Source organism: Carcharodon carcharias, chromosome 23, assembly GCF_017639515.1.
Source record: "Carcharodon carcharias isolate sCarCar2 chromosome 23, sCarCar2.pri, whole genome shotgun sequence".
In the NCBI taxonomy this organism is placed as follows: Eukaryota; Metazoa; Chordata; class Chondrichthyes; order Lamniformes; family Lamnidae; genus Carcharodon; species Carcharodon carcharias.
The window spans coordinates 4,776,325-5,064,682 of NC_054489.1; the positions used below are offsets into that span (position 1 = coordinate 4,776,325).

A 288,358-nucleotide genomic window follows, 5' to 3' on the forward strand; every position below is an offset into this window, starting at 1 on the left:
TGGGGAAGTTATTAGATTCGATCATTAAGGAGGTTATAACTGGGCACTTAGAGAGCTCAAGGCAATTGGGTAGAGCCAGCACGGTTTTGTGAAAGGAAAATCATGTTTAACCAATTTATTGGCGCAGGGATAAAGGGGAGCCTGTAGACATACTATACTTGGATTCCAGAAGGCATTTGATAAGGTGCCACATCAAAGATTATTATGGAAAATTAAAGCGATGGTGTAGTCGGTAGCATATTAGTATGGATAGAAGATTGACTGGCTGGCAGAAAGCAGAGAGTATGCTTAAATGGATCTTTTTCTGATTGACAGGATGTGAAGAGTGGCATCCCATAGGGGTCTGTACTGGGGCCTCAACTTTTTACGATTTATATCAATGACTTAGACGAGAGGAGTGAAGGCATTGCAGATGACACAAAGATAGGTAGGAAAGTATGTTGTGAAGAGGACATGAGGAGGTTGCAGATGGATATAGATAAGTTGAGTGAGTGGGCAAAGATCTGGCAAATGAAGTTTAATGTGGGAAAATATGAAGTTGTTCACTTTGGCAGGAAGAACAAAAATGCAGAGTACTACTTAAGTAGAGGACAGTTGCATAATTCTGAGGTGCAGAGGGATCCAGATGTTCTAGTAAGTGAGTCACAAAAAGTTGGCAAGCAGTTACAGCAACTATTTAAAAAGGCTAATGGAATGCTATCCTTTCTTACGAGAGGGATTGAACATAAAAGTAAGGATGCTTCAGTTATACAGGGCATTGGTGAGACCACACCTCGAATATTGTGTGCAGTTTTGCTCTGCTTATTTAACGAAGGATGTAAATGCATTGGAGGCGGTTCAAGGGAGGTTTACTAGATTGATACCTGGAATGAGTGGTTGTCTAATGAGGAAAGGTTGCACAGGCTGGGCTTGTTTCCACTGAAGTTTAGAAGAATGAGGGGTGATTGATTGAAGTATACAAGATCCTGAACAGCCTTGATATCCTAAGGATGTTTCCTCTTGTGGGTGAGTCCAGAACTAGAGGGCACTATTTTAAACTTAGGGGTTGCCCTTTTAGGACAGAGATGAGAAATTTTTTCTCTCAAAGGGTTGTGTGACTTTGGAATTCTCTGCCTCTTAAGAAGGTGGAGGCGGGGTCATTAAATAATTTTAAGGCAGAGGTGGATGGATTATTGTTAGGCAAGGGAATCAAAGGTTATTGGGGTTAGATAGAATGTGGAAATCGAAACACGAGATCATCAGCTATGATCTTATTGAATGGTGTGGCAGGCTTGAGGGGCTAAATGGTCTACTCCTGTTCCTATTTCTTATGCTCTTATGATTTGCTCTTGTTGGAGATGGTCATTGCCTGGAACTTGTGAGACACAAATGTTAGTTGCCACTTATCAGCCCTAGCCTGGATATTGTCCAGGTCTTGCTGCATAAGAACACGGACTGCTTCAGTGTTTGAAGAGTCGCAAGTAGTGAACGCTGTGCAATCATCAGCAAACATCCACAATTCTGATCTTATGTTGGAGGGAAGGTCATTGATGAAGCAGCTGGAGATGGCTGGGACTAGGACACTACTCTGAGGAACTCCTGCAGTGATGTCCAGGGTCATCGGAAGAAAAAAGTGAGGGCTGAGAGGATGGTGGTCCTATAGATCTTACAATACCTGTGCCACTATGTGTTCCACACTGGTTGTTGCAGATATTTTGCCTCAGCTCCTAAGAATTGGATAATCTGACCTATGCTAATCAATCCCAGATATGGTAATGAAACAGGTAGTCGAGATTTAATTGTTATTATATCAACTGAGCACACTACTACCACCAGCCCCTCTACAGAAAGCAAACACACATAATTCATGGTAAACGTAAACTCTTCCTTTATTGACAAGCTACCGTATAATATTTTAGAAAAACAAAAGTGGATGACTATCACGTTGCTGAACACACAGTAAACATGCACGTGCACATTAGAATTAATTCGTCAAGTCTGGGCAACCTTGCTAGTGAATGTTCGAAATGGAGTCAGGCAGAAAAGCACATTCCCTTCTATTTGAAAGATCCTCCTTCCACTATCCCCTTTAACTCGCAATCACACTGTGCACCGCCAACTGCACAAATGCACTTCAGAGTTGGGAAAAAATCCATTTAGACAAAGCTTTTTTTTCAAAAAAAAAGCAACAGGAACACACAACGACGATGAAGACAAACTGGAACAGACCTCATGTTTGAGCACAAGACAGTATACACTGTTCAGAGTTCAAACCAGTCTATGTTAGAACTCAAACTCTTTCCTTACATCACTCCCCTCCCTCTGTACATAGTAGCAAAACGCTCCATCTCCTTAAGCAGAGGGAGATAAAACCCCATACAATTCACATACGCACACACGGATAGTGAAATCTGCTTTGCTTGAAATGACGTGCATCTTAGCATCATTCCTCAGCGTGTTTCTGACAAACAATGGGAGTGAAATAACCAAGAAAGGGCTGAGTAAGTAAATATATTTAACAAATAAAAGTATACAGATCAGCAAACGAAACAGGAAGTCAGTAAACTAATGAAAGAAATTGGTGCAGTCCAAGAATGTGGCAGCCAAACATAACTGGGAGCCATCACACTGTCTGTCCCCCCTACTCCCAACCTCTAAACAAACACATAAGATTAGTCTTTTGAACAAAGTACTGATGCAGATTTAGCTCTGCTAATTTTGCACTTTGGAACAGCAGAATGGGAAATGCCAGCAGCATGCATGTCCATATTAAGCATCTTGTTGTTTATTAATAAATTTAAAAGAATATTAAAAATACTGTCCAAGAGAGACAGCCTAGGGGGCACTGTATGAAGAGTGAGTACAAAGAGAAATCAAATGTTAAAATATTCAATGAGCCAATCATAACGTGTGGATGTTAATAGAGGCAAGTTACTTAGGACATGCTCTGATGTTCTCCTCACTGGCCCAGGCCAGGCTCTGTACATCTCATCATTCAGTGCAGAAAGAGAGTAGATCTCACTCTACTCATGTGTTAACTTGGACACAAGATCACAGGGGTGTATAAAATGCCCAGAGTGTGCACAATGCAGTGCCATTAGATGACCAGATATCCCCTATGGCTGAGCTGCCAATATCAAGGACATGGTAGGAGTGTCAAGGGTTGCATCATATTAAAACCGGTAACTAAAAACCAATTTAAATGATCATCACTCCTAATAAAGTGATGCTTCTACAGCTACCCATAGTTTTCTTACATCATCGAAGGATGTTAAAATCAAAGGCAGTCTATCCTTGCTCACCAATGAACTGGCATTTCAAGTCATGCTTGCTATTGGGATCTTGCTGTACACTCCAATGACAGCCATCTTTTTTCAAACAGAATAGTTAAATTTCACTCCAAAAGTGAACATGAAATGCTTTGAGGGATTTCTGAGGTGCAATAAGACACATTAAAAACTTTTTTCAAACCCACATTGTAATAGGATGTGGATGTTATAAATGACAAGAGGCCACTGTACTGGACTGTTTGCAGGCAAGACTTCATGCTGGAGGTTAAACTTGAAGGAAGTACAATCTTACTGAAGCTTGAACTTCCTTAGGGATTATAAAGTGAGGTGTAGCAAAACATTTCTCATTTTGTTCAGTGCTCCATGCTAAACAGGCAGAACACCTCTCCTATAAACCATGCTGATGTATCACTTACCACTGCTTGTGACACTGCATGTGCTGAATCTAAAAGTAAAATGCCTCATTAGCACAGAGTATTTCAGTACATAAAAGGACACCAGAGCCTGGTTTCAAACTGCACAAAGCAATAATATTTGAGGTTGGACAAATAGAATTGGAATCTTTCTCCTCTGGCCCAGAACCCTACCTTTGGACAGCATAAATTGGGCTGACAGGTCAGCATGTGAGCTAGATCACTTGTGCGGACAATGCTCGTGCATAGCTTTTCCAGGGCAGAAATTTCCCACTCAACATGTCACATCACAGTGAATGGAACTCTCTGAATAATACACTCTCAACTGAGTCACCAGCATTAGCTTCAGATGGCTGTGTGCCTGTCTGATAGAATGAATATAATTTGGTGCACGGAGGAAGAAATCCAAGCCCAGGATCACTCGAGTTGTGCATGAAGGCTGACACAGTGGCCAAGGAGTTCACAACGGTTTCAGTAAAAAGTGTAATGGAGAGAACATGAAGTTATGCATGCCTCTGTAATACAATTACCAAACCCATCCTTCCAAACTGGCTCATGAATGTAGAGAGCATTCTGAAGTTACAGGTGGGCCACTGGTAGTGAAGGAACAGTTAGATTAATTCAGACTACCAGTGTCAGACAAGCAGAATATAATACAACACTTAAGTGTACGGGCTTATGTACTATCCTATTCTTGAGAGGGTACATATACTAAACAAGCCTAGTGACTACGGATATTTGTGGTTATTATTTAATTTAAAATTTGAACAGAGGGAGAAATACCAGCAGCGTGAAACCTGGTTCCTTGGTGTCAGCCCTACTGTGGGGTTTAGTGTTAGGTTCCTGCGGCAGCCTTAGCATCACGATAAAAATGGTGAATGGTGCAGCACCAAAAACCTTCAGCTTTGGAAACCAGTTGCCATGAACAAACATTGGGACATCACCAATTGTACATCAAAGTAAGTTTATAAAAGTTTCGTTCAGGAAAAAAGGGAACTGTGCAGGCAGTGTGTTATCTGCAGGACATACTCCCCAAAAGATAACAGCCCTGTCAGACAGGCTGGTGAAAGAATGGCCCATAGCCCCAAAACAAAGGCATGACCATACACTCTTATTTGCATGTCAAAACTGCTTTGCCAAGTCATCTTACAAATACATTTACAAAACACAAATTAAGTCTTCTACTTGAACTACTTACACTACTTAAAACAAAGTGACTTCTGATACAGAAATTAGGCTGGCCAGTTTAAATTTAGGCCTCTCCCTCCTTTGAGGATAGCTTCATACACAGAATGGAAATATATAGATCTATACAGGGAAAATACATCTCAGAATCTAATGGTCATACAGTCAGGGTACATATATACACAGTGCAACATATATACACAGTTCAGCAGAAAGTGACAGCACCATGGGAGACACTGCAACTAAAAGCTATGCTCTAACAACAATTTTCACTACACCTTGGAAACATAACTGATTGGTATGACAGAGAACTAGTTCTATGTTTTCTAGATTTTTAACTAGCAACTGTGAGAACAAAGTGCTTAAATAGGTTACACAAAAGGAGTTGGTGGGAGTAGTTTCTCTTTGTGTATTGTAAGGAATAAGGAAGAGCAAGAGGAATATGTTTCATCTTAATCAAAGCTCACAGTTCAGAAGTCTGCAGGGAGTCTTGATCAATTAGAACAGGGTATAAGAGTTCAATGAAATATAAACATAACACAAAAATGCTACTGAATCCAAAGCAATGTATAAAAACTGAGATCATCATAACTGCCAACTGTGACCAAGTGTAGGAAATAAAAGGGAGAAACAGAAAAGATGGCATGGTTCTGCAAATAATTATTCAGGGCAGTCACCCTGCCAGTCAGTTACCCAGTCCAATCCAAAAATGTTCAATTGTAACTCTGTCAAACCCTTTAGTAGAAAGTTGGGCTCTTCCCCGCACAGCCCAAATTGAAAGCCAAAGATAAAATGTAATCTATACCCTATCAGGCCAGATACCAGGTTCCTGGACTAGTGAATCAGTCAATGTTCACTGATCTATAGTATGGTCAAAACTAAAAAGCCGATCATGACAAAATGACAAGTACTTTTAAAGGGCAAGCTTAAAATGGAAACCACCTCCAGGAGGTTTAATCATAGTGTGGTTTAATAGTAATGATGCTCATTGTGTGCTCTGTTCAAGTTAACAGCATCAGTTTAAAGTGCTTTCTGCAATAACCAAAGTGCTCAGGAAATCCTATGCTGGTTAGTATCTGGCATAGGTTTTCCAACTGTTGACTTGTGCCCATTCCTTTTTGTGGGTTATGACTAAAAAACCCAGGGCAAATTATCTAGGTCTCCATGTCAATTGTGCTACATTATTAAAGTTTAGATCCAACAAATTTACCCCTAATGTTCCCCCAATAAGTTCTAGATCACTCCAAGGCTTGGTTCCATGTGCTCACAGGCACCATGCAGAATGGAATCCATCAGACTGGTTCCCCAGTCTTCCATCGCTATCATTTTTGATCAGAACAGATACAGAGGAAAGCCGTCACGCAACCACATAAGAGTGGAGCGAGAAGAAGTGGCCATGTCCAAATAATTGAGTGACATCCTCAGGAAATTATTATGGCTCAACAGGATAGGTTCCCTCTGCTGCCTCATGTTAAGAAAATTGGAATTTTTGCATGTTTAAATAAACGTGGGGTTTATGGAACAAGAGATAAAAATTGGTCTCAACAAGGGATGAAGAAGTGAAATGTTACATGGATAACACCAAGGCAAGACATTGATTTAAAACATAGTACACATCTACCACTTAGCTGGAGATGGAGTGTGGCATGGGAAGAAGCAACATTTTGGAAAAAAGAAACCAAAGAGTCTGGATGCAGTGAGCCGTCCTAAAATGGTTTAACCCCTTCGTTTCTGGAATATTTGTCTTTTGCATGGCAAAACCCAGAGAGAGAAAAACATATGAAGTTCAAGTCTCATTGATATCTGATACAGTCCATTTGGCTGTGACACTGACCCTTATTTCCAATATAGAACAGTTGAGTATGAAGACTCTTCCCCCAACACACTGTCCCCACTTTCAACTGCCTATATAATCTGTATTGTCACAGCAGTTTATGTTTGGAGGGGCAGGAATTCTAGTTAGCACTGACCTCAAAATTATATTAAGCTGAGGAGAATCAGACTTGTTCTGGAATTTTTGAGGGAGGTTTCTCACTAAAACCCCCATCTCCAGAAGTGCTTCTGGTTAACATTCGACTTGAGGTTGCAGCTGCCGCCTGAGGCTTAGAGATCGCCGATGCAACTGCTGCATCTGCTGCAGCCGTTCTCGCTGCCTGGCCAGGTTCTGTGGCATTGGGTACCTTTGAGCTCCATATAGGTACCTGTAAGGTATCCTCACGTGGCAAGCGGTTGCTCGGCATCGTGGCTGGGGCATGGGAGGCAGCAGCATCCAGCGCTTCCTCTCTGAACAATAGCGGTATGCCTCCTTTCGATACTGCTTGTCCATGTCATCACTGTTCTTCCAGCCACCGATTATGAAGACATCATCACGGAAGTAGCAAATTGCCGCCCCCTCAATACTCAGCACTTCGGGTGGTAGGCTCTCCAGGATTTCATCAGCTGTCATGCTGGAGATTTTCTGCTTTGCTTCACCGTCTGTCACAGGGTAACACTTGGGGCAGCAGGAGGCTGTGTGGTAAAAGTTTGTGGCTGCAATAGCCATCTGGAAGGCGCAGTAGTTATCAAGGAGCGGCAGAGATTCCACATCCTGCCACTGTCTTGTGTCAGTATCATACTTTGCATTTATTGTCTCCAAACCATCCTCGTTATCGGTATCCACAGGGGTGCGGGCGGTAACGTACACAAAACGATCTTCCACACTGATGGCTTTAACATCCCGTAATATTTTGGGAGCGGACTCCAGGTGGTGCCACCTATCCTGTTCAGGTTCGTAAACATCAACATCTTTGAAACCCGGGCTAAAATTCCCATGTCCCCCGATGCTATACAAGTTCTGCTTAACTGCCGACAGGCCAAAAGAATGCTTCCTTGTGATTAAGTTGTTAACCTGCTCCCAACTGTTTCTGTTTGGGCTGTATCTCTCCACCGTCTTTGCAAATCCAGGCTCCATGGAGCCAGCCACGTACACGTGGGAGTCTGTGATGGCCATAGCATGGCCATCTAGATGGTTGTGAATGTGGGGGAGATTTACCCATCGATCTTCATCAATGAAATATCCTACGCACTCGCTCAGGTAATCCCCACCCTCTGACACACCACCCACCACCATAATAATATCCATGTTTTGCCCAAAGCGAGGCTGGAATGACACAACATGGGATGCCCAGTGCTCCAGGTTGGCAGGCTGAAGATTCTCCGACCTCAGTGCATGACCTTCCACTGCTTCTGAAACAAGCCTGAGGCAGCTGGCATTATCAGCTACTAGCCGCTCAGATTTGATGATCCGGGTTAAATATGTGGGCTTCATCTGAGGCAATCGCAGCAACTGGAACAGCTCCTCGAAGTGCTTCTCCCTCTCCTCTGGGTTCCGCTGCACCCACTTCACCACAGCCTCAAAAAGAACTTCCTCAGAGTCCACTGTGATTTCAGAGTCTGACAGCCAGTCTCTGACCAGGTGGAAAGGCAGTGTGTAGAACTCATCATCCTGTACCACCTTGGAGAAGTCCCTGCGGATCATGTCTGCAGCTTTCAATGCCAGCTGGTCCAGGGAGTACATGTGGGCCAGACTGTGAACTGCCACACAGTTGGTGAGGTTTAGCTTTTTCTTTAGAAACTCCCCACAGAATTCCTTCAGTTGGAGCAAGAGGAACCTGGAACAAGGAAATGGCAGTTTTGGAAAATTTTGTAAATGCCATTAATGGAGAGTACATTGAAAACAAATACACCACATGCTTAACATTTTTTGAAATTAATTACTACAAAATTCATATTGCATGAAACAGGAGTTAGAGACCAAAGCAGTTTCATTCCATGTCTCCAGGAAATAGGACCAGAGACATAAAAATAAATGAGTGCAAAGTAAACTGGAGGGCTTTGAACAGGGAGTGGCAAGCGTGCTGGCTGCCTAATGGCGAGATCTGCTTGGCTGCCGCAGAGAAGCTGCTGTTTAGCTCTGGCAGTGAGTATGCAATGACTCGGTTTCAGCCATCAGTAAAATATCTGGCCTGTACAGTTCCTTCCATAGCATCACAGAGGTCTACGCACTCTTCCTTTGTTCCTGAATGTGGGAAAAAGGGTTTATCAGGTTCACACACAAAACCATTTTCACCAAAAGTAATTCATAAATATTAATACAGGGAATCAAAAAAAGCGCCTCATGTTTGCAGTGACAGTACAAACAACTCATACTTTTACAGCCTCCTCATCTGCTGTTGACTGCAGGCTCCTTAAATATCTGCCCCCCACAACCCTCCTGTGCATTATCTTCTACTTCCAGTCCTAACAGACCTCTCAACTCAAATGGTTTCCCCAACTACACCCACATGGGCACATGAGTGCCCATCCTTGGTCCTATAGATGCTAACCCTTGGCAATTCTACCTGGAAGCATGGAGTCAACTTTCACATGTATTCTGAAGATGCCCAGCTCTACCTCAGCACCTGCTCTACTCATCCACAAACTGTTATTACTATCTTCAATTGCTTATCCAAAATGAAGTATGCCGAGTTAGGTCACATTGAAGCAATGGATGTTATCCATATGGATTTTAAGAAAACATTTCACAAAGTACCACATAAAGGGCTGGTTAACAAAATTGTGGCTCATGGAATAGGAGGGTCAAAGTCAACTTGGATTTAAAAAGTTGGCTTAAGGACAGAAAACAGCAAATTATGGTAAATGGTTATTCTTCAGATTGTCCACCATCTACAAGGCACAAGTCAGGAGTGTGATGGAATACTCTCCACTTGCCTGGATGAGTACAGCTCCAACAACACTCAAAAAGCTCAATGTCTTCCAGGACAAAACAGCCTGCTTGATTGGCACCCCATCAACCAACTTTAAATTCGCTCTCTACGAAACTAGCGCACAGTATCATTTGTGTATACAATATACAAGATGCACCGCAGCAACTCGCTAAGACTTCTCTAACTGTATCTTCCAAACTTGTGACCTCTAACACCTAGAAGGACAAAGGCACCAGATACATGAGAACACTACACCAGCAAGTTCCTCTCCAAGTCACTCATCATCCAGACTTGGAAGTATAATCATCATTCCTTTACTACCAGTGGGTTAAAATCCAGGAATGCCCTCTCCAATAGCACGGTGGGTGTAACTACACAACACAAACTGTAACAGTTCAAGAAGGTGGCACACCACCACATTCTCAAGGGTAATTAGGGATAGACAATAAATGCTGGCCATGCCTGGGGTGCCCACATCTCAAGAAGGAAGTTAAAAAAAGGGGGTGAGGAGTTTAAGAAAATGGCTTGCAGTAGAGAAAAGCAGGGTTGTCTTTGCTTTCCAGGCCAATCCTGGACCAAAAAGCAGGTTTCACAAAGGAGAGCAGGACCCAATAGTGCTTTACATGGTCCAGGCAGATCTGGTAGTGAATGGCTAAACCAGCTTTCCATCAAATCTATTCAAGTTTGCTTCCCTTGGACTTTTTTCATTCACTTACGGGATGTGGGTGTAGCTGGCCAGGCCAGCATTTATTGCCCCTCCCCATTTGCCCTTGAGAAGGTGGTGGCGGTGTTGCCTTCTTGAACTGCTGCAGTCCATGTGATATAGTTACACCCACAGTGCTGTTGTGGTTGGGGTGGGATGGTGGGGGGAGTTGCAGGACTACAGGATTTTGACCCAGCGACAGTGAGGGAACATGCTGTGTGACTTGCATGGGATCTTGTCCTTCTTGACGGTAAGGGTTGTGGGTTTGGAAGGTGCTGTCTATGGAGCCTTGGTGAATTCCTGCAGTGCATCTTGTAGATGGTACACACACTGCTGCCACTGTGCGTCGGTGGTGGAGGGAGTGAATGTTTGTGGATGTGGTGCGAATCAAGCGGGCTGCTTTGTCCTGGATGGTGTCAAGCTTCTTGATGACGTGGGAGCTGCACTCATCCAGGCAAGTACTAATGTCCTTTAGGGACAGAAATCTCCCGTCCTTACCTGGTCTGGCCTACATGTGACTCCAGACCCACAACAATGTTGTTGACTTTCAAATGCCCTCTGAACAAGGGCAATTAGGGATGGGCAATAAATACTGGCCTAGCCAGCAACCCCTGCATCTCATGAATGAATAAAAAAGTATTCCATCACGCTCCTGACTTGTGCCTTATGGACAGGCTTTGGAGAGGTAAGGGAAGCAAAGGTGAAAACTATAACAGGGATTGGCCAGGGTGAGAGGGCAGATTATTTTAATGGGGAAGAAAACATTGCACTGAGAAAAATTATTTCCTGCAAAAATGTTTTAGTGAATGCAGGGTCAAAGGTTGGAGAGGTTGGATTTGAAATCACAGCTGTAAATGAATTGGGAAAGATTTTCTTCCGGGGAAGACACAGGAGGAAGTGAGATTTGGTGGGAGATGTTTTTTTAATTCATTCATTCATGCGATGTGGGCTTCACTAGCTGGGCCAGCATTCATTGCCCATCCCTAAATGCCTTCAAGAAGGCGGTGGTGAGCTGCCTTCTTAAACCGCTGCGGTCCATGTGGCGTAATTACACCCACAGTGCTGTTAGGAAGAGGCTTCCAGGATTTTGACCCAGCGACAGTGAAGGAACGGCGATATATTTCTAAATCAGAATGGTGAGTGGCTTGGAGAGGAACTTCCAGGTGGCGGTGTTCCTATCTATCTGCTGCCCTTGTCCTTCTGGATGGTAGTGGTCGTGGGTTTGGAAGGCGCTGTCTAAGGAGCCTTGGTGAATTCTTGCAGTGCATCTTATAGATGGCACACACTGCTGCTACTGTGTGTCGGTGGTGGAGGGAGTGAATGTTTGTGGAGGTGCCAATCAAGCAGATTGCTTTGTCCTGGACAGTGTCAAGCTTCTTGAGTGATGTGGGAGCTGCACTCATCCAGGTAAGTGGGGAGTATTCCATCACACTCCTGACTTGTACCTTCTAGATTGTGGACAGGCTTTGGGGATTCAGGAGATGAGTTACTCGTCGCAAGATTCCTAGCCTCTGGGCTGCTCTTGTAGCCACTGTATATGTATATTACTAGTCCAGTTCAGTTTCTGGTCAATGGTAACCCCCAGGATGTTGATAGTACGGGGTTCAGTGATGGTAACGCCATTGAATGTCATGGGGCGATGGTTAGATTCTCTCTTGTTGGAGATGGTCACTGCCTGGCACTTGTGTGGATGAAAATTACTTGCCACTTACCAGCCTAAGCCTGGATATTGTCCAGGTCTTGCTGCATTTGGACATGGACTGCTTCAGTGGCTGAGGAGTCACAAATGGTGCTGAACATTGTGCAATCATCAGCAAACATCCCCACTTTTGACCTTATGATGGAAGGAAGGTCATTGATGAAGCAGCTAAAAATAGTTGGGCCTAGGACACTACTCTGAGGAACTCCTGCAGTGATGTCCTGGGGCTGAGATGATTGACCTCCAACACAAACATCTTCCTTTGTGCTAGGTAGAACTCCAACCAGTGGAGAGTTTTCCCCCCGATTTCCATTGACTCCAGTTTTGCTAGGGCTCCTTTTCGCCACACTCTGTCAAATGCTGCCTTGAGGATGGGGGCAGTCACACCTCTGGAAATCAGCTCTTTTGTCCATGTTTGAAGCAAGGCTGGAGAATCGTATAAGAATATGATCAAAGATGACCTTATCTGTGATTGACACGATGGGGGTGGCGAGACCATGTTGGATGGCAAAGATTAAAAGATTTGCACTTTCCCCAATCCTGTTCATTGATCGCAGAGCTCCCATGTCCTCTGTTTGCGTGGCACTCAGTACATAACATCAGTGATTATATCTCAGAAGATGATTAACTGGATGTGGTGCGTGTTGTAATGTTATGATCCACACTGCCCATCATGGCCAACAGCGACATGCACCCCCCCCACCCCCCCCCAGCCCATTACCCAATGGCAGCATGGGCTCCACCATTCTCACTGTCTAATAGCGGCAGAGCCCCTCCTCCCATCCCCATTTCCCCCATTTCCACCACTGACATCATGGGCCTCCCATGCCCAGTGGCCAATGACAGAACGGGGGTCCCATTCCCAGCGGCCAATGACAGAACGGGGGTCCCATTCCCAGCGGCCAATGACAGAACGGGGGTCCCATTCCCAGCGGCCAATGACAGAACGGGGGTCCCATTCCCAGCGGCCAATGACAGAACGGGGGTCCCATTCCCAGCGGCCAATAACAGAACGGGGGTCCCATTCCCAGCGGCCAATGACAGAACTGGACGCCACATTCCCAGCAGCCAATGACAGAACTGGACGCCACATTCCCAGCAGCCAATGAGTGAGGGACCCATTCCCAATGGCTAATGACAGCAGAGTCTCCACCCCCTTCCCCCCAGCAGCCAATGAAAGGGGAGGCCCCATTCCCAGTAACCAATGAGTGTAGAACTCTGGCTCTCCCGCCTTCACCTGTCGGCCAGTTCCAGAACCTCATGCACGGTGCCGGTGCAGACTTGGATGGTGCCGGTGTACATGTACTGGATGACGGCCTCCACCGTGTCGGGGTCGGGTCCGGGCTCCGTGCTCCATTTGCGCATCTCCACCCGCTCCGAGCGCGACTCCTCGAAGTTGCCGCCGAGCAGCGGCTCGAAGTACTCGGTGGCGGCGGCCAGGACCGAGCGGTGGGCGCGGAACTCCCGGCCTCCCACCGACAGCGTCAGGTCGCAGAATAGGCCCCGCTTCCTCTGCTCGTTCTGCCGGCGGGACAGCTCCAGGCAGTGGGTCTTCGAGTCGAACACATCGGCGTCGCCACCGTCCGCCTCCTCCGGGCTCGGGGCCGCCGCCATTGCTCCCCAACCGCCGCCAGGACGTCACTGTTCCCGCCCCGCATCGCGTCATAAACATTTGCACTTCATACGTCATCCATTTCTGTGCACTACTCGCCCTCACCCAAACGTCATCTGTTTCTGTGCACTTCCCTCCCTCATCCGAACGTCATCTGTTTCTATGCACTTCCCTCCCTCATCCGAACGTCATCTGTTTCTGTGCACTTCCCTCCCTCATCCGAACGTCATCTGTTTCTATGCACTTCCCTCCCTCATCCGAACGTCATCTGTTTCTGTGCACTTCCCTCCCTCATCCGAACGTCATCTGTTTCTATGCACTTCCCTCCCTCATCCGAACGTCATCTGTTTCTGTGCACTTCCCTCCCTCATCCGAACGTCATCTGTTTCTGTGCACTTCTCGCCCTCACCCCCATTCAATTAAGAACAGAAATAGGAGTAGAGCACTACACCCTGTTCTGCCTTTCAATAAAACCATACTTAATCTTACCTTAACTCCACTTTATCCATTAATTCCCTTTCCCTTCCAGGTACGATTCCCTAAGAGGGTGTTGGTGACAATGGACAAACATTGGATTGGTCCATGATTATGCTTGGTGCAGTACTGCAGTGGTTTGCCATTGACTTCTGCTCTTACCAACTTCCATCAGGTCATTAGATGTAGAGTTATACAGCACAGAAACAGGTCCTTTGGCCCATTGTGTCTGCCAGCCGTCAAGCACCTATCTATTCTAATCCCATTTTCCAGCTCTTGGCCCGTAGCCCTGTATGCTGTGGTGTTTCAAGTGCTCATCTAAATACTTAAATGTTGTGAGTGTTCCTGCCTCTACCACCCCCTCATAAGAACATAAGAAAAAGGAGTAGGAGTGGGCCATTCAGCCCCTCTAGCCTGCCCAGCATTGAATAAGATCATGGCTGCTCGGCCCCAGGCCTCAACTCCTCTTTCGTGCAAACTCCTCATAGCCCTCAACTCCCCCATTTCCAAAAATCAATCTACATCCTCGTTAAATACTTTCAGTGATCTGGCCTCCACAACTCTCTGAGGTAGAGAATTCCAGACATTCACTACCCTCTGAGAGAAGAAATTCCTTTGCATCTCAGTTTGAAATGAATGTCCCCTTATTCTGTATTTATGTCCCCTAGTTTGCATTTCCCCTGCTAGTGGAAACATCTTCTCAACATCTAGCCTGTCAAGCCCACTCAGAATCTTGTATGTTTCAATAAGATCACCCCTCATTCTTCTGAACTCTAATGAATAAAGGCCTAACCTGCTTAGCTGTTCTTGATAAGTCAACCCCTTCATCCCAGAAATCAGCCTAGTGAATCTCTTTTGAACTGCGTCCAATGCCAGTATATCTGTTCTTAAATACGGGGACCAAAACTGGATCTCAGGCAGTGTTCCAGATTCCAACCACCCTCTGGGTGAAAAGATTTTTCCTCAAATCCCCTCTAAACCTTCTGCCCCTTACCTTAAATCGATGCCCCCTGGTTATTGACAACTCTGCTAAGAGGAAAAGTTTCTTCCTCTCTACCCGATCTACGCCCCTCACAATTATGTATATCTCTATCAGGTCGCCCCTCAGCCTTCTCTGCTCTAAGGAAAACAACCCTAAGCCTATCCGGTCCCTCTTCACAGCTGAAATGCTGCAGCCCAGACAACATCCTGGTGAATCTCCTCTGCACTCTCTCCAGTGCAATCACATCCTTCCTATAGTGTGATGACCAGAACTATACACAGTACTCGAACTGTGGCCTAACTAGCATTTTACACAGCTCCAACATAAACTCTCTGCTCTTATATTTTATGCCTCGGCTAATAAAGGCAAGTATCCCATATCCCTTCTTGATCACCTTATCTACCTGTGCAGCTACCTTCAGGGATCTATGGACATGAATACCAAGGTCCCTCTGATCCTCTGTACGTCCTGGTGTCCTACCATTCATTTTGTATTCCCTTGCTGTGTTAGTCCTCCCAAAATGCATCACCTGACAATTCTCAGGATTAAATTCCATTTGCCACTGAAGACGGGTACATTCTCTGATCCCGTAACTACCACATAGGCCAGTTGAAGAGAAGTTACACTCTCCGATCACACAGTAACCACAGAGACTCAGGCTTCTTTTAACCAGTTTTATTCAAGCATATGCAAGTGAGCCACAATCATTCCTAAGAATGAATATCCAGCTCCCAGATTGATTACATTTCATTACTTTTGTACTTTTTCTTATCATAATACATTTGAGTACATTTGAATACATCCAATCGGTAACCGACACACCGGTCCCATGCTAAATCTATCCTATTGAGTACATAAACATGTGATTTTGCTAACCAATTATTCTGAAGGCTGTACACATAATTGTATTATCCAATCAAAATTAAAACAGGTACGCAAAGACTTTGGTTCTCACGACTCAAGACTGTTTGTGTTTCATCAAAGCCCCCTCTTTGTCCATTGTTCATCTTCCCAAATCTAAGCTAAAACCATCTGCCCCTTCCCCATGTGAGAGGGGAGTACACTTAATCTAATTTATGTCCTGCTTGTCTAGTCTGACTCTCAAGGCTGTGCAATGTTCATATAGTAATCTTCAAGCCTTAATATGTTTAGCAGCCATGTCTGCATGGAGATTTTAAGGGTTTTTCAGTAAATTCTTACTGTATTCTCTTTAGCCACTGCTCTGCCCATCTTACCAGCCCATCTATATCGTCCTGTAATCTAAGGCTTTCCTCCTCACTATTTACGACACCCCCAATTTTTATGTCATCTGCGAACTTACTGATCATACTTCCTATATTCACGTCTAAATCATTAATGTATACAACAAACAGCAGGGGTCCCAGCACTGATTCCTGCGATACACCACTCATCACAGGCTTCCAATCGCAAAAACAACCTTCGACCATCACCCTCTGTCTCCTGCCACTAAGCCAATTTTGGATCCAATTTGCCAAATGGCCCTGGAACCCATGAGCTCTCACCTTCTTGACCGTGCTCCTATGTGAGACCTTGTCAAAAGCCTTACTGAAGTCCATGTGGACTACATCAACTGCACTACCCTCATCTACACAACTAGTATCTCCTCGAAAAATTCAATCAAATTTGTTAGACATGATCTCCCTCTGACGAAACCATGCTGACTTTCCCTGATTAATCCCTGCCTCTCCAAGTGGAGATTAATCCTGTCCCTCAGAATTTTTTCCAATAGTTGCCCTATCACTGATGTTAGACTCAGGCTCATAATTACCTGGTTTATACCCACTACCTTTCTTGAATAATGGTACTACATTCTCTGTCCTCCAGTCCCCTGGCACCTCTCCTGTGGCCAGAGAGAATTTGAAAATTAGTGTCAGAGCCTTGCAATCTTCTCCCTTACCTCACATAGCAACCTGGGATACATCTCATCTGGGCCTGGGGATTTATCTACTTTTAAGCCTACTAAAACCGCTAATACCTCCTCCCTTTCAATGCTAATTTGTTCAAGTATATCACAGTCCCCTCCCTGAATTCTACACCTACATCGTCCTTCTACATAGTGAACACAGATGAAAAGTAATCATTTAAAACCTCACCTACATCCTCCAGCTCCACGTACACTTTGCCACTTTGGTCCCTAACGGGCCCTACTCTTTCCTTGGTTATTCTCTCGCCCTTAATAAATTAATAAAATGCCTTGGGATTTTCCTTTATCTTGCCCACCAGTGTTTTTTCATACCCCCTCTTCGCACTCCTAATTACTTTTTTAAGTACCGCACTACACCTTCTATACTTCTCTAGGTGTATTGGAAAAATTTAAAGGCTGATGATTAACTTGTTTCGCCACAGCATGTACACACCTTCGGTGGCCATCAATCCTGAAGTAGGACTTGAACCCAGAACCTCTAGTCCAGAGATAGAGGCACTACCACTGTGCCACAAGACCTCCTAAATTTAATCCCCTGACTGCCCAAAAATCTATTGACCTCTATCTTGAATGTCCTCAACCATTGCGCATCCACAACTGTCAGGGGTAAAGAATTCCAAAGACTCACAACTTCTGAGTGAAGAAATTTCTCCTCCTCAGCCCGTTAGGTTCTACATAATTGTAATGAATTACAAGGCTTTCATTCCTTGGTTTTGTATAGTCACAGGAGTAAAAAAATTGCAGGAGTAAGCAATTTGACCCTGCTCTACAATTTAATATGATCATGAAGGATAGTGCAGATCGGTGCACTCTTTCCACCTCCCCCCCCCCCACCCCCCCACCCACCCGCCCCAATGCTATCCCTGCATCCTTTACTTCCCTTGGAAACAAATCTATTGATCTGTCATGAACATACTCAGCGACTGAGCACCCACAGCTTTCTGGGGTAGAGAATTCCAACAATCACAACACTTTTGAGTGAAGAAATTTTTCCTCATCTCAGCTCTAAATGGCCAACTCCTTATTCTGAGATTGTGACACTTTCAAAAGCAACTTATAACATTATTTAGGATAGATAAATATGTACCAATTAAATCACCTCTTACATCTTCTAAATTTCAGACTATAGTACTAGTGCGACTTGACTGTAACATATGAAATCCTGAGGGGTCTTGACAGGGTGGATGAGGAAAGGATGTTTCCTCTGGTGGGAGAATTTAGAATTTGGGATCAGTTTAAAAATAAGGGGTCACCCACTTAAGACAGAGGGAGGAGAAATTTTTTCTCTGAGGATCCTGAGTCTTTGGAACTCTTCCTCAAGACAGTAGAAGCAGAGTCTTTGAATATTTTTAAGGCAGAGGTGGGTAGATTTTTGGTTACAAGGGGGTAAAAGGTTATTGGGAGTAGCCAGGAAAGTGGAGTTGCGGTTAAAATCAGATCAGCCATGATCTCATTGAATGGCGGAGCAAGCCTACTCCTGCTCCTAATTCACATGTTTATATATATATATATTTCTATGCTCATATGTAAATGCACAGTCTCTTCTCATAGGACAATTCCCTCATTTCAGTCATCAATTTAGCAAACTTTTGTTGCATTCTCTCCAGGGGTAGTATATTCTTCCTTAGGTAAGGATTCAAAAACTGCACACAATTTACAAGCACGGGCAATCAAGGCTGTTTGGAATTGTAGTAGGACCACACTTAAACTCCAATCCCCTTTGTAATAAAAATTGCATTTTGTAGCCGCTTGTTTTTCTAATTTATTTGTTCACAGGATGTGGGTGTTGCTGCCAAGGCCAGCATGTTTTAACCATCCTTAATTGCCCTCTGAGGTGGTGGTTAGCCTTCTCGTACCACTGCAGTCCATGTAATGTAAGTACACCCACAGTGCTGCTAGGGAGTTCCTGGATTTTGACCCAGTGACAGCGAAGATTGGCAATATAATTCCAAGTCAGGATGGTGTGTGACTAGCAGGAAACACCACCACCTGCAAGTTCCCCTCCATCTGCTGCCCCTGTCCTTCTAGTTGGTAGAGGTCACAGTTTTGGAAGGTGCTATCAAAGAAGCCTTGGTAACTGGCTGCAGTGCATCTTGTAGATGGTACATACTGCTGACATTGTTCATCAGTGGTGGAGGGAGTGAATGTTTCAGGTGGTGGATGGGGTGCCAGTCAAGCAGGCTGCTTTGTCTGGGATGGTGTCGAGCTTCTTGAGTGTTGTTGGAGCTGCATTCATCCAGGTAAGTGGAGAGTATCCCATTGCATTCCTGACTTGTGCCTTGTAGATGGTGGACAGGCTTTGGGGAGTCAGGAGGTGGGTTACTCACTGCAGGATTCCTAGCTTCTGACCTGCTCTTGTAGCCACAATATTTAAATGGCTAGTCCAGTTCAGTTTCTGGTCAAATGGTAACCTCCAAGCTATTGATTTAACTTTGCGACTAATGTACAAGGACACACTTAATTACTTAAAGCTGTATTATGAATGTTAAAATGTAATTCAAACTGACATTTTTAATGCAACAACCATGTTTTACTTTTGTAACAATCAGCATCTAAAAAAACCCCTGCCTTAGTATGTAAATTGACTAATTAATACCAACTTAAAAAGACCAGGTTACATTCAGAGTCTACACTGTGGTAATTGAAATGAACAAGAGAATCACTAGCTTCAGCCCTGGCCAAGTATATTGGTTAGACAACTATTTAATTTGAAGTGGCAGGACTAAGGTTATTGTCCTGGATGGTCATCATATCCTGTATAAATCACCTAAGAGGTTGATGCAGTGAAATTCAATTAAAATATCCAAGTTCAGATTGGACAGATGAATGAGGGAAAAGAGGAGGAAGGGAAATGGCTCTACATATAATACCAACACTGACTAGTTGCATCAAGTGGCCTGCTTCCATGTTGTAACTGCTGGGTGTCTATTCAGGAAGATTTCTCACCATGTGCTAGCCAGATAAATGCATCTATCCTGCTAAGCCCCGTAAGAATTTTGTAACTTTCAATGAATTCACCACTCGTTCTTTGAAACTCTGGAGAATCTAGGCCTAGTCTCCTCAATCTCCCCTCATAGGAGGATCCTGCCATCCCTGGAATCAGTCTGGTAAACCTTTGTTGCATTCAGTCTAAGGGAAATATATTCTTCCACAGGTAAGGAGACCAAAACTGCACGCAAAACTCCAGGTGCAGTCTCACCAAGGCTCTATACTATTGCAGAAAGACTTCTTTACTCCTGTACTCAAATCCTCTTGCAATAAAGGCCAACATACCTTTTGACTTCCTAATTGCTTGCTGCACCTGCATGTGAGCTTTCATGAACAAGGACACCCAGGTCCCTTTGGTAATCAATAGCTCTCAATCTTTCATTTAAAAAACTCTGCATTTTTGTTTTTCCTGCTGTACCCCACTAGTCAGCGTGCCAATCTGAAGATTCATTTATTCCTACTCTATTTTCAGTCAGTTAACCAATTTTCAATCCATACCAGTCTATTACCCTCTATTCCACATGCTCTATTTTTGTTTACTAACCTCTTGTGTGGGACCTTATCAAAAGCCTTCTGAAAATCCAAAAACACTATATTTGCTGGTTTCTCCATCAATTCTGCTAGTTCTCAAAAAACTCCAACTGGTTTGTCAAATATGATTTCCCTTTCATAAATCCATGTCAACTCTGGCCAAACCAACATTATTTTCTAAGTCAAAAACAGAATTACCTGGAAAACCTCAGCAGGTCTGGCAGCATCGGCGGTGAAGAAAAGAGTTGACGTTTCGAGTCCTCATGACCCTTTGACAGAACTGCCGTTCTGCAGTTCTGTCGAAGGGTCATGAGGACTTGAAACGTCAACTCTTTTCTTCTCCGCCGATGCTGCCAGACCTGCTGAGTTTTCCCAGGTAATTCTGTTTTTGTTTTGGATTTCCAGCATCCGCAGTTTTTTGTTTTTATTATTTTCTAAGTGTCCAGTTGTCACATCCTTTATAATAGATTCTAGCATTTCCCTACTACTGATATCAAACTAACAGGTCCGTAGGTGACAGTTTTCTCTCTTCCCTCCTTTCTTAAATAGTGGGGTTATATTTTCTACCTTCCAATCTACAGGAGCCATTCCAGAATCTATAGAATTTTGGAAATGACTACCAATGCATCCACTATCTCTACAGCCATCTCTTTCAACACTCTGGGATGTAGATCATCAGGTCCAGGGAATTTAGTAACTTTGTCCCATGAGTTTCTCCAGTACTTTTTTTTAACTAATACTCATTATAGTTCCTTATTCTCACTAGTCTCTTGGTTCTCTAGTATTTCAGGGAAATTTCTGTATTTTCCTCCATAAAGGCAGACACAAAGTATAAAAACAAAAAAACTGCGGATGCTGGAAATCCAAAACAAAAACAGAATTACCTGGAAAAACTCAGCAGGTCTGGCAGCATCGGCGGAGAAGAAAAGAGTTGACGTTTCGAGTCCTCATGACCCTTCGACAGAACTGGTTTCTCCATCAATTCTGCTAGTTCTCAAAAAACTCCAACTGGTTTGTCAAATATGATTTCCCTTTCATAAATCCATGTCAACTCTGGCCAAACCAACATTATTTTCTAAGTCAAAAACAGAATTACCTGGAAAACCTCAGCAGGTCTGGCAGCATCGGCGGAGAAGAAAAGAGTTGACGTTTCAAGTCCTCATGACCCTTCGACAGAACTGCAGAACGGCAGTTCTGTCGAAGGGTCATGAGGACTCGAAACGTCAACTCTTTTCTTCTCCGCCGATGCTGCCAGACCTGCTGAGTTTTTCCAGGTAATTCTGTTTTTGTTTCAGACACAAAGTATGTTTAGTTTCTCTGCCATTATAAATTCTCCTGTCTGTAATGGGCCCATGTTTGTCTTTGCTCTTTCCTTTTTACATCCCTATTAGAAGCTTTTACAGTCATTTTTATTTCCAGCTAGTTTACTTCCAACTTTCCTTTTATAAGTTTTTTGGTCTTCTTTTCTGAACTCTAAAATGCTCCCAATCTTCAAACTTACCACTTTTTTGGCCCCTTCCTTTGATCTAATACAATCTTTAACTTCTCGTTAGCTATGATTGAATCAATTTTCCTGTTGGGTTTTTGTCCCTCAAGGGAATGTATATTTGTTGTAAGCCTTGTATTAATTCTTTAAATGCTCACCATTGCCTATTTACCATCATACCTTTTATTGGAGTTTCCCAATCTACCACAGCCAACTTGCCCCTCTCACCTTCATGGTTTCCTTTAAGACTCTAATTCCAGATTGAACTATATCACTTTCAAACAATGTAAAATTCTAACGTATTATGGTCACTCTTCTTGAAAGGCTCCTTTACGAAGAGATTAATTAGCCCTCTCATTGCACACTACTAGATCTAAAATAGCCTGTTCTCGAGTTAGTTCCTTAGCATACTGTTCAAGAAACCACCTCATATATACATTCCAGGAATTCATCCTGCACAGCATTAGTGCTAATTAGGTTTACCCAATCTATATGTAGATTGAAGCTACCCATGATTGCAGTATTACCCTTGTTACGTGCACCTTTAATTTCCTGATTTATACTATGCTGTGCCGTCTGGGGTATACATTCACTTATTGTGAAACAACTTAGTTTTCATTCTATAAAAAAATTACTTGGACATGACAAACATAACTAATGTGAGCATGTGATCATAAACCCTCTTCCAAATACTTATTGAGCACTTATGTTTTGAGCTTGTATGGTACTGGTATGACTGATGGGCACGACAGACTTATGGATTTATATCCAAAACGATTTGACAATGCTGTGACACGTTGAAGCATCACACATCCTGCTCAGATATTAAAGAACAAGAAATCAGTCATTGCCATGATTACCACTCCATCCTCCCTCAGACGAGATGAGAGAGGCATGAGAGAAAAGTCCAATTACTTGTTTCAATTACTGGATTTGCTTGGAACTGATACAATTTCTCTCTGAAAATAAATCAGTCCTTTGAGTTCAGCCCCAGGTAAATCAATCTCAGAATTAGCCAGTGAAGGTGAAAGAACATATCACGTGGAGGTAGTTCGGTGGGAGACTCAGTGATGATCCTTAGCATGGCTTTTGATAAGGTCCCTCATGGAAGACTGGTCAAGAAAGTAAGAGCCCATGGGACTCGAGCAAAGTGGCACATTGGATCCAAAATTGGCTGAGAGGCAGGAAACAAAGGGTTTTCGCAGGGCTTGGTGCTGGGGTCCTTGCTGTTTGTGGAATACTTAAATGATTTGGACTTAAATGTAGGGGGTATGATCAAGAAGTTTGCAGATGACACAACAATTAGTAGGGTGGTAAATAGTGAGGAGGATAGCCATAAACTGCAGGAGGACATCAATGGACTAGTCAGGTGGGCAGAGCAGTGGCAAATGGAATTCAACCTGGAAAAGTGAGGTAATGCACATGGAGGGTTAACAAGGCAAAGGATTACACTATGAATGTTGGACCCTGGAAAGTAGAAGATCAGAAGGACCATGGTGTGCATATCCACAGATCCCTGAAGGTAACAGGCAGATAGATTAGGTGGTTAAGAAGTCATATGGGATACTTGCCTTTATTAGTCATGGCCTAGAATACAAGAGCAGGGAGGTTATGCTGGAACTGTATAAAATGCTGATTAGGCCACAGCTGGAGTACTGTGTGTAGTTCTGGTCACCACATTATAGGAAGGATGTGATTGCACTGGAGAGGGTGCAGAGGAGATTTACCAGGATGCTGCCTGGGCTGGAGGGTCTGAGCTATGAGGAAAGATTGGATAGGCTGGGGTTGTTTTCCTTGGAGCAGCGAAGGTTGAGAGGGTCCTGATGGAGGTGTATAAGATCACAAGAGGCATGGATAGGGTGGATAGGAAGGCATTTTTCCATTAGTAGAGGGGTCAATAACCATGGGGCATAGATTTAAGGTAAGAGGTAGAAGGCTGAGGGAAGCTGAGGAGAAATTTTTTCACCCAGAGGGTGGTGGGTGTCTGGAATTCTCTGCCTGAAAGGGTGGTTGAGTCAGAAACTCTCGTAACGTTTAAGAAGTATTTAGATATTTACTTGTGTTGCCATAGCCTCCAGGGCTATGGGCCAGGTGCTGGAAGATGGGATTAATGTAGCCAAATCTTTGCTGACCAGTGCAGACACAATGGGTCAAATAGCCCCCTTCTGTACTGTAAACATCTATGAGATCTCTCAATCTGTGGTGTACCGACAGATTAGACAGGCACTTAAACAGCCAGAAGCCCAGACTGCTGCTCTGTAGAAATGAACTGAGTTAAGTTCAAGGCTTAGTGACTCTCAAAAGTTTACTGCAGTTTTGATGGAAGAATTAATGTCAACTCTCCCAGAGCAAAGACCTGATCATCTTCTATTCAGATTCTGTTAAAAGTGTTAAGGACGCAGGTTTTAAAAAAAGGTCTGTCTCAAAGAGACAGGAGGCAACCTGTCTGAAGAAAGTACGTAGTGCAAGAGAAAGTCTCCCAGCATAGGCAACTTCAAACAAATAAATCACACAGACAACATAAAACCCAATAAATTACATACTTTAATTTATACTAAGATACCAGATAGACTTTGTGGTTATAGGTTCAGGCCTGGGTACCTTGAGGTTGCAGAAGACACAATAAGACAGTGCATATGGTTACAGTAAAGATTTACCTTTGAAGACAGACTGAATTTCTAATGATTAATGACCCTCATCCCTTAACAGGAATTACATCTCATTCCCAATCTCCTAATTTTAAAATTACAATTCTGAAACCACACAGAGCAGACAACGGTTTAGTACAAATGGTCCCTTAAATAAGCTTACATCAGCACAGTTACTACTTTGGATTTACACACAGCAATGTGGTCAGATGAAATGCCATTGAAGCTGTACAGCAGATCCCAGCAAGAGAAAGTAATCACATGAGTTGGACTGATTGCGTTGCTCCAATGAATGTCAAACATGTTGACTTTGGTGGCCACTTGAGCTACGTACAAGCCTGAGAACCATGACTGGCATTACCAGACAAACACCTGCATGATGTTTCACTGTCCACTGTTTCAAGTGGAGGTGTTAATATGCATAAAAAAGGCAACATAAGCAAAAATATAGTGAACAAAGGAACATCATACAAAGATGTTAAGTACTCATTGGCTAATATCAACAGAAATTTCTAGGCAATGAAGTTTAAATCCCATTAACCTGTAAACATCAAGCTGCTGACAATGCATCTCAGTCTGTAGATTTAGGACTTATCCAACAGTGATGCAATAGCACCAACAGCCCTTCCAAATCTCCAGCCCAACAGAATTAGACAGGACAAATCAGCAGAGAAAAAAAGTGCAAGTGAATGGAGTTGCCAGTGTCTCTCCAGGTGGATAACTACAGTTTGCAAGCTGCCTATGGCTTTAGTCACAGTTTGTTTGTCCTTCTCTGGTTACTTCAGACAGTTAAGAATTCTACAAACCCGAGTCTGAATTCCCAGTTTACTGATTTTGTAAAAAAAAAACCCACTTGAACTGAGAATAGGCTTCAGCCCACTGAATGGAAATGTTGCTATCACAAAGCAACAAGAAAACCTTTGGGATATTTTTCCTGAAATTAATTTAAATGAAGGAACGATTCTACTTTGGGTTCTGCTGTATTCTGCAATGGCAGTGCAGACAAAGGACTCCTGACAACACCGATTCCTTGCTCACTTTGTATCCTACACTAGATTCTCAAATACTGCGTGACTTATGCACGCATGCACCCACACCCAGTCTGACACCAGGTCCCACCTACTTCCTAATGGACTCATACAGCAGCATGTATTTGGTTTTTTTTTATTAAAAAGAGCTGCATCATTTCATGAAGCACATTTTTTGTACAATTTGTCAAGACGTGAGATTGCCATTCCCCCTTCCTGTTCTTCTCTTCTCCCTCACCTACCAAGAATTTCAGTGCACAGAAGAAAAGCAATGTAAACACCTTTTGGGGTGGGCAATATTGGGATCAGGGAGATGTTTCTGCACCGAGACCCCCTTTCTCGCTAACCCAATGTTCACATGGTCATGTGTTCTGGTAAGACATATGAGATGTCGTCCCACGGGTGACGGTATAGTCCTTGCTTCAAACGCTTCTGATCCAGATAGTGTCCTGGAAAATTAAAGTACATCAGTAACCACAGGAAATAATGCAAATGAAAGCCTTCAAATTTCAACTTAAAAGTAGATTTTTCTGGAAATAATTTGGCAAACATCAGTTAGAAGATGATAGTCTACATCCCTTCAGAGTGTAGGACCAAAGAATTGTATAGATTTTAAAATACAGAACCATGCCATTCAGTCCTATAGGTCTTTGCTAATGTTTATGCTCCACAGCAGCCTCCTCTTCCTACTGTATCTTGTCTCAGCTTATTAACAATTCTGCTATTCCTTTCTCTCCTGTGCATTTATCTGGCTTCCTCTCAAGTGCATCTATCATATTCATTTTTATCACTCCCATGTGATAACAAGTTTTGCATTGCAGCCACTTTGGGTGCAGAGGTTTGCATTTTGAGGCGTTCTTGCTTCCCTGGGTGGCAACAGAAAGGCAAGTCACTGTTGCCAAGGGCACGAGTTTCCTCAGGAAATAGGTGAGCAGAGCCTCCCTGCACACAGTCACCACATGGTCTGTTGGTGTGAAATGAGAAACTCATGCATGCAAGTGTGCATGTGAAGCTGTTGCACTTCTGCCACCCACCCCACAGTACAAAACAAACTACCTGGACACTTCACTTTCAGTGGCAATAGTTGGTTAGGAGGTAGAGCAAGTTGTGTGGATGGAAGCAGAAAGTTGCAAAGGGACACTCAGTTTACGCGAGTTGGGCAAATGTGCGGCAGATGGAGTTAAGCATGGGGAAGTGCAAGGCCAGCCACATTGGATGATAAATCAGAATAGGTTCTCAACAGGGAACAGACAGGGGTCTGTGCAACAGCAAAGGGATTTAGAGGTTCATGTACACAAATCACTAAAAACTGGCTCACAACTACAAAGTAATTAAAAAGGTTGGAATGTTGAACTCAAGGAGATTTTAATACAACAGTGCTTTAGTTGTACAAAGTCTGGAGTAACTGCGTTCAGTTTTGGGCATCACACCTCAGGCAGAAGATATTGGCCTGGAGGGGGTGCAACACAGGTTCACCAGAGTGATACCAGGGCTTAGAGGGTTAAATAATGAGGACAGGTCATAAACTTGTCTTGTATTTCTTCATGCATAGGAAGTGGAGTGGTAATCTAATAGAAGTATTTAAAATCAAGGTATTCAATAGTTTCCTGTATACATTTCTCTGGTGGGGGACCCATGATAGAGGCTTGAGCTTAAAATGAGAGCTAGGCCTTTCAGGGGTGAAATCAGGAAACACTTGTCCACACAATTTGAAACTTTCCCAAAAACTGTGAATTTCAGGTCAATTAAAATTTAGGAGGGAAACCAGTCAATTTTTGTTAGGCAGGGCTGTTAAGGAATATGGGGCTAAAGCAGGTAAAAGAGGTTAAGACACTGGTCAGCTGTCTACTTGCCTTGACTCCATGTTCCAGATTTCCACTATCCTTTGTGTGTAAGTGCTTCCTGAATTGACCCCTGAACAGCCCACCTCTAACAGTGTAGTGGAGGGGGGAGACAGGTGTAACTCCAGCTTATCTTTTGCCCTGACCACTTAAAAGAAAACACCACTTTAATTAACTTACCAATAAAGCCCATACTTCGTCCGAGAACAAAGATTCCATTCAGAGCACCAATCTCCACATACTCATCAGCTTCCTCCCTGCACACAACAAAGTCAAATTATCACGTTTTTTTGGGGGAGTGAAAAGCAGACAGATTAACATTAACTAGTCTCTATTCAGACACTGGGACCTGCTGCATATTTCCACTTGGGAGGTGGGCAGCGAGAGCGAGAGCAAGAGCGAGGGCAGGGAACACGCAGCTGTGCAGGAAATATTCCCCACTCCACCCCAAGATTTAATATATTGTGTCATTGGTAGCACAATCGACAGAGTCAGAAGGCGAGTAGTTCCAGATCCACTTAGAGCTCAGCACATACTCTACACTGACATTTCCAGTCGTGTTGTCATTTTCAGGTAAGATGCTTAGCTGAGGCCCATCCTGTCATGTGCACTAAACTCCCATGCCACTATTCAAAGAAAATCAGGGGAATTCTCCTTTATCCTTTAACCAAAATCACCAAAAAAAACAGAATAATTGATTGTTCCTTGGGTCTTGCTGTGAACAAATTGCACCATTTGCCCACAAAACAACAGTAAGTTAATTAATACTTGCTTTGAAGCATTTTGAGATGTTCCCAATATTTAAATGCAAGACCTATGCTTACATTGTTTCCCTGAATAGCAACTTAAACGGTACTTCAACCAAATTCACCACGTGAAGTGCTTTGGAATACCGTGAAGCATGATAATGCTTCATATAAAGTTCAAGCTCTTTGTACAGAAAGTAATTGCTAAGCTCCTACCCGGCACATGTAATCTATCGTGTAAGCTCCTTGACACTAGTGTCCTGTCAAAGTTCAGCATAACATTCTTGCTCTTGTACTCTATGTCCCTATTAATAAAGCCTAGATACTGTATGCTTTGGTAACTGCGCTCTCCACCTGTCCTGCCACCTTTAATTACTTATTCACATTACTCTTCATTCACTTATCCCTCTGCTCCTGCACATCCTTTACAGTTGTACCCCTTGTTTTATATTGGGCGGGATTTTCCGCACCTGCCCACTGCCAGGATCTTCTTCTCCCGACGCAAGTCAACGGACTTCCGGCTGGGGCGCCGCTTCACCTGCCTGGCCATTGTCTCTCCATATTCTTTCTACCAAAATAGATCACCTCACGGTTCTCTGTATTGAACTTCATCTGCCACCTATCTGCCCATTCCACCAACTTGTCTATGTTCTTTTGAAGCTCTATACTGTCCACCTCACAGTTTACAATGCTTCCAAGTTTTGTATCATCCGCAAACTTTGAAATTATCCCTTGCACATGAAGATCTAGACCATATATATATATATAAAGCAAGGATCCCAATACCAACCCATGGGAAACTCCATTACAAACCTTCCTCCAGCCCAAAAAATATCCATTAACCATTACCCTCTGTTCCCTATTACTCAGCCAATTTTGTATCCACATTGCTACTGTCCTTTTTATTCCATGAGCTGTAACTTTGCTCTCTCATTTGTGTGGTACTGTATTGAATGCCTTTTAAAGAAAGAAAATACCTACCTTGTAAAAGCACCACAGTTTCTTAGCAAGTCAACCATGGCAACACCAATAAAACCATCAACATTCAGGATAAGATTTGGTTTCTGAAACAAAAAAAAATTAATCATTCAATTCTCAATCAATGTTCGATAAACACACAAGGGGCAAGACTGCAACAATCACAAGAATTCTGAAATGGTCAGTTCTTCTCCAGCATTTTGACTTCCAAAGTAAACCACTAATAAGTTTCTTGAGAGCTCATCCAGCCACCTTGTACTGCATATTCCATTTAGGAACAAGTTTTCAAATAAAGAGGGAATCAAAATCTACTTTCTATGGACACCTGCCATGTTGCCCAAATTGTTTGGATACAAGCTATTTCATGGCATGCATGTCCAGATTCCTCATTTAAAGAATCGCCATTTGGAAATGAAGTAGTTTCCACAGTGTACCAACATACACAGCACAAAGACAGAAGGAATGGTTTAGAATTTTAAACTATTAAAAGTTTGAAATAAAATCCAGCAAAAAATTCTGCAAATGCACCAAACTGAAGAGAGAAGAGATTGTTTCAGGTGCTTGATATGAGTTTGCAAAATTAATTTTTAAATTTGAGCTGAATTAATGTTTGCCACTGAAACCTGGTAGAATCGATCGCTGTGGGAGAGACTGGTTACTTGCTGGCCAGGTTTCAACACACCAGTATAGTTCCGTACCTTGGAGGTAGTAATCTTCTCCACTTCTAGTGCATAATCAAGGAGGGGAGTAGCTGGAAAATTCTGCTTCACAAAATCTTTTAGGATCTGCACCCTCATGTCTGGATTATTGATCTGTGATCAGAAAGTTTGATTCATTAAACACCACATTAGAGTGATTTAAATGTGCTTTACTTACAGGTATCTCTATATTAGCTAATGGTGTTCCCAAAGTGACAGGCTGTCATTCCCAGCATATATTTTCATAATTACTGAAACTCTCATCACTTTTTTGTTACCTCTATATGTAAATATTCCAATGCACCCTTGAACAGCTCTGATGAACATAAACACCACTGGCAGTACCCAAACCACAGCCGTGAACCCCAGAAGCTCAAGACCTGCACTTACACTCCACACTCAGTGGATATCCTGTTTCAGTTAGCAAAGGGCTGTTCTTTGATAAATCCCAAATTAGCTCACTAAGATCAATCAACAAAACAAGATATACGCAAACTATTGGGATTTCATTTATACATGTCCCTAGAAGTTCAATGATATGGACTCAAGTCAAAAAATACTTTGGACACTCATGGGAAGAGTACAGCTCATTATTTGTATGGGGGGCAAGTATTAAATAGATGCAAGTTTCACCAATTACCCTTAATGACGTACACTCCCAAACAGCACAAAATGAATTGTTGGTACGGTGGTATAGAACAGTGGTGTCCAATATTGAAGTAGTACAGCATGGACTTGTGTCTCAGTAGCAGACAATTCTTTGTTCCTCTGACATCTAGTGGCTGGTCACAGAACAGCAGTAGAACAGCCAGGATTGTACCTCCCAGCCAGTCACTTTCATGAGGGGAAGGCAAAAGCATTACATTTCCTTTTAATAACGTTCACAGAATAATTGCAGTCACTCTAAGACTACATTTCTCAGTTTTGCAAATATTCACTACAGCACCCTTTAAATGAAGGGTCACAGAAATGTAAGTCACCAAGCATTAAAAGTACATTTCAGCTGGCCTGACCAGTAAGCCCAGGTGAGGAGTCCTCACACTGCATCAACATACCCTTTCCTTCACTGAGCAATAAATAGCAACAACAGGCTTGTCATCATGTTCATGTGAGCAGCATGAGTGAGGCTAAGGTAATATGTTAAAAAAAATTGAAGCTCAGACTGTTTCTCCTGAATTGAACTCCTGGCTAAAAGACCATTCCAAAAATGCTTCAACAAGCGCCGAGAGCCATTTTTCACACAGAAACCAAGACAGTGAGTGGCATTGTGCTATTTTATCACAGAAGGCTTCACAGCTAAGCTAATCCTAACCTCACATGAAAACATGTACCAGCAGACAGAGACACACTAAATGCAATTCTTTCTTTAAGGCTCAGAACCAAGATTCAGTTCTGTTGTTTTGTCTCTGGTACTGTAAACAGCAAAAGTGCACTGACGAACCAAAGTTAAACAGCGTTGGGACTCACCGACTTCACCCTGTGTCCAATTCCCATGATCAGCTTCCCTTCTTTTTTCATCTTATTGACAAAGTCCATCGCAATGAGGCTGCTGTCAAAGGCTTTGCTGAACTGCTTGGCAGCTGCATCTAAAGCACCTCCAAATCGATCCCCCTGTGAAAACAGACACATGCGGCACAGGAAATATATCAGTAATTTGGGAATATCGATTTCTGCATTAACACTCTGCAGAGTAACTGTTACTAAACTAATGAAAAAAGTACTACTTGTAATGTTTACACAGCAAACACGCAAAAACACGGTCGCCAAAATGTTTGAACTTTAGCCTTGTGCTGACAACATTCCAAAAGGCAACATTCCAGTATATGATGCTCAATGGGGTCACACACAGTTCTTCTTTGACAAGGCTCAGTGCCAATGAAGCCACAAGGCCGTTTTCTTGTCTTTGGTACAGGATGCAACACAACTTCCGCGACTTGCCAAAGTTAAACTATGCTGAAATTTACTGACTTTGCCTGATGGCCAATATATTATGGTGTTAGGGGGAAGCATGTATAAATGGGCTCACATACATGTACAGATAATATGCGTGGTGGGTGTGAATATTTCGCATCTGACATTACAATATCAGGTACAGAAGGCTAGCCACTTGAACTAGTGGAGCTTAAAGATTTTGCCATTATTAACATTGAATTTGAATGGCTTTCGAAAAGATCACAATTTCTCTTTTGTTCTCCCTGGTGATACACACAACTCTTTAGCATCACTTCTTAGAAGAAAGAAAAATAATTAAAAAAAACTGCTCCTGTGCCTAAACAGTGTTAACAGAATCTGTTATCTCTTGTAAGCAACCAGGGCTTATTTGCACACCAATTTAAATCCACCCATGGTACAATCACAGGACCGGATTTGCATCAGCACAACTTGTTAGCTTGAAGCACGACTGCTTGCCTGGACACTAACACATGGTTGCCCAATTGCTGATCTGGGGGTCATTGGAAGCATATTCAAGGCCATGGACTTGCCTGTTGATAACCAGTACAAACAACATCCCCAATTCCCTGTACTCCCAGCTCTCAGTTGCAGCTGAAAAAAAAGTGTTCACTGATTGTAGAGGAGAGGGTGTACAGTTAGGAAGAGTCGCATGTAAATGGGTACACGGGGCTTTTAAAAGGTATTCTAGGTGATGCGGGGGATGTGGGGCAGGGGGAGTAAATAAAAATTGCTAAGAGAAACAAAGACTATTACAGTAATATTGCTGGCCCTCTTGGAGTAATTTAATACAAATCAGTACTTCCTATTTCACAATGCACAATATGAAAAACAAATTTATCAGCCTGGAAGACAGGTTTCCCTGCACTAGTTGTCAGTACAAAACATCATTATCCTGCTCAGTAATCTGGCACATTCTTACTAACTGGCAGGGATACAGCTATAGCTTTGGGTGAAAATTTAAGTCACTGAAGGAGTTGACAAAACACAGGTACAGTTAACTCTCACTGCAAATGTTCAGGTGCGCACTGGCACCAACCTCATGAAACACAGACTTGCCACAATTTTTAAAAAAAACTAACTTCTGTACCAGCTGGTTGTAAAAACAGAAAAGCGAAGCAGAACTGAGGACATGCAGATTAAAAATGTACAATCCACATTCTATTGATTAGCATCAAGATAAATGCACTCTGCAGAAACTCACAATAGTGAGGAGGCCAGATGTGAGGCTGGAGATGAGGTCTTTTCCTGCTCGGGCACAGACAATGGTGTTGTGAGCTCCAGAGACAGCTGGACCATGGTCTGCTGTTACCATCAGGCACATCTCGATAAAATGGCATGCATGTTTTGGCAACCTTGGAGAGAAGGGAGAGAATAACTTCACATGGGAACAAGGAAATAAACATTTATCTAACCCACCTTCAACTACTGGGTTATTTGGGATCCGGACAGCAACTCTAAACTGAAATGTTTTATAAGTTTCGGAACTTAACTTTTTCACAGTGATGATTTGTGGATTAACATCTGTCATTTTACTTCTATGGTTTTCTTTTTAAAATTCCCACTTTTCCCCACTTGGTGGTCTCTAATCAGTGCCATCTTTCACCTTAACACATTCTGCTCTGAAGACAGGTATAACAGAATGATGCAGAAGAAACCATTAAGCATTTGAAATATTGTGTTGGATCTCTAGATTATCGAGGGTTATCGCTCACCCCAATTAGTCATTCTCATTTCAATATTGGTGTCACAAACTAGGCAAATGTTCACTTTTGCCAGGTGGCCCCAGTATTTTCCAGTCCTGTTGAAGAGTCATACGGACTCGAAATGTTAACTGTGTGCCTCTCCGCAGATGCTGTCAGACCTGCTGAGTTTTTCCAGGTATTTTTGTTTGTGTTTCAGATTTCCAGCATCCACAGTATTTTGCTTTTATCCCAGTATTTTCCTGTTTATAGATGCACAAAGTTGCATTTCAACTATTGTAAGTGTCATTCAGGAAGTATCCCATCACTCCCATTTGGCTTGTTCTATCCAATCTTGTGGGAACAACTTGAGATGGGCAATAAATATGTTCTAGTCAGTATCAAACAATATTGCTGCCAGGTGGAATAGGTTCACCTCTCACCTCCTCTGGAACCAGAGCAAGCCCAGGACACCTCCTAGGCCCATGTCCTCCTTGAAGATTTCAGTGATGGGCATTCCGGCATAAATGAGCTCTTGACCCCTCTCGTCACAGATACTGGTCATGAAGGAAGCTGGTTTTCGGATTAGACCTAACTCCTGCGATACGTGTGTAAAACAAGTACAGAAAATCAGAACAATTATTTAGTTTGGGGTGCCTAGACAAAAAAATTCTCATCTGGCTGCCAGAATTCTTTTTTTTTAAATAAAAGAATTCCTTAACTCAATTGGGATCAAAAATACCCAGTCAACAAAAATTCCCAGTCAGTGTAAGTTTGCTTTGGGAGATGGATTTCAAGGAATGTTTGAATAAAGAAAAAGCCATAATTTTGTATAACTCTTAAAGAAAACTTTTCAAATTGATCAATGTGGAGCCTTTGGGGATCAGCAAGTCATTGGATTTCTGTCCACCTAGGACTGGACCACATTTATCAGCAGCAACAACAGGAATCACCGGCCAGCAAATTAAATACAGACTACAATGAACAGTCTCAAGATTCTGTTTTCTATAGTTTTGAATATAATTTTCTGCAAACAGGTCGCTAACGCTCTTTTGGAGGTTAAATTTCACAGTCATTACAAATATTTTAAAGGTGATGATTATCTAGCTCAAGTTAATATTTTAGATGTAATTTTAAGTTCTGGGAAGATTAAGCTTTAACTGTAGAAAATGGGATAAATGCAACTAAAGCAGCTTGGAGTCTATTACACTTAAAGGGGCGACGTTGACTTTAAGAGGTTAACAGCTAGAAAGGAAAGATCCTAAGGCAAGAGGTGGGCTTAGTCAGCTATTTGTAATGAAGTACAGTCCAGAGAGATGTGTTTTGGTTTGGGAGCTGGAGCTAAGCTAAATGAGATGAGTGGAGCTTAAGAAGGTTCTCTGGCTTCAACTTATCTGTGTGTTTGGTGGGGGAGGGGTATTTGGTCCTCATGTGGTTTGTGGCTCACAGAGAAGTCCCGAGGGAAGCTTAGTGCAGTTCGGGCTCAGGAGAAGTCCTGGGGGGCTGAGACGGTGGCGGAAGGTCATTGGTTCTGTGTTGGAGACAGCATGAGCTCAGGGAAGCCCAGGGAACCATTTATAGCTCGGGGCAGCTGGGAGAACTAGAGTTCGGAGAAACTCAGGGGCAGTGCTAGCTAAGTGAAGCTAGCTGTCTGTGAATGAGCTGGGACTGTGCTGGTAATCAGAGGCAAGAATGCAGCTTTACGAATCCCATGGAACACAGTCTCAGGTGAAGAGATTGAACCACAGGGAGGCGAGCAGTTGTTGAGGCAGTCTTGAGTCAAAATGGCTTTCGAGGGAATTCAGAGGCTTGATCTTCAAAAGTGAAGAGTTGAAATCCTTTGTGAGGGAGACAGTTTTCACGAGATTGAGAGACTCAGTGGTCACGGATATCTGGGTGGATTGCTGAGAAATCCATGGGACCTGTCTTGGCTGCATCTTCCACTTAATATGCAGTGTGGTTTGCTTGACCACAGTTTGCCTGTTAATTCTGAATGTTAGAGTATAAGATAGTTATTATAGATTGTAAAGTTTATTTTGTTTAAAGCCTCAAGATTCCAGTTTTATTTTAAACTGTGCCTACTTTAAACAAAAAGTCCCTAACTGGATCGTAACAAACATCACATTAATAAAGTAGAGAAGCAGCAGAGTAAAAGTTTCCAAACTAGAGTTGCTGGATGTGTTGGCTACTTACCCTTGCCCAGGAATAGTCCATTGGCACTGTTGGAGGAGGAACTTCTTGTGCAGGTATGATCACGTTTTTAGCAACAAGGTCATCATAAACAGTCCTATCAAATTGAAGAGATTTCTCAAACTGTAGTACTTGAGAACATTGTGATGGCATTCAATGGGTTAAACAGCTCAGCTCACTCTCAACCAGCTAGCTACTCTACAATCACTAATGCCACAAGTGCTTAAAAAGGCCTGTCCACTCAATCTTTTCTTTTCAGAATACCAACCCTATCCTCTCCCTATTACAACACCAGTTGAGTCCAGTCTCTTGGCCTCATACACCCTTCACCAGTAACCCATCTCCAACTATTGGATTGCCCTTGGTGCAAAGAAATAATTCCAAACATACGTCCTAAATTTGCCCTTGGCATCTCTGGACCTCCATCCCTTCTCCCAATGCCCCAGTATGTCTGTAAATGACAGTCTTACTTGATGATCTCTCCCAGCTCATCAAAGTTCCTTGGCACGATGGCCCCAATCTCTCTCAGGGCCTGGTTCTTGGCTACCGCTGTTTCAGAATTTTCATTAGCACAGGCACCAGCGTGGCCAAATTGCACCTACACGGAGGGAGAAAAATAACAAAGTACCTGTTACCTGGACAAGAAACAAGAATTCCCACCACGCGCAATATTAAACCATTAAACCCCTTCAAATCAGATTTATTTCTGGCCACAGCCAGCATTCTATGAACTTGCTTTGTAAATTGCTGGCGTTTCTGCATGTTTTAGAAAGCTTATTTACTAGCTACATGTTTGCATCTTGCTACAGGAGGCTTTTTTCCACCCCTGCGAACATTTATGCTCATTAAGGTCAGGGAATGTTCCTGATGAAAAATGAGGGTATTTACCAATCTCAGGATCTGAGTCAGCATCAAATATTCAAAGGTTAAAGTCTGAAGGAGTAAAACTTCTACTACTACACTCCACAAAGGAGGTCAGGTACACCAGAGACAGTTAAAGCTCACTCTACCATGCGCCAAACACCAGGGTAGCCCAGAATGCATCTTCTACTATTCATGTGATTGTGACTCTCAGCTTGGTGCTAATTTTGGGCTTTGGGCCAATAACTATATGGATCTAGGTTGACAAAGTCTCATCACATAGGATATGAGAAAAGAGTTTTCATCTCAACCATCTGGGCTGGATTTGAACACAGGTCAACTTTTTTGTTTTAAAAAGATGGTTCACAGTAGGTTATCTGAAATGACTAATACACACTCACCTCAGAGGCAAACATAGTTGCACAAGTCCCAATGCACCAGATGACAACAGGCTTTGTAATTCGTCCTTCCTTAATGCCTGAGCAGATCTTGTACTCCTCAGTTCCACCGATCTACAGAGAGATTTAGGTTAGATTGCTCTCTTGCTTGCCTCAGTTAATCCTCCAACTAGGATGTGCAGTGTTAAAATTCTTGTATTCTGTTTTTAAACCTTTCAGTCACTGGATACACAACTCCCAGTGATAGTGTCACCAAGCATTAGTGTGTGGATAAGAGTTGGGGCTGGTGTCCAACTCCCCAGTTTTACAGACATAGAATATTAGTGGCAGTGCTCACTCCTGAGTCAGAAGGTCCCACTTCAGGTCTTAAACATCTAGGCTGACACTTCAGTGATAAGTGATGGGTTGTCAGGAATAGGGATCTACTGGAGATGCTAAACCAAGGCCAATCTGCCTTCTCTGGTCAACAAGGCACTATTTATTCTGCCAGTACACCAATAAATGAAATGAACTGGTCTTAGTGCTGTTTGTGGAATCTTGCTGTACACAATATGGCTGCCATGTTTTCTCAAAAATAGCAACTGCGCTTCAAAAGTAATTTGTTGGCTGTGAAGTGACTGAAGATGTGAAATTCTCCATTTCACAGGTTTCATTTTCCTTTCGGTCCAAATTCACAAAACTATTAGAAAATATATTACCCTTTATAAATCAATATTTCCAAAATGCTGGGGGATTTGGTTTCAGTGCGTCTTGTAAAAACTTTCCCACTTTCTCCAATCTCCCCTTCCCATTGACCCCACCAAAAAAGAAATTAAAAGTGAAGAAAATGAAAATATGAGAATCAGATTTTTAAAAGAGACTTATAATTTTCCTTAGTGTGTAAAGTTAAAGAAAAATCGCAAAGGTCTAAGGTAGATAAATAAAAGTATTGCTTCATCAGAAAGCAAAATATTCTCCTAAAATAGAGTATCATATCCTATAACCCAAACATCAGCTCTGCCACAACTGATGTACCATTGCCCAATAGCAATCACACAGTAATTACCAGCAAGACCTTAGTTCCCTTACTAACAACAAACAATTGACAACAGCGTCGGTAGCCAGCAAAGAATTGGAACATCGCCTCAGGACTTAAACCAATGACACCCGGAGCCACTCACCTCTCCAAGGACAACAATCATCTTAACTCCTGGTGTGTCCTGGTAACGCAAGACATGGTCCATGAATGTAGATCCTGGGTACCTGGTGAGGGGAGGGAAATAGCATCCTTTGTCATTTTTCCATGTTAATATTTACTCAATGCAAGAGATATTTTTCAATTGTTAATAGTTTTGAAAGAGATTTAATTATAATCAAGGGTGTTTAAAAATGTGATGCAGTTGCAGGTGAAATGCAATCTCAGGAACTTACACAGTAAAGGCAGTGGCACCTAGCACATTGAACAGGGAGCTGAATGTCACATTCATGTACAGGGAGCTGAATGTCACATTCATGTACAGGGAGCTGAATGTCACATTCATGAACATGGAGCTGAATGTCACATTCATGAACATGGAGCTGAATGTCACATTCATGAACATGGAGCTGAATATCACATTCATGAACATGGAGCTGAATATCACATTCATGAGTATGGAGCTGAATGTCACATTCATGAACATGGAGCTGAATATCACATTCATGAGTATGGAGCTGAATATCACATTCATGAACATGGAGCTGAATATCACATTCATGAGTATGGAGCTGAATGTCACATTCATGAACATGGAGCTGAATATCACATTCATGAGTATGGAGCTGAATATCACATTCATGAGTATGGAGCTGAATATCACATTCATGAACATTGAGCCGAATATCACATTCAAACAGAGGAATGGGAATATTTTACATTCTGCAGGCAGGTGGTGACTTTGTTTTATTAGTGAGGGTATTTGTCATTTGATGATGGATTTGGGGACCTTTTGCAATTAAACTGTGACATTCACATTTTGTGGGGTAGATGAAGAAACTCAATTAAAAAATGGGATGTCAGGCCAGATCACTTGCACTGGGCATCAGCAGGAGGCAGCAGTGGGTGAGGAGTGGGGGGCAGGGGTGGCGTGCGGTGAAGTACTGTCAACAGTAAGTACTGAAAGAACACTTAGTACATTGGCATGGCAAATTCAAGAGTCAGTTTTTACTCTGCTGCTGGACATCTTCCAGTGGTGAAAGTCTGCAACAATCCACTCATTGATTTTGGAAGTTAGTCAGTCAGTTAAATTATAAATGACCTCATTTTTAATTAATTGAATGCCAATTTCACAGTAGCAGTATTAACAGAGAATATTTAATAGGCAGGCAGTAAGCTGCGATTCTACTGCAAGCTTTGACTGCTGTCCCCACAGAAACCAGTTAAGGAGGGCCCTCAATGAGGGGATAATCCCACAGCTCTTCAAACAGCCATCCTGCCCACAGTTCTTACCGATCTCCACCGATAGCAACCCCTTCATAAACACCATCGGTGGTTCTGGAGATAATGTTGTTGAGCTCATTAGACATTCCACCAGAGCGCGAGACATACGCCACGCTGCCAGGACGGTACAGCTTGGAGGCCAGGATGTTATCCAGCATTCCACCAGTGTTCCCAATCTTATAGCAGCCTGGCTTAATGCCACCCACCTGAAAAACACCCATTATGTAAACTATGAAATACAAGCTGGAGCCTGTTTTAAAAGAAAGCAGCACTTTCTCTACTCAAGTTTTATTTTCCTAACACATTGGGACTGATTCACGGAATGCAGCTCCAGGAGTACTCGCCAGCACTCAATCGCCAATTCCTCATGCAGGCCTAGGCAGCACGTGTTGGCCAGCTATTTGATCAAGAGGGACGTCACCATCAAGTCCTCACCCAACGACCGCTCATGCAAATTTCACCAAGAGTTCCTGGACAGTGCTCAGGATCAGGAACGCTGGATGATTTTCCCCCTTGAGGTCACTTTGAATTCTTGCACTTTGAATCAGTTAGCTGCACAAAGATGTGAGATACACACAGGTACAAAGTAATGCCATTTGTATCGGGAGGCGATGGACTGCACCCAGGGTGTATGTCACTACTGTAATGAACATTGTCTGATGTGGCTGTAGAGGCCGATTTGACAGTGGCAGTCTCTTCCGCAGCTGGCACAGATGAATGCCACTGGCCCAAGGTCGACTGATGTTTTTCCATTTGAAACATACAAATGACTGTTTCTACAGTGATTCTACTCAAGTGAGGAACCATCAGGGAGATCAAAATATATTGAGAATATAAATTAAATGAAAAAAAAAAATTGAAAAAGCAACTGATGTGATTTAAGCAGTCTGTGTGAAGGAGCCAAACATGTCACTTAAATGTGAATGATCTTGTTGGGCTTTAAACCAGCATGGTCACATCATTTGACTCAGAAACATGAAGTCAGCTCCCTCCAGTGGGGTGACAAGTGTCCAAAAATATCATGGAAAAGGAGGATAAAACACAGCTGGATTACAAGTGCTGAAGTCTATAACCCTAGAAACCATTTCATACCATAGCCTACTTAATGATGCAGACCCCTTTTTTCTATGTGCCATCTGAATTAATCTCCCCATACTTGTCTCATTCCCGTCACCTTTTAACTTTCACCATTTATTCATTCTTGCATTCCACTATCACGTAACTTTTAAAGCTGTTACACCTCTAACTCCCTTCAGTTTAGGTGAAAGCTCAATGGCCTGAAACTTTAGAGCTCTCCATAGATACGGCCTGAACTGGTGAGTATTTCCAGCATTTTCTAATTTTCTTTCAGGTCTCCAGCATTTTGCACTCGATTAATCTCCTTAGTGTTCCAAGGATATTTGCAGCATTGACAGTCAGTGTCTGAATCTGGGGGTATGCTCTCTAGATCCGGGCAACCGCCCAGCACTGTTGTCAACTCAGTGGGGAAGCGCACTCAAGGGCAAGAGGCTGAGCCAGGGGTTGGAGAAATGCCAAGTGTTACCCCTACCCACCAACCTGATCATAGCCTCAGGTTCCCCAGCTTAAGGGAAGTGGGGGTGGGGTCAGGTAGTTCTTATTCACTCTCAACCCACCCAAAAGAGAACCTGCAGGCAGAGGAGAGTGAAGGTCAGTTTTAATTAGTTACCACCATCTACAGTGTGGTTCAAGCTAGGGAACCAATTCACAATGCAGCTGGAGCAAAGCCATGTCACTAATGAATTGGACACATGCATCAGTGAATTAATTCTCATCCAGCTGTGGCATCAGATAGTTTCTTGCACCTTTGGGGGCAGAAAATCAGAGCACAAATGTTTTCAAAATAAAATGATCAGACGGGGATAATTAAACTTCACATTGAGTTATGTTCTCCTTTAAACACTGCCACTCCACTTGTCTCTTGCACAGCAAGTCTGTATTTTTAATGAGTCTCCAAACAGACAAAGCTAGAAGTCAATAGAAGTAACCCTCAATGAGCATTCAAATGAAGGAGTGGGGCTAGGTTACTATTGATTCAGCAGCTCCCCTTTGATCAATAGCATTAAACAAAATGCTACACACTCCTCTCAGGAGCAAAAAAACCTCATTCTTGAAGGACTCATACACATACTAATGCATACCAACAGAGCAGAGGATTACAGGACCGAAAAGAACTGGATATTTTTGAAGGGAAATAATTTGCAGGGCTATGGGGGGTGGGGTGGGGAGAAAGGAAGTTGAGTAGCTCTACCAAAGAACCAGCATAGACATGATTAGCTGAATGGCCTCTTTCTATGCTGTAAGGTTCAAGAAATATCCAGCAAGGAGGACATCTCACCACCCTGCGCAAGGTAACACTGGACATCAGGAAAAAATTTTAAAACACTACAGAAAAAATGCTGTTTTAAAGAAGCTTTAATCTCGGTAATCTTCATACTCAGTTCCAAACAGATGTTCAAAGGTAGACTTTCTTACTGTAGCTGGCCCAATGATGGTGACACCTTTCTCATCCGCCATCTTGATTAATCTACGGGTCAATGCTTCAGGGATTCCTTCAGCAATGATGGCAATTGTCCGGATCTACAGTATAGAGAACAAGTACAGGTGGACTGAAGTACAGTCATTGCAATCATTCCATCTTGTATACCAGCAAGAATAGGGAGGAAGAAAGTTAGGTTAATAAACCAGCTTCTTGAGTTATTAAAAGCCTCAGTATTACTCAGCCATACAAATTGGAATTACCCAAATCAATCCGTTGCCTGTACTCCATTATCTGATCTCAGCCAAAGGTGGCAGAAGCTCCACAAGGAGGCAGGGAGGAAAGAGGAGACAGGAAGAATAGAGACCTTCAGTCAATATCCACCTCCTAAATATTCAGGTGACACTTGTTCTCTAGCCTCTCAGTTGTCTGTGGAACCATAGCTAGAGTCAACAAGCCTGGAAAGGGAAGGAAACAGAAAAAGGCCATTCATCTCTGACCTGATCCACCGTTCAATTTGATCATGGCCGATCACTAAAGGCTTGGCAAAAATAAAAAAGGCTGGATTAAAATTAAATCTCATTACATAGCTTAGAACCCATTACCACTTTGATTAGAATGTTCACTAAATTAAGAAAATTATTCTCAAGCCTCCTGTACAAACTCTCCTGTATGGGCTGTATATAAATAAAAACTTCATATGTTACAGAATATATGGCTTTTATTATGGAACATATAGATGAGCCAGCATAGGTATGAAAGGCAGAATAACCTTCTCCTGTGCTGTAAGATTTTAAGAATTTACTGTAAAGCTCACTTACACCTCTTATCTGGGGACAAATGACAAAAGCAGAATGTTAAAATGTCCAGAGCAGTCTTGCTGTCCAAGCTGGTGAGCAAGCTATGTATTTTAGTTATGCTATTTGAATGTCAAATGAAATAACAAACCTGGGAGAAGCTCATGGTTTCCACAGTACTGTCATATGCTGAGCGTAATGAGGCAAAGTTAATAAGAACATCCACTTCTGGGTGCTTCTTCAGGGCATCTGCCATGTTCTTATAGACAGGAATGAGAATTTCCTTGTGGCCCCAGTAGAATTTTTGCTTGTGATCACCACTATGGAGCGAGAACAAGCATGGGAGAGAGGGAGAGAGAGACACACACACAAGATTAGGAACCGTCAACACAAAAGGCAGACGCACTCTAGTAACCTCAAGCTTTTATAAACCTTTGTAAAGGTTCCAATTCAAACTGGATGCAGAGAAAAGTTTTTTAAAAATCTTATGCAAAGTCTGATTTCACTGTTGAGTGAGATTCTTTTGTGTGAGTGGCCAGGGTGAGCAACAAGCCCACACAATGAGACCCAGAGAGACTTACACATCCAGACCAGCTCCTGCCTGAACCCAGCAGAAAACAGCCTGGCCAGTGGGCAGAAGTTGGTTGATGGGGATCAGCAGGAACAAGACTCAGCAATCAGGCAACTGGTGGTGGGTGGTTGGGGGAATGGTAGCAAAGATGTGATGACTGCACTCAAAAGAAGAACGAAGACTTGTGACTTCTTGAGGTATTAAGTGACTTGCCCTTTCGTTGGATGCCATTTACACAGTAAAAACATCCAGAGCAGTCTCGCTGTCCAAACTCTCTAATCACAAATGCTTGGGCCAAGGCATTCCGAGGTTTTGGAATTTTCTGGATTTCAGAATAATGTTAGACCACTAACTCCTGCCACCAATGAACAGGAAATGGAAATGAGGAAGTCAGCTGACTCCAGCCACTGGCACATGTGCAGTTTCTCCAGCCCTTTTCGTCATTATTGTCCCCCCAAAACATCAGTTGTCCCAACTCCCCTTGTCTCCTTGCCCCTCCCCTACCCATCACACCCCCCTGCCCAGCCCCTACTCCCCACAACCCCCTGCCCAGCCCCTACTCCCCACAGCCCCCTTGCCTCGTCAGCACCCACACTCCCCTCCAGTGCTCTCATCGTTCACCCAATCACTCCTCACTTTCCCCGTGGCTCCTCCTTCTCCCTCCAGCTTCTCCCTCCCAGGCCCCGTCTGTTCTGGAAGTGAGCCAATAACAAGGGGCAAGGGGCATGGGGCATGGGGCCGGGAAGGGGGTGGAGGCAGCAGTGAGATGCGAGGAGAGCAGTGAGGGAAGCAGAGTGGAAAGTGGCAGCGGCTGTCAGTAAAGTACTTTTAAAAGCTAATGAAACTGATTCCATTTGTGTCAATTACCAGTTCTTAAGCACCAGTTCTGGGACAGTGACTGCAATGGAAAACTCCTAGGGCTATCCAAGTTAACTTGGAGCTGGAGTGTTGATGCAGGCAACTGTCTGAGACATCGCTGTCTGTTAAGTCATAGACTCTGACACAGTATCAGCAAACATGCAGGAAGGTGCTCTCCTTAGTGCTGCGGCACAAACAAACACATCGTTGAAATAGTGCCTAGAACAGTTTGAGATTTACCTTCAACAGTCATTAGGATCATAACATTAACTCTTTTGCAGTGCCACAAATGGCCGATCCTAGAGTTGCATGTGCGCACAACAAAACTCTGGATAACTGGCATATCTGGATTTTGGAGTTCTGGATTTGAGAGGTTACAGTATTTTCCCAATACCACATTACAATCCAACATGTCAGTGCCCAGCATGCATTAAACCTATAGAGTGAGCAAGGGCGATGGAAAAACACACTTACGTGAATGGGTAAACCATGGCTGCGACAGATGGTTCATCCCGTGAACAGACGTAGTCAAAGTCCAGCATTCCCTGCACAGCTCGTGTCTGCATTCCCCAAATAATGGACTTTGTGTGGCGGCTGAAGAGGGTGGTGGCTTTACCTGAAAACCAACAGCACAAGTTAAGTGACATGCCATAACTTGAATCAGGTTTTCACCATGGATCTTGAAAAAAAGGGAAGTGGATCCACAAAAGGCAAAGCAGGAGGACTGGAGAACAGGAAAGGGGGCTGGAGGAGAGATCAAAATGCTACCTCAACAGGAAACCTGATTGAGCTCAAGATTACAAAATCATAAATGCAACAAATTGGTTGTCACAGAGGATGCTTCAAAACCAAATAGCTTCTTGGGCCCAAAGCCATTTCCTTCCCTTCCACCTCCCTTCTTAAAGTACATTCTATCACCCTTATCCAGCCCAAGAAAATACACACATTTTAATTACAATTTTGTCACATTTAGAGTGCAATCTCACATGATTTGGGGACATGAGTTGTATTCTCTGAAAATATAGTTGTGTGAATGTTATTCCTAGTTTTAAACTTCACATCTGGACACTTCCATCCACCAGAGCTATACTGAATGGTAGAAACAGGACTAGTGTCAAGGTATCACTTATATAATTGAATGAATAGTAAGCTTTTGACTGGTAAGATATTTGAAAAGCAAACCTGTCATTTCTGATTAGGTAGAGTTTACACTTGGTTTGGATCAAGGATGAGGGGATGGGGGAGTGGAGGAAGGAGTTAGGAAAGGGGCAAATATTTTTCAAGATGCCTCCCAATAGCCTGACATCAACCAACCAACTGGCCAGGGGTATACAAGCTTTTTACCTGTGTGGGTCGCTTGGGTTTGTACCATGGAGCCTCAGGGGCTCCCTTATAATTTCTAAATCCACACCATTAATTTGTGTGCATTTCAAGTTTTTATTATTCATTCAAAGGACAAGGGCATTACTGGCAAGGCTAGCATTTATTGCTCGTCCCCAAGTAGATGTGACTGCTCTGATTTAGGATTTATCGAAAGAGGCAACAGTGCTATGAACAGCCTTTTCCAAATCGCCAGGCCCAGGAAATTCAAAACAGGACAAACCAGTAAGCGAAATTATAAATGAAAACAGAATGGAGTTGCCTGGGCAGCTGGTGCTGGTTTGCTGCAGTTCACAAGATGCACATGACCCACAGGTTGCAGTTTGGACACCCCTGCAGGTAGATATTGCTATAAAGTACATGTAGGCTTCCACTATCTCACACTCCCCCTTATCATCATTCAGGTCTATGTGAAATAGCTGAGTGAGTGCACATTAATATTCTAGATAAAACTTACTCATTCCATTGTCTTTAGGAGTAGTACATAGAGCCCTGAATTTAATGTAATTTGCTGTGTATTTCAAAGTGCCTGCATTATCCAGGGTATCCATTTTCAAGCAAGTCAAAAAAAAGCATGAGCATTAAAGGTTAAAATAAAGGACTTTATTTTATATCGTTGGATTCAGGACAGAATTGGTCCCATGGTGCCACCCTCACCTGTTTGCACAAGGCTTCATCTAGCACTAGCAAGCCAAGCATTAGCTTTAAGCTCTACAGAAAATGCCTCTGCACTGCCAGAGAGCAGCAAATTGGATGGTTCACCTTCTTACCATCAAAAGAAATATAGCCAGTGGCTGAAGTTTTGAAAACCCAAAACCACCCTCAGATAAAAAAAAAGATTATCACAGGTAAGACCTTGGGTGAGAGGTCATCAAAGAATAGAATTCAACAAACTCTTTGAAATGATCATTTGTTTAGTGTAGGGAAGTTTCTTGAAGATATTAAACTTAAATTTGAGAGTGATCAGGGAGAAAAAATAAAATCAAAAGGATTTCTTGCCCAGAGCGCTGGGTACCCAACAGAAAGGTTTGTTATACCGATCAGCCACCATGCAATTTACCTGGTTCACACTGACAGCTGTAACTCACAGCACTGAGGACAACACTGTTGTAATTGTACAAGCACAAGATAACCCCTGTACAATTATTCAGAAGTCTGAATTGCCACTCTGTATACCATTGTCTTCCAATCAAGATGCTCATAACTGAGCTTCAGGCCCTGGCAGGCTGACAGCAGTGCCGATGGAATAGGTTCCTTTTTGCTACCACTGGGCCTTTGCCTCCAGTGCTCTGGAAGAAAACCATCCTTAGGCGCCTGGATATGGGAAGGGTTGCTGGGATGAGATAACCCAGCATCAGGCTCAAATGAGAGTACCTGTTAGTATTTCTCATGGCCATTCTTTATTAGAACTGAAAACTGATAGGTAAGTGAACCTCTTTAATTAAAGGGGTACCGTGGTTTTGCAGGGTTCTACTAGGATCCTTAGAGACCAAATAAAATGTTTAAATATCTGTTCCCATTAATTGTCATACATTGAAAATACTGATCCTATAAAATCTTGGTGTTCTGATTTATCCAGCAATGAAGCAACAGCACCAAAAGCAGCCCTTTCCAAACCCTACCAGGCTGATGAAATGCATGGAATAAAAGGAATGGTAAAAAAGAAAAAGTAGCAAGGTAGATACAAAATTGACCGAGTGATAGGAAACAGAGAGCAATGGTTAATAGGTATTTTTCACGCTGGAAGGAGGTTTATAGTCGAGTTCCCCAGGGGTCAGTATTGGGACCCTTGTTTTTCCTGATATATGTAAATGATCTAGATCTTGGTGTGCAGGGGGACAATTTCAAAGTTTGCAGATGTCACAAAACTTGGGAGAATTGGAAACTGTGAGGACAGTGTAGGACTTCAAATGGGCATTGACACACTGGTGGAGTAGGCAGGCAAGTGGCAGATGAAGTTCAATGCGGAGAAGTGAGGTGATACACTTTAGTACAAAGAACACAGTCAGTATAAAATAAAGGATACTATTCTAAAGGGTGTGCAGAAGCAGAAGGACCTGGGTGTATATGTACAAAAGTCATTAAAGGTGGCAGGACAGATAGAGATAGCTGTTTCTAAAGTATACGGTATTTTAGGCTTCGTTAAAAGGGGCATAGAGTACAAGAGCAGGGAGGTTATGATGAACTTATAAAAGACACTGGTTGGATCTCAGCTGGAGTAGTGTGTACAGCTCTGGGCCCCATACTACAAGGATGTGAATGCATTGAAGAGAATGCAGAAAAGGTTTATGAGAATGGCTCCAGGGATGAGACACTTCAGTTATGAGGAAAGATTGGAGAAGTTGGGACTGTTTTCCTTGGAGAGGAGAAGGCTAAGAGGAGACTGGATAGAAGTTTTCAAAATCATGATGGGTCTGGACAGACTAGTTAGGGAGAAACTGTTCCCGCTCATAAATGGATCGAGAACCAGAGGGAACAGTTTTAAGTGTTTTGCAAAAGGAGCAAATGTGAGATGAGAAAAAAAACTTTTCACACAGCAAGTAGTTAAGGTTTGAAATGCACTGCCTGGAAGTGTGGTGAGGTAGGTTCAGCTGAGGTAATCAAGAGGGCATTGGATGATTGTTTCTATTTAAATAACGTGCAGGGTTACAAGTAAAAGACAGGAGTTTGGCACTAAGTTAAAATGCTCAGAGAGCTGTGTAGACACGATGAGCCAAATGGCCTCCTTCTACACCGTAACAATTCTGTGCAAACAGGACAACCAGCAAGTAAGGTATATACAAAGCAACAATAGAAATGAGACATCTGGCCTTCAAGGGCCATACTTTGGACACTCCTGCTAGGTAAGGCTGAAAGAAAAAGGTACAGAAGTAGGGGAGAAAATGTATAATGAAAGAACTAGAGTCAAGAATGCAAAGTCCTGTCACAGGAAGGCAGTCAGCAGGGAGAACGGACAGCAAAACAAGCTTGGGAAAGCTGTGAAAACTGTTACATGAAGATGCACTAGTCCCGCACGACTGTCCCCAAGAGACGACTTAGCAGACTTGACTTTCGCTCTTTTGTTATACACTCTTCCCTGCTGCAGTTCCTTTTGTTCAGCCTTACAGAGCAAGTGGTGTCCAAACCTCTGCCCTCGAAGCCCAGACAACACAGTCCTTCTACTGTTTATATACCTTATTTGCTTGACTGTCCTGTTTATATTTCATCAGCCTAGGGATTTTAGAAAGAGCTGCTCTTTGTCCACAATTAATTAGGACAAAAAGGCATGAAGCTAGCCAAATAAAACAGAAAGATACTTGCATAAATCTGTCCAAAATAGAGGTGACTCTAGAGGTGACTGAAGTGGAAAGTAGAGGGAGGGAGACAGTTGTTCTGTCTTACATTAGAGCTCACTTATCTTCCAGGCTGATCGTGGGCTTACTTTCAAAACATTAACTTGCCTTCTCTCTGTATAGATGCTGACGGGCCTCATGTATTTCTAACATTTTATGCTTTATTTCAGATACCCAGTTCCTTAAATCTATTTCTCGACTGCCATTCACCAATTTTCCTGAAAAGGGAGTGTAGATGGTGGGGGTAAAAGGGAATGAGGAACTGTAGAGGGAAGAGCATTCTATGACGGTATTTAAACCAACATGCAGATTCAGAGAGTGTTGCCAGTATCAACAGTGATGCAGGTGGGTTGATGGCTCGAATCACCTGCAGGGCAGCACAGGGATGAAAGAAGGGGAAATTTTTAAAAAAATGTATTTCATTGTCATTTGAGCTCTTCACAAAAGTTCAAAGATTTCACCCTGGTCATATTTTCTCTCTCTCTCTCACTCCATAAAAGGTCTGAAGGGAGCCACAGGCTATCGAGTTATATCAGGTCTCATGATGTGGAGGTAACTTTTAATTTTAAACAGGGAGCTGAAACAATCAGCAGTTCAGAAGACTCTGCTCACTGTTATCAATAGGCAAAATTAATATCGGATGGGCCAGCATTAATACTGTACGCTCAGTGCTGACAAAGTTCTTCAGTACTTATATTCAGAAAACAAGGCCTTTTGGGCAGGCTTGCTTTGTGTAAAGCTTGCTGGGGCTCTTGCAGCTGCAGAAGCAGAAGTGGTTGTGGAGATGTGGCTATAAAAGGCAGTCGAGAATTAGTCAGCCATTGCTACAGAAAGGCCAAGCTCACACACACGCTATTTTGAGTTCTTTGGATCCCAGCTGTGCCCCCGTTGAATGGACAGAGCTCAGACCCAAAATATTGAATCATGCTGGAGTCGCCTTGCTGTATACACTCCAGTGACACCAGCCTACAAACAGCAAGCTGCAAGAAGTTAATGCTTCATTATATTATAAACTCAAACAAAAAAGGTCTGCTCCATACTGTTTAAACGCAAAGAAGGAATATATCAAGGATGATTTGATCCCTTTGATTCCCAGTTCTCTCAGGTAAATAAACGCCCCAGGGATTTACCCACAAGTTAATTTTATCCCTAAAATCAAATGAAGCAGAAACACTACAGCTCTCTGCTGGAAAGCAGCATGGTAAATAGCAACCAAACACCTTTCATGAACATACATTTATCCGTCCGTAGCCCTCCTACCTCTTTTCTTTTCTTGCCTTGCCCTTCCTTCTGTCAAAGAGAGATCACCAACAAAAGAAATGCATCACATACAGTAGGATTTTTTTAACATATCACTACCTGATACACCCTTAATGGGGCACCCTCTCCCTTCTGAGAAGCGATACCCATTTTCCCCTCACTGTGATCAATATGCTAAAGAAATGAGGACAATTCCACCACAGCAACACAAAACAGTTTAATCATTTGATCAACTGTTCTCTCTGCTTCCAAATCAACTTAAATTAAACAATCCAACTTAGAAGTGTTGTACTTAGGGTGGAGAATTGTGATCTGACAGGGAGCTGGGCAAGTAATAAGACATGAATCACAGAACCTTAAATAGCACAAAAGGAGACCATTCAGTCCATTTTTCCTGTGCTGGTTCTTTGAAAGAACTATCCCATCACTAGCCATCCTGGAAAGTCAACCAATTACTTTTAGGGATATTCCCTCAGAGAGATTAAGTGGAGCATGGTCCACATAGCATAGATTGTGTTATCTGCATTTTGGATGGAGTTTACCATCTCTGAAGTTTAACTGAGGTTCAGAACAAGCAGGCATAACCATAAAATTAGAGCTAGCCCATTCAGGGGTGACATTAGGAAGTACTTCACACCATGAATAGTGGAAATCTACAATTCTCCCCCCTCCAAAAAAAGCTGCTGAGACTGGGGTGCAAATAAAAATCTCAAAACAAATAGATAAATTTGTTAGGCAGGGATATTAAGGATTACAGAACCAAATTAAATGAGGTTAAGATAAGACTCTGGCAAGCTGCATAACTAGGGTGGCAGAAAGGGCCTTAAACTAAATGGTGGGGGCAAGGGATCACTTGAGGGGAGATGTGGTAGATTAAAGGGGAAGGCCAAGGCAATAGAGCAAGGTACAGGGTAAAGATAAAGATAATCAGAGCGTGGCAGGAAGGGAGTGTGTGCAAAATTATTGCGTGAGTAGATAAGACCACAGTTGGCGAAAATAGTAAAAAGACAGAACTTAAGGTTCTATATCTGAATATGCGTAGCATACATAATAAAACAGATGAAACAAATAAATATGTATGACCTGATAGCCATTACAGAGACATGGCTGGGACCTGAATATTCAAGGGTACTTGATATTTCAGAAGAACAGGGAGCTAAAAAAAGTTGGTGGGTAGCTCTGTTACTTAAAGGTGACATTAGTACAATGTGAGAGGTGACCTTAATTCTAAAGATCAAGATGTAAAATCGGTTTGGGTATAAATAAGAAATAGTAAAGATATAAAGTTACTTGTGAGAGTAGTTTATAGGTTCCATAACAATAGCTACACTGTAGGACAGAGTATACAGGAAGAGATAATGGGTACTTGTAAAAAAAGTATTGCAATGATCATGGGTGATCTTAATCTACATACAGATTGGCAAAGGTAGCCTGGTAGATAAGCTCATCGACTGCTTTCAGGTCAGTTTCTTAAAACAGCACATTCTAGAACATGCTTGTCCAACCAGTGGACTGCAGGCCAGATTGTGGATGCCCCTCCCCACAAAGCCATTGTACATAGCCCCCCGGAGCCAGTTTTCAAAATGACAGTCAGACAGGTAACTAGAGTGTAAGATTGTGCAAGGAGCTGCTCCTCCAATCACAGGCCGTTTCTCTTCTGCATTTGCTGCTGATAACTTCTTTTTCACTAGTGAGCCTTTGTCTGGGGTGGGGTCGGAAATCAAGAGTACTAGGGCCCGGTGGAGGGAATAAGCTGGCTGGCAAGTGATCATTTATCTATCTGCCTTACTCTCAGTCTCAGGTTTCTCCCTTACTCTCACCATCACATACCTACTCAGAGCACCCTGAGACTGGGTGTGAGCCTGGCACATACGCACACTGACCCTCTTACACTCTGGTAATTTTTATAAATTACTCTTAATTTCACTCACTTTTCCAGAACTGCTTTATCCAATTCAGGGTCACAGTGAGTCGGAGCCTATCCCGACAGGCAATGGGCACCACAGAGGTACACCCCGGACTTGTTTCATCACAGGACACACACACACTAAGGGGCAATTTAACCTTAGCCAATCCACTTAACTACCACGTCTTTGGATGGTGGGAGGAAACTGGAGCACCCAGCAGAAACCGACGCAGACACAGGAAGAATGTGCAAGCTCCACACAGATGGATACCCGGTGTCAGAATTGAACCCTGGAGTTGTGAAGCAGCAGCACTAACCACTGCGCCACCAGCACTAACCACTGCGCTACCATGCGGTCCTTAGCTTACTCTTTATTTAAGCTTAATTTATTGCTATGACATTGCTTTATTTTTGCTCAGTAATTGTTTCTCTTAATACTTCAACTTCTTTTTCAAGTTCAGTTTAATGTTGTGCTTAACCATCTCTTTCCAAAATTGACTCATCGCCCCTTGATTGAAAAAAAAATGGAAACGTGCCCCCACAAACAAAAAGGTTGGACAAGTCTGTTCTAGAGCCAGGGAGCTGGCTATTCTAGGCCTGATAATGCACAATGAGACAGATTCATGACTTCATAGTAAAGGAACCCCAAAGCAGCAGTGTTCAAAGCATGATTGAATTTCGCACTGAGTTGGAGGGTGAGAAGAGTGGGTCTAAGACAAATGTTTGAAATTCAATAAAGGAAATTACAAGGATATGAAGGCAAAGGTGAACTGGGAAATTAGGTGAAGAGATAGGTCAGTAGAGATGCAGTGATAGACATTTAAGGAAATATTTCAGAATACTCAGAAAAGATACATTCCAGTGAGAAAGAAAGTCTCTAAGGGAAGGACACACCATCCATGGCTAACTAAAGCTCAAGATGGATTAAATGAAAGAAAAAAAGTGTACAATGCCACAGAGTTGAGTGATAGGTCAGAAGATTGGACAGAATTTAGAGCATGAGAAAGCTAGCTAGAAATATAAAAACAGATAGAAAGAGAATTTCTACCAGTATTTAAAAGGGAAGGAGGAATTAAAGTGAACACTGGTCCTCAAGAGGGTGTGTGTTTATGGGGAATTAATAATGGGAAAAAAGGAAATGACAGAAGCGTTGAACAGATATTTTTTGTCTGTCTTCACCATAGAAGACAAAAATAACATCCCCGAAATATTTGTAAACCAAGAGGTGAAAGGGAGGGAAGACCTCAAAAACAATCACAATCACCAGGAAAAGGGAATTCAAAACCATTAAAACTAAAAGCTGATAAACCCCAGGGCCTGAATGCTTGCATTCTAGAATCTTAAAAGAAGTGGCTGTTGAAATTAGAAAACAGCAAATGTAACTCCTCTATTCAAAAAAAAGGAAGAGGAAACAGGAAATTACAGGCCAGTTAGCCTAACACCTGTCATGGGGAAAAAGCTAGAATCTATTATTAAGGAGGTTAAAGCAGGTCAGTTAGAAAATCTCAATGCAATCACGAAGAGGCAACGTGGTTTTGTTTAAGGGAAATAGTGTTTGACTAATTTATTAGAATCCTTTGAGGAAGTAACAAGCAACGTGGATAAAGGGGAATCTGTAGATGTGGTATACTTGGATTTCCAAAAGGCACTTGATAAGGTGCTACAAAGGTTACTACCCAAAATAAAAGCTCATGTTGTAGGGGTAACATATTAGCATGAATAGAGAAATGGTTAGCCAACAGGAAGCCATGTGTAGGGATAAATGGGTCATTTTCAGGTTGCCAAGCTATTACTAGTGGAGTGCCACAGGGATCAGTGCTGCAGCCTCAATTATTCACAATCTATGTCAATGACTTGGATGAAAGAGCCAAATGTAAGGTTGCTAAATTTGCTGATAGGAAATAGAGTATAAAGTAGGAGGTTTTATTACAATTGAACAGGGCATTGCTAAGACCACATATGAAGTACAGGGTACAGGTTTGGTCTCCTTACCCAAGGATATTATTGCATTGGCAGTTCAGAGGAGGTTCACTCAACTGATTCCTGGGATGAAGGGGTCATCTTATGAGGAAAGATTGGACCTGTGTTCATTGGAGTTTAGAAGAATGAGAGGTGATCTAATTGAAACATACAAGATCCTGTGGGGGCTTGACAGGATGGATGCCAAGAGGATGTTTGGGAAAGGCTAGAACTAGGAAAGACAATTTAAAAATAAGAGGAGTCCCATTTAGATGGAGATGAGGAGGAATCTCTTTTCTGGTCATTAATCTGTGGAATTTTCTTCTCCAGAGAGCAGTGGAGCAGGGTCGTTGAATATTTTTAAGGTTGAGTTACATAGATTTTGAACAAGGGAGTCAAGGGTTATTGGGGATAGAAAGGAAAGTAGAGTTGAGGCCACAATCCTATCAAATGGCAGGGCAGGTTCTATGGGCCAAATAGCTGACTCCTATTTCTAATTCGTAAGTATGACATAGCTCAACCAAGATCCAACTGCATGGCAGAAAAGGCTTGAGGGCAAGTTGCCTCTTCCTGATCCTATTGTCTCAAATCGCCAGAATGCATGAGGAAATTGCCAGAATGCACGATCACACGTTAATCACAATTGAGCAGCCAAAATTTATTCAAGATTACATATAATCGAGCTTTGTAGAGATGGACATCAAACTGTGCCATTTAAATGCCATTTATACATTAGAAGACCAGCTTTCTATTTTCCAAGTTGGTCTCTCAGAGTCTACAGGTAACCAGAGGCACAGCACAAATGATTCTACAATTTAAAAAATACTTCATATATAAATAAAACACAAGTTGCCGACATTGAGCTGCTGCTAGACTTCCCTTGGGCTTGTATTGCAATAGAATCATGGGCAAGATAAACTCCTGCTGATTACCATGTACTGCCCTCCCTCAGCTGATGAATCAGTGCTCCTGCATGTTGAACACCACTTGGAGGAAGCACTGAGGGTGGCAAGGGAACAGAATGTACTCTGCATGGGGGACTTCAATGTCCATCACAAAGAATGGCTCGGTAGCATGGCTACTTACCGAGCTGGCCAAGTCCTAAACGACATAGCTGCTGGACTGGGTCTGTGGCAGGTGGTGAGGGAACAAATGAGGGAAAAAAATACTTGACTTCATCCTCACCAACCTGCCTGCCGCAGATGCATCTGTCCATGACAGTACTGGAGGAGTGACCACCGCACAGATGTCGTGGAGACGAAGTCCTGCCTTCACATTGAGGATACCCTCCATTGTGTTGTGTGGCACTACCACTATGCTAAATGGGATGGATTTTGAACAGATCTAGCAACTCAAGGCTGGGCAACCATGAGGCGCTATGGGCCGTCAGCAGCAGCAGAATTGTATACAACCACAATCTGTAGCCTCATGGCCTAGCATATTCCCGACTCTGCCATTACCATCAAGCCAGGGAATCAACCCTAGCTCAATGAAGAGTGCAGGAGGGCATGCCAGGAGTAGCACCAGGCATACCTAAAAATGAGACATCAACCTGGTGAAGCCATAACACAGGACCACTTGAGTGTCAAACAGCGTAAGCAGCAAGAGATAGACAAGAGCTAAGTGATCCCACATACAACAGATCACATTTAAGCTGTGCAGTCCTGCCACATCCAGTCGTGAATGGTTGTGGATAATTAAACAACTCACTGGAGGAGGAGATGCCACAAAAATCCCCATCCTCAATGATGGAGGAGCCCAGCACTTCAGATAAGGCTGAAGCTACAATCCTGTCCACAAAAAGCAGGACAAATCCAACCCGGCCAATTACCGCCCCATCAGCTTACTCTCAATCATTAGTAAAGTGATGGAAGGGGTCATCAACACTGCTAGCAAGCAGCACTTGCTTTGCAATAACCTGCTCACTGATGCCCAGTTTGGGTTACACTAGGGCTACTTACCTCCAGGCCTCATTACAGCCTTGGTTCAAACATGGGCAAAAGAGCTGGACTCCTGAGGTGAGGTGAGAGTGACTGCTTTTGACATCAAGGCCACATTTGACAAGAGCGTAGCATCAAGGAGCAATAGCAAAACTGGACTCAATGGGAATCAGGGGGAAAACTCACCACTGGTTGGAGCCATACCCAGCACAAAGGAAGGTGGCTGTGGTTGTTGAAGGTCAGTCATCTCAGCTCCAGGACATCACTGCAGGAGTTCCTCAGGGTAGTGTCCTAGGCCCAACCATCTTCAGCTGCTTCATCAATGACCTTCCTTCCATCATAAGGTCAGAAATGGGGATGTTCGCTGATGACTGCACAATTTTCAGCACCATTCGCAAGATATTGAAGCAGCCCAAGTCCAAATGCAGCAAGACCTGGACAACATCCAATCTTGGGCTGACAAGTGGCAACTAACATTCATGCCACACAAGTGTCAGGCAATGACCATCCCCAACAAGAGAGAATCCAGCCATCGCCCCTTAATGTTCAATGGCATTACCATCACTGAATCCCCCACTATCAACATCCTAAGGTTACCATTGACCAGATACTGAACTGGACTAGCCACATAAAAAACTGTGGCTACAAGAGCAGGTCAGAGACTAGGAATCATGCGACGAGCATCCCACTTCCTGACTCCCCAAAGCCTGTCCACCATATACCAGGCACAAGTCAGGAGTGTGATGGAATACTCCCCAATTGCCTGGATGAATCCAGTTCCCACAACACAAAAGAAGCTTGACACTACCCAGGACAAAGCAGCCCACTTGACTGGCACGCCATCCGCAACATTCACTCTCTCCGCCACCGATGCACAGTAACAGCAGTGTGTGTACCATCTACAAGATGCACTGCAGGAATTCACCAAGGCTCCTTCGACAGCACCTTCCAAACCTACGACCACAACCATCTAGAAGGACAAGAACAGCAGATAGATGGGAACACCACCGAGTTCCCCTCCAAGTCACTCATCACCCTGACTTGGAAATATATCATCGTTCCTTCACTATCGCTGGGTCAAATCCTGGAACTCCCTTCCAAACAGCACTGTGGGTGTACCTACACCACATGGACTGCAGCAGTTCAAGGCAGCAGCTCATCACCACCTTATCAAGGGCAATTAGGGATGGGAAATAAATGCTGGCCCAGCGAGCGAAGCCCACATCCCATAAATGAATAAAAAGAAAACTAATTTGCTTAAGCGGCTCATCTACATGCCTAGTGATGGAGGTCACATGTCAGACAAACACAAGAAAAAAGTCTTCAGTGCACTATGGTGAGTAAGGCTGACATCAGTCCAAGACATCTGCGTTTGAGTCTCATCTTGGGAATGAACCAAAACAGCAACTCTAGCTTATCCAACCTTGAACAATTCCTTCTGCTGCAATTGAGTGAAGTGGACCTCTCCCATTGGCTTAAAGCAGCTCCCTTCAAATCCTGCCCATCCCCAAGAGGAACAGAGCAATTAAAACTATTTGCCTTACTTGTACAGAACCAGGAGCAACGTCAAATAAAATGTATTTGCTTTTACTTTAATATCTCAATTCACAGCTTGCCACCCTGGTTTTGCACAAGGAAAACAGAATTTTAAGAAAATTAAAACACACTAATCATCAAATATATAATCATACCAGTTCAGCGCACCTCTAAGCACCAGGCTCCAAACTACTTCTGTTTAACATCAATGCTCTTTCCATATTTAGCTCAATATTTCCAGTATAATAAATTTGATACTTTAAATCCGAAGTGTACAAGGGAGAGGTTCTTGGATTGCATAAAACTTTGTACACTTTATCTGGTTTTGAAACCCACACATCTCCAGGCAATTACGACCCGTATGCAGTGAAACGTTGGTGAATAAAAAGTAAAAGAAGGATGCAAGGAAACGGAAATAAAAATCAGCAAATGGTATTAGCACTTGTGGAGGTAGGATATTTTGGAGCATGGTTCCTTTGTCAAAACTGGAATACCAAATACACAGCATTGGAAGAGCAAAGGGAAAGAGAGAAGAAAACAAAAATAAATTGAATCCATAAAGTGTTTAAATGGAAAACATAAAGATGGCTAAATGGCAGAAGTGATCAGCATGAGGCAATGGGAAGCACAATGAGCAAAATAAGAGAAAAAAAGGCATACATGAGGCAGAACATGCATATAGCTTCAGAAAATGGGGAAATAGGGTAGGTCAAATGAGAAGCATGAATTCGCAAACCTCTATTGGCTATCGTGACCAAGGAGCCTGGAAGAAGGAAAAGGCAGGTGGACACCAAGCGTACTGACTACTTTGGTGTTTCTAAGGGTCCCCCACCCAAGCTCAAACCTGCTCCTTCCCCACCCCAGGCCTTTGGAAATGTCAGCACCACCTGCCAGAGAGAAAATATAGTTAAGGTTCGAGCAGTAAAGTCGGCAATAAGGCCAAAGGGCTTTGCATAAAGGTACGATGCTGTTCTGCAATCTTATGTTCAGCTTCACTGAAACAGTGTAGAAGGTGCATAGGAGAGGGGCTAGAGTGGAAGTGGGTTAGGAAATTGATGGGGCAAGTGATAGAAATCAGGGTCTCACATTCAGACAGAGCAGGGGTGTTTGGCAAAGTGAACTAATTTCTCCAACGCAAATAACATCATTCTGTGATAGGCACAAGACAGTATACTAGGTAGGAGAAAGCACACTTCCACCAATGGTGGCGATCTATTGGCAAAAGGCTGCACGGTGTATGTGCACAGGAATCAAATGCTGCCTTCAGCATTCTTAAATAAAATGAAATGGAACTAGCTATAGGAGCAATTCATTCATCAAATGCAATAATTTGGAGTCTGGCATTTCCCCTTTAGCAGAAGCTTGTCTCCTATGCAGAGATATACCAAGGTTTTGGTTACAACCGGACATTTATGGATACATTTATTGAATTACCCTGTGGAATGCTGTGCTTCACGCATATTGATGCTCTGTTGGTATCCTCAGACTTTGAATCAGAAAAAGAAGCAGTTCTACTTGGGGCTGGGGTCTGGAAGGAAATTAAAAACAAAGTTAATCTACAGCTTAATTTAGAGATTCAGCACTCCTCAGTCCATCATCCACTGTGATACAAAGGAACAGACAGCATTCAAATCTCACCCCCCCCACCAATAAATACTTGACGCGTGTTCTTTGTCTGGGGAAGAGTGCAACAACGTTTCATCTCTTTCAGCTTCTTCCTCTTGGAGAGATGGTGACTGACAATAAGCAACCTGTTCTGCCATTCAATTAACAGCTGATATGTATCTCAACACTATTCACCCACCTTGCTTCTGTTACCCTAATACCAGTGCCCAATAAAAATCTGTAATTTCCGGATTTCAGCTACCCTTTGTGTGAAGTACTACTTGATAACACCTTAAGCTCTAATTTTATCATACTCCCTTGTTCAGGATTTACTCACCAGTTTCTCTCTTTCTACCATCAAATCCTTTAATCATCTTAATCAGCTAGATCACCCGTTAACCTTCTGCACTCGAGGGAATACAATCTGACTTTATGCTTTCTCCTTTACCCACTGTTCCCAATAAATACAATAGCAATAAGCAGGACAGTTAGATCCAGGTTACAGCACTGTCATTCATCCATTTTAATTCATTTCATAACCAAAGCAAGCTACCAACAAATAACAACAAACCAATCCTTTAAAACACATCCCTCTGGGGTATCATCTCCTGGTTTTAAGTTCCCACACTTACTGAGGGACTGCCGCTTGCATTTAGCAGGAAGTTAGCAGTGTGGACAGCCATTGGTGGCTGGTCAGGGATGGTCCGGTGACCAAGTGCCATTCCCACAATTGCAGTCATGTGCGTTTCTGTTCCAAAAACATAGATTGGAATTCCAGTTGTCTTCCCTGTGAACAGAGGTTAAATAATTAGGATTAGAACAGATGGGACTAGATAACTTTCTGGCACAATATGCGAATGAGCCTGTTGTGAAGATATTGTCTATAATGTTATTGGAAATTATTTTTTAAAATAGTGTTTAGTGGTGTGTGTGTGTGTGTGTGTGAGTGAGAGAGAGAGAGAATTGAATTAAAGCCAGCTAGCCTGGGTGCTGATGTATAATAGCTTTGAGCTGTTAATTAGTTAAACGTAAGGAAAATAAAGGGGTAAAGTGCAAATTTGCATTTGTTAAAAGAAACCATTCAAGGCTGCGGGTGAAATCTTGCACCCTGCTAGAAGATGCCAAGCAATGTGTTTATTTTTTCTTACTAATAAAATTGGTGGGGTGAAAGGATGCTATTGTTAGAAGAGGTAAAATTAAAAGCCTAGTGATACAATGGAAAATTTACATTCAAAGAGAAAGGTATGAATAAAGGAGAAAGGAGATTGTTGGTAAGGCAGAGGCATTTTAAAATCCAACAAGTGCGAGGAGCCTCAAGTTGTTGCCTGCAAGGACCCAGAGCTGAAAGAAACTCATTTCGAATGCGACTGTCCAGGGTGTGTTGCCAGGTGTTTCTTTAAATCTGAGATTTATTGTTGCTTTACCAGGGGTATAACAGATTAATTAGGGGGTTTTTGTAGTTATAGTCACAATTTTGTAGATGTATGTATGGATTTATAACCTTTGTATTAATAAATGTTTAATTTAGTTTTATAAAAACCCTCTTGAGACTCAGTGGTCTTATTACTACTGAATTCAAAGCATGCATGTTAAAACATACAAATTGCAAAAATGGGTTATGACAGTTGTTTCAAGTTTCCCCTCTGGGATTTGAACAACTCAGCCTTTACCATCAGCTGTGTCATAATAAAGCCACTCTATTGTTCTAGAGTGGGTAGTGGGTAAGGGGTAGACATAATAGATTTGATGGGAAAACATTCCATTTTAGAAAAGTCAGAGAAACAAGTGAGAAGAAATCCAATCTGCTCTCACTCATCTTCCAAACTGGACTGGACAAAAATTAGCACTGACTGAACATGGATAGATTTAAACAGGGAGTGTAATGGGCCCTTTGCATATTCTATACTTCCTGCAGGTGAAGCTCACATACTATGGTTAGATGAGACCAAGCCATTACTGCAATTTCTTTTCCACCTCCTCCCTTTCTCTAGGTTGCTCTTAACATCCTGGTTGGTCTTTTTACCATCCACAGTGTGGACAGGTAACCTATTCTAGTCTGATCCCTTCTAGATTCTATAGCAACTAACCAACTTTGCAAAGGTGCCTCCTGTGTGTATGTAAAGTCAGCCAGATTTGTTTGGAAGATCTGTTAAAGGAATCAGTCACAGACCAACAGGTTGAAATTGGAACATGTGTCACTGAATTGACTAATGGCTTGCTAATTTTATGTTGGATATATTGTTTGAAGTATGTAACTACTTCATGGGTAGGTGCCTTGGATTTATTTTTAAACAAATTATCAAACCTCACCAACTTCACCCATGACACGGAGACCCTCTTGGTAATTGGGTCCACCTCTTCTGACGAAAATAGAGACGTTATGGTTCTGCAATGGGGTTTGGTAGTCCTTGATTGCACGTACTATGCCCTATGAAAGGAAATGAAAAGATTAACAGACAGGATATCAGGGGGTTTCATCTTCAATATAAAACCCATTTAATTAAGAAATTTCACTCGGAAAGATTTGTTTGACTCCTTTGATTCCTCCAAGTCAAGAATGCTTAGTTATTTTCCCAAGAACACAGGGATTCCCGTCATATTATTTTGCCTCTCGTCAGACCAGGCCTTTCAGTGATTTATGCTGAAGCACTGGGATCAGTACTTAAGAGCAGGAAGGGTATCAATTTTTATTCGGAAGCATGTCGGCCAGTCAGATATGGGCCACTTGGGAACATCGGCAAACCAGTTTCACCATCAGGAAGCCAATCCAGTGACATTCCAAGGAAGATTTTAGACCTGCTTGAAGTGATATAGTAGTGCAGCACAGACATTGAAATCCTTAGTAATGTTTCGGAAGGTGCCCTTCACATTGAAAGTGCTTTCCCCTTTCCTCACATAAGTCACGCATGCATCTTTCACAAATCCAGCAGTTTAATCACTGTCTTTGAAATTTATTTTCATTCTGGCTGTTTGGCGTTAGCTTAAAAGGGTTGTAACCTAAAAAAAACACAGAAGGAATGCCAAGGGGCAAAAGGACATCAGCCCAATAATTAATAGTTACATCAATGAGAGCTGAATGAACAGCTGTGGAAGCCAGCATCAAATCTATTAGACTTGACATTTTATGAAGAAAAATAATGAGTCAGTTCCATTAATCCAAGCATGAATGGATAGCGCAGATAGTGGGAGCAAATATCCTGGAATTATCTAAAATAAATGAATTTTATGATAGGAGTTGCGGCGATTCCTTCTAGATGAAAAAAGTTGGGTCAGGGGTGCATAAGTAATTCGCCAGGATGTTGCAACATGTAAGTTATGAAGAGAGGTTGGATAGACTTGGGCTTTCATTGGAGGAGAGAAGACTGAGGGGTGACCTGATCAAGGTGGACAAGGTTATGAGGGGCATGGACAGGGAGCAGCTGTTCCCTTTAGTTGAAGGGTCAGTCACAAGGGGACATATGTTCAAGGTGAGGGGCAGGAGGTTTAAGGGGGGGGCGGGGTGTGAGGAAAAACTTTTTCACCCAGAGGGTTGTGACAGTCTGGAGTGCACTGCCTGGGAGGGTGGTGGAGGCAGGTTGCCTCTCATCCTTTAAAAAGTACCTGGATGAGCACTTGGCATGTCATAACATTCAAGGCTATGGGCCAAGTGCTGGTAAATGGGATTAGGTAGGTAGGTCAGGTGTTTCTCACGTGTCGGTGCAGACTCGATGGGCCAAAGGGCCTCTTCTGCACTGTAAGATTCTGTGATTCTGTGAAATATCCGTTCATCAGTATTGACCATGTGATTAATGAATGATCAACCAGATCACAAGACAGAATGATATTACACCAAAAATAATTACCAACTAGCAGAAACTTACAAAATATTTGCAGCCAAATTAGATATGCTTCACCGATTCCATCCTCCCCTCCCATGCTACTGCTCCAATAACATGTCCTCCCTCTCATGCCATCCCAATCGCACAGTTCCCAGCAAAATATTTGTGGTCAAATTAGCACACTTAACCAATACCATCATCACCTCCACTCCTCGCAGGCCATCCCCATCCCATGTTATTCCATCGTTCCCATTCCTCATTGCTCCCATGTCAACTCCATCCCCTGCCATCTCTATCCATTGCATACCATCAACCCCATTCCATCTTTCCCATGCTGTCTTCTTCATTCATTCCATCCTTCCAATGTCATCCCTCCTCATCCACCTCATGCCATCCCTTTCCCTCCCACTTCTCCCATGCCAATCTGTTCCAATGTCATACCCACCCTCATTCTTTTCCTGAAATTCCCAATCCCACCACATTTCCATATTGACCCTGACCAGCTTAAAACCCCACAAAAGTAGCAGCCACTAGACTGACACCTTGAATTTTATTTGGATGAGTTTCAATCAGATCAGTTATGCCCAAACTAAACGCTGACTCTCAAAGTGGAACAGAATCTCAGCTTCAGTCCATAACATGGAGAAAAGGGTTTACCTTCCTGGGTCAGTCCCACTGCAATTCGGACAGTGTATCCTTTCCATGCCTCATTCTGTCTTTCCATGCCACAATCCAACGTTTGGAGTATTGTGTACAATTTTGGTCTCCTTATTCAAGGATATACTTGCCACAGAGGGAGTGCAGCAAAGGTTCACCAGACTATTGTAGGATGGTGGGATGCATTAGAGGAGATTTGAGCAAACTGGGCCTGTATTCTCTAGAGTTTCAAAGAACAAGGGGTGATCTCATTGAAACTTATAAAATCCTTAAAGCACGAGGGAGCAGATGTAGACAGGATGTTTCCCCTGCTGGTGAGTCTAGAATCAGGGGCACAGTCTCAGAATAAAGGACAGACCATTTAGATCTGAGATGAAGGGGAATTTCTTCACTCAGAGGGTGGTGAATCTTTGGAATTCGCTACCCTAGAGGGCTGTGGAAGCTCAATCATTGAGCATGTTCAAGACAGAAATCGATTGATTTCTGGACACTTATGTTATCAAGGGATATGGGGATAGTGCAGGAAAGTGACATTAAGGTAGATTATCAACCATAATCTAATTGAATGGTGGAGCAGACTCGACAAGCTGAATGGCCTACTCCTGTTCCTATGTCATTTCACCCCATCCCACCTTCCCCTCTGATCCCCTCTTCCCTGCCATCCCCGCCCCCCTCTACAATCCCTTTCCATCCCCTCTCACTCCATTCCTCATTTCATTCTTCCCATGACATCCCCATCCCATGCCACTCTTCTCACTCAACCCTCCAGCCAGGGTAACTTTGTTGCTGGGCTCCCTTTAACTTCCACCAACACCCCCTATCCCACCACCAACCGTTCCTCCCCTGCCATACCCCTCTCCCCAATTTCTCCAGTCAAGATAACTTTGCTGCTAGGCTTCCTTTACCTTCTGCTGTTCTCTCTCTCCACCAATGCCCCCCCAAAATCTTCCTGCCCCCTACACCAGCCGCTGGCAGCCACATGCTTCACGCACTCTAGTCCTCCACATGCACCAGGCTTCACCCACCAAATCAACCCATTGACCAAGCTGAAAAGTGCAGACAGAGAAAAATTGTATTATTGTAGATTCAAATAGTCTGGGGGGGGAGTGGTGAGGAATGATTCATTACCTTAAACGTTGCTGCTACGTTCGTGAAGTTAGCGATGCTGCCTCCAATAATGAGGATTTTTCCTGAATAAAATTGAACAAAATTTACTCAGGCAAGACAAAGGAGCCAGTTAAAAGAAAACTGATATAACTACCTGACAATCTACAGAGCTCCTTGTGCAAAGATGACTGATTGTTTCACAGCACAAAGGACAAAGATGAACATCAGCCAAGAGGAAGAACAGTGTGAAAGTACAACTGGTTGGGGGTCAGGAAGAAAGTGACATGCAGAGACTTTTTTTTATAAAACAGAAGTAGTTTCAGAGGGTAGAAGTGCAGTGACAAAGTGCAGCTACAAATGGTAAAGCCAAGGAGAGACAGACAGACGAGTAAGCAACTGGTGGAGGCACCAAGGATGAACACAATAACATAAAAAAGAGATAAGAGGGGTAGACGATACAGTTCGGTGAGTCTGCTTTGTCTTTCAATACAATCAAAGCTGATCTTGCACTTAAACTCCACTTTCCCACCTGCTCCCCACATCCCTGGATTCCCTGAAACACCAAAAATCTATCTCAGCTTTAAATATATTCAACGATGGATCATCCGCACCCTCTGGGGTAGAGAATTCCAATGATTCACACCCCTTGGAGTGAAGAAATTTCTCCTTAACTCAGTCCTATATGATTGCCCCCTTATCCTAAGACTGTGCCGCCATGTTTTTGTGTGTGCAAGAACACAACACTGGAATAAATCACCAAGGTAGGTTGCAGCAGCAGTGTGAAGGGATCTGAAGATGGTACAGAACTTGATAATCAATCTGTCACAGGGAGCCAGTGGAAGTTGGCAAGGGCACAAAAGTGATGGAAGTGCAGGATTCGGGAGGAAGATGGCAATGTGAATCTCAGAATCGGTACAACACAGGAATCCATTTGGTCCACAGTGTCTGCACCAGCTCTCCGAATGAGCAACTCACCTAGTTCTATTCCCCCATAACCCTGCACATTCTTCCTTTTCAGATAAGAGTCTAATTCCCTTTTGACTGCTTCAATTGAACCTGCCTTCATCACACTCAGACAGAGCATTCCAAACTCTAACCACTCACCACGTGAGAGGTATTTCCTCATCACTGTTGCTTCTTTCACTAATTACTTTAAATCTGTGCCCTCTCATTTTCAATCCTTTCAGAAATGGGAACAGTTTCTCCCTCTCTATTCTGTCCAGAACCCTCAAGATATTGAATTCCTCTATCAAATCTCCTCTCAGCCTTCTTTTCTCCAAGGAAAACAGTCCTAGCTTCTCCAATCTATCTTCGTAACTGAAGTTCCTCATCCCAGGAATTCTAGTGAATCTTTTCTGCACTCTCTCCAATGCCTTCTTCTTAAAGTGCTGCAACCAAAACTGGACACAATACTCCAGCTGAGGGTGAACTATATACAAGTTCAACAAAACCTTTTTGCTCTTGTACTCTACGCCCCGATTAATAAAACCCAGGATACAGTGTGCTTTGTTAACTGCTCTCTCAACCTGTCCTGCCACCTTTAATGACTTATAGACATATACACCCGGGTCCCTCTGCTTCTGCACCCGTACACCCTATTTTATACTGTCTCACTATGTTCTTTCTACCAAAATGAATCACTTCACATTACTCTGCATTGAACTTCATCTGCCACCTGTCTGCCCATTCCACCAACTTGTCTATGTCCTTTTGAAGTTCTACACTATCCCCCTCAGTTCAAGATTTGAGTTTTGTATCATCTGCAAACTTTGAAGTTGTGCCCTGTACATCAAGATTTAATTCATTAATATATAATTAGGAAAAGCAAGGGTCACAACACTGACCCCTGGGGAACTCCACTACAAACCTTCCTCCAGCCCGAAAAACATCCATTAACCACTACCCTGTTGCCTGCCACTCAGCCAATGTTGTATCCATGTTGCTATTGTTCCTTTAATTCCATGAGCTATAACTTTGTTTCTAAGTCTGTTGTGCGACACTGTATGAAAAGCCTTTTGGAAATCCATGTATACCACATCAACCACCTCTTACCTCTTCAAAAAAACTCCAGCAAGTTAGTTAAAACATGATTTTCCCCTCAAGAAATCCATTCTGGCTTTCCTTACTTAACCCGCATTTGTCCATGTGACTGCGAACTTTGCCCCAAGTTATTGTTTCTAGAGGTTTCCCCACCACTGAAGTTAAACTGACTGGCCTGTAGTTGTTGGCTTATCCTTACACCCTTTCTTGAACAAGGATGTAACATTTGCAATTCTCCACACCTTCGGCACCACCGAAGTCTAAGACTGAAAAAATATGGCCAGTGCCTCCGCGATTTCCACTCCCACTTCTCACAGTCTCCTTGGGTGCATCTCATCCGCTCCCACAGCCAGTGCCTAATCAACACTGAAGTACAGATAACCTATCTAATAGCTCCTCTTTTTCAATTTTAAACCCCTCTCATGTCTGAATTGCCTCCTCTTTTATGATCTGGATAGCTTCTTCTTCCTTCACAAAGACAGATGCAAAGTATTCATAAGTTCCCTTTATGGTCCCTCATCATCTGACTCCTCCTTTTACCATCTTTTTACTATTTGTATGCTATAGAAGACTTTTGAAGTATCTTGTATGTTAGCTACCAGTCTCTCTCCATACTCCCTCTTTGCTTCTCTTACTTGATTCATTTCCCTTCTGAACTTTCTATATTCAGCATGGTTCTCAATTATAGTTTCTACCTAACAACGGCCCTAAGTACACTTTTTCTTCACGAATGAATTTATGTATTTTTGCAAACGTAGAGAAGATTGATAGAACAGAAGCCAGAGCTATACTGGGGCTGGGAGGAACCAGACGGCAGTTTTGGTTTTGCCCAGCCGAGCTGAGAGTGACTGCCCTTGACATCAAGGCAACATTTAACAAAGTGTGGCATCAAGGAGCCCTTGCAAAACTGAAGTCGATGAGAATCTGGGGAAAACTTTCTGCTGGTTGGACTCATACTTAACACAAAGGAAGATGGCTGTGGTTGTTGGAAGTCAATCATCTCAGTTCCAGGGCATCGCTACAGGAGTACCTCAGGGTAGTGTCCAAGGCTCAACAATCTTCAGCTGCTTCATCAATGAACTTCCTTCCATCATAATGTCAGAAGTGGGGATGTTTGTGGATGATTTCACAATGTTCAGCACCACTCGCAACTCCTCAGATACTGAAGCAGTCCGTGTCCATATGCAGCAAGACATGGACAACATTCAGGCTTGGGCTGACAAGTGGCAAGTAACATTCACGACACACAAGTGCCGGACAATGATCGTCTCCCCTTGTCATTCAATGGCACCACCATCGCTGAATTTTCCCACTATCAACATCCTGGGTTTACTATTGACCAGAAACTGAACTGGAACAACCATCTAAATACTGTGGCTACAAGAGCAGGTCAGAGGCTGGGAATTCTGCAGAGAGTAACTCACCTTCTGGCTCCCCAAAGTCTGTCCAACATCTACAAGACAAGTCAAAAGCATGAAGGAATATTCACTACTGCCTGGATGAGTGCTACTCAAACAATACTCAAGAAGCTCGACAAAATCCAGGACAAAGTAGCATGCTTGTTGGCACCCCATCCACCATCACAAACATTTACTCCCTTCACCAGCGACACAACTCAGCAGCAGGATGTACTGTATAGAAGATGCACTGCAGTATCTCACCAAGGCTCCTCCAACAGCACCTTTCAAACCTGCAACCCTAGAAGGGCAAGGGCAGGAGATGCATGGGATCACCATCAAATGCAAGTTCTCCTCCAAGTCACACGCCATCCTGACTTGGCACTATATTGCCATTTCTTCACAGTCACTGGGTCAAAATCCTGGAACCTCCTTCCTAACAGCACCTACACCACAGGGACTGCAGCAGTTGAAGGCTGCAGTGCCCTCAAGGGCAAGTAGGGATGGGCAATAAATGCTGGCCTAGTCAGCAATACCCACATCCCACAAACAAAAAAAAACTCGTCCCATTCTCATCTTAATGTTGAAACAGGATGGGACAGCAGAGCAGTGTCCTGAGGATCAATGTAGAAGGTGGAGTAGAGCTGACTTCCATCAGCTCACATGTGGAAACTGATTATGTTTCCTAAGACAATGTTTCTGAAAAACAGTGTAGACATAGTATTGAGGAGAGAACCAGAGGTACTGGATAATAGGGGAGCCACTGGAGGTTTTACGTGTACAATGTAGTGAGTGAATATAGGAGGGAAGTGCCACAATTTTACAATCAGTTGAAGAACTGTGCTCCCCTTAAATGCTGTATTATGAGCTTACTCAATTTCAAAATCACTTTTGTTCTCACCTTCTGGATGTTGCTCTCTGGTCATTAGAGACAGAATGGTCTTAGCATAGTCATACGTCTGCTGCTCGCTGGGGGCACCAGAGTACTCGCCATAATTTGCCAACTCGTTCACTCCTCCAAGGTCACAGATTGTGTCACTGTGATCAAATAGTAAGGAAAACAGTTAATAACCAAACCAACACAAAAGCAAAATACTGCAGATGCTAAAATCGGAAATAAGAACAAACTATACTGGAAAATCTAAGATCAGGCAGCATCTGTGGAGAGTAACAAAGTTAATGTTTCAGGTCTGATGAAAGGTCACTGCCCTGAAATATTAACTCCATTTCTCTCCACAGATGTTGCCTGACCTGAGTTTTACCAGCAATTTTTGTTCTTATAATAGCCAAACCATACCTGACTGCAATAAAAAGTGTTCTACCCTTGCAGTTAGTTGAAAAATCTCAAAGGAAAACGGCACACGTCTTCCTCCTCCTCCTCCTTCCTTCCACTCCCAAACCCACAATTAATCTTCTACAAAATTGTGGAGTGTATCATGTCTTGAAAATAGGATCACTTGGATTAAAAAACATTTAAATTTGTTCAGAACACTTCCACCATTCACTGCCAGACAGACATGCATTTTGACCAATAAAAATCAAGATGTTCAAATAAAAGCAGAACACTGAGAAGATTCCCTAAACATTTCCTTGTTTTCTTGACTGACCTACCAATAGGGTGAAATTCAGCTCCCATTTCCTGAATTTACTTGTGACAGGAACCAAGTGCACCCGTGCTTAAGAGGGTGGAGTAATGGTTTTGATCGTGTTTTAAAGCTAAGGCTCAAAATTCTGCAGCTGGATTTAATTAATGGAGAGTAAACAATACCTGTACACAACAGAGGCACCTCCTCCAGCCACCATTGTCCAGATCCTGCCCTTAGGGTTGAGGATAGTCAGCTTCAGACTGGCTCCACTCTTTGCATCAAGATCAGCAATATAAGCTTCCTGTAACAGTAAAGGCATCAAAACGCAAAATAGTAATTTATAAATAATTCAACTGCCAACCCTCAGTTTTAGTCAGCAGCATGGTTCTCACATTCACAGTGTCCTAATCCAGTGCGACTTTCACTCAGCAGTAACAGATACACAACCTGAAGACAAATGCAACATGACCAAAATAAGCACTGGACCAGGTTTACCTGAAAGAATAACAGCATCTGACACACATCTTTATAAATGTTCAAGTGAGGAATTCATTTTGTGAATTCTTAATTGCCACAAGTTGGTGGCCAATTTGCCCCACTTTGCCATTAGTAAGCTTTATGAAGTTGCTACATTTACACGTTAATTGCCCATGAAACTTGCCACAGAATGTTAAATCTAGTAATTAACAGTGCAAATACCTTTAACATGATAATTGATAAGTACCAATCAACCTCTCTGGTCCAGGAGGCGAACAATTAAAAGTGTGGAGTCTTATTCCTTCGGATTGTGAATTAAGATATTTTAAAAAGCAATTTTTTTCTTATTTTTCCTCTCCCAATTCAATCTTTCTTTTCCTCCCTGATCTATGCCAGATTAACTAGGTCTAATTCACCCTCCTCAGTCTTCCTTCTTTATTTTTCAATCCTTCAATCTATTAATTAAAAAGATGCACTTTGTCCTGTTGTTCAACAAGGTCCCAGATACCTTGTTGTGTCATATCAGCAACCTGGTGGGCAAAGAAAAATTTTAACTTAAACACGCACAAGTCTAATTAATGCTGCAAGATGCCACACTTTAGCAAAACCTATTCTTTAGTCATTCAACAAGAAGGCTCCAAGTGACAGATAAAATGCAACCAGGAGGAAAGAGCTCTACAGAGGCATTAGGGAGATCAAACGCAGACAAACCGTGCAGTCATTTTTTCAATGCTTGCCTCATCACCACGACACAAGTGAAACTTTAAGCAGGACGAAGAGTCACAAGTCTGACTCCTCGATCCAGGGGACTGGGGAAACTTGGGATATTTTGCTTTGAAAACTAACAAGAGGGATCCTCAAACCCAGGTAATTAGCAAAGCCTTAAATTACTGCCAACTGTGGGCCACATTTTGTCAGGATTCTGCTGAATGAAATGGATGCTTCACGTCACTATGCTTCTAAACTATTTCATGCCAATTATGCTTGCTTGCAAAGGAGAATTAACATTTGTTGGGGACAGGTTAATAAATGTCAGATGGTCAGCACCCCTCAGGATCAGCCTGACCAAAATGAGAAAATGTCTGGATACATGCCTTAAAATTAGCAAAAGCCAATCTGCACTAGCTCAATCTATACTTTCAAATGGCAGATCACTTGAGCAACAGATAGTTGCAAAGTTCAATGGCAAATGCCCCCTCAACAGTTGATCCTTACCGCAAAGGAAAGAGGATGTGGTTATGAGGCCGTGGTAGACTTGAAAACAAAGGGGCAAATTGGTAATTGTAACTGATTTGAATGCTAACAGGGTCGACAACTAAGCTGCTTGTTTGTCGTCATACAAAGAGTTTCCATTTTCCTATAAACAAGTCATCTGTACAAGGTGTACATCGCCACTAGTTTGTTGGAACATACTCAAGAAACAACCGCACAATGAAGCCCACATCTCAATTTGAAAAAAAATCTCAAAATGTGTTCCAAACAACAGTACTTGCCTCAGGGTAAGCTTCTCTCCCAAACGGTGGTGGGAAATCCACATCTCCCCATTTACTCTTACAGATGTAGTCAGCTGTGGCATCTATCTTTGCTGCCATATCAAGGACGAACACACCAGCATCGGTCATAACTTCAGTGAATTAAGGGAAGGTAAAAGGTATTCCAATGAATAATCACAAGGAAACACTAGAAACCATCACATTTCTCCCAGTTTTCAACAATAGTGCTAATTTAGACAATCTATTCTATGCAAGTCTGGTTTAGAAATTTTTCCTCCTTGCTGCCCATCCTCCATCAAAAGACTCCTGGATTTCAGAGAATCAGAAACATAGATGTAGAAGGAATTAAAATTAAAACTTAAAAAGGTATCATGAGGCAGACAAGATTAATTAACAAGGGATAGCAGGGGCCAGGACAAGACCTGAACTACAGGTTTATGACACATGAAAAAATAAATTAGTTCTAATTTTAGCTTTAAGATTTTACCCATGCTTTGAGAAATTGCATTGTTCAATTTGTCCAATGCCCCTCCATGAAACCCGAGATTGGTGGCTCGGACATGACTTCTAGCCATATGTTGCAAGTTCTCTCAAGTTCACACCATCAATGCTTCTAGGCAGAGACCAAATCACATTCCTCTTCAATACTGAAGAGGACAACAGGATTTTAAGCCCTCCATTTATGAGCTCTGTTAATCTGGAAAAATGAAGTGCACTTTGCCATTTGAGAAATTATAAGCAAATTCAAGGCAGGGCAATCAGCCTGAAAGGAAAATAAAGGTTTGTTGGGGATCCTTCATCAGAACTGGAATGTCTTGAAACGCTAACCTGTTTTTTTTTTTTAAAAAACAGGACTTCTGATCTCATTTTTGGAAGGAAAGTTCCATACATCACTCTTCCACATTTACACTCAATGGCAGTTGATCCCTGTAGCTTTGCTGGGTTCTACTGTACTATAAAAACCCAGAGCCTAAAACCATGGGATCAACTCTCTGCATTTCTTTGAAATAAACCATGGGCCAAGATATGCACTTATTTTAGTCAACTTGGTTAAAGCGACCCTGCAGAATAGGATACTAGACATCAATTTTTTTTTACCTAATGGATTAATCTCGAGGTAGGTGAAGTACAGTTCTTCGTACAGTGTGAAGAGTCCAACAATGAAAGAGGCCAAAATGCTGAAAAGATCAGAAAACCAAAATGTTAAAATGACAAAATGGATTACAATAACACAAATCAATTTATGATTATTACCTAAACAAGAGGTAAGGATACGGAGTGATATACAGCAAAAAGTGGACAGCGATGGAAAAAAATCAGCCATGAAAGGTAGTAGAGGGTCGAGGGGCTTAATGGCCTACTCTTGTTCCTATAGTCTGTGACTTGGGTTTGTGCAAATGGTTCACCTGCAGAGAGTTAAGCATTGCCATAACCTAGCAGCTGCACAACGTGAAGATTTGCCACAGCTTTATGTCAGGCTTGTGGACTTCACATTTTTCTTTAAACCATCTTGATACAGATAGATCGAAACTGATTTTACCAAATGCCATATTGCCACATTCTGCTACTTTGCTTTCAGAGTACTGACCTTTATTTTGCTATTAACACCTGCTTTAGTTTGTAATACTATCACTACCACTCCCTTTGCTTTGTGTCCCATAACATCTTTGTTATTTAATCTCTCCTGCCCTCCAACTTACCCCTGACCTTCTATTTTGCTCCACCTGCCCTTTCCCCTTTTAGTAACAGCATAAAGCCCTTCACATTTCTACCTCTCCAGTTCCAAAGAAGAGTCATACTAGATTTGAAACGTTAACGCTGTTTCTCTATCCACAGGTGCTGCTAGACCTGCTGAGTTTTTCCAATATTTTCTGTTTCTATTACCAAACGTTACCTCTTTCTTGGCCTAGAGTTTAAATTAAAATATTCTGTATCTTCAAGTCCACTATGAGACACACCAGTCCTCAGTAAAGAGCAGTAACGTTTGAAACTTGCTCCTTGGACAATTGGGATGCGTATAAGCAGCAGCTAGTAAATGCAAAAAGAATGCGAGTGTTGGGAAGTTACTGTATCACCTGGAATGATAACAGGCAATCCTCCTGGCTTTGCCCTCATGATACAATCCACGAGTGCATTTTACAACAGGGCAATCAGGAGAGAAAGGAAGGATAGAAAGAACTTGCATATATACAGCACCTTTCATGACCTCAGGATGTCCCAAGGTGCTTTGCAACTAATGAAGCACTTCTGAAGTGATGTCACTATTGCAATATAGGTAATGTGGCAGCCATTGCACACAGCAAGATCCCAAAAACAGTAATGTGAAAATGACAAATAATTTTTAATAAAATGATATATCCTCGAAATAGTGTCACTGGATCTTTTGCATCCACGTGAGAGCGCAGACAGGTTCTCAGTTTATCATCTCATCCAAAATACTGCACCCCCGACAGTTCAGCACTCACTCGGTACAGCAGTGTCACTTAGATTTTTGCACTCAAGTCTTTAGAGTGGCGCTTAAACCCACAACCTTCTGACTCAGGAGTGACACAGCATTGTATTCAGCTGTAGTGCTTTAATCACCACCATAGCTTGGGCCAGTCACCTCAGCACAGACCAGTAATTGAAGCTGGAATCTAACCATTCAGCATGGCTCCATTTCACATCTAGTGGTGGAAGAATCCAATGGGGAAATGTGGATGCCATCCATGTAACATGAAGAAAAGAGAGTTTTTGTTGAAGTTACCTTTTCCTGTTTTCAGGCACATGATGCAGCAGGTGGCTACTAACATCCTGCTCACTCAGCTTTCTGTCAACTTCCACCAGGAATTTGCAGGCTTTAGAGTCAACATCACCAACATCAATCCCACCCTCATGATGAAACAACACGTAGTCGCCTTCCCGAGCAGCATAGATGCATACGTAGAACTCTTCTTCCTGAGCAAGAATTACAGAAATGTTACAACACACGAACAGGCTGCATAATCTTGGCCTGTATTCTCTCTAGAGGCTAGAAGATTGAACAGTGACCTGACTGAGGTACTTAAAATGTGAAAAAGGGTACTGTAAACATTCTATGATTCAATAGGGAGAAACTACCTCCTCTGGTGGGGGAAATCTGGAACATGGCAACCTAATTTATAATTAAAGCTCTGTCATTCAGGAGCAATATCAGATAACACTTTTACATATAAATGCTGGTAGAAACCTGGGACTCTCCTTTACGAGATTGCAGAAGCCATGGGGTCATTTGGTGTTTAAGACCAACACTGATAAATTTTTGTTGTTAGGTGAGGTTATAAATGGATATAGAGCAAAGGCAGGAAAATGGAGCCAAGGTGCAGACCAGTCATGATCTGACTGACCTGCAGAGCAGACTCAAGAGGCTGAATGGTCTACTTCTGTTCCTCCAGTTCCTAGGTCACCTACCGCCTAAAGTCCGTACCAATGTTTCTCTCCAAAAGCCCTTGATTTAATCCTAATTTCCTGCTGCTAACCATGCCCTTTAAAATTCCTCTTTTCAAGCAAGAATTTTTTTTTTAAGAAACAATTCCACAATTGTTCATTGTCAAAAATTACACACTTTAACCAGCTTCTGTGCAACATTTTGCCTCATCTCTCGAATTTTCTTATTGTACATCCAATCAGGAATATACATTTAAAAGCTTGCTGAGTTGAGCCAAGTAAAGCAGGCAACAGACCAATTCTCCAGTCACGGTATCACCACAGCCAGGATCCTTCCCCAAAAGTTAAGAAATTCATCTAGAATGAATGAGGCAGTTCACAACTTCTACCTCAATCCTTAAACTTGCACTTTGGTGCAAATATCTGGTACTTTGGGAAAGGGGATGGAAATCCTAAGTGATTCAGAAAGCTAAACTGCTGGGAATGGATTAATGAAATTCAGTACTTGATATATACAGGGTTAAGGCAGTGAAGGGCAGTTTTCTGTTGTAGAATTCTTGCACATTCAAGAGAAAAACACAAGAACACATATGGCTCATCAAGCCGGTTCCACCATTGCATAACATCATGGCTGGATTTCTGCAGCAACTCCAATTTCATGTAATTACCCCAAATCCCTCAATTCCCTTAGTGTCCAAAAATTCAACCAATCTGAGTCTTGAGTTCAGTCAACCAAGCATCCACAACTCTCTGGGGTAGAGAATTCCAAAGATTCACAACCGAGTGAAGACATTTTACCTCATATCAGTCTTAAAAGGCTGACCCCCTTATTCTAGGCTCCCCAACTGGGAGAAACAGCCTCTTAGCATCTGTCAAGCTCTCCACGAATTTTCTACGTTTCAATGAGATCACCTCATTCTTCTAAACTCCAGAGAATATAGGCCATTTTACCCAAGCTGTTCTCACAAGACAGCCCTCTCATGCTAGAGATCAATCAAGTGAACCTTCATTGCAACCCTGCGCCCACCACTTAACACCCTTCATTAGCTGAGAGAACCAAAATTATACAAAATACTCCAGGTTTGATCTCACCAAAGCCCTGTACAATTACAAGAATACCTTAATCATACTCCAACTCCCTTGCAATCAAAACTAACATACAATTTGCCTTCCTAATAATTACTGTACCTGCATGTTAACTTTGTGATTTTCATACAAGGACACCCAAATCCATCAGAACACCAACATTTACTAGACTTTCACGCTTCAAAAAAATAAAATAAATTCTGCTTTTCCATATTTCTTTCCAGCTTTCCATGCTACCGAAAGGATTAAGAACTCTTGTGAACCAAGAGTATACCTACTCAGTTCCATTCAGGTGTCATCACTTCTAAAACGTGCATCTACTGATCAAACAGGATACCTCAGTGATCAGACATGAATAAATAGCAGTACTTTATCCTGATGCAGAGTTTTAACTGCCATTCACATTCTAAGCTCCTGACAGCTTCCTGCTCAGGGTCTTAAGAAGCACCCCTGTCAAGACTGTCAGAATTTTTAAACAAAAAAAAAACTATTGAACTGTGTGCAGTATTCAACGCCAGGATTAAATAAAATATTCTTAACTCTGTCCATGTGCAAATTAAGGAATGCAGAGAGGTGCTTCAACATGAGTAAACCCCAAATTTCTTGCTATTGCTCAAGTAACAAAAGGTAAAGTAATTTCTTTAAAACCTGTGGTTTGACCAACCTGTTGGTGAGGTACAAATGGCTCAATCAGGAAGTTTTTCAGAACACCCTTTGCCCGTCCAACCTGGTTAAATAAAAAAATTAAATCAGCAAGGAAATGTCAAAAATCTACTGTATTCTGCCAGGGACAATTAACGTGTATGTATATAAGCACTTTATGTTGCTCAGAAATGTCTTGCAGGTAACACATTTTGAATCACAGTCACATTGAGGCCAACAGTGCAGCTTTTTTGGGGTACAGCAAGATCCCACACACAGCTATGAGATGCTGGTAGTGACGGAAATATTGCTGCACACATTAAAATTCATTTCTACTGCAATGCTTCTTCACTTACCAGCAGGCTGCATTAACAACTATCAATCTAAAAGCAATGAGGTAGCACGAACCAGAGTCTGTAGTGACACAGCAGCTGAGAATCAGGTTTGATCCTGTATCTCATTCAAGCAAAGCCACCCACACTCCACCCAACAGGCTGAGAGAATCACTGTTATTGTGCATATTTTAGCAAAACTGGTCCAAAAGTCAAAGGTGGAGCACAGGTTTCCCATCTACAGCACTGTCAAGAAAGAGGGCAGTAACGGCCAAAAAGATAAAGTCTTCGAAAAAATACTCTCAATCTTTGCAGCATTTCATCCAAAAGGTGAACTCATTTTCTGATATATCTCCTGCGCATTCCCAGTGCATTTGGTTTTCATTTCAGATTTTCACAACTCATCATTTCCTTTATCACCCCTTCAGATCAGGTGGAGTAACACAAAACCCTGGAGAACTAATCTTAAAATAGACTTCAAACAGACATAAATGCTTAAACTTATTGATTTGCTGTACAATGGCTGCTTGTGATACAACAACTGATCTTAACAATTCTTCTGTCCCCTCTGGCTGCTGGTCATCTTCTGTATCAAGCGTTATTTCATAGTGTCTAAACTCTTACCTTTGCAACACCAAGTCTGCAGCCCTATACCTTGTCATATCTGAAAGCATTGTTCGGAGTTTAATGCTCTCTCTCTGGCATAAAGCAGTTGGGCCAAATGGCCCATTTCTGTGCTATAGATTGTATGTAATACCACATTAAGCTAGGCCAGTTCTGCATCATCTGGTGGGGAGAAAGTAATCCCATTACAGTGGCATCACATCTCAGTTCCATTACGTTGATTTTATAGAGCGTGATAAACTATGGAACAAACCTTGGAAGTTTTCCTCTATGTTTAGATCTGAGCACAATAATTGAACATCTTTGGAAGAGGCTGCTGTAGTTGGCATTTTGGTAAACTACATTTCACATGTCAAATACATCAAACAAAATGCAAGCAGACAACTTCATTACAGCTGTAGTGCTGGAAGTAGTCAATTGCTTTACATTCCCTAATGGACTGTCTCTTCAGTCTGGCATTTAACAGACAGCTGTGATTGTATTCGAGAGGAAGGGCTGCTCCAGGGCAGCTCACCAAGCGGCAAGCTGTCTGCATCAGACATGTTGTAAAGCTGAACTTTCACACTGCTTTCAAATTCCAGCCCAAGAAAGTCAGCGGAGCAGTGACAGCTTCCAAAGCACTGAAATTCACCAAAGGCTTCAGTCAAACAGTGTTTTCAGCACCTTACCAAGTATGCGTCTGAATTGAGCTAAAGGCAAACATATCCTTTGCTTGAGTTAAGAGTCTGGAATGCCAGGTTTACACAGTATAATAATTTTTGTTTGAATTGCTCAAGATGCTCTACCAAGGGGGCAATAAAGAGTGTGCCTGCAAATACGCACCCAGTATCGATTACGACAGATATGTAACTACCTGAATTGGGGGCTTGGCATGGGAGTGAAATGCAGACTGAAAAAGGTGGAGATTTCCAATATTTTTAAACTATATTTATCTACCCTAGCAGTGTGGGGATGCAAACACCAACTAACATCATCTTCCATCTTCAACCTGCTTTCCACTCCAAAAAAAAACTGGAGTCAGTGCCTTCAAATTCTGATGTAGGCCCATTACCAGAGTTAATTTTAATAAGTTTTTTTTATTACATGAAGAATTACTGACTTAAATCAGCCCACCTATCTGAACCATAATCTATATTAATGCTGCAGGTTGCAGCTCTTTATTCTAACATGGTTTCTCTACTTGTTGAAGGATGGTGTCAGCCCAACCTTCTACAAGGACAAGATAACTCCACCTGGCAGGTTTCCTTGCTGCAAAGCTGCTGCAGCAATTTAATTATCAAATGGAAGATGAATCATCTTAATGAATCAGTGCTGTCATAGAAATAGAAAAGTTAAATCTCCTCTCAGTTAGGATCAATCAAGCAATACTTTTCACTGCAGTCATCGGTTACAGCACTCACCGTCGTTTCCTGTCCTAGTCGTGGCTTTAACCATTCCTTTACCCCATTCAAATCCAGGTTAACTCCAATCAAGCCCAGCTTCCCACGACGTTTAATCAGCTGATCTGGCTTCACCACCAGGCGCTAAAAAGTGAGGGGGGAAAAAATGTAAGGTTGAGGCAATTAAAACAACATTTCTAATGAAGCACTTGGATATTAAAGGAACTGAGAAAAACCCTTGATTTTAATGAAAAGATCCCTTCAATCATTGCAGTTAAATAGTTTCCCTTGAAAGAAGGACTTGCATTTCAAAAGAACTTTTCCTATCCTCAGATACCTCAAAGTGCTTCACAGCCAATGAACCACATCTCAGCTGAGTGTAAGTGGCAGGGGGTCTTTTACAAATCTGAAGAGCAGGGGAGCAGTGTATTTATCCCTCAACCAAATCACAAACACATTATCGGGTTATGATTTTATTTGTTTGAGAGCACTTAATATGGGCAAGTTGGCTGCTGCACTTCGTACGTGACAGTGACTACATTTCAAGAGTATTTCATTAGCTATAAAGTGCTTTGGGATGTCCTGAGGTTGCGAAAGGCACTATGCAAATGCAAGTTTTTTTTTTAAACTTTCATTAAATGGATTTTAATTTGTGAGAGAGAGATTAGCCAGACCTATCCAGAAAGGCCTCAAACGATGTACAATTCATTGAAGATAAGGCAGTCATTTGCTGCTACACGTGAAGGCCGTGAAAGATTCCAATATTAAAAATGGAACTTCATAAAATTTTGATTTAAGTGCTTTGTAGCTAAATCGTATGGTAGCACCAACTTACAACTCAAACCCCAACAAAAGCTGCATCCACTGCAAGTCTCATTAGGGCTCCTTTCCACGACCATCTTCCTGCCCTGACAAAAACAGATTTTTTGTATAAGAACCTAGGCAATTTTGCTGTTTGGTTATTTGGATTACAGCCCACATCCTTTAGATTCCAACTTGTGGAAAATGATGTAGAAACAAACTTAACCTTGAGAAGGTCTCAGCTTCAGAATTGCCAATATAAATTGAATTATGCTTTCAGAGTACAACATGATGTTTCTGCCAAACTGGTCGGGCTCAGGAGCCGCTTAATTGCGAAAGTCAATTTTATCAAGGGATTTATGTAAAATGCGTTACTGGCTGTCCAGAGTTTAAACAGAGAAAATTTAATTAGTCAAACTAATTTCCAAATATCTGGCTTGCCAGTGCATGATACAAAACTGTTAACCTTTAGAAGCTTTCATAAGTCACGGCTGCATGCTTAATTTGAGTACAGTAGGCAGTGCTCAACTGAGCTACATATTTCAGAGAGCAATCGACTCTGGTTATGGACATATGCTGGTGTGCAAGCTAGAGTTCAGTGGCTTTAAGTGCACACTTATACCTACAGATTTTCTGGCCTCAGCCAGAAGGGGTGGTGAACGGGAGAGATAATAAACATGCTAAAAAGGGACAAGGCTTCTGCATGCTTTTCCACATTTTCAGCTACCTTCCTGGTACATGTTGTACCTCAACAGATTTATTTTATTTATTTATTTACTGGCCATCATTAATTGCCCTTGTTCAGAGCCAGACCAGGTAAAGATGGCAAACTTCCTTCCTAAAGGAAACAACAATCTACAGTGGTTTCAAGGTCATCATTAATTTTTACTGGATTAAATTTTCACCATCTGCCTTGGTGGGATTCGAACCCAGGTCCCCTGGTATTACCCTGGGTCTCTGGAATACTAGTCGAGTGACAATACCACAATACCACCACCTCCCTTGACGGAGGTACAACTTGCTCAAGACAGAAACTGAGTTCAAAAGAAATGCTCAGCCCAAAATGGGTAGCACTACCGAACAGGAGGCATGCAAGCTGAAAGGGACAAGAACAAGACCAGGAATTAGCTGAATGCACAGTACTTAGTTAGCCTCAGCCTCCTTGTACTTGGGAAGAAATAGAAGTCAGTCAAGGGTCCTGCTCTTCTTGAAATGCCAGTAGCTCCTTAGTTTTGTTTTTCCTCAGCATAAGGGCGATGCCAACAAGGCTGCCTTTATTCCCTATAACAACTTACCCCCAAAAAGGCCTCCACTTTACTCGCCACTTCAGACAGGTGTTAAGATTCTAATTAACACTGTTTGACTCGAGTATTAGGTCAAACCCAATGGGGTTGGCAGCGCCCTTTTCTGAAGGGCATTCAAAGCAGTCAGATTTTAATTTTTTTTCACATCTTCCTAGTTTACAAACGGCCAGATTTATTGAATTCAATTTCACAACTGCAATAATGAGATATTCAAGAACTGCACTTGATCTGTCTCATTTTAATAGTCTAACTTATCTGGAAAGGCCATTTAGGCAAGATACCAGGTGACATCTGGCAGCAATGGAACCAGCAAGTCAGTGGCTTTTGGGAAAAGGGTGAAAGGCAAGGGAAATCATGTATGTAATGAACACCATATGCTCATTACCCAGTACAGAATGCAAACATCTGCTTATATGCAGAAACAAAGGTTTTGGAGCATTTACATGAAGTGGGTTTTTGTTTAAAGTTCCTTTCATAGAATCTTCTGTATGAAGCACTTGAACTTCCATCCACACCAACAGCCTCCCCAGCTTTAATATAATTAGTCTTTAAAAGAATGCATGGGAACCAAATGGCATGATATATGACGTACTAATTTTTCACCTCAAAGTACTGTCACTCAAGTCCATCCCAGATCTTATAGGATAAGTGCCTTTTCTTTCTGTTGACTACAGGGATCCCTCATGAAGTGAGTCTGTATAGGGCATGGATCTAAATCATGAAACAGTCCATAATTTTAATATTTAATAATGTTGCTCAGCTGATTGTTGTGGGAATATGGGACAGCTGTGGTACGGGAAGCAGAGATAGATTGCTTAGCAGAGGAGAGACCCCCTTCCTCTCCATTTAAGTGCGATTATGCATTTGACCTGGAAGCATTTGACGGATTTTCAGGCACCCAGTGTCTACAAGTGTCTCAATCCCAACACTATCTATCACCTGGGGAAGTACCATGAAATAACAAAACTGGACAAGGAGGGAAAAGATTCTCTATCCTTTCGACTTAACATTAACAGGAACCCTTCCTAAATTAAACACTCCCCCAATCACATACGATTCAAATCCTCCAAAAGCAAAGCATTACAATTATGGATTTGAGGTTTGGGGATCCAAATTCCTTCTGTAAATAAATTCTAAAATTGACATGGAGTTGTGCAATTATTGCATATTTACAAGATCACTGAAGCCGGCTCACACTCTCGCATTAACATTACTAAAACCAATTCATTTTACAACATCACTATCAATATGTCCTACACAGTCACCTCAGTCTGTAGCCAGGGGTGCTCTTGGACTAGAAGGTCCCAGTCGGTTTCATGTCGCAGTCTAGCATATTTGAACTTGTTCTGGATTGGAGCCTTTGTGCAGATGAATTTGTAAAGGAAGTCTTTACCAGTCTGCTCAGATATGGCTTTAGCGGACATGACTGTTTAGCTGGTTACTGTTAAAAAAAACAAAAACATTAAAAAATAAGTCAATTTTAAACAAAAAGGAGAGAAAAAAATGAACCGTGAATTCAACTCCCATGTAGTGCATCTATTCCAAACAAAGTTCTGCTCATTACAAAATGCTGTCAACCCATGGGTGAACACAGGTTGGATCAGTAGAATCTATTGTGGACTTTGATCAGCTACAGACTTTGATTTTACTGCTCTCACCCTCAAGTCTTTGCAACACAAGATCCACAGATTCATCTTCTCGAGAATATCTTCATGATTGTTCCAAGTTATATTATTACGATGAAAGCAGAAGGGGTTTGTTTGACTCAAGACTGAATCTGTAGTAGTGGCATTATAGTGAATGCTGTATACTAAGCACTCAACATCCATGATCAGAATCATGTGAAATTCAATTTAACTGCTTCACCAGAATGCTTTTTGATCAATAAGTTAAACATAGGATGGTCAACTGTGCATATCCAGGGTCCAATTACACTCCCAGCAAAAACAACCATATGACTTCAATTTTAACTTGTCCGAGAGATACTTTGGAGGTTCCTACACACTGCTAGACTTGTCATTGCACTTCAGTCAAACACTATTTTTTTTAAAAGTGCCCAATTAAGGTGCGCCAAAATATTAAAAGATTCAAGCTGCTAAATTTACTACTTCATGAGTAAACCAGGGATGCAGCTTGCAAGTGCAGGGCTACCCAACTGCTACAGTATTATTCACATTTAGATGCTTTGGTCTGAGAATTGCACGGTGCAACTATTGGTCTGAGATCACAATGTAGTGATGTCTGTGAATGTACAATTCACTGTTGTGTAATACTCTTAATTTATCCCCTCAGATTGTTCCCACCCCCAGGAAAAGACATGTAGCCCCCAGTACTTCATCTCAATACTTCTCAGTTCAATGATCCCAGTGAGTTTTAAATTGAATTGAACAGGCAATATACTCCCCCACATTAATGTCCAAAAGATGCATGGTTCAAACCCGACTGTAGGCAGTCCTATTGAGTAGGGGCAGAGCTCTGGCTCAATTCTAGATTGGCATCCAAAGGGATCCTTGCATTCACCCGATGTGAATAATCCTCAGCACACCACCTCCTCCCCACCCATCATCATTCAGCTTATTTAAACCTAGAAAATGTCCCTGCACAAAGCACTAGCCATCCCATCGACTAATGAAGTTGATTAAGGCTCATGGAAGGAAAGCTCATGCTCATGAAACATATAAGATCCTGAGAGGATGAGGCAGGGTGTGTGCCGAGAAGATACTTCCCCTCGTGAGGGAGTCTGGAACTAAGGGACGCAGTTTAAAAATCAGAGGTCTCCTACTTAAGACCGAGAAAGATTTTTTTTCTCTCAGAAGGTCGTTAGTCTGTACAATGCTCTTCCCCAGAGAGCAGGGGAGGCCGGGTCATTGAATATATTCAAGGCTGAGAGTTAGATAGATTTTTGATTGACAAGGGACTCGAGGGTTGTGACTCAAGGGTTGTGTGTTTGGGTGGGTGAGTACACACAGGAAAGTGGAGTTCAGACCACAATCACATCAGCAATTATCTTATCAAATGGAGAAGGATTGAGGCCTTCTCCTGTTCCTAATTGTTCTTAATGTCATGGCCTGTCAGACTGTGGGTTTCTTAATGAAAAATCGTGTTTAACTAACTTAGTAAAAGGTGCAAAGCAACATGAGGAAAAACTTCTTCATGCAGCAAGTGGTTAAGATCTGGAATGCAGTGCCCGAGTGTGGTGGTGGCAGGTTCAAAAGCTTCAAAATTAGACAATTATCTAAAAAAGGAAGAATGTGCATGGGAAGAAGAGGGGAGAATGGCACTAAGTGAATTGCTCATTCGGAGAGCTGGTGCAGAAACAATGGGCTGAATGGCCTACTTCTGCAGTGTAACATTTGTGAATCCTTCCACTGTTTCACTCTACTCTCAAAGGGAAAAGCATGAAGATAAAGTTTTTTAATATATTTGCTGAATCAACTTTTCCATACCTCTCTCTGGTAATTAGCAGACAAAGTGTAAGTGTAAGCAAGCAGACTGGTCATTAATAATCAAAACACTCAGTGGTATATAGTACAGGGGAAAGTCAGTGGAAGAAGAAAATACTATTTGCTGTCACAGGAAACTGACATTCATCAGACAACGCACACACTGCACAAACATATGAATTAGAAGCAGCGGTAAGCCATTTGGCCCCTTGGAGCCTGATTCACCATTCAGTAAGATCATGGCTGATTTGATTGTGGCCTCAACTCCCAGCTACCCCCGATACCCTTTGACTCCCTCGTTAAGTCAAGTATCTCTGCCTTAAAAATATTCAATGACCCTGCCTCCATCACTCTCTAAGGTAGAGAGTTCCAAAGGCTCTCAACCCTCAAGAGAAAAAATTTCTTCTCATCTCCATCCTAAACGAGCAGCCTCTTATTTTTATCTGCGCCCCCTAGTTCAAGTCTCTCCCACAAGGGAGAACATCCTTTCAGTATCCACCCGGTCAAGTCCCCTCAGGATCTTATATGTTTCAATAAGATTGCCTCTCAGTCTTCCAAACTCCAATGCATACAGGCCCAGCCTGTCCAACCTTTCTTCGTAAGACAGCAACGCACCCCACCCCCCCAACCCCGCATATCAATCGAGTGAACCTTCTTTGAACTGCCTCTAATGCATTTATATCCTTTCTTAAATAAGGAGTCCAAAACTGTACACAGTACTCCAGAGGTGGTCTCACCAACACCCTGTGCAACTGTATCAAAACATCTCTACTTTTATGTTCCATTCCCTTTGCAATAAACAACAACATTCCATTTGCCTTCCTAATCACTTGCTGTATCTGCATGCCAACTTTTTGCGATTCATGTACCAGGACACCCAGATCCCTCCATACCTCAGAGTTCTGCAATGTCCCCCCATTTAAATAATATATTGCTTTTCTATTCTTCCTGCCAAAGTGGACAAGTTCACATTTTCCCACATTATACTCCATTTGCCATATTTCTGCCCACTCACTTAACCTAACAATATTTCTTTGCAGACTCCACTTCAAAACTTACTTCCCTACCTATCTTTGTGTCATCAGCAAATTTAGCAACCATAAATTCGATCCCTTCATCCAAATCATTGATATAAATTGTAGATAGTTGAGGTCGCAGCACTGATCCCTGTGGCACTCCACTCGGCACATCTTGCCAACCCAAAAATGACCCGTTTATGCCTACTCTCCATTTCCATTTAGCTACTGTCCGTTTCCTTTTAGCTAAGCAATCCTCCATACATGCTAATGTGTTATCCCCAACGCCATGAGCTCTTATTTTGCATAGTTAACCCAGTTAATTAGTCACAAATGTGCTTTGGTAATCATGGAGTAAAGATAAAAAGGCAATTTTGACGCAGATCCTATGGTCTCCGGATCAGAGACATGTTCCAGGACGCTTGGAAGTCCCAGTGCAGTCGCTCCGCAGCAATTGCCTGGGAAGTCTGAACTTCCAGTGGACATTCCCCTGCACCCCAGGATCCTCTGAAAAAAGTTTCCTACTCGGAGTTAGAGTCAGAGACTTTGGATGGTTCTGGCTTACTTACCTAGATAGTTACACAGGAAATATTAGCCAGAAGAGTCCTAGTGTAACTCCTGGGTAACTATACAACTGAGGCTCCTGCCATCCACCACAACCCCCACAACTGACCTGACCAGCCACCACCACCCGACACCCCACTGGCCTGGCCTTGCCAACTCTTTGCCACTCTACCACCTTACCTCACCCACCCTACAACACTCATTCACTAACACACTGCAAAGCTACTTTATGTCCCAAAGATTACAGTGTGTTAGCGATCACTTACCAGAATACAGCAGCAAAAACAAATGGTTTCTGTACAGATTCTCTTCATTGGCATCTCGGAGGCTTCCTGCACTAACCAAGCTCAACAGGATCCCCCAGCAGAAGATTGGCCAGAAAAATTAGAGGAAGGTAAGCGGATGCTTCCTTTGGTTGGATCAGGATCAAAACGGGGGTGCCAACCCTGATCGGAATATTTGGGCTTTTTAAAAATGTAATTCAGAGTTTGACAGCCAAAATAAACTAACAAAATTGGGTATAAGTTTATATAATCACAAGACTATTTAAGGACCCACTAGTTAACATTTCTCACACTGCTGCTGGTTTAGAAATAGATAACCAAGCTTCGAAATGTGAACTCAAAACAAGTTATTTTTACCACAATACTTCAACATAAAACTTCCCCAAAGAAGGCATTTCAAATAAATTCACTATGTGAAGCATTTTAAGATGTTTCCATGAGATATAAAAATATTATTTATATAATTGTAACATTTGTGCATGTCAAACAACTGAGACCAGTTGTTTAAAAAAGAATTCTGTGAAATTTGATAAATATCTTGCCTCCAAAGAGAGAGATAAATGTTGCACTGCATTGCGTGTCCGTCCTTGTAGTATCAATATTATAGAGCTGGCAGCATGCAGTCATAGCTGTTTAGCCTTGAATGATAAGGAGATACATATTCCCCTCTTCCAAGTGGCTACTGCTAAATCATTCTGCTGGTTTGTTCAAATTATCAGTCAAGTTACAGAAGCCACAATCATTCAGAGTATCACTTCCAACAGCAACAGTTGTGTTAAATACTTGTAGATAAAAGGAAAACAAATACTGCGAAGAGGAATAAAACAGAACTGAGTCAGCCTAAAACACAGAAAATGGGTTAGCATTTTGTATAAAGGATGCACAATATCAAATAGTTTACACCTGAGCACAATTGGTGAATACTAAAAACCGGTTATTACTAAATTGGTTGAAGTCAAGACCAAGCTCAAGGCATTCAATCACCAAGTTATACACTTTGTCCTTTTTCTTAAATACTTTGATTTTATATTTTAGCTAAATAACAAAACTTAAGTAATTTGGGAAGCAGAGAAAGAGCTGATTGCATTGCAAGGGTTCTTCTTCAGTACTGGTCAAGGATTTGAGGCACTACAGCATCACCACTGTTGGTCAGCTGGGTCTTATTTACAGCAAAGGGGCAGTATTTCATGCTAGCAAATGAAAATTTCCATTACAGACACCTGGTGTCAGAACTAAGCAATCCCAGGTCAGATATAACAGGCTAAGTCTCCCTCAGGTCCAACAGTCAGCTCAGTCCCTAACTCAAGATCAGCCCATACTGCTGCCTGGCTTTTCCCCCTCCATTTGAGATTGACTATCCTTTTAAGATAAAAGCAAAAAACTGCAGATGCTGGAAATCCAAAACAAAAATAAAAATACCTGGAGAACTCAACAGTCAGGCAGCATCTGCAGAGAGGAACACAGTTAATGTTTCGAGTCTGTATGACTCTTCAACAGAACGATCCTCTCAGCAGATGCTGCCAGACCTGAGTTTTTCCAGGTATTTTTATTTTTGGTTTGACTGTCCTTTAGTCTGACTGGCTTATCAAATTTTTAATATGTCAATGATTAGCAAAGGATATTCAAAATCATGAGGGGTCTGTCCAGAGAAGATAAGGAGAACCTATTCATACTCATGAAAGAATCAAGAACGAGAGGGCACAGATTTTAAAAGAAGCAAGAGCGATAGGAGAAAAAAACGTTTTCACATACCGAGCAGTAAAGGTCTGGAATATACTGCCTGAGAGTATGGTGAAGGCAGGTTCAATTGAAGCATTCAAAACGGAATCAGACTGTTACCTGAAAAGGAAGAATGTGCAGGGTTACGAGGAGAAGAATGTGAGAGAATGGCACTAAATAAATTGCTCATTCCAAGAGCCGGTACAGACGTGATGGGCCGAATAGCCTCTTCTGTGCTGTAACAATTCTGTGATTTAAGGCTAGATTTATTCTGTAGGAAGAACTTGATAGAGAATACTCAAGATTAATTTCACATAAGCACCTTTATACCAAGACAAAACATACTTCCGTTCTGATTTTGACACTAGTCAGAGTCCTTATTAACTCACTGTGACACCCAATCTCCCATCTTGGCTAATTATTACTTATTGTTTAGCCCAGGAAAGCAGAGATTAATTGATGCACTTCACTAGCCGATATTAGCTAACAGCATCGACCAAGGATGTAACCTTGGATCTTCCGTTTATGTATGACCCAGTACCACAATAAGCTGTCAAGACAGCTCAGTAAACCAGCATTCACCTTGCTATTGCTCCCTTATCAAGAGGGAGAATGCTCCCTTATCAAGAAGGAGAATAAGCAGTTATTGGAGCAAACCGAACAAAAGTAAACCAGAAAATCTCCTTGTCCCCAGGGACACTGCCAGTTTAATAAGACAAGATTGGCTTTTGATGAGCCAGAAACATGATAGGGTCCCCCTTGTCCTCACTTATCACCCCACCAGCCTCCGCATTCAAAGGATCATCCTCCGCCATTTCCGCCAACTCCAGCATGATGCCACCACCAAACACATCTTCCCTTCACCCCCGGCGGCATTCCGTAGGGATCGTTCCCTCCGGGACACCCTGGTCCACTCCTCCATCACCCCCTACTCCTCAACCGCCAACTATGGCAACTCCCCACGCCCACACAAAAGATGTAACACCTGCCCCTTCACTTCCTCTCTCCTCACCGTCCAAGGGCCCAAATACTCTTTTCAAGTGAAGCAGCATTTCACTTGCATTTCCCCCAACTTAGTCTACTGTATTCACTGCTCCCAATGTGGTCTCCTCTACATTGGAGAGACCAAACGTAAACTGGGCGACCGCTTTGCAGAACACCTGCAGTCTGTCCGCAAGAATGACCCAAACCTCCCTGCCGCTTGCCATTTTAACACTCAACCCTGCTCTCTTGCCCACATGTCTGTCCTTGGCTTGCTGCATTGTTCCAGTGAAGCCCAACGCAAACTGGAGGAATAGCACCTCATCTTCTGACTAGGCACTTTACAGCCTTCCGGACTGAATACTGAATTCAACAACTTTAGGTCTTGAACTCCCTCCTCACCCCCTTTCTGTTTCTTCCCCCTTCCTTTTGTTTTTTCCAATAAATTATATAGATTTTTTCTTTTCCCACCTATTTCCATTATTTTTAAATATTTTTAAATATTTTATGCTGCCCCCACCCCCACTAGAGCTATACCTTGAGTGCCCTACCATCCATTCTTAATCAGCACATTCGTTTAGATAATATCACCAACTTCAACACCTATGTGTTCTTTTGTTCTTTTGTCTGTGACATCTTTTGATGATCTGCTTCTATCACTGCTTGCTTGTCCCCCCCCCCCCTCCCCCCACCCACCACCACCACCACCACCACCACCACCACCACCACACCCCCCCCACCACACCCCCCCCACCATCACCACCACCACCACCTTAAACCAGCTGATATTTCACCCCTTTCCTCGGATTCACCTAGCTCTGTTGAAGGGCCATGAGGACTCGAAACATCAACTCTTTTCTTCTCTGCCAATGCTGCCAGACCTGCTGAGTTTTTCCAGGTAATTCTGTTTTTGTTTTACCAAAGGGCCATCTGTTCCTTGTTCACAGGCTGCTGACCCTTGTTCTGCTATTCACACATTCTGCTTTCTACCTTTATGCCACTATCAGCACCTTGTTTAGCCCTTACCATGGCCTTTAACACTCCCTTTGTCTTATGTCCATGACATCTTTGTCAATCTCTCCACAGCCCCCACCTATCGCTGGCCTATCCAGCTTCACCTGCTCCACCCCACTTAAACTGTATAAATTTCATCACATTTCTACTTCCCTTTAGCTCTGAAGAAGTCATACAGATGCGGAAACGCTAACTCTGTTTCTCTCTCCTGACCTGAGTTTTTCCAGCATTTTCGGTTTTTATTTACCCGATTTCCAGCATCTGCAGTATTTTGCTTTTAGCTATTGTTACACCCTTCAAGTTACATTTTATTCTGCCCTAGCTTCTACCATGTAAATGCTTCAACAAATAGCTCCAATGCACATGTATTTCATTATGCAGTATAGATTTGCCATTAATTATTTGTGCACAATTATGTAAATTATGCACCAAAGGGAAGACTGAACGGGGAGCATGTTAACCCTTTATATGCAAGTGACCTTACTGTAATTTTAAATCATAATGATGTCGTCCTAAGTGTTATTCCTTGGTTCATCACACAAAGCTTGCCAACAAAGTGAATGATCAGACCACTACTCAGTCCCTCAATGAAAGACAAGATAAAACAGACAACCACAGTCAAAACAGCCTTCCAACACTAACATGACAGAGCATTTGGGAAAGCTGATGGACTTCTATACAAATATGAAAGCAAAATATTGTGGATGCTGGAAATCTGAAAATAAAAAATGCTGGAAAAGCTCAGCGGTCCTGGCAGCATCTGTGAAGAGAGAAACAGAGTTAACGTTTTGAATCCATATGACTCTTCTTCAGAGCTGGATCTTTGTGCAATTCTACCAGCATGAGTCAGAGCTTTCAAGATAGAAGAAAACAATGGAACAGAGAAATCTGATAAACGACAAGTGTGGGTTTCAAAAAACAAAGCAAAGATCAGGTTAAGTTTGTGGTATTTCGCAAGGTGGTAGGGATGTGGTTTAGGAAGGAAAGGCAGAAATCTTATATATTTACATGAGGAAGAAGAGTTACTCAAGAACCAGGAGATCAATATTGCAGCAGTATTAATCCTACTGTTAAAAGGCAGGTTAGCTGTTAGAGAGGGCTTTAAACTAAATAGTGGGAGCAAGGGATCAAATGTGGAAAGATGTGGTATATCAAAGAACAGACACAAGCTAAGAGGAAAATAATATGGGGAATGAGGGTTGGAGAATGGCAGGAAGGCACAAAGAAAAAAAAACCTCTAAGAATGCACCAAGAATCAAGACTAGATATCACAAAGATAACAAAAAGACTTAACTAAAGGCTCTACATCTGAATGCGTGTAAAATTGATAAGTAAACAGATTGATAATGCACATTGAAATAAATAAATCTGATCTGATAGCCATTACAGTGATGTGGCTGCAGAGTGACAAGAATTGGGTCCTGAATGTTGAGGGGTATATGATCTTCAAGAAGAATAGGAAAAAAGTGCAAGGGTAGCACTGTTAATCAAGGATAGCATTTGTGCGATAGTTAGAGATTACCTTGGTTTAGGAGATCAGGATGTAGAATCAGTTTGGGTGGAGATGAGGAAAGAAGTCACGTGTGGGAGTAGTCTACAGCCCCCTAACAGTAACCACAACACAGGACAAACTATACAAGAAGGGATATTGGGTGCTTGTGATAAAGGGACGGCAATAATTATGAGTGACTTTAATCTACATATAAACTGGAAAAATCAAAGATTGGCAGTAATAGCCTGGATGAGGAGTTCATAGGGGTGCTTTCGAGATTGATTACAGAACATGCTGCTCTAAGAAACTATCAGAGAGCAGGTTATATTAGACTTGGTATTTTGTGGTGAGGCAGGATTAATTAATGACCTCAGAGTGAAGGCACCCTTAGGTAGCAGCGACCACAATATGATTGAATTTTACACCCAGTTTGAAAGGAAGAAGAGTGGGTCTAAGGCTAGTATTTTAAACTTAAATAAGGGCAACTATGTGGGCATGAAAGCTGAGCTACCTGAAGTTAACTAGGAAACTAGACCAGGGGATAGATCAATAGAGAAGCAGTGACAGACATTTAAGGGGATTTTTTCAGAATACTCAGAATAAGTATATTCCTACTATAAAGAAAATTTCTAAAAGGAAGACCTACCATCCATGGTTAACTAAAGAAGTTAAGGAAAGCATCAAACTTAAGGAAAAAGCATATAACTGCACAAAGATGAGTGGCAGGTCAGATGATTGGTCAGAATACAAGGAACGGCAGAGAGTGACTAAAAGGTTAATCAGGAGAAAGAAATTAGAGTATGAGGGGAAGATAGCTGGAAATGTGAAGTGGATAGCAAGAATTTCTACAGGTATTTAAACAGGAAAAGTAGGTAAAATGAGTAAAAGCAAAAAACTGCAGATGCTGGAAATCCAAAACAAAAACAAAAATACCTGGAAAAACTGAGCAAGTCTGGCAGCATCAGCGGAGAGGAACACAGTTAACATTTCGAGTCCGAATGACCCTTCAAAAGAACTAAGTAAAAATAGGAGAGAGGTGAAATATAAGCTGTTTTTTTTTGGGGGGGGGGGGGTGGCGACAAGTAGAGCCGGTGATGGGTGGAGATAACCAAAAGATGTCACAGACAAAAGGACAAAGAGGTGTTGAAGTGGTGATATTATCTAAGGAATGTGCTAATTAAGGGTAGAAAGCAGAAAGCAGGACAAGCAAGGTACAGATCGCCCTAATGCAGGTGGGGTGGGGTGAAGGAATCAAAAAAGTCTAAAAGGTAGAGATAAAACAATGCATGGAAATGCATTTAAAAATAATGGAAATAGGTGGGAAAAGAAAAATCTACATAAATTATTGGAAAAAAATGGGGGGGGGGAAATCGGAGAGGGGGTGGGGATGGAGGAGAGAGTTCATGATCTAAAATTGAACTCAATATTCAGTCCAGAAGGCTGTAAAGTGCCTAGTCCATTATTTTTAAATGCATTTCCATCCATTGTTTTATCTCTACCTTTTAGCCTTTTTCGATTCTTTCACCCCACCCCCACTAGGGCTATCTATCTGTACCTTGCTTGTCCTTATTTCTACCCTTAATTAGCACATTCCTTAGATAATATCACCACCTTCAACACCTCTTTGTCCTTTTGTCTGTGACATCTTTTGGTTATCTCCACCTATCACTAGCTCTATTTGTCCCACCCTCCCTTAAATGAGTTTATTTTTCTCTTCTATTTTTACTTAGCTCTGTTGAAGGGTCAGACTAGAAACGTTAACTGTGTTCCTCTCCGCAGATGCTGCCAGACTTGCTGAGTTTTTCCAGGTATTTTTGTTTAGGTAACGTGAGTGTTGGTCCTCTAGAGAGTGAGAATGAAGAGTTAATAGTAGATAATAAGGACATGGTGGATGAAATGAACAAATATTTTGCTTCTGTCTTCACTATAGAGGATATAAAAAACATTTGAGTAATAGCTGTAAATCAGGAGGTGGAGGGGAGAGAGGAACTTTGAAATTACAATCACTAGGGAAGTGGTACTGAACAAACTGATGGAGCTGCAGGTTTACCAGTCTCCAGGTCCAAATGAACTTCATCCTGGGGTCTTAAAAGAGGTGGCTAAAGAGGTAGTAGATGCGTTGGTGTTAATTTTCAAAAATTCCCTACATTCTGGAAAGGTTCCATCAGACTGGAAAGTAGCAAATATAACTCTTCTATTCAAGAAGGGAGGGAGGCAGAAAACAGGAAACTATAGATCAATTAGCTTGACATCTGTCATGGGGAAGATGTTAAGAGTCGCTCAAGAGGTTGTAGCTGGGCACTTAGAAAAACACAAAGTAGTCAGGAAGAGTCAGCATAGTTTTGTGAAAGGAAAATCTTGTTTAACCAATTTATTAGAGTCCTTTGAAGGAGTAACATGTGCTATGAATAAAGGGGAGCCTGTAGATGTACTGTACGTAGACTTCCAGAAGGCATCAGATAAGGTGCCCCATCAAAGGTTATTGTGGAAAATAAAAGCTCAAGATGTAGGGGGTAACATATTAGCCTGGATAGAGAAGGGCTGGCACAAAACAGAGTATGCATAAATGGGTCTTTGTTTAATTGGCACGATGTGACTAGTGGAGTCCTGCAGGGATCCATGCTGGGGCCTCAACCTTTTACAATTTATATCAATGGCTTAGATGAGGAGAGCGAAGGCACGGTAGCTATATTTTCAGATTACACAAAGAGAGGTAGGAAAGTACATTGTGAAGAAGATGAAGAGTTTGCAGAAGGATACAGGTAAGTTGAATGAGTGGGCAAAAACCTGGAAATGGGCTATAATGTGGGAAAATATGAAGTTGTTCACTTTGGCAGCAAGAATTAAAAAAAACATGGTGTTACTTAAACAGAATTCTGAGGTGCAGTTGGGATCTAGGTGTTGTCATGCATGAGTCGCAAAACATTAGTACGCAGGTACAGCATGAAATCAAGGCAGCTAATGGAAAGCTATCCTTTATTACGAGAGGAATTGAACAAAAAAGTAAAGATGTCATGCTCCAGTTATACAGGGTGTTGATGAGACCTTATCGCAAATACTGTGTGGAGTTTTGGTCTCCTTATTTAAGGAAGGATGTAAATGTGTTGGAGGCGGTTCAGAGGTGGATTACTAGATTGATACCCAAATTGAGTGGGTTGTTTTATAAGGATAGGTTGGACAGGCTAGGTTTGTTTCCACTGGAGTTTAAAAGAGTGACTTGACTGAAGCATAAGATCCTGAATGGGGGGCCACTGTTTTAAAATTAGGGGTCGCCCTTTTAGCACAGAGATGAAGAGAAATTTTTTCTCAATGGGTTGCGTGACTTTGACTTTGGAACACTCTTGCCTCAGAAGGCAGTGGAGGCGGAGGTCATTGAATTTTCTTATTCTAAGGCAAACGTGGACAGATTCTTGTTAGGCAGAGGAATCAAAGGTTATCAGGGGTAGATGGGAATATAGAACTCAAAACACAAACAGATGAGCCATGCTCTTATTGAACGGCAGAGAAGACTCGAGGGGCCAAATGGCCTACTTGTGCTCTTATTCTGTATGTTTTTAAGTAGTTCTAGGTCTGTGACCATTGGCTCACAAGGGCAACTGGCATGCGTTTAGCACCTTTAGTATAGTGGAATACTGTGTACAGTTTGGTCTCCTTATTTGAAAAAGATATAAATTATTTAGAAGCAGTTCATAGAAGGTTCACTTGGTTTATTCCTGGGTTTAAGGGCTTATCTTAAGAAAGGTTAATGGGCCTATACCCTTTGGAGTTTAGAAGAATAAGGGGTGATCTTTTTGAAACATACAAGATCCTGAGCAGGCTTGACAGTTTGGATATAAGGAGGATGTTTCCTCATGCGTGCGTGTGTGCCTTGGGGACACAGTTTAAGAATAAGAGGGCTCCCTTTTAATATGGGGAGGAGGAGAATGTTTCTCTCTCAAGAGGCTCAATAGTCTATGGAATTCTCTTCGCCAGAAAGCACTGGAGGCTGGGTCACTGAATTTATTCAAGGCTAAGTTGAATAGATTTTTGATAAGAGTCAAGGGTTATGGAGGGCAAACAGGAAAGTGGATTTGAGACAACAAGACCAGCCATGGTTTTATCACACGGTGGAGCAAGTTTGAAGGGCAGAATGGCCCACGCTTGCTCCTAACTACCATGTTCCTATAACACCCAAAGGTGTTTCACACCTTTGTCAAACAAAATTTGACACAGCCATCTAAGGAGATATTAACAGAGGAGCCAAAGCATTTAGAGAAGGAATTCCAGAGTTTATGGCCCAGGAGCAGAAGGCACAGCCGCCAATAGTGCAGCTGTTGAGAGCATGAGGCATCAGAATTGGAGGAGCACAGAGATCTTGGAAGGCTTTAGGAGGGAGGAGAGAGGCTTTGGAGGAGTTTGTAAATGAGCTCAGAAGTGTGAAAGAATACTCTCCGCTCGCCTGGATGAGTGCGACTCAAACATTCAAGGGGCTTGACACCATCGAGGGCAAAGCAGCCTGCTTGATTAGCACAACATCCACAAACATTCACTCCCTCCACCACTGACACACAGTAGTAGCAGTGTGTACCATCTACAAGATGCACTGCAGGAATTCACCAAGGCTCCTTAGACAGTGCCTTCCAAACCTTCGACCACTACCACCTAGAAGGACAAGGGCAGCAGACACATGGAAGTTCCCCTCCAAGCCATTCACCATGCTGATTTGGAAATATATCACCATTCCTTCACTGTTGCTGGGTCAAAATCCTGAAACTCCCACCCTAAAAGCACTGTGGGTGTACCTACACCATACTGACTGCAATGGTTCAGGTACTAAGCTCACCACCACCTTCTCAAGGGCAATTAGGGATGGGCAATAAATGCTGGCCTATCCAGCAAAGGCCACATCCCATGAAAGAATAAAAATGTTAACATTGCTGGTGCAATGAAAGCCTCTTCAATCATTAGGCTCCTCACGATAAATTACTTTGCAATATTTACACGAAATGGGCACAAATTATTCCTAATTCAGCATGAAGCAAAAAAGACTGGTTTCGTGCAAACCTCAAGACTTGGGAAATGGAAATGTCATACTGATGCTGGGTTGGGGTGGAGGGTGAAAGAGGAGGAAAAAGAATCACATTTGTATTCAAAAAAAAAAAATTCGAGCAAAAGCCACAACTTTTCACAGCTGTCCTACCCAAAGAGGCAACTCTTTATTTACACTCCAAAAAAATACCAAATGTGCAAATGAAGCTGGAGCCACAATCACTCATCAAAAAGCAGATTACTGTGGATTCTAGAAATCTGAAATAAAACAGGTCAGACAGAATCTGTTAAGGTGTCATTGGAAAATTTGGCTGCCATACACACAGTCCCCTCATCCAAGTCATTGATATAGATTACAAATAGCTGAGTTAAAGCTACAATAGGTTTTGAGCAAGGGCAGGATGAGACAAGGACAAAAGGAAAGTCTATGATAGGGTGGAAGACAGACAGATTGAGCTATGGAAGAGTTAGTCTTACAGGGTCAAAGGGGATGGTGATGGGGCAAGAAAAAATGTACCTAGAGCAGGTGTCCTACTGTCTGAATGCGAAAAATAAAAACCAAAACATGCAAAGAAATGGAGACAAAATAGGGGGATAGAGATAACTCTGCACTCCCTCCAAGACCAATATTTCCTTCCTAAGGTGTGGTTTAACCAGAACTGAAATAAGACTTCTACCCCTTGTATTCTAGAAGATAGAAAGGCCAGCATTCCTTTCATTTTTTTGATTATACTCTGTACTTCCATGACATTTTAATGATTGATATATCTGGACCCCCAAGTTTATTTGGATCACCACTGTTTGTAGATTTTCACCATTTCACCTGTTCTATCCTCAGGGTTCAAAGAGGAAGGCCTCACGTTTACTTACGCTGAAATCCATTAACCCATTCACTTAATGTATCAATGGCTTTGTAATTTTATGCTTCCATTTACACTGTTTATAATACTGCCTATCTTTGTGCCATTGGCAAATTTGGATGTGTGGCTTTCTATTCTGTCTTCTAAGGCTGGATAGTTGAGGCCCCAACACATCCTTGCAGGGCACCACGAGCAACATCCTGCCAATTAGAGTACCTGCCCTTTATCCCTGCGCTGTGTCTCTGCCAGAGTTACTTGAATATCGAGTATAAACTTCTCCAGCTCTGCACTTTATTCCACAATTTAGATAATCAATGATTCAGACTGGTTTAGGATTTATTACTAGGCCCTGCCAATCATATGAGCTTGACAATACACATACAATCAGATGATGCCCATATTGCAGATGATGGCAACAATACTTTACAGTGTCACATAATGCAGATTGGGCCTTAGCCAGAATCTACTTTTTGGTGCCCTTCAACATCGTGTCTGCTCAAGAAATTCAAAGCTTTTTCCACATCCATATTCAGCACCCCTTAACAAATCAAGACAGCAGATTTAGCAAAAAAACTTTCCCAGACAATCTTTTGAACCAAGCCACACAGAATTATTGCTTTTCTGGACCAAATGGTATCAGTCTCCAACCCAAGAGAAGGAATTACATCATGGAAATCCCCGTAATTCAGCAAAAGATCAAATGCTCAAGACACTTCAAAAATAATTCCCGGAATCGGACATTGGATTGAAAGCAAACACTTCATGTTAAACAGTTTGCATTGTTTGCATTAGTAATTGGGAGCAAGAACCCTAGACAATTATTCATCTTTGCCCACAGGTATTAGCCATTTCTTGTTATTTCTGGCCAGGAATTGAACGTGATACTCAACTTTACTTTAGGCAGTGCCTTCATTAACTGAGCCTTCAGAAACTCCTTCTCATTCCCAGCTTTACAGCATACAGTATATCTGCAATAAGTTAATAAATTTAGTCATGTATTTAGGAAATGTACCAATCACTTCCTTTGGAAAGGGAACGAGAACATACCACACGACTAAGATTGCTCTGTTGACAAATCTCCAGCGAAGACAAGTGTTTAAGAGGTCTGTTATGCAATGTCAAGTCCAGATCTAGGCAGATTTTGCTGACCACCTCAGCTGAAGCTACAGACATTGCAGGTCATGTCAGATCAAACCAAGCCAATAAAACAAGAATGCTGTTGCACAGCAAGATGCAAATAAAAGATGCAAAGCTGCAAACATGAAACAAAACACGAACAACTGACCAGGATTCTTGCTCCCAATGATTAATGCAAACTATGCAAACTGTTTAACATGAAGTGTTTGCTTTCAATCCAATGTCTGTTTCCAGGAATTATTTTTGAAATGTCTTGAGTGTTTGATCTTATGCTGAGTTACGGGGATTTCCTTCTCTTGGGTTGGAGACTGGTACCAAACAAAACACAGCAAATGTTGTATAGGCAAGCCAGATCAGTCAACAGCTGACACAGAAGACTGTAAGGCTTCACCTGAAGTATTAACCTAAGATTCCATCTGGAAGATTAATCCAGTTGTTCTCTTCCAGGTACTAACACTTAAAAACACAACCCGTACTTTACACACACCCCACAAAGTGTTTTATTCAAACAAGTGCTTTCTATAAAAGTCTATTCCTCCAATAAATACTTTATAAATATATACCTTTATAAAATTAATTCTTGGAAGCTGTTGGGAATGTTAATTCGAAGGGAAGGGAGAGTGATATTTTCCTTAGTAACGCACTGAAATCAGGTCCAGGGATTTAACAGCCAATTTTCTGCTAACAGGCTGACTAATTTTACTAAACAACATAACCATGACATTGAATTATTAGCAGTATCCACAAACCTATGTTCATAAAAAAAATTGACAAACAGGCAATTATTTTTTCAAACACAAACAAAAATAGCTGGAAAAACTCAGCAGGTCTGACAGCATCTGCGGAGAGGAAAACAGTTAACGTTTCGAGTCTGTATGACTCTTCATCAGAACTAAGGAAATACAGAAATGAGGTGAAATATAAGCTGGTTGAGGGGGGTGGGACAGGTAGAGCTGGATAGAGGGCCGGTGATAGGTGGAGGCAAAGAAGAGTTTGCCAAAGATGTCACAGACAAAAGGACAAAGGGGTATTGACGGTGGTGATATTAGCTAAGGAATGTGTTAATGGTGACATTAAGGGTAGAAAGCAGGATGAGCAAGTGACAGATAGCCCTAGTGGGGGTAGAGTGGGGGGAAGGGATCAAAATAGGTCGAAATTTCGATCCCTTCCCCTCACCCCGTCTCCACGAGGGCTGTCACTTGCTCGTCCTTTCTACCCTTAATGTTACCATTAGCACATTCCTCAGCTAATATCACCACTGTCAACATCCCTTTGTCCTTTTGTCTGTGACATCTTTGGCAAACTCTTCTTTGCCTCCACCTATCACCGGCCCTCTATCCAGCTCTACCTGTCCCACCCCCCTCAACCAGCTTATATTTCACCTCATTTCTATATTTCCTTAGTTCTGATGAAGAGTCGTACAGACTCGAAAAATTAAATGTATTCCTCTCCGCACTTGCTGTCAGACCTGCCAAGTTGTTCCAGCTATTTTTGTTTTTGTTTCAGATTTGCAGCATCCACAGTATTTTCCTTTTATCTTAATTATTTTTCAAAGTTGTATGCAAAGACCACAAGGCAACCAGGAACATTTATGCAGGAAAAATGATCATTTCCTTCCCTTTTAAGTTCAGTGTTGTAGTTAAACTATCTATTATGAAGAACATAGAAGACAACAGGAAGTAATCAGTGGCTCCAAAGACCAGTGTGCATTCTTACCGACAACACCCTCCAAAGCAGTCAAGGAAGAGGGTGGAAGAAATTATAAAAAGGCCTTCAAAATCCTGGCTGCAAATTTCAACAAACTAAATTAGTGACAGAATTGAATTTTAATGAATCTACTAGTTTTTTTTATATTTGTTTTCAAACAAGAAAATTATGAGGGCAGCAGAAATCCCAAACTTTTGATTTTGGATGGATGGCAGCATACCTCAGCACTTGTAAAATCCTAGCAGCAGTGACACAGGACAAAGCAAAGGAAACATCTGCTGTAAATTTATCATTCCTCCAAACAACCAGGCACAGAAAAACAGAACGTGGAAGAGGAACAAAATGGGAATAGAATGCTCAAAGTTGAAAGACAATTAGGGAGGTTATAGATATAATCCCTTCTTAAAGAGGGGATATTTGGGAAAAAGTCAAGACAGCAGGCAACAAGTTACACTGCATTCGGTTCATACAAACAGCAGGAAGCCATTCAACTCCTCGAACCTATTCTTCCATTCTATCAAACCAAGGATGAAAACATACTTCAATCCATAACCTTGGATATTCTCACTTAATAAACTATGACTCTTAGGATGTTACTTGAACCCACTACCTAAGATTTCAACTGTCCCCCATTATTCTAAGGGATGAGATCCAGATTTCCATTAACCACTGAGAAAAAGTGATTTCTGGTTTCATTCCTAAGTGAAACTAAAATTTTGGGATTATGCCCCCAAATGAAAGTACCTCTCTGCATCTACTTCATTAAATCAATTTATCATTTTAAACATTTTGATTAGATCCCCTACCCTTCTAAACTCAAGGAATCACAAGCCAACTTTATGCAACCTATCCTCAATTTAACCCTTTAAGCCCTGATGTCATTTTGGTGAGTCTGTGCTGCACTTCCTTCAAGGCCAAAATATATTTCCTGAAGTTTATACTCTAGGTAGGGTCTGATCAATACACGCTGCAGTAAGCACACTTCACTCCATCCCACTAAATTAATCCCACCCCACCTGAGCCTAATGTTATTAGCTCAAAGTGGAACCGAAGGATCTACAGCTCTTCTGACTGGTCAACGACCTGAAAGATAACACTACCTTCCTCTCCCCAAAGATTCTGCCTGACATGTTGAGTATTTATAAGTTTCTAGTTTAACTTAGGATTTATTTAACTGTTCCATTTGTCAGTTCAAATGAACATATGGTAAGCATATTAAATACCCACTGATACACTTCAGTCAAATCCCAACAACACAACAGTAACAATACAAGAGCAGCAGAGAAAAGTTTAGGTGATAGGCAATCGATTTTAAAGCAAGGAGTAGCAAGGATACACACATGGTTAACCACTCATCTAGCTTTAAGTTTCAAAATCAGAAACATTTACGGTACAGAAACAAGCTATGCAAATCAAATTATAAAATTTATTTCAAATTCTGATAATTCTCTTAGATGTGGAACAGCAACTATAAATAAAAAACTGGTGGCAACTAGTTGCAGAATAGCAATTCTCAAAGCTGCCAAATTCTCAGACAGAAACACCTCGTAAAGAACAGGTTGGTCTGGGATACCAGTCCAGTCCACAACAGAAAATGACACGAATAGACCCAAGGTTACAGGCGTCAAGGCGAAGTCCAAGGACTCCTGAACAGTAAATCCTACCTCCTCGGGAGTTTTCAGAGCAGCTGCCGCATAGAGCACATCACAGAAATGAAGGGTTACAGTATATCTCTGAGGAGTGGAGGGAAGAAAAGAGGTTGCAGGGCAAAGAACAAAATTTCAAGTAGAAGCTTAAGAAAGCAACACTATACTGGTCCATTTTCCAATCATTCTTCCGGGTGTGAGCAACACTGCCGAGACTGGCATTATTTTCAAACCATAGTTGCTGTTGGAAAAAGGTGGTGCTGGATCACTTCCTTGAACTGCAGCATCTGATGAAAATGTTTCAATATTGTTAGAGGGAGTTTCGCAATTTTGACCCAGGAATTATGAGGGAATGATGATATACGTCCAAGTCAGGACAGTGTGCGACTTGGAGGTGATGTACCCATGAACCTATTGCCTTTGTCTTTCCAAATGGTGGGGGTCAGGGATTTGGTAGGTACTGTCAAAAAAGCCTTGGTGCCTTGCTGCAATGCACCTGACAGATGATTAGACACTGTCATCAGTGTGCCAGTGGTGAAGGGACTGGGTGTTTAAGCTGGTTGATGAAGTGCCACCTAAGCAGGCTGGTTTGTCCTGGATGGTCAAGTTTTCCAAATGTTGCTGGAGCTGCACTCATCCAGACAAATGGAGGGTATTCAAACACACTCCTGACTTGTGCCTTGTAGGTGGTAGAATGGCTTTGGGGAGTCAGGAGGCAAGTCATGCACCATAGAACCCTTAATCTCTGGCCTACGCCATGTAACTACAGCATTTATGTAGCTTTTCCTCCGTACGAGGTGTTTCTGTCTGAGAATGTGGCAGCTTAGAGGATTACTATTCTGCAAATAGTTGCCAGCAGTTTATTTATAGTTGCTGTTCCACATCTAAGAATTATCAGAATTTGGAATAAATTTTACAATTTGATTTGCATAGCTTGTTTCTGTACTGTAAATGCCATCTGATTTTGAACCTTAAAGCTAGACAAGTGAGGGAAGAAACTACATGATAAAAAAGGAATTTGATGATTTCAAAGTCATCAGAACCATTTGAACAACTGTTTTTTGCTGTCTATTCCTCAGGGGGATAAGCATCAATGGGAAGAACTGACAATTATAATGTACTAGCAGGATGTTTGTAGCCTCATTATATATAATCCTTGTATATTACAATATACACATGATTCAACCATTGCCAATAAGAGGGAACTTCTACAAAGCTAAGTCAACAATACATTCTCACTCATGTATAAGTCCAATATTAAATAAAGCAATATGGTTTGGTGGCAGCCATGTCTAAAAATAGAAACAAACTGAGGCACATTTCATTCCAAAAGGATTACAGGGCAGCTGCACTTGCTTGCTGCCATACAACTTCATGAAATACTGAATGCTTGCAAAAGCAACAAACAAAGCAGAAACCTTCCGGCAGAAAACAATTCAAAACAAATAAGCAGTGCTGATTCCCTGCTGATTGTACAACCCTTCACAGAAACAGCTCCACATTTTATATTTAAAAAGGATTCAGCACCTCATTTAGGTATACTGAAGCAACAGGATACTGAAGCAACAGGAAACAACCTGTAGATAAAAGCAAAAAACTGCAGATACTGGAAATCCAAAACAAAAACAAAAATTCCTGGAAAAACTCAGCAGAAACAACCTGTTGCTGGCTGTTATCAGAAATCCATTTCCACGAGCTGCCCTGGACCCCACTCTGTTTACCGATTCCAGAGTACTGGTTGTTCTAATTATATGCAAAGTATAACGCTTTAAGAACAAAGGTTGCAGCCTGCCATGGTGCAATATTTATTTTCCCTCTAAGCTGTTCATGACTTACTTGGCAGCTCCCTGGGCAGATGTGTGTTGAAACAGCAGTGACAGACAGTGTACACTAGGCAGCCATAAACTACTATGCTGTATCAATTGTTGAAGTGGAAGGGTGTTTAAAGCTCAGTGCATCAACTACAAATCATAAAATCAAAAAACTGCGGATGCTGGAAATCCAAAACAAAAACACCTGGAAAAACTCAGCAGGTCTGGCAGCATCTGCAGAGAGGAACACAGTTAACGTTTCTACAAATCTTGGTCAGTGATGAACTCCTACTGCAATTTGTGCCACACCTCCTTGAAATCTGAGATCAATCTTGATACTAATCAGCTATACTAATCCACATAAAATAAGAGACACAGTAAACCAAAAGAATGCAAGTTTCACCCATTAGTATATACTGTATTGCATAGCCGACACTCCCAATTCTAAACAAATGATGCCCCCAACATATTTTCATGGAGCATATGCTTTCAACATCCTGTAGCAAAAACATAGGACTATCATTTTGCTCAGCCTCATCTGCACAGAATTCCTAGTGTCCACAGCTAATCAAATATTTCAGCATACTTTTTTTGTGAACAGGCTCAGTTAGAATGAAAACATGAATCGCTCCCTTGGCATTGCTTGACTGTCATTTTAACCCTTACACAAACCAAAAATACTTTCATTTATGTTGTAGCTTTTTCAAGTTCCAGTAATCCCAAAGCACCCTACTTTAGGAATGCAATCATTTTTGTTAAGTAGTGAACACAGTAAGCAATTTTGCGAAATCAGCCAAGTAAAATTAGTGATTTATTGGCCAGAATATTCAGGAGAAATAGTGCCATAGGAACTTTTACAACCAGCCAAGAGGGAAGACAGGGCATTTGTTTAACATCTCAACCCGAAAGTCAGCACCTTCAACATTGCAACACTCACTATTACATTGGAGTGCCAGCCTCAAGTCTCTGGAGTGAGGCTAGTACCCACAACCTACTGACAGACATGAGCATGCTTCCACTGAGGCACAGCTAACAATATGCAGCACTCACATAAAAGATGAGAAATAATTTTTACCAGAAATTAAACAACATAACTTTGAGCTTTTACATTACAATCAAACTTAGTTTCTAAGAGGGTTCAATATTCACTGAAACCCTGTGTCTGAACCAAATAAAAACTGAAATTCTCCTCTGGAACAAAATTTTAAAAACACTATAATTAGGATGAATGGATTCTTTTTCTGCCAACTGAAGATATTAAACTGTACAAGTGATTAGGCACAGAAATTACATTAAAGAGAGAAGACTGAGGCAGTTAAAATCACACAAATGGACCCATCGTGTCTGTGCCAGCTCTTTGTAAAAAAAAATAGTCTCACTCTCTCCGATCTTGCCCCCTTGCCCTGTAAATCTTTCCCTTTCAAATGGTTATCCAATTCCCTTTCGAAAGTTGTTACTGTTATTGAATCTGCTTCTATCGCCCTTTCAAGCAGCACATTCCAGATTACAACTCACTGAGTAAAAATAATTCCCTCTATTTCCCCCCACCCCCCCCCCCCTGGTTCTTTTGTCCATTATTTTAAAATGTGTGCGCTCCGGTTTGCTAGAAAATGCTTCCAATGATCAGAGAAATTCTAGAACGAACTCACAGGAGCTACTGATCCCAAAGAAACTGCAAGGGTTTATAGTCAGGCTGCACTGGAGTTGGCTTCTATTCAGCCCAGTGCTGCTGTGGCACACGGCGGCGGCCCCTTCCCGGGGCTGTAGCCATGGCAGCCCCAGGCTCCGACCTTACACAGGCCGCGGCCTCGCCTCACACACCCGCCGGCTCTGCACCGCATTTCGCTGCATATTCTGCCCGCCGCTCTGGCCTGCCTCACCTGCTGTCTCCCCGCTCGGCGCAGCCCCGCTCTGAGCGCAATCCTTTAGCCGGCTCTGTAAGGCTGAGGCGGACCCGGCCTCTCGCCTCACCATCTGCTGATCAGTCATTCCGGCCCGCTGATTGGCTCACGCAGCATCACGTGAACGCCCACCGCCCGCCTGACTGTCCCCGCCCCCTCTCCATATACGCATACGTGCAATTTTGGATCAGATGCATGCTGGGAGTTGTAGTCTTTCTCTCACTGTGGGTCTGTGTGGGGCTCACTCCCTGAACTACAACTCCCACAGCACACTGCGCGAACGTCCAGGGTTTGTGGAAAATTACTAAACATCATATATTAGAATCTGGGAAAGATACTGGATATAATGTAGGACGTCATTCAGCCCATTATACCTGTGCTGGCTCTTTGAAAAAAACGATCCAACTAGTCGCACCCGCCTGCTCCTTCCTAATAGCCCTGCAAATGTTTTCCCTTCGAGCATTTATTCAATTCTCTACTGAAAATTATAATTGGATTTGCTTCCACCCCCTTTTCAGGCAGTGCATTCCAGATCACAACAGCTCGCTGCGTAGCTTTGTTTTACTCCTTGTTTATTTTATCAAAAACATTCATGATTTTGAACACATATTAATCTCCCCTTAACCTTGCTCACCCAAGAAGAACAATCCCAGTGTATCCATTCTCTGTCCATAATTGAAATATTTCATCCTTGGTACTATTGCTAGTAACTCTGCACCCTCCCCTAGGCCTTGACATCCTCCCTAAAGTGAGGTGCATGGAATTGGCCACAATACTCCAACTGGGGTAAAACAAATGATTTATAAATGATTAGCCTAACAATACTGCGTTTTACTCTATGCTTCTATTTATAAAGCCAAGGATCCGAAAAGCTTCTTCAACAGCGTATTCAACTTATCCTTCCACCTTCAAAGCTGTACATTTCCAGGTCTCTCTTCCTGCAACCCCTTTAAAATTATATGATTTTGTTTATATTACGTTGCTACAACATTTGGATCTAGCAACTATCTAGGAGGACCAGAGGTTCAGAAAGATGCCATTGCTTAATAATTTAAAGATAAACCGAGAGAAGAGAATGGGTTTATCGTTTGGAATTTCCGTTGCATAAGACATTTCAGCCTGGGTTTTGGGTGTTGATCTTGATTGATATCTTCATGCTCAGAGCTCAGATGACAGAGAAATACGGACAGGAACTTTTACCCAACTCATCCAGTTCACTGCACTGTTATCATAAAAAAGTAGCATCGAGGAATCAGAATACTGAATAAGACTTTAAACTGTTTTATTGTTTTGTGCCACATTCTGAAACTTAAGTGAAATATTATGATTTATCGACCCACTATTATTTGAATTTTGCTTAATTTACTTTATTTCTTAATAAGTCCAATTTATAGTTTGTAGCCTGTTATATATACCCTCGAGAGGTTTTGAGGTGAGTGTGCATATTGGGTTTATCGTTTTCCCAGAGCATGTTACCAAATAGATTAGTTTGTGCTTAAAACCAGATGTAGTTAGTAGAAAGCAGGGATTTGCCTATGGAAGCAGTCCTTTGCATTAGGTATGAAATAAAGTTTGCAGAGTGCCAAATTATAAACTCTTTAATGGAGAATTTAACTCCATCATAAATTAAAGTAGCAGAGTTGTTGTAGGGTCAGGTTCCTGATTCACTTGTTACACTGGGGAGAAATTTAATGTATTATGGAATATATGCTCCCTGTATCGAAGTGGCCCCGCGTCCGGTTGTTAGGGGGTTGCTAAGAGACAGGCTGGTTACATTCCAAACAGATTGTAACCGCGAGAAGCCCAGGCACTGAATACATTCCAACAGCAGCGAGAGAGGAAGAGAAAGAGAGACAGGGAGACAAGGTGTCGGGGAGAGACTGAGAGACAGACACAGACAGAAAGAGAGACAGAGGCAGGGAGGCCGAGGAAGAGAGGCAGAGAGTCAGGGACAGATCCAGACACAGAGACAGAGCCAGAGAGCTATGGCTGACGATGAAGAAGAGATTTTGTCGGGCCCAATCTGCTCGTACCTCACTTACAAATCAGAGGGAGATCGGCTGTATATGCTGGGCGAGTATGAAAAAGCTATCAACAGTTATTCACACGTAAGTTAAATTAGAAGATTACCAGCCAGAGGGCACAGCTAATAATCAGTTCAACTCGTGCAAGCGAGTGATGTTGTAACTCTAAGAACCCGACACTATTTTCACAGAATTGAAGGGATGCAGGTAATACACGAGGGGATTGTGACTGGTTATTTCCAATCTGGACTGTTCTTTGTTTCTCTGGGGAATTGGGACGGAGTGGGGGGTGAGCTTCAGTGAGGTGCAAGTTCCCATGAATCGTTTTCCAATTCGAATCAGAGTTCTCACTGCAGGCTGTCTTGTGCTGCTCCACAGGTCACAACAGTAACCTAGAGTTGTTCACGGAGCTGGCAATGACGACTGCTTAGGAAATGGCGTCGGGGATATGAGGCTGCACTGTCCATTAAATCCTGCTCAGCTTGATAGGATATTTTCGTCTTCCTCTGAAGTCCATTTGGAAGGGACTGTACCTGTCCTGGGAGTGTTTGATTGGGATAGTGTAGAGGGAGCTTTACTCTGTAATAAAGCCAGAAAATACTGGAAAAACTCCGCAGGTCTGGCAGCATCTGTGGAGAGAGAAACAGTTAACGTTTCGAATCCGTATGACTTTGAAGAAGATACATACGGACTCGGAAGAATTGATTCTGTTTCACTTTCCACAGATGCCTCCAGACCTGCTGAGTTTTTCCAGCATTTTCAGGTTTTATTTCAGATTTCCAGCATCCGCAGTATTTTGCTTTTATCTGAGCTTTACTCTGTATCTAACCCCGTGCTGTACCTGTCCTGGGAGTGTTTGATGGGGACAGTGTAGAGGGAGATTTACTCTGTTTCTAACCCCGTGCTGTACCTGTCCTGGGAGTGTTTGATGGGGACAGTGTAGAGGGAGCTTTACTCTGTATCTAACCCCGTGCTGTACCTGTCCTGCGATTGTTTGATGGGGACAGTGTAGAGGGAGCTTTACTCTGTATCTAACCCCGTGCTGTACCTGACTTGCGATTGTTTGATGAGGACAGTGTGGAGGGAGCTTTACGCTGTATCTCAATGCCCCGGGAGTGTTTTGATTCTATGCAATAAACATGGAAAGCATTTCACTCAGGGTTAACTCTCAACTTAATGAATGCAAAATAAATAATTTTAAAATATGCTGGATGGTGAAGTTTGTCGCAATTTTTATTGCAGGCCCTTCAACAAGAACCAAAGAACAGAAACTGTCTGGTTGCCCGTTCACGATGCTACCTGGCAGTTGGAAACACCACACTTGCTCTGAAAGATGCAGAGGCGTCCCAATTGGGCAATAAAGAATTCTACAAGGTAACGTTAGTATAACAATTCATTTAGTCGATTTATTCCCTTTGATGTTTCTCTTCCTCTGGCGCCATACCTGAATGGCCATTTTTTGTGTGTATGGAATTATAGAATATTTACAGTAGAGAACTAGTAGAGTTGCTGAAGGTAAGCATTGCAGGTGCAGCAGGTGGTAAAGAAGGCAAATGGTTTGTTGGCCTTCATAGCCAGAGGATTCGAGTACAGGAGTAGGGATGTCTTGCTGCAGTTATACAGGGTCTTGGTGAGATCACACCTGGAATATTGTGTGCAGTTTTGGTCTCCTTATCTGAGGAAGGATGTTCTTGCTATAGAAGGAGTGCAGCAAATGTTTACCAGACTGATTCCTGGGATGGCAGGACTGACATATGAGGAGAGATTGAGTTGGTTAGGATTATATTTGCTGGAGTTCAGAAGAATGACGGGGGTTCTCATAGAAACCTATCAAATTCTAACAGGACTAGACAGGGTAGATGCAGGAAGGATATTCCCAATGGTGGGGGAGTCCAGAACCAGGTGTCACAGTCTGAGGATACAGGGTAGACCATTTAGGACTGAGATGAGGAGAAATTTCTTCACCCAGAGAGTGGTGAGACTGTTGAATTTGATACCACAGAAAGTAGTTGAGGTCAAAACATTGTATGTTTTCAAGAGGGAGTTAGATATAGATCTTGGGGCAAAAGGGATCAAAGGATATGGGGAGAAAGCGGGAGCAAGCTATTGAGTTGGATGATCAGCCAAGAACATAATGAATGACAGAGCAGGCTCGAAGGGCCGAATGGCCTACTCATGTTCCTAGTTTCTATGAGAAGGAGACCATTCAACACTTCAAGCCCATTCCAGCTCTCTGCAAGAGCAACAAAGCTAGTCCCATCCCCTTATATTTTCCCCATAGCCCTGTCATTTTTTTCTATTCAGGTGCTTATCCAATTCCCTTTTGAAGGCCAGAATTGAATCTTCCTTCATCACAGCCTTAGACAATGCATTCCAGATCTTAACCTCTCACTGCATTAAACATTTTCTCCCATGTCGCCTTTCGTGCGTTTCCATTTACCTTAAATCTGTGTCTTCTGGTTCTCCATCTTCCACCAATGGGAACAGTTTCTCCATATCTACTCTGTCCAGACCCTTCATAATTTTGAACACCTCTATCAGAGCTCTTCCTACCCGAAGTTAGTGGCAATTAGGTTCCACAACCATGGATTAATAACACCCCAAGTGATTGTTCTTCTCAGTTGGCTTAGATGAATGCTAATACTATTTGACTTTGAGGGGCATCATAATCAAATTCCAACCGATCCTTGTCCGGTGCCCAAATACTTGCACTTTTCAGCAATGGAGAGAATTTGGAAACAGGAACCCTGGCTGATTTCCCCACCAAGGCCATAGCCATCAGTACTGCTGTCCCAACTCAAATCACTTAACACAGCTCAGACCAGGTAATATAACTGGGATGGCTCAGGTACTTGTATGGATAAGCTCTGGCTAAGTGAGGGTGCACTTAAAGTTGACATCTCTTTGGTGAAGTTGGGGTTTGTATTATTCATTCATGGGATGTGGGCTTCACTGGTTAGGCCAGCATTTATTGCCCATTCCTAGTTGCCCTTGAGAAGGTGGTGGTGAGCTGCCTTCTTGAACCACTGCAGTCCATGTGGTGTAGGTACACCCACAGCACTGTTAGGAAGGGAGTTCCAGGATTTTGACCCAGCGACAGTGAAGGAACGATTATATATTTCCAAGTCAGGATGGTGACTGGCTTGGAGGGGAACTTTGAGGTGGTGATGTTCCCATGTGTCTGCCTCCTTTGTCCTTCTAGATGGTAGTGGTCATGGGTTTGGAAGGTGCTGTCTAAGGACCCTTGGAGAATTCCTGCAGTGCACTGTGCCCGGGGGGGTTGGTGTTGGAGAGAGTGAATGTTTGTGGATGAGGTGCCAATCATGCGGGCTGCTTTGTCCTGGATGTTGTCAAGCTATTTGAGTGTTGCAGGAGCTGCACTCATCCAGGCAAGTGGGGAGTATTCCATCACCCTCCTGACTTATGCCTTGGAGATGGTGGGCAGGCTTTGGGGAATCAGGAGGTGAGTTACTTTTTGCAGGATTCCTAACCTCTGGCCTGCTCTTGTATCCACAGTATTTATATGGCTAATCCAGTTCACTTTCTGGTTAATGGTAACCCCAGGATGTTGATAGTGGAGGATTCAGTGATGGTAATGCCATTGAACGTCAAAGGGTGATGGTTAGATTCTCTCTTGTTGGAGATGGTCATTTCCTGACATTTGTGTGGTGCGAATGTTACTTGCCCCTTGTCAGCCCATGCCTGGATATTGTCCAGGTCTTGCTGCACTTGGACATAGACTGCTTCAGTATCTGAGGAGTCACAAATGGTGCTGAACATTGTGCAATCATCAGTGAACGTCCCCACTTCTGACATTATGATGGAAGGAAGGTCATTGATGAAGCAGCTGAAGATGGTTGGGTCCTGAGGAACTCCTGCAGTGATAAGGATCAGAGGGACCTTGGTGTGCATGTCCATTGGTCCCTTAAGGTAGCGGGACAGGTAGATAAGATGATTAAGAAGGCATATGGGATACTTGCCTTTATTAGCCAAGGCATAGAATATAAGAGCAGGGAGCTTATGCTGGAACTGTATAAAAGGCTGGTTAGGCCACATCTAGAGTATTGCATGCAGTTCTGGAATCCACATTATAGGAAGGATGTGATTGCACTAGAGAGAGTGCAGAGGAGATTTACCAGGATGTTGCCTGGGCTGGAGAGTTTTAGTTATGAGGAAAGATTGGATAGACTGGGGTTATTTTTCCTGGAGCAGAGGAGATTGAGGGGGGACATGATTGAGGTGTATAAAATTATGAGGGGCATGGATAGAGTAGATAGGAAGGAACTTTTCCCCTTGGTGGCGGGATCAATAACCAGCGGGTGTAGATTTAAGGTAAGGGGCAGGAGGTTTAGAGGGATATGAGGAAGAATTTTTTTCACCCAGAGGGTGGTGGGAATCTGGAACTCACTGCCTGAAAGCGTGGTAGAGGCAGATACCCTCATAACACTATGGGCCTAGTGCTGGAAAATGGTATTAGAATTGACAATTGTTTGTGGTCATCATTAGACTTTTATTTCCAGATTTTTATTGAATTCAAATTCAACCTCCTGCCATGGCAGGATTTGGACCCAGGTGTCTCTGGATTATTAATCTAGCAACAATACCACTCCACCATCACCTCCCACATGCAGCCTTGATGTCAAGGACAGTCACTCACCTCACCTAGGGCGTTCAGCTCTTTTGTCCATTTTTACAAGGACATGTTTGTACATTACAAGGCTATAATAAAGTCAGAAGCTGAGTGCCCTGGCGGAACCCAAATTGGGCATTGGTGAGCAGGTTATTGCTAAGTAAGTGCTGCTTGATAGCACTGTTGATGAACCCTTCCATTACTTTACTGATGATCAAGTGTAGCCTGATGGGCAGTAATTGGCCAGGTTGGATTTATCCTGCTTTTGTGCATGGTACATAGCTGGGCAAATTTCTACATAGCTGGGTGTATGCCAATGTTTGACTGGTGCAGTCTCAATGGGCCGAAGGGCCTTTTTCTGTGCTATACACCACTATGACTCCATGTCCTGGAGCTGAGATAACTGACCTTCAACAACCACAACCATCTTCCTTTGTGCTAGGTATGACTCCAACCAGTGGAGAGATTTCCCATGATTCCCACTGACTCCAGTTTTACCAGGGCTCCTTGATGCTTCCCTCATTCAAATTTTTTTTTTATTTATTCATGGCTAAGCCAGCATTTATTGCCCATCCCTAATTGCTCTCCAAGGGCAGTTAAGAGTTAACTACATCACATTGCTGTGGGTCTGGAGTCAGATGGAGGCCAGTCCAGGTAAGGATGACAGATGTCCTTCCTTAAAGGAAGGAAGGACATTAGTGAACCAGAATTGACAATTGTTCGTGGTCATCATTAGACTTTTATTTCCAGATTTTTATTGAATTCAAATTCAACCTCCTGCCATGGCAGGATTTGGACCCAGGTGTCTCTGGATTATTAATCTAGCAACAATACCACTCCACCATCACCTCCCACATGCAGCCTTGATGTCAAGAACAGTCACTCACCTCACCTAGGGCGTTCAGCTCTTTTGTCCATTTTTACAAGGACATGTTTGTACATTACAAGGCTATAATAAAGTCAGAAGCCGAGTGCCTTGGCCGAACCCAAACTGGGCATTGGTGAGCTCTGTCGAAGGGTCATGAGGACTCGGAACATCGACTCTTTTCTTCTCCGCCAATGCTGCCAGACCTGCTGAGTTTTTCCAGGTAATTCTGTTTTTGTTTTGGATTTCCAGCATCCGCAGTTTTTTGTTTTTTGTTTTTATTGGTGAGCAGGTTATTTCTAAGTAAGTGCTGCTTGATAGCACTGTTGATGACCCCTTCCATTACTTTACTGATGATCAAGTATAGACTGATGGGCAGTAATTGGCCAGGTTGGATTTATCCTGCTTTTGTGCATGGGACATAGCTGGGCAAATTTCCACATAGCCGGGTAGATGCCAGTGTTGTAGCTGTACTGGAACACGTGGCTAGGAGTGCGGCAAGTTCTGGAGCACAAGTCTTCAATACTATTGCCGGAATATTGTCAGGGCCTATAGCATTCGTAGTATCCAGTGCCTTCAGCCATTTCTTGAGGTCACATGGAGTGAATTGAATTGGCTAAAGACTGGCATCTGTGATGCTGGGGACCTCCGGAGGAGGCCAAGATGCATCATTCACTTGGCACTTCTGGCTGAAGATTGTAGCAAATGCTTCAGCCTTATCTTTTGCACTGATGTGCTGTGCTCCCCCATCTTGAAGATGGGGATATTAGTGGAGCCTCCTCCTCCAGTGAATTATTTAATTGTCCACCACCATTCATGATTGCATGTGGCAGGACTGCAGAGCTTAGATCTGATCCGTTGGTTGTGGGATCACTTAACTCTGTGTATCACTTGCTGCTCATGCTGTTTGGCACGCAAGTGGTCCTGTGTTATTGTTTCACCAGGTTGACGTCTCATTTTTAGATGTGCCTGGTGCTGCTCCTGGCATGCCCTCCTACACTCTTCAGGTTGATCCCCTGGCTTGATGGTAATGGTCAAGTGGGGAATGAGGTTACAAGCTGGGCCATGAGGTTACAGGTTGTGTTCGTGTACAATTCTGCTGCTGCTATTGGCCCACAGCACCTCATGGATGCCCAGTCTTGAGTTGATAGATCTGTCTGAAATCTACTCCATTTAGCATGGTGGTACTGCCACACAACACAATAGAGGGGATTTTCAGTGTGAAGATGGGACTTCGTCTCTACAATGACTGTGCAGTGGTCACTCCTACCGATACTGTCATGGGTACCAATGCATTTGCAGCAGGCAGGTTTGTGAGGATGAGGCCAAGTATGTTTTTCCCTCTTGTTGGTTCCCTCATCACCTGTCGCAGACCCAGCCTAGTAGCTATGTCCTTTAGGACTCAGCCAGTTCAGTCAGTAGTGGTGCTACCGAGCCACTCTGATGGATATTGAAGTCCCCCACCCAGAGTATATTCTGTGCCCTTGCCACCCTCAGTGTTTCCTCCAAGTGGTGTTCAACATGGAGGAGAACTGATTCATCACCTGAGGGGGGTCGGTACATGGTAATCAGCAGGATGTTTCCTTGCCCATGTTTGACTTGATGCCATAAGACTTCATTGGATCCGGAGTCGATGTTGAGGGCTCCCAGGGCAACTCCCTCCTGACTGTATACCACTGCGCCGCCATCTCTGTTGGGCCTATCCTGTTGGTGGGTGTGCCGTTGTCATTTCCGGTGCCTAGGTTGATGCTGGGTGGTCTGTCTGGTTACAGAACTGAGTGTCTTGCTTCAGAGGCTATTTCAGAGTCAACCACATTGCTGTGGCTTCTGGAGTTAAATGTAGGCCAGACCAGGTAAGAATGGCAGATTTCTTTCCCTAAAGGGCATCAGTAAACCAGATTGTTATTTTTTACAACAGTGGTTTCATGTTTATACTTTTAATTTCAGATTCAAATTCTACCATCTACTGTGGCGGGACTCGAACCCGAGCTTGGGTCTCAGGATTACTAGTTCAGCGACAATACCACAATCCTATTGCCTCCACAGGCCTGGAATTGCCCCAGTGGTGCATAATATCGGTGCATTGTGCTGGATACCGGCAATGTAAATTTAAAGCTAATAATCATTTAATAATTAAAGGTTCCCCAGATTATAAGGGTCCTACAAAGCAGTCCGATGTTTACTAAAATTAATGTGCACATTTTAAAAACAATAAAGGGTCTTTTAATATTTTGTTGCCTTGTTAGGGTCTTTATCGAAAGGCTGAAACCCTGTATGCTAAGGGTGAGTTTGAACTCGCTTTAATGTTCTATCATCGAGGACATAAACTCCGTCCAGATGACCACAATTTCCGACTGGGAATTCAGAAGGCTCGGGAGGCTATTGACAACTCTGTAGGAAGTAAGTGTGTGCTAGTGGACGGGATTGCCTCTGATCCCCCAGCCCCTCTCTCTCTCTTTCTGCCTGTTTCTGGTGACAGGACTGTGCCTCACCTGGAGCTGCTGACTTCAGAGCTACAGTATGGATCGTGAACGGGAGGGGAAAAAGGGAGGGAATATAGACAATGTTGTGGGTGGGCGGAGAAGGATTTTTAAACGAAAAACAAAAAATGTTGGAAATACATAGCAGGTCTGGCAGCATCTGTGGAGAGAGTAACAGGATTTAGAATAACATAAGAAATAGGAGCAGGGGTAGACCATACTCCTTGAGCCTGCTCCACCTTTCAATACAATCACACCACTTCTGATGAAAGGCCACAGACCTGAAACATTGGGCTGAATTTTACATTCAGCTTTGGGGACCAATTGGAAGTCTGAGCCCAAACCTACTGACAGCCGGACCAGTTTGGTGGCCTTACCTCCTAATTGGTTGCCTCTGGGTCCACTCTCTAATTAAGGAAGGCGAGCAGACTCCTGATGCTGCCAGTCCATTCAGAAGCCTCAGCAGTGTCACTGGCGGTGGTAGGTGCTGCTGAGGCAGGTTGGTGACCTCAGGGGTGCCTCAAATTGGGAACGCCCTCGGACAGGTAGTTAGAAATAGTAAATTCAGGATGGCCAAGGGCAAAGGGCCTGACCAATTGGAGGGAAAACATCTTCAGGGGATTGTTGGGGCTTAGAGGGCTGCCCTTCATGCCTGCGACACCCTCTTTGAGGAGTTTCAGTCACCAATGCCTCCCAAGCAGTGTGGAGGTCACCCCCTTGAAGCTGGAAGCCTCCCCACACAGGACAACACCCCCCCCCCACCCCACACCTCCACCCACCCTCCCCCACCAGCAAAATGTTGGCAGCCCCACTTAATGGCCCCAGTAGGAGCTTTAATGATGCAAATAACTCCCCGGCATCCGATCCACACCCTGGGCCGCCTCCAAGGCACCGCTAGGCGGCAGGCCGACATGGGAAGCTGCCCTATTGCGGCTCCCCGCTATTTTACCAGCTTCCACCGCTCCCTGTCACCCCCTAACGGACTCTGCCAAACTTGCTGAGTTTCAGCATTTTCTGTTTTTATATCAGGATTGCAGCACCTGCTGTATTTTGCTCTTGCAGTAGGTGCTTTAATTGGTCTTTGAAAGCAAGGAGGGATGTGGCGAGATGGAGGCTGTTAGGGAAAATCGAGAGAGCTCTGCTGCTTTGTAGATGAGGGGAGATCATTGGCGGGAATAAGGTGTTTACAGCTTGGGGACCGAATCAGGTTCCGGCTGACTGAGGAGCAGACGATGCATTCGAGTCAAATCACGTTCACACTGGGACCGAGGTGCAATACACTGGAGTAAAACAAAGTAACACAAGAAAACTCCGAAACAAAAACAAAAACAGAATTACCTGGAAAAACTCAGCAGGTCTGGCAGCATCGGCGGAGAAGAAAAGAGTTGACGTTTCGAGTCCTCATGACCCTTCGACAGAACTTCAGTTCGAGTCCAAGAAAGAGTTGAAATATAAGCTGGTTTAAGGTGTGTGTGTGGGGGGCGGAGAGATAGAGAGAGAGAGAGGTGGAGTGGGGGTGTGGTTGTAGGGACAAACAAGCAGTGATAGAAGCAGACAAGAAAACTCCGACTTGATTGACCTGTACTTCATTCAACGGGGGTGGGGGGGGAGCAGGAAATAAGTCAAATTGAAAACTGAATGGGGTTTGCTCAGAGCTCTGTCCATTTCTCTACAGCTGCTGTCAACTCCCAACACGAACACTCACCGATTTAATGATTCATTTGATTCACACAGGTCCTTCCTCAGTGAAGCTCGAAACTAAAGGGGACCTGTCCTTCTTTTACAGACGAGAGGAGGTGAGCTGTTTTAACCGGGACAAACGCCCGGAATTCACAGGGGTTTATAAACCCTCCATGGATTGTGAGGTGGGGGTCGGGGTGGTTTCGCTGCTATGGTTTGAGGGATATGGTGAAACTTGTTTATTTATTGGTTGTGAGAGTCAGGCCAACGTTTATTGTGCTTCCTAATTGCCCTGAAGAATGGGGTGATGAGCTGCCTCCTTGAACCGCTGCGGTCCATGTGGGTTATAATAGATTTTGGTACCAGTTTTGACGCAAATGAGTGTCTTGCTCGGCTATTTCTGAGGCGGTTATAACTCAACCGCATTCCTGTGGATTTGGAACATTAGTGGACCAGGTGATAGTTTTATTACAGATCCAAACTTTTCACTCCAGATTTAGGTAATGCTCTGAAATGAATCCCCCTAGCTGCTGTGCTGGGATGTGAACTCGTGTCTTCTTTAGTTTCTGTTGTCGCTCCAGGACAGGGAGAATGAACTGATCAATACTTTCTATCTCTCATGAAGAAAGTGGTGCCAAAGACCAAATCTCAACTGCGACGCCAGAAATTAAACCTGAAGCGGCAGAGTATGAAACCCGAGCAGGACGAGCCGAAAACCAACAAAACGGTGCGAGTGCTGCTGGGTGAATTGTATGGAGACAAGGAATACCTGGAAAAACTGCTACTGGACAAGGGTAAGGAGCCACTATCAGTACAAGTGAATTGTTGGTGTGGTTGTCAGCTCAGTAGACTCATGCCTTTAACTGCCCAAGCAGTGTGAGAACACTGAAACAGCCTGTCTTAAAGGGTGGTGGTGGTGGTGGTGGTGGGGGTGGGGGGGTTGGGGGGGGGAGCTACATCATTCTGTTTCACCAACTAAACCCCATTCAAACAGAAACCCTTCAAAGGACAGAAACTCCTCTTCGGTGCAAGGTTCAACACGTGACAGGGTGCCGAGCATCTACACCAAACCCTAAGATAAAAACAAAAAACGGCGGATGCTGGAAATCCAAAACAAAAACAGAATTACCTGGAAAAACTCAGCAGGTCTGGCAGCATCGGCGGAGAAGAAAAGAGTTGACATTTCGAGTCCTCACGACCCTTCAACAGAACTGATTGAATATTCGAAGAGGGGTGAAATATAAGCTGGTTTAAGGTGGAGTGGGGTGGGGAGATGTGGGGGGGGGGGTGTGGTTGTAGGGACAAGCAAGCAGTGATAGGAGCAGATAATCAAAAGATGTCACAGACAAAGGAACAAAGAAGTGTTGAAGGTGGTGATATTATCTAAATGAATGTGCTAATTAAGAATGGATGGCAGGGCACTCAAGGTACAGCTCTAGTGGGGGTGGGGTGGAAAGACTAACAGGGCATACAAGATTTAAAAATAATGGAAATAGGTGGGAAAAGAAAAATCTATATAAATTATTGGAAAAAACAAAAGGAAGGGGGAAGAAACGGAAAGGGGGTGGGGATGGAGGAGGGAGTTCAAGATCTAAAGTTGTTGAACTCAATATTCAGTCCGGAAGACTGTAAAATGCCTAGTCGGAAGATGAGGTGCTGTTCCTCCAGTTTACGTTGGGTTTCACTGGAACAATGCAGCAAGCCAAGGACAGACATGTGGGCAAGAGAGCAGGGTGGAGTGTTAAAATGGCAAGCAACAGCGAGGTTTGGGTCTTTCATTCGTTTAGATAATATCACCACCTTCAACACTTCTTTGTTCCTTTGTCTGTGACATCTTTTGAATATCTGCTCCTATCACTGCTTGCTTGTCCCTACAACCACACCACCAACCCCCAACTTCTCTCCCCCACCACCCCCCCCACCTTAAACCAGCTTATATTTCACCCCTCTTCTAATATTCAATCAGTTCTGTTGAAGGGTCATGAGGACTCGAAACGTCAACTCTTTTCTTCTCCACCAATGCTGCCAGACCTGCTGAGTTTTTCCAGGTAATTCTGTTTTTGATTTAGTTGCACATGTTTTCCAGCTGAAATCACTGGATGGTGACCAGGAGCAGGTGCCCAGGCTGATTCTTTTTTAAAAACTGAGGTCAGTTGTTGTGCTCCCGACTTCTGAGACTTAAATCCATTAATTTACACAGCCCGAGATCAAATTTGAGCTTAGAATGATTTGCAACAAAGCTTCCAGTCCACAATCTCTGGCACAGCCTCTCCCCTACCAATGTCTCCCCCCTTCATCTCATCCCTACTGAATGGCCATTGGATCCCTGCACTGATTTTCCTCACCCCCAACCTACCTCTGCATCCTCCACCAGCCTCGCATCCCCTCCCTCACCCCTTCCTTTTGCTGGCTGACTCTTTGCTCTTCTTGGTCCCACACTTTGAAACTCTCTCTACATCCCCTCCCTCACCACTTTCTCTCTCCAGCAGCAAAAACCGAACTTCCCCCAAACTATTCGCCGCCTCTTTTAACTGCTTCACAACAGAAGCCTTTTCTCCTTTGGAGGGAGGGCTCGACTATCAGAGTTGCAGATGTGAAATTAAATCGAGGTTAAAAGATGCATGTAGAAGATCAAAAACAAAAATAGCTGGAAAAACTCAGCAGGTCTGGCAGCATCTGCGGAGAGGAACACAGTTAACGTTTCAAGTCCAAATGACCCTTCAACAGAACTAAGTAAAAATAGAAAAGAGGTGAAATATAAGTTGGTTAAAGGGGGGGTGGGGGGGCTGGTGGGGGGTGGTGGGGTGGGACAAGAAGAGCTGGATAGAGGGCCAGTGATAGGTGGAGATAACCAAAAGATGTCACAGACAAAAGGACAAAGAGGTGTTGAAGATGGTGATATTATCTAAGGAATGTGCTAATTAAGGGTCAAAAGCAGGACAAGCAAGGTACAGATAGCTCTAGTGGGGTTGGGGTAAAGGAATCAAAAAAGACTAAAAGGTAGAGATAAAACAATGGATGGAAATGCATTTAAAAATAATGGAAATAGGTGGGAAAAGAAAAATCTATATAAATTATTGGAAAAGGGGGATCGGAAAGCGGGTGGAGATGGAGGAGAGAGGTCATGATCTAAAATTGTTGAACTCAATGTTCAGTCCGGAAGACTGTAAAGTGCCCAGTTGGAAGATGAGGTGCTGTTCCTCCAGTTTGCGTTGAGCTTCACTGGAACAATGCAAAAGATCAAACTGTGCTATTTTGCAACAGAGCATGTGCTGAATGGCCGCTTTCTGTGCTGTAACTTTTCTGCAGTTCTATGGTTGCAGATGTTCAGTTTCTGTGCCAGCAGATGGAGCTCAGTGCCCTCTAAATCGATAAATTATTTTTCATTCTAGTAAATTTTCAATTGGAAACTTTTTAGCTGATAATTAAGGGGCTCTACAGGGAGCTGGCTACAACAGCTCATGGATTCTTCTAAACTACAGTGTTAAAGTTTCCAATAGGTGTGTCACCCTGGGAAGGGTGTGACATGATGTCAGATATTTCCCCACACAAACTGGGAAAATAATTAAATAAGCCCCTTAACCGCCCCCACACCCTACAACCACTCATAACCACCAGTTCACCCCCCCTGCCCCCAGTCTATCTTCTTTTGGAGAGGGAATGATGGAGAGCTGAGTGTGGGTAGTCTGATCCCCTCTTGCTCTGCCAGTGCTGCCCAGGCTTCCAATCCATAGAACCATAGAAAAGTTACAGCACGGGGGGGGGGGGGGGTAGGGAGGGGCGATGGTGTAGTGGTATTGTCACTGGATTAGTAATCCAGCACCCTAGGGTAATGCTCGGGGGACCCGGGTTTGAATCCCACCATGGCAGATGGTGGGATGGTGTTGTAAAAACCCATGTGGCTCACTAATTTCCTTTCAGAGAGGAAATCTGCTGACCATAACTGGTCTGGTCTACATATGACTCCAGACCCACAGCAATGTGGTTGACTCTTAAATTCCCTCTGAAATGGCCCAGCAAACCACTCGGTTGTAACAAACTGCTACAAAGTCACAAAAAAGGAATGAAACTGGACAGACCACCTGGCATCAACCTAGGCACCAGAAACGACAACGGCAATCTCATCCCTGTCGACCCTGCAAAGTTCTCCTTACTAACATCTGGGGGCTTCTGCCAAAATTGGGAGAGTGGTCTCACAGACTAGTCAAGCAACAGCCTGACATTGTCATCCTCACGGAATCATCCCTTACAGATAATGTCCCAGACAAAACCATCAACACCCCTGGGAATGTCCTGTCCCACCGGCAAGACAGACCCAGCAGAGGTGGAGGCACAGTGCTATACAGTCAGGTGGGAGTTGCCCTGGGAATCCTCAACATTGACTCTGGATGCCATGAAGTCTCCATGGCATCAGGTCAAACATGGGCAAGGAAGCCTCCTGATGATTACCATGCACCGCTCTCCCTCAACTGATGAATCGGTGCTCCTCCATGTTGAACACCACTTGGAGGAAGCATGAGGGTGGCAAGGGTGCAGAATGTACTCTGGGTGGGGGAACTTCAACGTCCATCACCAAGAGTGGCTCAGTAGCACCACTACTGACTGAACTGGCTGAGTCCTGAAGGACATAGCTGCTAGATTGGGTCTGCAGCAGGTGGTGAGGGAACCAACAAGAGGGAAAAACATACTTGACCTCATCCTCACCAACCTGCCTGCTGCAGATGCATCTGTCTATGACAGTATCGGTAGGAGTGACCACCACACAATCCTTGTGTAGCTGAAGTCCCGTCTTCACTTTGAGAACATCCTCCATCATGTTGTGTGGCACTACTTCCATTCTAAATGGGACAGATTTTGAACAGATCTAGCAACTCAAGACGGGACAAACATTAAGTTCTATGATAAAAACAAAAAAACTGCGGATGCTGGAAATCCAAAACAAAAACAGAATTACCTGGAAAAACTCAGCAAGTCTGGCAGCATCGGCGGAGAAGAAAAGAGTTGACGTTTCGAGTCCTCATGACCCTTCGACAGAACTTGCGAACGCAAGTTCTGTCGAAGGGTCATGAGGACTCGAAACGTCAACTCTTTTCTTCTCCGCCGATGCTGCCAGACTTGCTGAGTTTTTCCAGGTAATTCTGTTTTTGATTAAGTTCTATGGCCCACCGGCAGCAGCAGAATTGTACTCAACTCCAATCATGGCCTGGCATATCTCTCACTCTACCATTACCACCAAGCCAGGGAATCAACACTGGTTCAATGAAGAGTGCAGGAGAGCATGTGAGGAACAGCACCAGGCATACCTAAAAATGAGGTGTCAACCTGGTGAAGCTACAACAAAGAACTACTCGCGTGCCAAACAGCATAAGCAGCAAGTGATAGACAGAGCTAAGTGATTCCATAACCAATGGATCAGATCTAAGCCCTGCAGTCCTGCCACATCCAGTTATGAATGATGGTGGACATTTAAACGACTCACTGGAGGAGGAGGCTCCACAAATATCCTTATTCTCAATGATAGGGGAGCCCAGCACATCAGCGCTTAAGATAAGGCTGAAGCATTTGCAACAATATTCAGCCAGAGTGGATGATTCATCGTATCCTCCTCCAGAGGTCCCCAGCATCACAGATGCCAGTCTTCAGCCAATTCGATTCATTCCACATGACATCAAGAAATGGCTGAAGGCACTGGATACTGGAAAGGCAATAATACTGAAGACTTGTGCTCCAGAACTGGCTGCACCCCCTAGCCAAGCTGTTCCAGTCCAGCTACAACACTGGCATCTATCCGGATATGTGGAAAATTGCCCAGGTATGTCCTGTACACAAAAAGCAGGACAAATTCAACCTGGCCAATTACCGCCCCATCAGCCTACTCTTGATCATCAGTAAATTAATGGAAGGGGTCATCAACAGTGCTATCAAGTGGCACTTGCTTAGCAATAACCTGCTTGCTGACGCTTAGTGTGGGTTACGCCAGTGCCACTCAGCTCCTGACCTCATTACAGCCTTGCTTCAAACATAGACAAAAGATCTGAACTCCCGAGATAAGGTGAGAGTGACTGCCCTTGACACTAAGGCCACATTTGACCAAATGTGGCATCAAGGAGCCCTAGCAAAATTCGAGTCACTGGGTATTAGGAGAAAAACTCTGCTGGTCTGAGTCATACCTGGGACAAAGGAAGATGCTTATGGTTGTCAGAGATCAGTCATCTCAGTTCCAGGACATCACTGCAGGAGTTCCTCAGGGTAGTGTCCTAGGCCCAACCATCTTCAGCTGCTTCATCAATGACCTTCCTTCCATCATAAGGTCAGAAGTGGGGATGTTCGCTGATGATTGCACAATGTTCAGCACCATTCGCGACTCCTCAGATACTGAAGCAGTCCATGTCCAAATGCAGCAAGACCTGGAAAATGGCTTGGGCTGACATGTGGCAAGTAACATTCACACCACACAAGTGCCAAGAAATGATCCTCTCCAACAAGAGAGAATCCAACCATTACCCCTTGACGTTCAATGACATTACCATCACTGAATCCCCACTATCAACATCCTGGGGGTTACTATTGACCAGAAATTAACCTGGACTAGCCAGAGAAATATTGTGGCTACAAGAGCAGTTCAGAGGCTAGGAATCCTGTGAGTAACTTGCCTCCTTACTCCCCAAAGCCTGTCTACAATCTACAAAGCACAGGTCAGGAGTGTGATGGAATACTACCCACTTGTCTGAATGAGTTCAGCTCCAACAACACTAAAGAAGCTTGACACTGTCCAGGACAAAGCAGCACACTTGATTGGCATGACATCCACAAACATTCCCTCCCTCCACCACCAATGCACAGTAGCAGCAGCGTGTACCATCTACAAGATGCACTGCAGGAACTCATCAAGACTCGTCAGACAGTACCTTCCAAACCCATGAACACTACCATCTAGCAGGACAAGGCCAGCAGATAGATGGGAACACCACCACCTAGAAGTTCCCCTCCAAGCCACTCACCATCCTGACTTGGAAATATATCGCTGTTCCTTCACTGTCGCTGGGTCAAAATCCTGAAACTCCTTCTCTAACAACACTGTGGGTGTACCTACACCACATGAACTGCAGCAGTTCAAGAAGGCTGCTCACCACCAACTACTCAGGGACAATTAGGAATGGGCAATAAATGCTGGCCTAACCAGCGAAGCCCACATTCCTTGAATGAATAAAAAACAGTTGAATGAGAACTGTATTTGTGTTAACAGTGATGCCCTTCATGGTAGATCAGCCTCTTGATAGTCTGGTGAAGGGACTGTACAGCAATTGGCGCTACAGCCTTTACCCCAGTGAAAATTGGAACATTCTGGAAAGAAATAGAGGGAGTTTGGGAGTGTGGTTTGGGACGTTCACTGTAAGAATCGTTGATGCATTTTTCCATGTTGCGAGGTTTACAGAGCATTTCATATTCATCTTTCCCTCACTGGAAACAGAACTGATGAAGACGAGCACGGAGAGTGGAGGAACCATCCAGGATCTGATAATGAGCGGAATTGCATTCCTTGACACACGAACTGAGTTCTGGAGGCAGCAGAAACCTATCTTTGCCCGAGAGCGAGAGCAGAGAATAAAGGCACAGAGCTGGAAAAGCCAGAGAAAACAAGCAGAGTCAGAACAAACTACTTTCATCCTCGAACACATGGAGGAAATCGACATGTGTATGTGAAACAGATACAATAGTAGCAATCATCAAACATATTGGGTTATATCCGGCTAACTGTTGCACTGTTTCTAGTATGAATCTTCATTAGAACGAAACTCCCACTACAGGCACTAGTATCATTTATAATCTCACCCCCCATTAATCACTCCCAGGGCAAGTACAGCATGGGGTTAGATACAGAGTAAAGCTCCCTCTACCCTGTCCCCATCAAACACTCCCAGGACAGGTACAGCACGGGGTTAGATACAGAGTAAAGCTCCCTCTACACTGTCCCCATCAAACACTCCCAGGACAGGTACAGCACGGGGTTAGATACAGAGTTAAGTTCCCTCTACACTGTCCCCATCAAACACTCCCAGGACAGGTACAGCACGGGGTTAGATACAGAGTAAAGTTCCCTCTACACTGTCCCCATCAAACACTCCCAGGACAGGTACAGCACGGGGTTAGACACAGAGTAAAGCTCCCTCTACCCTGTCCCCATCAAACATTCCCAGGACAGGTACAGCATGGGGTTAGTTACAGAGTAAAGCTCCCTCTACACTGTCCCCATCAAACACTCCCAGGACAGGTACAGCACAGGGTTATTGTGAAGGGAGTGATGTGTCTTGGCTTTCACTCACTCTCGTTCTTGTTTCTTGTTTGCTCAGTGTTGGCTGATGGCTATGCTGAGGTGTGTAAGAATAAAGCCATGGAGCTGGTGCAAATTGTGAAGGAATGGTCACAAAGAGAGGTTCCCAACAAGGCGGAATTCCTTGGGAATCTGTATAACACCATCGGACTCGCTCAGGTTGAGCTAGGCGAATTTGAGGATGCTCTGGCAAGTCATCATAAAGATCTGCAAATTGCAAAGAAGTAGTGAGTATAATCCATTGATTATTTGTAAGTGGATGCTCCTCAACTATTACAATCTAGATAACTAGGCGGTGAAGAATAGAACTGGAGCGTAGTCTGTATACACTTATAGGATTTATTTACAGATACACATTACAAACATGCAGCTCCTAACCCAACTAACTAGTTTCAGTTTATGTATAGGAGCACACCACCCAAATATAACGAAACACCATTTAATATACAATTAACACCAACTTTGAAATGCCAGCCAGCACTGGGGGTGGGACCAGTCCTCACTGTAACAATACAATTCCAGTGTCCCACAGCATAGAGATAATGCCCCTCACATGAGCTAGTGAATTCCTTAGACAGAATGGCGATTAGGCAGCTATTGTTGGACCTTTACTGAGGGATGGTGGGTGTGGGTTATAATCCACTACTCTTGATTACCATATAGTGAACCCCGCTCAGAAGTATTCAGTGGAAAGGTCAGGTGGGTCTCACTGTCTAGACTCACACAAAAATATTGACCAGCTGATGGATGCGGCAGAGGGGAACTGATGCCCATGGATCCTAAATCCTTGCACAGATAAGAGCAGAAAAAAAGGCTTCTTTTAGAGGGAAGAAAAGCAGAAAATTTCTGCAATGTTCATGTTTGTTTTCAAATCCCTCCATGGCCTTACCCCTCCCTATCTCTACAACCCTCCGAGATCTTTGCACTCCTCTAATTTTGGCCTCTTAAGCATCCTAATATTAAGCACTCCAACACTGGTGGCCATCCCTTCAGCTGGATGGGCTCCAAGCTCTGGAATTCCTTTTTAAGACATCTCTTTTCCAAACTTCTGGTCACCTCTCCTATTATCTCATGTGGCTCAGTGTCAAATTTTGTCTGAATATGTACCGATTAAGTACATTGAGAGGTTTTACTGTGTTAAAGACACTATATAAATGCTGTTATTAATACTGCACAGTTTAAAATGGTATCAAAAAGGAATAATTTTTCATCACTTTTTTAAAAAACTGTGAACAGTGACAACTTAGAGGCAAAATCAAGAGCTCTGGACAACATTGGCAGGGTGTACGCAAGGATTGGCGAATTCGCAAAGGCTGTGGAGGCGTAAGTATGATGCATGGAGCTGAGGTGTGGACAGGGGTTAACCTGAAACTCCACGAATAAAGCACATCGCCCCCTGGGCCAGTGCATCCTGTTTCAATTTCTGAAGGTACTTGTATACAACAGGATATTGCACTAGGTTAAAGTAAAATCCTGGTACAACACTTCCTAATTACAGGTTTGATCCTGGTGAAGTAGAAATGTAAGATTTAGTTCAGGTATGATCTAATTGAATGAGGGAACAGGCTATAGGGCTGAATGTTCCTAAATTCCTATAATTGTGAGATTCCAATTTTCTCAAAAGGGCCTTGTTTAATAACTGAACCGGACTCTTGCAATTGTGTTTATTGCTGAAAAAAGGCACATGTTGTTGAAGCTTTTTGTCTTGCACTCATCAGGACAATTTGCAAGAATACCAAATGTAAAGGGGCCAACAATTTATACTGCATAAGATCAGCCTTATCAGCAACCTCATAAATAGGGCCCGAACTATTTGGTTATTGGGCATGCTTGATACTGAAATAGGTCCATCAAAACCATTCTGCATGATAATGGCTACCCTGATCAGATCACTGCTTGCTGTATATTGCGCAAGCTCATGGGTGGGTCTAAGGCTGCCACTTTTGGTCCTGAAAAGCACCCAGTCTACCTCAGAGTACCTGGAAGGGTAAGTTGTCTCAAAAATTTGAGCAACAGGTTTCATGCTGCTTCTATGCAGCAGCAACATGACTGGTATTTGCCATTAACAGGATGCTGCCATCAAGCCATAAAGACATTTTATCTATCACACACGAGTAACGTGGTATATGAGTTTCAGTGCCAGTGTGATGCTAGGTACGTAGGCTGTACATCCCAAAGACCGGAGGATCATATCAAACAGCACGTCCCCTCGGCTGTTTGCAAGAGGCAAAGTACTGCCCATACCCAACCAAGCCGTGCTTGCAAAACTCAAACGTAGTGACCAGCATGAGATGTGGTTCTGCAATTGGATAACATTTGCTCAACAATCCTGAGTGTGCTAAGAATTACATTGACAACCGATTTAAGATTATCAGTCAGACTTACAGTATGGCTCACTTACATGTGCAAGAAGCTACATTCACAGAGCCCTGTCCTTTGCAGATAGAAAGAACATGTACACTCATTGTTCCTTTTTCAACTAAACAAAATAGACGGCAGCCATTCTCAAGTTCCCAACTTTGCTCTTTGGTCTATCCTAGTTAGCTGATCTCAGTCGAGGGACACTGGAGCGATCCTCCAACTAGCGCAAGTTTTCTCTCTCTGTCTTGAGCCTAGGAACAGAGGAACATAGGAACAGGAGTGGGCCACTCAGCCCGTCGAGCCTGCTCTACCGTTCAATTAGATCATGGCTGATCATCTACCACAACACCACTTTCGCGCACTATCTCCAGATCCCGATGTCATTAGTCTCCTGAAATCTATCAATTTTTGTCTTGAACATACTCAATGACTGAGCTTCCACAGCCCTCTGGGGTAGAGAATTCCAGAGATTCACCACCCTCTGAGTGAAGAAAGTTCTCCTCATCTCAGTCTTAAATGGCCTACTCCTTATCCTGAGATTATATCCCCTGGTTTTAGACTCACCAGCCAGGGGAAACATCTTATCTACTTCCACCCTGTAAGAATTTTGTAAGTTTCAGTGAGGTCACCCCTCATTCTTCGAAACTTAGAAAATACAGATCCAGTCTCCCCAATCTCTCCTCATAAAACAATCCCACCATCCCAGGAATTAATCTGGTGAACCTCCATTGCACTCCCTCTCCTTAGATAAGAAGACCAAAACTGTATGTAATATTCCAGATGCAATCTCACCAAGGCGCTATACAGTTGGAGCAAGATATCTTTACTGTTGAACTCAAATCTCCTTCAGTTAAGACCAATATACCATTTGCCTTCCTAATTGCTTGTTGCACCTACATGACTCATGAATAAGGGCACCCAGGTCCCTTTTGATACCCGCACTTCCCAACCTGTTACCATTTAAGAAATATTCTGTCTTTCTGTTTTTTCTACAAAAGTCAATAATTTCACATTTATTCGCATTATTTTCCATCTGCCATGTTCTTGCTCATTCACTCAGCCTGTCCAAGTCCTCTTGAAGCCTCCTTGCATCCTCCTCACAATTTACATTCCCACTAGTTTGGTGTCATCAGCAAATTTGGAAATATTACAATTGATCCCCACGTACAAATTATTTATATGGATTGTAAACAACTGTGGACCTAGCACTGATCCTTGTGGTACCCCAGTAGTAACAGCCTGCCACCCTGAGAATGATCTGTTCATTTGTATGCTCTGCTTTCTGCCTGTTAACCAAGTCTCAATCTGTACCAGTATATTTCCCCTAATCCTGTGCACTCTAATTTTATTTACTAACCTCCTGTGTGGGACTTTATCAAAAGCCTTATGAAAATCCAAATACACCACATCCACTGGTTCTCCTTTATCAATGCTCCAAGTAATATTGTCAAAAAACTCGGCAACAAGTTTGTCAGACGTGATTTCCCTTTCATTAATCCATGTTGACTCTGCCCACTTTTCCAAATGTCCAGTTATCACATCACTTGTAATAAATTCTAATATTTTCCCTACTAGTCAAACTAAATGGTGTGTGTTTGCACGTTAATCGATCATCATAACTAAGTCTTATCGTGCCTCATCTGACGTTCCTCACAGACACAAGCTTTCTGTCAGAGTCATTGGATGGTTTAATCCTGGCTGACTTTGCCTCTTCTTAGCCTAAGGTGCTGAGGCTAATTATTGCACCTTGTCTAGCAACCAGAGATCAGCTAATAGATCACAGACCTGAGATTTCCTAGTCAATATGTTTAAGTACTGCATAAAACCAAACACTACTACTATTGCACAATGGGTTAATCAATTTAACTACACAAACACAATACAAATAGTTGTTTGGTAATGCAGAACTTGAGTATTGCTGAAAAAAGACACATCAAAGTTTTTCATCTTGCACTCATCAGGTCAATTTGCAAGAATACCAAATGTAAAGGAAACAGTTTATACTGCATGAGAAGAGAGTACTGATTGGTTGGCAAGTGAACTATAATTGGTAGAGGCATTGCCATGGAGAATGCAACTGATTACTGACAGTTAACTGCCAAGATGTTTCAATTCAAGCAAGGCAGGTTGATAGTGCTTGGTCAAGGTATTTCCTTGGAGAATGAAGCAGAGAATGGCTGTGCAGCTAAGTTACCACAGCAGATTCAGTGCCATGCTGCTTAGTGTCTGTATGACTTCATGACATACCAGGAGGCACTACTGCCAACTGAGCCATGCTCTTGCTCATTCTATCAAGTTTTAATTTTCTTATTGTTGCTTTTAAGAATTCCTGCTTTTGGGAAACTCCATCTTTTGTTTTGGATTTTGACAGTTGGTCAGAGAAAGAACCTTTAACTAAATCCCACCTCGAGCGTACTTGGCTCTTCCACGAAATTGGGCGCTGTCACCTGGAGCTCGGCAACAATGTAGAGGCTCGGGATTATGGTTTAAAAGCCTTGGCATCGGCGCAAAAGACAGGAGATGAAGAGTGGAAAATGAATGCCAATGTCCTTGTGGCACAAGCTGAACGTAAGAGGGAATATTCTGCCGTCTTTCCCAAGATCAAACTCCTTCCAAATCCTCCCAAATTCATCTCGTTGGACCAATTTCATTTATCGCCATTTTACAAAGTTTTGAAAAAAACTGAGCCACACGATTGCAAAAATTTCATCTCCAAACAAATTTGGAGTGCTGAATTTACAAATCCCAAACTTAGAAGCTGATACTGAGCAGTATACTCAGCGAGAGTTTGGTCCTAGATTTCTGGTTTGAATATCCTGCTAACTGGAACCATCTAAGTTCACACATGAAGAATGAACATGTAGGTGAGGCAGTCACTACCTGTGGTACCCTATAATAATTTGGCAGAGCTTTATTTATCTGTTAGAGGAACAAATAGTGTATGACGAAGTCCACAGTAATTCTGGTGTGAAATTTGACATTAAAGAGTTAATTGTTCACATTCAGATCCAAGATTAACTTGGTCACATTTTGGCTCACTGTCTAGATTTGTGTTGGGTATAATAAAAACTATTTGGAATGACTGAATGTGATGGCTGGTTGGAGTCAGTGTCCCTTTGAACAGCATCCCTTATAACCCACTCAAACCCCACACATAGAATTAATATCAGGCCCTGGTAGGTTCCTGCTTTCGGCTATGCAATACCGGGAGAGCTGAAACCAGGAGCTTTCTTACAGGGAAAGGGAATAATGGAGGAAAATGGCTTGTAAGATGTTGGGGAGCTTAATTGCAGGGTTGCACTGGGTGATGTAGCTCTGACTCACAATGAACAGGGAGGACACAAGCTTCATCCCAGGACCATAATGTGGGAAAAAGAAAATAATAAAAAGAAAACTCACATCATCTTTTGCAACCTTTAACCTTCACTTTTTTATACTTCCAGTTAAGCAAAACAAACTTCAGACTGCAGTTACATTCTTTGAACAGGCAATGAGCAAAGCGAGAATGTTGAATGATGAGCCAGCACAGGAGGCAATCTCAAATGTGAGTAAACTTGCTTTATTGTTGTGGTATTGTATTGTTGCAACTTTCCTGCGGTTTCAGCAATAAGATGATGATTTAGCACTAAGAAAGAACCCAGGGTCTCTTCCTGTATAAAGTGGCAGACACCAGATAATCCTGGGTAGGATTTATCATCCTTCATGTTTCATAGAAACGTTTTAAGTGTTGCTAGCTTTAAACTACATCACAGTTCCATTCCGCCTCCATGATCCAGACATGGTAATGCACTGACTTAATCTCTCCCCCTTCGTATCCACTGTACATCCCACTGGACTAAACTAGTATACATCCCCTTAAAGAATAAAAATCCTATGAGAAAAGTGATCCAAATGTGGCTAAAAAGAGAAGTTTAAAATAGTGTAAGATTAAAGGAAAAACCATATAATCTTGCCAAAAAGAGTAGTAAACCTGAGGATTGGGAGTATTTTAGAATTCAACTAAAGATGACCAAGAAATTGATAGAGATAAAGAATATGAGAGTATATTAGGAAGAGATATAAAAAAGATTTTACAAGTTTCTTTGGGTATGTAAAAAAGGGATTAGTAAAATTAAATGATGGTCCCTTACAGGCAAAGGGAGACTGGAGAAATTATAATGGGAAATAAAGTAATGGCAGAAATTAAACAAATATGGGGATAGTGCAGAAAGATGGATTTGGGAAAGAAGATCAGCCATGATCTTGAGGGGCCGCATGGTCCACTCCTACTCCTATTTCTTATGTTCTTATCCTGTTCACTATCTTTCTCTCTAGCCCTGCAAATCTTTTCACAGAGCTTATTCAATTCCCTTTTGAAGCCACTACTGAATCTGCCTACACTACACTCTCAGGCAGTGCATTCCAGACGCTAACCACTTGCTGCATAAAAAGAGTTTTTCCTCATGTCATTGTTGCCTCCTTTGCCATTCACTTTATATCTGTGTCCTTTGGTTCTTGACCCTTCTGCTGTGGAAACAGTAGCTCTCTATCTACTCTTTTTAGATCCCTCAAGACTTTGAAAGCCTTTATCAAATCTCCTCTCAACCTTCTTTTCTCTAAGAAGAACAGACCAGCTTTTCCAATCTATCCAAGTAACTTATATGTTAATCATTCCTAAAGCTATTTTCAAATATCTTTTCTGCACCCTCTCTAATGCCTTCACATCTTGCCTGAAGTGCAGTGACCAAAACTGGACACACAATTTCATTGTGGCTAAGCCAGTATTTTGTAAAAGTTCATCCATAACTTCTTTATTTTTGTAATCTATGCTTTTACTTATAAATCTCAGGATTCCAAATTTGTTTTTAATCACTTTCTCAAACTACCCTGCCAACAATTTGTGCACATTTACCTCCAGCTCTCTCCGTTCCTGCACCCCCTTAAGATTTATACCCTTTATTTTATATTGACTCTCTTCATTCTTCCTACCAAAATCTACCACCTCACACTTCTCTGCATTAAATCTCATCAACCACATTTGTCCATTCCACCAACCTATGTCCGCTTGAAGTCTATAACTATCCTCCTCACAGATCACAATGCATCCAAGTTTTGTATTATCTGACAATTTTAGAATTTATGCCCTGTACATCCGAGTCCAGATCATTAATATAGATCAGGAAAAGCAGTGGTCCCAGCACTGGCTCCTGAGGAACCCCATTGTGTACTTTCCTATAGACCAAAAAAACAACTGTTCACCACTACTCAACCAACTTCATATTCATGCTGTCACTGTCCCTTTTAATACATGAGCTCTAACTTTGCTGACAAGCTTATTTTGTGGCACTTAATCAAACACCTTTTGGAAGTCCATGTACATCACATCAATTGCATTATCCTCATCAACCCTTTATCAAAAACACAATCAAGTTAGTTAAATACACTTTGTCTTTGACTTTCCTTAATTAATCCACATTTGCCCAAGTGACAGTTAATTTTGTCCCAGGTTACCTTTTCTAAAAAGCTTTCCCACCACCAATGTTAAACTGACCGGCCTGTAGTTGCTGGGTTTATCATTACACCTTTTTTTGAACTAGGTGTAACATTTACCATTCTCCTGTCCTCTGGCACCACCCTATATCTAAGGAGGATGGCAAGATTATGGCCAGTGCCTCCGCAGTTTCCTCCCTCAGTTCCTTCAGTATCCGTGGGTACATCTTGTCTGGTCCAAATTTACGTATAGCCAGCCTTTCTAATACTTCCATTTTAATCTATTTTTAGCCCATCCAGAGTCTCAACTGCCTCTTCTTTCACTATGACTTTGGCAGTATCTTTTTCCTTGGTAAAGACAGATGTAAAGTACTTATTTAGTACCTCAGCCATGCGCTCAGCTTCCATGAAAAGATTCCCTTTCTGGTTATTAATCGGCCCATCTCTCCTTTTGTTACCCTATTATTATTTATATGCCTATAGTAGACTTTTGGATTAGCTTTTATATCAGTTGCCAGTCCCTTCTTATACTCTCTCTTTGCCTCAGCCATCTGGCACTCTGGCCAGTTGTACCATTGAAAAAACTTCCCTGCTTGTGGTCAACCAACTAGAACAAAACTAGAGATAGAGCCTGGGACTTGCTCCTGCATCTCTACTCAGTGTCCTCTAATTTAACTATACGAGGAGCTGTGGCACATTTTTATTTGTATACTAGAAGCCTCGTTAACGTTGCATTGGTTTACTGCAGGCTCTGAAAGACAGCAAAACTCAGATAGAACTGGCTGAGAAGGCGAAACAAGAGGAGGTTAAGGAGCTGGAGGAGAAACAGAAAGCTCACAGGCTGAAACGTAAGACACCAGGCTCAGCCTGGTTGCGCACACTGGAAAACACACACCACACATCTAATGGGGCTTCATTTAGCATGCAGTACCTGTCACCACTGAGAGGAGGCAGTTATACCAAGTCTGTTCTCTTTCTCATTTTGTCCTCTGTTTTGAGATAGCAACTGAAATTGTTTATTACCATAGTTGCATGCCATGTAACAATAATTGCACTTTGCTAATAGTAATTGTAGAGAAGTAATTTAGGACATTGAAGATAACAAGATTATTATGTTCTTTCAAATTCATTTATTTCTCTTCCATCTCGATTAAATAGTTCCCCACAGATTTCTACCCCCTTAAATTTCATTGGTATTTCCTAAACCCTTGTTTACCTGAGAATTAATTACAGAGATTAAAAACACTGATGTTTCAGTTAACAGCTCACTACTATTTTACTTCATGAACTTGTATTTTGTGCTCATCAAGTTGAGGAATGAAGAACAAAATATTTTGTGTGTTTCAACATCAAGCATTCTATTGGGTTAGACAGAGTAAAGCTACCCCTACACTATCTCCATCAATGGTGCTTTAATCTGACATCAGAACTGCAGCTCCACGGTGTGGCATTTTAATGACACATGATGCTTTTATTGACAATTGTGAAGATAATGGTAACAGATGTGTGTTAAAATTGGGTTCTTCTTGGTAGAGAGTAGGTTTGATGTAAGACATAATGGAACTAAACCTGTTGATATAACAATTGAGGATTACCAGAGACAGATTCAGATGTCACCAAACTTGGCATTGTATATCTTCAATGATGATCATAGGAGTTTGATATTTTTGATCACTCAGTGTTCCTCATTAACACATCTTCTATTTGTCTTTCATTGCATTAATTTTTGGGCTATTTTTACTGAATCAATGCTGCTAACAGGCATCTTCACCCATTGCAAAATTAAAAATTTGGGTGTGAACTTCTCACAATTTTCGGATTATTCTGGATTGTGGCCTAAATTTCAGCTCTATGGTCTTGGTGGATGAGGGAGCAAAGGGAGAAATGACTCATTACAGACCAGGTTTGATCAGCTGGACATCAAGTGACCTTACCCGATTATTACAGGCCTCTCCATCATCTACTCAAGGTTTTCCCAGAGTGATGTGGGCGAGGTCAAACCATCACACCTTCTGTTTTACCACATTGTGCAACAACTCTCCATCGAGACCCTACAGCCCATGTGGTAAACGTGACTTTCTAATGCAATTCACCTCTGCTCCTTTTCCTTTAAAATACATTCTGACCACAGAGCTACCTCCTGAAAATTGTAACTGCAAACAGCGCACATCCATTCTTTGCACACCCAAGAACCTGAATGTTGATTAAGGGTCTGGAATTTAATAAGAACATCGCAGTTCAGGCAGGATCAAATTCTAGGATTTGCAGACACCAATGTCATAAACAAAAAGAAGATTCAGTTTTTATTTCAATGTCCTTCCTCAGAACCTTGCTTCTTAATAATGAGGCTGAATATATGAAATAAAAATTGCACAATTAACAAGGCCACAAAAATTGCAAACAAGGCGCTGGGGTTCATTTCTAGAGGAACAGAATTGAAAAGCAAAGAAGATAAAAGCAAAATGCTGCAGATGCTGGAAATCTGAAATAAAAACAGAAAATGCTGGAAAAAATCAGCAGGTCTGACAGCATCTGTGGTTTCTCTCTCCCCAGATGCTGCCAGACCTGCTGAGTTTTTCCAGCATTTTCTGTTTTTATATATGAAAAGCAGAGAAGTTATGTTAAACTTACATAGAACCTTGTTTCGATAATACTAACTGTGCAAAGTTCTTGCCTCCATGTTACAGAAATCAGCCTCAGGATAAGGGGACAGAGATGAGGAAATGTTTCTCTCCTCAGAGGCTTGTGAATTTTCAGAATTGTCGGCTGCAGGGAGCTGTGGCTGTTCGGTTGTTAAGTACTTTCAAAACTGAAATCAATGGATTTTGGATGGATTTTTAGACTCTTAGGGAATCAAGGAACATGGGGATAGTGTGGGAAAGCGGAATTGAAGTCAAAGATCAGCAATGATCTTACTAAATATTGGAATAGGCCCAAGGGTCCTTACTCTTGCTCCTGTTTCTTATTTTCTAATTAAAAGGATATAGAGGCTCTGGAGAAGATGCAAAAACAATGTCAAAGGATAATACTAGATTGAGAATTATAACTTTCAGGAAGACAGAACAGGCTGGAGCTCCTTTTTCTAGGAAAGGGAAGGCCGAGGGGTAACCTAATAGAGGTCTTTAAAATTATGAAGGGGTTTAATAGGGCAGATCCTGGGAGAGAGCAAGACTAGATCCATAAATGTTAGATATTAAATCCAATAACAACTTCAGGGGAAACATTTTTTACAATTATACACATGGTATGTGGACATTGCTGGCCAGGCCAGCATTTATTTCCCATCACTAATTGTCTTTGAGAAGATGTTGGTAAGTGGCCTTCTTGAACCACTGCAGTTCATGTGTGTAGGTGCTCCCACAGTGCTGTTAGGAAGGGAGGTTCAGGATTTTGACACAGCAACGGTGAAGGTGCAAAGTAGTTCCAATGCAGAATGGTGAATGACTTGGAGAGAAGCTTGCAGTTTGTGGTGTTCCTATGCGACTGCTGCACTTGTTTTTCTAGGTGGTAGAGGTTGTGGATTTGGAAAGAGCCTTGGTGAGTTGCTGCAGTGTATCTTGTAGATGGTACACACTGTAGCCACTGTGCCCTGGTGGTGGAATGAATGTTTAAGGTGGTGGATGGGTTGCTGCTTTGTCCTGGATGGTTTTGAGTTTCTTCAGTGTTGTTAGAGTTGCACTCATCGGGCAAGTGGAGAGCATTCCTGACCTGTGCCTTGTAGATGTACTTTTTGTCCAGTGAGCAATGAGAAGGTGAAACTTGCTACCAGATGAATTGATTGAGATGGATGCTTTTAAAGGGAATTTGGATGAGTAGATGAGGGAGAAAGGTATAGAAGGAAATGCTGGTGGGGTGCAATGAAGTAGAGCAGGGCTGGTGTGGAGCATAAACACTGGCACAGAGCAGTTGAACTGAACGGCTTGTTTCTATGCTGTAAATTCTACATTAATTTTCAGTAAGGATTGATTAGCATTTTTTTAACCTCTCAATTTTACCACTGTAGTTGGCCCGGTGGTTGTTGGACACGTCAAGACTGAAAAACAAAAACGTACCGGTAGGTTCCTAGTATAGCTATCTTGTGTACTGTTAGCAACAAATGCCCGGTCACATCCACATCTGCTCATTTACATCTCTGCCCTGAGTTCTAATAGACTTTCTGCTGAAGCGTGGTTCACACGGGCTGTTGTTATTCCATTACCTCATCCAGTGGAACCATTACACACACATCAGCCTTAAAAGTGATTGTTGGTGGAAGTGCCTCTCAGTGCGGAATATCAGCCTAATGCTGTCATCACCCAATGTACAGCTAGGTAGACTTCACTGGATAGTGAGCAGGAGGAGAAACTCTGGTGAGTTTGTCCCTCCTATGTCCAAAGTTACTAAAAACAATTGTGAGATCCCATCGCCAACCTAGCTGAGATCCATCAGCTCAGCACAGAATAGGCATAAACCCAGCAACATCCTGGTCTAATTGGTACAACGACCTATTGGACCAAGTCCCTGAGCTGTGGTGGGAGCCTTACACCGCACTGTGATAGAGCCTGTATGGCTTAACAGACAGATGGTGAAGATGACGGAATAACCTGATCCAGTCAGGATTGTTGGGGTGAAGGAAATGTAGCGGCCAGGTGAAGTGGCGATTGGGAAAGTGGTTAATGTGGAGTTAGGAATAGAGCTTTTGCTTTTACCTGGCTCCATATTCAATTCAGTTACTTTTATTGTTGCACCAGATCCCTCGATCTGGTTTCCCAGGCTGCAGCCTGCAATAATGCTGGCTGCTCTCGGGGCAAAGGAATCCTGAAGGGAATGAAGTATAACTTGCACGAATGAATGGAATTTCTGTAACCTGCTATCTTCCTACTGCAGCTTTCATGACTGAGGATATTTCTTCTCACAAATCTGAAGATATCAGTGAATCCACCCTCTATTCTAAGGGTAGGTAGCCAGGACATTGATCAGTCCCTGTCCAGCAGAACATTGCGCAGACCCCTCCAGCCAGGACATTGTGCAGCCCACTGTGCCTGTAGTTAAACTGTGTCATATCCTCATCAGTTGCTTCTAAATTGTATCATTTCGCTCTCCTCCCTTCCCTGTAATTTACACCATTGCATCCCAAAACCTTGATTTCCGCTGTTCAGGAACAGCCACAGGGAACCAATGCCAATCCCTTTGTTGATTCTGTAGTTTCCCCTTTTACATTTCATTCTGTGTCACAATGTCTAATATTGGCTCAACTAACTTTAAATTAATGGCTCGGCAAAAGTAGAAATGGATACACGGTACCATGAGGAACTCTGGGAGTTTGGGGTTTGTTTATGTAGCTATAGTTGGAGGCATCGGTAAAAGGTAGGAGTTGTTTCATAGAGTGGAGGTATTTGGATATAAACTAACCAGACTAAACTAAACTACTTCAGGAAGTTTATTTTTCAAAAAGTTCTTTGACAACTATGTTCAAGCATGGTCGATAAGTTTAAACGAAATGAGACTCACTACATACTGTAGCCAGATCAATTTATCTTGCTTCTTTACTCCTGTCTCACTCCTTCTCCCTGCCCTTCCCAAAGCCAGTGTTGGCACTCCTTTAATATCTTGGTCAACTGGCCTGTTGAACTACAGGACAGCATCCCACCCACTCCTACTCACTCTCTCATTGTTATTCACACAAGTAACCTTTACCTTTCCAGCTTGGGGGCTGTCATGATTTTTCAGTCAGATTATGACCTGCCTGGCTATTTTTTCTACTGTAGCAACCCCAAAATTACACTGTCCAGTGGCCATGTTTTAATACATCGGTTGACTTGGTGCTTCAGCTCCCTATCTGTCTACACTGGGTTGAACCAGACCGGGAGCTGTTCAAGAGCCAACAAAGTAAGTAGAATGGCCACACTCTAACTGCATTCATAGACTGACTGGGGGTGGGGGCAGTGGGGTGAAATCTCACAAGTGTGGAATAGGCCAGGATGGGAAAGGCAATGCAATGCAGTGTAAAACAGACTGTCAGTTCATGTAACTGCTGAAAACAATTTCACCCCCACCACAGCCGCCGCACACTCCCCCTCCCACCCCACACCGCAAACCCCTGGTACTCCTGATTAAAGCACAAGTAATGAGCCAGCCCTGCACAGAATCCAATCAATAGATTAGAAAGTACCAGCATCTCAAGCAAAAGCATTATTCAGAATGTTGCATCTAAGTAGAGCCACTGACTAATTTAGAATTTTCATAAACTATTGAGGTGAAGCTCACATGACTGAACAGAATTATTTAACCTATTGTTTTCCTGCACTAGGCTCCGAACAGGTTGGTGAGGCATTAGAGGCAGAGGAATCCTGCTCCGAGGGTAGGTTCTGGTGTAGCCAGCACTGCACCCTGTCATCACCACACCATGGTGCAGTTATACTGAATCACAGAATCATCTGCTCTTGCTCAATCTAAGTTCTGATTTGAAGTCCCGATTCCTCAGTAGAGGATTCTCCATGGGTTTCCACATCTATTATTTATCCATTAAAACAAAACCCTCAATAGTTTTCTACAAAATATAAAAATAGATTCTTTATTAGAATTCTGATTGTGTTCATCAAGGCTAGGGATGTCATTGGGGAATGGCAGACTTTCCATCACATGTTCAACACTCCCAGGGCAGGTACAGCATGGGGTTAGATACAGAGTAAATCTCTCTCTACACTGTCCCCATTAAACACTCCCAGGACAGGTACAGCACGGGGTTCGATACAGAGTAAATCTCCTTCTACACTGTCCCTATCAAACACTCCCAGGGCAGGTACAGCATGGAGTTAGATACAGAGTAAATTTCCCTCTACGCTGTCCCCATGAAATACTCCCAGGAAAGTTTCAGCAAAGGAATAGATACAGAGTAAAGCTCCCTCTACACTGTCCTTTTAAAAATACCCTGTGGTGCTCCAGGACAGATATTGTCCTTGGGCACACAGCTGATGAATAACAGACTTTCATTGGTCTGGGCTGGAATTATATCCAGCTTCTATAAGTGGAAGCCAATAGTTAACCCATTTCCCTTGAAGTCCCACCTTGCTACACTGTGTTGTAACTGGGGCAACATGTTTTAACTGGCAGTTGTGACAGAATTGTTGATGGAGCAGTATTCTTGGTGGAGGGAGAGAATCCTTTGTATTAGGAATATTAAATGAAATGGTAGCAGCTGGTATAAGGGAGGAGTATGTACACGTATTCCCTTCACAATCAAATGCTCTAGTAACCCTTAACAACCAAACATAGTTTCCACCACTATATTGGGTAAGATTTTGGGTTTTGTTCTGATTTGGTACCAACATTGCAAAAGGTCTTTCTCCACTTCTCCCTAACTCTGAGTGTCCCAGTCCCACAATGGGAAGACCAGTGGATAACCTGCTGTGCTTTGGCCACCGGATAATTGGCTATAGTCCATGAAGGACCATGAGCATTTCTCTCTCCATTAAAGAGGGACAATGGTTATATAGCTTGAGGGGCAGTCTCCACAGCAGGGACCAGTGGATAACCTGCTGTGCACTGACCACCAAGACATCTTCATACCAATTGGGGGATTATTTGGATTGCATGGGCAATAAACACTGTCCTTGACAGCAACACCCATATCCCATGAAAGAATAAAAATAATGTTCCACCCTCTGCAAACAGGCACCTGGGCTCACTGGGCACCCAATTGTTCAGCAGTTTTTCAGGATGGGTATTAAATCTGTGCCCAAGGATTAATTAATAGCTGCATTACTGGTTCATGTCACATGGTAAACAAGATGGCTCCATTCAATCTGCACTCAGGATTTGGTATAGGCACTCGGTGTAAGTGAGGTTTGAGCCAGTTTTGCCCACATTCCCATCATGGATATCAGCTTTAGAATGTTATTCATATTTAGTTACCCAGAATCTTCAGCTCTCAGTGCAACATTTTTAGAATAAATTGATCCCCGAAGTTCTCCTCCAGCATCATTTCTGAGAAGCTGGAAGAGTTTTGCAGCCCCTCCTTGGTGCAACATTCAGTGGGCAAGTTTCCCTAAAATGTGCCCAGGATGTAATATTCAGTATCCCCGAGGTGCCCACCCAGACACACATTGATTTAATGGTGCAGTGGGCTGCTGGTAGATTGAACTCCCTTGTATTTCCCTTCCCTTCCCCCCCAACCCCATGCCCACAACATTAAGGGAACCCCCACGCAGAGTGGAATATGCTCTGGCCAACCCAGCTCCACTTATAGCTTTGTTTCAATCAGAACTTCATAGCATCCTTCATGAGGTTGTTTAGAGATTGGTAAACAGATGGAATGTAGTTAACACAATTAACCGTTGTTTGTGTAATCTCTTATTTTGAAACAACAGATTACAGCTCGTCAGATTCTGTCTGTGGGCTCTATTCATCTGAAAGTGGTCCCAGTTCTGATCTGTCTCCTCGGGGTAGGTTCTCTAGTTGGCGCAGCATGTGTATTCACCGCCTGATCACAGTTATACCAAGTTCTCTAGTTGCCACAGTGTGTGTATTCACCGCTGGATCGCAATTATACCAGGTTCTCCAGTTGGTGCAGTGTGTATTCACCCCTGGATTACAGTTATACCAGGTTCTCTGGTTGCCACTGTGTGTGTATTCACTGCCAGATCGCAGTTATACTGGGACACACCCTCATCTGATCTTCTTGATTTTGTCTGTTCCTGAGTTCTGATGTGATGAGATGTCGCCAGCCTTGGCCACACATTCCCAGAGGAATGATCAAAGGACCTCAAACTACCTCGCCAGTCAGTCTTTAATCCTCATCACCAATACCTTTTCATTGAAAAATGAATTAGATGCTCAAGAACAATTTTAAAAATACCCTCTCTGTGATCTTTCTCCAGGATTGCTCACAGCAGTGTCCAGAAGATTAATGATTAACATCTGGAGATTTTACCTGGCAGTCCCTAATTTCACAAAGAGCAGTTATTGGGCTGGTGGAGTGAGAGAAAGGAATCATGCTGCTGGTTACTCTAAAGTGAGCTGTAGCTCAACAGACACACAGATGCACCTGGATATCAGGTGAATGGGGCATCAGATGAAGAAGTCACATTTTCCATAACTGATTCTCACAGGTGAATTATTGCCCCATGAGTGAAGCGCTGGCAGGTTGGCACCATTAAATTATACAGCTCACTCCTAGCCATGCTCTTCATTTAATTACTCTCTTGTATTACAAACTGCTCTTTCTGCTGTCTGAAAAATATTGACATAAAAAGGGTGCATTGTGTTTACCCTCCAGGTTTGCCTGTTGCAATCTGTGCATATCAACTATTTTGCATTATTAAAGAGCAACATGTCTTTAAGGGTGGTGCCAACTGATGGGCACAGACATGGGGAAAGCAGGAGAACTCTTTCTTGGCAGATTAATACAATGGAGCTGAGTGTGTGATACAGTGAGGAAGGAACTGTATGTGGGGTTACAAAAAGAAGGATCTGTAATTTTATCAAGGGAGGGTGTTTGCATGCATATATACTGAGGGAGAATCTGTGCAAGTGAGCATATCAAGGGAGGATCTGTTTGCTTCCTCTTCATTCAATAATTGGGGGAATGTATTTCCAAAAATAGAATGCTGCATATGTGGAAAATGTGTGATAAAAGAAATTGCTGGTAAACACTCAGTGGATCAGACAGTGTCTGTGAACAGAGGATGGTAGAGTTACCATCTCAGATGGAAGGAACGTCAACCAGAAATGTTAATCCCTCCTTTCTGCCTCCACAAACTTGACTTTCTATACAATCCACCTATGGCATCAATACCTTCTCCACCATCAAAATGCCAACTGACATTTACTGTCTGCACCCACATGTGAAGGAGCCAGGGTGGATTGCGGGAATGTAGTTTGGAAGCCTACCTGAGCAAGAGTAAGGTTCCTTAGGAGAAGAAGTGAAAAACTTAGAAAAAAAGATCAAGTATAGCTGTTATAGTTGAATAGATTTTCTGTGACCTGCTGTATTTATGTAATAGAATACCAGGTATCTACTGATCAAAAAGTTCCTCGATCGTCCAGGGCACTTCGTCCATATGGAAAGAGAGCTGAGCAGGGTAGGTCCAGAGGATTACCAATGTGAACTGACTGCCAGACACAATGATGACATTAGATTTGCATCTGCTGTTTCTGATTTTGTTTCCTATCCAAGTTGCTGCCGATGAAATAATCTTCCTGTTGTTCCTTGTTATCAAACTCATCCACAAGTTTTCATCGTGTGATAGGAGAGCCATGTTTGCATTAGCAGTGACTACATTTCAAAAGTGCTGGAATTGTTTCTGAGATGCGATGAGCTGCTGTTTAAATGCCAGTCTTCTTTGTGCTACTTCAGAGAATGATAACTCAATGCCAGGTGACTGAGGGAGTGAAGCACATTGGGTTCTTACTCCTTGGAGAATTGGGCAGGAAGCCTAGAAGCTGGCAAGATGCCTGAGACACTAAGAGTGCCCCAGTTATAGCAAAGGGTGCAAAAGGGCTTGGGGTCATGGTGCAGAGTGCATGCTGGGCTCAATAGCCCCTGAGTTGTGTCTCATTGGGGCATCTGCCTTAGACTATGGGTGAAATGTCTGGGCTGGTGCTGCAGCTGCTCAGCACGCTTTGTCAATGGGCAATTAATGTCGACTTAAGGACTTCATTCCACTACTGCTGGTACTCAACCAGTGGAGACTGGAGCAGTCACCACATGGGAAGCTTGAACAACAAACTCAAGGAGGTGACCCTTGTTCACAGGCACTCAGTGGCTGATCAAGGGACACGGAAAGAAATGGGAGGGCCTGTTGAGAGCCATTCCCCTGCCCTTTCCTCTGACTGCCCCTTTCCCCCTCTTCTTGACACCCCCATTCTGCCCTTGCCTGTGGCCTGGGTCCCTTGCTGATGCTGGGCCACTGGTGGGTGTATTGCCCGCAGCTACTACTGCTTGTCAGCCGCTCTCGGGGACAGGATTCCCAGGAAAGGCCTGCTGCTGGCTGCTTAAGTGCCTGACTGGCCCTTAATACAGCAGTTCTTCCCTGAAGGAGGGAACGTGGGTCTGTCACTGGCTCTGCAGCTGGCAGGCAAGATCCCCATTACCTGGATTAAATTCCACCCACATCTGGGGTACTGTGTTCAGTTTTGGGCAGCAAGGATATACTGACCATGGTGCAGGTCTAATGCTGATTCACCAAAATGACATCAGGCTTTAGAGTCTAAATTCTGAGGAAAACTTGCATAAACCTGGCTTGTATTCCCATGAGTTTAGAAGATGGAGCTGTTTAAAGTGTTAAATGAATTCAATAGTGAAATACATTCTAACTATCCAACAGGAACAATGTATTTGCCATGTGTGGCAGTAAGGGTGAAGGTAGAAGGGGGGATAGCCAGAAGGTGCTCTTGAACTGTACCTCAAAAAGGAAGCGAGAAAGTTAGCAGAAAGATTTAAATATAGCTCAAATTGTTGAATAGGTTTTGTGTAACCTGCTGTATTTATACCATAGGCTCCCAAAAGCCTTCTGATCAAGAAGTTTCTCAACCATTTGGTGCTAAACTTTGAGATGGAGAAGGGGCTGAGCAGGGTAGGTTTAGATTACAGCCAGCATAGAATCTTAGAAACTTACAAAACAAAATGCCATTCAGCCCATCGTGTCAGTGCCAGCCAACAGGTAGCCATCCTATTTTCCAGCTCTTGGTTTGTAGCCTTGTAGGTTACGGCACTGAAAATGCATTTCCAAGTGCTTTCTAAATGCGATTAGAGTTTCTGTCTCTACCTCCCTTTCAGACAGTGAGTTCCAGATTCTCACCACCCTCTGGGTGAAAACTACAATGAACTTGTAATGGGTGTTGAAACACAATTACTATGTGAGATTCCTGTCTGCTCTTAGTCATTTTGTTTTCTGTCCATGTGTGGTTTTGAAATGTGCTTCCTGGTGTTTCTGGTCCTTGAGTCATTTACAAGTTTTCATTCCTTCATTGTTGGAAATTTAGGCAGGGAGCAATGAGGTCTGTACTGCACCTCAGACACCAAGAGTGTCCCAAATAGGGAAATGGGTACAAAAGGGAATGAGGCTCAGAACATGGAGAGTGTGCTGGGCTCATTAGTTCCTGACACAAAAGCAAAATACCGTGAATGCTGAAAAGCCAAAATAAAAACAGAAAATGCTGAAAAGACTCAGCAGGTCGTACAGCAACTATGAAGAGGGAAGCAGAACTAACATTTCAGACCAATGAGCTTTCATCAGAACTGAAAACATTGGTAATAGGCTTTGAGCAAGTGAAAGGAAGAGGGTAGAAAAAAGAGCAAAAGGAAAAGTCTATGGTAGAGTTGAATACAGGAGAGTTTAAATGACACCAGCAAATCCTTTGTCATTAAAGTAAGCATAGGGGAGCATCATGACAATAGTGATCACAAAAGATAAAGAAAATTATTGAGAGAGACATACCTAAGATAAGGACTAAAGCAATAGATTGGAAAAAAGCTAATAATGAGAGGATAAGGATGGAAGTAAGGGAAATAAACTGGAAAAAGTATTAACAAAGGGATAAAACAGCAGTGAAATATCTTAAAAGTAATTAAGAGTATTCAGGGGGAATATATTCTGCCAAGGATAAGGACAAACTAGACAATAATGAGACATCATGGATGGATAAAGAAATAAGAGTAAATTTGAAAATAAAGAAAGTGGCATACATTAAGTACATGGACAATAAAGGAGAGGATGACTAAAGAGAATTCAAAATGATTCGGAAAGATGTCAAAAAATAATTAGGAAGCCAAAAAGGAATTATGGAATGAAATTATTAAAGAACATAAAAAGAAATTATAAAGTATTCCATATACACATAAATAACAAAATAACATTGAGATAGGGATAGGGCCAATTAAGGACACAAGATAAACAAGATAATGACACTGAAATGGCAGGAATGTTGAATAATATACATGATATTAGAAGAATTCAAAGAATATCAAAACATTTAAGATAGAGAGGAAGGAGAAAATTAATAAATTAGAGACAGATAGAGGATAAAATAATTTAGACTTAGCAATCGAAAGTTTACCAAAATTTGAAGCTGACACCAAATTGTGGAATACTGTAACAAAACACTAGGTGATATTAACAAATTTGCAGAATATTTGTATAAATGCCAAATGAATTTGAATATAGCTAAATGTGAGATGGTACATTTTGATAGGATGAATAATGCAGCTAACTATTCCTTGGAAACTAAAACTAAATAGGGAAGAGAGTTAAAGAGATCTAGGAGGACAGATTCATAAAAGATATAAACATTGCAGGTTAAAAAGGCCTAACAAGTGAAAACAAAACACTAGTGTTAATTTCTAATGGAATAAAATGTAAAGAAGATGTTTCCAATTGTGAGGGAGTCATAATTTGATAGTGGTTAATAAATCCAATGAGGCATTCAGGAGAAATTTCTTAGGGTAGATAGGGAGAAACTATTATTTCTGCTGGTAGGAGAGTCGAGGACTAGGGGGCATAGCCTAAAAATTAGTGCCAGACCTTTCAGGAGTGAAATTTGTAAACACTTCTACAACAAAGGGTGGTAAGTATTTGGAATTCTCTTGTGCAAATGACAATCGATGCCAGATTAATTGTTAATTTTAAAATAGACTATGCCCCCCTAGTCCTAGACTCTCCTACAAGCAGAAAGTGATAGATTTTGGTAGCCAAAGGTATTGAGAGATATGGGGCAAAGGTGGGTGTATGGACTTAGGTTGCAGATCAGCCGTGATCTCATTGAATGGTGGAGCAGGCTCAAGGGGCTAAGTAACCTCCTCCTGTTCTTATGTTCTTTACTCAGGGAGTGGCAGGAATGTGGAAATCACTACACAAAAGTGGTAGAAATCAATAGTATAGATGAATTTATGCAGATACCAGTATATAACGGAGAAAGGATTAGAAAGATATGTTGATAGGGTGAGGTGAAGTAGAGGGAGAGAAGACTTGTGTGGAACATAGAGCTACCTCCTGAAAACTGTAACTATAAATAGGGCACATCACTTGGGGCTCAAAGACTTGGGTGTTGATGAAGGAAGAGAAATTCAGCACACACAGGGGATTTGCAAGCACAGTTCAGGGTGTGATTAGAGGATTTGCAGACAGGAGCATTATAAACAATGGGATTGTCAGATTTTCAAAGTCCTCCCTCATAATCCTGATTCTTGATGATAGGGTTGATTAGATGAAGTAAAAGTTGTTTGGATAGAATTTTAAAATCTCTAATTTTAAACCACAATAGGCCCTACAGTGGCTGATGAGGGCAGCAAGCCTGAAAAAACTGAAGATCTTTCTGAAAATGATGGTAGGTTTCTGGTGTAGCCCACATAGTGTTTGGAATATGTATGGAATTAAATCTTTGCCTGCACCTTCTCATTTATTTTCCAGCCCTTCCTCTCCAATTGGATTACTTCCTGAAACCTGGTTCATATGGCTGTGCCTCTTGGTGTCATTTGCAGTCCAGTTATGTGCTATGGGTTCATGGTCTCTATAAACTGGTATGAAACTGGAAACTCCAGGGGCAATTGTCAGACTGAGAGTCTCTGAAGTTTTGGAACATTCACAGGACAGAAACTGATCTCCTGTAGCCCTTCTAGGAATGTGGATTGTCCGGACACCAACCCAGATTGGGGTGGACTGGATCTATGCCCAATTTCTGTAAGTGGAAGCCAGTAGCTAACCCATTGCCCCCCTGAAGTCCCACTTTGTTAGGTTGTGTTATAACTGCTTTAACTGGCAGCTGTGGCAAAACTGGGATTTTAAGAGAATTAGTTTGGATGTTTTCAGGGAGGATATTTAAGTGAGAAGGTCCTTTTTTGTGTTAGGAAAATGCAGGGGAATGATAACAGCTGGAATATGGGAGGAGCAAACATGTGCACACACACCCAAACTCCAAACAACCCCCATAACAACCAAACACAGATATACAAATATGTTAGGCAAGGTCTCAAAAGGAAGCTTTTAGTTGTTCTATTTTAGAAGCTAAATTCCTTGTTACCAAAGGAATACTCACCTTTTTCATGATGAATGATCCTGTCACTCAAGTTTCATGTTGCATGATGATTGTCACTGCTGCATATTGTGCAATGACTGTGTTGCTTTCCATTTTATGTTGTAAACAGGATAATTCCATTTCAACCTGCATTCGCAACTCTAGGGCTGTAAAAGCACAGGCATTCGGTATAAGGTTTGAGCCAACACTGTCCAGGATCCCAGTATATTAGCAAATGCTAGCAACTGAGAATATTAGTTACACACTTAATTACCTAGAAATTTTAAGGTCTGGCTCTGAAATTCTGATCAATGCCCTCTGCAATCTAGTGAAAATGGAGCAAAGTGTGAGGAGGTCCAGACCCTGTCCCAAACTACAGAGATCAGAGTCTGTGTCAGAAGAATCCCCACTCACCAGCTACAAAGTCAGAGCATCGTCATGCTGTCCCAATGAAGAGGAGAGTCAGCAAGAGGTGCATTTTAAACCTGACACATCCAGTGGAGATAGTGCAGCATTTTTATAATTAATTAACCCCCAGTTATCCTCCCCTGATGATCAAGCATCTGGATTGGTTTGGAGGGTCTCCAGGACCACACTGCCACAACAACAGTAATCAGCAAGCGATTTTCTCTAAAGTTATCCCAGAGTGTATGGTCAATAAACTCGCCCTGGCCCAACCCCCACCCCAATCCATATACATCCGAATAACTTAGTGGCAGGCAGACGATTCAAACCTTCCTTTCCATCCTACCTCTCCCATCAGCTACCATCATCCTTCACCACCCAGAGTTTCTCCTAAGGGCACCAATGATGCAGAATCTGTGTTGCTAGATCCCATCCCAGTCCCATTTACACTGAATCAGAATTTCAGAGCCTGATCGATGAGGCTGATTGTAGATGTATAAAAGGTGGAAAGTAGTTTGCACAGTTCAGTAGGATGTTGTGTAATTTTCTATTTAGATTCGCAATGCTCAACCTCGACTGATTCTGTGTGTGGGTTTCCAAGTAGCCACGTTTCTGATTCCTCTTTGCGGGGTAAGTCCTCTAGTTGCTATTACGTGCAGCTACCGCTGGACCACAGTTAGACCGTATTGAATCCTCATCTGCTCTAATTTTATTCTCTAATTTTGCTTGCTAAGGTTACTTGTGTTCCTGGAGATATCATCAAATGTCCTTCAGCCTCCCCACCAATTAAACAGCCTTTTAATTTTGTCAAAATTTGACACACATCCACATAGAGATATTAGACAGGTGAGCAAAAGCTTTGCCAAAGACGTAGGTTTTGAAAAGCATCTTAAAGGAGAGAGAGGTAGAAGTTTAGGGAGGGAATTAAGGAGTTTAGGATCCAGGAAGCTGAAGTTAAATCAGTGGAGCAATAAAAATTGGGGATGTTCAAGAGCCAGAATTGGAGAAGTGCAGCAATCTCAGAGAGTTGTGGAGCTGGGGGAGATTACAGGGATAGCCATGGAGGGATTTGAAAACAAAGATGAAGATTTCACAATGAATGCACAAGGAATGGGAAACAATGTAGGACAGGGCATGATTGGTGTGAGTTAGGACATGGACAGGAGAGTTTAGATGAGCTCACGTTTATGAAGAGTGCAAGGTGGGACAGCCAGCACTGGAAAAGTTGAATCTGGAAGATATAGAGACATGGTTGAGGTTGCAGCAGCAGATGAGCTAAGGCAAAGGTGGAAGCAATTAAATAACACAGTTTTAATGGATTGAGGACTGTTCTCTAGCATGGTTCACAGTCTTGTCTACCTTATTGTAACATTAAACACCCACTGTCCATCATTAAGAAAGGATCTTGCACCTGATTGCTACACAGCAAGCTGTAGCTGGACACGTGCACACACCTGGATTGCAGGTGAATGCGGTATCAGGTGAAGCAGTAACTTTCTCCAATGTGGGTCCTCAGGTTCACAGGTGAAGAATGATACTGATGGCAGCTACAAAGGCAATAAGCTTAAAGGAAAGAGTTTGGTGACGTATTTAGATTAATGAGGGATGTGCTTCAATGAAATAGTTTAATAAAGGGATTGGGTTTTATCTAAGAATTAATTAAAGTTTATAAAATTATGAGTGGCATGGACAGAGTAGATAGTCAGAAGCTTTTTCCCAGGGTGGAAGAGTCAATTACTAGGGGACAAAGATTTAAGGTGAAAGGAGAAAATTATAAAGGAGATGTGCGGGGCAAGTTTTTTTACGCAGAGGGTAGTGAGTGTCTGGAATTCGCTGCCAGAGGAGGTGGTGGAAGCAGGTATGATAGTGGTGTTTAAGAGGCAGCTTGACAAATACATGAATAGGATGGGAATAGAGGGATACGGACCCCGGAAGTACAAAATGTTTTAGTTGACGGGCAATATGATCGGCGCAGGCTTGGAGGGCTGAAGGGCCTGTTCCTGTGCTGTACTTTTTTTTGTTCTTTGTTCTTTAAGATAGTGGAAAAATGCACTTTAATGGATTCAGTGACCCTTTCTCTTCCTTGATGGTTCCTATCTATTTATTCTAAGACTGTAATATGATCTGTATATTGTGATGAAAGGAAAAGCAGAAATTAGTGGAATTGTATTGACATCTGAAACAGAAAACACAGATTAATAGTCAGGTAGGATCTTTCAGCAGAACTCCCACCTAGAACATTAACCTGACTTTTATCTTCAAACATTAATCATTTCTCAGTATTTTCTCTCTGGACCTGGAGAGTGGAGTTTCCTCTTTCTCTTTCCATTCTCTTGTGCCTCACTTTGATGCACACTTTGCTTTACTGGGTCAGGTCTTTGCAATTTCAGTGTCTGCTGTACTTTCATTTTAGAAATATGTCTCCAATTTCAGGAAGGACAGTGAACTAGGCTGAGCAATAGAAAAAGACAACTTGGAGATCATGGGAGGCTCAAATGCCACTTTATGTACAGTTTTGGTCTCCTTACTTAAGAGAGGTTATACTTGCAATTCAGAGAAGGTTCACTCGACAGATTCATGGGATGAAGGGATTATCTTATGAGGAAAGGTTGAGCAGGTTGGGCCTGTACCCATAAGAGTTTAGAAGAATGAGAGGTGATCTTATAAAATCCTGAAGGGACTTGACAAGATGGATGCTGAGGGGATGTTTCCCTTTGTAGAGGGGAATCTAGAACTAGGGGCACAGTTCAAAAATTAGGAGTCTCCTATTTAAGATTGAGATAAGGAGAATTTTTTTTTTCTCTGCGGGTCGATAATCTGCAGAGTTCTCTTCTCCAAAAAGCAGTGGAGGCTGGGTCATTGAATATATTCAATGCTGAGTTAGATAGATTTTTGATCAACAAGGGAGTCAAGGGTTCTGGGGGAACGGGTAGGAAAATGGAGTTGAGGCCACAATCAGATCAGCCATGATCTTATCAAATGGAGGAGCAGGCTCAAGGGCCCAAGTGGCCTACTCCTGCTTCTAATTCTTGTTCTTGTGATATTGTTCTGGGTTGCTGGGGAAAATGTTGTCATCCAGCATAGTGTTATGGAAGAGGATACTCTCAAGACAGGGGTGTGTTGTTGATAGTAACCATGGGATCTTGGAGTATATGGCCAGAAGCGGGTTGATACAAGATCTCCATCTTCTTCAGACTTATTGTCAGGACAAAGTGTTCTAAAGTCTAGGGAAAAGCGACCAACAAGCTGAATCCTGTGGAATATGTTCTGTGAGAGCACGGTCAATCGCAAACAAGGATTCACTCAATAGCTGTTCACTAACCTTTGTGCAGGTCTTTGCAAGTTGAAGAGGTTGCCATTTGTCCTGAATTGAATGTGTATTCCCGTGTCAAGACCTTTGAGTGAATACTGGAGCATGGCCAAGAACTATATGGCAAACAGAGCTGGAACCAATACAAAGTCTTACTCAGTGCCATTGATGACAGAAAAGGCATCTGATGATGCACCACTTTGCTTCATGTTGGCCGTCATGCCATCCTGAAACGAGTGAATGACACTGATCATCTTTTCATGCAGCTTTTGTACAGAACCTTCTGCAGACCTCCCCTGTGTCAAAAGCTTTGGTCGGGTCAATAAGCAGTGTTGAAGTGCTGGGAGAATCCATCATCATCATCATCATCACTGGGGAAAAAATGCCCAGCAAGACCTCATGCTGAACAAGGCATACTGCTCAGTCTTGGCTCCTTCTGAGTTTCTGGTTACAGAAGTTTAATTACAAAGATCTCTTCCCCAAAGTTGCAGCTGGTACAATCTCGTAATGTCCTGCGAGACACTTGGAGGAGGGATGGGAGGGTATGAGAAGGTATGCTCAACATCTTGGACTTGCACTGCAACAAGAGTCAGCCTCCTTCAGGAGAGGAGGTGAGAAAATTAGAACAGATTAAATACAGTAGAACAAATTGTGTGTAACCTGCTGTATTTATCCAGTAGGCCCCCCATTACCTTCTGATCGCTCTATTCCTTACACACCCAATAATAGTTGTGCGGATGTAAACTGGACTGAACATGGTAGGTTCAGAGTCCAGCCAGCATGTACTGCACTATCCGTCATCACATTCTTCTCTGCATTTTTTTTGTTTTCTCTCCAAGTTCTGGTTTGAAATAGTCTTCATGTTGTTCCTTGTTATCACACTCATCCACAAGTTTTCATTTCTTATTGACTTTTTGCTGTTTGCAGGATCTTGCTATTCTCAAATCTGAGAGGGGAAAATGTTGCTCAGGGAATAGCAGTAACTGCACTTCAAAAGTAATTCATGTGAATTGCTGGAGAAATTTCTGAGAGATGTGGTGAGGGACTGTTTACTGGCCAGCAGCGAGATCAATGATCAGATAATTTGCTTCAGCAATCGGTTCTACAAGCAATTAGGAAGGCAAATGGCAGGTTGGCCTTTATTGCAAGGGGATTGGAGTACAAGGATAAGGAAGTCTTGCTACAGTTATACAGGGCTCTAGTGAGACCACATCTGGAATACTTTGTGCAGTTTTGGCCTCTATATCTAAGGAAGCATATACTTGCAGTGGAAGCGGTACAGCGAAGGTTCACTAAATTGGTCCCTGGGCTGAGAAGGTTGTCCTATGATGAGAGGCTGAGTAAATTGGGTCTATATTCTCTAGAGTTTAGAAGAATGAGAGGTGATCTCATTGAAACGTAGAAGATTCTGAAGATGCTTGAAAGGGTAAACGCTATGAAGTTGTTCCCCCTGGAATGGACACATTTTCAGAATAAGGGGGCAGTCATTTAGGACAGAGATGGGGAGAAATTTCTGCACTCAAATCTTTGGAATTCTTTAGCTCAGAAGATTATGGACGCTCCATCATTGAATATACTTAAAGCTGAGATAGAATTTTGGTCCCTCAGGGAATCAGGGAGCAGGGGTGGAAAAGTTGAGTTGAAATCAAAGATCAGCCATAATTGTATTGAATGGTCAAACAGGTTTGACAGGCCACATTGTTTACTCCTGCTCCCATTTCTTATGTTCTTAGTTGAGGAATAAATCTACCAGGAAACTGGGGAGAACTCCTTTACTCTCTTTTGAAATAGTAATCTTTTCCATCCATCTGAGATATTAGACCGTGCTTCAAGTTAACATCTCATCTGAAAGACAGAACCTCTAACAGTGCAGCACTCCCTCAGTATCAACCCTCCGACAGGGCCATGCTCCCTCAGTACCGCCCCTCCGACAGGGCCGCGCTCCCTCAGTACTGCACTTGGAGGGTCGATCTAGGCTTTGTGCGCAAATCTCTGGAATGGGGCTTGAACCCAGAACCTTCTGACTTAGAAGTGAGAGTGAAAATGAGTGTTCCCATTGAACTAAGGCTGTCTTTTAATTACATGAGGGATTAGCCACATCTCATCAGTGTATTAGCATTCACCAGCACCTTACACAAAGGTAAAAGGTAGAATGCCATTTTCTTTTGATTACCTTGAGTGATGAAGAATGAAATGAAGAATCCAAGTAACCTGCCACTTTCTTACAGCACGCACTACACACTCTGAAACAGAAGCTGCGATTCACAAACTACAAGTGACCCAGGAGAGCTCCTTCAATCATAAGGGTAGGGAAAATTTCTTTACGCAAAGCATTGTTAGAGTTTGAGGATGGTTAAGACAAAGACTGCTGCATATTTTAATTGAAAGTCAGATAAATAGTTGAAGCAGGGGTAGTTCCAGGCCTGTGAAGAGAGAGAGCAGGGCACAGGAATAAGTTTTGGTTTCCTTTACCAAAGAATCGACCCTAATTTACTGAGTGGAATAGCATCTTTCTGTAAACTGGGGCTACGAAATGTCACATCCTTATCTGCTATTTCTTATTTAGCTCCCTGTCCCTGAGGTTTGATTTTCACCCTTCTCCTGTCATCAGGGCTCCCCACAGTCTACCATGCACTCCCCTCCACACCAGTTTGCAAAACGTTTAGAGGAAAGAATTGCCAATTTAACAGTTTGTTTCCTTTTACTTCTGATCACAGATCAGTTCAGGTCTTGCACAAACAGTGTCACAACACCGTTTATGGTGAAGGTGTCATGGTGGGGGTGAGGTGCGGAAGTGAAATTGCTGCAGATTCTCCTTGGGTTCAGGTCATCAGACAGCTTCATAGCCACCAGCTCCTGCCTTTTGAGGGGCACCATCCTCTGCCAGTGGCCAGGAGTGTGCACAGTACATTCTTTTGGAGAGAAGATTCCTCCAATTCCCCTCCCCCCCTCCACCTCAACACCATCTTCAAGATGCTGGAGTGCGAACTCAGAGAGTGTCAACAGGCCTTGGAGCAGGGCGAGGGAGTCAGCCAAGGCTCCTGTGCTTTTTTGCCAGCAGGTGAAAACAGGTTTTGGCTCAGTTGTGATGCTGCTGTGGTCGAATAGCCTGCTCACTGTCTATACTAACACATAAACTCCCGTGGCCCAATGTGCTCAGGGGAGGTGAGAAAGAAATACAGTATTAATCTTTAAATATCAAGAAAAGCAGTAAAAATAATGCTCAAAGTATTCTTTATGTCACCCAGGATCTTCTATTCGGGTGGTGAGTCTTTTATAAACAAATGAACTGTGTAGCCAGCGTGATCGAGTAACATTTCTGCAAACTGCATCATTTGATACCAAATCTGGTGATGATCAGTAGCAAGATGAGCATAAGCCCAAATCGCAATCTAGCGATAGATTGCTAGTGCAGCCAACATCATGTGCAATGAATGGATGGTCTGGGAGTGAAGAGGGGATGGTAACGATTTTGCGACTTTATTGTTGTTATCATCACGGGTCATTAGGCTAACTGCATTTGTAAATCAGCCACAGAGACTGGGGGCCCAATATTTACTCATGAGCAGGGAAGAATTCTAGGGGGACAGGGTAGGGGAGGGTCCTGATAGCCATTTAAGAGCCATCCGCTTGTACAGATTTAAAACTGGGCCCAAGGATTTGTTGGCTGTGCAACTTGGGCCATGATTTTACAGCCCCGCCACAGGACATCACTCCCCGGCAGATGCAGCGAGCCACTTAAATCGCCATTCAGTTCGGCGAGACTGTAATATCCCGCCGGGCGGGAGAGTCAAAAAACCCTGGCCTTGGAAATTTCCCAAATGACCCACCAAATTTAGCAGCAGGACATCTTGTAAGGTTTTTGAACAGGTTTCCCACCTGTCAGTCAGCTGTTTGACAGGCTCTTTGTCTGTTGGATTGGAAAACAGCCGGGGAACAGATGCCAGGTTAGCCTGACATTGCCCTGGGGTAGAGGTGGATGAGGGGGATGAGTGTTGGACATGGTGGAGGGAGTGAAGTCAGACATTCTGTGGGTTTGGGGAGGTGAATTGAACATTGTGGAGGTTTAGCCAATCTTGGGGGTCTGATTGTGCAGGGCTTAGCTTGTTGGGCCCAAGGGAAACACTCCTGCTCCTCCTGGCCCACAAGCATTGCAATAAAGGCATTTCTCAAAGAGAAGATCTTTAATGCCTCCTTTTAGCTGCTCGGGTTCCTGAGGCCCAGGAATCCTGGCTTCTGTTCATTAAAAATAATAATTCAGTTAAAGTGGACTGGGGGCCAGATTTTCATCATGGAGGTGGGAAGCTCGAGTCAGGAAATTTCCTGGTCAGACCAGTCTCCATGGAAACGACTCCTATGTGTAAAATTTTTGCTGGGGGGGTTAAGGGAGGAATTGACAATGGTGTGATCAAATCAGGTCTGCTGACTCCAGAGGCAGTTCATAGGCAGCCACAGAAGTGGGCAAGTGCCCAGGCAGGCTTGTTAAAAGGCCTGCCTTGGTTCTCTGAGACTTTGGCTCAGTTTTATAAAGACTGCTCGGCCCTCTAGCTCTCACCTCCCCTACCAAATCCTCATGCCTCCTCATACTTCCCCATGCACCCCAATTCCCCCTCATACCCCCATGCCACCTCTATAGCCACCTCATCTTGTGTCCACTATGTTCAGACCCCAGGGGCCATGTGGAAATGGGGAAAAAAAATCAAACTTCTAACAATTTGAGAGCACTCACTCATACACGCTTGATACAGAGAAAAAAAAATTCTCATTCATGAAACCCTTCCAAAGATTTTAAATTCCCTCAAGCAATCAATCTGTTATAAAAACAAACAAACTTCTATTCACTAAGCACATCAAAGACATCTATCCTTTAATAGCCTCTTAAAACTGTCAAACAAAATGTAAACTCAGCCCCATGCCTCAATCAAGTATTCATAATGGTCTCAGCTGTAATAACAGCCCTTGGGAAATGTCAACAATGAAGTCTATTGAAAGCACAGGAGCAGAAGGTCGTGGTTTTAACTAAGCTACACCAGTTGGCCTATTAATCAGTATACTCCCACAGCCAGTGTTTTTGCTTACTCTGGCAGCAGGATCCTTTCTTTTCATTTTCAAAGGGCTTGAGATTTAAATAACTTCAGATTATGAGACTTAAACAAATCTTATTCACCCTTAAAAAGCTTTTACGCCTCCTCCATAAATTCGTGACACCCACAGGACAGGTTGACATTCTCCCAACAGTGAAAACGAGGTCTGTTCCAACTCAACACTAAATTCAGATGGCCCCGTTGAGTTCAGGGTTTCCTGTTTGTGATTTAAGCTCTTCCCGCTTCTCCCGCCAGCAAAAATAGGATCTGCTGGAAATGGGGGCGGGACTTCACTTCCAAGTCCTGCCTGCCATTTATAAAGGCCTCCGGAATCAACCTGATTTCACCGAAATCTCGCCCCAAGAGTGGGTCCTCCGCTCCACGTATTCCACGCATCCTGTCTGCCTCCGTTAAAACCAGAGTGGATAATTTGAGAGTGGGTTTGGGGATTTTAAATTTCTTTATTCCCACCTGGCCCTGATTTATCCGTCCTTGGGGTTAAAGTTCACCCTCTGGAACTCAGTACAAGCAAGTTCATAGCTCACACTACACAGCGTCTCATAGTGAATCAGCACCAGCAATGACTTTCAACAAGAGCAGTAGTAAGAATGCATTCGCGTCGAGTTACCCAGACTCTCTGATGTTTAGTATTTGAGTTTAATTAGATTTTTCATAAACCATCACGGCAAAACTCGTGTGACTGAGCAGAATTTGTTTAACTTGCTGTTTCCATGCACTAGACTCCAAAGAGTTTGATGAAGAGTTAAAACAGGAACTCAGCGTTCATACCCGTTCTTCAGGTAGGTTCAGTATAGCCATGACTGAGTACCATCATCATCAGGGCACATCTTTGACTGCTCTTCCTTATATAGATGCCTGGTCCATGAACCTCTAATTTGAAATGCATTCCCAGTCCCTCATTAGACAGTTCCCCTTAGGCTTCCTTCTTTGTAACTTATCCTGTACAATCACAAGTTCTCAATAGAGGCTGGGAAATGCATGATGAGGTGCGTTCATTTTTCAATTCTCCTGGTTACAACACCACATGGGCTACATACAATGCTGTGAAACTAAAAGAACACATATTTTCGAGGTAATGCCTTGTCGAAGGTAAAATGAGTAGAGGCAATATAAACCAAATGGTACAAGTTATGGGATTGCAGGAACACAGACACAACATCTGAGGAATTTAAATTCAGTTAATTATGTGAATCTGAAGTAAAATGTTGGTATCAGTAATGGACACTATGAAACTACCAGATTATCGTAAAAAACCCATCTGGTTCACTAATGTCCTTTATGGAAGGAAATCTGCCATCCTTAACCAGTCTGGCCTACATTCGACTCTAAAACCACAGTAATGGGGTCGAATCTTAACTGCGGTCAGAAATGGCCAAGCGCTCCCATCAGCTTTGTATTCACGAGGCAGCTCAACATCACTTTCTCAATGGCAATTAAGGAGGGAAAAATAATTCTAGCCTTGCCAATCACTGGCCCACATTCTGTGAATAAATAATAAAAAGGTGATCAGGTTGTTCAAAAAGTGAATGGGATCCTGAGCTTCATAAATCGAGGCACAAAATGGAGAAGCAAAGAAGTTATGGTAAACCTTTCAACTCATTAGTTAAACCTGAGCTGGACTATTATGTAGCACACTGTAGAAAGGAGACAGGTTACAAAGGAGATTTACTAGAATGATGCCAGGGATGAGGAACTTGGGTTAAATGAAGAGAATCTGGGTTTGTTTTCCTTAAAGCAGAGAGAGTTAAAGAAAGCTGGAATAGGGGTGTTCAAAATTAAGAGAATTTTTGATAGAGTAGATAGGGAGAAACTTTCCAGTACTAGGAGGATCTGGAACCAGGGAACACAGATTTAACATCATTGACTCAAAATCCAGGGGGAAACAGGAGGGGAGCTATTTCTGTGCAGCGAGTTATGTTCTGGAATGGTCTGTCTGAGAGGGCCGGGTGGAGGTGGTGAATAATAACATTACAAAGGAAGTTGGATAAATATTTGAAAAGGAGAAATCTATAAGATTACTAGGAAAGAGCAAAGGATTTTGTACTAATCGGACAGCTCTTTGTATTGCATCTTAATTCACTGTAAACTTGTCTTAGAGAGATGCCCTGAGAGTGTGGCAGTGTAAATGGTACAATCTACACGCTCACACTCAAGATTTGATGAAGGATCCGGGACTCGGTGTAAACAAGATATTAGCTAATAAGGCACAAGGTCCGATTTGTGGATTAACAATAGAAGCTCTTTAAACTAAAATAACAATCACAATTTCACTTACATGTAATTATGCAGAATCTTTAATCTTTGGTTAGACAGAAGGCTGATTGGGTCCAAGCCCCATCCCCATGGTTAAGAACATAGAGGGGATATTTCCCCAAAGCTTCTCCTGTTCCCCAACATAGCCTTGGTGGAGCTCCATTGAACACATTCATGGGGTTTCCACCAAACTCCAGCCAACATTGTGGGAGAAGCCCTGGGAAAATTCACCCCCAAATCTAGGCTGTCATTCCAACACAGTGCTGCACTGGCAGCAGTGCCGACATTAAACTCAAGTCCCATTAGCCTATTCTGGTTGATGTTAGAGACCCTGTGCCACCATTCAGAGAAAAGCAGAGGCTTTGTTGCGGTGTCACGTCCGAGATTCCATCCATAATCATCACCAAAAGCAGTTCTTTCATCTTGTTCTGTTTCTGGTATCTTACTGTGTGAAAACTGGTAACCACATAACCAACAACAATCACTGCATTTCAAATTAATTCATCATATACGCGGCCCATATGTTTCCAAATTGGATAAAACATTATAAGGAAGGAAAATTTTCTCCAGTAATGATTAGAACTTATCTGTTGACTATATTTTAAATAACCTCGTATTTTCCTATAATAGATTCCAATCAGGTTGAGGAAAAATTGCCTGAAAATACTGAGAATGAAGGAGTCATATCTGAGGGTAGGTTGCCAGTGTAGCCAGTAACCAGTGTGCACTAAACCCATTATACCAGCTCACACACTTAACTTCCTCTTCATGCTTATTTTGTTCTCTGTCATCGAACCCTGATTAAAAATGCTTCTCGCACCTTGCCTGCAGATTTATGTACTCAAATTTTTGAAGGTGGCAGGGGGTACATTAGTATCCTGGTTGTGTTACTGGGACTAGTAATCCTGAGGCCCAGACTAATGATCCAGAGACAAGAGTTCAGATCCCAGCACAACAGCTGAGGAATTTAAAATCACTTAATTACATGAATCTGAATTAACAAGTTGGTATCAGTAACGGTCACCATGAAACTACCTGATTGTCATAAAAAAAAATTATCTGGGTCAATGTTGTCTTTTTAAGGAAGGAATTCTGCCATCATTACCAAGTCTGACCTTTATTTGACTCTAGGCCCACTGCGACGGGGTTGTATATAAAGCCCATATGTTTCCAAATTGGATAAAACAGATTCTAAGAAGGAAAATTTACTCCAGTAATGATTAGAACTTATCTGTTGACTATATTTCACATAACTTCCTATTTTTCCAATCAGGTCAAGGATAAATTGCCTGAAAGTACTGAGAATAAAGGAGTCATATCTGAGGTTAGGTTGCCGGTGTGCCCACAGCCATGTGGTTGACTCTTGACTGCCCTCAGAAATTGCCTAGTGCTCCATTCAGCTTTGTATTGAAGGAGGCAGTGCATCCGCATCACTGCCTTCTCAAGGGCAATTAAGAAGGGAAAAATAATTCTGACTTTGTTAGTGATGCCCACATTCTGAGAATAAATATAAAGTTCATAAGGCTATTAAAAAAGTGAATAGGATCCTGGGCTTTATAGATAGAGGCACAGAGTGGTGAGGCAAAGAAGTTATGGGAAAACCTTTCAATTCAATAGTTAAACCTGAGCTGGACTATTGTGTACATTGGGATATATGAACATACGAATTACCAGCAGGAGTCGGCCACTCCACCCCTTGAGCCTGCTCCACCATTCAACAAGATCATGGCCGATCTGATTGTAACCTCAACTCAACATTGCCACCTGGATTTTTTAGGAAACCTCATCCATGGGCGGCCTGAGCAACTAAAAATTAAATAAAAATGTTTAAATTTAATTTATATGTCCCTGCTCATGTGACAAGAGTCACGTGAGGGGATATGTTTTTAACATTGCTGAAGTTTTTTATTTCTGATTTTTTAAATCTTCAGCTCCCTGAGGCAGTGCTGTGCCTCAGGGAGCTTTCACTGCGTGCGCTCGTGCACATGCATGAACTTCAGCGCTCACCCTCCTCCTGCGCTCACCCTCCTCCTGCGCTCACCCTCCTCCTGCGCTCACCCTCCTCCTGCGCTCACCCTCCTCCTGCGCTCACCCTCCTCCTGCGCTCACCCTCCTCCTGCCCCCACCCAGCAGTGCTGTAGTACACATATCATCCTGGATGGCCATTAATTGGCCAGCCAGTGTGAAATTGGTGTCAGGGCCCGAACGCGGGCAGCAGTCGACTTTGCAACCACTCCCAGGCCTGCCCGCTGCACTCGCCTGACAAGGTGAAAATCCTGGCCATTATTTTTTAAACAGTGACCCCTAGTTCTAGATTCCCCGACAGGAGGAAACACATTTTCCACATCCACCCTATCCAGACCCCTCAGGACCTTAAAGGTTTCAATCAAGTTACCTCTACTCTTCTAAACTCCAGCAGATACAAGCCTAGTCTGTCCAACCTTTCCTCATAAGACAGCCCACCCATTCCAATTATTAGTCTGGTAAACCTTCTCTGAACTGCTTCCAATGCATTTACATCCTTCCTTAAATAAGGTGACCAGTATTGTACATAATACCCCATATGTGGTCTCACAAGTGCCCTGTATAATTGAAGCATAACCTCCCTACTTTGTATTCAATTCCCCTCACAATAAACAATAACATTCTATTAGCTTTGCTAATTACTTGCTGTACCTGAATACTAACCTTTTGTGATTCATGCACTGAACGTGATTGTGATTCACGCACATTGTGTAAAGAATAGAGGGTAAAAATGAAACTTACTGGAATGATACCAAGGATGAGGCACTTGGGTTAAGTGAAGAGAATCTGGGGGTGGGATCTTCCAATCCTGCCAGCAGCGAGCGTCATGGTGGGCAGGATGGGAAAATATGGTGTTCATCCAAAAATCAGTTTCCCACTGGCATGAAAAGAGATCGTCATTGTCTGTGGGCCGGATAGGCTGCTGCACCATGGTGGGAACCACATTTGGCATTGAAGTGTCATGAATACACATTCAAAAGCCAGCTCGCCAAAATCATGCCCCAACTTTAAATCAAAATGCCACGCCAGTGTCTAATTAGACTAGCGTGATTGATGACTGGATATAAGTGATGTTAGGAAGGGAGTTCCAGGATTTTGACCAGCGACAGTGAAGGAACGGCGATATATTTCCAAGTCAGGATGGTGAGTGACTTGGAGGGGAACTTCCAGATGGTGATGTTCCCATTTATCTGCTGCCCTTGTCCTTCCAAATGGTAGTGGTCGTGGGTTTGGAAGGTGCTGTCTAAGGAGCCTTTGTGAATTCCTGCAGTGCATCTTGTAGATGGTACACACTGCTGCTACTGTGCATCGGTGGTGTAAAGAGTGAATGTTTGTGGACATGGTGCCAATCAAGTGGGCTGCTTTGTCCTGGATGGTGTCAAGCTTCTTGAGTGTTGTGGGAGCTGTACTCATCCAGGCAAGTGGGGAATATTCCACCACACTCCTGACTTGTGCCTTGTAGATGGTGAACAGGCTTTGGGGAGTCAGGAGGTGAGTTACTCGTCACAGCATTCCTAGCCTCTGACCTGCTCTTGTAGCCACAGTATTTATATGGCTAGTCCAGTTCAGTTTCTAGTCAATGATAACCCCAAGGATGATAGTGGGGGATTCAGTGATGGTAAATCCATTGAATGTCAAGGCACAATGCTTAGATTCTCTCTTGTTGGAGATGATCATTGCCTGGCACTTGTGTGGCACGAATGTTACTTGCCACTTCTCAGCTCAGATATTGTCCAGGTCTTGCTGCATTTGGACATGGACTGCTTCAGTATATGAGAAGTCATGAATGGTGATGAACATTGTACAATCATCAGTGAACATCCCCACTTCTGACCTTATGGAAGGAAGGTCATTGATGAAGCAGCTGAAGATGGTTGGCCCAAGGACACTACCCCGAGGAACTCCTGCAGTGATGGCCTGGAGCTGAGATGACTGACCTCCAATAACCACAACCATCTTCCTTTATGCTAGGTAACTCTCCAGCAGAGCGTTTCCCGCTGATTCCCATTGATTCCAGTTTTGCTAGGGCTCCTTGATGCCACACTCGGTAAAATGCAGCCTTGATGTCAAGGGCAGTCACTCTCACCTCACCTTGGGAGTTCAGCTCTTTTGCCCATGTTTGAACCAAGGCTGTAATGAGGTCAGGAACTGAGTGGCCCTGGCGGAACCCAAACTGGGCACCAGTGAGCAGGTTATTGCTAAGCAAGTGCTGCTTGATAGCACTGTTGATGACTCCTTCCATTACTTTACTGATGATCAAAAATAGACAGATGGGGCAGTAATCGGCCGGGTTGGATTTGTCCTGCTTTTTGTGTACAGGACGTACCTGGGCAATTTTCCACATAGCCAGTAGATGCCAGTGTTGTAGCTGCACTGGAACAGCTTGGCTAGGGGCCCAGCAAGTTCTGGAGCACAACTCTTCAGTACTATTGCCAGAATATCGTCATGGGCCCATAGCCTCTGCAGTACCCAGTGCCTTCGGCCATTTATTGATATCACGTGGAGTGAATCGAATTGGCTGGAGACTGGCATCTGTAATGCTGGGGACCTCCAGAGGAGGCCAAGATGGATCATCCACTCGGCATTTCTAGCTGAAGATGGTAGTAATGCATCAACCTTATCTTTTGCACTGATGTGTTGGGCTCTCTCAACATTGAGGATGGGGATATTTGTGGAGCTTCCTCCTCCAGTGAGTTGTTTAATTGTCCACCACCATTCACGACTGTTTGTGGCAGGACTGCAGAGCTTAGATCTGATCTGTTGGTTGTAGGATCACTTAGCTCTATCATTTGCTGCTTCTGGTGTTTGGCACACAAGTGGTCCTGTGTTATCGCTTCAACGGGTTGACACCTCATTTTTAGGTATGCCTGGTGCTGCTCCTGGCATGTCCTCCTGCACTCTTCATTGCGTGATGCTCCTCCAGCACAATGGGAGGGATTTTCACAGTCATAAGGGGAGGGTCAAAGCTGGTCTGGGAGCAGAACTCAGAGCCACCATTTTCCAAGCTGAATCAGTGTCACAGTCAAAAAAGAAAGTGCGAGAAGTTTGCTGGGCTCTCGGGGCTGGTGGGAGGAGTCAACCACTGCACTTGTCCGACTAAATTCCGATTTTCCTAATGGAGAGGAAGGCACAGCTGAGACACGTTAGGAAGTCAGGTGCTAATTTAGGGAATTTGGGACCTTAACTCTTATGGCACCTTCATGTGAGAGTATAATTCTGATTGGGGCCATTGTACAACTGCCTTGCAAAGACCCTTTGTCCCGCCTGTGGGAAATCCCAAGTATCAAGAGGAACCAATAGGAAAGAGGCCACGGGACAAAATTCAGAAGCCTAAAAGCCATAAGACTTCGAAAGCTTGCAGTTGGCAGGTTCAGATATGGGACCCGCCCCTAACAAACCCTCATCCCATCACTGCAAGACAGGGCTGCTGTGTAAACCAAAGTTTGAGACTGTCCTGTCCTGCCTGAGGCTTCTAGCACCTGGCAGAACTCTTTCCGATCCACAGTCCTGTGTCAAAGCACTGTCATTGGAGTTGTGTTTGCTGGGGTGGGTGGGGGTTGGGGTGGTGGGTGCGCTTCAGGTTATCCTGAAGGCTGAAATAGCACTGAGAGCTGGCAGAGGGTTGGTGTAAGGAGGTGTTAGCCAGACCTTGTGGCACAGTGCTGCATCCTCCCATATCCACGTTAGCCAAGTGGGGCCTCTGCGCAAAACTCCTAGGTCACACACTTTTAACCATCTAGCAGGAAACTCAAGGACCAACATGGATCAGTGAGGTCGAAAGCTCAAAAACATGGAAGTGGGAAGGTGGGTACTTATTTTTGGGGGTGGTGAACATGAGACAATGCTGAAGGCAGACAGGAGTGCATAAGAGCTCAGTTTGGGTTCATTGATGAAGCACACTCAAGGATGATGAAAAGTACATGCAGCACAATGAAAGATGCCCTGTCTCCATGCATGTTGATATTTCATCATCAAGGATACACATTGAGCACTCTACAATGCAGAAGCACTGGGGGACTAAAGCAGCCTCCAGGTTCTACACTCATGACTCAATATCAGATGAATCTCTGATGCTGGTCTCCAAGATACTTTGGCCAACCACCAAGTCCTTTGAGGCTGATACTTCACTCATGTCGGTACTGAGCAGGGAATGGACAGAGACTGTGATGAGATGGTTCTACACATCATAGAGCTAAGGGACATGATGGGAGATCTGCCAGGTGGGGGGTGGTTTGGGGGGGTGTTGGTGGTGAAATCTGTGACACTTGAATGACCACAAAGCATATCATTAGATGGAAGAGGCTTACACAACATGCTAAATGGAATGAGTGGAAATTTATTTATATTAGTGCAAACTGAATACAGATTGTGAACTCCCGTGAAACTTGGCGCCCTTGGTATTTCTTCATTTTTCCAACTCTACTGCTATGACTTGGTGCATCCGTGACATCCCCAGCAGAGGTGGAGCAGCCCTGCTGACTGCAATGCCCTGTTGTCTGTGATGACCTTGGCGGGTATCCTCTGGAGGACCAAGGCCTGGAGGGCCTCCTGACCTGTTATGGATCTCCTGCTGTGAGGCAGGTGCACCCTCAGCCTATGGAGCTGCAGTTGTTGGGGTCTCAGGCAAAGGGGTTTGAACTCGACTGGGCACACTCGGAGTCACCTGGGTGGATGGCCCCAGGGTGTCCAGCTGCTGGTTCTTATCCCTATGGGTGCCCGAGAGCCCCTGGCTGACTCCTTGAGGAGAAGGTGCGTCTGGAGTGAGGTCGAGGTGCCCTTCCCACTCTCGTTTAACCACTGAGGAATCCCACCAATGCTTACAGCAATGAAGTGCAACTCCTGACATACATCAGGCCCCATGTCCTGGTCCAAAGTCTCCATGGCAATTGCCATCCTGGCAGTGTTGACTTCAGTGCGTTGGCATGTTGGTGCAATGATCTCAGACTGAATGCAGACAGACTCCTCCATAGTCCGTTGCAATCTGTTGACCGCATCTGACAGCCCTGTCTGACATTCCTGTGTCTGTTGTTGCAGTTCCAGCATCTGTGTTAGGGCTGAGTCCACAGGCTCATTATCTGACTCGGACTCAGCAGAATCCTGGTCTCCAGGAGCCTTCCAAGTGTCAAAGACCTTGGACAACTGCCTCCGCCTGTTGTGGACTAGAATCTGTGCTATGCTCACCAGATTGTGATCTTGAACCTGCTCTAGAACTAGGTCCCGCTGAGATGTGTATCTCTGTGCTGGCGGAGGCTGTGATTGCTCCACATCAACTGAGTCCTCAGGATCTTCATCCAAGGGGGACTGAGGCTGGTGGGCTGGCTGCCAGTGGGCCCCTTCCATTTCCCGTTGGTGCCTGTCAAAGACAGAAGAGATAATTAGTGATTTGCTGCATAGTAACAGCTTCGTTGGGTGAACGATGAGCAGGTGATTGGCCCTCACTTGCTCGGGAGACACTGGTCTCACGCTCGGTGCAGGCAGGTCCCAGTCAGCTCTGCCGCACGGTCTTCAAACTGAGTGAGGGGCCTGAGCTCAAGCAACTCACTTCGGTCTGGGATCTCTCCCTTTTGTTGTGGGTGAGCTTCTGCATGGACAGACTGTGAGCAGGACGGATGCCAAGGCAGATGATAAGGATACTTGCCTTCTGTGGGTGCTGAGTGAACCTGTGTAAGGGCTCAGGATGTCAGCTGCATAGGATGTGAGAAGAGATAAAGATGTCAAAGTGTTTGTGAGAGAATCAGGGATGATGTTCCCTTGTACAAAAACAGAATTACCTGGAAAAACTCAGCAGGTCTGGCAGCATCGGCGGAGAAGAAAAGAGTTGACGTTTCAAGTCCTCATGACCCTTCGACAGAACTTGCGTTCAACTCTTTCTTGGACTCGAACGCAAGTTCTGTCGAAAGGTCATGAGGACTCGAAACGTCAACTCTTTTCTTCTCCGCCGATGCTGCCAGACCTGCTGAGTTTTTCCAGGTAATTCTGTTTTTGTTTTGGATTTCCAGCATCCGCAGTTTTTTTGTTTTTATCTCTGATGTCCCTTGTGCTGGTCGTAAGATCCCTGTGGACTGTAACCCTGTGAATGCCTGATGGGCTTGTGAGAGTAAGAGTTTAGATGACAAGAAGGTTGACTTACCCTGACTGTGCAGATGAAATCATTCATCCTTTTCCTGCACAAGATGGTGAACCTTTTCCGTGCTGAGTTGGCACTGACCATGTTGGCCACCTCCTCCCAAGCCAGAGTGGTGAGGTTGGTGGACCGCATTCTCCCATCACTGGGGTAAAGGACATCCTGGTGTGCCTGCACCATGTCCAGAAGTCACATCAGCACGTTGTCTCTGAACTTGGGGGCACTTGGCCTTCTTCCCTTTAGGGGCCATCACTCTCTCCAGCCAGTCCTGGGCTGTAGGCAGTGAAGGATGTGTGTGGGTGCAGTTTAAATATAGAGCCGGGGACGATGATCCAATGAGGTCATGGCAGGGCGGACAAATCCCAGCCCACCCAGCCACGAGATCCGACATGCTTCCTGCTCATGCACATTTAATGAGCTGAACAGCAGATGATCTGGCATGGAAACTCACCATTCCAGCTGGCGGGAAATGCCCTGGGATTGATTTCCTTAAAGCAGAGAGAGTTAAGGAAAGCTGGAATAGGGAGAGGTGTTCAACATTAAGAGAAGTTTTGATAGAGTAGATAGGGAGAAACTGTTTCCAGTAACAGGAGGGTCAGCAACCAGGGGACACAGATTTAACGTCACTGACTCAAACTCCAGGGGAACTATTTCTATGCAGCAAGTTATGATGATCTGGAATGGTCTGTCTGAGAGGGAGATGAATAATAACATTAAAAAAGGAGTTGAATAAATATTTGAAAAAGAGAAATCTATAGGATTACTGGGAAAGAGCAAAGGAGTTTGAACGAATTGGACAGCTCTTTCCATTGCAGATTAATTCACTGTAAAATTGTCTTAGAGCAGCGGTGGGAGACCTTTTTCTTATTATAGGCCATTCACATACAGACAAAATCAGTCGCTGGCCACACATACCAAAAAAAACTAAATGAAATTGATTTTTACGAGAAAATACGGAAATGTTCAATTCACCTGCTATTTTAATGCAACAGCTGAATTTGAATATTATGTTGTGAAATATTACTTTGGTAATTGGGCTGACACTTTTATCCAAAGCAAATTTGTAACGATTAAGGTGCTACTGTCATAGATCTGTATTTTTAGAAATCTTGCTGCAGGGAGGGTGAAATTGAGCAATGGGGCTGCATCCCAGCCCATCAGCCGTAGGTTCCCCAACCCTGTGTTAGAGAGATGCCCTGAGAGTGTGAATGGTACAGTCACACCCTGAGGCTCAAGTTTTGATGAAGGAAGTCAGACTGGGTGTAAACAAGATATTAGTCAAAAAGGCACAAGGTCCGATTTGTGGATTAGCAGATAGAAACTCTTTAAATTAAAATAAAAGTCACAATTACACTTACATGTAGTTATGGAGAATCTTAAACCTTTGGTTCAACAGAAGGCAGCGTGGGTCCAAGCCCCATCCCCATGGTTAAGAACATGGAGGGGACATTTCCCCAAAACCTCTTCTGTTACCCAAATTAACTTTGGTGGAACTCCATTGAGCACATTAATGGGGTTTCCAACAAACTCCTGTCAGATACGGCAGCTGAGTGGGAGTAGTGCATCCCCAAATCTAAGCTGGCATTCCAACACAGTGCTGCATTGTCAGAAGTGCTGACATTAAACTCAAGCCCCTTCAGCCTATTCTGAATTGATGATAGAGATCCCATGCCAGCATTCAGAGAGGATCAGAAGGCTTGTTGTTGTGCCATAGCTGTGATTCCACCATTCAACACCAGCAACAGTTCTTTCGTCTTGTTCTGTTTCTTCTGGGATCTCGTTGTGTGAAAATTGGTTACCAAGTAACCAACAACAATCACAGAATTTTAAAGTAATTCATTGTACATGAAGTCCTTACAGATGTTTCTGAATTGGATAAAACAGATCATAAGGAAAAATTTCTCCAGTAATGATTAGAACCTATCTGTTGACTATATTTTACGTAACTTCGTACTTTCCCATAATAGATTCCAATCAGGTTGAGGAAAAATTGCCTGAAAATACTGAGAATGAAGGAGTCATATCTGAGGGTAGGTTGCCAGTGTAGCCAGTAACCAGTGTGCACTAAACCCATTATACCAGCTCACAAACTTAGCCTCCTCTTCATGCTTATTTTGTTCTCTCTTATCGAACCCTGATTAAAAATGTTTCTCTTGTCATGCCTGCAGATATATGTACTCAAATCTTTGAAGGTGGCTGTGGGCACAGCATTATCCTGGTTGTGTTACTGGGACTAGTGATCCTGCGGCCCAGACTAATGATCTCGAGACAAGAGTTCAGATCCCAGCACAACAGCTGAGGAATTTAAATTCACTTAATTACATGAATCTGAAGTAAAATGTTGGTACCAGTAACGGACACAATGGGCAGGACTTCCCCCCCCCCCAGCGGGGGCAAAGTTGAAGAGTGGTGCACTTCCGATCGGCATCCCCGACCGGGGGTGTGGCGCCATTTTACATGGGCGGGCCAATTAAGGCCTGCCCAGTGTGATGTCTGCACAGAAGCACTATGTGCTCCCTGTGCGGACCGGGGTGGGGGTGGGGGCGTGTGGGGTGGGTGGCGGGGGATTCCAAAATCTAGAGTGTGCTCCTTTGCACATGTGCACGAAAGAGCGCACTCATCTCCCTGAGGCTAAGTGCTGCCTCAGGGAGATCGACTCTAAATGTAAAAATGCTAAAAATAGCACAATAAAATTTCCCTAACATGTCCCCTCATGTAACACTGTCACGTGAGTTTGGACATGTCCATCATTTTTACAAAAACTTTATTAAAATTTTTTAAAACCTACATGAAACCTTATCCCACCCATGGATGAGATTTCATGTTTTTTCTAATTCCCGCCGGGGCTCCTGGTCTCCCCAACAGCCTTAAGGTCCTTCAATTACTTAATTGACTCTGTCAATGACCTCAATTGCCTGAAAATTTAAATGGGGCGGGACGATGTCAGGAGTTCCACCCAATGTCACCACACGTCATTTTACATGTAAGCAAGTGGGCCCCACCCCCACCGCCGGCGGTATAATCCCGCCCCATGAAACTACCCGATTGTCATAAAAGAACTAACTGGGTCAATAATGTCCCTTTAAGGAAGGAAATCTGCCATCATTACCAAGTCTGGCCTATATCTGACTCTAGGCCCACTGCAATGGAGTTGTTTCCAAGCCCATATGTTTCCAAATTGGATAAAACTGTTTATAAGAAGGAAATTTTCTCCAGTAATGATTAGAACTTATCTGTTGACTATATTTTACATAACTTCGTATTTTCCCATAATAGATTCCAATCAGGTTGAGGAAAAATTGCCTGAAAATAATGAGAATGAAGGAGTCATATCTGAGGGTAGGTTGCCAGTGTAGCCAGTAACCAGTGTGCACTAAGCCCATTATACCAGCTCACACACTTACCTTCCTCTTCATGCTTATTTTGTTCCCTCTCATCGAACCCTGATTAAAAATTTTTCTCTCACCTTGCCTCCAGATATATGTACTCAAATCTTTGAAGGTAGCAGGGGGGTACATTAGTATCCTGGTTGTGTTACTGGGTGTAGTAATCCCGAGGCCCGGACTAATGATCCAGAGACAAGAGTTCAGATCCCAGCACAATAGCTGAGGAATTTAAATTCACTTAATTACATGAATCTGAGGTAAAAAGTTGGTATCAGTAATGGACACCATGAAACTACCCGATGGTCATAAGAAAACCTATCTGGGTCAACAATGTCCCTTTAAGGAAGGAATTCTGCCATCATTACCATGTCTGGCCAGTATCTGACTCTAGGGCCATTGCAATGGGGTTGTATATAAAGCCCATATATTTCCAAATTGGATAAAACAGATAAGAAGGAAGATTTTCTCCAGTAATGATTGGAACTTATCTGTTGACTATATTTTACATAACTTCATATTTTCCCATAATAGATTCCAATCAGGTCAAGGATAAATTGCCTGAAAGTACTGAGAATGAAGGAGTCATATCTGAGGGTAGGTTGCCAGTGTAGCCAGTAACCAGTGCGCACTAAACCCATTATACCAGCTCACACACTTAGCCTCCTCTTCATGCTTATTTTGTTCCCTCTCATCGAACCCTGACTAAAAATTTTTGTCTCACCTTGCCTGCAGATATATATACTCAAATCTTTGAAGGTGGCAGTGGATACATTAGTATCCTGGTTGTGTTACTGGGACTAGTAATCCTGAGGCCCAAACTAATAATCCAGCACAATAGCTGAGGAATTTAAATTCAGTTAATTACATGAATCTGAAGTAAAAAGTTGGTATCAGTAATGGACACCATGAAACTACCCGATTGTCATAAAAAAAACTTTCTGTTTTTGTCCCTTTAAGGAAGGAAATCTGCTATACTTAAACAGTTTGGCTTACATGTGACTCCAGACCCACAGCAATGGGGTTGATTCAAGGAGACAGTGCACCTCCACCTTCTCAAGGGCAATTAAGAAGGGAAAAACAATTCTGGCCTTGTCAGTGATGCCCACATTCTGTGAATAAATAAAACAAAAGTTGATAAGGTTGTTTAAAAAAGTGAATAGGATCCTGGGCTTTATATATAGAGGCACAGAGTGAATGCAAGAAGTTATGGTAAATCTTTCAACTCAGTAGTTCAACCTGAGCTGGACTATTATTTGCACCAATGGAGAGAGGATACAAAGGAGATCTACCAGAATGATGCCAGGGATGAGGAACTTGGGTTGAGTGAAGAGAATCTGGGTTTGTTTCCCTTAAAGCAGAGAGAGAGTTAAGGAAAGCTGGAATAGAGGTGTTCAAAATTGAGAAGTTTTGATAGAGTCGATGGTGAGAAACTTTCCAGTAACAGGAGGGTCAGGAACCAGAGGACACAGATTTAACATCATTGACTCAAACTCCAGGGGAAATATGAGGGGAACTATTTCTATGCAGCAAGTTGTTATGTTCTGGAATGTCTGAGGGGTGGTGGTGAATAATAACATTAAAAAGGGAGTTGGATAAATATTTGAAAAGGAAAAATTTGCAGGAGTACTTGGATAGGGCAAAAGAGTTTCTACTAATCGGACAGCTCTTTCCAAAGCATCTTAATTCACTGTAAACTTGTCTTAGAGAGATGCTCTGAGAGTGTGGCAGTGTAAATGGTACAATCTACACCCTCACACTCAAGATTTGGTGAAGGATCTAGAACTCGGTGTAAACAAGATATTAGCTAATAAGGCACAAGGTCCGATTTGTGGATTAACAGATAGAAGCTCTTTAAACTAAAATAACAATCACAATTTTCACTTACATATAGTTATGCAGAATCCTTAACCTTTGGCTAGACAGAAGGCTGATTGGGTCCATCCCCATGGTTAAGAACATAGAGGGGATATTTCCCCAAAGCTTCTCCTGTTCCCCAACATAGCCTTGGTGGAGCTCCATTGAACACATTCATGGGGTTTCCACCAAACTCCAGCCAACATTGTGGGAGAAGCCCTGGGAAAATTCACCCCCAAATCTAGGCTGTCATTCCAACATAGTGCTGCACTGGCAGCAGTGCCAACATTAAACTCAAGTCCCATTTAGCCTATTCTGGTTGATGTTAGAGACCCTGTGCCACCATTCAGAGAAAAGCAGAGGCTTTGTTGCGGTGTCACGTCCGAGATTCCATCCATAATCATCACCAAAAACAGCTCTTTCATCTTGTTCTGTTTCTGGTATCTTACTGTGTGAAAACTGGTAACCACGTAACCAACGACAGTCACTGCATTTCAAATTAATTCATTGTATATGAAGCACATCTGTTTCCAAACTGGATAAAATAGATTATAAGAAGGAAATTTTCTCCAGTAATGATTGGAACTTATCTGTTGACTCTATTTTACATAACTTCGTATTTTCCCATAATAGATTCCAATCAGGTTGAGGAAAAATTGCCTGAAAGTACTGAGAATGAAGGAGTCATATCTGAGGGTAGGTTGCCAGTGTAGCCAGTAACCAGTGCGCACTAAACCCATGATACCAGCTCACACACTTAGCCTCCTCTTCATGCTTATTTTGTTCCTTCTCATTGAACCCCAATTAAAAATGTTTCTCTCACCTTGCCTGCAGATTTATGTACTCAAATCTTTGAAGGTGGCAGAGGGTAAATTAGTATCCTGGTTGTGTTACTGGGACTAGTAATCCTGAGGCCCAGAATAATGATCCAGAGACAGGAGTTCAGATCCCAGCACAACAGCTGAGGAATTTAAATTCAGTTAATTACATGAATCTGAACTAACAAGTTGGTATCAGTAACGGACACCATGAAACTACCCGATTGTCAAAAAAAAATCTGGTTCAATAATGTCCTTTAAGGAAGGAAATCTGCCATCATTATCAAGTCTGGCTTATAGCTGACTCCAGACCCACAGCAATGGGGTTGACTCTTAACTGCCCTCAGAAATGGCCCAGCACTCTATTCAGCTTTGTATTCAAGGAGGCAGCGGAACACCATCCTCTCAAGGGCAATTAAGAAGGAAAAAATAATTCTGGCCTTGTCAGTGATGCTCACATTCTGTGAAAAATAAATAACAAGTTGATAAGGTGTTAAAAAAGTGAATGGGATCCTGGGCTTTATAGATAGAGGCGCAGAGTGGAGAAGCAAAGTTATGGGAAACCTATCGACTCAATAGTTAAACCTGAGCTGGTCTATTGTGTACATTGGGATATATGAACATATGACTTACCAGCAGGAGACGGCCACTCCACCCCTCGAGCCTGCTCCGCTATTCAATAAGACCACGGCCGATCTGATTGTAACCTCAACCCCACATTCCCGCCTACCCCGGATAACTTCACTCACTTGCTTATCAAGAAACTATCTACCTCTGCCTTAAAAATATTCAGACTCTGCATTCACCACCTTTTGAGGAAGAGAGTTCCAAAATCTCACAACCATCTGAGAGAAAAAATTTCCCCTCATCTCTGTCTTAACAGGGCAACTCCTTATTTTTAAACAGTGACCCCCAGTTCTATATTTCCCCACAAGAGGAAACACACTTTCCACATCCACCCTGTCCAGAACCCTCAGGATCTTAAAGGTTCCAATCATGTTGCTTCTTATTCTTCTAAACTCCAGTGGATACAAGCCTAGTCTGTTCAACTTTTCCAGATAAGACAGCCCTCCCATTCCACGTATTAGTCTGGTAAACCTTCTCTGAACTGCTTCCAATGCATTTACATCCTTCCTTAAATAAGGTGACCAGTACTGTACACAATACTCCAGATGTGGTCTCACAAGTGCCCTGTATAATTGAAGCATAACCTCCCTACTTTGTATTCAATTCCCCTCACAATAAACAATAACATTCTATTAGCTTTGCTAATTACTTGCTGTACCTGAATACTAACCTTTTGTGATTCATGCACTGAACGTGATTGTGATTCATGAACATTGTGGAAAGAATAGAGGGTAAAAATGAAACTTACTGGAATGATACCAGGGATGAAGCACTTGGGTTAAGTGAAGAGAATCTGGGGGTGGGATCTTCCAATCCTGCCAGCAGCGAGTGTCATGGTGGGCAAGATGGGAAAATATGGTGTTCATCCAAAAATCAGTTTCCCACTGGCATGAAAAGAGATCGTCATTGTCTGTGGGCCTGGTAGGCCGCTGCACCATGATGGGCACCGCATTTGGCATTGAAGTGTCACGAATACGCATTCAAAAGCCAGCTCGCAAGAATCATGCCCCAACTTTAGATCAAAAGGCCACGCCAGTGTCTAATTAGACTAGCGTGATTGATGACTGGATATAAGTGATGTGCACCTGGCAGCCTGCACTTCATTTGTGACTTTGTGATATGATCACCTACCATTCTTCACTCGCAGTTGCTCTGACTCCATGCCAGGCTGCGCAGACAAGACCAACGGGAGCTAAGTGGGGGTGCAGAGCCAATGCTCTCCATTCCAGACCAGCGGTAAGGCGGGGTTGGGGATGGTGTGGTTGAAGGGCCTGGGGTCAAAGGCTTGACTTCGGGGGGTTGGCATGGTTGCGGGTCAAGACAGAGGCAAGGTAAGGGGCTGGAGGGCAAAGGCCTTGACTGGGTGGGGGGTAACACAGACACATGACTGGGGGAGTGGGAAGCATTCGAGGACTGAAAGCACAGACAAGATTGGGCAAGACCACAAGAGGTAGTTGGGTCTAGAATGCAGAGACAGTACTATAGGCCTGCGTCACAATTTAGAGGGCTGTGCTCGATAAGGTTGTTAAAAAAATGAATGGGATCCTGAGCTTTATAAGTATAAAGGCACAGAGTGGAGATGGAAAGAAATTATGGGAAACCTTTCAACTCCTTAGTTAAACCTGAGTTCATCTATTATATAACACACAGTAGAAAGGAGAGAGAGTACAAAAGACATTTACTAGAATGATGCCAGGGATGAGGGACTTGTGTTAAGTGAAGAGAATCTGGGTTTGTTTTCCATAAAGCAGAGAGAGTTAAGGAAAGCTGGAATAGAGGTGTTCAAAATTAGGAGCAGAATTTAGCCCTCGATGGGCGGGTGGGCCCCACCGGCTCGGCGGTGGGCAGGCAGCCGATTGCCGCTGCAGAAATGGGCCCTGCCGCCATTTTGTGTGGGTGGGCCACCCGACAGGAAACCCTATGCGCTCCCTGTGCGGGTGAGGAGGGATTCCCCTACTGTCAAAGCGCGCTCTTGCACGCACGCGCATGAAAGAGCACACATCCCTCTGACACTAAGTGCTGTCTCAGGGAGAGCGCTGAAAATATTATAAATTTAAAAAAGAAAAATCAAAAAATTAACATGTCCCACTCCATGTGACAATGTCACATGAGATGGGACATGTTAATAAATATCACATAAGGTTTATTAAAGTCTTTTAAAACAGACACGAAACCTCATCCCGCCACTGGATGAAGTTTCATGTTTTTTCAGAAGCCCACTGGGGCTCCTGGCCTCCCCACCAGCCTTAAGGTTGGACGGGCAGGGCCTTTAATTGACTTAATTATTCCTGTCAATGGCCTCAATTGGCCATTGACAGGTTGGTGGGCGGACAGCTGATTTCGCTGTCTGCCCGCCTTCCTGAATATTTAAATGGGGCGGGATGATGTCAGGGGGAACCCCCAATGTCATTTTCACGATGGAGAGCAGGCACCACCCCACCCCCCCCACCACCCCCCCACCACCCCCACCTCGCTGACGGACAAATTCTGGCCTGAGAGAAGTTTTGATAGAGTAGATAGTGAGAAACTGTTTCCAGTAACAGGAGGGAAAAAAACAGTTGTTTCATCTTATTGTTTTGGGATCTTGCTGTGTGATAACTGGTTACCATGTAACCAACAACAAACACTGTATTTTAAAGTAATTCATTGTATATGAAATCCTTAGAGATGTTTCTGAATTGGATAAAACAGTTTATAAGAAGGAAGATTTTCTCCAGTAATGATTAGAACTTACCTGTTGACTATATTTTACATAACCTCGTATTTTCCCATAATAGATTCCAATCAGGTTGAGGATAAATTGCCTGAAAGTACTGAGAATGGGTAGGTTGCCAGTGTAGCCAGTAACCAGTGCGCACTAAACCAATTATACCAGCTCACACACTTACCTTGCCGGTAGATATATGTACACAAATCTTTGAAGGTGGCAGGGGGTACATTAGTATCCTGGTTGTGTTACTGGGACTAGTAATCTCGAGACCCGGACAAACGATCCAGAGACAAGAGTTCAGATCCCAGCACAACAGCTGAGGAATTTAAATTCAATTAATTACATGAACCAAAGTTATTGGTGTCAGTAATGGTCGCCATGAAACTGAAATATCATCATTAAAAAAAATCATCTGGTTCACTAATGTCCTTTACGGAAGGAAATCTGCCATCCTTACCCAGTCTGGCCTACATGTGATTCAAGACACACAATAATGCGGCTGAATCTTAACTGCCCTCAGAAAAGGCCTAGCATGCCATCCAGCTTTGTATTCAAGGAGGCAGGTGCATCACCACCTTCTCAAGGGCAATTAAGGAGGGAAAAATAATTCTGGGCTTGTCAGTGATGCCCACACTCTGTGTAAAATAAATAAAAAGTTGATAAGGTTGTTAAAAAAGTGAATGGAATCCTAAACTTCATAAATAGAAGCACAGAGTGGAGAAGAAAAGGAGTTATGGGAAACCTTTCAAATTCCTAGTTAAACCTGAGCTGGACTATCATGTAGCACACTGTAGAAAGGAGAGAGGGTACAAAAGAAATTTACTGGAATGATGTCAGGGATGAGGGACTTGTGTTAAGTGAAGAGAATCCTTAAAGCAGAGAGTTAAAGAAAGCTGGAATAGAGGTGTTCAAAATTAAAAGAAGTTTTGATAGAGTAGATAGGGAGAAACTGTTTCCAGTAACATGAGGATCTGGAACCAAGGGACACAGATTTAAAAATTATTGACTCAACATCCAGGGGGAAACATGAGGAGAACTATTTCTGTGCAGCAAGTTATGATGTTCTAGAATGGTCTGTCTGAGAGTGGGGGGGAGAGGGGGCGGTGAATAATAACATTACAAAGGGATAAAAGCAAAATACTGCAGATGCTGGAAATCCAAAACAAAAACAAAAATACCTGGAAAAACTCAACAGGTCTGACAGCATCTGCAAAGAGGAACACAGTTAATGCTTCGAGTCCGAATGACTCTTCATCAGAACTAAGGAAAAATAGAAAAGGGGTGAAATAGAAGCTGGTTTGGGGGGTGGGGTGTGGGACAAGTCCAGCTGGATAGAGGGCCAGTGATAGGTGGCGATTGCCTAAAGATGTCACAGACAAAAGGACAAAGAAGTATTGACAGTGGTGTTATTGGCTAAGAAATGTGCTAATAGGTGACATTAAGGGTAGAAAGCAGCACGAGCAAGGTACAGATAGCCCTAGTGGGGATGGGGTGGGGGGAAGGGATCGAAATAGGCTAAAAGGTAGAGATAAAACAATGGATGGAAATACATTTAAAAATAATGGAAATAGGTGGGAAAAGAAAAATATATATAAATTATTGGAAAAAGGGTATCGGAAAGGGGGTGGGGATGGAGGAGAGGGTTCGTGATCTAAAGTTGTTGAACTCAATATTCAGTCTGGAAGGCTGTAAAGTGCCTAGTCGGAAGTTGAGGTGCTGTTCCTCCAGTTTGCGTTGAGCTTCACTGGAACAATGCAGCAAGCCAAGGACGGACATGTGGGCAAGAGAGCAGGTGGAGTGTTAAAATGGCAAGCGACAGGGAGGTCTGGGTCATTCTTGCGGACAGACCGCAGGTGTTCCGCAAAGCAGTCACCCAGTCTGCGTTTGGTCTCTCCAATGTAGAGGAAACCACATTGGGAGCAGTGAATGCAGTAGTCTAAATTGAGGGAAGTGCAAGTGAAATGCTGCTTCACTTGAAAGGAGTGTTTAGGCCCTTGGACGGTGAGGAGGGGGGAAAGTAAAGGGGCAGGTGTTGCTCCTTCAGCGGTTAAATGGGAGGTGCCATGGGAGGGGGTTGAGGTGTAGGGGGTGATGGAGGGAACGATCCCCGCATTACAAAGGGAGTTAGATAAATACTTGAAAAAGAGAAATCTATAAGATTACTAGGAAAGAACAAAGGAGTTTGTACTTCTTGGACAGCTCTTTCCATTGCAGCTTAATTCACTGTAAACTTGTATTAGAGAGATGCCCTGAGAGTGTGGCAGTGTAAATGGTACAATCTACACCCTCACACTCAAGATTTGATGAAGGATTCAGGATTCAGTGTAAACAAGATACTAGTGAGTAAGGCACAAAGTCTGATTTGTGGATTAGCAGATAGGAGCTCTTTAAACTAAAATAACAGTCACAATTTCACTTACATGTAATTATGCAGAATCCTTAACTTTTGGTTAGACAGAAGGCTGGGTGGGTCCAAGCCCCATCCCCATGGTTAAGACCATAGAGGGGACATTTCCCCAAAGGCTCTCCTGTTCCCCAACAACTTTGGTGGAACTTCATTGAACACATTAACCAAACTCCTGCCAATGTTGCGGCAGCAGAGTGCGGGAAGCTCAATCTAGGCTGGCACTCCAACACAGTGCTGCATAGTCAGAAGTGCTAACATTAAACTCAAGCCCCATCTACCTATTCTGGTTGATGTTAGAGATTTCATGCCACCATTCAAGGGAGAGCAGGGGGTTTTCATAGTGTCATAGCTGAGATTCTACCATAAATCATCACCAGACGCAGTTGTTTCATCTTATTCTGTTTTGGGATCTTGCTCTTTGAAAATTGGTTACCATGTAACCAACAACAATCACTGTATTTTAAAGTAATTCATTGTATATGAAATCCTTAGAGATGTTTCTGAATTGGATAAAACAGTTTATAAGAAGGAAGATTTTCTCCAGTAATGATTAGAACTTATCTGTTGACTCTATTTTACATGACCTTGTATTTTCCCATAATAGATTCCAATCAGGTCGAGGGGCAATTGACAGAAAGTACTGAGAATGAAGGAGTCATATCTGAGGGTAGGTTGCCAGTGTAGCCAGTAACCAGTGCGCACTAAACCCATTATACCAGCTCACACACTTAGCTTCCTCTTCATGCTTATTTTGTTCCTTCTCATTGAACCCTGATTAAAAATGTTTCTCGCACCTTGCCTGCAGCTATATGTACTCAAATCTTTGAAGGTGGCAGGGGGTACATTAGTATCCTGGTTGTGTTACTGGGACTAGTAATCTCGAGACCCGGACAAATGATCCAGAGACAGGAGTTCAGATCCCAGCACAACAGCTGAGGAATTTAAATTCAATTAATTACATGAACCAAAGTTATTGGTATCAGTAATGGTCACCATGAAACTGAAAGATCATCATTAAAAAAAATCATCTGGTTCACTAATGTCCTTTACGGAAGGAAGTCTGCCATCCTTACCCAGTCTGGCCTACATGTGATTCAAGACACACAATAATGGGGCTGAATCTTAACTGCCCTCAGAAAAGGCCTAGCATGCCATCCAGCTTTGTATTCAAGGAGGCAGGTGCATCACCACCTTCTCAAGGGCAATTAAGGAGGGAAAAATAATTCTGGGCTTGTCAGTGATGCCCACGTTCTGTGTAAAATAAATAAAAAGTTGATAAGGTTGTTAAAAAAGTGAATGGAATCCTAAGCTTCATAAATAGAGGCACAGATTGGAGAAGAAAAGGAGTTACGGGAAACCTTTCAACTCCCTAGTTAAACCTGAGCTGGACTATCATGTAGCACACTGTAGAAAGGAGAGAGGGTACAAAAGAGATTTACTAGAATGTCAGGGATAAGGGACTTGTGTTAAGTGAAGAGAATCTGAGTTTGTTTTCCTTAAAGCAGAGAGTTAAAGAAAGCTGGAATAGAGGTGTTCAAAATTAAGAGAAGTTTTGATAGAGTAGATAGGGAGAAACTGTTTCCAGTAACATGAGGATCTGGAACCAAGGGACACAGATTTAACATCATTGACTCAAAATCCAGGGGGAAACATGAGGGGAACTATTTCTGTGCAGCAACTTGTTATGTTCTGGAATGAAAACAAAAACAGAATTACCTGGAAAAACTCAGCAGGTCTGGCAGCATCGGCGGAGAAGAAAAGAGTTGACGTTTCGAGTCCTCATGACCCTTCGACAGAACTTGAGTTCGAGTCCAAGAAAGAGTTGAAATATAAGCTGGTTTAAGGTGTGTGTGTGTGGGGGGCGGAGAGAGAGAGAGAGAGAGAGAGAAGTGGAGTGGGGGTGTGGTTGTAGGGACAAACAAGTAGTGATAGAAGCAGATCATCAAAATATGTCAACAACAATAGAACAAAAGAACACATAGGTGTTAAAGTTAAAGTTGGTGATATTATCTAAACGAATGTGCTAATTAAGAATGGATGGTAGAGCACTCAAGGTATAGCTCTAGTGGGGGTGGGGAGAGCATAAAAGATTTAAAAAAAATTTTTTTAAAATAATGGAAATAGGTGGGAAAAGGAAAATCTATATAATTTATTGGGGAAAAAAAGGAAGGGGGAAACAGAGAGGGGGTGGGGATGGGGGAGGGAGCTCACGACCTAAAGTTGTTGAATTCAATATTCAGTCCGGAAGGCTGTAAAGTGCCTAGTCGGAAGATGAGATGTTGTTCCTCCAGGCATAGCTGGGGCTATGGTCTCTTTATGGGGTATGTGGAACATTCCTTGTTCCAGTCCTACTCCGGCCCCCTTCCACAACTCTTTCTCCGGTACATCGATGATTACTTCGGTGCCGCTTCATGCTCTCGTCGGGACTTGGAAAAATTTATTAATTTTGCTTCCAATCTCCACCCCTCCATCATTTTCACGTGGTCCATCTCTGATACTTCCCTTCCCTTCCTTGACCTCTCTGTCTCAATCTCTGGTGATAGACTGTCCACCAATATCCATTACAAGCCTACCGACTCCCACAGCTATCTCGACTACAGCTCCTCACACCCCGCTTCCTATAAGGACTCCATCCCATTCTCTCAGTTCCTTCGCCTCCGTCGCATCTGTTCCGATGATGCTACCTTCAAAAACAGTTCCTCTGACATGTCCTCCTTCTTCCTTAACCGAGGTTTTCCACCCACGGTCGTTGACAGGGCCCTCAACCGTGTCCGGCCCATCTCCCGCGCATCCGCCCTCACGCCTTCTCCTCCCTCCCAGAAACATGATAGGGTCCCCCTTGTCCTCACTTATCACCCCACCAGTCTCCGCATTCAAAGGATCATCCTCCGCCATTTCCGCCAACTCCAGCATGATGCCACCACCAAACACATCTTCCCTTCACCCCCCCATCGGCATTCCGTAGGGATCGTTCCCTCCGGGACACCCTGGGCCACTCCTCCATCACCCCCTACTCCTCAACCCCCTCCTATGGCACCACCCCATGCCCACGCAAAAGATGCAACACCTGCCCCTTCACTTCCTCTCTCCTCACCGTCCAAGGACCCAAACACTCCTTTCAAGTGAAGCAGCATTTCACTTGCATTTCCCCCAACTTAGTCTACTGCATTTGTTGCTCCCAATGTGGTCTCCTCTACATTGGAGAGACCAAACGTAAACTGGGTGACCGCTTTGCAGAACACCTGCGGTCTGTCCGCAAGAATGACCCAAACCTCCCTGTCGCTTGCCATTTTAACACTCCACCCTGCTCTCTTGCCCACATGTCTGTCCTTGGCTTGCTGCATTGTTCCAGTGAAGCCCAACGCAAACTGGAGGAACAACACCTCATCTTCCGACTAGGCACTTTACAGCCTTCCGGACTGAATATTGAATTCAACAACTTTAGGTCGTGAGCTCTCTCCCCCATCCCCACCCCCTTTCTGTTTCCCCCTTCCTTTTTTTTTCCAATAAATTATATAGATTTTCCTTTTCCCACCTATTTCCATTATTTTTAAAAAAAATTTTTTAAATCTTTTATGCTCTCCCCACCCCCACTAGAGCTATACCTTGAGTGCCCTACCATCCATTCTTAATTATCATATTCATTTAGATAATATCACCAACTTTAACTTTAACACCTGTGTTCTTTTGTTCGATTGTTGTTGACATATTTTGATGATCTGCTTCTATCACTGCTTGTTTGTCCCTACAACCACACCCCTACTCCACTTCTCTCTCTCTCCGCCCTCCCCACACACCTTAAACCAGCTTATATTTCAACTCTTTCTTGGACTCGAACTCAAGTTCTGTCGAAGGGTCATGAGGACTCAAAATGTCAACTCTTTTCTTCTCCGCCGATGCTGCCAGACCTGCTGAGTTTTTCCAGGTAATTCTGTTTTTGTTTTGGTTTTGGATTTCCAGCATCCGCAGTTTTTTTGTTTTTATCTCTATGTTCTGGAATGGTCTGTCTGAGCCTTGGGGGGTTGGTTGGGGTGAATAATAACATTACAAAGGGAGTTGGATAAATACTTGAAAATGAGAAATCTATAAGATTACTAGGAAAGAGCAAAGGCGTGTGTACTAATTGGATAGTTCTTTCCATTGCACCTTAATTCACTGTAAACCTGTCTTGGAGAGAAGCCCTGAGAGTATGGCAGCGTAAATGGTACAATCTACACCCTCACACTCAAAATTTGATGTGAAGGATCTGGGACTCGGTGTAAACAAGATATTAGTCAATAAGGCACAAGGTCTGATTTGTGGATTAGCAGATAGGACCTCTTTAAACTAAAATAACAGTCACAATTTCACTTAACATATAATTATGCAGAATCTCTAACCTTTGGTTAGACAGAAGGCTGGGTGGGTCCAAGCCCCATCCCCATGGTTAAGAACATAGAGGGGACATTTCCCCAAAGACTCTCCTGTTCCCCAACAACTTTGGTGGAACTCCATTGAGCACATTAATGGTGTTTCCACCAAACTCCTGCCAACGTTGCGGTAGCAGAGTGGGAGAAGCTCAATCTATGCTGGCACTCCAACACAGTGCTGTATAGTCAAAAGTGCTGACATTAAACTCAAGCCCCATCTGCCTATTCTGATTGATTTTAGAGATTCCATCTACCATTCGGGGAAGAGCAGGGGGATTGTCACAGTGTCAAAGCTGAGATTCTACCATAAATCATCACCAGAAACAGTTGTTTCATCTTATTCCGTTTTGGGATCTTGCTGTGTGAAAACTGGTTACCATGTAACCAACAGCAATCACTGTATTTTAAAGTATTTCATTGTATATTAAGTCCTTAGAGATGTTTCTGAATTGGGTAAAACAGTTTATAAGAAGGAAATTTTTCTCCAGAAATGATTAGAACCTACCTGTTGACTATATTTTACATGACCTCATTTTTTCCCATAATAGATGCCAACCAGCTCGATGGGCAATTGTCTGAAAATACTGAGAATGAAGGAGTCATATCTGAGGGTAGGTTGCCAGTGTAGCCAGTAACCAGTGCACACTAAACCCATTATACCAGCTCACACACTTAGCCTCTTATTCATGCCGATTTTGTCCTGTCCTCAAATCTTCATTGAAATTGCGTCTCTTGCTCTGCCTGCAGATTTCCTCCTGTTACTTATTTTGTGACTGATTGAAAAAAATAAGAAGAATGAGATAATTTTTGTTGTGTTCATTTTACAAAATAGCACAGGCGCTGTTCTGCTCAATAACGGCAAGACTCACCTTGGGCTGAATTTAAGTGCCCCTGACTAGTTGTTTGCTGCGGGGGGGTGCACATAAAATAGGGCAGGCATCCACCTCACTACCTTCCCATCCACCCACAAGCTGTCCCATATAATACAGGGGGTGGGCTGGTGTTGAAGTCGGTAGCCATCCGCTATATTTAAATGAACAGTCAAGACTCCATTAGACTTGCTGTCAAGCTCATTGACCCTCAAAATATGATGCCAATGCCAAAAAACATTTGGCGTGGGCAGCTAGGCAGTCCACTCTTTTTCACTTCAACATTTAAGGATAGGGAAGGAAGTGAGGGTGTCGTTCTTTGGAGGCTGCCCTTTGCCGATTGCAGAGCGTCTCCTCTAAGGTCAAAGCCCCCTTCCCTCCTGCTCACCCCCTTAAACCCAACCCCTTCCCTCCACTCCTCTCCCTAGCCTACCCAAACCCTCCCAGTCAAAGGACCCCAGACTTACCTGCTCCAGCGTTCAATGGGCCTTTGTCTTCTTCTGCCGTCTTGATAGCGGCTACTGACACCTTCCTGGCGCTGCCAGGACTGATGGAGTTGCCAGCCAATTGGATTGGCCGGCAACTCCAGAGAGCAGGACTCACTCACCCCTCGTTAATCTGCCCTGCAGCCCAGGTCGGCATCTAGTATGCCAACTCTATGCCGGCTGTTTCCAGGAGGTGTGCCATTCATGCTCCCATGTTGTTATGCCCCTTATCTTTGCCACACCTACCTTCTTATATTTATCAGTTCTTCCCACCCATTTCTTCAGTCTCCTTGGTTCCAGCTTTAAGTCTCTCCAACAAGGCAGGTGGTGAAGTACTCTTTTGAGTATTCCACAAATGACCATAATCAGTTCAGAGACGCTTGAGAGCGCTCCCAGTTATAACTGTCCCACTGATATTCTGTTCCCTGCTCAGAGAGATTACCTACATGGACCCTGCTGTTTGAAAACTAAGTGGATTGGGACAGTATGTACCGTGGTGCCATGTGTTAGTGCTACACTGAGCTCCCAGCAGTTTACACCTTCCAGGACAGGCTGGCAGATGGGGAGACATGTAAAATTGGGCAGTGGTTGCCAGGGCCAAATGTCCAGATTGCCAGACTGGCTGCTCTGTAGGGAGGCATTTAAGTCCACGTCCATGGCATCTCTTTGTGGGGGCGTACCTGTAGTCTCAGCAGTGGCTACTATTTCTGGTAGCGGAAGTCCCACCTCGAGCCAATTAATGGCCCAATGACCGTTAAATGCCATAGGCGAGTTGGCCTAGTGGAGGTGGGCTTCCCCCACCCTCCCCAACCTGATTTTATGCTGGGAGGCTGACCACTGCCTCCATGTAAAATTCAGCACAGGTTTCAATTTTGTTGTAATTTTAGTCCTTCTCCTCTAAAATATAAATTAAATTTATGTGAAGGAGCCAGCCCCAGCAGTGTAATTGGGATGGTGGCACACATAGATTCTGGACAGTCAGCAGAGAAAGATCTGCATCCCATTAATCTAGGGTGGGTTAAGATCCAGGTCTCAGTGGTGAAAGAACCAAGTTCCTGGCTCTCCTGAATCTTGGATTAATGTTTACATTTGATGGATGTGATTTTAAAGCAACAAAAATGGAATTATGTAGAGTTCTTTCTCCAATTACAATTAGGATCAAATGCACTAGAGAAGTGAGGGAAGTCACGTTGTAGCACCTATGGTTAGCATTCTCACCTCTGGCTTAGAAGATTGTGAGTTCTCCAGAGACTTAAATTCATCATTTAGCCTGACACTCTCAGTGCAGTTCAGACAGAGTGTTGCACTGTCAGAGGTGCTGTCTTTCAGATAGGATATTAAAACAAGGCCTATTCTCTCAGGTAAAAGCAAAAGATCCCATGGCCTACTGGAAGAGAAGGGGAACTTTCCCTGGTGTCCTGGCTCAATATTTATCCCTCAATCAACTTCACTCCCTCTCTCTGCTTTTTCTTATGCTACATAGGGTCGCCACAATGCTGCTTCATCACCCTTCTCCATTTCTGTTCATTTCCACCATCATATTTGGATTTAGCGGGTAGTTTTACAGCCAGATATCCTTACTGCCACTAACAATCTCCATATATCCAGGCTGGGGACAGTTACAAGTACATGCTGGTTTCCCTGCGCCAGTGGATGGGTTCTTCCCTGGCCAACAAGTCCTGGGGCTGGACAGTGGTGGACTAAACAAGCTAGTAGTGGGATTTTTGCCCCTCAGTGAGAGGAAGAGTTGTCCTTGAGAGCTGCCAGCCAATTTGCAGCAGTCCTGGCAGTGCCAGAGCTCAGTAGTGGGTGCTGTTGGGACTGCGAGCAGGCCCAAGATGAAGAGAAGATGGACGCTAGAGCAAGGTAAGTTGGGTCTTTTGGGCTGGGAGAGACCAGGAAGCCTACAGAGGAGGACAAGCACGGTGGGGGTGAGGCGGCTGTTCTTGGACACCAGACAGGAGGGAACAAAGGGAGGTAAAATTTTAGGGGGGGGGAAATGCCAGATGTGCACAGGGCACCTCCCCCAAAGGATGGACCCTAGCCCCCACCAACACCAACCCCCCCCCCCCCGCCCCCGACTTTCTTTCCACCTTTTAAACACTCATGTCTAAAAAACAGCTTGCCCGCTCCTCCCCACCACCTGCCCACAACAACTGTCTTATGGTGTGGGCAGCATATTATCTGGATCAATCGGCGTGTTGAGTAGCTCAATTGACCTTTAATTATTTATTTAAAAATGTCAGACAGGCAACCGATTTCAGCGCCTGCCCACCTACCATGTTATCAAGGACAGCTCTGGGGTGGGGAAGAAGTTGGTGGGCTTGCCACCCAGCATATTTTACATGTCGCCATCCACTGCCGAAACCATCCCAGCAGCGGTGGGGGGGGGGCCGTAAAATCCAGCCCCTGGTCTGGGACTCAAACCTGGTGCATTGACTCAGAGGCAGGGGTGTTACCGCCTGGGCCACAAGGCCCCCTCCTCAAACTAAATCACTTGAAACGGGTTATCTAACATTATCACTTTACTATTTGTGGAATCTTGCTGGGATCTTGCAAATTGGCTGCTGTGTTTTCCACATTGCAACAATGACTATACTTCAAAAGTACTTAATTGACAATAAAGCATTTTGGGCTGTCCTGCGGTCCTGAAAGGCGCTACAGAAAAACCAGTCTTTTTCATTTAATACACTTCATCCAATGGGATGAAATGGCCCGAAATGATCTTAATTCATTATTGGCTTAGAATTTGCAAACTATCCTCATTCGCCAATATTACTGCATAATAGATCTCAGCAATTTCTGGGGTCCACATATGCCCAAAAAAACACGGGCATCTTTATTTTACTCTCCATAAAATCACAGAATCTCACAGTGCATAAGAGGCCCTTCGGCCCATCGAATCTGCACCGACTCGTGAGAAACACCTGACCTACCTAGTCCCGTTTACCAGCACTTGACCCATTGCCTTGAATGTTATGACGTGCTAAGTGCTCATCCAGGTACTTTTTAAAGAATGTGAGGCAACCTGCCTCCACCACCCTCCCAGGCAGCGCATTCCAGACTGTCACCACCCTCTGGGCAAAAAAGTTTTTCCTCACATCCCCCTAAACCTCCTGCCCCTCACCTTGAACTTGTGTCCCCTCATGACTGACCCTTCAACTAAGGGGAACAGCTGCTCCCTATCCACCCTGTCCATGCCCCTCATAATCTTGTACACCTCAATCAGGTCACCCCTCAGTCTTCTCTGCTCCAATGAAAACAACCCAAGTCTATCCAACCTCTCTTCATAACTTAAATGTTTCATCCCAGGCAACATCCTGGTGAATCTCCTCTGCACCCCCTCCAATGCAATCACATCTTTCCTACAATGTGGTGACCAGAACTGCACACAGTACTCCAGCTGTGGCCTCACCAAGGTTCTATACAACTCCAACATGACCTTCCTACTTTTGTAATCTATGCCTTGATTGATAAAGGCAAGTGTCCCATATGCCTTTTTCACCACCCCACTAACGTGCCCCTCTGCCTTCACAGATCTATGGACACACATGCCAAGGTCCCTTTGTTCCTCAGAACTTCCTGGTGTCATGCCGTTCATTGAATACTTCCTTGTCAAATTACTCCTTCCAAAGTGTATCACCTCACACTTTTCAGTGTTAAGTTCCATCTGCCACTTATCTGCCCATTTGACCATCCCGTCTATATCTTCCTGTAGCCCAAGACACTCAACCTCACTGTTAACCACCCGGCCAATCTTTGTGTCATCCGCAAACTTACTAATCCTACACAGCCCCCCCACCCCCCACCAACATAGTCATCTATGTCATTTATATAAATTACAAATAATAGGGGACCCAGCACAGATCCCTGTGGTACGCCACTGGACACTGGCTTCCAGTCACTACAGCAGCCTTCTGTCATCACCCTCTGCCTCCTACAACTATGCCAATTTTGAATCTACCTTATCAAATTACCCTGTATCCCATGTGCATTTGCCTTCTTTATAAGTCTCCCATGTGGGACCTTGTCAAAGGCTTTGCTGAAATCCATATAAACTACATCAACTGCACTACCCTCATCTACACACCTGGTCACCTCCTCAAAACATTCAATCACATTTGTTAGGCATGACCTCCCTCTGACAAAGCCATGCTGACTATCCCTGATCAAACCTTGCCTCTCCAAGTAGAGATAGATACTCTTCTTCCAAATTTTCTCCAATAGCTTCTCTACCACTGACGTGAGACTCACTGGTCTCTAGATCCCTGGCTTATCTCTACAACCCTTCTTAAACAGCGGAACTACATTAGCTGTTCTCCAGTCCTCTGGCACCTCCCCCATGGCCAGAGAGGAATTAAAAATTTGGGTCAGAGCCTCTGTAATCTCCTCCCTTGCCTCCCTCAGCAGTCTGGGACACAAATCATCGGGACCTGGAGATTTGTCCACATTTAAGCCTGCCAACACCTTCAATACCTTGTCACTCCCTATGTCGATTTGCTCAAGAGCCTCGCAGTCTCTCTCCCTGAGTTTGATACCTTCATCCTCATTCTCTTGGGTGAAGATGGATGTGAAGTATTCGTTCAACACTCTATTGATGTCCTCTGGCTCCTCCCATAGAGTGCCTCCTTGGTCACTAATGGGCCCCGCTCTTTCCCTGGTTATCCGAATTGCTTTCTTAAGCTCCACCCTGCACTTTCTGTATTCGACTAATGCCTCCACTGATTTGCTCCCCGTGTACCTGCTAAAAAGCCTCCCTTTTCCTTCTCATCGTATCCTGAATATCTCTGGTCATCCATGGTTCTCTGGGCTTGTTACTCCTTCCTATCACCTGAGAGGGAACATGTTGAGCCTGTACCCTCGTTTCCTTTTTGAACACCACCGCCCCCCACCCCCTCACTGGTCTTCTGTAGATTTCCCCACAAGAAGCGGTTCCCAGTCTACCTTGGCCAAATCCTGCCTTATTTTACTAAAATCCGCTCTCCCCCAATCCAAAACATTTTTTTGCAACTTGTTTATTTCTTTGTCCATAACAAGCTTATGATGAAATGATGAAAAAGTGAATGATAATCACTGTTTTTGCTTCCTGGTTTGCTGTCTGTAATGATTCTTCAATCTGATTGGCTGCTAAGCCTGTTTGATAACTCCACTTTAGATGGCACCAGAATGATAGTAACATCATAACAGGGAAATCAATGCCGCAGTGCACATTAAATCTTTGTCGACAGCTTTCTTCAAGGTCAGGGGTGAGTGCTGTCCCTTTGCTGCTGACTGCAAAATCGGTACTAAAATATTCCTGTAAGTTCCTTCATCCAGTATTTTGAGGTGTGTATTTTATCTGCGATAACATTGGAGAAAAATTTACTTTTTGAACATCACTTGTTCATAATGAGTTTGGTAAAGAAAAATCTTTTCTTTGACGTCCCATTTTTCAGCTAAGATGTTAAAACAAGGCCCTGTTTACCTGCTCAGCCACACTTGTTAAAGATCCTGTGGCATTATTAGAAGGAAAAAAAGGGAGTTCCTTCAGTTTCTTGACCAGCTTTCCTCTATTAACCAACACCACCAGGCACAGTTTAACTGGTCATGCACTGTTGTTTGTGGGATCTTGCTGTGCAGAAAATGGCTCCCATATTTATGCACATAACAGTAATTACAAAACGTTATTCATTATAAATGCTTTTGGACATTGCTGAGATGTTGTTAAGGTACTGAATAAATAGAAAGAACTTACATTGATATGGCACCTTTCACATCCTCAGGGCAACCCAATGCATTTCACAACCAGTGAGGTTACTTATTGAGTTGTCCTTATTTGTAATGTCCAGGAACTCGTGGATTAAAGTTACACATACATAACATTATACATCTCTTAACGGACAATAAGCATTAATGGGACAACCTTCAAAACTTCCTTGCAAAACCTTGCAATATTTTTCTTACGGGTATGCGGGAGAAAAGATGAACTACACTAAGAATTATTGGGAGATTCAGCCAGGCCAGAATTCAGCTGCCTTTTCAGCCCCCATGCAAATAGCGCAAAAGGGGGCTTGGATCCATGATGGTCAGTTGGGATCTACAAGAAAGCAACTATGCAATAAATCTCAAAAGAATTTCCAGCCCAGGACACAGCAGGTACTGGTATTTCAGTTTGAATGCTCCTGAATTTGTTGATGTTTATAAATTAGTTTTTTTAAGATGCAACTGGAGACCAGAAATGGCAGAATTCTGGGGGCTGGGGGGGAGGTATAATCAATTTGATGTTCAAAAGTAAAAGAGGTGAATTCTTTCCAATTGGAGAGAAAATTGTTTCCATTCCAAAAAGACCGTCCCTGAGTTTTCCTTTTCCTTTAGTGAATTTAAATTATTTAATTAGTCATCAGTGGTAGTAAGGTCTGCAGTTAAGCACTTTCCTTCAAATGGACCTTCATCTCTGGTCACTGTTCTGTCCTGCATTGTTGAGCAACAGAATACTAGGTTTTTGCTATAGTTACAGATATTGTCAGTTAAATAATAATTGGTCAGTGCAATTAAGCAATTATATGACTGAAACTTTCAATAGAATAGACCATGGACTTTAACAAAGTGAGTCTTGAGTACTAAGCTCTTTAAAATGGCAACATGTACATTACATATGATTTATTTCTGCATAAATTACACTCTAAGTTGAAACATTATTATTCTACATAATTAAGTCTAGTGAAGGATGACGTTTCACACACAAACATTTCCTAGTGTGTTGTGACAAGATATAAAACTTATGTATCCCCTAACCATTCAACCAGTGAAAACCTGTCAGTAGTTAATGTTTGATTGGTGAATGTGAGTTTTTCCATGAATTAATGGTAATAGTAGGTATATTTGTGCATATGTGACTTTTAGATAGCAGGGCAAGTTGATGGTGGATATAGTTCAATGTTGGCAAGTGTAAAACTGTTAACATAGGAGAGAGGGATCAAGAAAGCAAGGATATTTGTTAGATGAAACAGTGGTCAGTGCGCTGACCAAGAAAAAGAGAGGGAATATAATAATGAAAAAGACAACTAAGAAACAAGCCCCTTCCTGCTCCTAAAATTTTCATATTGCAGCTTTTATATCTCAAACTTTTCTCCGTAGAGACAAAGACTCAAAGTGATGACAAAGAATTCATAACAGAAGAAGTTGTGATTGAAAAAGGAGAGACAACAGCAGAAGTGATTGAAAAAGGAGAGACAGCGGATGACATTGAAACAGAAAAAGGAGAAACAGCGGAAGAGGTGACAGAAAAAAGAGAGACAGAGGAAGAAGTGACGGAAAATGGAGAGACAGCAGACAACATTGAAACGGAAAAAGGAGAGACAGAGGAAGAGATGACGGAAAAAGGAGAGGCAACAGAAGACGCTGAAACAGAAAAAGGAGAAACAAAGGAAGAAGTTGCAGCACCAAAGAATGAGTGAAATATGTCAGGAATAACTCTCCTTCTCAGCTCATCTTTGTTGATGTGATAAAGTCTAGAATCAGATCTCAGTGTAACTAACTTCTTTGTTTTTATTAATAAGTGATATTGCTGTTAATTTTTAAGTCCTGCCCTTGTAAACATGAGGACAATTTATAAATACAAATTATAAATAATCCTTTGTTTGCTGTATTTAATTCCACTCCCAGTATACTCTAGTCAGACCAGAGCTCAAATGTTTTTGTGTCACTTGATTCTTCCTTTTTGAAAATTCTGAAGGCTAGGAACAGGAGGAAGCCATTCAGCCTCTCAAACCTATCTTGCCATTCAACAAACTCATGGCTAATCTGTTTCTGAACTCCAGCTACCTGCCTTGACTCCATATCTCTTAATACCCGCAGTACAAATCAATGGAAATGAACATCAGACAGTTTGTTTAATGGATGGCTCATCTGCCCTGCTAGTTTTAAACCCGTGGTGACAAGTGGAAAATTTAGGCATTCATATCTTGATAAGCAGAAAATAATAAAAGGAATGTAATTATTTTGAAAAGTGGGTACTTAACCCTAAAAGGGATTTGTGTTAGGAAAACAAGAACTATAGAAAAGCGGAGATTTGAAAGTCCAAGTATACAATCATTAAAAATCCAGTAAACAGGCACAAAACTCTACAACAATAGCTAAATCTAAAATAAAAACAGGAAATGTTGGGAATACTCAGCAGGTCTGGCAGCAACTATGTAGAAAGAAACAGAGTTAAGCCCCAGGTCAACAACTTTTCATCAGAACTCTACACGTGACACATGATCAAGTCTTAATGCTTCTTTAATTGATCTAGCAAACCATTCATTTCTGAAAATTATTCATTACCACCCCTAAGGGAAATGAGGAGTGGGCAATAAATGCAGCATTGTCAATATTCTTGTATCACTGAGTCACAGCAACTAAGATGAAGTGGTTTTATCTCCTTATCCAACTTTCTCAGTCTTCAATATCTGTCACAAAAAACTCACCCTCCCTCAAAACTTCCTTGTATGCAGCAACTGAGGTGATATAAGAAAAACAAAGATAGCATGTATACTTCCATCAACTCTAGCATAATGCCACCACCAAACACATCTTCCCCTCCAGTCCACTGTCAGCATTCCGAAGGGATCGGTCCCTCTGTAACACCCTGGTCCACTCCTATATCACCATCAGCACCTTCCCACGGTACCTTCTCATGCAATTGCAAGTGTAACACCTGCCCATTTACCTCCTCTCTCTTCACCATCCGAGGCCCCAAACACTCCTTCCAGGTGAAGCAGCGATTTACTTGCACTTTGTTCAACTTAATCCACTGTACTCGCCGCTCAATGTGGTCCCCTCTATACTGGGGAGATTAAACGCAGACTGGGTGACCACTTTACACAACACCTTCGCTCAGTCTGTGACCTTCCTGCTGCTTGTCATTTCAATTCACCATCTTGCTCTCATGTTCACATTTCTGTCCTTGGTCTGCTACAATGATCCAGTGTAGCCCAATGCAAACTGAAGGAACAACTCTTCTTCCGATTAGACACTTTACAGCCTTCTGGGCTCCACATTGAGTTCAGCAACTTCAGGCTATGAACTCTGTCCTCCATTTTGATTTTTCCCCATCTAAGTGCCAGTCTGGATCTTGTTCTCACGTTTTGCTTTCAAACATCACTGACCCTTTTCTGCTATTAACACATACTGCTATTTTGCTTTCAGACAGTGCTGACCTTTATTCTGATATTAACACCTACTCTGGACCAAAGCTTTTGTCTTTAATACTATAATTACCACTCCCTTTCTTTCATGTTCCATAACATGTCATTTAATCTCTCCTGGCTCCCAACCTGTCCCTGATCTTAAATTTTGCTCCGCTTCTCCACTGCCTTTTTTCAACAACATAAAACCAATCACATTTCTACCTCTCTTCAGTTCTGAAGAAGAGTCATTTGGACTCGAAATGTTAATTCTGTTTCTCTCTCCACAAATACTGCCAGACCTAATGAGTTTTTTGGACATTTTCTGTTTTCATTTCAGATTTCCAGAATCCACAGTATTTTGCTTTTATTTTATTGTATATATAAAATTTGTGTGTATGTGGATGTGTCTGTGTTAGTGTATACTACGTTTATATGGTGTGCCTGTACACTGTAAGTATACACATGTGCGCATATTAGAGTTGTATCTGTACACAGACATGTACATATATATTACATGTTCTTATCAAAAATATTTAGTGTAGAAAATTTTAGAGAAAACTACATTTAAGTTAAAAAATTCAACAAATTCACAATACCAGGTGATAAACTTGAAGATTCTGGTTTCAAGTCTCTATCCTGATTCCTCATTGCTATAACAATGAGTAATGTAAGACAATCAACATTATCTTAAAAGATTCCAACATTGTCTTCAACATCAAAGGATGTTGTCCTACAAACATAATGCAATAGAATTTCTCAATGTAACAGTAGGATACACATAGCACAAGCTTTTAGCTTCAATCTCTTCTAAGTGTTGAGTTAGTGGGATCTCAGATGGTATAGTGAAGGGGACACAACAATGGATCTCACTTCCAGGACAGGGGAAAACAACCAGCCGCGGTCCTTCACTGTTCCACACTGAGTGGTATGAGTGAGACTCAGAATAACACTGGCTGGTGTGTGTGGTTCAGTACAAGGTAATCGACGTGCAAGATTGCAATGTGGCTCCGATGAGGTCATGGCAAACTGGTCAAAATCCTGAAACTCCTTTCCTAACAGCACTGTGGATGTACCTACAGCACATGAACTGCAGCGGTTCAAGAAGGCGGCTCACCACCACCTTCTCAAGGGCAATTAGGGATGGGCAATAAATGCTGGCCTAGCCAGCGACACCCACATCCCATGAATGAATTAAAAAACTACGATGTCACCTTTATGCAACATAAAGAATATTTTTGCAGCAACCATGTCACCAGAGGCAGAACTAAACCGGGTCACTTTTGGATTCCAGATAGGAGGTGCACACAGTCAATTGACGCTGCACCCAGCCAGCTCCATTCCCACCACACAATGATTGTATCAATGCCTTCACTGTAATTACAGCAACATTTAGGGGCAAGCTGGAAAAAACACAGAAGGGAGAAATTAATATAAAGATTGGCTGCTAGGATGAGATGGGGTAAGTGGGAGCAGGCTTGTGTGGAATGTGAACATGGAGCAGATGGGCCAAATGGCCTGTTTCTATACTGTAAATTCTACCTAACCTTGCTCAGACTCAGGAGCCGGCTGGCTCCTGGGACAATGCTTTGTGGCAACAGAGGATGGAGTTGGGCAGAAGGAGACCAACACTCCTCTACCTCCAAAGATCAGTAGATTAAAAGCCATTGTCAGCCTGGGCTGCCATTCTTTATTTTTTTATATAATATACCAAAGAACATTTACAACACCTCATAAATCCAAGCAGTATTCATCATACGAAGGCTATTTGCTAAGACAGCACTTTTAAAAAACAAACAGCGATACATGAGTTGCAGCAGCGAGCGTACCGGACAGACCAGTACCCATTGCACCTATCATCCCCATTGACCCTCAGCCTTGCACGTCACTGCACAGGCTGCCAGGCAGAAGTGGATATCGGACACAAACTCCCCCTTGAGTGGAGGATCTGCTTGTCTTTATCAGAAAAGGGTGGGGGGGGAGTTCAGTAATTTGAGAGCAAGGATCAGGGAAGCTCTGAACTTAATTTAAACCAACACATTGAACAGTCTGGTGATGGTAATTCAGTAAATCCGAAACAACTATCACTCATTTTCCAGAATGGGTTGTAAGGAAACCTATGGCCCAATTATATAGCTCATCTGATCAAAATTCAGTATTTTTCCAAACAAATAATTTACACCACTCCTCATTATCAAAAATTGCTTTTGGGAGAGTAAAGCATCTTCACAAATCTGTAAGTTACCATGAGACCTTATATACTGAACTGGACAATTCAGTTACATCCTTACACCACTGTTCTGCTATGAACACCTTCTGTTATTTTACCTTTATGCCACTATCAGCACCTTCTTTACTCTTTACCACTATCATTAATAGTCCCTCTGTCTTGTGTCCATGACATCTTTGTCAATCTCTCTTTAGCTGTCACCTGCCCCTGACCTATCTTGTTCCACCTACTCCACCCACTCAAACAGTTTAAAATCCATTACATCACATTTCTACTTTAGCTCTGAAGAGCCATATGGACTCGAAATGGTAACTCTGGTTCTCTCTCCACACATGCTGCCAGACCTGCTGAGTTTTTCCAGCATTTTCCGCTTTTATTTCAGATTTCCAGCATCCGCAGTATTTTGCTTCTATATCAGTTACATCCTTGCTGTGTGAAGTTAACCTCCTACCCTCCCAAATCCAAATTTTTCTCCTTTCCCCTCCAAAAAAGATGTAGGTCATTGGTACTTAGTTCACTCAGTGACTTAACACATGTGACCCAGTCACTGAGTGCTAGGAAATTGAAAAAAGTGTCACAGCTGAGTCCAATTCTGCTCTCAGTTGAAGCAGGCAGTGATCAGAAACAGTAACCCTGGGCCCATTTTCTTTTGACCCCACCCCCCCTATTATCTCCCACTCCGACTGTGGCCAATTTGAGTGTCTCAACAGTTGACCCAAACTATGTTACAGACCAGGGAGCAAATTTGGCTGGGGAGAGGATTGGGTTCATTAGCACACCATACCTATTGAGGAGCTCACTTTGCAGAGTTAAACCTTCCCTTAATGCCCACATTGCCATCTGGTTCACCTATGCTCTTTAGGGAAGGAAATCTGCTGTCCTCACCTGGTCTGGCCTACATGTGACTCCAGACCCACAGTAACATGCTTGACTCTTAAATGCCCTCTGAGCAAGGGAAATAGGGATGGGCAATAAATGCTATCTAGCCATGACGCCCATATCCCATTAACGAATAAAAAAAACTAATTGTTTATATCTGTGGAATATATCCATACTGTTAAAGAAGGTTAATTCAAAAGAATATATAGAATTCAGATTTTTTAAAGTTCTGGACTTACTAATATCTGAAAGACAGCCTTCAGCACAGACTGAAACATCCGATGGTGACTGGATAGATCAGTGGAGGAACAGGTTCCACAGCTCTTCCCCTCTCCCTACCCCACTCCATGCTCAAACAGAATGGGTTTACACAATCAACTTTAATTGCATTGTGGGGGAGGGGAATTAGAAATGCTTATTTTGCTCCCAATATGAGCTGAATGTTCTACTTAAATGCAGTGTGCAAGCAGACTTAAGGGCCTTGGAGAGGGTAGAGGAGATTTATTAGAATGAGGGATTTCAGTTATATGGAGAGACTAGAGAAACTGGGATTGTTCTCCTTAGAGCAGAGCTGGTTAAGAGGAGATTTGATAGAGGTATTAAATAAGGAGATAACTGTTTCTACTGGCATGAAGGTCACTTTGCAGAGTTAAACCTGAGGACACAGGTGATTGGCAAAAGAACCTAGAGGCAACATGAGGAAATATTCCATCACATGGTGAGTTGTTAAGATCCAGAATGTGCTGCCTGAAAGGATGGTGGAAGAAGATTCAATAGTAACTTTCAAGAGAAGATTGGATAAATACTTGCAATGGAAAATTTTGCAGAGCTATAGGGAAAGAGCAGAGGAGGATAAATTGGATAGCTCTTTCAAATAGCAGACACAGACATGATGGGATGAATTGCCTCCTTCTGTGCTACATTATACTATGATTCTATAAGGTCATCTGGAAATGTAAGAATAGGAGCAGGAGTAGGCTATTTGACCCTTTGAGCTGGTTCCCTGATTGGCTGGCCGGATTCATGGCTGACCTTCTATCTCAATTCCATTTTCCTGCAGTATCCCCATATCACTTGATTCTCTGAGTACCCAAAATTCTTTGTCTTGAATATACTCGATGTAAGACTGACCATCTAAAGTCCTCTGGGATACAGAATTACAAAGATTCACAACCCTTTGAGTGAAGAAATTTCTTCTCATCTCAGCCCTAAATGGCCCTTATCCTGAAACGGTTCTAAATTCCCCAGCCAGGGGAAACATTCTCCTGACATTTACCCTGTCAAACTCCTTAAGAATTTTACATTTTCAATACGATCACCTCTCATTCCTCTAAATGCCAGGGAATATAAACTTAGTCTACTCAATTGCTCCTCATATCCCCTCATCCCAAGAATCAACCTAATCAAACCTTTGTTACACTCCCTCCAAGGCAACTATATCCTTCCTTAGGTAAGGACGACTAAAACTACATAGTGGAAAGATAAATCACAATACCTCACCATAAGCTGAGAAAGAAGTTTGGAATAGATATAACACAGAACTGAATTCATTTCACCCAAGTTCAGGTCACCTCACTGGGTAAATGGCTTTACATTTGAGAAACCTTTACAGAAACAAATGACTTCATGTGTCTCCTTCCACATAAACCAAAGCACAAAACAATTCATTTTATTTCAGTTCTTTTTTAAAAAAACAAACACACAAGAAATGACATCACAGCCAGGAAATAGTGCACTTCCCACAGTAGAAACATCCTTGTGATGTTGCAGAAAGTGCTCTGACATCACTTCCGCATGGCATCACAAAGTGGTTTAACTGGCTGGCAGCCACTCACCAGGATGAGGACTGACCCTTAAAAAAAAGGAACTGAACTGCCTCATAGTCCTAAATGTTATGAATGGAAGATAAACTTGAGTACGTGAATGCTGGGCATGCACAGTATTTGCCTTGGTTGTGTTGCTCCCTCAAATATAAAGAACGGGCATTTGGATGACGCACCAAAGGAACTGCTGGAAACCATGGAACCATTGCCCTCATAAGATTCACCACCTTCAAAGAGCAAAGGGGAGAAAACTGAGAAAAAATAACCCACTCTTCCAAATTTAGGAATATGGAGCCATTCTATTTAGTATTTAATTCTTTTGATCTACTGCGTATAAACTGGGAAAGATTTCCTGAGGGTTTCTTGCAGGAAACTCACAACACAGGAAATCTTCTCGTTTTGTTTTGACCCATGATACTGAGAGAATGGGAAAAACAGGAATAGGACACATTAGCCGGGATTTTCAACCTATTCACTGTAATGGGCAGAAATGGAGTCCCTGGCTGTTCTATAGGATAAAGTGGGCATTGATTGTATTCCCCTTCCCCAACTGCATTTACTTCCAATTAAGAAATTTATTATCAGTCATCTTATATCATCCGAAAATTATATACTAAAATAAAGTCGGATTTCCTTCCAATCAAAGCTCAAAAATACAACCAATATTTCTTTGAAGCAACAGTAAACACTATGCTTATTGATCTATTAAACATTGCAGGATACTACAATCCCAGGATTTCATTTTTAAAAAATCAATACTTTTTTTAAAAAAAGAATTATTTTCTTTTTCCTTCTACTTGTGTCCAACGATGACGTTCACTTGGACATAAATCACCTCATGATCCTGTGTCAGAATCACACTAGGAAAATAAAAACATATTGTTTTTAAAATAAAAGTAATAGCAAACTGACTAATTGAAAAGCTTCCACGCAATCACAGTACAATGCTCTCATTATCATATGTGACAAAATCTAAGGCAACATATCATTAGAAAACAAGACATCAGCAAAGCTACTCCTGTGTTACACAGGGAGGAATGGACAGAATATCCCAGATTGGGACTAGGTTTGCTTAATTGTTTCTCTGTGTTCCTCTCTCTCTGTTCCAGTAGCCTCCAACCCATCCCCAATCCACTGCGCTCTTCATGCTGTGCAGTCTCGCTGGTAATACGGGTTACCACAGTAATGACGTGTCCAAATGCATTTGTAGCATAGGGAGGAGGAGGGGGAGTATAGACCAAACATGACCTCTCCCTCCCTCCCTCTGGGAAAACATTTTTTGTTAATTTCTTTTCTTTAAAAATGCAAAAACAAAGAAGAAAATTAAAATGTTCGACTTGTGTTGCTATGGAGATCATTGTCTCCCCAGTGCCCCGCAGTCATTACACCAAGTTCTTTGTGTTCAAGTGTGTTTTGTAGTGTTTGGTCAGGTGGTCACTCCTCATGAAACGCTTGTGGCACTGTCCACACTCGAAGCGTTTGTCACCTGCAACACATAATTAGCGCAGAGGTTTAATTTTACGTAAATGATAAACATTACAGGTTACTCCTGCAAAGCCCTACATCAGAGATTTGAATACATAATCTAGGCTGATATTTCCCAGTGCGGTACCGATGGAGTACTTTCTCAGCCCACCGTCTTCCTCTGCAGCAAATGCAGCAGAGACTGCCATGCCAGAGTGGGGATCCTGAGCCAGAGTTGACCACCGTGGTGCAAACCATTGTCTTAGAGACAGAAGGCTGCCACAGACTGAGGGAGTACTGCATTGTTGAGATGCTGTCTTTCAGACGAAACGTTAAAATGACACCCCATTTGTCCTCTCACGTGAAATTAAAATATGCCATAGCACTACTGCAAAGAAGAGCAGGGGAGTTCTTCCCAGCATCCTGGTCAACATTCATCCTCTCAACAAACATCACTTAAAAACATTATTTGATCATTATCGCATTGCTCTTTGTGGGATCTTGCTGTGTATAAATTGGCTGCCATGTTTCCAACATTAAAGCAGTGGCTACTCATCAAAAGTACTCTGTTGGCTGTAAGGTGCTTTGGCACGTTCTAATTTGTGAGACGCTGTCACTGTCCGGTTGAATGTCCTATCATTTCTAAGTTTTTTGAAAAGCTTGATTTGAGCATGAAATTGTGAAATACACGTTTTACTTGAATCTGCCTTTTCTCAAATTTGGTAAAGACATGAAAATCAATGCATTAACAAGTTTAGAAGTGGTCGTTTGGTAGTATAGAACTTGACTATTGCTGAAAAAGAGATGTCTAAGCTCTTCATCTTCCACTCATCAGTACACTGGCAAGGAAACCAATATAAAGGAAAAAAAACTATTTTTTAACTGTATGTGAAGAGAGTGTTGATTGGTTGGCAAGTGGCATTACCATGGAGAATGCACCACTGATGGTGACTGACAATTAACTGCCAAGCATTGTCTGAAATTTAAACCTTGATGGTCAAGGAATTGCCCTGAGGAATGAGTCAGCAAATGGCTGTCACTTATTTTGTTTGGCTGACGTATTCCTCAGGGCAATGCCTTGACCAATCAGGGTCAAGCTGCCTGGTTTAAATTTCAAACAAAGCTTGGCAGTTAACTGTCAGTCACAATCAGTGGTGCATTCTCCATGGTGATGCCACTTGCCAACCAATCAGCACTCTCTTCACATCCAGTATAAATTGTTGTCTTCACCTTATATTGGTATTCTTGCGAGTGTCCTGATGAGTGCAAGACAAAAAATTTAGACATATCTCTTTTTACAGCAATACTCAAGTTTAGAAGTCCTAGGGGCTAGTCGGCATAGCTTTTGGAGCAATACATCATGGTGCACAAATTTACTGGAATCCTTAAGGATGCAACAGTATCAGTGAAGAAGGGCTATTCAGTAGATGTGATTTCAGAAGACATTTGATAAAGTGCTACATGTGAAACTTTTACAGAAGGCACCTGGAATTAATAGGCAAGCCAAACTGCAAGTTCCTTTGATACTGCCAGAACTTGGCATCATTCCTGTGCCACAAACACTGGATTAAAGATCTTTACTGTCCATTAAAAATAAAATTACTGTTTGTGCAGCACTGACCTGTGTGAGTTCTGGAGTGCCTCTGTAGCTCATCGCTGCGAGTGAACCTCTTCCCACAGTAGACCCAACTACAGACAAACGGGCGCTCCCCTGTGTGCAAGCGGACGTGGGCTCGTAGCAAGGATGTTTTCCGGAATACCTTCTCACAACCTGGAATGTGGCAAATGTGCTTCTTCTTCCCTACCTCTCCACTCCTAGATTTAAGGCAAAGTCATGTTAATTCCATAAAAGCAAAATACTGCAGATGCTGGAAATCTGAAACAAAAACAGAAAATGCTGGAAAAGCTCAGCAGGTGTGACAGCATCTGTGGAGAGTGAAACAGAGTTAACGTTTCGAGACCATATGACCCTTCTTCAGGGCAGCTTATATGGACTTGAAACGTTAACTCTATTTCTCCCTCCACAGATGCTCAGACCTGCTGAGTTTTTCCAGCATTTTCTGTTTTTGTTTCATGTTAATTCCAGATGGTTTAATGAGATTAGCAACAATTGCAGAATTGGCCAGTCAATCAGGTAAACCACTCCAGCCTCATTTTTGCCAGAAACGTAAATTTCACAGATAAAAAAAGGACACAATCACTGGAGAAAGAAACTCCATAATTCTGTCCAATGAAACAGGATCTAAGAAGCCAAGCAGACAAGTTACACCAAATCGTTATGTTATGTTAAATTTTTATAAAACATTGGCTGGATCTCAACTGAAAATTCTGGATACCACACTTAAAGCATGATGTCAAGGCCTTCGATAGGGTGCAGAAGAGATTTATTAGCTAGCATCAAGGATGGGGGACCTCAGTTATGTGGAGAAACTGGAGAAGGTGGGCTTGTTCTCCTTAGAACAGAGAAGGTTAAGTGGCAATTTGATAAGAGTTGTTCAAAATCACGAACAGTTTAGATTTTGTGAATAAGCGGTTGTATTCTTGTGTACTATTTCGAGTGGCAGAACAATAGGTAACCAGAGAACACTGATTTAAGCTGATTGGCAAAATAACCAGAAGTGAAGTGAGGAAATATTGTTTTACACAGCAAGTTATTGTGATCTGGAATGACCCACCTGAAAAGGTGGTGGAAGCAGTTTCAGTTAACAACTTTCAAAAAGGAATTGGATACATCCTTGAAGGAAAAATTATTTGCAGGGCTATAGGAAAAAAAACAGGGGCAATGGTCTTATTTGGATTGTTCTTTCAAGAAGCAGCAGAGCACAATAGGCCAAAAGGCCTCCTTCTGCACTGTATCATTCCATGATTTAAATTTAAACAGAGAGAGAGACTCCAGAACTCTGAATTACAGAGGGATCTGGGTGTTTTTTTTAAATTCTTTCACGGGATGTAGACATCGCTGGCTAGACCAGCATTTACTGTCCATCTCTAATTGCCCTTGAGAAGGTGATAGTAAGCCACATTCTGGAACTACTGCAGTCCTTATGTTGTTGGTACACCCACAGTGCTGTTAGGAAGGGAGTTCCAGGATTTTGACCTAGCAACAGTGAAGGGACGGTGATATGGTTCCAAGTCAGGATGGTGTGTGGCTTGGAGGGGATCTTACAGGTGGTGGTGTTCCAATGCATCTGCTGCCCTTGTCCTTTGTGGTGGCAGAGGTTACAGGTTTGGAAGATGCTGTCAAAGGAGCTTCAGTGAGTTGCTGCAGTGCATCTTGTAGATGGTACACACTACTGCCACACTGTACGTCGGTGGTGGAGGAAGTGAATGTTGAAGGTGGTGGATGGGGTGCCAATCAAACGGGCTGCTTTGTTCTGGATGGTGCCAAGCTTCTTGACTGTTGTTGGAGCTGCACTTATCTAGGCAAGTGGAGGGTATTCCATCGTGTTCCTGACTTGTGCCTTGCAGATGGTAGACAGGCTTAGGAGAGCCAGGTGGTGAAATAATTTCTGTAGGATTCCCAGCCTCTAACCTGCTCTTGTAGCCACAGTATTTTTACGGCTGGTCCAGTTCAGTTTCTGGTCGATGGTAATCCCCAGAATGTTGATAGTGGGAGACTCATTGATGGTAATGTAATTGAATGTCAGGGGATTCTCCCTTGTTCGAGGTGGTCATTTGTGTGGTGCAAATGTTACTTGTCACTTATCAGCCCAAGCCTGACTGTTGTCCAGGTCTTGCTGCATATGGGCACAGACTGTTTTAGTATCTGAGGAGTCACGAATGGTGCTGAACATTGTGCAATCATCAGTGAACGTCCCCACTTTTGACCTTAAAATGGAAGGAAGGAAGATGAAGCAACTGAAGATGGTTGCGCCTAGGACCAGGTGTACATGAATCACATGAAAACATTAGTATGCAGGTACAGCAACTAATTAGGAAAGCTAATTGAATGTTGTCATTTATTGCAAAGGGAATGGAATTTAGAAGTAGGGATGTTTTGCTACAGTCGCTGAGACCACATCTAGAGTACTGTGTACAGTTTTGGTCTCCTTATTTAAGGAAGGACATAATTAGATTAGATGCAGTTCAGAGAAGGTTCACTTGACTGATTACTGGGATGGGGTTTATCTTAGGAGGAAAGGTTGGACAGGTTGGGCCTGTATCCACTGAAGTTTAGAAGGAGGAGAGGCGATCTTATTGAAACATGCAAGATCCTGAGGGGACTTGACAGGGTGGATACTGAAATTATGTTTCCCCTTGTGGGAAAGACTAGAACTAGGGGACACGGTTTAAAACTAAAGGGTCTCCCATTTAAGACAGAGATGAGGAGAACTGTTTTCTCTCAGAGGGTTGAGAGTCTGTGGAACTCCCTTCCCCACAGCGTACCAGGGTCAATGAATATTTTTAAGGCAGAGGTCGATAAATTCTTGACTAACAAGAGAGTCAGGGGTAGGCAGGAAAGTGAAGTTGAAGCCACAATCAGATCAGCCTTGATCTTATCAAATGGTGGAGCAGGCTCATGGGGCCAACTGGCCTATTCTTGCTTCTAATTCATAGGCTCATATGATTCTAAGTATAAACAAATGGAATTTTAGAACCCAAGTCCCAACAAATTAATTTTAAAAATCCATTAATAAATAATAGAAACTGTCTCATCAGTGTTTCTGCTCACTCTATATTAAGTATCAGCAATGAAACGCTGTGAATATACAAAGCAGATGTGTTGAACCTGAGGGAGGCATTACAGGTTTACATTTCAGGTATACGCTGCACTCAGACCCAAGGACATTTTTAATTAAAATTTTTAATACAAATTGTCATATCTGCCTTCCTCATTACCCCCACGCCCTCCAATGAGATCCACTATTTGTTTAAACAGTAGTTTTGTATTCAGTTTTATTCCCCCAGTTACAGAATTCTCAGAACAGCTGTGGGGGTGGGAATTCACCCCCTGCTGGTGTCATCTGATGCCAAGCCCAATTGGCTGAATAATAGGGAAGCAACTCCTCTGGGGTGTAGTGCTGTTTTAGGGTGCAGGCGGGTCAGATTCAAGTCTTGAGCTCTTTCCAGGTCTTCAGCAGGAACAATCTACTGTACAGGATAACAAGTGGGCAGAAAATTTGTCCTTTTGGTGTCAGTGGGTCAGAATTCTGGAACTCCCATCCTAATAGCACTGTGGAAGCACCTTCCACCACATGGTCTCATAGATAGATTCTTGACTAACAAGAGAGTCAAAGATTATCAGGGGTTGGCAGGAAAGTGAAGTTGAAGCCACAATCAGATCAGCCTTGATCTTATCAAATGGCGGAGCAGGCTCATGGGGCCAACTGGCCTATTCTTGCTTCTAATTAGTATGCTCATATGATTCTACCTATAAACAAATGGAATTGTAGAACCCAAGTCCCAACAAATTAATTTTAAAAATCCATTAATAAATAATAGAAACCCGTCTCATCAGTGTTCAAGGAGGTGGCTCACTCCCTCCTTCACAAGGGACAATAGGGAATCAGGCAATGAATGCTGGTCTTGTCAGCGATGCTCACATCCCATAAATGAATGGGAGAAAAGCGACACCCGAAGGTAGAAAAAGAGACAGGAATGAAAAGCAAGACACACCTTTTCTCGCCATCCTTGCAATTTGGACAAGTGCAGGCCATCCTTTTCATCTTCTTGTTCTGTTGCACCTGCTGTTCCGCAATCTCATCAGCTGGTAAAGCTGGTTCCATGTGCAGCTGGCTGAGCTGGCTTGGACTCAGTCCAGTGATGGTGATATTGTTCGCAGAAACTGGAGACATGACCCCTGCCTGTACACTTAACTGTTGCTGTCCTGTCAGGATTAAAACAACATTTTTAATTAGCAAATCATAGAATCATACAGCACAAGAGACGACTCAGCCTGTCAGGTCTTTGCTGGTTCTCTGAAAGAGCTACACATTTTTTCTGCTGCCCATCTCTCTCCTAAACTGATTTAATTTTTCTATTTTAAGAAATTATTTACTTCCCTTTTAAAAGCCATAATGCTTTCACCACTGTTTCTCATTGGGTACTGCATGTCCTAGCAACCCTTTGTAAAATGGAGTCAGTCTTTTAGTAATGATGTTAAACTTACACCATTGCCTTACTGCCTCGATGAGAACATAAATACAAACTCGTGTAGGCAATTTGGCCTTTTGAACCTGCTCTCCATTCGACAAGATCATAGCTTATCTTCTACCACAATGGAACTTTCCTGCACTAACCCCATATCCCTTAATACCTAAAATCCATTGACCACTGTCTTGAATAACCTCAAAGACTGAGCATCCACAGGTTTCTGGGAGAGAGAATTACAAAGATTCGCAAACTTTTGATGAAATTTCTTCTCATCTCAGTCCTGAATGGTCAGCCCCTTATTCTAAGACTTTGCCTCCATTTTCTAGATTCCCCAGCCACTACCAGTAAAAGTTATTTTTCTGATTTAATTTTTCAAAATTCCTTATAATTTGGAAACTTCTATCAGCTCTCCTCAACCTTTTTTGTGTTCTAATGGAAGTGATCACAACTTCCTACATCGCTACAGTGACCACACTTCAAAAGTTCTTCATTGGCCGTAACACACTTTGAAACATCCTACAGTCGTGAAAGGTGCTATACAAATGCAAGTTTTCCTTTCTTTCTTCTGTCAAACTAAAGCCTCTTAACCCTGGTATTGTCTTAATGATGCTCTTCTTCTCCATGGCCTTGATATCCCTTTACAAAGCAATGCACCAATGGACATGCTATTCAAAAATACAGTTTTTTCATCCAACAGGAATTGAATCCCATAATCTTCAATTTCAAACTTACAGGATTCCTATTGCCTTTCAGCACATTCACCTCACTGACTTCCACTGAATCTGTCAGGTCAACCGCTTGTCTTCAAATCCCTACAAAACCCTCACTCCATCCCACTTCTCCAATATTCTCTCCCCCACCCCTGCCGCACTCCTTAACCCCTTGCTCTTCAATATTCTTGAACCTTACAGCCTACTCACGAATGAAGATGAAAACGACCCTCCCTGTGTAAGCCATGGCTCTTTAATGTGAGTGGTCTTTAGTGTTGAAAATTAGAAGTCCAGAAATATAATAATAGATAAAGGGAACTTTGTAATAGGCAAATTTAGGGCCTGTCTCCTCTTCACAAAGAGTGACTGGCATATGGAATGAACTTCTAGATTAGGTGGCAAGGTGGAAATGGTGGAATTGTCTAAGATGCTGTGATGAAGCTGCACTTGGATCTTTCAGAATTCAGCCATTTGGGCTGAATGGCCTGTTCATGTTCATTTCTTTCTCATCATCTTGTTTGAGCTGGATTTGGTTGCCCTTCCCCTTTATTTTCTAATCGCATCTTCAGCCTCCCTGAACTCTGCGGCATCCCTCAACAAGCTCCAACACCATGTCCCAGCGAGTGTGTGAGACTGGGACAGATCAAATGCCTGCCAATCAGCTCTCCGCTCTCACTGGAAAAGCATCACTCCTCCACTGGGAACCTTCATGGAATTATAGAAACTTACAGCTCAGAAGGCCATTTGGCCTATAGTGCCTGTGCTGGTTCTTTCAAAGAGCAGTTAGTCCCACATCCCTGTTTTTTTGTCTGTAATCCTGTAACTTCCTCATCCTCAGGCACCTGTACAACACTCTTTTAAAATTACGTATGCCGTCAGCTTTTCAGGTTATCTGTTCCAGATCCCGTCAAAAAACATTTCTCCTCATCTCCCCTCTAAATCTCCTGCCAATGATTTTATGTCTATACTCTACGGCCTCTGGCTATTGACCTAGAATATCTGGGGCTTAGCCTCAGGAACTCATTGTTTGGAGGGGTGGGGGAGGGGGAACTGTGCAAATATGAAGCAATAAACCAAAATTCCACATTCATTTCACAGCCCTGCCCTTAAACTCTTAATTAAATACTCCCTTCGTATCCTGACTGCAACGTTCCCTCAGTTCTGCTCCTCCAACAGTGTAGCTCTCCCTCAGTACTACCCCTCCGACAGTGCAGCACTCCCTCAGTACTGCTCCTCCAAGCGTGTAGAGTTCCCTCAGTACTGCACAGAAGTGTCAGCCTGAATTTTTATACTCAAGCCTCTAGAGTGGAACTTGAACCCAGAATCCTCCAGCTCACAGGCAAAAGGGTCACCCAGAGCCAAGATAACACTTTAACCTTACTGCCAACATGTGAGAACAGACATATGTCAAAGATAGCAATTAAACCACTGCACCAATTAACCCTCAGTGCAGCCAAAGTACTGCATTGATAGATTATTGTTGGGTACAGGTATCAAGGGATAATGAGCAAACAGAGGAACTAGGGGTTGAGGTATCCTGACCTACACTTTCAAATAATATATTAGACTTAAGAAAAGAAACTGTTTCCACTCGGTTACCAGAGAACACAGGTTTAAGATAACTGGCAAAAGAACCAGAGGACAGGATGAAATTGTTTTAGGCCGTGAGTGTTTATTATCTGGAACGTGCTGCCTGAAGGGGCGATGGAAGTGACACAATTGTAACTTTCAAAATAGAATTGGATAAATGCTTGAAGGCGAAAAAATTACAGGGCTAAGGGGAAAGAGCAGGGCAGTGGAACTAATTGGATAGCTCTTTCAAAGGGCCAGCAAAGGCATGATGGGCTGAATGGCCTCTCTGTGCTGTGTGTCATTCTATGATCAGCCACAACCTAACAGAATGATGGAAGAGGTTCAAAGGGCTCAATGGCCTCTCTGTTTCTCTCAATTATTTCACTTGTTGCAATAAATTATTTATGCTTGCACATGGCCCAAGAATCATAGACATAGCAAAGGAGGGCATTCAGCCCATCATTCCTGTGCCAGCTCTTTGAAAGAGCTATCCAATTAGTCCCACACTCCCCTGCTCTTTCCCCACAGCCCTGTGAATTTTTCCCCTTCAAATATTTATCCAATTCCCTTTTGAAAGTCACTTTTGAATCTGTTTGCACTGTCCTTCCAGTCAGTGCAATCCAGATCACAAGAACTCGCTGTGTTACGAAACTTCTCGGGTAAACTGCCTCTCACCTGCAGCATTAGTGACAGTTACTGGAACGCCAGGCACCTGTAAGCCGTTGATGCTGATGGTCTGAATTGCCTGGCCAGTGGTGAACTGTGCAGTGTTCAGGTTAATGGCACCCCCTGCTGGCGCAATCCTCGGCAGGGCAGTCCCCTTCCGGATCAAAGAGCTGGCAGAGGATCTCTTCCCACTTGCGGCTGGGGCAATCCGGGGAAAGCTGCCAGAGGGGCTAGAGCCTTGCTGAAGTGCCGAGGAGTTCTTCACCTGCAAGGCGTGCCAATTCACCTGTCCCGAGGAGGAGACGGATTGGGTTCTGATGATGACCGGTGTGGAGTTGTGCTCGCTGGTCTGGACCTGCAGGTTCTGTGGGGATTTCTGGGGGACGGTGGGAAGGTTGTGGCCGCTCATGGAAGCTGCCTGCACCACGCGGATGGCCTGCTGGGGGATGGTCTGCACCTCCTGCTCCTGTTTCTGCTGCACCACCTGCACTTGCTGCATAACGTTGGAACCAGGGCTCTGCACCAAGAGCACGTTGGTTCCCGGCTGAATGACATTTCCCGATGAAGCCTCCACAAGCGTCACTGTTTCTGTCACCGCTGCTGGATTCGCTGATTTCCTTCTCGACCTCTTGCTGAGCTTCGTCGAGCCACCTCCTCCACATATGGCATCACCAGTCAACTGAATGGCGGTTCCATCGCCAGCACCAACCAAATTACTAACGGGCACAGACAATGCCATGTTTCCACCACTTGCCAGTTTGATGATGTTGCCATGGCCTTGTACAGTTGTGCCCCCGATCTTCTGTACTTGGACAGGGAGTGACACAGCAGGCTTCATGTGCATCGTCTGAGGGGAGATCTTCTGTGCATTGGAAGCTACTGCAGTGGTGACGAAGGCCTGGTTGGTCCCTGGAATGATTTGAATCTGACCCGCCATATTTTGCTGGACGTTGGCAATCTGAAGGGTCTGTCCCCCCAGGGTCTGTACTTGGGGGATCACCTGATACTGAATGTTCTGCCGTGAGCCTTTGCTGACCATCGCTTGGTTCTGAATAGCCAGTACTAACTGTCCAGAGATGGAGGGGCTAATGGCCTGGCCGGTGACCTGTGACCCCTGGATTTGAAAAACTTTCCCATTAGCTCCAATTAAGCTGAAATTGCCACCATTTTGCCCATTAGGTGCTGGTGCCGGCTTCAACAGTGGCAACTTCTTGGTGACCATCTGTACAGCCACTGGGGTGGGCGAGGAGCTGGATTCCACAGCCGGAGGGCCAATCTTGCTGCATGTCGCTGCCAGGAGGGCCAGAGGAGATGGCTGTGAATCCTGTAGCGACATCCAGAGAAGAAAAAAGGAAAAGAAATATGAAACATTAGAAAGTCTTGCATAGTGCCTTTCACATCCTCAAGAGATGCCAAAGCACTTTAAAGTCAAGTATGGCCACTATAGTAATGCAGGAAACATGGCAACCAATTTGTACACAGAAAGCTCCCACAACCACAAATTAGATAATCTGTTTTAGTGGTCTTGGTTGAAGAATAAGCATTGGCTAGGATGGGGGAGGGAGAGAACTCCTTTGCTTGTCTTCAAATTGTGCTATGGGATCTTTTATGTCCACCTGATGGGACAGATGGTGCCTCGGTTTACTGACTCATCCAAGACAGCACTCCCTCAGTATTGCACTGGGAAGTGTCAGCATGGATTATGTGCTCAAGTCGCTAGAACAGAGTTTGAACCCCTGACTTTTCTGACTCAGACGAAAATGCTACCCATTAAGCCATGCCTCACATCTTGTCTCAGAATGTTTGCCAATGTGGTTCCTGACAATATTTAGACAAGTGACATAGAAATGTTCTTGGAGGGTGTGGGGGCTCAGCCAGTGTTTGCACATATCATCAGGAAATCACCTGGCATCGTTTCCACAATTCATTAGTACATGCTGCTGGCATTTGAGACCTCTCATCGTTAGTGCAGATGATTTGTCAAACTGCCCTGAATGCTTGGCCTAAATAGCCAAGTGGTTATGGTACTGGGTTTGTAACCCTGAGATCGAGAGTTCAAATCTCACAATGGCAAACTATGAAACAATGTAACTTCATCTGAAACAGATGGAAACGGGTTTGTACTCGAAAGAGTTACAGATGCTGCCAGACCTACAGGAGTTAGGAGGCTGGTAAAAAGACCTGAATGTTTCTATAAGGAATGTAATTTAATTTCAGGGCACCTTCTGACGACTTAGATGATGATCTTGTGGGGCAGTGGGTAGCGACCCTGCTCTCAGCCAGAATCTCCACGTTCAAGTCCCACTCCAGGACTTGATGGTCATGGAAGGTGCGCTCATAATTTGACCAGACAGGTTGATTATCAACTGTAAGTCCTTCCAATTCACCTATGGCAGGCAGCAAGAGTGGGAGTCTCCTGGTCAGCCATGCTTGATGCATTGTGACGCCCTTCAAGCCAAAGCCTCTGGCAACAAGCTGGCAACCTGTTCCAGGAGAAACCAGCTATGGAAACAGACATAAGCATGTGCTTTGTCTGCCTCGTGTTAATACATATGGGAAGCTTTTAAGTCGAAGTAAGTGATGACTCAGGAGGGAAATCCATATCCCCACATAGAATTGAACTAACAAACCAGGCGCGACTCCAGTTCAATCCCCGATCCCCTATTGAGATGACACTTGGTCCCTCAAACTGGACTCAGTTTGCCAGGCAACAGGAGAACCAATTACACTCAGGTTCTGATCATTGTCCAGTGACCCCTAAAGTGTGGGAAGTGGATGATTTGGTTCCAATGACCAAATGGTGTTATGGCTCCTGGAACTGTGATTTTTGGTTGATGGGAGGTGATACACTGGAGAAATGTCTCCCTTACCTCTATCATTGTTGATGCTGCTGGTTGGAGATATTCACAGGGACTAATAGTGGTGGTGGCAGCCATAGTATCCTGCTGATCTGAAAGAGAAAACACAGCATTACTTATAAAGGGCACATGGAAAGAAATCCCCATCATGAGCCCTAAGCAGCTCACCTATCTACATGTCTCACCGTTTGCTCACTCTTTGCATTCCTTCACCCCCTTCCCCAAATTTACTTCCCTCCTCTTCTGAAGATGCAGATCCACAGTAGGGTTTGGATTTAGCAGTTCCCAGCTGCTCTCAACCACCTCACCTGCCTGAGCTTTAAGATTGCACAAGTTGTTCAGCTGCAATGAGAAGACTGAGCCCAAACCTGTTCTCATCTGACATACTTGCACATTTCTCTTAAGTTAACAAGTGGTGGGTTCAAGTCCTACTTCAAAAACTCAAACACACCATCTAGGCTGACATTCCAGTGCAGGACAAAGGGAATGCTGCACTATCAGAAGTGCCATCTTTTGTATGAGACAGGGTCCCTCTGCCTTCTTAGATGGATGTAAGAGGCTCCATGATACTATTTAAAGGACAGTGGGGGAATCTTCCTCGGTGTTCTGGCCAATATTAGGAAAAGGCAAATATAGGACTGGTGTCTGGAAGCTCCTTAGTATACAGGTGATTAATACCTGGAATTGTCACCAGTTAAGGGAGTGGACACATGAACTCTGGAGTCACTCAAGACTGAAGTTAAAATTCTGGATCTAGCTAGGTGACAGCACCATCTCTGACACAAGTGTGGCAAGTTTACATAGGCATATCCCATTAAAAATATGAGCACAGGACTTTATAATGGGAACTGATTAATAAGGGCAGAAAACATGATTTGAGAATGAGGACTGAATGACACGAGGATGAATTGATCCACAAAACAAGTTCCACTAACCCTGCTTCACTTAAAACATAAACCTGATCATCACTTCCTGTTTCCAACACCAGAGGAAATCAACAAGTTATTAATTGTTTATAAATGTCAGAAAGTAGAAGTCAACAAGGGTGAGCAAGCAAACAACTCAGATAATTGTAGACATCTCAGATCCTAAGTGCTTCCACAGCAACAACTAGACACAGAGCCACAGACACTCCACACTGACCACCCAATACCACCCCCCCACCCCATTCAACCATAAGTCACATTTCATGGGAACTGAAAAAGCAGCCAACTTAACCACCCAGATCTGACAATATGTTAACTTGTCTCCTCTCTGCAGAAGGTTTAGGCATTTTCTGGTTTTGTTTCAGGTTCTAGGTCCAACAGAATTTTCATTTTTGTTCACCTCAGCATGGTGAGCCCAGAATATTTACATACAAAGTGCTGCAACATTATAATACCCAGATCATAAAAATCAGATAGTTAATTACAACAGCCAGCACCATGACCGCAGTATATTACACCCAGTGCTGGGAAACTGTACTTTACACCCAGTGCTAGACAGAGTATATTACACCCAGCACAGAATGGTGATATATTTCCAAGTCAGGATGGTGAGTGGCTTGGGTCTTTTTCTGATCTCGCCCCCTTCAGGCATAAACCTTGCTAGGGTGTCCGGTTTGCATGGACAGCGGCACAGCCTGGATGTTGGGCAGGACCCCAGCCTGGGCTATGGTGACCCCTCCCAGCTGCTTGTTGAGCTTTTTGTTGTTGCAGAGGGCGAGCTGCAGGTGGCAGGGGATGATGCGCGCCTTCTTGTTGTCCCGGGCCATGTTGCCACCCAGCTCAAGAATCTCAGCCATCAGGTATTCGAGGATGGCAGCCAAATAGACGGGGGGCTCCGGCCCCAACACGCTCGGCACAGTGACTTTGCACAGCGGCCGGTGGATGTGGCCAACAGGGAACTGGAGGCAGGCTCTGGCCTTGGTGCACCCTTTGCCTCCGGTTTTACCGTGACCAGACATCTTTCAGGGTTAGTTCTCATTGAGTTGCTTGGAGGGGGACTTGCAGATGGTGGTGTTCCCATGCATCTGCTGCCCTAGTCTTTCTAGGTGGTAGAGATTGCAGGTTTAGAAGGTGCTGTTGAAGGAGCCTTGGTGAGTTGTTGCATTGCATCTTGTAGATGGCACACACTGCTGCCACTGTGTGTCAGTGGTGGATAAGGTGCCAATCAACTGGGCTATTTTGTCCTGGATGGTGCCAAGCTTGAGTGTTTTTGGAGCTGTGCTCATACAAGCAAGTGGAGAGTATGCCATCACACTTCTAATTCGTGCCTTGTAGATGGTGGACAGGCTTTGGGGAGTCAGGTGAGTTACTCGCCTCAGAATGCTGAACCTCTGACCTGCTCTTGTAGCTACAGTATTTATATGGCTAGACCAGTTCATTTTCTGGTCAATGGTAACCCCCCAGGATGTTAACAGTGGGGATTTGGCGATGATAATGCCATTGAATGTCAAGGGATGACGGTTAGACTATCTCTTGTTGGTCATTGCCTGGCACTTGCGTGGCACGAATATAACTTGTCACTTGTCAGCCCAAGCCTGGATATTGTGCAGGTCTTGCTGCATTTGGACAAGGGCTGCTTCATATCTGAGGTGCTGAACACGGTGCAATCATCAGCGAACATCCCCACTTCTGACCTTATGATGGAGGGAAGGTCATTGATGAAATAGCTGAAGATGGTTGGGATTAGGACACTACTCTGAAGAATGCCTGTAATGATGTCCTGGGATTGAGATGATTGACCTCCAATAACCACAATCAGCTTCCTTTGTGCTAGGTATGGCTCCAATCAGAGGAGAGCTTTCCCCCCCGATTCCCATTGTCTTCAGTTTTGCTCGAGCTTGATGCCACATGCGATCAAATGCTGATTTGATGTCAAGGGCAGTCCCTCTCACCTCACCTCGGGAGTTCAGCTCTTTTGGACAAAGGCTGTAATGAGGTCAGGAGCTGAGTGGCCCTGGCAGAACACAAGCTGAGCATCAGTGAGCAGGTTATTGACATGCAAGAGCCGCTTGAAAGCACTGTCAACAACATCTTCCATCACTGTGCTGATGATCAAGAGTAGGGGGCGGGAACTGACTGGGTTGGATTCATCTGCTTTTTGTGGACAGGGCATGCCTTGAACTGCAGCAGTTCAAGAAGGCAGCTCACCACCACCTTCTCAAGAGCAACTAGGGATGGGCAATAAATGCTGGCCCAGCCAGCGAAGCCCACAACCCATGAACAAATAATTTTAAAAATTAGCCACATTGCTGGGTAGATGCCAGCATTGTAGCTGTACTGGATCAGTTTAGCTAGGGGTATAGCCAGTTCTGGAGCACAAGTCTTTAGTACAATTGCCAGAATATTGTCAGGGCCCATAGCCTTTGCGGTATCCAGTGCCTTCAGTCGTTTCTTGATATAACGTGGAGTAAATCAAATTGGCTAAAGCCTGGCATCTGTGATGCTGGGGACCTCCCGAGGAGGTTGAGATGCATCATCCACTCGCACTTCCGGCTGAAGCTTGTAGCAAATGCATCAGCCCTATCTTTTGCACTGCTGTGCTGGGCTCCTCCATCATTGAGGATGGGGATATTTGTGAAGCCTCTTCCTCCAGTTAGTTGTTTAATTGTCCAACGCCACTCATGACTGGATGTGGCAGGACTGCAGAGCTTAGATCTGATCCTTGAGTTGTTGGGTCACTTAGCTCTGTCTATCACATGCTGCTTCTGCTGTTTGACATGCAAGCAGTCCTGCGTTATAGCTTCACCAAGTTGACATCTCATTTTCAGGTACTCCTGGATATATTATATTAATGCCCAGCACTAAATAAGAGTATATTACACTCAGTGCTGGATACAGTGTATGAGCACCCAGCAGTGGATATGCTATATTAACACCCAGCACTTGCCCTCCACAAATGCATTACCTCAAACTTTTCTGGATTGAATTCCATTTGCCACTTTTCTGCCCACTCAACCAAACCATTGATATCCTTCTGGGATCCGCAGCTATCCTCTTCACTATCAACTACACAGCCAATTTTTGTGTCGTCTGCAAATTTCCCAATCATGCCTCCTCCATTTAAGTTAAAATCATTAATATATACAACAAACAGCAAGTACCCCAACACTGAGTCCTGTCAAACAAAACATTGAGCCCTGTGGAATGCCACTGGAAACCACTTTCCATTCTCAGAAACGAAAACCAGCCATTACCCTTTGTTTCCTGTCACTGAGCCAATTTTGGATCTAACTCACGACTTTCCCCTATATCCCATGGGATCTCACTTTTCTGACCATTCTGCCATGTGGGACCTTGTAAAATACCTTACTAAAATCCATGCAGACAACATCCACTGTACTACCCTCATCAATCATCCTTGTTACTTCTGCAAAAAATCCTATTAAGTTAGGAGGACGTAATCTTCCTCTAACAAAACCATACTATCGCTGATCAATCCGTGCCTTTCTAAGTAACAGTTTATCCTGTTTCTCAGAATTGATTCTAATAATTTGTCCACCACCAAAGTCAGACCGACTGGCCTGTAATTTTCTGGCCTGCTCCTTCCACCCTTTTTAAATATTGGTACAACGTTTGTAGATCTCCAATCCTCTGGTACCTCACATGTATCTAGTGAGGATTGGAAAATGATCCTCAAGGCATCCGCGATTTCCTCCCTGGCTTCCTTTAATAGCCTGAGATACAATCCATCCAGCCCTGGTGATTTATTCACCTTCAAGGATTTCAGTTCCTCTAGTACTTGCTCTCTCATTATGTCTATTCTATCTAGAATGTCTGCATCATCTCCCTCTTTATTGAAGACAGAGACAAAGTACTCATTGAGAACCCTGTCCACATCTCCAGCTTCAGTGCACACAAGTTACCATGTACATCTCTGATACGCCCTACCTTTTCCTTAGTTATTTTCTTGCTCTTAATGTACTGATAAAACATCTTTGGGTTTTCTTTGAATTTACCTGCCAATATTTTTTATATTCTCTCTTTGCTTTCTTAATTTCCTTTTCTAATTCACCCCTGCAGTTTCTATACTCCTCCAGGCTTTTACAGTATTAAGTTTTAGGTTTACAGTTTAAGTTTGCAGTATTGTACATGGTGATTGGTGTTGAAGGACTGTGATCACTATAGTGAAGAGGATGACTCCAGAATGATATTAATGGTTTGGCTGAGTAGGCAGAAAAGTGGCAAATGGAATTCAATCTGGAGAAGTGTGAGATTATGCATTTTGGGAGGGCAAACAAAGCAAAAGAGGACTCAATAAACAGGATGAGATTGAGAAGGGTTGAGGAAGTGAGAGACCTTGGAATGCATGTCCACAGGTCCCTGAAGGTAGCAGAATAGGTAGATACGGTGGTAAAGAAGGCATATGGAATGCTTTCCTTTATTGCACAAAGTATAGAATAATGCAGGGATGTAATGCTGGAATTGTATAAACGATTGGTTAGGTGGGAGTTTTGCATACAGTTCTGGTCACATTATAGGAAGGACATAAATGCTCTGGAGAGAGTAGAGAGGAGATTTACACAAATGTTGCCAGGGCTTGAAAATTGAAGATTGGGTAGGCTGGGATTGTTTTCCTTGGAGCAGAGGAGGCTGAGAGGTGACTTGATTGAGGTGTACAAAATTATGAGGAGCCTAGATAGAGTAGACAGGGAAGACTTGTTTCCCCTAGCGGAAAGGCCAGTTATCAGGAGGCACAGATTTATGGTGATTGGTAGAAGGATTAGAGGGGATATTAGGAAAAACCTTTTCATCCAGAGGTTGGTAGGTGTCTGGAATTCACTGCTTAAATTGGTGGTTGAGGCAGAAATCCCTCAACTCATTTAAAAGATAACTGCATCTGCACCTGAAGTGCTGTAACCGGCAAGACTATGGACCAGATGCTGGAAGATGGGATTAGAATGCACGGCTATATCATTTTAGCCGGCGCAGACACGATGGGCTGAATAGTCTCTTTCTGTGCCATAGCTTTTCTATGGTTTCTATGGCACCAAAGTGTTGTGTGATGTTGGACAGTGTGTTTAGTGGTCCACAGTGCCAACCTGTGCTGGGAGAAACACTATTTACATCAGACGAGTGCCCACTCATAAGGTGCACAGCAGTCAAGCCACAGGACGCGATGGGCCGAACGGCCTCCTTCTGCCCTGCAGCAATTCTGCGATCGTGCCTTCAAACACCAGAGCTTGGCAAGAGTCGTGACTGTGCCCGAGCATGAGCCCCTACGACAAAGACCGGGGCAGGGCGGAGAGGCAATTACCCAGCCCTGAGGTTGCTGCATTAACGCTGCAAGACCCTCTCTGGGAGGCGCACATCCCTCCCCACATTCACCAATCTCTGTCCGACAACCATCCAGGGTGGTGGGGGTGGGGGGCAGTGCAGGGGGGTTGTTGCCAACTGTCACCGCCAACTGCCAACCAATGGACATCATGACATTGCCAGTGCAAAACAATGTTGGCTCAAGAAAAAATTAGAACATTTTGTAAAAATTGTACAATTTACTAAAATCATTTGCAATGCAACAGATGCAAGAGTTGGCAATGCAAATCTTGCAATAAAATATTCTTCATTAAGATGAATTTGATTAATTGTATTTTGCACCAGCCCCCTACCCCCACCGCCCGTGCGCCTTTAAGTGTCGGAGGCGAAAAAAAACTGGCGGCAGCGCCCGGAGCGAGCGGCCCGGCCCCGGCGCAGCCCCATCCCCCACCCCGGCCCGCCCGTCGTCGCCGCCGCCGCCTGTCAGCCCGCCTGCACCCACTCCACCCAGACATCCCTCACCGCCCGCAGCCCCGCGCCGCCATTCCCCAAATACTAATTTAAATCCAAATTATTTATTTTTTTTGAAAAAAAAAGCGACCTACCGCTCATGATGTTTTATTCACTTTAAGAGGGTCAAAGTGGAGCGCGCCGCCGACGGCCAATCGGCTCCCCCATCCCGCCCCCCCGCCCCCTGACTGGCATCCAGTCCGACCAATCCAACGCCGGATCAGTGCATCAGCGTCTGACGCCTTGGCGCAGAAGGTGGGTTTTCCCCCTTCCCGCGTCTCGATTGGTAGGCGCTCTCCAGAGCCGAGTATTGATTGACAGATCGGGGGTGTCCGTCTCGACAAAGGAAGGCGGGCAGTAAGAGGCAGGGCGCTTCCTCTGAGTGGCCCGGATTGTGACAGGCGGATCTGATAGCCAATAGAAATCCAAATTGGAAAGGGGCGTTGCCAAGGTCTTTGACACTGATTGGCCAGGATGTTTCGTTGACGTGGTTAGTCCTGAGATGATTGACAGGTGGATCTGAGGATTGGCTGCGTAGCTGCAAAATAACAAGAGGCGAGCCAGGCAGCCATGTTCAGGCCGGGAAAGCGAATTTTAAGTGGCTGCAAAGCAGGACCCGCCCTGAGCACAATGCAAGAACACCCAATTAAAACACACTTCTAATTTAAGATGTTTCCGACTTTGCAAATCTAATTGCAGCCTGGAAAAAGAGGATGCATATTGAAAAAGCCATATCCTGTGGCAAACTACCTGCTTTATGAGTAGAAAAAGTTTTAAGTTTTTAAAATAAAAGTTTGGGGCTTTTCCCTTACAATGGTTATTAACCAGCACCACTTTTATTACCTGTGCAGCATAATTAAATTATACCCAGGAACACACAGACCTGCACATTTAGTGAACTGGAGCTTTATAAGTGTAAAAGCCAGTTTGGAAATGTAAGGTCCTGCAAATAGCAATGATATAAATAACCAGGTAATATTTTTTAGGTTGTTGTTTTGAGGATAAATGCACCCCTGCTCTCATTCATTGGGATCTTTTTCATCCCGAGAGAGCAGGTTTAACCACCAAAAGTGCAGCATTCCCTTAGTATGGATATTTTAGGTCTCTGAAATGTGATAATGGAATAAAAATGCAGAGGGCATACATTCAAGTAGCCAGATATGAAATTGAATTCAATAAATCCAGTAATTTGTGAGTTTGTACCTGAAAAAAAGACCATTAAAGCCACTGGATTAGTTTTAAAATCCAGCGGATTCACTGGAACCGACTAACCCTGCCCAACCTGGTGCTTTCTTCAAATTCATTACTGGGATGGGGCAGCACAATCAAGATCAGCATCTAAGCCCACAGCTAGGTTCTCTTGAGAAGGTGATAATGTAGTCTGTGTGTCCTACATGTGACTCCCTTATCACAATATGTGGTTGTCTCTCCATGCCTGCAGAAAGCTGCAGCTGAGGGATTTGGGGTTCCTCGTGCATGAATCACAAAAAAGCTAACATACAAGTTCAGCAGGTAATAGGGAAGGCAAATGGAATGTTGGCCTTTATTTCAAAGGGAATGGAGTATAAAAATAGTGAAGTCTTGCTAAAACTATACAAAGCACTAGTTAGACCACACCTAGAATACTATGAACAGTTTTGGTCGCCTTATCCAAGGAAAGATATGCTGACTTTGGAGGCAGGCCAAGGAAGGTTCACTGGGTTGATCTCAGGTATGGGGAGATTTTCTGATGAGAAGAGGTCGAGTAGGTTGGGCCTGTACTCATTGGAGTTTAGAAGAATGGGAGGCAACCTTATTGAAACATATAAGATTCTTAGGGGACTTGACCGGGTAGATGCTGAGAGGTTGTTTCCCCTTGTGGGAGAGTCTAGGAGCAGAGTGCATAATCTCAGTGTAGGGGGTCGCCCATTTAAGACAGAGAAGAGGAGGAATTTCTTCTCTCAGTGGGTAGTGTATCTGTGGAATTCTTTACCGCAAGGGGCTGTAGAGGCTGGGTCGTTAAGTATGTTCAAGGCTGAGATAGACAGATTTTTAATCAGTAAGGGAATCAAGGGTTATGGTGAAAAGGCAGGAAAGTGGAGTTGAGGATTATCAGATCAGCCATGATCTCATTGAATGGCAGAGCAGACTCGATGAGCCGAATGGTCTACTTCTGCTCATATATCTTATGGTTATGGTCTTAAGGCCTTTGAAATTACTTGGGAAAGGCAGTCTTCCCCATAACCCAAGGACAAATACATCTAAAAAATGTTTTGGATGGTGGGAGGTGAAAGAGAGGTTCTGGCAAAGGTACTGGGAAGACTCCCACTGTTCTTCAAATGGGACTCGAATTGCCAATCAACTGACTCTGGAGCAAGGGTTATATAAATTGTAGCACAAAAGGAGTCCATACTAGTGATAGCGTTTCGGCATTAAGCCAAGGGATCAGAAATAGTGCAGTAAATCAGAGAGTGTGGGAGTGAGCAGGGTCATTGGGAGTTGAGGGTTCTGAAAAATAATCTAAGCTTTCTAAAGATTGCACCTGTTCTCCAAGCCCCTCCCTGCAAATATTTCAAGAGCACCCCCATCTTCCACCAACCATATTATTTTTCCTCCATCACTGTGCTGCCTCAAAATGTACTCCCAATTTTACACCCCACACCCAGCCCCACTCCACACATCACCTCTGACTTTCTCCTGAGGCACTGCTCCTGTCCTCAGGGACCAGTCACCTTCCAACACTTTGCAAGATCAGTTCAGGTGAAAGAGTTGCCATTCAGTCTGATCTCATCCCCCCAGAATATCAGTCCTTTGTTTCCCCATTGCAGCACCCAGTGTTCTTTGTTAAATCAGTGCCCAGTGTTCTTGGCAAATCTGGTCCAGCTGTTTAGGTGTAATGAGATACTTGCCAATATCTGTTGTGAACTATCCCTTCACATATGTAACCATTGACCTGATGTCCTGCTGCATCTTGTTAATATTTACCTTGATAACAGCTTCTCTTTTCAAAGCCGAAGGTTCCTAGTTTAACACATCATTATTCCAGTTTACTCACGCGGCGGTCCAGTCCTGCTGCTTCCCCTGCACTGTCTGCAAAGTCACTCAAGGTCTTCAATCAAGTCCCTGATATCCTTGGGAACAGCAGGCTATTCCACCATCAGCCAACCTTGACCCTATCCTCACTCCTGTGTCCATGCACCTGAGGTTTCCATTGGACAGAGATCAGCAGTGGGAGCTCTGGTTGGGATCTCTCCTCTCTAATCCAGGGGTGCTGTGGCAAGTCATATAATCCTCATAGAATTGAATAGTTTCCAAGGTGACGAACATGAACGAAGCCTTCTGCGGAACAGTCAGTATTTTAATTCAAATTCAGACTGGTTCTTAATCCCAGTGTGATGAGTCCCCATTACTCAACACTAGGATCCCGAACACTCAGCTTCAAATACTTCCCTGAACTCATTACAACCTATCTCTGCAATATTCAGGCATCGCCATCTCTCCTCCAAGTCAGAAGATTGTGGGTTTACCTTGGGACATTTTGCTACCTTAAAGGTGCTATCTAAATGCAAATTGTTGTTGCTCAAAGTCCCACATGAGCACAGAATCTGGCTGACACTTCCAGTGCTGCATTGTCAGATATGCCATCTTTCAGTTGAGCCATTAAACCAAGGCTATAACTGCAATTAGATGCAAAGGATCTCATGCCCCGATACAAACAATACCAGAGGATTCTACCCAGTGCCCTTGACCAATATTAATCTTTCAACCATGTCCAGAAGGCTGCATTGCATTGCCACTGCCAGGTTTCGGGACATCTGCTCGGGGTTGGAGAGGAACTACCAGTGGGAGGGGGAGGACCCAGTGGGCATGGTCCATGTAGGTACCAACAAAATAGGAAGGACAAAGAAGGAGGTTCTGCAAAGTCACTGTGATGAGCTTGGAACCAAATAAGCAGAGCCTCAAAAAATATAATCTCTGGATTACTACCTCAACTACATACAAATTGACATAGCACAATTCAGATTAGGGAGATGAATGCATGGCTCAGGGCTGGTGTGGGACAAGTAGGTTATGGTTTGTGGGGCACTGGCACCAGTACTGGGGAAAGTGGGATCTGTACCATTGGGACAGTCTTCACCTGAACCAAACTGGGACCGGTGTTCTTGTGAGCTGTCAAACTAGGGAAGTAGACAGAGTTTTAGACTAAGTGGTGGGGGCAAGGGTACAAATTTGGTAAGAAGTGGTAAATCAAAGAGTAGAGACAAGGCAAAAGAGGAAGGCATTATTATGGGAAATGAAAAGCAGACTGTGATAGGAAGGGACAGAGGGTACAAATCTAACAGTAAGTCAACAGGTGAGACTAGAAGTTGTAAAAAGAATAAAAGGATAAAACTAAAGGCTCTGTATCTGAATGCACAAAGCATTCAAAACAAAACAGATGAACTGAGAGTGCACATAGAAATAAATAAGTATGATTTGATAGCCATTACAGAGACATGACTGCAGGGAGACGTGGATTGGCACCTGAATATTGAAGGATACAGGACATTTAGAAAGGACAGGAAGTGAGGAAAAGGTGGAGGGGTGGCTCTGTTAGTTAATGATGGTATTAGCACAATAGAGACGGATGACCTAAGTTCAGGAAACCAGGATGTGGAAACGGTTTGGGTAGAGCTAAGAAATGGTAAAGGCAAGAAGTCACTTGTGGGAGTTGTGTATAGGCCCCCTAATAGTAACCACATGGTAGGGTGGAGCATAATGGAAGAAATAATGGGAGCTTGTCAGAAAGGCATGGCGATAATCATAGGAAATTTTAATCGACATATAGACTGAAAAAGTCAGGCAGGCAAAGATAGTCTAGATGAGGAGTACATAGAATGTTTTCAGGATAGTTTCTTAGAACAGCAAATTCTGGAGGCAACCAGAGAGCAGGCTGTACTAGACCTGATATAGAGCAACAAGATGGGGTTAATTAATGATCTCATAGTGAAGGCACCCCTTGGTAGCAGTGACCATAATATGATTGAATTTTACATTCAGTTTGAGGGAGAGAGGAGTGTGTCTGAGACCATGTTTTTAAACTTAAGTAACAGCAGTTATGAGGGCATGACAGCAGAGTTGGCTAAAGATAATTGGCAAACTAGGTTAAGGGATAGGTCAATAGAGGTGCAGATGTAACCATTTAAGGGGATATTTCAGAATAGATACATTCCAAAGAGTAAGAAAAAGTCCAGGGGAGGACACACCATGCATGGTTAACTAGAAAGGTTAAAGATAATATCAAACTTAAAGAAAAAGTATATAATTGTGCAAAAACTGGTAGAAGGTCAGAAGATTGGACAGAATATTAGGAACAACTAAGAATGACTAAAAGATTAATAAGGAGGGAAAATTAGAGTGCGAGAGAAAACTGGCCAGAAATATAAAAACAGATAAAGTTTCTATAAATATTTTTTAAAAGAGAGTTAACAAAGTGAGCATTGGTCCTATAGAAAGTGAGCCTGGAGAATTGGTAATGGAAAACAAGGAGATGGCAGATGAATTGAACAGATATTTTGCATCAGTCTTCACTATAGAGAATACAAATAACATCCAGGAAGCAGCTATAAATCAGGAAATGGAAGGGAGGAAGGAACTCAGGAAAATTACAATCACCAGAGAAGTGGTACTGAGTAAATTGTTGGAGCTGCAGGCTGACAAGAGCCTGGGTCCTGATGGACTTCATCCTAGGATCTTAAAAGAAGTGGCTAGTGAGATAGTTGATGCATTGGCTTTAACTTTCCAGAACAGAAAGATCCCATTAGATTAGAAGATAGAAAATGTAACTACAGGCCAGTTAGCTTAATACCTGTCAGGGAGAAAATCTTAGAAGCTATTATTAAAGAAGTTATAGCAGAGCGCTTGGATAAGTTCAAGGCAATTGGGCAGATTCAACATGGTTTTGTGAAAGGGAAATCATGCTTAACCAACTTATTGGAATTCTTTGAGGAAGTAACATGTGCTGTGAATAAAGGGGAACCTGTGGATCTACTGTACTTAGATCTCCAGAAGGCATTTGATAAAGTGCTACATCAGAGGTTATTGTGTAAAATAAAAGCTCATGGTATACAGCGTAACATATTGACATAGCTGGAAGATTGGCTGGCTAACAGGAAGCAGAGAGTGGGCATAAATGGGTTTTTTTCAGGTTGGCAAGATGTAACAAGCGTTGTGCCACAGGGGTCAGAGCTGAGATCTCAACTGTTTACAATTTATATAAACAACTTGGATGAAGGGATGGATGGGTTGGTTGCCAAATATGATGGTGACAAAAAGATAGATAGGAAGGTAAGTTGTGAAGAGAACATAATGAGGCTACAAAAAGATATAGATAGATTAGGTGAGTGAGCAAAGATCTGGCAAATGGAGTATAATATGGGAAAATGTGAAATTGTCCATTTTGGCAGGAAGAATAAAAGAGAAGCATATTATCTGACTGGTGAGAAATTGCAAAGCTGTAAGATGCAGAGGGATCTGGGTGTTCTAGTGCATGAATTGCAAAAGGCTAGTATGCAGGTGCAGCAAGTAATTAAGAAAGCTAATAGAATGTTATCATTTATTGTGAGGGGAATTGAATAAAAAAGTAGGGAGGTTATGCTTCAGTTATACAGATCACTAGTGAGACCACATCTGATGTACTGTACACAGTATTAGTCATCTTATTTAAGGGAAGATGTAAATGCGTTAGCAGTTCAGAGAAAGCTTACCAGGCCAATTTCTGGAATGGGTGGGTTGTCTTGTGAAAGGTTGGACAGGCCGGGCTTGTATATCTGCTGGAGTTTAGAAGAGTAAGAGGCGACTTGATTAAAATCTTTAATGGCCTGAGGGGTCTTGACAGGGTGGATGTGGGGAGGATGTTTCCCCTTGTGGGAAAATCTAGAACTAGGGTCACTGTTTAAAAATAAGGGGTCGTCTATTTAAAACGGAGATGAGATTAAATCATTTCTGTCTAAAGGTCCTGAAAAGGTGTTGGAAGCAGTCTTTGAATATTTTTAAGGCAGAGCTGGATAGATTCTTGGTAAGCAATAAGTTATCAGAATTAGGCGAGATGCAGATTTGAGGTTACTATCAGGTCAGCCATGATCTTATTGAATGGCAGAGCAGGTGTGAGGGGCTCAATGGCTGACTCCTGCTCCTTCTTCATATGTTCATATGATTTGGAATAACATTTTGTACGAAACAACAGACAGAAGGTGATAAAAGCAAAATACTGCAGATGCTGGAAATCTGAAACAAAAACAAAAATTGCTGGAAAAACTCTGCAGGTCTGACAGCATCTGTGGAGAGGAAGACAGAGTTAACGTTTCGAGTCCATATGACTTGAGGGTGGTTCAAAGTGATTAAATGGGAATTATAACTGTTTAAATGATTGAGTCTGTCTTTGGAATGTACAGTCTAACAATAAGAGCAGGAAAAGGATGAATGATAAAAGCAAAAAACTACGGATGCTGGAAATCCAAAACAAAAACAAAAACAAAAATAAAAATACAAAAATAAAAATACCTGGAAAAACTCAGATCTGAAAGCATCTGCGTAGATGTGGCTATTGATTGTGTATTGATGGTCTATTGATGTAACCGTGAATGGTATATTGATCATACTGATTGTATTATAAATGGTGCAAGTTAATTGCTTTTCCAAGTATGGGAGGAGAAGTCCTGGATACCAGAGCTGGAGAGGGATATAAAAGGCTCCAGAACACAGGTGCACAGGTCCACAGAAGAAAGAAGATCAAAAAGAGAAGAAAAAAAGCAGAATAAAGAAGTCAGAGCAAGACCAGAACAAGCATTGACCTGTGACCAAGCTGCCCCAGAAAGTAAAGGCCACATGTGACTCGTAAACTCTTGTCTTCTTGTTAAGTATTGCTTTGTTACTTAATAAATCCTCTTACTTTTGGTATAACAAATTTACTATCTGCCAGCTTTTTGTCTTGTCAAGAACCTGAATAAAGGTTCAAGTAATTTACAGCAGCATAAAAATGGGCACAGTCGGATAGGACAAGACTCACAACATCACTAATAAAAAAGATTCTCTGGTCATTATCTGGACATTGCTGTTTGTGAGAGCTTGCTGTGTGAAAATTGGCCGCCATTTTTCACACATTAAAAAAAGTGACTCACTGCAATCTCACTTCATTGGCTGAAAAGCACTTTGGGGTGTCCTGAAGTTGTGGAGTTGCTGCAGAAATGCAGAGATCTTAGAATGTATTTATGTAGCGACTTTAGCAAGAGAAACCAAAGTTGTATCTGCGAAAAATGACCAAGAAGCACCACCTCTTGGAGGTGAGAAGAAAATCATGAAAAGGGGGAAAATGACAAATATGTACAAAGGTTATAAGAAATTTCAATGAGAACCAGGGAATAAAGGATTTGAGTATTCAGCATTATTTTAAAATTTAAATTGAAATACATCTGACCAGCTGGTCTTTCCCCTGACAGAATTCACTCACAAACAAAAACATAGAAAATATTTAATTAAAAGACTTTTAAGCACAATAGATATCAGAAATACAGCATCGTGCAAAATTTTAAGATAAAAATTCACACTATTTATGTTCCCCCATTTGTTTTTCAAATAGTACAAGTCGCTCCAATCGCAAGCAGCCTCTGCTCCCACTCATCCCTTTCTCCATTTTGAGTCCAGTAAATCACTTAATTTCTGTGGTCAATAATGGTCCTCAGATTAAAAACACTCTTCCCTTCTGCAAAGCAACAACAAGTTCGCTGGTTAAAAATCAGCGACTGCTGGGAGAAAAATGCATGTGAAATGTTCCTCAAGGTAGCTTGATAAGAATAATCTCAATCGCCTTGGCTGCTCACTCTCCCCAGCTCTGAACGAGGGCATTTCTTTCACTCCATCTTTTCCATCAGCTTTCTCACTGCCCTCCTGGAACTGGCACACTTGCTGTTAATCACGGCGGTAAAGTCACATCCCCTCCCGCACACAGAAGTAACGTAATCTGAAACAGAATTAAACAAAGAAACCATTATTTCTCAAACTAAGAATTCACTTCCACCGTCCCCATCACCTACCCTGTAGGTCCCTGACATTCGCCGGGGTAAAGTGCCACAGGCACTAGCACTCTGTTTTCCCAAGTGGCCAATCTTTTCTCAAGAGCCTAGACATGACGTCAGTGGGTTATACAACCAGAAGGGTATGACAACCTACCCACACACACAACATCTGAAGTCCCTGAACAGTGATCAGGGGCAGGAACCCTGGCTGATTACCCCTCTCTCTAACTCAGTGGGTCACTGGACAGTGATCAGGAGCAGGAACCCTGGCTGATTGTCTCTCTCTCTAACTCAGTGGGTCACTGGACAGTGATAAGGAACTCCAGCTGATTGCCCCTCTCTCTAAACCAGGGGTCAGTGGACAGTGATCAGGGGGAAGGCACTCCGGCTGATTACCCCTCTCTCTAACCCAGTTGTAATGCAACTAATTGTGATTTTTCAACAGAAAATTAATTTCAATGTTTTCCAAAAGAAAGAATCCTCACTTTACAGATCAAAGGGCAGAAGAAGCAGGTTCTAACTCAGGATGGTACATTGTGAACCAGCCTCAGAACAACTGAACAAGGGTCTTCAATCACATCTATCATCGCTAAAATCATTAACAGTAAACTAAAGGAAGGTAAGTGATTGACTGGTGAGAATTTTCTCTTTCTCTTTTATCTAAACTGGGGAGTTTTAATCGGGGTTAATATAACATTCATTGAAATAATAAGAACATAAGCACAAACAGGGCTAGAGGCATTAATTAAAATGTAATTAAGAAAATAATGAATTAATTAAAACACAATAAGGATGGCATGGCTGATGATGTGTTGCAGCTGTAGTATGTGATGGATACCCATACTAATGTCTGCAATGTCTGTGGCTTGAAGAATCCAGCTCAGAGTCCATGATACTGGAGGCTGAGCTTCAGACACTGCGATGCATCAGGGAGGGGGAAAGTTACCTGGTCACTTTGTTCCAGGAAGCAGTCACACCCCTGAGAATAGAGTTTTCTGATTTGATCCATAGTCAGGGACAGGAGGGTGTGGCTGTGAGTGAGATAGGCGTGGTGATTGAGAAGATAGAAGCGGGGAAGCCTCAGACGTTGCAATTGTCCCAACAGGTTCGAGGTTCTTGGCAGCTTGTATGGACGAGAGCAAAAGCCATGGGGTGGATGAGTGAGCTGACCATGGCATCACTGGACAGGAAGCCATTCAAATGGGGGGTGTAAATAGGAATGTAGTGGTAGTAGGGGACAGTGTAGTCGGGGGGGGGGGGTGGCCCCAATTCCAACCCAGAAGGCTGCGTTGCTTCCCCAGTGCCAGGGTTCGGACATTTTCTCTGAGCTGGAGAGGAACTTGCAGTGGGAGGGGGAGGATCCAGTTGTCATGGGCCATGTGGGTACCAATGACATAGGTAGGACTAGGAAAGAGATTCTGTTGAGAGAATATGCGCAGCCAGGGAGCTAAATTAAAAAGCAGAACCACAAAGGTAATAATCTCTGGATTACCACCAGTGCTGTGAGTAAATTGGTGTAGGGTAAATCAGATCAAAGAGTTAAATGCATGGCTCAAAGATTGGTGTGGAACAAATGGGTTTTGATTTCCAGAGCACTGGCACCAGTCCTGGGGAAAGTGGGAGCTGTACCGTTGGGACAGTCTACACTGAACCGTGCTGGGACAAGTGTTCTGCAAGTCGTTTAACTAGGGTGGTAGAGAGGGCTTTAAACTAAATAGTGGGAGGTGTGGTGGTGGTGGAGGAGTCACATTAGGGAACATGTAGTAAAAGTAAAAGAAAGGGTAAGGCGACAGAGCAGTTAGCGACATGGGTAAGGATAACCATGAGTGTGGCAGGAAGAGACAGAGCATCTAAATTTAAGAATACACCATAGATAAGGCCTGAGTTTGTGAGAATGGTAACAAGTCAGAATTAAAGGCACTGTATCTGATTTTATGCAGCATTTGTAACAAAACGGATGAACTGATAGCTCAGATAGAATTAACTACGTGTGACCCGATAGCCATTTCAGAGACATGGTTGCAATGTGACCCAAGGCCTAAATCTCAAGGCTTTTTGACATTTCAGAAGGACAGGAAGCAAGGAGAAAGGTGGTGGGGTAACTCTGTTAATTAAAGATGACATTAGTATAGCAGGGAGAGATGACCTTGGTTCAGAAAGATCAAAATATAAAAGGTGGAGGTAAGAAAAAGCAAAGGTAAGGAGTCACTTGTAGGAGTAGTTTATAGGCCTCCGAACAGTAGCTACACTGCAGAACAGAGTATACAGGAAGAAATAGCAGGGACTTGTAAGAAAGGTACTGCAATAATTATGGGTGATTTTAATCTTCATGTAGATTGAATAAATCAGATTAGCAAAGGTAGTCTGGAAGATGAGGTTATAGAGTGTATTCGGGACAATTTCCTAGAGCAGTACATTTTAGCGCCAACCAGGGAAGAGGCTATTTTACACCTGGTAATGTGTAATGAGACAGGATTAATCAATGACCTCATAGTAAAGGAGCCTCTAGGTAACAGTGATCATAATGTCACAAAACTATCATATTTTTCACAATATTATTCTGGGATATTGTAAGGTAGGCTTTATGTGTGTGGTTGTGTATGTGGCTGATTTAACTAAATTAAAGACAGGTAGACTGCAGTGTGGAAATTATGAAAAGAGTTTGGTGTAAAAATGCATTTGAAATGCTAATACATGAGCTAAGTAAAGGGGAACTTCCTTTTTTAGATAAGGGGAAAAATTGTTGGATTTTCAAAGAGACATCATTAGGTTTTTACAACCGGCAAGGTAAATAGGACAAGGTTATTATGTTTATTTTTTCCAAAAATGCTGGCCATAATGAGAACATGAAATATTTTTATATTATGGGAAAAGTAACTTCCAAAGACATGAGGGAACAATGGGATTTACAAATCAAAGAAGGAGAAATATATTTAAAGAACGTTGGAAGGCTGTGTGGGGTGTGGCTGTGTGAGATCTGAAAGGTACACCATGTGAAATAGGCTTGGGGGAAAAGCCTCCAGCCACTTTGCAGAAGTCTGCTGTTCCAGTAACCAAAGTTGTGTTAAAAGCCTTTGAAATTCCACAGCCAAGTGGATGTTTGTGATAACCTTGCTGGATTGTCTCTATAAATTTAAATTCTATTTTGGATTGTTGCCTTAAGGAGAGTGTGTATTTTGTGATCTGGTTAAATAGGAATTTTGGAAAGTGTTATAATATTAAGTAACTGTGTAATTGTAATCTTGTGTGTGTTCAAGTTTTTTTTTAAATAAATGTTTTAATTTAATTTTTAAAATTTCTAAAGGGGGTAGTGGACCCATTACTTCTGAATTCAGTGCACAAACCTTCTTGTAATAAATACAAATTGCAAAACCGTTGTGATAGCGTGGCCAAGTTTCCCTTGTGGATTTGGTCAGCCTGGCACATACCACCTGCCCTATCATTACAATAGCATTATAGAATTTCACATTCAGTTTGAGGGTGAGAAGTGTGTCTGAGACTAGTATTAAATAAAGGCTATTACAAGGGTATGAGGAGAGAGTTGGCTAAAATGAACTGGGAAAATAGGTTAAAGGTAGGGCAAAGAGAAACAGTGGCAGACATTTAAGGAAATATTCCATAACTCTCAAAGATATATTCCATTGAGAAATAACAGGAGGAGTAGGTCATTCGGCCCCTCGACCCAGCTCCGCTATTCAATTAGACCATGGCTGATTTTCTCCTTAAATACCATTTTCCTGCACTATCCCTATATCCCTTGATATGTTTAATATTCATAACTTCTGTCTTGAACATACTCAATGACTGATTCTCCACAGCTCTCTGAATTCCAAAGATTCACCACCCTCTGAATAAAGAAATTCCTCCTCGTCTCAGTTCTAAATGGCTGGCTGCTTATTCTGAGACTGTTCTCCCTAGTTCTAGGCTCCCCCAGCCAGGGAAAACACTCTACGAAAAGGATGCCATATGCATGGTTAACTAAGGAAGTTAAGGGTAGTATCAAATTGAAAAGCGTACAATTCTGTAAACATTAGTGGTAGGTCAGAAGATAGGACAGATTTTAGAAATCAACAAAGAATTACTAAAAATTAAAATGGAGGGAGAAATTAGAGTATGAGAAAAAGCTAGCTAGAAATATAAAAAACAGGAAGTAAGAATTTCTACAAGTAAGTAAAAAGGAGAGTAATTAAACTAAGCATTAGTCCCTCAGAAGGTGTGGAATGGGGAATCGACAAAGGAAAAACGAGGAAATGGCTAAAGGTAGAACAGATATTGTGTGTCTGTCTTCACTGCAAAAGACACAAAAAACATACCAGCAATACTTGAAAATCAAGAGGTAAAAGGGAGGAACTTAAAATAATCATAATCATTTCCCACTAGGGAAAGGGTATTGGGAAAGATATTAGAACTAAAGATTGACAAGTCCCTGACCTGACAGCCTGCATCCAAGGGTCTTAAAAGAAGTGGCTGCAGAAATAGTCATGGATTGGTTGTGATCTTCCAAAATTCCCTAGATTCTGGAAGTGCCAGCAGATTGAAAACTCACAAATATAACACTCTATTCAAGAAAGGAGGGAGACAGAAAACAGGAAACTATAGGCCAGTTAGCATAACATCTGTCATAGGAAAAATGCTAGAATCTATTATTAATGAGGTAATAGAAGGACATTTAGAAAATCATAATACACTCAGGCACAGTCAACATGATTTTGTGAAAAAGAAATTAAGTTTGACAAATTTATTAGAGCTCTTTAGGGAAGTAACAAGCAAGGTGGATAAAGGGTAACCTGAGGACGTGGTGTACTTGGATTTCCAGAAGGCAATCAATAAGATGCCACATCAAAGGTTACCACTCAAAATAAGGGCTCATGGTGTATAGAAAGTTTACGGCACAGAAAAATGCCACTTGCCATCATATTTGAGTTAAGGGTTTATACTACCTTTTCAGGCAGTGAGTTCCAGACCCCCTACTACCCTCTGGGTGAAAACATTTTTTCCTCATCTCTCCTCTAATCTCTACCAATCACTTTAAATCCATGCTCCCTAGTCAATGGCCTCTCTGCTAAAGTAAATAGGCCCTTCCCATCCACTCTATCCAGACCCCTCACAATTTTGTACATCTCAATCAAATCTCCCCTCAGCCTCCTCTGTTCCAAGGAGAATAACCCCAGCCTCTCCAATCTTTCCTCATAGCTGCAATTTTCCAGCTCTGGCAACATACTCTGAATCTCCTCTGTACCCTCTCTAATGCAACTACATCCTTTCTGTAATGAGGTGACCAGATCTGCACATGGTACTCAAGTTGTGGCCTGCCTAACAATTTATACAGCTTCGGTATAACCTCCCTGCTCTTATATTCTATGCCTCAGCTAATAAAGGAAAGGATTCCATAAGCCTTCTTAACCACCTTATCGACCTGTCCTGCTAGATAAAGCATTGGTATTATATCAGATGCATATTTCCAGCCTTTATGTGGCTGGTCCACGCATTTAGCCTACCTCCTGTGAAACATGGGGAAGGGGGTGTTAAAGTATCTAATAGGGCAAAAGCAAAAAAAACTGTAGCCGCAGAGCCAACCAAATCGAGGATGGGATCGAGAGCTGGGTCGAAGTCCGTTCAGAATGACAAGTAGATAGAACTCCATCATTTGAAATGCGTTGATGACAATAAATGATACAGAGCTTTATTACAAAAACCAAAAAGAATTAAAATAAAACTGGAATAAATAATGCACTAAGTGAAGCTAAAGAAAAAGAAAAGTCAGGCGAAATCAATCGTCCATAAAAGATTTGTAAAACTTGTAACGCTAAGAGCGAGAGGAGTCTGGACGTTTGTTGGGCGAAGTTTTTGAAGTTATTCTTAGAAATGTCATGAACGACTTATTCTGTTTGTTCCATTTTTCTGGCAAACTGACTACAAAAACCAAAATATTTCACATTCCAACCGCCAGTTCGGGTTTTGATTTTATCTGCCAAATGTTGGAACGTCCTGACTTTTCACCCCAGGCTTGCAGTAAGAAGTTATCATTATCCTCGAATCTAATTGTAACGTCTGCTCCTGATAAACCGTCTCCTTTTCCAGCGATTACATCTGGTTTAAAGAGTGATCTGTTATAGGTTCTAATACATGGTTCCACGCAGCCGTGTTCAAAGTGCTTTATCTTTGAGAAGGTGCAGAAAGTTTTTTGAGTGTCGATGTCTCCCTGTATTTTTCACGTACAGGAGGCGGCCGGGAAATGTGCGAAATGGTCTCGGTAACTGTATTACGTACCTGCATTTAATGGCTTTTGCAGGCTTGCCAAATGATATAAAAAAAATCTGCTTGGGTAGACGTTACACCTGAGCGGGTTCGGATAAAAAGATAAAAGCAAAAAACTGCGGATGCTGGAAATCCAAAACCAAAATAAAAAATCCCTGGAAAAACTCAGCAGGTCTGCGGAGAGGAACATAGTTAACGTTTCGGACTCGAGTCCTCCCCGCTGATGCTGCCAGACCTGCTGAGTTTTTCGGATAAAAAGAGACTGTTTAAAACAATTAAAACATGGCCAGCGGTTTGAAACAGAGTCATTATAAAAACATAAAGTGCCAACGCCCTGATAGTTTAACGCAGCCCACTTATTAAATCCATAAGTCACATCTTTTAAGAGATATTTCGCTATTTCGGCTGCTGATTGTTCCCAGGGTCGATGGTCCCATCAGATGGTCCCATTGCGAAGCGTGTTGGCGGGGACATCTTTAATTATATTCAGTTTGTAAATCTGACATCTTCTTTGATCCAAATCTTCGCCACTATGTAAAAAGGAAGTCTTCAGAAGTTAATTTTAGTGATTCCGTTTTCTTGGGTATAGCTATGGAATCTGTATTTCTAAGTTGGGTAATCCTACACTCCCATTTCTCGCTTTGGAATACAGAGACATCCTTGTAATATTCTTAGTCGCTTTTTTTTTAAATAACGCCACCGAGATCAATTAAAGTGTTTCGGGATGGTTCCATAAGAATTAATTGATAGTAAAAACGAGGGATAAAATAGGTTCTTAAAATATCAAAACACTGTGATGGTTTAAGAGAATTTAACATTAAATTATCAATCTAGAATTGAAGTTCAGTGCTCCAGACCTCTTCTCTATGCCCAACATAGGGACTGATCTTCGCTCCAAGATATTTCTCAAATTCTCCTGGTGTGAGCGTCTTCTTTGATCTTCCATGGGCTCTTATTATTGAAGTAGAATGTCTTGTCCTTAGATGACATATAAAATCCAGCTGGCTTTTTAATATTAATTTCAAGTCCGGTCTTAAGGCAACATTTCTCGGGGTAAATAGGTTTCTCGTCATACCCCTGTGAGAGTCGCTAAATGAAGCAATATCATCAGGGAAGGCAAGAGACCGTCACAGAGCCAGCCCCCTGGAGTCACAATTTCATCCAAAATCGACTCCATGGCAATATTGAAAAGTACTGGTGACCAAGGGGTCCCCTTGTTTGATACCTTTATTAGAACTGGATTTGTTTTTCACTTTATTCATTTCTATTATCGTAGGTGCTTCATTATATGGATTATCGATCAAATTGATAAATATACCATTAATTCCTAGCCGTTGGCACCTTTTAAATATCAATTTATGGCCTATTGAATGCTTTGGCTAAGTCTATAAATACAACTACAACAATGATTTTTTTTACGTCTTTTAGTGAATTTAAAGTAATTTTTTTTAATTGCAATTTTCTTGTGGCATCCAGAAGAACCAAGTGTAATTGCCATTTGCCTTTTATTTAATTCTACAGCCTTAGGCAATTTATTTACTATAACCTTCGTAAATAGTCTTAAAATTATGGAGCCAATTGTTATCTCCAGGTTATCTATACTTTTGAGGGCCCTGGGATCAGATTTCGGGGGATTAACACAGTCCCACAAGTTTTAATGATTTTGGAATAATTCCTGATTTTAGCCAAATCACAAACATATTAGACAATAATCTGGGTTTTTAAACCATTCAAATATTTCAAATCCTTAACTGTATTCTTATCAGGTCCAGGAGCCATATCTTTTATAGATTGGTCAATAACAATTTTAATCTCTCTTTTCCCAATCAAATTGAATAATTGTGAATTATCGGCCATCCTAGTGCATTCGGAGAATTTACTTCTGTCTGCCTTATTCTTAGCCTCGGGTAATTTCAGTACAAAATACTCTTCCAACTTGAATATGGTAGAGGACACAATGCTTGACTTGGTCCGCCCGTTAATCATCTGGCCAAACTCTTCCTATTGGCTTTATTTAGACGCTGGGTTTTCTTACATTTCTGTTTCTTCCTTGCCAAAGTCTTTCTGCTCTTGTGTTTTTAAATGGTGGATTTTTATTTACATAATTATCCTGATTAATTTTATCTAATCGCTTGTATTTAGCTCTACTTGTTTTTAGATCTATATTAATTACCTTGTCTAGTGTCAGATTTACTATATTACTAATTTGTTCATATTTAGTGTCTCTATTGTCTTTAGCAATTTAAAGGTCAAATTTGTCAATGTTAAGGCATCTGATTTATCATATTTATTTTGTACTAACCTTGTCTAGCTACTTTGTCCCTAACCTTAGACACCGAGCCACATAAGGCCATATTAGGGCAGATGACTAAAACCTTTATCAAAGAGATAGATTTGAAGGATTGTTTTAAATTGAGGAACTAGAGGTGCAGGGGTTTAGGGAGGGAATTCCAGAGCTTGGGGCCCTGCCAGCTGAAGGCACGGTGGGAGCAATTAATATCAGGATGCTGAAGAGATCAGAATTGGGTGAGCGCCGAGATCTTCCTGTTCATGCTGTCAACATCTGTATTCTTACAATAAATTTATATTTAAAGCTATATATGTACATAAAATGGAATTGAGACTTTGCTGCAGTGCTGAAAATATCCAGCTGGGGGAGCAGCTGGGCAGATTTCTCAGCAGCACCACCAGCAGGAATATGGTGAAACTGCAGCCTTGTTCCCTCAACCCTTGACCAACCTTCTCACCTTTGATGGTGTAAGTGACTGCAGTGGGTAGACATATTGGCTTCTCCATGGTGGTCTTGTTGTGGGCAATGCGTTTTCCTCGAGCTGATGACCGTGCTAAGGTCTGATCCGAGAAGAAATATCCCAGGAGCTTCCGAGTCATCAGCTTTGGTTTATCCCGTGGGAGGTGAGACAGTTCATCCAGCTCTCTGTTGGTGAGATACACACCTGATTCAGGGATCAGTTCCGACTTAGGTCTCCCATTTGCCTGGTCAACAAGAAAATCAATGTACATTTATGTAGCACCTTCGATAACGACATATTCACTTTTAACATGTTAAAACATCCTAGTGCTTTACATGAGCATAATAAGCCAAAAACTGACATTGAGCCACATAAACAGATATTAGGGACAGATGGCCAAAAGAGGTAGGTTTTAAGCAGCCTTTTAAAGGAGGAGAGAGTTGTGGAGAGGCAAAAATATTTAGGGAGGGAATTCCAGAGCTCTGTGCCCAGGCAGCTGAAGGCACGGCCAGCAATGGTGATGTGAGTAAAATCACAGATACATAAGGAGGTCAGAGGTGGAGGAGTGCAGAGATCTTAGAGGGTTTTGGGGCAGGAGGAGATGGTTGAGTGTTGTCGGATTGGGAGGCAGTGTAGGTCAGCAAGTACAGGAGGTTACAGGTGAACTGACTTTGGTGTGAGTTAGGATAAGAATAGAAGAATTTTGGATGAGCAAATAAAGAAGCAGCATTAACAGGAGAGCCCGAACCAGTCATTTTCTTTCACATTAGACAGAAGGGGAGACTGAGTGATCGTACCTCAATGGCACATGCCCAGACCGGTGAACCATCTGGTAGAGTGTCCTTCATGGCCTTGCCCAGGGTCTGAATTTCCTGATGCCCAAGCGGACTGGTAAATCTCTCCTCCAGCCTGTTCCGAGTGATGGTGACACTGGCATCATCATTAACCTCCCTGTAAGACTTGACAGGGGTGACAGTCTCCTCAGCAATCCGAACTGGTGGCAGACCTAGCGAAACCAGCGGTAACTTACTGTCAGATGGTGGATTCTGAGATCAAAAAAAAATACACAAATTAGCATACCACAGGGTTGGTAGCGCTAAATACCCCCAGGATGCTCAATTAATCATTTTAAATCTGTGATTGATAGATTTTTGCTGGACAAGGCGATTAAAGGATTTAGAGGCAAAGTGGGTGGCCCACCAGCCATGAGTTGATTGAATGGCAGAGCAGATTGGAGAAGCTGAAGGACCTCCTCCTGGTCCTGTATTCCTTGGACTCAGTTTAGAATCATCAACACTTACCTGGGTTTCCATATTTGACTCGAGTAGTTCAACAAGGTCCCTCAAGAATTTTATGCTCTTTTTGGATGCATCTGAAGAAAGAAAAAAAAAACTTGCATTTCTATAGCACCTTTCACAGCCTCACAATGTCCCAAAGCACTTTATTGATAACGAAGACTTGTGAAGCGTAGGCACTGGTGCAAATGTAGGAAACATGGCAACCAATTTGCACGCAGCAAGATCCCACAAAGAGAAATGAGATCATCATCAAATAATCTGTTTCTGTTCGTGTGATGTTGATCGAGGTTAAAATATTGGCCAGGACATGCAGGAGAACTTACCTGTTCTTCTTCAAAATAGTGGTGTGGGATCTTTTACATCCATTTTATAGGACAGATGGGGCCTCGATTTAACATCTCTTCTGAAAGAAGGCACCTCTGACAGTGCAGCACTATCTTGGTACTGTACTGGGATTATCAGCCTTGATTATCTGCTTAACTTTGGAGTGGCAATTGAACCACAAACTTCTGGCTCTGAAGTGTGAGTACAAACCCCTGATGAAGGTTTATCTTAAAGTAAATAAGGAGCAATGGGAAACAACGTATGTTCATTATATACAAAAAGCATTACTGATATCTAACAGCAATGAATAAACAGAACTGAGCTGTCTCAATGAAGCAGAGGTCACTACATCCTTCAAGAGAAAATTAGATAAATATTTAAAGCAAATGAAGATACAGGCTGCAGGGAGAATGCATGGCTGTGAGATTAGTTTTTGTTTTCTCTCTCCAAGAATTAGCCCTGACAGGATGGGCTGAATGGACACCTGTAGTTGTGTTCAGCGACTAAATCAGCTATCATGAAAAGTGCAGTACTGTCCCTGGACATTGGAGGGAAGCATCTGCCCACACAGCTCACTAGGGCTCTCTGCTGGCACACGTCCAGTACTGCAGCATTGCAATCTCAAAATCCCTAGCTGTACCTGCCTTGGCTGGGAGTGTTTGGTTTGGACAGTGTAGAAGGAGATTTACTCTGTATCTAACACAGTGCTGTACCTGTCCTGGGAGTGTTTGATGGGGACAGTGTAGAGGGAGCTTTACTCTGTATCTAACCCCATTATGTACCTGTCCTGGGAGTGTTTGATGGGGACGGTGTAGAGGGAGATTTACTCTGTATCTAACCCCGTGCTGTACCTGTCCTGGGAGTGTTTGATGGGGACAGTGTAGAGGGAGATTTACTCTGTATCTAACCCCGTGCTGTACCTGTCCTGGGAGTGTTTGATGGGGACAGTGTAGAGGGAGCTTTACTCTGTATCTAACCCCGTGCTGTACCTGCCCTGGGAGTGTTTGATGGGGACAGTGTAGAGGGAGCTTTACTCTGTATCTAACCCCGTGCTGTACCTGTCCTGGGAGTGTTTGATGGGGACGGTGTAGAGGGAGCTTTACTCTGTATCTAACCCCGTGCTGTACCTGTCCTGGGAGTGTTTGATGGGGACAGTGTAGAGGGAGCTTTACTCTGTATCTAACCCCATGCTGTACCTGACCTGGGAGTGTTTGATGGGACAGTGTAGAGGGAGATTTACTCTGTATCTAACCCCGTGCTGTCCCTGCCCTGGGAGTGTTTGATGGGGACGGTGTAGAGGGAGCTTTACTCTGTATCTAACCCCGTGCTGTACCTGTCCTGGGAGTGTTTGATGGGGACGGTGTAGAGGGAGCTTTACTTTATATCTATCCCCGTGCTGTACCTGTCCTGGGAGTGTTTGATGGGGACAGTGTAGAGGGAGCTTTACTCTGTATCTAACCCCGTGCTGTACCTGTCCTGGGAGTGTTTGATGGGGATGGTGTAGAGGGAGCTTTACTCTGTATCTAACCCTGTGCTGTACCTGTCCTGGGAGTGTTTGATAGGGACAGCGTAGAGGGAGATTTACTCTGTATCTAACCCCGTGCTGTACCTGTCCTGGGAGTGTTTGATGGGGACAGTGTAGAGGGAGATTTACTCTGTATCTAACCCCGTGCTATTCCTGACCTGGGAGTGTTTGATGGGGACAGTGTAGAAGGAGATTTACTCTGTATCTAACCCCGTGCTGTACGTGTCCTGGGAGTGTTTGATGGGGACAGTGTAGAGGGAGCTTTACTCTGTATCTAACCCCGTGCTGTACCTGTCCTGGGAGTGTTTGATGGGGACAGTGTAGAGGGAGCTTTACACTGAATCTAGGTAGTAAACATAGGAAATAGGAACAGGAGTAGGCCACTTGGCCCCCCTTAAGACTGGTCCGAAGATAGTAAATTTGTCAAGCATTTTGAAATTTAAAATTTAATTTTTTTGCTCTTTTCCTGTCTATTTCCCTCTCTTTCTGCATCTTGTTTGACTCTAATTCATTCTATTTCCTTTTCTGTCATTCCTCTGTTTCTTTCCCAATTCCGTTTCAATGGTTAAGGAGATAGACTGTTAGCTCCAACATTCCTGGGGTCCCAGACACCCTATTGGCCTCACCCCACCATATCCAGGAATTTGCGGTGCAAAAATAATCCAGTCTGAGAGGCAACATGAGAATTGAATTCATGGTGCTCATTGCAAGATGCCCAGCTCCAATAAACTCAGGATTGACAATGATCCTGGGTTCCAGCATGGTTACCCCTTTGTGACAGATTCACTGTGAAAGTGGGAAAGATTGTGAACACAAATAGCAAGATGTAGATGAAAGAAATCAGCAGCACTCAATGAGTAATTCTGTTCATGTGATGTTGATCGAGGTTAAAATATTGGCAAGGACATGCAGGAGAACTTCCCTGTTCTTCAAAATAATGGTGTGGGGTCTTTTACATTCATTTTATTGGACAGATGGGGCCTCGATTTAACATCTCTTCTGAAAGAAGGCACCTCTGACAGTGCTGCACCATCTTGGTACTGCTCTGGGATTGTCAGCCTTGATTACCTGCTTATCTCACAGAATATCACCTCCTGGCTGAAATTACACTAATAAAGGTGAGCACTGTGAACTCAACATTACTTTTCAAACATTAAAGCTTGAGAGAAGATTTAATAGAGTTGCTCAAAATTATGAGGGGTTTAGAGTGAATAAGGCAGGAGGGTTGGTAAATAAAGGACACAGATTTAAGGTAATTAACCAAAGATCCAGAGGTGGAGATTAGGAGAATTTTGTTTTTGTTTACACACTGTGAGTTGTGATCTGGAAGGCGCTGCCTGAAAGGGCGATGGAAGCAGATTCAATAGTGATTTTCAAAAGGGAATTGGATAAACAGTTGGAAGGAAAAGATTTGCAGGGCCAGGGGCAAAAGAGCAGGGGAGTGAGGTTAATTGGATAGCTCTCTAAAGAGCTGTCACAGATGTGCAGCTGAAGGGTATTTTTCTGTGCTGTATCATTCTATGAGTTGGATTTCTGTGCCTCTAAGGATGTGAAAGGATTTACCCAGTGCTCCTGCCTGCAGATTCCGCATGGTGATGCCCCGCTCACTGTCACTGGACAAAAGGTCATTCTCCTCCTCGAGTTTCTGTAACTGATCTTTCAGCCTCCGGTTCTCCTTCTCCAGTGCCTCGATGCGCTGCTCCCGCAAAAGTACTGCCTCTGCCTGTGCCTGCTCACGTCGCTGCAGCTCCATTACCTGCTCCTGGAGTTCCTTCACCAGGTCAGCATATAGTCCCATCACCTTCATGCTATTCCCGCTGTCTAAGGCAGGAGGAAGACCTTCCCCTGGGGGGGCTGAAGTTGAGACCGGAGGTAGTGGCACGCTCTCCTTCTGTAAAGGCTTGACCGGGAAGCTGGATAACAAGCAGGGCTGTCGGGACCCAGTGTGGACAAGGCTGGCTGAAGCCACAGTGGGAAACGGGAATGGTTCACATCGAAAAGTTAGTCTGGAGGGGTCACCCCAGTGTGACGGTCTCCTGCTCAGGGCTGAATCCGAGTAATGGTGGGTCACTGGCGAGGCCGAACATCTCTGCTTCTTGGTCAATTTTTGGCCATTGTCCTCATCCTCCTCAGGGTGCAGCAGATTGAAGCGGGGTCGGCAATGTTCGGTTGGTCGAGAGGGCGATTGACTGGGACCAATCTCTGTGTCCTCAGAGTGTTCGATCACCTGTCTGAGCACAACAAAGTAAAAGATGAGGTCTTAGAAAGCATTGGGCAGGAGGAATCCACTCCCCTCATAAACGCATAGGAACAGGAGGAGGCCATTCAGCCCCTCGAGCCTGCTCCACCATTCAATTAGAGCAGAGCTGGTCTGTATCTCCCCCACTTTCCTCCATATCCCTTGACACCCATAACCAACACAAATTTACCTCCCCTTGAGGAGTGCTCCAATTATTCCGAGTCCCAGAATTCCACTAGCCTTCTTGGGAAAATGCTTGCTGACTTTGTTCCTGATTGGCCCAATTCTAATTTTAAGTTTTGTCCCCTTGATCTCAAATCCCCCCCACCAGAGAAAATAATCAACTACGCTATCAAATATTTTAATTTTAAATGTTTTGATTAGATCACCCCCTCAATCTTCTATACTCAAGGGTGTAGAAGCTGAGTCTGTACAAGCTGGTCTCATAATTTAACCCTTTTAGCCCTGGTAACATTCAGGTGAATCTGCACTGCTCCCCTTCCAAATATATCCTTCCTGAGGACTGGTGCCCAGAACTGAATGCAGTTACTCCAGGTACAGTCCAGTCAAAGCTCTGTACAACTGAATTCACTAACTCATAAATGATTGACCCCATTGATCAAACCTGCACTTTATAAACTCAGTGCCGGATGTGACCCCTGCTCTTCTGTTGTCCTCTTACCGGTGAGTATCTTGCTGGGGTCCAGAGCTCTGTGTTCTGCAGGTGAAAGCCCGCTCACTGTTTTGCTGCCAGGCTGGGGGTTTAGAGAAGCCAAGCTCCCTATTAACACCCCCACACCACTGCACATCTTTCTCCTGCTCCTCCTGCTGCTGCTGCTGCTCCTCCTCCTCCTCTCTCCCACAGCCCTGCTGCTGCTCTCCCTCTGTCAATGTTACCAGCTCAGTGTAGATGGGCTCATTGGCTGCCTGTGGCCCTGCCAACAGAGTGTTAGCCATCCAGCTCAAACTGAAAGGAGAGATTCAAACCCAGAGCAGAAGCCAGCAACTGACACTGATTCTACCAAGTCACAACACAAGCCAGGAAGTCCCGCCCTCTCTCTATTTTCATTGGCTGACAAAGCAAGAAGGCGGTTCATGTTTGCCAACTTGCATTCTCTTTGGTTCCAACAACCGCCAATCAGCAAAGCAGAGGCGGAACAGTTTAAGCTGCACCAAGTTCCACTTCCACCGAGGGCACATTGGTGCAGAGGCGAACTTTATTCCCCTCTAATTGGTCACTTAGCTATCAATCAACATTAAATCCCTCCCCAGCAGGCCCGGACTTTTATCGGTAAAGATTCCAGAAAGATGCCAGGATTATGAACAGATGTTTTTGGTATAAAGAAAACATGCAAAATATACGTGAGCGGGCAAGTGGAAGCAGATTCAATAGTAATTTTCAAAAGTTAATTCAATAAATTACTCAAAGGGGAGAAAATGTACAGAGCATAGTGGGGAAGTGGGATTAATTCCATAGCTCTTTCACAGGGCCAGCACAGACACAATGGGCCGAATGGTTCTATATCTGATCAATGGAAAACCTTTGCCTCTGGAATTTTAGACCCTGGAATTTCATCTCGAAATAACTCAGCCGCTCTATATCTTTAAGACCTTAAAACTTACTCATCGACCAAGCTTTTGCACATTTGTTACAATATCGCCTTACGGGGCTTGGTAACAAATCATCTTTGGTAACGTGAGGTCATGCACTTTGGTAGGAAGAATAGAGGCACAGTCTATTTTTTAAATGGGGAGAGAATTCAGAAATCTGGAGTGCAAAGGGATTGGGAGTCCTAGTCCAGGATTCTCTTAAGGTTAACTCGCAGGTTGAGTCGGTAGTTAGGAAGGCAAATACAATGTTGGCATTTATTTCGAGAGGACTAGAATATAAAAGCAGGGATGTGCTGCTGAGGTTTTATAAGGCTCTGGTCAGACCACATTTAGAATATTGTGAGCAATTTTGGGCCCCGTATCTCAGGAAGAATGTGCTGGCCCTGGAGAGGGTCCAGAGGAGGTTCACGAGAACGATCCCAGGAATGAAAGGCTTAACATATGAGGAACGTTTGAGGACTCTGGGTCTATACCCGATGGAGGTTAGAAGGATGAGGGGGGATCTGATTGAAACTTACAGAATACTGAGAGGCCTGGATAGAGTGGACGTGGGGAAGATGTTTCCATTAGTAGGAGAGACTAGGACCCGAGGGCACAGCCTCAGAGTAAAGGGAAGACCTTTTAGAACAGAGATGAGGAGAAACTTCTTTAGCCAGAGCGTGGTGAATCTATGGAATTCATTGCCACAGAAGGCTGTGGAGACCAGGTCATTGAGTGTATTTAAGACCGAGATAGATAGGTTCTTGATTGGTAAGGGGATCAAAGGTTACGGGGAGAAGGCGGGAGAATGGGGTTGAGAAATTTATCAGCCATGATTGAATGGCGGGGCAGACTCGATGGGACGAATGGCCTAATTTCTGCTCCTATGTCTTATGGTCTTATAATGTTGCCGTGAAAGCACCTTCATTTTACTGCGTCAAGGGCGCTATATAAATGAATGTTTTCAGCACTAGGATAAAGGGGACGAATCAGCCAGGGGTCCTGTTCAAATGACCGCCCATTGGTCACTGGGGGCAGGGGGTGTGGCTGTGATGCTCCCATGGGTAAACAGGCTGATGAGGCTCACTGTATCGGCTCAGACTGTCGCTCCGCCTCCCTCCCTCCCATCCCACCCCGTCCCCCCCCCCCCCCCCCCACCCTCCCTCCCACCCCCGCCCCCTGCAAATGTCAGCTTTTCAGGATGGGCAGGAGGAGATTGGGGAGGTGGAGGGCTATAACTTGAGTTTCCCTTTAAAAATACAGACCTTATAATTATGAAATGATACAGCACAGAAGGAGGCCATTCAGCTCATCGCACCTGTGCTGGCTCTTCGGAAGAGCGATCCAATCGGTCCCAACCCATTGCAAATGTTTTCTCTTCAAATATTTATCCTATTCCACCTTGAAAGTTACTACTGAATCTGTTTCCATCGCTATTTCAGGCAGCACCCTCCAAATCACAACTGCATTAAAAAAAAACCTTCCTCACGCTATGCCTGGTTCCTTTGCCAATCATCTTAAATCTGAAGTGGTTACCCACTGGAAACAGTTTCCCCATATTTAATTTATCAAAGCACTTCCTGATTTTGAACGCCTCCATTAAATCTCCCCCTTAACCTCTGCTCTAAGGAGAACAATTCCAGCTTCTCCAGTCTCTCCACGTAAACCAAGTCCCTCATCCTCGGGATTGTTCCAGTAAATGCCCTCCGCACCCTCTCCAAAGCCCTGACATCCTCCCTGAAGCGTGTGGCCCAGGATTGGACACAATCCTCCAGCGGAGGTTTAACCAGTGATTTATAGCGGGCTAGGGTAGCCTGTCCTTGTATTCTGTGTCCATCAACAGCCTTCACAACTTGCCCAGGCACTTTCAAAGATTCGTGTCCATGGAGAGAAAAGGGAATGAATTTAATATGTCAACATCTGATAAACTGCAGATGGGATTTAATGTTTCTCCTCCCTCCTGATCATTCCCCGTTTGTAACAGGTACTGGGAGATCTACAAAACTGAGGGTTATGCTGCCTTCTGACCGACCTTTGATTGTTCAAACTTGCAGCCGCTTTATTAAATTATAAACCCGGGAATGTTCTAATCCAATTCGCATGATGTTCAGATGACCTGTACCCTGGCACCAGTCGGCTTCCACTTACAGTTTAATAACTAAAAGTGTTACAAGTATTGATTAACCGAGTCTGAAAGGTTATTTGACAGTGTGTCCGCTCTAAGTGTATAGGAAACTATTTTATATAAGAGGATTCACACTGGAGTAAGTGTGAGCAGTGACAAACACACAGTGTCAGCTTCAGTCTGCGATGTGGCCGCGTGTAACTGACACTCGGAAGATCAGTTTCACCATCAGTTTCCTCAGACGCTCCGCCCACTCTTGGGTCGGTAAGAACGGCGGATCCCCACCTCCCAAAGCCGGCAACATGTCATCTCCCTCCTCCTCCGACCCCAGCCTCGCCGTGGCCGCCATGAGGAAGAGTTACAAATGCGACCAGGAAGTGAGTAGCGAAATGTAACAGTCCGATCTGTAACCATTTCTGAGCCGCAATGTATCGATTCAGTGAAGTGTATCCGCGGGAAAGGAGGGGCTCGTTCTGTCCTTTCCACTTCGGGACCTCCGCGACAGGAAACATTTCCAGACATTTAATATCATGTTCCACCAATTCACAATAACATAAAGCTCCTCCCCAAGTAAACCTGGTTCACCTGCGCGCTCTGTAACTGAGGCAATTCGGGCTCCATTTTCCTCTGCAAACCAGAAAAATATTTCGAATGTAATGTTATATTTACTGAGCATTAAGGTCTGCGATTAAATAAATGCCTACAATTTTGAATTGTTTGGGGAAGCTGTGATGACTCATTCCGAGGCCTCCCACTGTCACCAACAGAGTCCTTGGAATGACATTCAGTTTGTGTATTATTTTCATTCCTCTGTATACTAAGCACGGCTTTCAAAATCCTTGCCCTCATTTACAAATCCTCCTATTCCTCGCCACCACAACAACTTGTGTTTATACAGCGCCTGCAGCGTATTGAAGCACTGGCTTCACAGGAGAGCCTTATGAAACAAAACGACATTGAACCAATGGAGATATTAGGGCAGGCGACCAAGAGCTTGATCAAAGAGATGGGCTTCTAAGGACCATCTAATAGGAGAGGTTTAGCGAGGGGATTCCAGCGTGTAGGACACAGGCAGCTGAAAGCACAACAGCGGGAGAATGAAAGTGGGGAATGCATAATAGGCCGGGATTGGAGGAGCGCAGAGACCCCAGAGAATCAGAAGAGGTTGCAGAGATAGGGAGGGGTGAGGCCATGGGGGGTGTTGAATGGAGGATGCGAATTTGAAAGCCATGGCGTTGCCAGACGAGGAGCCCATGAAGATCAGCAAGCACAAGGCTGATAGGTGAGCAGGACTGGGCGTGAGTGTGGATAGCAGCAACGGACTTTTGGAGGGGCTGAATTTTCGCAGAATCACAGAATCACACAGTGCAGAAGAGGCCCTTCGGCTCATCGAGTATGGGAGTTGGGGAAGATGCCAGCCAGGAGAGCACTGGAATAGTCAAACCTGTAGGTTACAAAGGCATGGCTGAGAGTTTCAGCAACTGATGTACTGAAGTAAGGAAAAGGGCTTTCAGTTTAATGTCTCATCAAAAAGGCAGCACCTCTACACTGTGACACCACAAATGTCAGTGTATATTCTGTGCTCAAGTCTTTGGAGTGAGACTTGAACCCACAATTTTCTGATTTAGCAATGAGGCCATATCCACTAAACCACAGCAGATATACAGTCACAGGCAATGGAACCAAGTGACACTGCTGTATAAGATCTTTGTACACTGTAATCACTGAGTTAATTTCCTAGAATTTTTCCTTCCATTTCATCTTCTTGTAACCTCATGTTATAATTTTGCTATTTTTATATAATTCTACCTATATCACCTCAAATGATGTTAATACAATTTATACCAGTTCTCACACACTCTTTAGCAAGAAGTGACAAGTTTTCTGTCTGATATTTGTGGCCCTGAAGGTCAGCAGAAGTTGCTGATGTTTAGGATTAGCAAGCTGGAGGAGGCACTAACACAACTCAAATACAGATTGATATATTTCAACCCAGATCAAGGAGGCATAACCTTAAAATTAGAGTTACGCTGTGCAAGGGTGATGTCAGGAAGCACATTTTTACATCACATAAAGGGTAGTGCTGTTAGAACATTAGAACATAAGAAATAGAAGCAGCAGTAGCCGTACAGCTTATCAAGGCTGCTCTGCCATTCAATACAATCGTGGTTGATCTCAGGCTTCAACTCCATTTTCCCACCCATTCCCCATTTCCCTTAATTCCCTGAGAGACCAAACATCTATCTACCCCAGCCTCTGGGACAGAGAATTCCAAAGATTCACAATCCTTTGAGTGAAGAAATTTCTCCTCATCTGAGTCCTGAATGATCGGTCCCTTATCCTGAGACTGTGCCCCCATGTTCTGGACTCCCCAACCAGTGGAAACAATCTCTCAGTGTCCACCCTATCAAACCCCTTCAGAATCTTGTAGGTTTCAATGCGATCACCTCTCATTCTTCTAAACTCCTGAGAATATAAGCCCAACTTACTCAGCCTCTCATCACATGACAACCTCCTCATCCCAAGGGAACGTTCGCTGTACCACCTCCAATGCAAGTATATCCTTTCTTAAATGTGGAGACCAAAACTGCACACAGTATTCCAGATGTAGTCTCACAACTAGCAAGACCTCTTTATACTTGTGCTCCAATCCCCTTGCAATTAAGGCCAACATACCATTTGCCTTCCTAATTGCTTGCTGCACCTGCATGCTAAATTTCTACATTCCTTGTACAAGCACACCCAAGTTTCTCTGAACATCAGCTTTTAGGCCAGGAGTTCCAGGATTTTGACCCAGTGGTGATGAAGGAAGGGCTGGTATATTTGGGACAGTTTGTTATCTGGAGGAAACTGAAGGTGGTCATGTTCAATGCACCTGCTGTCTTGTTCCTTCTAGGTAATGGAGGTCATGGGCTTGGGAAGTGATGTTGAAAAATCTGTATCATTACACAGCACCATGATTAATGGCTTCTCTATGAAAAGTTTAAAAGTATTCACATGCTGACACACACACACAGAAGCAGCTTCAGTCCCACCTTCTCAGGGTGACTGGGGATGTGCAGTAACCTACCCTCACCAAGGTCACCCACAGCCCAGGGCTAAATAAACTTTTTAAAATAAACATGTGGATCCAGCTATTGTTCTGCTGTTCCTTGGGATGTGTGTGTGTGTGTGTGTGTGTGTGTGTGTGTGTGTGTGTGTGTGTGTGTGTGTTTTTATATTTCTCTCTCTTTTCCCCAGGCTTTTGAAGAGAACCACCTTATTTCTCTGGACCCCATGAAGCAATTTGCTGACTGGTTTGAAGCGGCCACAAAATGCCAGTCTATCCAAGAAGCTAATGCCATGTGTCTTGCCACCTGCACCAAGTAACCACTTTTGCCAATCTCTTGGCTGAAACTAAGGGAGTTGTCTCCAGGCAATCACCAAAAAGCCTGGAGTAGAGTTAGCTTTTCAAATTACATGGTTTTCCCACCCTACCTCAAAAGGATTTATGGAAGCTGTGACACAATATTGATATGAAAGTTCTCTCTCTGCTATTTTATTCATTTAGGTTAACATCTTTGTTAAATATGGGCCAAAGAGCAATTTTATACCTGTGCAGTTATGGGTCCATTACTAAAAGAGGAAATGGGGGATATAGAGGTGAGGGGGGGTGGGGGGACACCAAGGTGGGAAGATGTAATTGGAGTTGGAGGTGACTCCTATGGGGTATAAATACCTGCACAAAGCAGTCAGGTTGATTGGTCTTGTTTGCTGTGTTGTAGAAGTTATCTTAAACTTCTATGGAAGCTCAGTTAGACCACATTTATTGTGCACAATTCTGGTCTCCATATTATAAGAAGGCACTGAAGAAGGTGTAAAGACAATTTAGATGGATGATAACAGAACTGAGTCTCTAACTATTAGGAAAGACTGAGTAGACTGGAGCTCTTCTCTCCAGAAAACAGGAGTTACCCTATAGAGAGACCTTTAAAATAATGAAATTGTTTAATAGGCTAGATGTAGAGCTGTTTCCAGTTGAGGGGGAGATCAGAACTCAGGACCATCAATATAAGATAGTCACTAATAAATCCAATCGGGAATTCAGAAGAAACTTATTTACTCAGAGTGGTGAGAATGTGGAACTCACTACCACAGGGAGTGGTTGAGGTGAATGGAATAGATGCATTAAGGGGAAACTAGACAAGTATATGAAGAAGAAAGGAACAGAAGATTATAGTGAGATGACATAAAACGAGTGGGAGGATGCTCATGTGCAGCATAAATACCAGCATATACCAATTGAACTGAATGGCCCATACCTGTGCTGAGCATTTGATGTAATTACATCCCTGCCTATGCAGTGTGGTTTGGAAAATCCTTGTGCTGATTTTATCACCTTCTGTCCTGAAGATGTTCACTCCCTGGGTTGGAATAATTCAGGAACCTGCCACCTCTGTGATATTGCATTCAAGTGGCTATTCTTCCTACATGAGCTTAGACTAGCAGCCTAGCAGCCTATTCAACCACAGTGTGTATCACAGCCATGTCTTCCTCTCACCCAATGTCCACTGATACTGAGCATCCACCAGGGATTGTGGCCAGGAATGTGAATCCCAGCAAATTTTCCACCTCCCAGCCCCAGCCCAGGATTGTAACATAACAACCATAAGCCTGGCAAAGATCTGATAAATCAGCCAGGACTGGAAATCAAACTTGGTACCTTTCTAATCTGAATGGCTCAAGTTGGAGCTCAGCTCTGCTGCCTACCACAATCAAATACCCTGCTGTCACTCACTATGTAGACTTACGAATGGGAATGGATCCTTGGTAGTACCAAAGGGCAGCTGGTGGCAGGGGCACCAATTAAAGAAAGGAGGGAGGGAGGCAATTAGTGGGAGAGGACTGGAAATGTTGTGAAGAAGGAAAGAAAACAAGTTATTTTCCAACTGACCAGATAAGAAAGGAAGTGTTTGCATTTCTCCAAATGGAGGGATAGAATTCACAGATAACTTGATGAGATTTAAAAGCAGGATGTATTTATATCAAGGTCTCTGTTTCTGCATCTTTTCTAGGGATGGAAAACCCTCTGCTCGGATGTTGCTTCTGAAAGGGTTTGGACCTGAGGGGTTCAAATTCTACACAAACTATGAGAGCAGGAAAGGGAGGGAGCTGGTGAGTAGACACTTGATTGGAAATGGTAACCCTCATTACCAACTCATTTACACCTCCTCCCTTCTTGTAACTTCCTCATTATAATACTGTGGGCGGAATCGTCCATGCCCACTGGCATCGGGCGTGTTCACTGGCATGAGTGGACAATATGGCCAAAAATCAGTTTCACGGCATGAAACTAGTTTGCGACTGATCGCTCCGTCTGCTGATGGTGGGCCATGGTTCCCACCATTGAACGTCGGGAACCTCAATGTAATACATCTGCATACCATTACAAAGCCCAGCCCGCAGGAATTGGCAGGGTGGGGGAAAGGGCTGTCATGCAGTTGAAGTATATGCGGAGTGGGGTTGTGGGTGGGGGTGGGGCTGGGCGAGGGAAGCAGCCACACATTAGGGGCACCTTGTATAAAGTGACCATTCCTCTGCAGCTGAGACAGTTCAGGCGCAGCCACATTGTTATGATTGGAGTTGGGCCTCTAGCATCTCTGCCCACTCAAGTAATACAGAGGCATCAAAGTGCCACCCAGTGCTCCAGAGATTTTCACCTCCTCGGGCACAGACTGTAAACTAATGAGCGTTTTACTGGACTGCAGAACTGCTGGACGACTGGTCAAGTTGTACAACCTCCTTGCTAAAGCTGAACATGGAGCAGGTCACTGGTGGAGGTGCTCACAGCCCCTTGCAATGTCACCATCCAGGTTTGGACCAGTATCCCCCATGGCTCAAGCTAACAGTGCAGCCTTGCAGTGTGGGTTAGGAGAGTGTCTGTACCTGAGCAGAGAGCACAGTCCAGTGGGCAATGCTGCCACCAATCAGTCAGGTGGTGGGGTTTCGGGCAGCCATGCAACACATTAATCTCTGGCCATCCAAATGGTGGTCAGCACTTTCCAGGAAGCATTAAAGGGTTTTCATACTTAACCAGGACAGGTTCTTAGTACATCCATGCTAAGCCACGCGGTCTCTCTCTTTCATCCTGTGGGAGGACTACATCAGGATCATGGAGCCTGGTGACCTAACTGTATGCCTCATGGTGTACAGAGAGCGAAGACAATGGAGAAGAGAGTGACTGAGGTGCCTGGCTGTGCAGAGGGAGGAGCAGCACCCTCAGGAAGAAGAGGCAGCTGTGGCTCCCACACACGCCACTGAAGAGCCACAATGAGCCATCACTGGTTGGCGCCTAGCTAGACCCAGAGTCTATAGATGCCGCCTTTTATTCCTGTAGATGACCAAGAACCAGTGTTGCTGAAGGCTGCGCATATCTAGGGAACTGGTCAGTCACATCTGCCACCTGCTGCAGGATTTGGCACCAAGGGGACATGGAGGGCATCCACTGCCAGTGGCTGTGAAAGTGACTGTGGTGCTTAATTTCTATGCCAGTGGCTCCTTCCAGGGCTCCACAGGTGACCCCTGTGGGATATTACAAGCCTCCACCCACAAATTCACTCAGGAGGTCACAGATGCCACCTTCGCGAGGATACACAACTTTGTGCATTTTGCCCGGGACTGGGACAGCCAGGGTTCAGGAGCGATTGGAGTTGCCCAGATCTCGGGTTTCCCACAGGTGCAGGGTGCGATCAACTGCACTCTCATAGCACTCAGGTCTCCATCACAACACACAGTCAACTATGACAACCGCAAGGGATTCCATTCGCTGAATGTGCAGCTGGTGTGCGACCACCACAAACACATCCTACAGGTCTACTTCCCAGGGAATGTGCACAACTCCTACATTCTCAGTCGGTCACAGATCCCTGACATATTCCAGAGTCCACTGAAGCTACAGGGATGGTTCCTCGGGGACCAGGGCTACCCACAGAGGCCGTGGCTGATGATACACGGGTGACAGCCTCAGACAGCAGCAGAGCGATGGTATAACGAGGCTCATGCTGCAGCTCACACCTTGGGTGAGCAGACTGTCAGGATGTTGAAAATGAAGTTCCAGTGCCTGGACCCATCTGGTGGAACCCTGCAATACGGTCCACAGAGGGTGTCACACATTGTCATTGTCTGCTGTGCCCTTTACAACCTCCAATGAGGAGGATGCTGACAGGGATGAGTGGGAGAAAGTCCTCGAAGACAACGATGAGGGATGAGACCCTCGCACTGGCCAGATGAGGCTGGCGCATTCGGGAGGCCCTCATAGCTGCTAGATTTGTGGAGGATGATGACGACATGCAGTGAGGTGTCCCCCTGGATCCTCACATTGCATCTGTGAGCATTTGACTCCAGTCTGGCTTATGGTAATGCACGTTCCCTCTGTGATAATGCTCCTGTCATGGAGACGCAGTGTAGGCCCTAATAGTCACTCAATTGCAGGAGGATGATGGCAACATGCATTGAGGACACTCCATAGATCTTCATGATGTCTGATTCCTGTCTGGCCGAGGGCAGCTCACTTGCGCTCTGTGATCAAGATCATATCATAGAGATACAGTCGTGAAACTTTAGATCTAATCCTTTGTCAGCCTTCAGCACCTGAGCCCTTCAGGAGCACAGTGTCACTGGTCACAGATGCTGAAGAGATGGGGGCCAGCCCCACATTAAAGATGCTGAGAGCACACAGAGTATGAGAGAACTCTGTGGTGCCTGCCCACTACATTCTGGCAGCAATGACCAGCACCATCGAGGTGCAGACATCAGTAATGTTTCCAGGGAGTGTGAGGCTGGACCATCACTGTGGCCTGAAGGCTGCAGACACAGGGAAGAGACCCTGGACTAAGACACCTGTCTTTATCTTGTACAGCAAGGTTTCACATCTGAGTGACATAAACACTACTCATCAGAACAAGGAGTCACAGACAGGGAGACATTCTTGGGAGTTTATTTACAATAGTGAACAGTTTGTACAAGTGATTAACACTTGTGCCCAGGCTGTGCAACTAATTCTCCTTAACTTGGTGCCCCCCTGAACATCCACAGTGCAGGTGGAGGCAGCTTGTGGACTGCTACGCCCTGACTGTGATGATCTTGGCAGGCATCCTCTGGAGGGCCGAGACCTGGAGGACCCCGACCTGCTTTCAGGGTCCTGCTGTGTGGCAGCAACACCCTCCTCAGCCTGTGAAGCTGGAGCTGCTGAGGTCACTGGGAGAGGGGATTTGGATGGGATGGCACTCCCAGAGTCACCTGGATGGATGACCCCAGGGGGTACACCTGCTGATTCTCTTCCCTATCGGTGCCCAAGGGCCCCTGGCTGAATCATTGAGGGAAAGGGGTAAATGGTAGATTGGAGGCCAACTATGGTGTCAGCGATGGAGTTGAGCCCACACAGCATTGCAGGAGTGACATCCTGGACCAAAGTCTCCATGGTGGCCGTCATCCTGCCAGTGTTGACCTTGGTGCATTGCAATGCTGGCACAATCACCTCAGCCTGAAGACGGACAGACTCCTCCATCGTTCCTTGCAATCTGAGGAGTGCAGCGGACATCCCTTCCTGATGTTCCTGAGCTTGCCTTTGTAGCTCCAGCCACTGTGACATGACCGAGTCCAGAGGCTCGACATCTGAATCAGAAAATTTCTGGCCTCCAGTAGTCCCCCAAGTGCCGGACACCTTTTGATAAGGTGGATTCAAAATTGGCTTAGTTGTAGGAGGCAGAGGGTGATGACAGAAGGATGCTTTGGTGACTGGAAGCCAGTGTCCAGTGGTGTACCACAGGGATCTGTGCTCGGTCCCGTATTATTTGTCATTTATATAAATGACATAGATGACAATGTTGGGGGGTAGGATTAGTAAATTTGCAGATGACACAAAGATTGGCCGGGTGATTAACAGTGAGGTTGAATGTCTTGTGTTACAGGAAGATATAGACGGGATGGTCAAATGGGCAGATAAGTGGCAGATGGAATTTAACCCTGAAAAGTGTGAGGTGATACACTTTGGAAGGAATAATTTGAAAGGAAGTATTCAATGAACGGCATGGCACAAGGAAGTTCTGAGGAACAAAGAGACGTTTACGTGTGTTTCCATAGATCTCTGAGGCAGAGGGGCATGTTAGTGGGGTGGTAAAAAAGGCATATGGGACACTTGTCTTTATCAATCGAGGCATAGATTACAAAAGTAGGGAGGTCATGTTGGAGTTGTATAGAACCTTGGTGAGGCCACAGCTGGAGTACTGTGTGCAGTTCTGGTCATCAAATTATAGGAAGGATGTGATTACACTGGAGGGTGTGCAGAGAAGATTCACCAGGATGTTGCCTGGGATGAAACATTTAAGTTATGAAGAGAGGTTGGATAGACTTGGGTTGTTTTCGTTGGAGCAGAGAAGACTGAGGGGCGACCTGATCAAGGTGTACAAGATTATGAGGGGCATGGACAGGGTGGATAGGGAGCAGCTGTTCCCCTTAGTTGAAGGGTCAGTCACAAGGGGGCATAAGTTCAAGGTGAGGCACAGGAGGTTTAGGGGGAATGTGAGGAAAAACTTTTTTACCCAAAGGGTGGTGACGGTTTGGAATGCACTGCCTGGGAGGGTGGTGGATGGGGTTGTCTCACATCCTTTAAAAAGCACCTGGATGAGCACTTGGAATGTCATAACATTCAAGGCTATGGGCCAAGTGCTGGTAAATGGGATTAGGTAGGTAGGTCAGGTGCTTCTCATGTGTCAGTGCAGACTCGATGGGCTGAATGGCCACTTCTGCACTGTGATTCTGTGATTCTGTGAAGTCCCTGCCTCCGCTTGCTGTGGATCAGACAGTGCGATGTGCTCACCAGATTGTGATCCCGAAGCTATTCTAAAACTAGATCCCACCGAGTTGTGTGTCTCTGTGCTGGTGGAGGGTGTGGGTGAGTGCTGTGATGGGACTTCAGGGAGGGTGCCTTCAGATTCCTCTTCTGAGCTTTCTTCAGAGCTTGATTGGAGGCCCTGGACTCTGTCGGCTGTTTAGCAGATATGCCTGCTAAATATTCATTCACAGAGTTTGAGCTTCGCTGGCTGGGCTAGTATTTATTGCCCATCCCTAGCTGCCCTTGAGAAGGTGGTGGTGAGTTGCCTTCCTGAACCGCTGCAGTCCATGTGATGCAGGTACACCCACAGAGCTGGTAGGAAGGGAATTCCAGGATTTTGACCCAGCGACAGTGAAGGAATGGCGATATATTTCCAAGTCCGGATGGTGAGTGACTTGGAGGGGAACTTCCAGGTGGTGGTGTTCCCATCTATCTGCTGCCCTTGTCCTTCTAGGTGGTAGTAGTCATGGGTTTGGAAGGTGCTATCTAAGGGGCCTTGGTGAATTCCTGCAGTGCATCTTATAGATGGTACACACTGTTGCTACTGTGCGTCAGTGGTGGAGGGAATGAAAGTTTGTGGATGTGATGCCAATCAAGTGGATTGCTTTGTCTTGGACAGTGACCGGCTTCTTCAGTGTTGTAGGAGCTGCACTCACCCGGGCAAGTGGGGAGTATTCTATCACATTCTTGACTTGTGCCTTGTAGATGGTGGACAAGTTTTGGGGAGTCAGGAGGAGAGTTTCTCGTCACATGATTCCTGGCCTCTGACCTGCTCTTGTAGCCACAGAATTTATATGGCTAGTCCAGTTCAGTTTCTGGTCAATGGTAATCCCCAGGATGTTGATAGTGGGGGATTCAGTGATGGTAATGCCATTGAACATCAAGTGCAATGGTTGGATTCTCTCTTGTTGGAGATGGTCATTGCCTGGCACTTGCTGCTGCATTTGGACATGGACTGCTTCAGTATCTAAGGAGTCACGAATGTTGCAGAACATTAGTGCAATCATCAGCGAACATCCCCACTTCTGACCTTATGATGGAAGGAAGGTCATTGATGAAGCAGCTGAAGAAGGTTGGGCCTAGGACACTACCCCGAGGAACTCCTGCAGTGATGTCATGGAGCTGAGATGACTGACCTCCAACAACCACAACCATCTTCCTTTGTGCTAGGTATGACTCCAACCAACAGAGGGTTTTCCCCCTGATTCCCATTGACTCCAGTTTTGCTAGGGCTCCTTGATGCCACACTCAGTCAAATGCTGCCTTGATGTCGAGGGCAGTCACTCTCACCTCACCTCGGGAGTTCAGCTCTTTGGTCCATGTTTGAACCAAGGCTGTAATGAGGTCAGGAGATGAGTGGCCCTGGCGAAATTGGGCATCAGTGAGCAGGTTATTGCTAAGCAAGTGCCACTTGATAGCACTGTTGATGACTCCTTCCAATTCTTTACTGATGATTGAGAATAGACTGATGGGGCGGTAATTAGCCGGGTTGGATTTGTCCTGCTTTTTTTGTACAGGACATACCTGGGCAATTTTCCACATATCCGGGTAGACGCCAGTGTTGTAGCTGCATTGGAACAGCTTGGCTAGGGGTGCGGCAAGTTCTGGAGCACTAGTCTTCAGTGCTATTGCTGGAATGTTATCAGCGCCATAGCCTTTGCAGTATCCAGTGCCTTCAGCTGTTTCTTGATATCACATGGAGTGAATCGAATTGGCTGAAGACTGGCATCTGTGATGCTGGGGACCTCCAGAGGAGGCTGAGTTGGATCATCCACTCGGCACTTCTGGCTGAAGATTCTTGCAAATGCTTCAGCCTTATCTTTTGCACTGATGTGCTGGGCTCCCCCATCATTGGGGATGGGGATATTTGTGGAGCCTCCTCCTCCAGTGAGTTGTATAATTGTCCGCCACCATTCACAACTGAATGTGGCAGGACAGCAGAGCTTAGATCTGATTCGCTGGTTGTGGAATCACTTAGCTCTGTCTATCACTTGCTGCTTATGCTGTTTGGCATGCAAGTAGTCCTGTTTTGTAGCTTCACCAGGTTGAGGCCTCATTGTTAGCTATGCCTGGTGCTGCTCCTGGCATGCCCTCCTGCATTCTTCATTGAACCAGGGCTGATCCTCCAGCTTGATGGTAATGGTAGAGTGGGGAATATGCTGGGCCATGAGGTTACAGATTGTGTTTGAGTACAATTCTGCTGCTGCTGATGGCCCACAGCATCTGGTGGATGCCCAGTCTTGAGTTGCTAGTTCAGTTCAAAATCTATCCCATTTAACACAGTGGTACTGCCACACAACACGATGGAGGGTATCCTCAATGTGAAGGTGGAGATAATTAGACAATGCCAGTAGCCTGTGAAAGAGGACTCATCACTCACAGCATGGTTGTCTGATGGATGTTGCACTGCTGAACCTTTACTTGGCTGAGCACTGCTGACCTCACTGTCAGCACAGGACCAGTCCAGATGCTTGCTGGCCAGCTGGGTGGCTCTGTTTTCAAAGTCTGTGAGGACCTTGATTTCAGGCATTCCTCCACCGGTCTGTGACTACTCCCTCTTGTTTTGTGCCAGCTTGTCCTGTGTGAATAGAGATGGAGAGAGTGTAAGCAGGACGCCTGCCAGGCCAGATGATAAGTTTGCCCAGCATGTGTGGGTGGTGAATGGTGCCAAGGACGGGATGAGAACAATCAAGGTGTGTGTGGTAGAGTGAATGGTGATGTCCCTTAAACCGGCAGTGAGTGAGGGCACTGTGGATGTGTGATGGGTTTGTAAGTGTGTGAGTTGAGAGTGATGAGAAGATTGACTAACCCTGGCGGAACGGAGGAGATCATTCATCCTCTTGCGGTACTTGGTTGCTGTCTTCTTTTGAAGGATGTTGGTGCTGACCACCGCCTACCAAGCCAGATTATTAAGGTAGCTGCCCATCCTATGGCCAGAGCGAGGGTAGATGACATCATGGGGGGGCTACCACTGTGTCCAAAAGGCACACGAGGAATGTGTCATTGAACCTGGGGTCTGCAGTCTTTTTGCCTTTCAGGGCCATGTCTTCTTTTTAGCAGTCGTGGGCTGGAAGCACTGAGATGTGTGTGCGCAGCTGGATTTTAAATATGGCGCCCGGCGTGCTGAAGCGGGGAGGTAATGGTGTGGCGGGCGAATGAGAACTCGCTCGCCAAGGAAACGGTGTGTTTCCCAGGAATGCATAACTAATACGGTGGGAATGGGATGAAACGGCGTGAAAAGCCGCCATTGCGGCTGGCGGGTTTTACCTGTCCACTTCCACACTCAGTACAAACCTGGGACGCTTCCGCCCTCTGTTACATACTTTGATCAGTAGCGTCTGTTGATTGCGAGTTAAGAGCAGGACAACACTGCATGTTAATATTTCTATTATTCTCTAGGAGACTAATCCATTTGCAGCAATCGTGTTTTACTGGGAGGCCCTGAATAGGCAAGTACGTCCTTATTTACATATTTGCTCATTCTTTTTTATATATGTGCTTTACTTTTGTTCCCAAGTTTAATTTTGCTGAAAAGTCATTGACCTGAAATGTAACTCCTCCCAACTGTGCCTGTGCAATTATAAAATGTCTTTCATATCCTCAGGATGTTCCAAAATACTTTGCAGCTAATGAAGTACTTTTAAAGCACAGTTACTGTAATCAAATGGAAAATACAGCAGGCAATTTGATCACAGGCAGGAATTAGAAAACGATGGGATCACCTGTTTCAATGATGTTGGGGTACCTGATTTTGGAGTGTGGAACAGAAGGAAGCACAGAACTAGGTCATAAAACCAATCCCTCCCATAGCTCTATTCTATCATGAACTCTTCTTTGAATAATGTCATGTCATCTTTTACAGGCACATGATAGGGCAAACAGGGCCTTGGTTTAATATTGTATGTGAACGATAACAGCTCTGACAGTACAGCACTCCCTCAGTACCACACTGGAGTGTCAGTCTGGAATATGTACTTATGTCTGGCTAAAGCAGGTATTGAACCCATGACTTTTTGACTCAAGGTGAGAATGCTTCCCACTGAGTCAATGCCATAACTGATTGCACTAGTAGGAGGTGATGGCATAGTGATATTGTTGCTGGACCAGTAATGCTCTGGGGACCTGGGTTCAAATCCTGCCATGGCAGATGGTGGAATTTGAATTCAATAATAAGTCAGGAATTAAAAGTCTAATGATGACCATGAAATCATTGTCACTTGTTGTAAAAACCCATCTGGTTCACTAATGCCCTACAGTCCTTACTTGTTCTGGCCTACATGTGACTCCAGACCCACAGCAATGTGGTTAACTCTTAAATGCCCTTGGGCAATTAGGGATGGGCAATAAATGCTGGCCAGGGATGCTGACATCCCATGAATGAATGAATGAAAAAAGGCACTACAACTGTCACACTATGTTATGGGAGGGAAAAAAAAATCAGCCAAGATTCATGATCACTAACCAGTCAACTGCAGATGCTGGAAATCTGAAATAAAACAGAAAATGCTGGAACTACTCAGCAGGTCAACAGCATTTTGTGCAGCAGTTCTGATGAAAGGGTCACAGACCTGAAACTTTAACTCTGTTTCTGCTGCCAGTCCTGCTGAGCATTTCCAGCATTTCCTGTTTGCAATGTTCTCTTCCACATTGGTATAGATACATTGTCCATGTTGCTGCCACCATTCTGGCTTTGCTTCACCTGCTGATAAGTCAATTCGAGCAGAGGTACTGACCACGAATCTTCCCTCTCCTCAGGTACGCATCGAAGGCCATGTGACCAAGTTGGCAGACAAGGATTCTGAGGTGTACTTCCATTCCCGGCCCAAGAGTAGCCAGATTGGTGCTGTGGTCAGCCATCAGAGCACAGTGATCCCTGACCGAGAGGTATGTGCACAAAACTGCTTCAGTCACAATTATGGAGTGTGGAATAGAAATAAGCACAGAACAAAACCAATTCTTCCCATAGCTCTATCCTATCTTGAACTCTAGCCAGCCATTTGATTTCCTGGGTCGAAATTCCTTATGAACACTCCCTGATCTCAAAGGAAGAGCTGCAAAAACAACAGAATATTCAGTCACTCTCTCAGCTCAACTATTCGACTTAGGTTTGCTGCACTGCATAAATATTATTGCCCATCGCTCCCTACCTCACCTCCCATAGCAGCACCAGCAGGTTGATGACATGTGGATTATTTCTTCTCTTCAGCCCATGTTGGCCTCTTGTCCTGCCCCCAGCACTCTCAGCACTTGTCAGCACTCTCCACTCCTCAATGTCAATCAATGACCACAGTTATTGTGCAGAAACATTTTCTGTTTACCCCCCTTCACGTTTTGCAGTTTTCAGTATCTGAATGTTGTGTTGCCAAGGAGACATTTTGTACTTTTCCTGTTGAGGATCCTGTGCAAAAAGAATGTGAGGTTAATGATTAAATGAGCTGGTGTTCTAGAAATTCAGTAAGTTATTCAATAAGTCTAATGATGCTTGCTCCACTGCTCACCTGAACAAAGCAAGTGAACATCAGAACGAGATGATATTCAGCCCTCAAGCCTATTCTACCATTTAGTTAGTTCATGGCTAATATATATCTTCACTCCATTTACCAACCATAGTTCTGTGACTTTTAATAACCTTGCCTAACAAAATCTGTCAATCTCAGTTTTGAAATTTTGCACTGACCCCCCTCTTCTAGCCTCAATATCCTTCTTGAGGGAGAGAGTGCCAAATTTCCTGTACCCTTTGTATGAAGAACTGCCCCCTGACATCATCTCTGAATGGCCTGGCTCTAATTTTAAGGTTATCCCTTCTTGTCCTGGACAGAAGAAATAGTTTCTATCTACCCTATCAAATATTTTAATCATCTTAAATACCTCAATTAGATCATCCCTTTAATCCTCTATAATCAAGAGGAGAGTCAAGAGGATATGCATTCAGCCTGTCTTTAGAAATTAACTGTCTTAGCCTCAGTTCTATTCTAGTTAACCTGCTCTTCTCCCTCTCCAAATCGAAAATCATAAGACCATAATAAATAGGAGCAGGAGTCCGCCATTTCAACATTGCTCTTCTACCTCAGCTACACATTCCCACAACAAGCCCATATCCCATAATCACCTGAGTATCTAAAAATATATTGATCTCTGTCTTGAATATAGTCAACAACTGAGCATTCACAGCTCCCTAGGGTACAGAACTCCAAAGACTCAAAACCCTTTGAGTGAAGACATTTTTCCTCATGGCCAACCTCTGAGGACTCCCAGACAGGGGAAACAGCCCCTCAGCATTAACTCTGTCAAGGCCTCTCAGAATCTTATATGTTTCAACGAGATCACCTCTCATTCTTCTAAACTCTGGAGAATATAGGTCTATTATACTCAATCTCTTCTTGTAGTAAATTATCCCAGTATCCTTCCTGAGGAGCAGTTGCCAGAATGTAAAATGGTATTTGAGAGCCTTATGGTTTCTCCAGTGTGACATCTGTCTAATACTGTCTTCTTTTCAGTTTCTAAGGAAGAAGAATGCACAGCTAGAGGAACTCTACAAAGAGAGGGAGGTGCCAATGCCTGAGTACTGGTGAGTGACAGCCAAAAGATGACTGAGCAACACCTTTGCGCCCAGGGTTATGATTTGTGTAATGATCATGTTACTGGACTAGTAAATCTGAGTTCGAAACCTACTACAGCAATCCTGAGAATTCAGTTAAAAAGAAACTGGCTGTCTATTGTTGTAAAAACCCAACTGGTTCACTAGTGCCCCTGTAACGAAGGAAAGTTGCCATCTTTAATCTACAGATCATAGAATCAATTCTGTGATTCTATGTTCCAGAGATAGGGAGGGCCAAGATCCTAACTTTGACTTCTACTGATCGAACAGTATTTTTTGCATACATTAGTGTGCATATATATGATAGTTACTAATTCATCCAAAAGGAAATTCAAGGGAAATTTCTTTACGTAGAGAGTGGTTAGAATGTAAAACTCACTAATACGTGGAGTAGTTGTGGCAAATTATAGATCCATTTAAGGGGAAGTTAGATATGTACATGAGGGAGAAAGGAATAGGAGTATAAGGTGATGGGGTGAGATGAAGAAGTGTGAGGGGGGGGCTCATGTGGAGAATAAACGCTGGCATAGACCTGATGGGCCAAGTGGCCTGTTTCTGTGCTGTACATTCCTTGTAATTGTATCTGTGCTGTTGTTTTCAAGGGGAGGATATCTCCTGGAGCCCGACACCATTGAGTTTTGGCAAGGCCAGACCAACCGCCTGCATGATCGAATCCTGTTCCAGCGTTCGAAGGAAGGGACAGTTCCAGATACTTCCATGATTCACAAGGCTGATGGTGATTGGGTGTTTAAAAGACTATCACCCTGACAACTGCCATAATCTTTCCAACAGACTTTCCAACCTGCCCCATTGTTTGGCAAATGCCTGCATTTTTAATCCTCATACCTTGGAATTGCACATCAGTTATTCCCCAGCACCGGAGATTTTTGACCAGTCCAGGTTACATAGTCCTCCCAGCTGATGGAAACCAAGCTCTCTCTGAGAAAGATTAAATTAACTTTATCTCTTGCTGTAGCATCTCAAAATTTGATTATTCTCCAATTTACATTATCGATTGTGGAGAAGACCAGAGGGCCCATCTATTATGGTGGATAATGTAGGCTATGCTGTGCAATTAACTTCTTGTTTGGGTTATCAGGCACAATCAATGAGGAAACTGTGGTGGTCTAACAACAACTTGCATTTATATAGCACCTTTATCATAGTAAAAGTATTCCAAAGAGCTCCACAGGAGCGTTACCAGACAAAAATTTGATACCGAGCCACATAAAGAAATATTAGATTTTAAACAGCGTTTCAAAGGAGGGCCAAGAGGTCGAGAAAGGGAGAGGTGTAGGGAGGGAATTCATGAGTTTAGGGCCTTGGCAGCTGACGGCATGGCTGGTAAAATTGGAGCCATTAAAATTGGAGAGGTGCAAGGGTATCCTCAGGGCTCTGGCCAGGTCCATGACTCATCAACACATTTGACTTCAGTACTTGGTGAAATCTTTAACCCCAACAACTTTTTTATTTGGGTGCGTCTGTTTAGTGATTGAGGTGGAGTAGGTAGGGAGGAGCTTGATTGACTGCTGGTTAATGTGTGGGGCTATAGAGACTGTGCCTGTGGATTTCACTTGGGCCAACAATTCCACATTCAACCTCAGTGTCTTTCACAGTAGAGTTGGGGTTGCCAGCCCTCCAGGATTGTCCTGGAGTCTCCAGGAATTAAAAAAAACATAATCTCCAGCTCTCTCCTGCTAGCAAAGCCTGGGAGAAAAATCATGGACGGGTCACTAAAAAAATTATTTGAATACCTCTGTTTATAAAAATATTGTCAATGGCAAAAAAAAAAGGCCATTTGGCTGAAAGTTGAGAGTCATAGAATAGAATTTTACAGCACAGAAGGTGGCTATTCAGCCCATCCTATCTGTGTCAGTTCTCTGCAAGAGCAACTCAGCTTGTCCCACTTGCTCCGCCCTTTCCCCAATTTCTTTTCCTGATTTGTTACTTATCCAATTTCCTTTTAAAAGCCATGATTGGGCTTCCACCACAAATTGGTCAAACTGTTGGGCTTTTATATAAATAACTATATAATTACATACAGAAAACTCACTTTGCATACAAACGGTGCATGCACTGTGGAATGTTTTCAGTGTTAGCTTTTGGAGGAAATTATTTTCCAAATCATCCAATTGGACAACAAAGGATTTATTCCCTTTCTGATTGGACGTGAGGAGGAAGGTACTGTGAGGATGTTGCTTGATCAATGGCAGGACTGTGGGGGAAAGAGATGGTTGTCGGCAGGAGGTCATGTGATGAAACCACCAGGAACATGACCAAACAGAGGTGGCAATATAGGTCAGAGAGGAAAAGTATTGGCCAGGCTCCTGGTTCATCATCCATTCACAGCGTTCACATGCTCAGACCTGATGTGTAGACATTGAATGAAGACATGGTTGGATTTGAGTTATATATTGGACCCTCTGTTGTACTAGCTTCCTCAGGTTTCTACCTGAAAAATAACAGTTTGTGTGCAGAGGCAACTAATATTTGGACTCCACAGAACCATCACCCTTGGTTGTTGGGGCTGGGAGCATTAATCTAAATGTTGTGAGTGGGGGAGGGGAGGTGGTTACCCCAAATGCCCTGTGGCATCTCATTAACTGTGTCCTATAAGCTACATGTACCCATAGTGCCGCCGCCGCCACCCCCCCCCCCCCCCCCCCCCCCCCCCCCCCGCCTCAACTGTGTCTGTTCCAGTATCCTGTGCATTGTGGTCCCTGATGTCTACTCTATTCATTTAATATTGGATTTTTTTCTATTTACAGGGCAGCAGAATATTTTCAAAAACTAGTTTCATTGGGGAAATTGCAAAGGTTTTGTGAGAATTATGATGATTGAGTGACCCAGCAGTCTATGTTATAAATCAGTCTGACAAGGAGGTTTTTACTCCTGTGTTTTCCCCTTTTGGCAGTGAGTTCCCTATCTAGGCCAAGTGGTCTCTTGATCAATCCGCCATTCTTAATCTCCCATCTTGTTTTCTTTGTTTGGGCTTTTACGAGACCTAATAAGATTCAGTAGAGTAGTGGTCATTTTGTAGGACTAGTAATCCAGAGGCCTGGACTAATTAATCCTAAAGCAGTGGTTTCAAGCTTTTTTGTTTGAAGGGCAAATGGGATAGTAATCACAGAACCCATCTAGATTATAATACTATATAATACCCATCATATAAAACCGCTGCAACTACATGTAAAGAGTGCTTCAATAACCCTGTTAAGAAAACATTTTTAAAAATTAATTTACAGGATGTGGGTGTTGCTGGCTAGGCCAGCATTTATTGCCCATCCCTAGTTGCCCTTAAGAAGGTGGTGGTGAGCTGCCTTTTTGAACCACTGCAATCCCTGTGGTGTAGGTACACCCACAGTGCTGTTAGGAAGGGAATTACAGGATTTTGATCCAGCGACAGTGAAGGAACGGTAATATATTTCCAAATCAGGATGGTGAGTGACTTCCAGATGGTGGTGTTCCATGTGTCTTCTGCCCTTGTCCTCCTAGATGGTCGCGGTCATAGGTTTGGAAGGTGCTGTCTAAGGAGCCTTGGTGAGTTTCTGCAGTGTATCTTGTAGATGGTTCAGTGAAATCGTTGAGCCAGTTTCTCACTGCAGAGTCTGTCCATTCTAGAGTGATGCTTGACAATGAAGCACTGTGAATGATTCTATATAAAAGCCAAATTTTTTGCTTTTCAGGAAAAACTCAATGGAATTACAGAATGCAGTCTCCAAAACACATGTGAAAATCCTATATAATTAAAAATTGTATTTGGTTTACTCAGTCTGGTAAAGGAGGGGCCCTGCAGAGAATGGAAGAGTGGCTGAAGGATGGCCTGAGACCAGTTTGACAGTTTTGTGCCTCTAGTTGAGTGACAATGCACCAGTTAAAGAGGCTGCAGAATCCAGTGTTTGCCACAATATTCCATGCAGGATGTTTAACCAAAATTTCAGAGTCTTAAGCAGCGGCAGGGGTTCTCAAGTGGCTATGTGGTGGCAAATTGAAATCCAAGGCCTGACCACGACACCTGGGCGGTTACTCACCTGCAATTTTATATTGTTCCATGGGTTCCCTGGACAGTCTCTACAGACCCTAGTTTGAGAACCACTGTCCTGGGGAACACAAGTTCAAATCCCACCAGTTTGAGAGTTTGAATTCAGTTTTAAAAACATCTGGAAATAAAGAGCTGGTCTCAGTAAAAGTGACCGTGAAGCTGTTGAGTATCGTAAAAACCCATCTGGTTCACTAATGCCCTTTAAGGAAGGAAACTGCTGTCCTTACCTGGTCTGACCTAAATGTGACTCCAGACCCACACCAACATGGTTGATCACCCTCTGAAGTGGCTTAGCATTTAGGGATGGGCAATAAGTGACAGCCTTGCCAGTGACACCCACTTCTTGAGAGAAAAAAAATCAAGTCAGTAAAGAGAGAGGCTGAATATTGTGAAACTAAAACAAAAAATTCTGGAATTGCTCAAGCAGAGAAAACATTCTAATGAAAGGTCATTGACCTGAAATATTAACTCTGCAAGTCTCTCCACAGATGCTGTAAAACCTGCTGAGTATTTCCAGCCTTTTCTGTTTTTAATTGCATATTTCCAGCATTTTGCTTTTGGTTTATGACTGGAGGTCGTGATAAGACCTTCCCTCTTAAATCTGTGCTTTATGTGATTGTGATATTGTAAATTTATGCTTGCATTTAGATAGTATCTGATCCTGTCATTCAGAAACAGCTCAACTTGTTTCCCATCCAGTTAATTAAATTGTGCAGTTACTGTTGTATCTTGTAACTGATGTTAATAAAGACTCTGGTCTCATCCGGAGCTCTTCCTGTCTTCTCCTAACACCTGATGCACGATCACAGATTCTCCCTCATTTCCCTCAATTCTGCCTTGTTTCATTTACTTGCTGTCTCCTCAACGACTGTAAGAAAGGGCCAATCAACAATTTTACACCAAACAGGCCATGGAAGAGGACTTCAGATCAGGTAGTTGTACTGGACTGTGTGATTCTCAGAGTAAATGTTCTGAACAGCAGAATTCCCCTGCTCATCTTCAAAATCATGAACCTAGACTCCTTTGCATCTACCTGGGAGGGAAGACAGGGCTCAGTATTTTTTTTAAATTCATTTATAGGATATGAGTGTCACTGGAATGACTAGCATATAGAACCATAGAAAAGTTATGCACAGAAAGAGGCCATTCAGCCCATCATATCTGTGCCAGCTAAGAAAGAAGAAAACAAAAAACACTAACCATCCATTTTAATATATTCCCTATCCCTAAATATCTCATCTAAAAGACAGCACCTCTGACTGAGCAGCACTCCCTCTAGACTGCACTGGGAGAGTCAGCTGGGATTATGTGTTTAGTCTCTGAAATCAAGTTTGGAACCCACAGTCTTCAGCCTGGAGTGGAAATGAAACCTATAACCTTCATGACTCAGAAGGATGAGTGCTGCTGCTGAGCCACATTGATGTACTCTTTCTGGGACTTGTTTTGTGGGAGACATGTTGCCACAACTTTGTGCACCTGTCCACTGACCCTCTCCAATGCAATTTGATGATGAAAATGTGACACAGAAACCAAAATAGATGATAGGTAAGGAGCTGGTATCCAGTTTCCTTCTTGTTAAAGGAATGAAAGGGACCTGTGTTTGATCTGCTTCCTGTATGACGAGTCTGTCTTGAATTTCTGGTTTGATTCACAGCTCCTATAGACTGGCTCTGGGAGGTGTCCCATAAATTAAGCCCTAGCACCAGCACTAGCAACATTCCAACTCTCGACCTGTTTCCTAAGCTAGCAGTATCTGACGGCAAATATCGAATTCTCACCCTCTCACGGTCAAATAATGTTAGTGAGACTTGTGGGGTTGAAATGGCATCAGCCTCTATCAGTGACATGGTCCATATAGAACTACATGTAGTTCTCCTTGCAGGAGAAGAGTGCACACAACTTGATGGGAGGCAGATGCCTGAGGGTGGTACGTGCCCTCCAGTGACAGGCATCTTATCGCCTACAGGCATGCTTACCCACCTGCTCCCAGAGGCTACAACCTGCCACAAGACCCTGAACCTCCGGATACACCGGTGCTCAGACATCTCGGGACTGCTAATCCTCTACCTGTAGACCCTATGTTGGGGGGTCACGCCTCCTCCCAGCAGGGTCTCCACATGACATACAGCTGATGTTGCTGCTGCTAAAACTCCTGGCCGTAGTGTGGCTTCTAATCTTCCCCCTCGACAGAGGTGGATGGTGGAGCTACATAAGCTGCTCCCATTGTGTGGGTGAAGGCTGGCAGTGAGGAAGGGCAGCTGGAGGTGAGTGAAGTGCTGGGCAGGTGAAGTGTCTTCCTTGATAAAGGTATTCAAAATCATGAGGGGTCTGAACAGAATAGATAGGGAAACTGTTCCCAAGTTATCCTAAATGCATTTTTACTGAGCTCTTGCCCGCATGCATTAAGACTGAATCCTGGCACAGTGTTGCTATGGTAACCAGTTTGCATGATGGTACAAATCCAGGTGGAGTCTTTACCCACTGAGCTGCAGCTGTTCAGAGATCACAGTCAAATCCTGTTAAAGTCTGAGCATCCACATCAGCCTGTAGCTCACCATCCTGTGTCTCCCTGTTCGGGTGCGAAGGGAGCATCAGAAGGGTTCAATGCAGCAATACAGTAACATTAGGACATTGCTGATTAATGACAGCGCATCTCTCGCTGTGATACTGACTGAGATTCAGGTTCTGGTATGATAGCCAAGTGGTTATGGTACTGGGCTTGTAACCCCAAGATCAAGACTTCAAATCTCACCACGGCAAATTATGAAACAATGTAATTTCATCTGAATAGGAACAGATGAAAGGACGTGTTTGTACTCGAAAGAGTTACTGACTGAGACTCTCCTGCCCTGTTTACATATAATTCATGTTCATTGTCGCGCACAGAAACTTTTTTGCATAGAGCTTGATATGTTTCCAGTCTCCAGATGAAGGGTAATATTTGATGATGCGCTGCAGTGAGTGCGGCTTGGAGAGAGATGGTCAGGACCCACCGACCTGATATCCCCACTAATCAGTATGAGATAACCGGGAGTGAGTTATGGGCCGCGATTTAATTCAGGAATTTATACGGAAATTTGGGAGCGAAAGATTAGCTGACTGAGTGAGCACAGTTGTTGGATTCATTCTGAACTGTACCGCAGGGAAACTGAGGTCGAATTTCTACAAGATTTTCCCAATTTCTCGCTGCAACTTAAAACAGAATTTGCCAATTGCATTTTTCTCCAGGTTTCCACTACTTGTGGATAGGGGCCCGGGAAACCCTGGTGGGAACCTGTGAAACCTGACTCTTTCACGTCCACTGGAGAGAGAGAGTCCAACACGGTCCCCAAATGGATCAAAATTAACGTTTCAAGTCCAGATGACTTGAGGGACTCGAAACATTAACTCTGTTTCTCTCCTCACAGATGCTGCCAGACCTGCTGAGTTTTTCCAGCATTTTCTGTTTTTGTTTCAGATTTCTAGCATCCGCAAAATTTGGCTTTTATCCCCGAATGGATCACGTGGATTGAATTTTTAGGTTTATTTAGGAATGATAAAAGCGAGTTAAAATTTTCCAGGTACACATTCACTCACCTTTACACATCCTGCCTTGTTCAGGCGGAAGGTGCGGGTCCCTGGAACGTAGCCGGGACACAAGACTGCAGGCGTGTGCCTTGAATGTGTTTGACTCACTATCCTGACAGAGTCGTGCAGGTTAACTGTGAAACATCCGAGGATTTCTTCTGCAATTCTGCCCTCGTGGTGATTTTGACTTTCGGGAGTATAATTGGGTCAGATTAATCAGGGTCCTGTTCATCCACATTCACTTGGTGGAAAATGGGAAGAGGTGTATTACCGGCGGCTGCACCGACAGCGCCCGTTTTACGCTCCCGCTCAGTGTTAAAATGACCCTCTCCCTTTTCCCTGTCTCAAAGCTGAGTTGAATATATATTTAATTCCGCTGTGATGTGTTAATTGGTTTTCAGAGAAGGGTGCAGCCGGTTTCCAAATGGGGGAAAGTAAACAAATTGGGGTGAATTCACTGAGCTGGTGTTAATCCCACCTCTTTGTCGAGGGTTCTGCTTCCTCCCGGGTTTCGCTGCGATTGTAACATTACCCAACTGCTCAGATACGACCCGTGTTACTGCAGATATCAGCCTTATGGCGTCAACCAGGACACTCTCGCCCCTGAGACAGAAGATCATGGAGTACAGGTTAAACCCATAATCCAGACTGACATAATGCAGTGCAGTCCTGAGGGAATGCTGCACTGCCGAGGTGCCGATTTTTAGGATGAGATACGGAACCAATGTCTACCCCTCAGGTAGATATAAAATAGCCCATAGACACGATTTTGAAAAAGTGCAGTGATCTGACCAATACTTATCCCTCAATCACACCTAAAGTTCCATTATCTTATACTTGTCTCCTTGCTGTTTCTGCGATCTTGCTGTGTACAATTCGGCTGCTGTCCTTCCTACATTTGAGCAATGACTACACTTCAGAAGTATTTTATTGGCTGTCAAGCACCTTGGGACTTCCAGAGACTGTGAAAGGCGCTTTAGAAATGTAAATTATTTATTTTAAAAACATTATGAGGAGTTCAGACCATCCAGTGGACACTGCATCAAATAGTTCTTTTCCTTTTGATTGGTGGCGACCAGTAGAAGCCACTATACAGAAACGGACATGGGGTTTCGCTGCACCCCGTATGGGGGGTGGGAGGAGAGTTGGGGAGGGCGGTGCTGTGGCAGCGGTGTGATGGAGCTCTACTCATCTCCAGAGATATCAGGGCCAGTCTAACAAAAAAAGAAACATTACCCCCAAACATTCCACGGTAGAAAGAAATGTGAAACCCTTGGGCCTTAGGATTCTTTTTAAAAATTAATTCTCAGGATGTGACGTCGCTGACAACCCAACATTTATGGCCCATCCCTAATTGCAATTGTAAAGGTAGTGGTGAGCTCCCTTCCTGCAGTCCATGCAGTGCTGTTGGGAAAGGGGTTCCAGATTTTGTCCCAGTGACCAAGTCGGAATGGTGTGTGATTTGGAATGGGCAGTGACCCAGTGAGGATGAAGGAAAACCAACATATGTCCACGTTAAAAAAAATCCATAACATCAGTCAAAGGCTTCAGTTGGTTAATAGAACACTTAATAACACATTGGAGTTTCACAAGCAGCTAAAACATTCTTTCCACCATATTGAGATGAAATGTTTGAAGAAAATGCGAGCTTAGCTCAGTGGGCTAAAGCCTGTAACTGTGTTACAGAGGTCTCAAATGACCTATTCCTGATGAGAGATGGAGGTATTAAGCTATATTCATACATCTTTTGCCTGCTCTGTGATGTTAATGGCTTGTATCAATTTACCCACTCTACCTAACGATCTAGAGTTACTCCCAGGAGCATTAAGAAGATCACGTAACAAGGTTTAATTTTTTTACAGCATGATGATATGGGTGAAACTTTAACCTTGCAGTTGGCTTTTCTGAAAAAAAAAGTTATCAAGCTGATTTTGTGCAAAAGGCCTAATGGGAACTCACCTACAAGTTCAAATGTTACAATAGCAGAGACTTGGTAGGCAGTTACTTAATTGGGAGTTAACACATGGTGAAGGGAAGGGAAAGTAAAAACAAGATTAAAAACAGCATCTGGAACATTTTCCTACATTCACACATACACTGGCTGGGATGTGACAATATCTTTGACGCTCCCTCTGGTGCAAAAAATGAAGGTTAAAGGATTACTGCGACTAAACGTTTAACCCTTAAATTGCCAGCTGATGAGGGGAGAAGCTTTGATTCCCCCCTGGACTGACCCCATTTGTTTTCAGTTTATGATCTGCGAAACTGAAGCAAACGCTAATATTATGGGGAAGTGGAATTGAAACAAAATCATGACCCGTGATTAGTGCGAAAGAGTAAGAATAACAAATGAGTGACTGTCTTGTGTCTTTTCTGTAGAATGCAAGATGAAAAGCTTCAACAACATTTCTCTTTTTTCAGCAATGCTTCATTTTAACTGGATGACCCTAGCAACACATCCTTAAACCTTTTTTCTCTCTGTATAAGCACTTGAATTGACATTGTTCATGTCACTTCAGTGATCACCCATAACCTCAGGTCTCGCTCTCAAATGTTATTCTTATCCTTTCAGACTAATCACAGTTCACCAAATATCACAGTAATAAAGCAGCAAATTAATTCCTGTTGCGTTATTCGGGCACAAATTTAAAAAGTATATTCCCTTTCTGGAATCCATTCTCGAATTGCCTTGCTTTAATTACTTTTGACCCTCCCCTTCTCTTTCGATGATTGCCACCACCCATGTGAGAAATTGCTTTCATAGAATGGTGGGAAATGATCCACAACATCTAACAAAACAAAGAGTGAATTTAGCAAATTAATATTTTATAAATAATTGGATAACTCTGGGCGGAAATACTTTCACCATAAAATAACAGTTTGCATTTATATAGCACCTTTAAATTAGTAAAATGTGCCAAGGAAGTTCACAGGAGATTAACAAAATATGATACTGAACCATATAAATTGTACAAGTCAAAGAGGTAGGTTTTAAGGAGTGTCTTAAAGGGGAACAGAGGTGTGGGAGGGTTTAGGGAGGGAATTCCAGAATTTAGGGGTGAGGCAGCTGTAGGAACAGCTGTGGGCACAGCTGCCAATACTGCAGGATTTAAAATTAACATTTACAAGTATATCCTGCTTTTAATCTACTTTAAATGCAAATCATCTGACTGTTGATGACCATCAGATTAAGGAACTCAAGAAACAGAGACAATTATTGTACCAGATAATTAACAATCCCCACACCTCCCACCAGCTGGCCTAAAGGCAAAATACTGCGGATGCTGGAAATCTGAAATAGAAACAGAAAATGCTGGAAAAGCTCAGCAGGTCTGGTAGCATTTGTGGAGAGAGAAATAGAATTAATGTTTTGTGTCCAATTAGAAGAGTCATATTGGACTCAAAACATTAACTCTGTTTCTCTCTCCACTGATGCTGCCAGTCCTGAGTTTTTCCAGCACTTTCTGTTTTTATTTGTCACCTGCTGATCCCCTACCCTGAACCTTCCCTAACTTTCCTGAAAAAATATTCAAGCAGTACTCTTAATCTGTCTCTAATCCACAAACTCCTGTCTCAACAGATAATTGATCATTAAAAGTATTTGTTGTCTCTCAACATCTCCCATCCCAGGGCACCTGTTCTGGTTATATGCCATCTGTGAGGAGAACAGGTTTCCCAAACCAAAACCTTGCTTTCCGCAAGGTTAGGTAAGATTGAAATGTTCTGCTTGTATTTTTCAAACCTTCGCTTAATTTCCAGTTAAACGATACCTCATGGATACATATTTACATGCTGGGATCATATCTTTCCTCAACCAAGGACAACAAACGAGGCATCAGATGGTATGGGCAGCCAATATCCTTGGGGAAAGGGTAAAGCAGATTGTGGGAAAAGATTTAAACTTGTTAGGGCATTGGGAGGGCCAAGTCAAAAAGTGTGAGAGAAATAGTGTCAGGGCATATGGGCAGGATGCAGGGATAAGGGCAGCTACCCAGATAAGGGTCATGTACATGGCTGCATGAAGCATAAGAAATAAAAGCATTGAGTTAGGCACAAAAAGTTCAATTTAAGGGGTTCGATGACAGACCTACCTAGAAACTGAGCATAATTGGGAACTAGGTACTCCAAGCTCTAGTATCTTTAGAAACGACAGGGAAATTGGGTTGGGGGAAATAGCCATATTGATGAAGGACCCAATTACAGCAGTGATAAGAAGGAATAATTGTGCACTGGAAAAAGAACAGAGGGTGTTACAGGCTGTTATTTGGTTATAATGAACTTTAAAATCAAACAGTGCTTAACTCCAAACATGGCCCAGGTAGCCACACTTACAGAGAGACATTGATCGGGGCAGGAATATTGACGATTGTGATGTCCCAGAAGACATCAGCAAACACCAGATGATGCTTAAGCCTTGCTATATATTGTCTGACAAAGAATTGCGGAAAAGGGTGATAAAATAAACCATGATATTTACATGATATAAATGGTGATTCATTACCTCACGGCTCCAGTATGGTGTTTTGCAGGGAATATGGATCAGGTTATCAAGGCTACAGCATTGGACACCTATTTTCCACATCATGACCCCTGCAACATCACACCCTCCCCAACTTTGATCTACTCCCATTACATTCCTGTAAATTAGACAGGCTGTTGTGCATCTAAGGGTTGAATCTGCAACCAGGGAATTTCATATACATACCTCAGTATATTTCCATATATACCATTTATCAGTAGTCTTTAACTCACTTTAAAAGTAGGACACATTGAAATGTGAAATGAATTTTAGGGTGTGCGGGCTATGTAACTTCACTTATTGAAGGCCATTTATATCATTTTAATTCATTCTCAAAATATAAGAGATGACAAGGAACCTCAATGTACCATTGAAACATTAATTGCTTGTAAAGCGCTTTGGCCCTGTAGTTGCGAAAGGTGCTATATAAATGCAAGTTTACTCAGTTGCTATTGCACCCAAACTCCAGAACTGCCTCATGCACTGGTCAACTCCATCCAAGTTTATCTTTTCCTGTCTAAGCTCCCTCCCCAGAAGTCACAGACCCTCAGTAGAATTCAGCTCCAGCATCCTTCTGCTAACCTCCTGCCCTAATAGCCATTCTTCACATAAATCAATGTTGTACCAATGGGTTGTCCTCCTGGAGGGAGGGGGAGGGGGGAGGGGAGAGGGTGGTGCAGTAGTATTATTTTCTCAGGTCCCTTGGCTGGCTTTTGATCCCAGATAGTGACAGAGATAGGTTGAATCCAAGTCTGTGAGGGGCAGAGGTACCATTTTGATTTAATGCATAGAAGTTGGAGGCCGACCTCTATTCAAGACTAGATGCTGGCCTGAATCATAAACTGAAACCCCCATCTATGAATTTTTATTTAACTTATAAAGTGAATGAGTTCCCTCTCAACTTTGCATATGGATTGGATATCACTTTTATATGCAACTTGAGGCATTTGTTTCTGAGAGATCATAAAATTTCAACCTGTGTCGTGATTGTAAGTTATCCTGGGGATCCTTCTAATAAGCCATTAGTTCTGATGAAGAGTCATACGGACTCAAAACGTTATCTGTATTCCTCTCCACAGTCAGACCTGCTGAGTTTTTCCAGATAATTTTGTTTTTGTTTCAGATTTCCAGCAGCCATAGTATTTTGCTTTTATATTAGTTTGAGTGCTTATGTTCTAATCTGATGTTACCCAACAGAACTTGCTGACTCGACACAGGTGTGGCCAAGGTGACACTGTTAGCTGCATGCAATATTTGTAGAAAACACCTTATATGCAATACAGGTAAATGTAATTCAGATGGATATTTACTTAACCATCTGAGTCAGAAGGTTGTGGTTTCAAGTCCTGACCCAGGGATTTAAGCAGATAAAATAAGTCGATACTTCAATTAGGGGTGAGCAACAAATGCTGGCCCTACCAGCAATGCTCACATCCCATGAAAGAATGTTAAAAAAATAAATGCTCAAGGAGTGCTGCACTGTTGGACACATCTTGCTTTGGAGGAGATATTAAAACTGAGGCCCTGTCTGCCCTTTCAAATGAACCTAAAATATCCCATTGCAGTATTTCAAAGAGATGCTGGGAGTTCTACCTGACGCCAATATTTATCCCTCATCCAGCATCAATGAAACAGATGATCTGGTCATCACCACATTGCTTTTGGAGCAAGCTTACAGTGTGCAAATTGGCTGTGGGTTTGCTATATTACAACAGCGACTAGCTACAGAATGACTTCTATCCAGCTTCACCTGCTTCACCCCACTTAAACAGTACAATTGTCATCACATTTTCCAGAGTGCTTACCCTGGTCCAGCCATTATCACATTCTGCTTTCCACTCTTAATGTCACTATTAGCACCTCCTTTAGCCAGTACCACTACTATTAAAATAAAAGCAAAATACTGTGGATGCTGGAAATCTGAAACAAAAACAAAAATACCTGGAAAAACTGAGCAGGTCTGACAGCATCTGCGGAGAGGAACATAGTTGATGTTTCGAGTCTGTATGACTTTTCATCAGAACTAAGGAAATAGAGAAATGAGGTGAAATATAAGCTGGTAGAGGGAGTTGGGACAGTAGAGCTAGATAGGGGGCCAGTGATAGGTGGAGGCCAAGAAGAGATTGCCAAAGATGTATTAGAAAAAAGGACAAAGGGATGTTGATGGTGGTGATATTATCTAAGGAATGTGCTAATGGGGATATTAAGGGTAGCAAGCAGGACAAGCTAGTGGCAGATGGCCCTAGTGGGGGTGGGGTGGGGGGAAGGGATCGAAATGGGCTAAAAGGTGGAGATAAAACAATAGATCAAAATCAATTTTAAAATAGGTGGGAAAAGAAAAATATATTTTGTTAAAAATGATAAATTATTGGAAAAAGGGGGATCGGAAAGGGGGTGGGGATGGAGGAGAGAGTTCATGATCTGAAATTATTGAACTCAATATTAAGTCCAGAAAGCTGTAAAGTGCCTAGTCGGAAGATGAGGTGCTGTTCCTCCAGTTTGCGTTGAGCTTCACTGGCACAATGCAGCAGGCCAAGGACAGACATGTGGGCATGAGAGCAGGGTGGAGTGTTGAAATAGCAAGCGACAGGGAGGTCTGGGATATGCTTGCAGACAGACCGAAGGTGTTCTGCGAAGCGGTCACCCTGTCTGCCTTTGGTCTCTCCAATGTAGAGGAAACCACATCAGAAGCAGCGAATGCAGCAGACTAAATTGAGGGAAGTGCAAGTGAAATGATGCTTTACTTGAAAGAAGTGTTTGGGCTGTTGGACGGTGGGGGGGGGGGGGGGGGGGGGGGGGGGGGGGGGGGGGGGGGGGGGGGGGGGGGGTTGAGGTGTAGGGGGTGATGGAGGAGCAGACCAGGATGTTCGGCAGGAACGATCCCTGCGGAATGCTGCCAGGGGGGGGGTGAATGGAAGATGTGTTTGGTGGTGGCATCATGCCGGAGTTGGCAGAAATGGCAGAGGATGATCCTTTGAATGCGGAGGCTGGTGGAGTGATAAGTGAGGACAAGGGGGACCCTATCATGGTTCTGGGAGGGAGAGAAAGGTGTAAGGGTGGATGTGCAGGAGATAGGCCGGACACATTGAGGGCCCTGTCAACCACCGTGGGTGGAAAACCTCGGTTAAGGAAGAAACCCTTTAACAACCCTTTGACCTTTTGTTTATGACATCTTTTGCAATCTCTCCTTTGCCTCCACCTATTGCTCGCCTTCTATCCAGCTTCACCTGCTCCACCCCCCTTAAATAGTATATATTTCACCACATTTCTACTTCCCTTTAGCTCTGAAGAAGTCATATGGACTCAAAATGCTAACTCTGTCTTCCTCTCCACTAATGCTGTTAGACCTGCTGAGTTTTCCAGCATTTTTTGTTTTTGTTTCAGATTTCCAGCATCTACAGTATTTTGCTTTTACCATAATGACTTTATTAGCTGTAAAGTGCTAAGGACAGGAAAAGATTTTAAATAAATGCAAGTCTTTTGTAGAAACATCTACCACCATTCAGTCGCCAAGTAAAACACTTACTCTGATGTTTGTTTTATCTTCTTACCAAGAAGCTCCAGTAGAGGGTCAAAGTTCACTTACATACCACAGTGTAAATATTAATATTGAGATCATAAGACCAACAGTGTCTTTTATTCACTCTTGATGTACTAACCAGAAATGCAATGAACCACAGCTGGATTCCCAATCAGCCACATTTAGCTAACTTATTTAGTTAACATTGGCACAAACTACAGAATGTCTTGGGAACAAGGGATAAAAGAGAAACACTGCCACTTCCCTCTGACAGCACCTCAGCTTAACAGTATAAAATCAGGGACGATCAGATGGAAGGGATCTGTGGCTGAATTACTCAACAGCCAGTAATCATTTTCCCTTGAAAATGGGCGATAACATTTGTCATTCAACCTTTATACAGCAGGGACTGTCCTGACGTACAACCACCTGGTGCACCCCACTCCTAGGCTTGTTAACTGATGTCTGGGAAGCTGTCCAGCTTTTTCGAAAGCCAGGTCAGACGTTGGGCTTCTTGTGCATTTTATCCTGATAATTTGCCCAGTCTTGACAGCATTCTATTCTCAGGTCCAGGAATGACCCAATAACATCCATACACTTTATACTAATATCCAGATTTGCTGTGAAACTTCCTGCAAGCTACGGTTTTTCTCTCTCACACGCAGCACCTGAACCCAGTCTGAATTTCTGCTGGATCTCTGTGATCAAGCCCAGTGATTTAGGATGGCTATATAGCGCCTTTAACAGAGTAAAATGTCCCAAGACGCTTCACAGGAGAGCCAAACAAAGTCTGACACCGAGTCATAGTCAATTAAGATCATTTAATTCAAATCAGAGTTTAAGGGATCTTCAGAACCTTTTTCCAATCATATTCTGCCAATCCGTACGTTCCCATGAAAATCAGAGCCCTTGATTACACTATACACTCGGCTGGTGCACGGGCAAAATCCAATGCCCTGTGACCCAATATTTTTCTCTTAACATTCATTGTTTACTAAACATAATGCACTCAACACAATTCAATATCCTTTTTACATGTAAAACCATGTCGTCTGGTTCCTTTTTACGGTGTTACACCCTTTTGCATCAATCCTTGCGATTTATATTCATGCACAACCTGTGGGATTTTCTCCCACACAATGTTTGGTTGAAATACTCAGTCATGATGGGTGCAGCATGGAATATCTTCCTTTCACTCGAGCTCCTTCACACCGTTCTCCACCAACAACAACCACCACCCACCCCCCCCACCCCGTCTCCTACTCATACTAAGGGCCGAATGGCCTACTCCTAAATCCTATGTTCCTTTTTGTTTCCCTACAAGTCTTCACTTTCAGTCCGTCCAGAAAACAGCAGCGGAACATTCATTTCGCAATCAGACGCTGATCACATTCGGAAATCCAGGGCTTGGAGCCCAAATAAAGTGTACAGCCAAACTCTAAACAACTGAAAACAGACAACCTGGTCTCTGTTTTTTTTTTTAAAAAACTGTTCAAAATGAAATATCATAACAAAAATTCTGCTTCTTCTGAATTGAAATGGATTCCAGAGGTTCACCTTTGAATATTGGGGCGGGATTTAAACCTTATGAGCAGGTTGCAGACGTCGATCCTGTAAACGGGTTGGCCGGTTAACCCTTTAAGCTGGTTGTCGGCGCCGCTCATTCTGTGCTGTCGGGCCAAGAAATCCTCTCGTTCAGAATCGTCACGGCGAACTTCTATCACGGAGGGATGTGCGGGCGCTCAGGGCTGCGGTGCACCGCCGTTCCCCGAATCGTTAAAGAAGCCCGGGTTTTCCGACAGACACGATCTCACTTTCTTTTTCTCTTTGAACCTCCCGGAGTTGGACACTCTTACGTGTCTGCCCTTGGTGGTTTTGTCCACGATTTTCTCCAGCCGAGCTTCCAGCTCCGAGTCGGATCTGCACTGGGTCTCCCTCTCACCGCACTCCTTGCTGTCAGTATTGCTCCGGTCCACCGGGATCTCATACAAAACTTTGGGGCTGTTCTTTCTCTTGCGCAGGAAGGTGAATTTCCACCAACTCTGAGCGGAACTGTCACCCATGGCTCCCCCACCCCCCGCTCCCCCCCAACCACCACCACCAATCCCCCGAGATCACACGGTTCCGGAGAATCAGCTACAATCCGAGGCCCCTGTTGCCGAGTAGAGGAAACCTCACTCCTGGGATGGGCTCAGGGAGCTGCTGGCTTCGAATTGAAATGGATTCCAGAGGTTCACCTTTAAATCGGGGTGGGATTTAACCCTTCCGAGCAGATTGCAGACGTTAATGCTGCCAACAGATTGCTGGTTAACCCTTTAAGCAAATTGCAGCAATTAACCCCTCAAATGGATTGCACCAGTTCACTAAGTCTTTCCCCTGGGAGGAGTACGGGGGTGAGTTCCTGAGACGAGAGCTCGGTTAAATGGGGAAAGTGCGAGTTTGCTGGGTCTGTGTGTCTGGGTCGCTCCAATTCTCTCCGCTTTCTGGTTGCAGCCTCTCTTAAGCTTGAACTCTCCGACTCCAGCAACCCGCCCCCCCCCCCCCCTTCTGTGTCCGTTCACCTGCGTTCCAGAGCCTTTCTCTGCTCGTGTGTCTGTGTCAGGGTCTCTCCCTCTCTCTCCAGCAGGTGTAAGTGACTCCCTCACCTGTCAATGTATAAATAAAAGCGATCCCTCTCTGTCACGTGGCTGAGAGACCGGCTTGAATCATTGGGCGATTGGGGAGTATTTTACATATTTGGGAGTGCGAGGCTCTGCCAATAAATTAGCAAAACTGTTCTAACTCTTGCAACCCGGGTGTGGGATGTAAAACAATGAGCTTTGGTGACAGAGTAGCGCAGTGACACTGATTGGATAGCTCTTTCAAAGAGCCAGCACGGCACCATGGGTCGAATGGCCTCTCTGTTGTGAGATTCGATGTCCGATGAGTTATTCCTGAAGTCCAGTTTTTGTTATTTAGGCAAATGCAAGAGCTGATGTGTACACAGCAAGATCCCACAAACGACAAAGTAATGGCGGGGGGGGGGGCGGGGGTGTCGTGGAAGGGGGAAGACGGTGGTAATGTCACTGGACTAGCGATCCAGAGACCCAGACAAATGCCCTGGGGACATGGGTCCGAATCCCACCAGGGCAGCTGGTGAAATTTAAATATTCAATGAATAAATCTGGAAATACCATGAAGTTCTCTTCAATTGCCATAAAAACCTATTTGGTTCACTAATCCCCTTTAGGAAAGGAAATCTGCCATCCTTACTCACCCAGTCTGGCCTCCTTGTGACTCCAGACCCACAGCAATGTGGTTGACTCTTAACTGCCCTCTGAAATGGCCTAGTAAGCCACTCAGTTCAAGGGCAATCAGGGATGGGCAACAATTGCTGGCCTTGCCAATGACGCCCACATCCCATGAAAGAATAAAAAAACTTTGACATCTGACTGCTTCTTACCATTCCTGAGGGGACAACCCTTGCAAAATCAATGTAGCAGAAATCAGCTCTAACAGTAGCATTGGAAATCAAAATTCTACAGAAATCAGCCATCTTCAAGCCACTAGCAGAAACTGATTGTCAGATTGAACCAACATTGTTACAATGCTTGAAGCTACCTAATGCTGACCATGGAACACTTTACCTCCATAACTGGTAGAGGCACTCAGCACAGGCTGGCAACATATCACCTATTCTTCACCCATCTGTGAGGCAGCTTAATGAGTTTGCTTCTGGAACAAAGATTGGGATTTAGTTTTACATATTTGATGGATTTTTGTGCTTGTCAGGTATGAGGGCTACCCCCTAACTGGCACTGAGGCACTTTTCACCTCCAATGGCAGCATCCGCCATGCCAGGAATGATAATAAGTTAAAAGTGAAAAACTGTGGATGCTGGAAATCCAGAACAAAAATAAAAATACCTGGAAAAACTCAGCAGGTCTGACAGCATCTGCGGAGAGGAACACAGTTAACATTTTGAGTCCGTGTGACTCTTCAACAGAACTAAGGTAAAATAGAAAAGAGGTGAAATATAAGCTGGTTTAAGGGGGGTGGGGGTGGGATAAGTAGAGCTGGATAGAGGGCCAGTGATAGGTGGAGATAACCAAAAGATGTCACAGACAAAAGGACAAAGAGGTGTTGAAGGTGGTGATATTATCTAAGGAATGTGCTAATAGGTGACATTAAGGGTAGAAAGCGGGACGAGCAAGGTACACATAACCCTAGTGGGGGTGGGGTGGGGGGAAGGGATTGAAATAGGCTAAAAGATAGAGATAAAGCAATGGATGGAAATACATTTAAAAATAATGGAAATAGGTGGGAAAAGAAAAATCTATATAAATTATTGGAAAAAAGGGGGATCAGAAAGGGGGTGGGGATGGAGGAGAGAGTTCATGATCTAAAATTGTTGAACTCAATATTCAGTCCGGAAGTCTGTAAAGTGCCAAGTCGGAAAATGAGGTGCTGTTCCTCCAGTTTGCACTGAGCTTTGCTGGAACATTAAGTTAAACATACAGCAAAACCCATGGCTCAGTGTGTAACACAATGCCTCAGAGTCAGGTCATACTTTCAAGTTCCTATTCCAGAGATTTGAACCGATTCCCTGGTTGACACCCTGTGCAGTTAGTGAGTGAGTGCTGCATTATTGGAGGTGCCATCTTTCAGAAGAGATACTAAACCAAGGTCCCATTTGCCTTGCCAAAAAGATCCCATGGCACTATTTTGCAGAAGAGCATCTCCCTGATGTCTTGATCAATATTTATCCCTCAACCAACATCACTAAAACAGATTATATGATCATCATCACATTGTTGTTTGTGGGATCTTGCTGTGTGGAAATTGGGTGTTATTCTTCCTACATGGCTATACTTCAAAGGTACTTCATTAGTTGTAAAGTGCTTTAGAGTGTACTGAGGTCATGAAGGATGCTATATAAATGCAAAATCTTTCTTCAACCATGTCAGAGGTGGCAGATAAGTAAACTATGATGAGGAGAGATAGTTTACCTTTGTCACTGTCACATAGAATGTGATTTGTGATTATGTAAGGGCCATTTCAGTGCAGTGACAGGGATGGAAATCTATTTGGAGAGTTTCAAACATGGAGTTGCAGAAAAGATGGACATGGATTTGGGAGGCAACACATCCTTGTATACTAATTGTGAGCGAGCATCATGTTTGGACTCTGAAGTTGTGCTGGGCACCACCCACATCAGCATGGCCATGTACTGACCTTCACAACAAGGCAACATTTCACCTGGTGACTCAGCAAGAAGGTGTTTTGCTAAACATGTCACCTTGGGGCCAATTAAACTCACTGGAATTAGTCATGTTAATAAAGGTGGTGTTCTTCTAATGTTGCTTGTTGATTGTCACACCTGGAAACTTGTCTCCTGAGAAATATATACAGGAGATAAAAATCCAAGGGCGTACCACAAATAATCCTTATGTTCACAATCTTGGCATCCTATTCGACTTGTACCTGCCCTGGGAGTGTTTGATGGGGACAGTGTAGAGGGAGCTTTACTCTGTATCTAACCCCGTGCTGTACCTGTCCTGGGAATGAATGAAAGAAGCAGAAAATTGCCCCCCTTCCCAAACACTGATATCTCTGACCTTGAAATATACAAAAAAATGTCTGAGTTAAGTTACACTAGAAATAATGAGAAGCAGATTTTCTCATATAATTTATGGTTAATCTTCACACATTGAACTTTTTATTTGCAGTAATAAAAATTCTCTGATTCTCATGTTGCTAGGGTGACAATTGGATCTTCTGTCTCTGCCGTGTTTGTTTGTGTCAGTCGCCTGGTTACCTTTCCTTTGTCATCCAGAGATCATCACCAGCCCATAGTGTCTGGTATCAGTGTAACCTGACACTCTGCATCTAGCCCTCTACCTGTCTCACTCTAGAGCCTGATGAACCTTCCTTTCACTGCCTCTGCCAGTGGGAACCCGGAACCCGCCCACCCTGCCCCACCCCACCAGCCACAATCTCAGCTGTTCTGAGCTGGGTAGTTGCTGAGCATGGGGGTTGCCACAGAATGTTTGAAATTCTCTCCACATTTGGTTCCAGTTAGAGTTGCAGAGGTAAACAAACTGCTTGTGTTTTTTTCTGTTTTTATGTCTCACTAACTGAGAGGACTGTGTGAAACCAGTACCCAATCAACCAGTTTCACACCCAGTATCAGTCTCGAGCTTCTTTTCTTCCAGTCTTCAGCTGTCAAACATAGAAAAATAAAATACTATAAAAAGCACCAGGAGCATGAAATGGGTGGAGATTTCTCAATGTAGCTGCTTTGGTCTCCTTCAGCTGCTCAGCTGAAACTAGAAAGGTGTAAAAAATGTCCATCCTTGGCCTGCTGCAAAGTCCCAGTGAAGCTCAATGCAAACTGGAGGAACAGCACCTCATCTTCCCACTAGGCACTTTACAGCCTTCCGGACTGAATATTGAGTTCAACAACTTCAGGACCATGAACTCTCTCCTCTGTCCCCACCCCCTTTCTGATCCCCCTTTTTTCCAATAATGTATATAAATTTTTCTTTTCCCACCTATTTCCATTATTTTTAAATGTATTTCCATCCATTGTTTTATCTCTACCTTTTAGACTATTTCAATCCCTTCCCCCCACCCCACCCCACCCCCACTAGGGCTATCTGTACCTTGCTCGTCCTGCTTTCTACCCTTAATGTCACCTATTAGCACATTTCTTAGATAATATCACCACCTTCAACACCTCTTTGTCCTTCTGTCTGTGACATCTTTTGGCAATCTCCACCTATCACTGGCCCTCTATCCAGCTCTACTTGTCCCACTCTCCCACCCACCGTTAAACCAGCTTATATTTCACCTCTCTTCTATTTTTCCTTAGTTCTGTTGAAGAGTCTTACGGACTCAAAACGTTAACTGTGTTCCTCTCCGATGATGCTGTCAGACCTGCTGAGTTTTTCCAGGTATTTTTATTTTTGTTTTGGATTTCCAGCATCCGCAGTTTTTTGCTTTTATCAAGGTGTAAAAAAGGATTGATTGCTCCAAAGTTTTGAATCCTGTCTGGTGCTCAACACATAGTATCTCCCCTTTGTTTATTTCCTCCTCTCCTATCCCAAAGGCTTGGACTCTTGGCTGCTTAATCGGGTGCCAATCATTCACCCGTACCTCACCCTATTGCCCATGCATCCAGCCCTCAGCAGAGTCACCTCCGATGTATGGATCAACTGGCCAAGAATAGACCCAGCATCCACCATGGGAAAATCTTGCTGAGGGATTGGGGAGATGGGATTTTAGGGGAGAGAGAAAAGAAGGGGCATGGAGGGGAGATAGGGGTGTGAGGGGAGGAAGAGGTGACATGGAGTGTGGGGGATAATAGAGGCCAGGAGAGGGGGCAAAGGGATGGGGTAGTGGCCGTGAGGGGATGCTTCACACACCAATCAAGGTTAAGCCTTAGAACAAAATCTTAAATGAAACAGTATGCAACCTGTCCTGATTGGTTGATCAGCACCAATTTATCTGGCACAGGCCATGTCCAACCTCTGCCCCAGGGTCAGAAGCTGCTTTAGGCTTCAGAATGCATCTAGCATTCTAGTTTGACTAACTCCATAATCCCACTGGCCCTGTTCATCCTCACCTCTTCTGCTCTGTTGCTGAACTGGTCAACCTGGGTTTCACTACTCTTATATAAAAAGAATTTGCATTCACATCCCATTCTATCCCATTCTCAGGTTGTCCTAAAGCAAGTTATGCGAAAGAATTACTCATGAAATGGAGCCGCACTTGTAACATATGGGATACACAGCAGACAATTTGCACACAGCAAGATCCCATAAACAGTGATGAGATAAACAATGAAATAATCTGTTTTATTGATGAGGGTTGAGGGACAACTATTAGACAGGAGTGCCATGAAATCTTTTGTGTGGAAGATAAAAAAGCATGTAATTTATGCCTTAAGGGCAAAGGACTTCCTCCAACAATCGGCCTTGTTTGTCTGAGCTAGTCACTGCTCTGGACTGACTCCAGGAGTTATAAATGAAACACGGCTAATGAGACAGGTTAGACTAGTCTTTTCATATTTAGAAATATACACTGCCAAAAGAAACGGGTAAATAATAGCTACTATGAAGTGAAACTGTGCTCTTAAAGGAGACAATAGCTGCCTGCTACCTCTATAATGGGCTGGTTTCAATAGAGCAACCATTGAAACTAGCAGATTTTATATCCCACAATCAGTTGTTTGAAATAGGGCAGGACAGTAGCACACTATGTGCTCCACATCCCATGGGGAGGTGCCTATTTGGAAAGTTTATTATTATTCTTGTTTAAATATTCTTTTTGAAGTTTGTTTTTCCTACTCCTCATTAGAGGGCATGAGGCAACATCTACACAAACCTCAGGCACTGCAGAGCTCTTGGTAGGATAAAAACAAAGACTTCCATTTCTATAGCACCTTTCATGGCCTCAGGCTGTCCCAAAGCACTTTACAGCCAATGAATTACTTTAATATAGCAAAAGCAAAATGCTGTGGATGCTGGGAATCTGAAAAGAAAGTGCTGGAAAGACTCAGCAGGTCTGGCAACATGTGTGAAGAGAGATTGGACTTGAAATGTTAACTCTGTTTCTCTCCCCACAGATGCCACCAGACCTGCTGAATCTTTTCAGCATTTTCTGTTTTTATTACCTTAATGTAGTCACTATTGTAATGTAGGAAATCTGGCAACCAGTTTGTACACAGCAAGCTCCCACAAGCAGCAATTGATAATGACCAGATAATCTGTTTTTAGTCATGTGGTTTGAGGGATAAGTATTGGCCCAATACACTGAGGTGAACTCCCCTGCTCTTCTTATTTGTCCACCTGAGAATGCAGACGTAATCTTGCTTTCAAATGCAAAGTTCGTAGTGGATTGGAGATTCAAGGTCAATGTGGCTTCTTTTTGGTGGGTCTTTGATTGTAGTAAGAGGTCAGTCAGTCTGTGGGAAAAGCAAACAGGGGGCACAAGGGCTCTCTAAATGCAAGGGCCTTCAATATCAAGTTTTCAGATGTTGGGAGTGGGTATGTATGATAGCAGTTCATAAAGTAGAGTCAGAGTTTCAGTTGGCAGTGATTCACTTTCAGGTTAAAGTACATTGGGAATCTGATAAACTGCACTTTGACGAGCCAAATGGTCTTAACAGAGGCAGGGCCCTATCACGATTAATCAGCTCTCCAAATAACAACTCAAAACTATTTGTGTTACAAATTGTCAACAGTTGGATTTGAGGTTATCAGCCTCAATCCTCATGAAGTGACTAAATGGTAAACTGATACTGCAGAATCTCTAATACCCCTACCCAACAAAAATCTATCAATCTCAGTCTTGCAAATTTCAACTGTCCCTTCAGCATCTATAGCCTTTTGGGGTAGGGAGTTCCA

The 288,358-nt window shown here is 43.3% G+C and overlaps 7 protein-coding genes across 26 annotated transcripts; 2 read left to right on the forward strand and 5 right to left on the reverse strand.

The window, feature by feature from the left end:
• Nucleotides 1-1,850: 1,850 nt before the first annotated feature.
• Nucleotides 1,851-13,638, reverse strand: klhl11 (kelch-like family member 11). The gene is made up of 2 exons (XM_041173575.1): nucleotides 13,252-13,638; nucleotides 1,851-8,517 (listed from the first exon to the last, which is right to left on the reverse strand). The coding sequence occupies exons 1-2, from the start codon at nucleotides 13,626-13,628 to the stop codon at nucleotides 6,933-6,935; spliced, it is 1,962 nt and encodes a 653-aa protein (XP_041029509.1). The 5' UTR covers nucleotides 13,629-13,638; the 3' UTR covers nucleotides 1,851-6,932.
• Nucleotides 13,639-24,558: 10,920 nt separating this feature from the next.
• On the reverse strand, nucleotides 24,559-106,021 carry LOC121269018 (ATP-citrate synthase). 5 transcript variants are annotated; one of them, XM_041173383.1, is made up of 30 exons: nucleotides 105,882-106,021; nucleotides 88,359-88,445; nucleotides 82,565-82,740; nucleotides 79,216-79,338; nucleotides 76,882-76,944; nucleotides 74,473-74,663; nucleotides 72,825-72,904; nucleotides 71,727-71,857; nucleotides 69,939-70,057; nucleotides 69,072-69,208; nucleotides 64,755-64,816; nucleotides 61,462-61,579; nucleotides 59,784-59,938; nucleotides 58,981-59,074; nucleotides 50,206-50,232; nucleotides 44,708-44,849; nucleotides 42,956-43,124; nucleotides 42,004-42,108; nucleotides 39,520-39,716; nucleotides 38,213-38,294; nucleotides 37,056-37,166; nucleotides 36,264-36,391; nucleotides 35,797-35,890; nucleotides 34,047-34,201; nucleotides 33,126-33,276; nucleotides 31,439-31,582; nucleotides 29,972-30,085; nucleotides 29,277-29,359; nucleotides 27,730-27,806; nucleotides 24,559-26,157 (listed from the first exon to the last, which is right to left on the reverse strand). In XM_041173383.1, the coding sequence occupies exons 3-30, from the start codon at nucleotides 82,721-82,723 to the stop codon at nucleotides 26,063-26,065; spliced, it is 3,306 nt and encodes a 1,101-aa protein (XP_041029317.1). In that variant the 5' UTR covers nucleotides 82,724-82,740; nucleotides 88,359-88,445; nucleotides 105,882-106,021; the 3' UTR covers nucleotides 24,559-26,062. The 5 variants fall into 5 exon arrangements, with proteins under 5 accessions (XP_041029317.1, XP_041029313.1, XP_041029318.1 ...); XM_041173379.1 differs by having other exon boundaries at nucleotides 50,206-50,235; XM_041173384.1 differs by lacking the exon at nucleotides 50,206-50,232.
• A 1,256-nt stretch (nucleotides 106,022-107,277) lies between these two features.
• Nucleotides 107,278-193,132, forward strand: odad4 (outer dynein arm docking complex subunit 4). 15 transcript variants are annotated; one of them, XM_041173831.1, is made up of 22 exons: nucleotides 107,278-107,334; nucleotides 109,169-109,300; nucleotides 115,668-115,821; nucleotides 117,636-117,697; nucleotides 118,207-118,375; nucleotides 125,053-125,277; nucleotides 125,933-126,140; nucleotides 127,150-127,236; nucleotides 130,646-130,842; nucleotides 131,718-131,818; nucleotides 134,492-134,591; nucleotides 137,747-137,797; nucleotides 138,610-138,678; nucleotides 140,033-140,083; nucleotides 142,092-142,166; nucleotides 143,727-143,804; nucleotides 147,985-148,047; nucleotides 149,695-149,769; nucleotides 154,678-154,755; nucleotides 158,274-158,333; nucleotides 184,716-184,778; nucleotides 192,638-193,132. In XM_041173831.1, the coding sequence occupies exons 3-22, from the start codon at nucleotides 115,725-115,727 to the stop codon at nucleotides 192,955-192,957; spliced, it is 2,229 nt and encodes a 742-aa protein (XP_041029765.1). In that variant the 5' UTR covers nucleotides 107,278-107,334; nucleotides 109,169-109,300; nucleotides 115,668-115,724; the 3' UTR covers nucleotides 192,958-193,132. The 15 variants fall into 15 exon arrangements, with proteins under 15 accessions (XP_041029765.1, XP_041029755.1, XP_041029759.1 ...); XM_041173821.1 differs by lacking the exon at nucleotides 107,278-107,334 and adding an exon at nucleotides 107,809-108,010; XM_041173825.1 differs by lacking the exons at nucleotides 107,278-107,334; nucleotides 184,716-184,778 and adding an exon at nucleotides 107,809-108,010.
• A 6,291-nt stretch (nucleotides 193,133-199,423) lies between these two features.
• Nucleotides 199,424-219,869, reverse strand: sp2 (sp2 transcription factor). The gene is made up of 6 exons (XM_041173513.1): nucleotides 219,807-219,869; nucleotides 212,975-213,054; nucleotides 210,114-211,428; nucleotides 206,680-206,890; nucleotides 202,685-202,878; nucleotides 199,424-201,085 (listed from the first exon to the last, which is right to left on the reverse strand). The coding sequence occupies exons 1-6, from the start codon at nucleotides 219,811-219,813 to the stop codon at nucleotides 200,982-200,984; spliced, it is 1,911 nt and encodes a 636-aa protein (XP_041029447.1). The 5' UTR covers nucleotides 219,814-219,869; the 3' UTR covers nucleotides 199,424-200,981.
• An 8,316-nt stretch (nucleotides 219,870-228,185) lies between these two features.
• LOC121269214 lies at nucleotides 228,186-262,070 on the reverse strand. Of its 2 annotated transcripts, none has more exons than XM_041173757.1 (6): nucleotides 261,876-262,070; nucleotides 242,462-243,129; nucleotides 239,053-239,123; nucleotides 238,549-238,797; nucleotides 237,749-237,995; nucleotides 228,186-228,688 (listed from the first exon to the last, which is right to left on the reverse strand). In XM_041173757.1, exons 1-6 carry the CDS (start codon nucleotides 261,905-261,907, stop codon nucleotides 228,579-228,581), a joined length of 1,377 nt encoding a protein of 458 aa, XP_041029691.1. In that variant the 5' UTR covers nucleotides 261,908-262,070; the 3' UTR covers nucleotides 228,186-228,578. The 2 variants fall into 2 exon arrangements, with proteins under 2 accessions (XP_041029691.1, XP_041029690.1); XM_041173756.1 differs by lacking the exon at nucleotides 261,876-262,070 and adding an exon at nucleotides 243,820-244,163.
• pnpo (pyridoxamine 5'-phosphate oxidase) lies at nucleotides 247,018-265,129 on the forward strand. The gene is made up of 7 exons (XM_041173758.1): nucleotides 247,018-247,229; nucleotides 250,093-250,217; nucleotides 251,907-252,006; nucleotides 260,123-260,176; nucleotides 261,479-261,607; nucleotides 263,221-263,291; nucleotides 263,924-265,129. Exons 1-7 carry the CDS (start codon nucleotides 247,038-247,040, stop codon nucleotides 264,087-264,089), a joined length of 837 nt encoding a protein of 278 aa, XP_041029692.1. The 5' UTR covers nucleotides 247,018-247,037; the 3' UTR covers nucleotides 264,090-265,129.
• A 14,647-nt stretch (nucleotides 265,130-279,776) lies between these two features.
• Nucleotides 279,777-281,042, reverse strand: LOC121269166 (proline-rich protein 15-like protein). Its single transcript, XM_041173683.1, has one exon. It carries the CDS (start codon nucleotides 281,030-281,032, stop codon nucleotides 280,712-280,714), a length of 321 nt encoding a protein of 106 aa, XP_041029617.1. The 5' UTR covers nucleotides 281,033-281,042; the 3' UTR covers nucleotides 279,777-280,711.
• Between the last annotated feature and the right edge of the window lie 7,316 nt (nucleotides 281,043-288,358).

Bases quoted from the DNA above. Each gene is read 5' to 3' on its own strand.
- klhl11 (XM_041173575.1), bottom strand. From the start codon at position 13,628: ATGGCGGCGGCCCCGAGCCCGGAGGAGGCGGACGGTGGCGACGCCGAT. The intron at 8,518-13,251 runs GTGAAGGCGGGA...TCCTTGTTCCAG, and splicing joins GTTCTGGAACTGGCCGACAG to GTTCCTCTTGCTCCAACTGA.
- LOC121269166 (XM_041173683.1), bottom strand. From the start codon at position 281,032: ATGGGTGACAGTTCCGCTCAGAGTTGGTGGAAATTCACCTTCCTGCGC.
- sp2 (XM_041173513.1), bottom strand. The intron at 206,891-210,113 runs GTGAGAGGCAGT...TAATCCTGACAG, and splicing joins AACTGTCACTAATGCTGCAG to GACAGCAACAGTTAAGTGTA. The intron at 202,879-206,679 runs GTGTGTCTTGCT...CCTTAAATCTAG, and splicing joins TGCAAGGATGGCGAGAAAAG to GAGTGGAGAGGTAGGGAAGA.
- LOC121269018 (XM_041173379.1), bottom strand. From the start codon at position 82,723: ATGTCCGCTAAAGCCATATCTGAGCAGACTGGTAAAGACTTCCTTTAC. The intron at 72,905-74,472 runs GTAACTTCAACA...TGATCTTTTCAG, and splicing joins GTGCCTGAAAACAGGAAAAG to CATTTTGGCCTCTTTCATTG. The intron at 69,209-69,938 runs GTATTGTTTACT...ATTTGATCACAG, and splicing joins GGTGCCTCTGTTGTGTACAG to TGACACAATCTGTGACCTTG.
- pnpo (XM_041173758.1), top strand. From the start codon at position 247,038: ATGTGGCCGCGTGTAACTGACACTCGGAAGATCAGTTTCACCATCAGT. The intron at 252,007-260,122 runs GTGAGTAGACAC...ATTATTCTCTAG, and splicing joins GCAGGAAAGGGAGGGAGCTG to GAGACTAATCCATTTGCAGC. The intron at 260,177-261,478 runs GTACGTCCTTAT...CCCTCTCCTCAG, and splicing joins GGGAGGCCCTGAATAGGCAA to GTACGCATCGAAGGCCATGT.
- odad4 (XM_041173821.1), top strand. From the start codon at position 107,888: ATGGCTGACGATGAAGAAGAGATTTTGTCGGGCCCAATCTGCTCGTAC. The intron at 109,301-115,667 runs GTAACGTTAGTA...TTGCCTTGTTAG, and splicing joins GCAATAAAGAATTCTACAAG to GGTCTTTATCGAAAGGCTGA. The intron at 158,334-184,715 runs GTAGGTTCAGTA...TTCCCATAATAG, and splicing joins CGTTCATACCCGTTCTTCAG to ATGCCAACCAGCTCGATGGG.
- LOC121269214 (XM_041173756.1), bottom strand. From the start codon at position 244,094: ATGGCTAACACTCTGTTGGCAGGGCCACAGGCAGCCAATGAGCCCATC. The intron at 238,798-239,052 runs GTAAGTGTTGAT...TTTTGATCTCAG, and splicing joins AGTCAAATATGGAAACCCAG to AATCCACCATCTGACAGTAA. The intron at 228,689-237,748 runs GTGAGAAGGTTG...ATTCTGTTTCAG, and splicing joins AGTCACTTACACCATCAAAG to ATTACGTTACTTCTGTGTGC.